General features: G+C 38.5%; 4 protein-coding genes and 1 non-coding gene across 8 annotated transcripts; 1 reads left to right on the forward strand and 4 right to left on the reverse strand.

Annotated features, from left to right (window-relative positions):
* Positions 1-4,814: 4,814 nt before the first annotated feature.
* Positions 4,815-119,202, reverse strand: ASXL2 (ASXL transcriptional regulator 2). Its single transcript, XM_014563945.2, is given in 13 exon segments — positions 4,815-15,349; positions 18,716-19,430; positions 21,319-21,424; positions 23,873-23,969; positions 28,082-28,245; positions 32,981-33,124; positions 33,903-34,035; positions 35,973-36,026; positions 36,028-36,089; positions 52,929-53,079; positions 56,556-56,664; positions 86,668-86,750; positions 118,759-119,202. Coding segments are annotated over 13 exon segments (4,353 nt in total). The 5' UTR covers positions 118,816-119,202; the 3' UTR covers positions 4,815-12,871.
* LOC102515872 (60S ribosomal protein L12-like) lies at positions 118,572-136,193 on the reverse strand. Of its 2 annotated transcripts, none has more exons than XM_032497172.1 (3): positions 135,687-136,193; positions 121,753-121,758; positions 118,572-118,583 (listed from the first exon to the last, which is right to left on the reverse strand). In XM_032497172.1, exon 1 carries the CDS (start codon positions 136,133-136,135, stop codon positions 135,701-135,703), a length of 435 nt encoding a protein of 144 aa, XP_032353063.1. In that variant the 5' UTR covers positions 136,136-136,193; the 3' UTR covers positions 118,572-118,583; positions 121,753-121,758; positions 135,687-135,700. The 2 variants fall into 2 exon arrangements, with proteins under 2 accessions (XP_032353063.1, XP_032353064.1); XM_032497173.1 differs by having other exon boundaries at positions 121,753-121,756; positions 135,682-136,193.
* Positions 136,194-150,950: 14,757 nt separating this feature from the next.
* KIF3C (kinesin family member 3C) lies at positions 150,951-185,196 on the reverse strand. 3 transcript variants are annotated; one of them, XM_032497174.1, is made up of 9 exons: positions 184,826-185,196; positions 182,808-184,552; positions 166,783-166,884; positions 165,990-166,112; positions 164,724-164,842; positions 164,132-164,248; positions 154,028-154,136; positions 153,682-153,854; positions 150,951-153,452 (listed from the first exon to the last, which is right to left on the reverse strand). In XM_032497174.1, exons 2-9 carry the CDS (start codon positions 184,341-184,343, stop codon positions 153,359-153,361), a joined length of 2,373 nt encoding a protein of 790 aa, XP_032353065.1. In that variant the 5' UTR covers positions 184,344-184,552; positions 184,826-185,196; the 3' UTR covers positions 150,951-153,358. The 3 variants fall into 3 exon arrangements, with proteins under 3 accessions (XP_032353065.1, XP_014419436.1, XP_006190276.1); XM_014563950.2 differs by having other exon boundaries at positions 154,028-154,133; positions 182,808-185,196; XM_006190214.3 differs by having other exon boundaries at positions 182,808-185,196.
* Positions 185,197-219,347: 34,151 nt separating this feature from the next.
* On the reverse strand, positions 219,348-219,509 carry LOC116669107. Its single transcript, XR_004326491.1, has one exon. It is a non-coding gene; the product is annotated as a U1 spliceosomal RNA (small nuclear RNA).
* Positions 219,510-222,978: 3,469 nt separating this feature from the next.
* Positions 222,979-285,992, forward strand: RAB10 (RAB10, member RAS oncogene family). Its single transcript, XM_006190215.2, has 6 exons — positions 222,979-223,613; positions 264,547-264,607; positions 277,579-277,717; positions 281,648-281,737; positions 282,058-282,159; positions 283,456-285,992. Exons 1-6 carry the CDS (start codon positions 223,487-223,489, stop codon positions 283,537-283,539), a joined length of 603 nt encoding a protein of 200 aa, XP_006190277.1. The 5' UTR covers positions 222,979-223,486; the 3' UTR covers positions 283,540-285,992.
* Positions 285,993-287,497: the final 1,505 nt, after the last annotated feature.

The following is a 287,497-nucleotide window of genomic DNA, read 5'->3' on the forward strand; positions in this document are numbered from 1 at the left end:
TAATAAGTGAGTGTAGCAAGGTAGAATACAAAATCAGTATAAAAATATAAATTCAATGTTTTTCATCAATTATCACTTCATCATATCTATTAATTGATGCTCAAAATTGTGTTTAATTTTTAACTTAAAAAAATTTAATTGTCACAATATCATTAAAATTTTTTTAAATGTAGGGTTAAATCTGACAAACAATGTAAAAGACATTTATTGGAACCTACAAGATATTGCTGAGAGAAACTAAAGAATATATAAATAAGTGGAATGAGGGATTGATGGCAAAATACTGTTATGATCTCAATTCTCTCCAAATTGATGTATACCTTAAACACAATCCCAATCAAAATACTCTTTTTATAGAAACTGACAACTAATTCTATAATTCATATGGAAAACAAAGGACCTAAAATAGCCTAATCAACTCTGAAAAGGAAAAAATGAAGTTGGAGGACTAACACTACCTGATTTTAAGACATTTATAAAGCTACAGTAATTAAAACAGTGTGGTATTGGTGGAAGGATTTATAAATAAATCGCTGGACCACAGAAGCAAGTCCAGAAATAGACTCACACATATGGACAATTGACTTTCAACAGAGGTATAGAAGTCACTCAGTGTGTCATTTAATGACACATGAAACAATTGGATATCAATAGGGAAAGAGAGAAATTTTGATCTGAACCTCTCACCTTATACAAAAATTAACTCAAAATGGGTCATAGACCTGAATGTAAAACCTAAACTACAAAGCTTCTTGAAAAAAAATGTTAGAAAATCCTTGTGAACTTGGGTTTAGCAAAAAATTCTTAGAAATGACACCAAAAGTACAACTGATAAAAGAAGAAATTGATAAACTTCATCCAAAAATTTTGAAATCTGTTTTTCCAAAAACAGTTCAGAAAATGAAAAGGCAAACCACACAAACTGGGAGAAAATATTTGCAAAGCATGTATTTTATTGAGTATCAGAATATAGAAAGAACTCTCAACATTCAATAGTAAATAAAAATTTGAAAACTGGGCCAAAGATGTGAACTGATATTTCATGAAAAAAGGTACATGGATGACAAATAAGCACATAAAAAGATGTTCCACAACAGTAGTCATTAGAGAGATAACACTACCCACTTACCAAAATGGCTAAAATTGAAAACACTGACCCAAATGTGATGAGGATGTGGAGGAACTAGATCTCTCCTACCATTGGTGGGAATTTTAAAAGTACTGCAGTCACCTTGGAAGACAGTTTTGCAGTTGCTTAGAAAGGTAAACATACACCTACCATATTATCCTGCAGTACCACTCCCAGGAATTTGCCCAAGAGAAATGAAAGCATATGTCCATACCAAGAGTTGTACACAAGTGTTCATAGCAGCTATATCTGTAATAGCCAAAGACTAGAAACAACTCAAACAACTCAAACAACTGAGGTGAATGGATAAACAAACTGTAGTATATCCATACAACAGCACCCTGGTCAGCAATAAACAGGAATGAACTCCTCATACAGGTGACAACACAGGTAAGTGTCAAACAACTGTGCTGAGTGAAGGAAACCAGGCAACAAAAAGTACATACTGTATGATTCCATTTGTATAACATTCTTAGAAATGCAAACTAATCTGAAGTGACAGAAAGATTACTGGTTGCCTGGGGATAGTGTCAGGCAGGGTCCGAGGGACCTCAAAGAAGCACAGAGAAATTATAGAGGTGACAGCTGTGTTCCTTATCTTGATTGTGGTGGTAAAATATGTCAACATTTATCACACTGTATGCTTTAAAATGTACAGTTGGTTATATATTAGTCATAATTTAATAGAACTGCTAAAAAATTTAAACAGAAGAACTAGGAAAAAAGCAGGAATTAATTTTTTTTATAAACAATGTATTGTTAAAGGACTTCTTAAGCATGTCATGAAAACAAAAATCTTAAAGGAAAATGATCAATTTAATTACAGAAAGTTTAAAATTTTCTGTATGGCAAAAGACTATAAACAAAAATGGGGAACATTAAAAACTAGGAAAATTATGTGCAACACACACTGCAGAAGATTAATGGCCTTATTCTAAGAAGAACACGGAGTAAAAAATGGAACACTCTAAGCTACAAGGATATATTATACAGCACAGGGAATACAGCCAATATTTTGTAATAACTTTAAATGAAATATAATCTATACAAATTTTGAATCACTTTGTTGTACACCTAATACATTCTAAATCAACTGTATCTCAATTTAAAAAAATTTAAGTGCAACAATCCAATAGGAGACCTGACAAAAATCCTGTTGAGATAATTCACAAAGAGACAGAAATAATTCATATAGAGAGGTGTTTGGTTGACTTTAGTAAAATTTTTTAAAGAGCAAATTTAAAAATGAAGTATCTCTTTGTCTCTGAGATCAGCAAAGATGTCCACTGCAAGAACTCTACTCTTCACTAGAATTGCTTACTATGTGGGAGGAGGATGGTTAATGGTTTTCCTTATTTTTAAAAGGTGTTTGCTTCTTGTTGACATCAATTCCTGGTGACCATCAGCTCTGATGCTTCATTCTGGGTTCCTGGCTGTACTACTTGGACCAGTCTGAGTTCTTGGTTGTACTTGGTTCCATTCTCAGCTGTAACTTCTTAGGTCCAAGGACACTTAGTTCTGAGTCTTTGCACAGGCTAGTCTCCAAGAACTTTGCTTTCTTCAAAGATACATAGGTTTTCTAAATCATCACTAGTTTCTCTAGTGCTACAGGGTTTTTCTTAACTCCACTGGTGGAACTTAGGTTCTTCTATTTCTTTAAATAAAACCTTTTTAAAATTAACCTTCTCAGGTTGCTCTGAAAAGAAAATGTCACACAAGTTTTATTTTTCTATCCACTTTGAGTATCCTTTTGTTTTTGTTTTCTATTGTGGTAAAATATACATAAAGTGTACCATTTTAGCCATTCTTAAGGGCACAGTTTTAAGTGTACAGTGGCATTAAGTACATTCACATTGTCGTGCAACCATCACTACCACCCATCCGCAGAACTCGAACACTAACTCTCTATTCCATTTACCCCTATTCTAAGGCAACCACCATTCTACTTTCTGCCTCTAGGAATTTGACTATTCTAGGTACCACATATAAGTGGAATCATATGGTATTTGTTCTTTTTTTATCTGTCATTTCACTCAGCATAATGTCCTCAAGGTTCATCCATGTTGTAGCATGTGTCAGGATTTCATTCCTTTTTAAGGCTGAATAATATCCCATCATATGTATATACCACATTGTTCATCCACTAGAGTTGTTTCACCTATTATGAATAATGTTGCTATGAACATTGGTGTACAAATATGTTCGAGTTCCTGCTTTCATGTTTTGGGGGGCACATATCCAGAAGTGAAATTGCTGGATCATAGTGTACTTCCGCTTAACTGTTTGAGAAACAATCAGTTTTCCACAGTGGTCGCATCTATTTACAATTCCACCAGCAATGCACAAGGATTCAAATTTCTCTACAGCCTTGCCAACATTGTTATTTTCCTGTTTTTTGGTAATATAGTTATCCTAATGTGTGTGAAGTCGTATCTTGTGGTTTTGGTTTGCATTTCCCTAGTGAGATTAGTGATGTTGAATATCTCTTCATGTGCTTATTGGCCACATGTACGTATCTTGTTCGGAGATCTATTCAGGTCCTTCAATCAAGTCCTTTATTCAAGTACTTTTTAAATCAGTTGTTCCTTTGTTGTTGGGGTGTAGAAGTTCCTTAAATATTCTGAATATTGACTTCTTATCAAATATATGACTTACAAATATTTTCTCCCATTCTGTACGTTGTCTCTCCACTGTTGATAATGCCTGTTGATACAATCATGTTTTTAATTTTTAATGAAATCCAATTTTTCTTTTGTTGCTTGTGCTTTTGGCATCATATCTAAGAAATCATTGTCAAATCCAATCATGAAGATCTCTTGTTTTTAAAAGTTTTATAGTTCTGGTTTTTAATGTTTAGGGCTTTGATCCATTTTGAGTTAATTTTTGTATGTGGTATAGAAGGGTCCAATTTCATTCTCTTGCATGTGGATATCAAATTTTCCCAACATTTATTGAAAAGACTGTCCTTTCTTCATTGGCCTGTGTTGGCACCCTTGTCAAAAATCATTTGACCAGATATTTGAGGGTTCATTTCTGGTCTCTCAGTTGTATGCCGTTTGCCCGTATGTCTGACTTTATGCCATTACCACAGTTTTGACTACTGTAGCTTTGTAGTCTGGATTTCCTTTTCATTTTTGAAATACACACACTATTTATGTCTCATATTGAGTTCTTTAACTCCCTCTGGTTGTTGCCGGAAGAGACTGGCACTCTCTGAAGTACTCCAATTTAGCCAGGACCCGGGAACAATTGTGCAATCAGGTAAAGGGGATGGGGAAGCAAGCAGGTAAATCATTCAATATGGTGTCTGGTTTCTTTGGAAAAGAAAAGGCGCAGTCGCTAGGGTAAAACTGTATGCCTTTATTCAACATAAAATGAGTCATTAAGATAAAATACAGTTTGTCCATGTGCAGAAACATTATTATACATTCAATTCTGAAGGTAGTTTTATATGACCAATAAAAGGAACACTCTAAAAGTGGGAGGGATAAAGAGTGAAAAGGAGCTAAAAGGCAGAGCTTTATCTGTCAAAGTGCTAAGGCCTATGTGCACAAAGATTTTAGTGAATAAGACTGACCTAAGGTCATTTCTTCCATTCTGATTTCTCTTGGTGCTGGTGAAAAGTCTCAAGGTGTGATGCAATGAGTCACAGAATTAAGATGGGCTTTTTTTTTTTTTTTTTTTTAAATAGGTCATAGCACTTATGGCTGAAAGTTTTTAATTTCTAGAGTTTCAGTTGTCATGTACTCTAGATATTTCATGGGTTCTAGAAATTTCATGACTTCCCTAAGAACAAACTTGCTCTTTAATCAGTAGTTTATTATCAGAGAACAATTATCAGGTCCTCCCCAGCCCAGAATCTCTCTCTCTATGCAACAAACAGGGGACCAAATTTGAGACTCCGGAAGTGTTTCATTAATTTAAATCTTGTTCAAAGTGACTACATATAGGTTAAACTGGGGTCACTACTGAAGTCTTCAAATTGCTATAGCTGAAAACCTAAAATGAAAAGAATTACTGACTTAGGGTCAAAGTCTAACTCCATCATTTCCCAGCTTTAGGTCCCTGAAAACATTAAACACCGGTTTTCAAAAAGAACTGACCCAAGAAATGTACAATTTTATGTACCACACTTTCCATAGGAAGGACACGGACTGTGTAAATAACAGTTCTAAAGTATCTTCAGATATTTTGGTAACATTTAATGCATTGCTTTCTTATTGGGCTAATCTGAATTTTAAATATTTAAGTATTTAAAAGTGAGGATCCATGATTAAAGTTAATAAAAATGTTAACTCAAGTTGTTTTAACGTAGTCTTTATGAGCCAACATCTGCATCACTTAGACACCGATGAACAACCCTAAATCCTGATCAGTGGCAAAAGTTACCTCTAAATATAGTTCAATAGGAAACCATTTCTTAGCCCACAAAATGTCTTAAATCAAATTCCATGTTCCACTCATGGCAATTCATTATGTTATGGGAACACAAAACCTTAAAAAAAAAAATCAGTAAAGGAATAATTCCAAGTTCACTCAAATCTGATCTTGGATTTACCTTTTTTCTCCCCTAGGCATTCTCTAGGTTTTGCAGTCAAGATGAAAAATTAGGATTTAAAAAATTCCTTTTAGTTTCTTTAGAGCTTGAAGAACCAGGAAAATCGAGTTTGCAGTTATTCTTCAGGAGAACCCACTATGTAGTCACAGCCCATCTCCAGAGCTGATCATCTTTCTTCCTGGTTTAGGTTGTCCTTTCTGTTGTAAGGAACTTTTTGTAGGGATTCCCTTTTTAGGTTAAGACGTTAAGCTACACAGAGATATAGATTTCTTAGTTTATACAGTGCCTATGAAAGAAACCCAATCTTCTGTTTAATGTTGCTAAGTATTAGGAAAATATAGGATATCCACCCTCCTACCTCCTTTACAGAGTTGAGACTATATTACGTGCTGGAATATACCTTTTTGACTGAAAGGTGAGCATGGATATTTTGGAATACAGAATTCTAGTTGCAAATCTAATAATACGGGTAAAGAAAATTTAAGAATAAGCACTGACAAAATATGATTTATCCTTTTAAAACCTTTCTACCAGAAAGTCTTAAAGAATTAGGATTTAAGCCACTTAATAGAGGCTTTAGTGTCTTGCTGACGCCTCTTTATTAAAGTCCTGTGACTTAGAAATAGGAGAAAAAAATCCAATCCTGTAAAAATAAAAAACACGAATTCTATCCATTATGAAGAAAACACAGATGAAATCTCCCTAATAATTTTAGATGAATGCACTTCCTTCTTGCCAGTCTATAAGATGAAAATCAAGGTTCTTTTTAGAATTCCCTTTAGCTTATTTTGGGTTTGACAGGAAAGCTGCATTATTTTCCATAGTTATTTGAAAGGGTTAGTTGAAATAAGATGAAGCATCTTTACTGACATACTGAACAGAATTAAAAGGGATTGCTTTCAGCTTGATTTTCTCAATTTGGCTATCACTAAGAGACTTCCTGAAATTTCTATAATAACTCTGGATCGTCCAATGATAGTTCTCAAAAACGTAAGTTTTATTAACAAGTCTCCTCACTTCCATTTACTTCATCTCTGGGCAATGCCTCTCCTTTCTTTCCTCATGTTTTGCCACTGTGTTTTGCCCAATGCCTCAAATGCTTCTATTTCATAGCCCATTTACTCTTAAACCTCCAACGTCTTGGGAAATAACATAGCATATATTACTCCTTGAGCTCTGAACTAGACACACGCTTTATGGTTACTACTTTAGGAAGACCTTTTACAACTTACATGACTGCTTTTCTTCAACCTTGCTTAACCAGAACTTTAGCACAGTGCTTAGCACACGGGTGTCCAAAAGATATTTGAATTAGTGAATAACATGATTTGTGTACAAAAACAACTAGAAACATTATCTGAAATTTGATTTATGAAGACCACTCTTAGTCAAGTAGTGTTCAAAGCAACAAACACAGGTTTCTAAAATTCTGTGATGTAAACAAAGGGAAGCTGGGGATCCAAGAAGCTATGTTCTGGTATATTGCTCTGTCTCACTCAACTGTAGTCCAGTTATACCTTTAGGGTCCTATATCATTACCTGAATATGAATTTTACTTTCCGTGAGGTAGGAGTAAACAACAGTATGCACTAGAAATTGGGGCTGGGGTGGGGAGGAGAGTTACAATCTAAATCAGTACAATCTGGTATGTACTAGAAATTTGTAAATGTTCATCATGGTCTGGTTCACACACATTTAAGTATTTCACCTTCATTCATATCTACCATATATGGGAATTATGAGGATAAAGATGCTCCCTGAGACTTGAAATTTTTCCTTTAGAAATAGGTGTATTTTCAGCAAAGATTTAGTGCTGTTCTCTTAGATGTCTAAACTATCTTCAGTGTCTTTGGGCAACCCTATATTTGAATTCTTTTTGAAAAATAGTAAGGCTGCCTTTTAAAAAGCTTTCTATGTATCCTTATTTCCAAAAATTGTTATTTTTATCAGTGAAAATAACCACAGCTGAGCAATTATGGGGAGAACCAGTTTACAACTAGAAGTGTTAGAGGGTCATTAAGATACATTCTTCAAACTCCAATCGTATTTCCTTTTAGGTCACCAATAAAGTTGTATGTTAATCATTTTTAAAGAATGGGCTATATACCTTTATTTCCAGACTCTCTAGGTATTCTTTTGCTCCCTCAATCATATCTTAAAACCAAATATTTACAACCACAAAATAGCTTCTCTTGGACAGCAGGACTCCAGATTATCGCTAGGTATGGTTAACCTCTGCTAGTGTTTGGCTCAGTCCTCATTACCATAAATGCCCTTCCTGACAACAGGGAGATCAACATTCAAGTTCTCCTAGCCCTTTTATCTCCAGATCCATCAGGAAGAATATAAAACTGGCTATGAAACTCACTTCTTAGAGAAGGGAAAAAGAAAGTTCTATTATCTTCACATAAACCCTGTGGTCTGGAAGGTGGTGGCAGTGACTGTTTGCTAATGAATTATTAACCACTGTGGAGAAAGGAAAACCTATTTTTCCCCCCCTGAGACATTTTCTTACCATTCTTTTAGAAGCAAACAATGGGCACATTAAAAGAGAATGCACTTCGTTCTATTTTGTTGGTTTTTACTTTCCCAGAAACATTAGGTGGTTAGGAGACAGAACAGTTCAAGGGTGAAAGCAGAGACTAACAGATGAGGAGAACTGAATATTTTCAGTAGAGTTTTGAAAGAAACACACTACCCTGATTTGTTTATCACCAAATTCCTCATTTTACTATCTTTTATGCAACCTGTTGGTGACCGTCCAATAGTAGTATAAGGCAACAACTGAGGGCCCTTACCCACCACTCTCACATGTATGTCAGACCTCAAGATGCATCAAAAACTCCAAGGTTTTTATTTTCACTTTAATTATCTTTTACTTAATAATAAAATGAAAAATAAGAATATATGAATACATACAATCTATATACATATATTTATTGCAAATACTTAAAATTCTTATGTAAAATGATTTTTCTATATTTGTGAAAAAATATGACTTTTTAAATGGTGTTGACACCAACTTCTCTGTACATACCCTCAATTCCAATGTTAACAATTCCTTTAAAAAGGCAAAAGACACAAAAGTTTAGCATTTACCAAACCAGTCTGTACAAACCTTATAGCCAGAAGGAAAAATAATAGCTTGTGGTAAATAAGTCAATTTTCTTTTAAAATAAAAAATAAACTCCAAAACTATTCCCCTTATTGCATTTTTTTTTTTTTTTTGGAAATAATCTGAGTGTCTTTAGAGTAACTTCCTTTGAAATAATTTGTGCCTTAACAGTGAGGTCCTACATTAAACATACCATACATGAGAAATTCAAAGTCTTCCACTGTCACTTTTTACATAGATATTAAAATATATATTACTTAAAATATATTACTGGAAAGCTATTTTTAAAATTGATCTTTAATAGTTGTATCAAATGTAAAGCATTAAAAAAAATAAAGTAACCAAGAATCTATGAAGCTCTTACTTCAACTTTAGGAACAGTTGCGCCTATTGCTCTTCCAATAGGTTACGTAGGTACTGAAACACAATAGGAAAGATCCCTGCCTATCATCATGTTTCTCAGTCTCTTTGGACTACTCTGTAAGTTGAGCTGAAAACTACCCTTGGTCAAGTCTTGTTTTACTTAGCACATAGTTGTAATGCAGTGGAGAGACTTTCCTCTCCTTTTCCTGTGAAGTGAAACCTCTAAGTCACAGAGAAAACAACCCTGGTACTGCTCACTGACAGTGAGCTCTAGAAATAAATAGCGATGTAATGACCAGAGAAGACCCCCTCAGTATAACAAATAATTTCACCCAAGAGCTCTTTAAGGACTTGTAGGTGAAGAAAGGCAATGAGAGCAATTAGGATGGTAAACGGTCAGATTATTAATATGTATAAACTTATACCTTCACCTGGAAGGCAATGAGGTCTTCCTTTGGCTATTTAATCCTGTGATAACTCCTAAAATATCTGCACCGTGCGCCTTCCCAGCCCATGTTAGTATGCTTCCCCTACCCCAAGAAAAATTTCCTTCTGCCAGATCTTATTCTTAAAAACGGTACATGGGGTACCACAGACAGCTTCAGTATCTTCAACACAGGGGTTTAAAGTAGGGCGAACAACAACTCCAGGTTATCTGGTTTTATTTTCTGTTTACTAGGATGGAGAATTTTAACAAAAATTCTTTAAGATTCAGGAAGCCTTCTTCACTAGACAACTTGGAAGATTCGTGAGACTGAGATGATATATTGTTAATGCTGTCTCCCCAAGGGGACCTGCAGTGGAAGGTCTGAAGGCTTGAGAAGCACACCCTGGAGGCATAAGCATCAGGCATGATGCCTGACTAGTCACTGGAAATAGTGCAACGTAATACCATAAAAATATGCCTAGCACTTACTTATTAGACACATTTCTGATTGAATTGAAAGGTAAAGTAACTGAAAACCTACGATAAAGACTGCTTTAAAGGTACTAGAATATCATATTCTAATAATTCAATGGTTTTCTTACTCCTATTACATCATTTTCAAAAAGGCCAGATTATAATTTTCCTTTTTTCTGTTCAGCTCAGTCAGCACATAAGATGACCTTCTCCATGAAACCACTGTTTTGAAACAAATTGATAAATGGATTGTATTCAATTTTCTACCAACCTAAGAGAATCTATCTCTTTTTCAGTCAAGATTGACCCATGTACCAAGTTGACAACTTTGGGGGGGGGGCACTCATAAATGTGAATATTTTATTAGCTAGGTACTATTTGTTAAGAGAATCTGGTGAATAGTAATACTTAGGTCATATCTGCAAGAGCCTGGGTCAAGATGAATAGGCACGATGTGGTTTGTTCTCTAAATGGACTTGAAAATCCCTGATGCCTTTCCTCCTTTCCTCGTTAGTCTGTCCATCCTCAGATTAAGAGAACCACGGAGGAGAGACTTTCTATGATAGGAAAGATGTGAAGAAGAAAATCATTTCGAAAATCCAAATTGGTAATGAGTGTTTAGCATGGGGTCAGTTCTGAAACAGCCAACCACTTTTCACAGGCAGACCACCCCAGTCCTGCCACTAAAGTGGGGAGTGAAGAAGCTGGGAATGGAGTTTTAACCAGCAACAGGTCTTTTTAACACCCCTCTGGATTACTCAGGGCACTGAAAGCTTGGGAACAGAACCATGGTTTCTGAGGTTATTGGCTGGAGGACTTTCTCCTTACCCTGGACCCTTGCAGACCCTTGCATCTCTTAGCTATGTGTGTGCCGGAGGGAAAAGGGAACTTATTAGAAGGACATCAAATTATCTTGGCTGAAACTGAAACACAGCTATTAATCCTTATCTTTGCCTTGGCCCACAAAAAAACCGAGGAACAAGAAATAAAAAACAGTAAATAGTTCTCATAGGTTTTAAAGTATTGGAAAAAGCAAAACAAACAAAACAGTGTACGTATAATGCAGGAGGTGAGGTAGGGAGGGGTGGGTGGGTAGCAGAACGGGGGCAAAGCAAAGATCATTACTGCCTACTTTCCCCTATCTGGAATGTGACTTAATTAACGAGTTTAAGTTGTTCTGCATTTTGTAAATATCACATCCTGACTATTAAGTACAACTACAGCTGTACTAGGATGCACTAATATATGTCCTTTACACACCTGAAACAAGGAGATTTCAGACTGATTTGCAAATAATGCACACTGACAACCCTCCACTTTAAATACCAAATTCTAGTGAATTGTAGATTTATTTTTAATGTTCTTTAATCATGACCTAAATATATGTACTCAAAAATTCTTCAGTCACTAGACAGGATTATAAAACCAACAAAAAAGGAAACAAAAAGAATAAACAAAAACAAACAACAAGAATTTGGAGCTGATTTCTCTTCCTTTCTAGATGTTCCCTTGGCCATTCACTAAAGCCCCCTTACGTTAGAAATTTCTGGTGCGTATACAGCAGTAATCCAAAACAGGGAACATGTTTTCTAAAACAGGAAAAAAATGTCTGACTTTTACTGTGTGTGTGTGCACGTGTATGTTCAAAGTAGTATGAAGATCACTCCCATACTCCTCAGATGCCTGGGAGGTCAAAACAGGTTTGACAGAATGGGCAAACGTGGCATAAGCAGTTTTTCTACCTGTAGCAACAGCTGATTGTAGAACAGCAGGTAACAGGTTGGGAGAGATGAGGAAATGAGGGCCTCCCTTGTTTCTAGTGTTAAAATCGTTTCCAAAGTTCCTTGTGTTCAGTTCAACAGTTTCTGCACCTTTACTCCACTTACCCAACAAGACACATAGTTCAAATCTCCCCATCACTAATACCTTTCCGTTAAGTTTTACCAGTATTTCAAACTTGTTTGTAAGCTCCCACAAATGATCAAGCCTTTGGAGATTCTGACTGGAATCTCTGCCTTGCACAGGCGATGGTAACACAAGGGGCCCAGCGAGGAGGACCTTTTGTGGCTCACACTCCCTGCTTCACGGCAGGGGAGGGACTTGAGGGAGAAGCAGGGGTACACAAACTACAAGCAGAGTGCCTGGCAACAGTTCTGCTTTATGGAAGCCAACAACCAAGTCAGAACTTTCAGAGTCTGAACTACTACCTGGGAAATTAATACCTCATCAGAAATTTGAACTTAAGAAGGTTCCATCTAAGGTGAAGGGACTGAGTAAACCCTGAATCCAAATCCTGCGAAGCCTGAATAATCTATGTAAAGCCTGCAGTCAGGATGTTGAGACAGAATCAGCATGAATGGTCATTTCTTCAGACCATTCCTTCACTCCTTCCCTTCCCTAGCCTCTTAGGAAAGAGCCAAAGGGAAATCACTTCCTTTTACCATGTATGGCATTAAACTTTTCAGAGTCACACGAAGTGGAATACCAATCTGAAGTCGAAGTAATACATTATTACCTAAACACCTGGAAAAATGTTAAAAAAAGATGTGACATATTTACATGATTTTTAAGTGCAAACTTGTCACAAATTCACAAAGTCTTGCTTGACCTGGACTTACTATACAAGGTGCTCTTCCTCTAAAATGTGAGATCTGTACTCTGTATTCCTGATTAAGTAACATTTGTCTCTTAAGACAACTGAAACCTACTTGTTTATTTCTGTGATTCCAAAAGGACGCAAAAATCACCTCTGTCTACCCTCCCCCCTTCCTGCCTCCCTCACAGTGCACTCTCCTTCTAGTCTTGTTACCGAACGACAAGGCAGGAGACACACAGTTTGGAGGGGCCAATGCAATCATCATGGCAGAAAGCTCCACATCCCTTGCACATGATCATGGCTTTCAATCGGCAGTAACATTTCGAAGGTGTATCCTCTATGCTGTTCTCTTCAGGAAAGGCTTGAACAGGAATGGTCTGGCCGTGGCTGCTGGGATTCACAGCTTGGCTAGCAGGGATGGTTGTGACAGTCACTGAAAAGGACATGACATCACCGACATTGCTAGATACCTGGCTACAGTCAGGCACCCCTGGCACAGCAGAGTTATGGTCCACGTCAGACGAGGTGGAGACGTTGATCATGCCTCTGTAGCTGGGCCCGATCTGTGTGGGGCTTCCATACAGCTTTGGGGTTTGCAGAGGTGGAAGGAGTAGAGGCTGATGGGTAGGACTGTCTGCAGGCAGAGGAAGAGCAGTGGAACTGAAAAGCTCAGGGCTGCTACGCATGGCCTTACCTCTCACTGCATGAGCCATCTGCTTCTGTGCTGCCTGAATAAAATCTCTGGCTAGGGTCTTCTCATCAAATGTTTGGCTTCTAGTGAACAGGTAATTCTCCTTGCTTAGAGTGGTTTGCTCAGGCACTGGTGTCTCTGCCTTCACATTCTTTTTAGCTGAACAATCATTGGTGGGTAGGGTTTCTCTACTGTGGGGTCCTGAACTTGCTTCATACTTGCCGGAACTCTGGGAAGCCTGCGGCTCCTCCTTTACCATGACAGATTCCTGCTCATCACCAGTACTTTCCTCATCAGTATCATCTTCTTTGCTGCTGCTACTATCTCCTGTTGCATTTTTACAGTCTGGATATCCCATTTTCAAGGCCTCAGTGGGACTACTTAGACAAAACCGATCTTCAGGGTTTACAGAATGGGTCCTCCTAAAGCTCTCTGAACCCCGGCCATAGGTGGAAATGTTCAGTAAGTAGTGTCCTGCCATTGCAGGCTTGGATGTCCTTCTGCCAGCAAAACCCAGCATGAACCTCTGGCTTGTGGAGATGTCCTCTAACTGGAAACCTGAGTGAGTAAAGTTGAACTGCGAGGGCTGCACAAATGAGAGAACGTTCTGCCTCCGAACCCTTTGGATCAGAGTCTGAAGGATCTGATCTTGGGTTGCTTTACTCAGTCCTTCTTGGTACTGGTGTGCATCAATGCTAGAGTCCCTCAGATCCTTACCTGAAAAGAGCTGAAGAGGTCTTGGGACCTGGGGGAGCTGCTTGTTTTGCAAGGTTTTACTCAGTTGCTGTGTAGCTGGATGGGGCTGTCTCTCATTAACGTCCTCTCTAGTGCTGTTTTCTGTTACACTGCTGCCTGCGTGTGCTCCCATCCCCTTCTCCTCTTTTGTAGTTAGTGGAACAGTTTTCATTTCAACTTTGGTGAGAGGTTTAGGCAGAATTTGCTCCATGGGAACATCTTTGCCCTGCAGCAGCTGAGTTACCAGAGGATTATTAGCAGGGATACTAGAACTAGGCCTTGAAATGGGTCCATTCATATTTGAAGAAGTTCCTGGAGTTTTAAGGCTAGAAGCTGCTGGCAAAGTGCTCAAAGACAGAGCTGATCCGGTAGGTGCTATTGTTACACTGACCTGGGGCACAGGAAGCTTTTCTAAAGTGGCTGTTGTCAATAAAGATGTTAAAGGCGGGGGAGTCATATCCACTGAAGCGCTAGCTCTTATCTCTGCTGAGGCTGAAGGGTTTGGTATATTCTTAGTAGAACCTGCTTTGGGCTCAAATGTGCCATTGGCTGCAAAACGAACAGGCGAGGCACCCGAGATTAGAGCAGGATCTGCAGGAGTAGGAGGTGCTTTCTCCTGCTTACAATTACTGGGCCCTTGTGGGTGGCTAAGAGAGGCCACTGTGGCTGCTGCCCTGATGGGATTCAGTTTTTCACGACTGAATTTCCCTAAAGCTGGTGGGGGTGCGCTAGTGTGGGCTGGTGACCGGACACCTGTGCATGCTCCACTGAGGGCGGATGTTGCAGGCGCTGAGGGGGTTTGCTGTAGTTGTGCTCCAGAGACACTGTGAGGCTGTGCCTGGCCTGGGGTCTTGGTCTCAGACTGGGGCTGAGTCTCTGGACCACAGGGTAAAAGCTCTCTCGTACCTCCCCTGCCTCCAGTTCCTGCCAGTTCCAGTGTGGGGCCCTTTCCAGTTTCACTGACTCTGTCTGAGTCTGGACTCCCTCCTCTAGCAGTCTGCCTTTCACTCCCCTCTCCTGGCCCTTGTCCCCCGCCTGGGCCAGGTCCCGGAATGGTCCCTCCAACTGAGGCGGCTGCAGCGGCGGCGGCGGCGGCGGCGGCTGCTGCCCTCTGTGCTTTGACCAGCTGGGCTTTTGCTTTGATGTCTGCAAGAGTTCTGGCTCCTGTTCTGTTAGGACTAGTGATGGAGACTGGAAAACGAGCCCTGGGAGAGACCTGAAATGTAGGAAACGGCATGGGGGAGATTCTGGAGACCGGGATCTGAAAGAATTAGGGAGGAAAAAACAACAGAGCTTAGTTTTCATTTATAAAAGTAACAAAACTTCATTAAGGCTTAAATTCTTAGAGTATGGTGAACAATGTGACACTTGTGACAAGGACGGGAGGCCTGCGGCTAAGAGACCAAACCATGGAGACAGTAACACAGCTTTGCTTTAGGGTCCTTCCACCTCCTCTACTGGTGCCAATGACACTCCTCCCTCAACATCCACTCCCATCCCAAAGTCTCAAACCTCTTTTCTCAATACAACTCTCTCCGAATGTCACCACTACTAACATCAGTTGATTATTTAAGACACTGACCTTTCTATGGTATCTGCATTTTAAAACGTGTGTAAAAGAAAAGAGAGAGAAACAGAAAAAATAAAGTAGAAGAAAACATAATTACTGTCTTACTTCTTGGCTCTGCTAACAAGGTCCAGAGGAAAATTCTTGTTCTCTTCTCCTTTACACACTCACACACACACACATAGCATAAGGCTGAGTTACCTCAAATTACAGAGACAGCACAAATTCTAGACAGCACTGGAAGGAAGACAGTATGTGATCCATGCTGCCCACCCATATAAAGGAGTATGTACCTAATGTCTATAACGTTTACCAAAGTCATTCTCATTCCCTGCTGGCATTATACTTATTTGTTGAGTTTTAAAAAACTGTATGTGCTCAAAGTCCTATCCCTAAAATCGCAAATTAGCACTCTTAGAGAAACGATGCATTTCCAAAAAGCTTCTTAGGCGATTCTGATGCATCACTAGGTTTGAAACCACTGATTTTCACATCACAAAATACTACATCTGAAATGAGTGACTCCTGTTCAAAACAATATTTTGAAACCTACTGAAATTAATCAGAATGCATCAATATCTGGACCTTCTAGTAGCTGGCAGAGTTTAAAACAGCAAGTAAACGTTACAGATGTTCTAGGGTATTTCATTAAAAAAAAAAATTAAGCCACCGAACCCCAAGAAAATGCATGTCATCTTTCTGGAATTCCTTAAATTGAGAATAATAATGTCATTAAAGATTTTTCATTATTTGCAATACCCATTTCTGAAAAGGTCAACAGCCCTGAAAAATTCTCTGTCATTCAGAAGTTAGAGTTGTAGGATTGTGTAACATCTGTCACAAAGTCCACATATTTTGCATCATGAGATGTACTTAATCCCTCTTTTAAAGCTGAAACTATTTTATACCCAACTGCACACAGCATTTTAGAAGCTGCTCAAAGGGGAAGCAACTGTTGCCCTTTGGTAACACCATCTAGAGGAGACCACTAATAAGGAGACAAAAACAGATAAAACTAGACAATTAAAAACAAGAACATAAAACGCACAGTTGTTTAAAGGAATTGTATATATATGGGACAAATAATCTTACATTAGAATAATCTTGAGCATAACAACATATCTAGCACAGTAAATGATATTTATCATAATGACTGAAAATCATTAATAACATGTTCATTAAATAACAATCATTAAAATTAGTTAAGTTTTAATGCTTAAAAATAATAATTTTCAGTTATTTATGTAAACAGTCCTATTATCTGTTTATGTGGAATAAATGAGATGTTGTACTTTTTTATGCACAAAAACCACTCAAGGTTTTCTGGGCGCTGATAAAAATTCAACAATTTTAACTTACTGAAAAGCTCTGCCCTGGTACACCAAAGGAATCATATTCTTTCTGTTACAAACGTATACTGAATGGAAAATATACAGTGTCTGAGTTTTACATCTCTCTTATACATATATATGCACATTTTATACTATAGATATGCATATATATAGAACAGACATGTGCATGTAATTTTTATACACATATCCATATATCATTTGTAATAAAATTCAAATTTTTTCTATTTAAATTTTGTTTAAAAGATTCTGTTCTGTTATGAATTATGTTGAACTTTGTCTAAGAAAGCAGGATTTTGAGATAGGGTCTACGGTAAGAGAGTTACTAAAGCAACTTGTTTTTTAGAAAGTCTTTTTTAGAGAAATGAGGAAGGAGAAGTTTAATAAAAAGGAAAAAAGTTAAGTAACATTAACGTGGTCACAGTGGATTTAAATTTTCAGTGTAGAACCTCTTTGGATTAGCAGGAAGCAGACGGATGAGGAAACAGAAATGACGGTTCTCACCAAGTGTCATTTATATAAAGTAAAACCTGAACTGTAACTCAGCTTTCAGGTCAGGTCTGGAGATAAGCTGACATGCAGTAGAGAAAGGTTTCTAATATTTTTAAAACATGAATAATAAAAGTGACTATCTTAAAAATCAAAATCTCTGGCAAAGCCTGATAGTATATGTTGCATATGTTAATGGTAGAAAACTGGGGGGGGGGGGGGGCAGAAATTCCTGAGTGCTGAAACCACACATCTTAAAATTAAAAAGTAACAGAGAACCTCATACTATTAGTAACAAGAAGCAAAATAAGAAAGAAGAGTCTCAGTGCATGAAACAGGTCAAATTCTAGCAACTGTTTCCAAGGGATGTTTCCAGGCAGAACTTAAATGTTAAATAAAAAAGGGAAAAAAAGTACTTCTATTTGGCTTATTTTTCTACTTATATCCTAATGTGAATGAAAAATACCCAGTGCCTGGGCTCATAGTAGACACAATAGTATTAATAAATACTACTAATAAAATGCATTAATAAATAAATACCATTTCTTAAATGAAGAATGAACTACAAACTGGTATTAGGCACAAGCCCAGTTATATACTAAGACAATGACACTGCTATAGAAATTTGAAAGTTCTGACATGCAGCAATGTAAGGCTAGAACATAAACTAATCACACATCCTAAGCAAGAGTTTCCATCTTACTAAAAGTCCCTCAAGTAACCAGTGGTGACTCATGGCAGCCACGCACATTTCCTTTAAAAGGATGGAACAAAAAAGGTAGTTCTAGAGCCTCAGAACATCAAATCAGTTATGGCACTAAGAAAAGACCAAGGTACACTTAAATATGGCTCTTGGAACAATAAGATCTCTTAACCACACCAATGACCTTTTCATGTTTCTCACTATACTTATTTTGTCACATGAGATTTTCATAACAGTCTTAAAATACAAGAGTAGCCAGCAGAGGGGTGAGCGGAGGTGGATTACATTAGCTATCCAGGTACCTTGCTTATTCAAACACCAACAGAGTACAGATCTGTAAGAATGCAGTTCTAAATTCCTGTTTAATTTTACTCATATATGACCACAGTTATATGAATATCAAATATATACAACTGCTTCTGCATTTAGAAAAACTACAAATACGTGAAATTTAGTAGGTACGACCAAAAACTTAGTGTTGAGACCATCTCTCTTTTTCAATTCTTCCCACTCTCTTACCTTGAGAGGAGGTACTTTCCGGCCCTGGATCCTGTCCCCTCTACTGAGAAAGGGCTGCGGGGAGACTGGAAATGGCTGCTGGTGCTGGCGATTCTCAGTGACACGTGGCCTTTTCTCCCAGCCTGCAGGGACCTCTTCTTGGGTGAGAGAAGACTTCCTCTTGAGGCTTTCTGGGCTGTGATCGGCCAGACTTGATGGAGGCTCTTTCACAGTGGTCTCCGGTGGACCTGCTTCTACTACGGGCTTCATGACTGTTTTTTCCACCCCAGGACTCTTGGGTTTGCTTGGGGATGTAATTAAAGCTTCTTGGCTTTCATTTTTGTTATAATTTGAAGTTGTAGTGAGATGATTCTCTTTTTCAGACTCCTGTTCAGCAGAAGCAACTGGCTTCTGCTCCAAGAGAGCCTCATCCTTTGGGCACTTGGTGGGAGGAACACTGCTAAGCTCATTTGTGTTGGTAGCTGAGGAAAGTAGGGGTTCTGTGGGTTTGGAGTTTGGCTGCATCTTATCTTGGCTTTCGTGCTCTTCGTTTCTGACTGGTGATGGCATTTGCAGTACTTCTTTAGACTCTAACTGGGGAATTACTGGGACTACACTGACAGGAGAGCCCTCTGAAGGAAGCATGGATTTTGGTTGCTCAGCTGGGATTTTCTTTACTTTGGGATTGCTGGGTGAGGCCATCAATTTCTTTGAATCTTCAAGGCTCAAGCCAGAGCTAAACGGCAGAAGAAAGAAATATTGTAGTTGAGAAATGGCCCCTGCTATTAAAGGTATTATGAGATAATGGTATATGGCAACGCCTAGCAGAACCCCTGATCCTTAGTAGGTAGTCTTCATATATTATCTTCACTATTACTATTATTAGTGAAGGGTCTGGAGCCAGAGTGCCTAGGTTCAACTCCTGGCTGTGATACCTACTAACCATGTGATACTAAGTGACTAGCCTTCTCTATGTCAGTTTCTTTAACTGTACACTGAGGCTAAACACTTCATAGTGCTGCTCTGATGAATAACTAAGTTAATGCATGTAAAGTACTCAGAACAGTACCTAGTACATAATAAAAGCTCAATATAATGTTAATTATTATTATTACTTCTGCTTACAAAGGGGCTACACTGTCTAGAGGCATGTATCACAGACTACCCACAGAGAAGTAAAAGAAGACAAAGACCATGCATTCTGGGATTGTGTGTCTGGACTGTGACCAACTCTGCCCTGCAGTACCTGTAGAGAGGCTGGCCCAAGAAATCTAAGGGGCCCCAAGGAGACAACAGGAGAGTTGTCGGTCGGTGTTCTCAGGAGGCTGGAAATCAGAACTCTTGAGTTTAGGGAAAGCATGTTTAAATTTCACATGGTATAGCTCTAAAATTCTGAGATTAAGTGCCTCTGAGTTATCCTAAGAGTGAAGGCCAATTGGGACTTCCATAATGTGGCCTGGCTAAGAGCCAGGCTACCCTGTAGTGGTTACTACAGACTTCTCCTAATATCTTAGAATACTGTATAACAAGTAAAAACAAGACTGCTCTTTTTGGAGACTTCAAATAATCAGTACTGTGCCCCTGAGATGGAATAGCGATGGACAAAACTGGATAGTAATCAAATATAGTCCTTCAAAAAAGCTGGCAAAAAGTAATAGAAAAACCCAACAACTGCCATAATGCTCCATCTGCCTAATAAGGAAGGAATGAACAATATTCAATGGAATAATTACTACCTGTAATAATAGTCTTAATGTATTCACCATCATTTCTATAGAAGAGCTCAAAGCTCATACCAAGAAGGTAGAAAATCAGTGTATGGGGGTCTCCATCTCAGTAAGAACCACTCTCGAAACGACCATGAAGGAGATCAATGAACACTACTCGGAGATAAGGAAAAGAGCCATTAGTTCTCAAGCTGTGGTTACAGAGTCTCCTTGAAGGCTGCCATTAGGTAGACATAAGGAAGGAAGTGAGAATAACAAATAAGACTCTGGGTGTTCAATTCTACTTCGAACAGTACAGCTCCACTATCATCTGTTTATGTGTCTCCTTTAAGATTTCAGTAAGGTTTTTTTTGTCAGATTAAAAAAAAAAAACAACTTAGACTACAGCCCCTTGCGAAAAGAGTTTGTATCTTGATTTAGCTATGTCTATCTCCCAGAGTACCTTCTTCGGAGGAAGGGCTGTTTAATTACATGTTGAGTATGATGGACCGTATTACAGGATTCCTAGGATTGCTCAGTGATTCTAGATAAGATACCCTATTGTGGGATAATTGACTACTATAAAAATGTACAGAACTTCAGTATTCTTATAAATTATAAAGTTACTGGAAGAAAAGCCAATCTATTCAAAGAAAGGGACTCATTCAAGACAATTAAATGTTGATTTTTTTTTTTTTAAAGAAACCATACCACCCACAATGGTAACGTGTCAAGAGTCAAGGATTATGAGGAGTCCTGTTCTGTGCATCTAAGATTCATAAGAAGAAAAAATTTCCTTAATATAAAATAATTAATGAAAAAAATGGAAGGAAACTGCAAACTAGATTTTCCAGAAAGGTAAACAGACCACATGTATAGGAATTAACATTTGGTTTACAGAACCTGTCTTGATATTACCTCTGACCATAGTAGCTTTCAAAGAATTGTTCTTTCCACGGCTCTACTTTTTTCTCCTTCTCAATCTCTTGTCGAATTCTCACCTGCATCTCAGGTGTAAACTCACCTGTAATGTATCCCCCCCAGAAGAAAAAAAAAGATATTCAATAGAAATATGCTATTTGCAACTTTTTACTGTTTGTAAACATGAATGAATCCTGCAGGAGTCCTTATACTACCATGTGAAAGTAACAGAAATTTCCCCAAATTTCTCACTTACTGTAAGGAAGAACTACCTAAGTTCCATCAGGTGAAATAAAAATACTTGCATACCATTTCATGTAGTTTGCAGTACTCAGCTGAGGTTAACTGAGGCCTTTTCTCTGGGCTTTCCTTGTAGCACCTCCCTCCTGCTCCAAGCATCGTATTCCCCACAGATTTGTTTTATCAGTAACCTTGAGTCTGTTCATTTCTTTTCCACTGGAAAAACAGCTATGTGCTTTCAGTAAACAATGCCACTGGACATTTTATTATTTAAAAGTTCTGTTTATCCAAGGCAACTTATATTTTAGGCCTTTTAGCTCTAAGTGAATAATGAACAGCTATGCCCTTGCTTAAAGGCATTTGAGGTTCCAGTAAAAAGGTAGGGAGTTGTTTCGGAGTTGTCAATTTTATAACTGTTCCAGAAATTGTACCAGTCTAGTGCCCTGGTAATAAGATACTCAATACGCCAAAGACCCAGCTGCTCTGAATATGCCATTTATTTTCCTTTACTAGCAACCACCTCAATCCTTCTCACTCCATCAGCAGAAAAGAGTGAATGTGCTTCGTAGGCCATCTTCAAACCTGTCGCTCAGATAGGCTGTTCCTTTTATTCTCTAATACCCAGGACATCAGAGATTACGAGGTAGAAATGGTAGATTTGAAGTTTAAGACCTCCTGCGGATAAGACAAGGGAAAGGAAAAGTGTGGCTATCACAGTCCTGGGCATATGAGTGGGAGAAAAGGAATTTGGCTGTCAGAATCCAACCCAGAACTTCTGCTCTTTGGTTGAGTCTTCTGTGCATGATAGAATGAGGAATAAACAATACTAAACGCTGTTCACATGTGTACAAAGTTCCTGCTGCTCATAAAATATGATCGCATGACTATAGCTATAGCAGTCCCTAGTCATATGCAAAACAGAAAAGTTAACACTGACAACAATCAAGGTATCACTGTTGATAATAACTACTTTAAAAAGCTGGGAGACAGGAGGCATAAATCCAAATTATCCTTAAAGAAAGGTACTGGTAACAGGTATGTTTTAAAGAGCTTATGTGATTTTGATTCTTTCAGAAAAAGGGAGTCTCTGCTGAAGGAAATCTTTAAGAAAGACTGAAAGGTCAAAAGTAATCAGCAAGAGATGACCTTCTACACAGAATTTGCCCTAAAAAGAAAAACAGGAAGGGAAAAATCATCAATTACAATGAAAAATATAGATATTAATTAGCTGGTTAATTAACTCTAATTGTCAGTGATCTAACAAAAAGTCAGCAATGAATAGTATTCCTTAAGTAGCCCTTCTTAAAAATGTATTTATCTCTAAGGTTCTCACACTTGTTTTCACAAGCTATTCCTTGGCAAAACTTCATATGGCTTTTCAAATGTTAGTCTGTATTCCATGTGTACTGAAAAACAAACATAATATTTGAAATAAAAATAATACGGTCAGTGATTTTAATAATGGCTGAATACTGGTATCATTTGGGGGAAATTAAAAAAAAAAAAAAGAACACTGAAGCTCAGGGAAAGCAAAATCATTGAGAGTGGGGTCTGGGAGTCAGTACTTTTAAAAATACCACAATTGATTATAATGAGCAGTCAGGGTTAAGTAATGCTGATAGCGACTGATGCTACATGCTGGGCAAATGCTGTTAAATCACTTAATTTGTTATGCTTTATAATTTACCCTCAGTGAATTTGTTAGATCAGCACTGAAAACATGGCATACATGGCAGATCAGTGAAATTCTTGGTCACAATCTGTATTTATTAAAATGTTCTGACTGCCACTGAAACGTACACTTCAAATGGGTGAATTTTACAGTAGGTGAAACAGTTCTTAATATAGCAGTTTCTGAAAAAAATGTTCTTAGTGACTCTTTTTACTGTTAGTTTGAGACTGGGCAGTAAGAGGTTATCTCACCACTTACCAAAACATGATTTCACAGCACCATAAAATAACTCTAATTCTATATATTCTGCTTATTAAAATTTCAGTTCCTAGGCATTAAGCTAGAATTAATGATCACTCTTTAGGAATAGGGTCTAGAAGTCAGTACTTTATAAGTTTCCCAGGTGACTTTAAACCCTTAAAAGAACACGTTGCTGGACTCCATCTGGAGCTAAACCTAGTCACATGCTCTAGATAAAAGTCTAGCAATGTGCTCCACATAGAATAGCTAGCTCTAGCCTACAAAACATCCTGCCCTTTACCTTCCAAAACTGGGCAAATACCCACTGAGGTGCAGGGGTGCCAACATGCTGTCCAAGTGCATACACACCCTAGGTGACACGTGAAGTTGAACACTTACCTTCTGAAAGTCTTTCCTTCCAGCCTTGTGCTGCTGAAGTGAAGAACTCATTGTTAAGGGCTGAGCCATTTAACTTCATCAGACCATCTGGACCAACCTGGGTCAAAGAATAAGCCACAGAAAGCTTAGACAGAAAGCCAAATGTATCATATGGAATTTGACTTTCCTGTCTTTGTAGAAAACAATGTATGTACATTAAATTTTATAGAAACATGACTATATCATACCATGCTGCTTATTATGGATACTTCTATTTTATAATGTAATATTATTTCTTTCTAAAATTTTTTTTATTCTTTACCTCTCCTCCCTTCTTCCTCGCCTTTCAATTTCATTCCCCATTGATTAATTATTCTCAAAGAATCATCTGCAAATAAATACAGAGGTAAGAGGTTTTTTCTGAGAGGTTCATTATTTGTTTTATAAAACTGTGACCAAGTTACATACATTATTCTGAAACTTACTTTTTTTTCACATAATAACAATGTGGAAGTCTCTCCAAGTCAACTGGCATAGCTTTAACTTCTGTATAATAGCTGTGGACTGTTTTATTGTATAAATGTCCCTCAATTCATTTACCAATTTCCTAACCATAAATATACACTTTGTTTTCAGTGTTTTCCCATAATCACCAAAGCTGCAATAAGCATTCCAATAAAGATGAATATACTAGGTGCTTGTATTTCTCTGGGATAGGTTCTGAAAGCAAAGAAATATTTGTGTGTATGTAACTAAAGATAGTTAGATTATTTTCCAAAAAGGCTAAAACAATTCACATTCCTACTAGAAATATATGAGCATACTCTTTTCCCTGTGACCAAGAGATGTTAACATGCGATTTAACTGTTGGCTATTAATGGGTGTGAAATGATTAAAAAAAAAATTTCCTTCATCCCGACTACAAGAGTTTTGTGTATCTTTCTGCATGTTTATTGAATACTCAGATTTGCCATCTACTGAAATGCCAATTTCATTTGCTCATTTTTCTTTGAGGCTGCTTATTTTTAACTATCTTGTAAAAATCTTTGCATGTTATACATACTGAAGTTGTTATATAATTTAAAAATATTTCCCCCAATCTATCTGTCTACTGACTTGATTTGTGATGTCTTGACAAAAAGTTTTAAGATTCTTCTTTGCACTACAATTTTGGATTGCCTATCTTGGTTTAAAACCATAAGATCTTATTTAAGGATCTAAAACACAAGATCTGAAAAAACTTAGGTGAAAAAAAACTTAATAAAGTTGCTATTCTCCTCAAAGTTAATATCTAGATTCCTACCAGAATCCCTATGCAGATTTTTCATTAATAAAATATTAAAGTTCATATGGAAAAAAAATTAATATGAAAAACCGAGAGGGGGGAATTGCCTTTCCAATTATTAAACATACTACACAAAGCCACTGCAATGAAAACTATTATTACTAGCATTAGTGTGAACCAAGAAACTAGTGGAAGAGGAGAGAGTGCCTATAAATACATACTGCATATAAATGAAAAGAATGCGTAACAAAGATGGTATTACAAATTGCAAAAAGACAGTTATAAAAATATGTAGTGCTGGAACAACTGGCTATCTAGTCAGTAGAAAATAAAGCTGAATCACAATTTCAGAGCAATATAAAAATATTCTAGATGGATTAAAAACCTAAATGTAAGTTTTAAGTCACAATTTTTTGAAGAAAATTTAGGTAACTATTTGGACATCCTAGGGATTCAAGGAATCCCTAAGGAATTCAACTCACTTTACTTTGTAAACCTATCTGGGCCAACATTATTTCCCCCTGGCTCTAGAGCAGAAATTGGTAAACTTTTCCATTAAGGGATAGACTACAAATATTTTAGGCTTTGCAGGCCATATGGTCTATGTTGCAACTACTCAACTCTGCCATTGTAGCATGAAAGTAGGTATAAGCAATATGCAAACTAATGGGACTCACTGTATGCCAATAAAACTTTATTTACAAAAACAGACAGTGGGCTGAAATTGGTCTGTGGGCTATAGTTTGCTGACTGCTGACTTGTACTTATAGATTTGGCAGAGGAGTAACAGGCTTCCCTATGAGAACAGGTCATCCAACCTCTCCTTGAATATTCCTGTGCTCAGCAAGTTACTCCAAAATGAGTCAATCCATTCTACAATTTAATAGCTCCAATTGTTTTTAAAAAAAAGTTATTTTAACCCAAAATCGGCTTTTTGGAGAAACAAAGAAGTTTACCTCTTCCATAGACAGAGCTTCAAATAAATCTGAAAAGAGGTGTCTTAATCCATGCCCCTCCCTTATTCCCTTCTCTGGTCTAAATAATGTTTTTCCATTGTTCATTGTTGGGTACATACACTCCAATATTGTTTCATGCTAGTAATAACCAGAATTTTTGATAAACTCCAAATTTCATCTGATAATGGAGTAGAATTTCACTAATAAAATCCATACTCCCTATACATAAGGGCAGTATTTCTCAGATACTGTGTTCCCACCATAGGAACTGAAAAAGACAGGCGAGTAACCTTACAGGACTGCACTCAATGGAAAGCTGGGTAAGCTCCAAGGCCCTTTTTAATTCCAAAATTACACATGGCAATCCTCCTTCTGAGAGAGGATGAGGGCCAGTCGTCAAGACAGTTCTGAGAAACTTGCACTAGAGTTCTACGGACAGACCCTCCGTTAGGTCCTGTGTATTATTCCCAACCTAAAAACTTGAGTCTTTAAAAGAGGTGTGAGCAATTCCTAGCAAGAAGAGACATTCTCTAAAAATTCTGCCAAAACTTGTCTCCTAACTTGTTTCAAACCAAAACTGGGCATCCCCAAAGCTGTAATTTCTCCCAAAGTATTAAGTTGAGGAGAACAGTAGCTGGGAAGGATCAGTTTTACTTACTTCTTTGTCCCTACTGCTGGTAGGATACCTGACTTCTTTGGACTCCCCAGAAATGGAAGCTGATCTGCTTTTACATGTGCTAATTCACAGCAAAATGAAATTGGTATCAATACAGCCCAGTAGAAAGATGATTTTCAGAATGACAAAGATTTAGTTTTGACTGTATAGTCAATTAACTGTAATGATTTGTATAACTTACTTGCACTCCATTAATCTTACTATAAACTAGGAAATAGATCTAGTTTTCTCATTGTAAATCAGGGAAAGCAACTCCCTTTCATCTTGTTTTTATAATGACTAGAAAAAAGGAGGAGAGCCTAACAAATTACTTAGAACATAGTAGGTATTTAGAAATGATCATAATTTAAAAAGTCTCAGAATCAGAGGGGTGGAGGGTGGGAAGGGATAGACTGGGATTTCAAAATTGTAGAATAGACTACACTGTATAGCACAGGGAAATATACACAAAATGTTATGATAACTCACAGAGAAAAAAATGTGACAATGAGTGTGTACAAGTCCATGAATAACTGAAAAATTGTGCTGAACACTGGAATTTGACACAACATTGTAAAATGATTATAAATCAATAAAAAATGTTAAAAAAAAAAGTCTCAGAATCGAATAAATCTTATAAAACCATGATGAACTTATCTTCCTTTTGCAGAGGAGGAAACAGAAGATCAAAAAGGAGGGGTGACATGCCAGTCACTCTTTCCCTGATGGAAGCCTAAGTCTCGGACCTTTACTTTACTTCTGACCAACCTAAACTACTCCGGTCCCTGCCCAAACTCTTCTAAACCTTTCATATTTTGTCAAGCTCCCTTTTTCTTTAATGAATATAACTTATATTGGATTTTTAAAGTTATTATTAAAGCAACAAGTGTTTGTTTTAGAAAAATTTAACAAAAGAATAAAAAATAATTAACATTCCTAACCCTTTCAAAAAAATCCATTCAAAAAACCCTGTTTAATTTCTTAATTAACTGTTAATTTAAAGAATTAAATTAACAAATTAACCTCCTGAACTGTATTCTATGGATGTCTACATCCTAATACAATAACTAGACAAATTTTATATAATTTTTATAATTTACCATAATCCTGACATTCTGGTAAGAGGGTTCTTTCCCTTTATAAAGCCTTACAGGGCCAACCTATTAAGAACACTTACACAAAAAATATTATTTCTTGTCTAATACCTTTGATGCCACCTTCTTTACAGGTATACATAAAAAGCCACTTTAAAAGTCTAAGTAGTTCTAAAGGTGATCATTGAAGGAAGCTGCAGCAGAGTTATAAAACTGCTAACGTGCCTGAAGTTAACGTACCTGTCGATCCACCTCTGGAAGTAGTAAAAGCAGTCGCTGTTGGCAGTCTCCAGGAAGGACTGAAAAGGTGTGTTTGTTGATCAGTGCTCGTAGGTTTGTATTAACCAGAATGGAGTCTGGTGTCTCAACATCAATTTCAGCACATTTAGTCCTCTTCATTTGCCCTATAAAAATACGGAGAAGAATCACTTGAGCCTCCTTCACACTCCTGTTTCTATCTAAACTATACCTTGCTCTGCAGTGCAAAAAACCCACAATTCTAAGTACTTTAAAATATCACACTGTGAAGAAGGTAATACCTAATGTTCTTAGAAATTTCTTCCAAGATGAAACAAAGCAAGTTTTAATCATTCATAAAGGGTAAAAGAATATAATTTATCTTCTCTGCAAAAATGGAATAAGGTCTGTAGAAGTGAACCTTTTGCCATACTGAAAGTGCATTTTACTTTTGAGACTCGATAATTTCTCAAATTGAACTGAGGAAGTTTATAATAAATGCCACAAACACAGAATGATTAAGAAATAAAAAAATTCAAATCTCTCTATAAATCATACTGAGGCCCTTTTTCTCTTCCATGAGAATTATTTTTATCAATTTTAATTTGCATTAGCTAAAAATGTTATGATTGAATAGCTTAGAAGTTACAGGAAATCTATTCACAATTAGGAGGTTTCAGTCTTTCAAAACACTGATGGATTTGAGTACACAAAGGTTAAAACATAAATGGAAAAAAAATTATAAATAGAAGGCTAATTTGGAAAAATACTTCCAAGCCATGAGAAAAGGTTACTATTCTTGATATTTTATTAAAAGTGCATTTATAAATCAATATAAAAAAGACAAATATCACCAAGAGAAAAATGAGCAAAAGGAATTAATAGGCAACTCACAGTTGACTAACCATAAACAGATGCTAAGGTATTAATACTTAAAGAAATGCCAGTTAGACCAATGAAGATCTTTTGGTCTAACAAATGGCAAATATTGCAATACAGTGATGGGACTATGTGGGGAAAAAGCAAAACCACTTTCGAATACTGCTGGTGGGGCTGAGATCAGTATAATCTTATTAGAAGAAAACTTAACAATATACAGCAACATTTTAAGGTACATAGGAATCTAGGACACATAAACTCTACAATTAGGAATACCTGAAAAAAGCTACACAATCCAAGATGTAACGTCTGGCTCCTGCAACAAGCAAAAGGAATCTCCCCGGTTACAAAAGGATTTCCCTTAACTGAGGCCCATAGGATTCCTACATATTAGAATCCAGCACTGCCTAACAAAGATTAGCCCAACAAACCAGAAGGTATGCCACTATGACAGGGTCAACAGCAATCAGAAATAAAAGATTTAGACCTAGAAGTACTGCTACCACTGAAAATGTCACATATATAGAATACAAAATAGCTATGTATAAACTGATTAAAGAAAAAAAGAATGTAACTGTAAAGACGAGAATAAAATAATCAGAAATGAACACAAAGACTTAAAAAAAAATAAATGGGATTTCTACAAAAAATAGGATATAAATTGTTGAAATCAGATACTATGAGTGGATTAAAGAGGAGGGAGTTATGGCCAAACAATTTATCCAGAATATAGGAAAGACAGGTAAGATAGACTATTTTGAGAGTTTTAGCAGAAACATGAATAACAGAATGAGACGGTCTAATAAGTGCTTGATTGGAGACCCAGAAAGAAAAAAATAAGAGAATGGAAAAAAAAAGGCAGTATTTAAATAATCTGCAGCAGTACATTTACCAGAACTGATGAAAACCACAAACCTAAAGATCTAGAAGCGTATCATATTCAAAGCAGGATAAAAAGAAACCCATGCTTAGACACAGCTTAGTAAACTGCCCATGAAAGACCAAGAAATAGCTTGAAAGCATCCATAAGGAAGGGAAAGATTTCTTTAAAAGGAACAAAATAACAGCAAGCTTCTTAATAAAGGAATCCAGAACAAATGGATAACTATAAAATGTAGAGAAAAAATACCCATGAATCTATAATGGTATATATACTAAATTCTCCTTCAAGAATGAACATGAAACAAGGACATTTACAGAAAGAAAAAAAATTGAGGGTGTTTACTGCCAAGAGACATGCTCTAAATAAAGTTCTCAAAAAACTGTACTACAGGAAGGAAAATCACCGCAAAAGGCTGGGGTGGAATATAATGAAGAAAGACAGACATGAAGATGAATCTACATCATCACTGTTTGCATAAAACAATAGCATTCTGGTGCCTGGATTGTGAGATTAAAAACAACGAACAGACATGTCAGATACTATTATTTAAGTCCAGACAGAAAAGATCAGTGCTAAATTGTTACAGAGTACTCCCACTGTTCTGGAGGAAAAATCAAGATGGTTACTTTTTGCTAAGTGAATAAATTTTAAAAGTTCTCACCTTGAGGGAAAAAAAAATTGTAACTATGTGAGGTGATGAATGTTAACTGTGGTAATCATTTCACACTATATACATATATCATATCATCATGTTGTGCACCTAGAACTAGCAGAACAGAAATAGAATGTATAACAAACTCAACAGAGAGAGAAAAGGACAATGAAGGAATTAAAATGGACAAATAGCAAAAAAGTTCAGTCAAGCCTCCCCAATTTTTTTATTCATTAAAAAAAAAAAAAGGAAGCAAGAAAAATGAAATCAGGACAAAGATCAACAGAAAAAAATAAGACTGCAGAAAAAAAAAGTCCAAACAGATTAATAACCACAATAACTGTAAATGGATAAAAAGCTCACCAAAGAGAGATTTACACACTGGATTAAAAATAAAGAAAATTCAGCCAGCTATATGCTGTGTAAAGAAATATCTAATGTACGTGAACCACAAAAATGAAAAAAAGTAAAAATACACAGGCAAAAACTAACCATAGGAAAACTGGTGTACCTTTATTAATACCAAACAAAAGATACCTTACGTAAAAAACTTAATCAGTGATTGATAAGGCAAATTAAAAAAAGGTTCAACCCACTAGGAAGATTTTAAACATGAAAATGTCTAATAATAAAGTGTCTTCAAAATATGTGGAATAAAAACTGTTAACTTTACAGATAATTTACCATCCCAAATAGACTCAAACAAGATTTTTACAAAGGACTTGTCTGAAAATATTAATTCTACTTTCATACTTAATAGTTTAGAAGGGTCTGGACTATATAAATGAATACAGAGTAACTTTCTTTCAGAATCTTGCTGGCATTGCTGCACTGTCTTACAGCTTCTACGTTGCTGCTGAGATGCCTGCCATCCCAAGTCTTGAATCTTTACAGGTGAAGTATTTTTTTCTCTTTGGAGGTTTTTTGGGTTCTTCTTTTATACTGGATGTTTTAAAGTTTCAAAAGAGTGTGCCATGGAATAGGTTTCTTTATGTTCACATTTCTTTAGGTACTTTTGGTCTGGAATCTGGGGCTTTCAATTCTACAGAATTTTCTTGTATTATTTCTGTTATCATTTATCTCCCTTTCAATTTCTGTTCTTTCTTTCTGAGGATCCTACTATTTAAGATAGTGGACAGCCTAGACTGATGTTCCCAATTTCTTACCTTCTCTTTCCTTTGAATCACTCCTTTGACCTACGTTCTGGGAAATTCCTTCACTTTTAAGTATTTCTATTATAATTTTTTATTTCTGCTACCACATTATTTAATATCATGGAACTCTTTCTGATTTTTAAAACAGTATTGTTCTTTCATGGATGCAAAAACCATCTTTTATTTCTTCCTGTGGAGATCATAGTTTTTAAAGTTATTAGTTTAAAGTTTTCTCATTGAATTGTCTGTTTCTTCTGAGTCTGTATTTCAGATTCTGTCTCTCATGGTGGGAGGTTTTCTTCAAAGGTTATCGTTAGTGATCACAAGTAAAAGAGAAGCACTAAAAAGGCTGACTGGAAATTTTGGGTACATGGGTGTGTCCTAGAGACTGGTCAGTTTCCACAGAAGTGTGATCAAGATGATCTCTGTTTAGTTGGGAACCTATAAATTTGTCTGAAGATTTTTTTCTGAAGCTATTCAACTTCTTTAGGTACCAATTCCCCATCTTCTACCAGAGCATAGGTGGGGAGGAGGAACAAAGTAGTGGAGGTAGAAGTACGCCTTACTGCTAACATTACAGAGGCCAAGTGAGCAGGAGGATCACTAGCTGTATTTGTGTTTTATTTGATTCCCTGATTCCACTCTCTTGCCTCATTATCTGTCCTCAGCTATGTGTGGTATCTCTGAATTTGAAGTCTGTATGGTTTAACTTTACCTCAAACTAAACCTCCTGTTTCCTGCTAGGGTGAGGCACCAAACTGCTTCCTATTAACTTTCAAAGAAGGTTCTTTTCAACCCTATGCCTCACCCTTCTTTACTAGGACACACGATATCTCCAATTCTTAAAATTTTCTGGTGCTCTGCAGCCTTAGCTGGCATCTGCTCCTCAGCTCTGTGAAAGACCCATCCAGTTGTCATCTTTCAAAATTTGTTGATATTGCCTGTCCATCTGGTGTCTCCTTGTTTTCTTCACCCTTATGGGTTTAATTTTTTGTATTTCCATATTCTCATTTTAGTAGGATTTCAGAGGGAGCAGGAAAAAGGTTTGGCATGTTTAATCATAAGCCCTTCTGCACCTTTCTGTACACAGCTAGAGATAAAATGTAAATAATGCTAGATAAAGAAATCTCTTGTCAGAAGAGAAATAAACCACAAAATGGCTCATGATAGATCTTATTCTGAATTGAAGTTTGATAAGGGCAGGGTAGGAAGAACATGAAAATATTCAGGAGCTCAAAGGTGAACCAGAAGTAGCAATTAAAGCAAGCAGTTGATGAATTTCAAATATAGAGCTGACAAAGCATGACAATTCAAGTCTTTGTAAATCAACTTACGTGTGTGGAGCCTGTCAGACCTCTGGAATGACTTCTTCCCCAGGCCTAGCAAAGGATTTTCTACTTTAACTGAAGAAGAAAAGCTAGAGTTTGAGTTCTGAGGGCTGCTTGACTGTCCATCAGATTGCTTTCCTTCCCATACTGCTAGGGGAAAAAATATACAAAAGACTGGTGACACCAAGGTCATAGATAGAAATTAATCAATCAAACAAATGAACAATTAAATCATTTAACACTAACTAAAAAAAGTTATGCATGACACAATGTGACCCCCCCCCCATATATGTTTTGAGTCTGAGAATTAAGAGTCAAAAAGTAAAATAAAATCTCGTCCCTTCTCCCAGCACATTATTTGCTTCTGGTGGCAAATTTCCTTCCTAACAAAAAGGCAAAGTTCTGCAAGACAAAGTTTAAACCTGGCAAACTCATAATCAGCTGGCATCAAAGTGAATTGTGTAATAAAACACAATGTCTACATCTAGACCAGCTTAGGTTAAAAACAAGCTAGAACAAAAAATCCAAAGGCCTGTGGATATGTCCAATGAAAACTCTAAGGCAGCACGTATTCTTAGGAAAACCTTTTATTTTTAAAGGAAAGAAGTAGTGGAGAGTTCAGCCTGAGTATCAGCTTTATGAAGTTACTAATTAGAGGCTTCCAAATATTATTAAGTTAGATAAAGTGGAAGTTAGTCATTGATCTCATTCTAATATGCAAATCCCAGTGATGTATTTTTAAATGACTGAAAGAGTGCATTGCATAAATTTCCGTTTACTCTAGACTTATATTGATGATTCAGTGGTACAAGAAGTATGTAAATAAATACAGTAATTTAAAAACAAATGATACAGTACACAAATTTGGTATATACAAAATATATATACTGGAAGAAACCTCCACGGAAAAGACACCTAGTCTGCTTACCAGGTTTGGCAGGTAGAGAGTCACTGGATGCTTTGACAGTCTTCAGAGAGAGGTGCTGGCTGGAGGGGAGGGACACGCTTGGCCTGCATTGCTGCTGCTGCTGCTGCTTCTTCTGCTGTTGCTGTTTTAGAGCCTGTAAAGAGAAAACTGACTGTAAGAAACAAAACAAATCAGGCTTTAGTGATAAATAAATGACTTCTTTCTAAGTCATGAGGAGCATGCTGATTATCCAATTTCTTTAAACTCTATCAAAGTAGACAAAAATTGAATTAAACCAATTAAACACATGGCATTAATGACCCTTAAGAGTTTGCATATTTTTTGCCAATGTTCTCCTTTATATAAATGTGAAAATTCTTCATTAACTTTTTTTAGAACTTAAAAATCACCAGTAAGGCATGGATTTCTCATTCTTGTAGTAGCAGAAAATTAGATCTTTTCAGTCATTCTATCACTCAGTCTTGTTCCCCAATCCTCAGAGGTAACCACAATCATCAATTAATTTTTCCTTATTGAGCTTTTTTTTACACTTACATTATGTATGTGTGTATATATATATATATTCATGTTTCTATTAAAACATACTATTGTTTTGTGGGTATCTATGTTTTTATGAATGGTATCATGCCATACATGTTAACACAATTTAATTTCAGTGATTCAATATTATAGTGTGGTGATGTTTCCATGTCTATACATACAGAACAACTTCATTACAAAGTAAACTTTTAATCTTGTATAATTATTTAGCATAGGGATACACCATTGTTTATTATGAAGTTTCATATATACATATATATGTTATATATATGTATACACACACATGGTTACTTGTAAGTTTTGCTATTACAAACTTTAATGCAAACATTTTTCTGTGTGCATATCTGTATATATGAATACATACATTTTTCTAAGATAAGTTTCCAAATATTTAACTGCTCAGTCCTGGGATATGTGCATTTGAAATTTTAGTAAATTTTAATGAATATCACAAAATTTGTCTCCAAAATAGCTATAATAATTCATATTCCACCAGCAAACTACGAGTAGCCATTTTCCCACATACTTGCCAATGCTTGGTATCATAATTAAGCTCTAATTTATATACCAATCTGAAGATAAAAGTAGTCTGCATCCTTAATTATTAGTCAAATTTAAATTTATGGATAATTTGCATATCAACAAAATTGAAAGCTAGTTCTCTGAAAAACCCAGTAAAATAAACTGTCAGCAAGTACCACTGGGAAAAAATAAGATAATGTGATAACTGAGGAACAAAAGAGAAACATAAATACTATGTACAACTTTATACCAACATATGAAAAATATTTGAAATGGACCATTTTTAAAGAAAAATAAATTCCCCAAATTGGCTCAAAAAGAAAAAATTCAAGAGACCAGTAATAGTATATGAAACTGAAATGCTAGGAAAACAATTTTAAATGGTAAGACTTATAGAAATTATTTTTTCCCTGAAAGTTCTATAATTTTTCCAAAAATCTAGAAAAATATAGAGCTACACAACCTATTTTATGATGCTAAGAATAATCTTGACCCCAAAATTGTACAAGGATGGTACAAAAAAATAACAAAATCAAGCTAAAACCTGAAAAAAAAAAACAAAAAACAAAAAAAAACTCTATAACATATTAAAAAAGTATGTAACAAACATATAGGGTTTATTCCTGAGAGCTAAGTATAGATTAACATTATAAAGTCCAGCCATGGAATTCTGTATATTAGTTGATTTAAAGAGAAAGGCTACCTGATCATCTCAATAAACGCTGAAGAAAACCAAACTGAAAAATTCAATACATATTCATAATTAAACACACACACAACCCTCATAGCAAACTGGAAACTAATGAGGAACTTTTCAAATATGATACAACATCTACCATAAACCTGTAACACAGACATGCACAGATTATTAAACACAAGTTGGGAAACTGCACAAAATTTCTCCTTAAAAGGACTTAACATCCTTTCAAGAAATTTTCACTGATTGCCAGAAATGTGCATTTTTAAGGTAGTAGATTATACTTCTGACACACAGAATAGCATCATTACCTGCTTTAGTGCCTTCTTGCTGTGCTTCTGTGATGGTGAAATGACTTTACCTGCCTGGAATGGTGGGTGATGGGCAGCCTGACTGGGGAGAGGATGGCTGTGACAGTCTAGACGATACTAGGGAGGGAAAAATAACAACGAGAAGTTTTGTTATCAGAGTTGATATCAAGCACCATTCCTTCCCCAATCATAAGCTGCTACCTGTATTAAGAACTGTGACCAAACACTTTTGGAAAGGATCTTCTCTTTGGAGTTCTACTGCAAACAGCCTCCCTTTTCAGTTTATTTCCTCAGAAAGCTCTAGTGAAGGATGATAGGATGGGGAAGGGATGGGTGTTAGTATTTATTACTTTTCATTCTATAATTTTTCAATAGAATTGATCGAAGAAGCAGGAAGCAGAATATAAACTATGAGTCATCAAGTGAGATAAAGCTTGGAAAAGATTCTAGAGCCTGTTGGATAGTATGTATGTTCTCAAGGTAAGTCTAATAGTAACATGACACAGTGGAAGAGCCCTAGACTGACATAGTGGATCCCAGTTTTCCCCGTCTTCAAAATAAAGGCAATGAGGCCATTCCACCTCAGAAACTCTACCACAGGTTTAATTCTTATATTCATCTCTTACATCAATAGTTATAGGTCCACCAGTGTAAAAGGGTGCGTTAGGATTTCTCAAACGGAATCAATGTAGGTTTGCACAGGGTGTAACCACTCTCTATTTCATCACTAGCTGTTTTATACATCATCAGAGGTTAGTCAAACCTTAGTCATACGTGAATGAGGGTTTTCCCTTCAAGAGCCTACACCTCTTATAAAAATTCCAATTAGGTCTTTATGTTCTATAAAGTTTGACAATGTATTATTTATGATAAAAGATCAAGAAATTGCTGATACAGATCCCTTAATAATAAAAATAATAATCACTACTGCTAGTGAAGACTCTTGAAAAGTCCGTGTATACTAATGCCTTCTCTTTTCATAGTAGCTGGACTGAAAAGGCCTAGACAGCAAAAATGGCATTTTGCGGTATGGTTAACAAGCTTTAAGATATCATATAAAGTTTGTAGGTAGGAGACTACTTGACATGAAAATGTAGAAACGTAGTTCATTGGAATATACAAATTTTGGAATACAGCATTTCAATGGACACTTAGATGTTCTAAGAAAGGAATGCACAGTAGATAACATTTAAGGAGGACAACTGTAGACAATATTAAGAAGGTGACCTATCACTTAACCTCAGCTTTTTATCCCAAGCCCTATAATACAGTTTATATATGGGAAAGGACAGACATACAATAGTGTGGCATTAAAAAAAAAAAGGTTTCATCATAACATACAAAAATGGAGCTGGATAATTCTTGAGATGGTTGAGCAACAAAAAGAAATCATATCCTTGGTACACTTAGATGCTGACCCATTTTTTAAAATAACAGCTTTACTGGGATATAATTTACATACCATACAATTTGCCTAAAGTGTAAAATTCAATGGCTTTTTAATATATTTGCAAAGTTGTGCAAACATCATCACAATCAATTTTCATTACCCACTGAAAAACCCTGTACTGGTTAGCTGTCACTTCTCTTTCCTCTCACCCATTCCCCTAGTCCTAGGCAATCACTAATCTACTTTTTGTCTCTATGCATTTGCCTGTTCCAGACATCTCATAAATGTAATCATACAATATGTGCTCTTTTGTGACAGGCTTTTTTCACTTAGCATGTTTTAAAGATTTATCTATTTTACAGCATGTACCAATTCTTTATCCCTTTTTATCATCAAATAGTATTCTATTACATGCATATGCCACATTTTTTAATTCACTAGTTGATGGACATTTGGGTTGTTTACTCTTCTTGGCCATTATGAAAAATAATATGAAGAACACTCATTAGACAGATTTTGTGTTGGACATATGTTTTCAATTCTCCTGGGTTCATATCTAAAAGTGAAATTGCTGGGTATTACACTAACTCCATGTTTAAACTTTTTGAGGAACAACAAAATTGATTTCCAAGATGGCTGCACCATTTTTACAATTCCACCAGAAATGTATAGGGTTCTAATTTCTCCACAACCTTGTCAACATTTGCTATTATCTGTCTTTTTTATATGACCAATGTTTTTTAAAGAGGTATTATGAAAATAAAGTTAAAAACTATTAATATTTAACTATGTTTACTTTCTTCTTAATTATTTGCAGAAATCTGAGAATATACATTTCCTCACCTGCCCTAAATACTGTCTGAAAACAAACATAAAACAAACCAAAATGACCTCATTATAGAAGATGAGAATTCTACTTTGCAGCCTAGAAAAGAGACAATAAAGCTATATGTAATTACCAGAGCAAACTGAAATGCTTCCGTTTAAGGCAAAAGCCCTTTCTAGCAAATGAAACCACAAATGAATCTCAAAGCCAATTGAAATAAATCAAGAAAATTCTAAGACCCACCAATGAGGAAGATCTCCCAGAAATGACAACCTTAAGTATTGGTCTCATAATTTCTATGCAACTTAAACTTTGCTCTAACTTCCAAATATTAAAGGTTCACAATGACAGACAGCAAACAAGATTTTAACACATGTTGAGAAACTCATCTCTTCTCATTTCTTTTAGTATCTACATTGTCTTCAAGACACAATTTTATTAGAGAAACCAGGAATTACATCGTCTATGTGCCTAATGCTGTGCTAGGTTCAGCTGAACAGAATTTCATTGACTTCTTATAACTACCCTCTAAGGTGGGTACAACTTCTCTTTCTACCCCACCCAATCTCCTCTAATTCTACCCTCTGAGATAACTAAATAATACACTTGGGTAGGCTCTTTACTGACATTTTTCTATGCAAATAAAATTATGAAAAGATTTTCAAAGACATATATTTATACATAAATATTAAATAAACATATTTGCATACTGTGATATTACCTAAACTTTACATACCTGAAAATTTAATTAGCCTGTCAAAGGACATAGCTAGTAAGGAGCACAACCAAAATTTGAACTTGGTAAATTTTCAGAATAAGTACTTGTAGTGGGCTGAGTGGTGGCCCCCGAAAGTCATGTTCATGTCCTAGTCCCCAGAACCGGGGTATGTTGCTTTATTTGGAAAAGGAGTCTTGGCAGATGTAGTTAAGGATCTTGAGATGAGGAGATCATCCTAGATTACCCCAGGGGGTCTTAATTTAATGATAAGTGTCCTTAGACACAAGACAGACACAGAGAAGGCCATGTGAAGACAGAGGCAGAGACTGGAGGATGTGGTCACAAGGCAAATATGTCAGCAACCACCAGAAGCTAGAAAATACAAAGAACAGATTTCTCCCCAAAGCCTGTGTAGGGAGTGTGGCCCTGCTGACACCCTGACTTCAGACTTCTGGCCTCTAGAACTGTGAGAAAATAGATAAATTTCTGTTGTTTTAAGGTAGCCAGTTTGTGGTAATTTGCTACAGCAGCCTCAGAAAACTAATATAGCACTTAAAACAGATTTTTTTTAAGTATCATTATCAACTCATAATAGATGTCTACATATTTGAAATGTTTGAATCAAAGCAATTATTACAAAGTTGGCACTCAAACTGTCCCCTTTGGGGGTAGCGGGAGCTCCTTCAAGCTGTAAACCATCTTTGCAACACGGTCCCAGTAGTGCTCCCTTGCTATTTGGCACAGAAAGAGAGTCCTAAGCAAATCTTGCATAATTTTTTTTGCCCACACTTGGATCACCCACTTGTCCACGGAGCCCTGATATTTTTTAATTTAAAATGATATTAAAAGACCATGCACTGCACACTAGGGGTGCTTAATGCTACTCGTTTACCACTGGTTCTAAAACTTCTCAACGATCTGAACAAGAAAAGCAGCTTTTTTGAAAAAGAAAGTTAAATAAATTCATGCACAGACACCAAATAGGAGTTTACGATTATAGGAGTGTCATTTCACTTCTCAGAATTTGTATTTCTATCATTTTTCTTCTTCCCAGATAACCTGGTTTCTAATAGCATTACTGTAATTATTAATTTGTTTTCTATTATAGATCTGATTTCATATACAATTTCAATATAATTACTGAAGGCAGTTTAAGATTTGTGTCTGGTCTCCTACACCTAAAATATATCCCAAAGCAACTTATCTATGTCATTATGCCACAAACTTGACATATACTTGAGTTTGCTTTAAGTTGTATATTTCTAGAAAGTACTTTTTTTTTAATGGAGATACTGGGGATTGAACCCAGGACTTCGTGCATGCTAATCATGCGCTCTACCTCTGAGCTAGTACCCCATTCCCTCCCAAAAGGACATTTTAAATGTTTAGTTGTTTTAATTATGCAAAGCTATAAAAAGTTACTTCGGTATAAGTCTAGATCCCTCCCCTGTCTGCACCATTTTATTACTTCCTTTCCCTTATAGGAAATCATTTATATTACTTTTCAGCCTTCCATTGCTTTTTATTTGTATTTTTGTTTTGGTGAAGACATAGTATATATATATTTTTAATATGTTTAATCATTTCTTTAAACAAAAAAAATCATGTATTCAATTGTCCAGCACCTTTATTCTTTAAATATAATTAATGTATCCTGGGGAACAGAACATAGGGATCTTCTACATTTCTTTCAATAGCTACATAAAATTCCACTTTGCAGATGTACCATAATTTCTTCAACTGGACTCTGATGAGCATTTTAGTTACTTCTAGTATTTTGCTCTTATTATTGCAGTATTTTAACCAGTGGTTCCTAAGGTGCTGTACCAAGAACATCACCATCATTATCTAAACATCAGATGGAAATGCAAATTACTAGATCCCAGCCCATACCTACTGAACCAGAAATTCTGAAGCTGGGGTTCAGGAATCTGCATCATAATAAGCTCTCCAGGTGATTCTGATGCATGTTCAAGTCTACACTGCTCTTAAGCACTCATCTTAAGCTACGTTATTTTGTATTGTGGACAGTGTTACCCGTGAACTGATTCTTAGAGGTGGGTTTGCTAAGTCAAAGGATAAAAACATATGCTTCCAGAAACAGCAGTTAGAAAAGTTTTAATACTTTCAGGTTTTAAAAGGAATTCATGCATGCTTTCCTTTAGGACTTAATTTCATGTTCTACATATTATATCTCTTAATTTGTTTAGAAATTATCCCGGAACATGGTGTGAAAGACAAAAGAATTTTCATCTTTTTGGCTATTCAGTTGTTTTAGGACCTTTGCACAGATCTTACAAAGGTCATGCTCAGAGTTTTTGTTGCTACTGATGTAGCTATTATGAATATGTTCCCTTTTTTCACTGATTTTTATCTATATATGTGATGGCTAGTTGCTATGCATTAATTTTACTAACATCCTACCACTTTACTCAATTCCCTTCTTTAATCAGTTTTTATCTCCGTTGACTCTTTTGAGTTTGTCAGATACATAATCGTATCATCTATACAGAGGTAGTTTTCCCTTTTTCTTGTTGCTTATTGTTCCACCTCCTTTCCCTTGCTTACTTGTATTAAGTAAACACCTTTAACATCATGTTTTATAAGAATTGAGATAGCAGGCACCCTGTTCTTTGTTCTAGCTATGGAGTAAGCTGCTAGTGTTTTTCAACTAAGTTATCACGTTAAAGTATCTATCAATTCTGGGTTTGAGTACTCAACTTACTCAAAGACCTTATCAGCAACTATAGAGATGAAATACGATTTTACACATTAGCTCTATTAATACGGTGAATAATAATGGATTTCCCAGTAGTGAGTCATAGAATCCAAAAACCCCATTTGCTTATGACATATAATTTTTAATGTACAGTTGGATTCTATACACTAAATCTTTTATTTAAGATTTTGCTTCAACATTCACAAGACAGCTCTGTACTCTGGAAAGTTTTGAAAATTCGTTTCCAAAAAGATTCTGTTTCTGGACAATCTTTTTCCCTGCTCTGTAATAGTTTTTAAAATATTAAGAGTGTTTCATCATTAAACATTTGGTTGAAGTCTCCTGAAAACCCATTTAGGTGTGTATGGTGCTCCTTTGAAGACGAGCTCTTCCACAGCTCTGCTTGTTTGGAAGTTTATTGTTTAGACTTTCTATCTCCATCAGGTTCAGTATTTGTACATTCTATTTTCCTAGAAAATTATCCCATTTCATTTAAGTTTTTAAAGCATTGTGGAAAAGTCTTGTAGTTTAAGTGTTTTGTTTTGTTATTTATTTCAACCCGAATTTGTGACTCTTAAAAAAAAAAGTTAGGTTAGTGAAGTTTGTCTATTTTATTTTAAAACCAACTGTTTCTACTATTTTTCTCTTTTCTCATTCAGTAATTTCCATTTTATTTTTATTAATTCTTTCTTCAGCTTTCTATTGGTTTGTTAGTCTTTTTTTCCTGGCTTTTTTAGTTCTATGCTTATTTTATTTTTATTGATTCAATGCTATAAATTGTTTCCTGATAACTGCTTTGGCTATAACTCAAATTCTGATACAAAATATTTTTAATATACTCTTGCCAGAGTTTTCCTCTAGGTCACTGAATTGTATTGATTACTTTCACTTACTCTAACTCACATTCCCATATGTGTATGTGAACTGAGGACTTAACGATCTGTATATTTTACCACATTTATGTTAAGATCTAATTATAAGTAAAATATCACCACACAAAGAAATTTTCTGGTCCAGCTGGTTTCCACCAGTGAATTCTTCTAAATCTTTTAAGGAAACAAACCAACAGTCTTATATAAATACTTTCAGAGAACCAAACACCAGGAAAAACTTACCAATCTGTTTCATGATACCAAATTTTGATAAGGACATTATTTGGGGGGGGGGTGAGGGGATACTGGCTAATCTTTCTCATCAACAAAACAAAAAAGTCAAACACAAAATATTAGCAAACTGAATCTAGTGACATATAGGATTAATAATGATCATAATTGGGAGAGGGTATAGCTCAGTGGTAGAGGACACTGCTTAGCATGCGTAAGGTCCTGGGGTTCAATCCCCAGTACCCCCAGTTAAACAAATAAATAAACCTAGTCCCCCCCCAAAAAACAAACAAAAAAATAAAAAATAAAGTGTTTAAAGAAAAAAAAAAAACCCAAACCCAAAACAAACAAAATATATCATAATTGGTTTATCTGAGAAATATGAGATGGTTTACCATTTAATATATAAAACCAACATAGTTCACCACATTAACAGAATAAAAGAAAAAATATAATATACTGAAATAATAGATGAGGAAAAGCAACTGATAAAATTCAACTTTTGTTCATTATAAAACCTCTTAGCAGACTTCAAACAGAAAGGAAGTAACTTCATCTAATAAAGAATGTCTACAATAACCTACCACTGGTCAGCATCATTCTTAAAATGGCATAATATTCAAAACTTTACTTTATAACTATAGAGAATGAAAAGGATGACTGATGCTACCAGTTCTATGTCACTCTTGTATATGCAGATAGTCCTAATAATAAACCTATTTGTAAACCATTAGACTAAAAAAAAAATAATAATTTAGCAATGTTGCTGGATACAGTATCAATGTTGGCAGAGGCAATCCACCATGGGCATCAGTGTTTCTAAAAGTACTTGCTGGGTATGCCAGGAATGCAAGTCCTTGAATGCTCTTCACCTGGGTTGTATTAACTGTGAGGAACCATGAGAGAAGGCAGCAACTCCTCCCAGACCAATCAGCCTTGCTTCCATTTACTATTTAAAAGCACTGAAAAATGACATAACAGTTGCCCAACAGGCATGTGAAAAGATGCTCAACATCACTAGTTATCAGAGAAATGCAAATCAAAACCATAATAAGATATTACCTCACACCTGTCAGAACAGTCATCATCAAAAGACAAAAAATAAGTACTGCCGAGGATGTAAAGAAAAGGGAACCCTCAAATGTACTGCTGGTGGGAATGTAAACTGGTGCAGTCACTATGGAAAAACAGTATGAAGATTTCTCAAAAAAAAATTAAAAGCAGAACTAGCATCTAATCCAGCAATTCCACTCCTGGGTACTTACTCAAAGAAAACAAAAACACTAATTAGAAAAGATACATGCACCCCTATGTTCATGTTCATTGCATTATTTACAATAGCCAAGATATGGAAGCAGCCTAAGTGCACATCAACAGATATTGGATAAAGAAGATGTGGTATGTATATGTGTACATGTGTACACACACACACACACACACACAAAGAATATTACTCAGCCATAAAAAAAAGAATGAAATCTTGTCATTTGTGGCAACGATGGATGCAGAGAGTATTAACGCTAAATGTAGTAAGTCAAAAGAAAATTACTGTATGATTTCACTTATGTGTGAAATCTAAAAAACAAAGCAAATGAACAAATATAACTAAACAGAAACAGAATCATAGATATAGAGAACAAACAGGTGGTTGCCAGAAGGGAAGGTAGTGAAGGGAAAAGAGAAATAGGTGAGGCAGATTAAGAGGTATACACTTTGCCACAAAATAAATTAAGTCACAGGGGTGTGTAACGTACAGTGCGGGGAATATAGTCAATAATGATGTAATATCTTTGTATGGTGACAGAGGACAACACACTTACCATGGTGATCATTTTGAAATGTATAGAAATACTGAATCACTATGTTGTGTACCAGGCTAATATAGTGTTATAGGTCAATTATACTTCAAAAAACTCATTAAAAAGAAAAGATCAGGTTTGTGCTTACCAGAGGTGGAGAGGCTGGGGTAAGGGGAATCAGATGAAGGCAGTGAACAGATATAGACTTCTATTTATAATATAAATAAGTACTAGGGATACAAATATACAATATGATAAATACAATTAACACTGCTGTTTTATTTTATAAAGTCTGTTAAGAGAGTACATCCTAAGAGTTCTCATCACAAAGAAAAAATTTTCTAGTCCTTTAATTTTTATATCTGAGACGATGGATGTTCACTAAACTTAATGTGGTAATCATTTCATGATGTATTAAAGTCAAATCAATATACCATATATCTTAAACTTACATACTGCTGTATATCAATGATATCTCAATAAAACAGAAAGGGAGGGAGGGAGACATTAACTGAATCCCTCAATCTCAGTGTTCCTTGGCTAAGATACAAACTCACTGCATGAGTACCATGTACCTGGGTCCATTATCTCATCAACCCTGGGAGGATAAAGAGGAACCAACACAACAAATATGCTAATGTTCATACTGCTTGCTATGCTGTGAGTGGTAGTCCTTCTTCTCTGATTCAGGAGTCTTGTATCTTCTGTCAACATGCATGAACCAGTGTAAGACTAACTTGTTAGCTTACAAACTGGATAGAATTCTAGCCCCTTTACAGACACTAACAATCAATTCATAAAAACTAACTATATGTATTTTTACATATCAGCAATAAACAATTATGAAATGAAAAAATGTAAAATCCATTTGTAATAGAATAAAAAATGTCAAGGAATAAATCTAATTTAAAAAAGTATAAAGACCCATATAAAGAAAATTATAACATTAATGAAAGAAATTAAGGAAACTGCAGAAAATACAGTAGCGCCACTTTCACAGATTGAAAGGTTTAATAATGTAAACACCCAACAGAACTCAGACTGACATACAGATTTAATGCAATCTCAACCAAAATTCTGGCAGGTTAATGAGAGAGAGTGCATGTGAAAACTGACCAGCTGATTCTAAAATTTACATGGAAATGAGATGAGCCAAAAGAGACAAAAAAATTCTTGAAAAACAAAATAGAAAAACTATTAGATATCAAACCTAATTATAAAGCTACAGTCATTAAAACAGGGTGGTCCTGGCTCACGGGCAGAAAAAAAATGACAATGGAACATAACAGAGTTCAGAAACTGACCCATAAATGTATGTATGGTCAACTGACTTATGATATAGGGGACACTGCAGTGCAGGATAGAAGAGTCTTCTCAAAAATGCTGCTGGATCATTTGGATAGCCACATGGGGGGAAAAAAAACCATGATCCTTATCTCACATAATCCAAAAATATCCCAGGTGGTTTGGAAATCTAAATGTAAAACATGTAAGAATAAATGTTTCATTAAAACGCATATACAAGCATACACACATAGAAGAAACTTATCTTTTGTTTACTGAGAGTTTTTATCATGAATGGGTGTTGGATTTTATCAATGCATTTACTACATCTGTTGATATGATCATGCGACATTATTTTTAGCCTGTTGATGTGATGGTTTACATTAATTGATCTTTTAATGTTAAACCATTCCTGCATATCTGAGATAAATCCCATTTGGTAGTGATGCATAAATCTTTTTGTCCATCATTGAATTTGATTTGCTAATACTCTGTTGAGAATTTCTGCACCTATGTTCATGAGAGACATTGCTCTGTTGTTTTCTTTTCCTGTAATGTCTTTGTCTGGTTTTGGTATTAGGGGCTTGCTGGATTCATGAATGAGCTGGGAAGTATTCCCTCTGCCTCTATCCTCTGAAAGAGATTACAGAGAATTTGTATAGTTTCTTCTTTAAATGTTTAAAAGAATTCATCAGTGAATCAATCTGGGCTTGGTGCTTTCTGCTTTGGAAATAATTGTTGATTCAATTTCCTTAATTGATACAGGCCTACTCAGACTGTCCATTCTTCCGTGATTTTTGACAGACTTTGTCAAGAAATTGATCCATTTCATCTAGATTATCAAATCTGTGGGCACAAAATTGTTCAAAATATTCCTTTATCACCCTTTTAAGACCCATGGGATCTGTAGTGATGGCCTCTCGTTTCTGATATTTGTAATTTCTGTCTCCTTTTTCTCTTAGCCTGGGGAGAGGCTTAGTAATTTTAGTATCTTTTCAAAGGACCAGCTTTTGGTTTCATTGATTTTCTCTACTGATATCTTATTTTCAATTTCATTGATTTCTATTCTAATTCTTATTTCTTTTCTTCTGCTTAAGCTGGGTGTAATTTGCTCTTCTTTTTCTAATTTCCTAAGGTGGAAGCTCAGATTACTTCTTTCTTCTTTTCTAATAGATGCATTCAATGCTGTAAATTTCCCTCTAAGCACTGCTTTCACTGCATACCACAGATTTTATTAAGTTGTATTTTCATTTATTTCAAAGTATGTCAAAATTTCTCAAGATTTCTTCTTTGACATGAGTTATTTAGAAGTATGTGCTTAACCTCCACATATTTGGGATCTTCCAGTTATCTTTCTGCTACTGATTCCTAGTTTAATTCCATTGGGATCTAAGAGCAGACATTATAGATTTATATTTCTTTAAATTTGTCAAGGAGTGTTTTACGGCCCAGAAGAAACTACTTTCATGTCAGTGGGAAACGGATTTTCTTAAGGATGTATTAAATTATACTAAAGTTAAGAAACTGTGTTCATCAAAAGTTATGTTTCAGAGAGTGAAAAGACAGGCCACACAGAATAAGAAGTTATTTGCATGGCTTATATTCAAAAAGCCACTAGAAGACGACAATCCATAGAAAAATGACAAAGACTGGAAAATGCTTTGCATAAAAGATGATCTAAATGACTAACAATGAAAATGAGTACAAAAGGGAGACTAAGCATTTAGAGACTTTCATAAAAAGTTGACACTGCTGGGCCATTTTTATTGTATTTTACATAAGTATAGATCTACAATGTGTTGGGAGGTTTCCTTCCTGATGAATAGTTTCCGAGTAAAAGGCTAGTCGGGAGGTGGGGATGGGGCAGGGGGTGTGTGGGAAGGCATGGGAACAGGGCCACACAGTTACAAAATGAGGAACCAAGATTTCCTAGGGTTATATCTTAAAAAGGATAACGATATTAAAAATAAGACATTATTTGAGAAATGAACATTAAAGGTGCATTTTAGCTGTATCAAGTCCCTGTATATAATCTTTTCTTACAAAGCGGCCCTTAGAGAAAAATAATCTGTCATATTTCTGTATTACCAGTTTTACTTCTTAATTCAAATAAAACTGTCATCCTGCACCAAGGAAATACACTACCCACAACAAATGACTTTCAACGGTAGAATGGAAATTAATTCTTTTAACCTATGCATCGGTGATTAGAAATAAATTGAACTAACGTGAATACTAGTGAGCAGAAAAACAAATAAAGAAGCTAGTATATTAACCCAGATACTAAATGGACAATAGGATGAAACAAACAGAGAAGGGTCTATAAACAAAAATCTTGTTCCTCTTGATATGTCACTGTGAACATTTGGTCAAATCAGCAGTGTGGCCATTTTCTAATCCACACTACATATCTAACTGCACACCAATCACCTATAAATAATGGAAGCTACCACTAAACATGAACAGTCTGATCCCAACTTCTCCCCCTTCTCTCGTTCCACAAATCCCCTCTTCGAGCCAAACTTAACCTCCTATAGCTTTTTGAGAATACTGTTCATACACTTCCACCTTCTTGCCTTTATATATATTTTCTTTCCATGATATAGCCTCTCTTCCCTAGAGATTATACTCTCAAGGGAAGAAAAGTATATTAAAATTTCTAGAGTTCATACAATACTTACTAATCCAGGTAAAGTTAACTACTCCCTTCTCTAATGCTGCCATAGATGATAAATATAAAAACATACTACTTATTAAGTTATCTGCTAATTATCTGCTTATTGTTCTATACCTCAAGATATGGGTGGGGGCCACACCTTATTCAAATTTCCCACATACCTGGCAAATAGGATGTACTGGAGAAAGAGTAAGTGTAACATGTAGTTTAAAGAGAGATGTTTATTTGGTTTTGCAAATAAACTAATGGCCTAAACAAAAATGCTCAAGATTATATCCTAAACTACTTGTCCTCCAATGCAGACTGCTCAACAGATTAAAAGCACTCATTTAAGAACACATTTAGTACCTGATTAGAAAAAAAAAAACTTGCTTTCATATAAATATATAGATGTAACTAAACAGTAACAAGTTCTGATCAAAAGATCAGCACTCATTATTCGATTTAAATAAACAAAAATGGGAGATGAGGTATAGCTCAGTGGTAGAGTGTGTGCCTAGGATGCATGAGGTCTTGGTGTTCAATCCCCATTACCTCCATTAAAAGAAGAGAGACCAAAAAACCAAAAATGCCACACTCAAAAACCAAACAGCAACCTACCAGAGAAGTCTTTTTAAACTCAAAATTAAGTGTTTTCAGAAAAATATTTGAAACAAGTTTTGGAACTTGAGGCTTGCTCATTAGAGCCAGTTCTACACAGTTCACTGGGGTAATTTCAGGCTGTTGGATATTTATGTATCATCCACTGAGAAGGTACTACTTTTATAGCACTGAGAATTTTCCATATCAACAAATGCTTATTATTTTAAACAAGGTCAAAGGGTATGGACTATTCACATTAGATGCATTTAAATTTAAAGCTTCAGTAAATAATCTCTCAGTGTTTTATTTTCTCCTGAAGACAATTAATGGGCCCCTCTGAAGTGACTCAGAAATAATGAAGCAGTAACATCAAAATTCAAACTGAGCTTTATCTAGTTGAAGGACTAATAATTGAAAGACAGGTTAACAACTTAAGTTCCATGAATTGTTTTAATTGTCCAAAAAATGGCAATCCTTCTACTAAGGGAGTTTTTATTTTCACAATCATCTTTCTTTAGAGGAATTTCATTTCCAGAAGTAACAGACCGTTTTTTAGTTCTAAGTCCTTTCTTTCCACACCAAGTGCAGTCCACTCCTAACTGGGCAGGCCATGGCTCCTAATTATATCCAAACAGCCCCCTAATCAAAGATGAAGAGTCCATACCTGAACCCTTCCCCTGCTCCTGGGTACCCTACCTATCCAGGTCCTAATAGTATAGCTGTCTTTAATATCTAACAGAGCTAAAACCTCCAACTCAGACACCAACCACCCCAGAGAGAAGAGAAACTCTCTCCCAAAGGTTTCTCCGCACATCAGTTAACACTGCCAAAGGCATTTTTCTCTCCAGGATACTTTTTAAAGGAGACATTTCTATACATAATCACCCCTATTCAGTAACTTAAAACATTTATATAAATGATGTTAGAAGGCAGACAGGTCAATGGTATTTTAAGTAACTTCAAGCACACTATGTATCAAATATCTGAATAAGCAGTAAAATTAACATTAGATCATATTCCTGGAAAGAAGTGATAATTTCTTAAAGGTGAAAAAGTGTAATTTCACATAATTAATTTTTAAGACATTTTTAAAGCAGACCAAAATTTAATAAAACCTTATCAGAAGATAAAAATAATACTTCTGAGTTGCTTCATGTTGTAGTGTTTATATTTTAGGGAAAAGGCAGAGCTTCACTTAGCTACAATCCTACAAAAAAAGGCAACAGAAAAAGTTTTAAACATTTTTTTCTGGTGTTGTTCCATCTTACCTTGGCTTGGAATTCCATAAAGCTCTTCTCTGAACATTGTTTCCTGTCTGAAAATTAGGAACCAAAACTACAAAATTCTGAGTTCTTCTACCTTACACAGAAATCAATAAGCTAGTTTTAATATTGGACTGGATTTCAAAGTTCTGTTCTTTGTTCCCATTTGGCTGAAAGGTAGACCTACATCAAGAGTTTCTATCGATTTTCAACTAGAAGTATCAGTTTTGCTGTCAGAGCTCTTTATTTTTGTACATAAAAGGAAGTGGGTTTTGATACTATCTCAGTGTTCTTCCTGTCTTACAAAGCATTTGAAATAAAGTGATGTCAGACTGAGAGAAAAAGCCCTAAATAAGAACAAGGAATAGGCACATTTAGTTCGTTTTACCTTTACTAATAACTGCAACTGATTTAGAACTGTTCTGCAGTATGCTGCTCCTATCACTGCTAACCGCGTGTTTTCCACTTTAATTTGCACTGGATTACAAAAACATTCATAAATATTTACTATAAACCTAAAATGTTACGTTTCTATGCTTATGCCATATGTATGACCCATGAATGAGAGCACAACCTATGAGAACTAAATCATTCTTCATTATTGCTAGCTCAGCATTTATCCATTTCTTAATATTAGAGCTGCAAGAGTAAATGTGACTTCCATGCATCATGCGCACCTCTCATCTCCACTTCCAAACTCCACATGTGGCCCGCCTATTCTCAGTTTAATAGGCTACAATTAGAAAAGATCTTTACTGAACATCTCAACGTAAACTGAGGATAAGTATTTAATATTGTGACAATTTCTAGAAGAGGAAGGAATCAGAGGTAGCTCAAAAATAATTTATCTGGATCATAATTTTGAAAATGCTATTACCTTGCTATTAGTATCCTATACTATTATGCTGGGTGTGGGGCAAGGTATCTATTCACTAAGCTACTGACAAGGGAGTTCGGTTATTTCTTAGATCCTCCTACATCACAATACATTTACCTACAATTCTTAGAAACAGCCTTTCACAACCATGTTACAGCCACTACTCAGAAAACAGCTACTGTAGCCTATGTGACAAATGAAAAGCAAAGATCTCTAAGACCATGATTTTGTTCCCAGTTTACTAGTCTGACCTCCTTTAATACTGATTTCCGTTTCCAGCCACATCCAGAAAGTATGAATCTGTTTCCCTTGTCTGATGCTTGGTTCCTAATCTTAGATCAACAACTTCCAAACTTAGGAAGAAAAATGTCAACTGGGGAGGAGCAGAGGAGAGACACAGCCCTTAACACTTTTGGCTCCACTCCTCAAAAAAAAAAAAAGGGTCTTTAGTGGACTCTGAGAAATTTAAGGTCCTGGACACACCTCTTTCCACTACTGACAGGGATTACTTTAAATATATATTAAAAATATTGTCACAGTTCCCAACTCTGTCTTGCCTTATTCCATTTGTTCTTAGCATATGAGGTCTGGGTTGCTCTCCAAGTGGTTGTGATCTTAAACTTAAAATCTTCTGGTTACAAAATTTACCCAAATTGCATGTGCAGTAGCTGTATCAGAGAACACAGATAATGCTACCAATTATCTAAATTTTCTCCAAGAGTAGCACACTCAGTAACACAGACATGGTAATGAATCAGATGATTCTTCTGATATAGTTCAAAATCAATAGTTCTACAGACACTTAAAATTAATGAGTCAAGTATTCCAACAAACATAACTCTAGCTTCTAGATCCAAAGATAGCTCACCTGTAACTCAAACCTAAGAGGACACCCAAACAAGGGAAACTCTAGGATGTCTACTCTGCTCTGGAATCTCACTACATTGGTCCTTATAACGGAATAGCATGAACTGGCTTAAAATCTGCTTTGCCACGTACAGCTAAAATTATCAACATTGGGGTAAAAACAATTTGCTCTCTTCAAAAAGACTCTTGACAAGAAGCTACAAATAATCAGCAAGAATAGGTAACAAAATGTATCCTTAGGTGGAAAATTCATCCCCGGGAAACTGCAGTAACAAAGATGTTATTCCCTAAAGTTTTTTGGGTAAGCTATGAAGCAGACACCAAGCAGGAGATGAGAGCAAAGACCAACAGACTAAATTTAGTCTTTGCTAGTAGAAATGAAAAGCATTCTTTTCCTAGTAAGGAGAGAGTTGTTAGAGCAATTAAGTGCTCAAATTTTAGAAGAGAGGATTAAAGAAGTAAATAAATTAAGAGCATCCTTTAAAAGGCTATGGGTGGCCAAGGACAGAAAATAAACCAAAGTAAAACCTAGGGTCATGTTGTCCAATGTGATGGCCACTAGCTACATGTGGCTATTTAAATTTAAGCTACAATAAAATTAAAAATTCAGTTCCTGAGTCACACTAGCTATGTTTCAAGTGCTCAGTAGACACATGTAGCTAGTGGCTACTGTGTTGAGCTGGTCAGCACAGATACAGAACATTTCCATCCCTGCAGGAAACTCTACTGAACAGTACTGATCTAACTGGTAAGGGAAAGAGACTGACCCGGGGTCTGGAAAAACAAGAATGACTAATAGGGGCATTTATCCTCCAGCATTCAGTACTTTATTGAGGGATCAGGTGGATTTACCTTTCCTCTTCCACCTGCTCTTTTTTCCCTCCTTGTTGCTGCCACCATCACTGCTGCTGCTGCTGTTCTCAGAACTCTGAGAATCTGACTGACCATCACTGCTTTCTTCTGAACCTTCTGATAGCTCTTTCACCCCATCCGGCACATCTTTCTGAAAATGTAGGCATCCAATTAGGATTAATCATTATCATTTCAGCAAATAGGAATTAAATTTCTGATATGCATTGCTGTGACTTATTTGTGCTGATTAATTTTTAGTATTATAAGATTTAGTAGCAATATTTTCTGAATTCCTGTCATCTTTCTTCTTTGGGTCAAATTAGCTGATGTTTCCATCTACACCCAAAGATAAAAATTATACATGACAATCTTATGCAGGTACAATATAGAGGATTAAATTAGACAAAAACTTGGTATATATTAAGTCCAAGTAAATGATGAAATGTTCAGGATAAAAAAACTATATGATAACAATCTTTAAAAAATGTATGTACATCCACCATCCATGTACTATACATATTTGTGTGTATGTAAGAACCATTATGTACTGCAAATTCAGTTAAGTATCTGGATAGCAAGAGATAGTGCATTATTTCAATCTAATTGGTTCCTGGAAAGTGGTTAGTAAGTAGTATGAGTCAATACAAAAGGAATCAATAAAAAAAAGAAAAGAAAAGAAATCACATGAATCTTTGTTTTCTCCACTGAATAGTGAGAATGCTCATCAGAAAGGATACCTGTGTCAGCACAGTATGTGACAGATGTAATAGGGTAGTTACAAGATCAAGAACTAGGAAATTAAGACTTCTGGGTTTGGATTCTGGATCTACCTTCTCCTAATTATGCAGCCTTGATCAAAGTCTTAAACTCTCATGCCTCAGTTACCCTATCTATAAGATGGGGTAATAGCACCTACCTTAAGAGATCATTCTGAAATTAAATGAGTTAGTAAATGTAAAATGCTTAGAATAGTGCCTGGCATATGATAAGAGCTCAACAAATATTAGCTACTATTATTTATGTAGTATACAAAATATATACATATAAATAAACACATTAGTGAATGTTATTTCTAAGTTATAAAACTATGGATGATACTTTTTTCCACTCAATGTATTTTTTTGTTTTCCCATATAATTTAATTTTTATAATCAGAGAAAAAACAATTCTGACATATTACCTCCTACCTATAATTTGCACTCAGGACATTATAGCCAAGATAGTACTCACTGGTCTAATAAGGAACTGTTTTTATTCCACTTATGTTTATACTTCAGTGCCATTTCACTCAGAACCATTTCTTATGTTACACACTTTCTTAAAATATACATCCCTTATTTTCCTATTCTTTCCTTCAAAATCCAGGAAACTTTATTATAGAGTTACTTGCCAACCAGACCTCTTGACATGTAAATTCAACATGTATTTTAAATACAAATAGAACTATCTTCTTAAACTTGTGACCCCTCCAGGATCTACTCACACCCCAAATATTAGAATCACTGCACTCTTCTTTTACTCACTCCAAATAGTTTACATTTTCTCTAATGGTCCTTGCCTCCAACTCTTTCATCACTCTCATAGTTAAGGCCAATTATCGCTTCCAAACAATCACAACTATCTTTTTGACAAGTTTTCCTGCTCTACCCTTAAGTCTATCCTACTTGAATTATCGTCCTAAACATGGATTTGATCTTGTTATTCTCCTGAAAAACCTCTGCCATTTCCTCAGAACATACCCTCCCAACCTCCTCTCTCTCTCTGCTCAGTCAGGTTTTCAAAAGCCTCCAGTTTGTTCTTCACCTAACACTTACCCATCCTGACTCATTACCACACTACCTCACACACAGATTATGGTCTGACCACCCCAATTTACTCTACTTTCAAATCTCTTCTGAATCCATTTATCTATGCCTCTGCTTAAGCTAGTCCCTTGTGCTGGAAGGCCCTTCCTCCCATTACTTATCTACCAAAGTTCAACTCAAGTTCAGTTTAAAAAAACAAAAATAAAAACAAACAAAAACTTCTAGATCCCTTTATTCAAGATGAATCTTTATTTCCCTGCACTATCACAGCACTTTACAGCACAGTACGTTTTGTCAGTATGCAATTGCAATTATTTTAGTAACGTGAGCTTCAAGAGATCAGAGACCATAGTTTTACCCTTCTTTATAGCCTCTACAGTGTCCAGTATAGAGTAGGCATTTAATAAACATTATTAATAATATGGAAGGTCTAGAAGAGCTAAAACCTAAAAGAAACACAGAAAGCTCCATATGGGACTAGATTCCTATAACCTCATGAAGCTCAGCGAAGTGTTTTAAAAGGAAGTATTATAGGTAAGTCTGATCTTTTTAATGTTAGTGGGCTACACACAACCACTGAGCATAGCAAGGACTACAGCTTTAAGCTACATAGTTAAGAGGGGACAGAGTCCCACATACATATGGACATAGTCATTGCAAGCCAAGCATTAATTTTCCTTCTGCTGACAAATTTCCTTTGGAAAACAACCCTCTCCTCAATTCATCTGGCTTGAGAGGGCTTAACCACACCTTCTCATCAAGGGTGATCATGAACCAAAGAGTAAGTGGTCAATCAGAAGATTCAATATATTGGCAACGGCAATCATTCAGGTATAGGCACATGGGCCAAGCCAAACCAATTAAGCCACATCAGAACTAACTAAAGGGCTCCTGCTTCAGTTCCTGAGACTTGCTCTCCACACTTACAGCTTGCAGAATGGGGGCTGGGACTGAAGTTAGGTATGATGAGGAGAGAGCCTACCTCAGAATGAAGCCCAAAGGAAGCAGAGAGACCCATCCCTGATGGCAATCATTTGAGATCCTGAATTCAGGCTAACTTTTCCTAGAATTTTTAGTTATATGAACTAATAAATTATCTGTTTTACTCAAGATCATTTGTTTTTCCTTCTTGTAACAGAAAGGACACTGATAAGTCAAGGTCTCTTTTCACTGCAGAAATTAGAAATTAGCAAGCCTCTTATGGTAAAAGAACATGGGAATTCAGTTAGATCTGGGTTCATGTTCTGGTTTTGATACTATCTGGCCAACTGGCCAATCCAATCCTCTAAACTTCAGCTTTCTCCATTTTAATAAAGCAATAATAACCACAACTCTGAATTGTAATGGAAAATTAAATGAGAAAGTAATATAAAGCATCAAGGCTGGTGGAAAATAATCTGGAAAAAAAATGTATACTTGAATCATTTTGCTGTATAATTGAAACTAACAATATCATAAATCAATTATACTTCAATAAAAAAATAAAAATTTTTTAAAAAAAGGATCAAGGTTGTATGCTCCACAGTAACACTCATTATTATTTAAATGGTGTGAGGCCCTTTAAAAAGTCACTGAAAGTCATCTTCATTTCATCCTTTCAAAATAATACTACAGTAAAGAATGAAAAATGAAGTATTTCTCTGACCTACCTACAGATGGTTACACATTAAAAAAAAAAATTGGATACAGTGTTGAAAACTTTACCTCTTCCTAAAAGTGAGTTCTTCAAGAACAGAATTCTGTCTCTATAATGCAATTATTATTTATATGCAGTCACTTCCTGTTTTTACTTTTTAAATGACTCCCTAACAAAAATATTTACCTTCAAAGTATATACTCCCATTCTACCTGGAACCTTATAGAAGATGCCTTCTTCACCTCGGGAGTTTGTGTGCAGCATTGCATTCAGGCATGCAAGAGGGGAAGTCCCACTGCCACAGGAAAAAAAGAAAAAAGAATGAAAGAAAAGAAAAAAACATAATTAGTTTCTGTCTCTGAATATCCTATGTAACACAATTAAGATAAAATTAACTGGTCAACACTCATCTGACATAGACACGTTATAAACTATAAAAAGTCCATCAATCTAAGGAGACTGTCACGAAGAAAACGGATATAAAATTCATTCCCAAAAATCTAAAGAAAAAATAAATTCTTTAATTTTCTTAATCCTGATTCAGCACTTAACATTTAAGTCAAGAAAGATTTACCTCACAGAAGTATTACAAATTTATCTTGTAAAGACTTTAATTTCACTTACAGTTGTCTTTGTTAATATACCTCAATAAAATCAGATCTTTTTTTAAAAAAAAATCTTTTTCATTTAGCACATGCTTTAAATGTCCATAAGTAAAACACTGAGGAAAATGAAAACACACACAAATAAATAGTAATCTCCTTGCATACAGCTGCACCAGACTGAATCTGAGTCATAAAAGAATACATTTCCATGGTCTCTTGTATTTATTTTTAACTGAGATAGAATTGACATATAACATTATATTAATGTCAGGTATACAACGTACTGATTCCATACTTGTATATATTACTATGGTCTCTTGTATTTACCTATCAGATCACTTTTTAAAGGTATAAAATAGGCTTTGGAATAGTCATCTTCTATGTAGAAACTTGGTTAAAATGTTTACTAAATCTAATATATATTTATCATATTTTCTAGAGTTTTAGGTATACTATAAATTATCTGTAAAAAATATTTTTACTTATATTATTTTCTTTTCTAATTGTAATCAATTTCATTTGCCTACAGTAATCTAAATGGAGATGTGTGGCATCCTTAAATTCAAAAAAAAAAAACAAAAACTCACAATACCCGAGGGCAGCTTATTTGCACATTTCCAGGTACTACTCAATAACTCAAAGAAGCCTACAGCAAGAGGCTGTTAGATATCTTGGGTACCTAAAGATAAGAGTTCTCTGTAGGGGAGAGCAGGGCCATGTGTCCACTGTCTTTTGGTATTGTGAAAGTGCTGAGGGTCAAAAACTGAAAAGATGGAGGACAACAAAGAAAATAAAAACCTTTCGCTAAAAAAAAAAAAAAATGCTGAGTTTCTCCAGGATTTTTTTTCCAGGTATGTTAATTTAATTTAGATATTTCCAAGTTAAAAATATACATAAGGCAATTCTAGTCAGAATTCCAAAGTTTGCATCAAATAAATACATAAAAATTGCCCAAGAAATACCTAGGAAATAAATAATGAGAGATTTGCCTACGACGTACACTAAGCCACTACCACTGAAGCAGTATGTTTCTGGGGCAGAATAAATAGGCAAATGTGCACTCTTATAGACTGCTGGTGAAACAAAATAGAAAATACAGAAACAGAGAATCATAAATGTAAAAGGTACTAGTTCTGTGTAGTAGGAGGAAGATTGGGTCATGACATTGCCACCTGTGGTTTGATGACCTGGCATCTGTTCCCTCTTCTGGAGATGGTACCTAAAATTTCCTGTGAAACATTATCCCTCTCTCATTCTCATGAAATTGAGACAGACTTAACTCCATGGTCATCAAAAGTGTAAATCCAAGCTGTTAAACTAGCATTTCCTGATTGGAAAAGCCAATTACCATTTCCATGTGCACTCCTCTCCCAACCTGCACAGTGACAGATTCAGGAAGATACATGGCTCATTCTGTGCCAGCAATCTAAGGAGCTGTTTACTTGGGCATCTGGGAAAGAAACATGCTCTCCAGGGAAGCTTCAGAAAGAGAGCCTTTCTCTTCCCCTGAGCAGCATGAGGAAATAAACTTTCAGTCATAAGACCATGAGGGAAATATCTGGAATTGGGGTCGAACAACACATAGGACAGAGAAAGGAAGGGTGAAGCAACGATTATAGGGAAAAAAAATCAACACCCAAAAAAGCAGAGCTGAGAAAAGAGGAAAACAGCAATATATTTTTTAGCAATATTACTTTTGCCACTGTATTAAGCCTTGCCTAAAGCCAGTCGTACCTCTGGAATTTTGTTGAGGTTTTAAGTCATAAGCAGCTGAAGGAGTCCTAAATAAAATAGTTTATTTAATAAGTAGTGCTGGCATATCATGTTGTACACTGGGGACAATAATTCTCACAGTATATATAAAAACATATTCCAAATGGATTAAAGGCCAAAATGTAAAAAGTAGAAGATATTAAAGGCAAACAGTACAATCTATAGGATAAGAAATCTTTCCACATAAGAGAAAAACCCCAAAACCACAAAAGAAAACCCTAATGACTAGACAAAAATTTCTGTACAAGAAAAAGAAAATATCATCAACAAAACTATACAAAGTATACAAAGCTGGAATAAGTAAATGCGAAACAAATGGCAGACAAAAAATGAATAGTCCTGATAGAACTTCTTTGAGGAAAACGCAAACAAGCCATTAGAAAAAATAGATGAAGAATATGAACATGCAATGTAAATGGCCAATAGAATACATGAAAAGAAGCCCAAACTTAACAGTGGTCAAAGAAAACCAAACGAAATTGAGATACCATTGGTCAGATCGGGAGAAATCAAATGGATTCAAGTCTTTGTTAGCAGTGCCGTACTAACGTCAATTTCCTGGTTTTGATCTTGTACTACAGTTATATAAAAGATGTTACCGTTGGAGGAAGCTGGGTGAGATACACATGTGACTATTTTTATAGTTTCCTGTGAGTTTAAAATTACTTTAAAATTCAAAAAAAAAAATTGATAAAATCCATTGCTAGTAAGGTTATGGGCAAACGAATACTCTCACAGACTGCTGGTAGGACTGAAAACTGCTACCCTCTCCCTATCCATTTCTCAATTCTGTTCTAGGAAAGTAACATGGAAATATCCACTAAAATTTAAAATATGAGCCACCGATCCAACAATCCTACTTCAATCTATCCTACAAAAATAAGGCCATAAGGACTTAAGAATGTATAACAACACTCCAGCATTGTTAAAAGTATCAAAGCACGAAAATGATCTCAAAGTCAGTAAGAGAATGTTAGTATAGTTAGTAAGGTAACCAACAGGATATGAATCAATAGCAGCTACATTAACAACAAAAGGAGTGGTGAATTCCAGGAAGCATTCTGGTTAGCCCTCACAACAATCCTTTGAGGCAAGCAAAACTATGACACCATTTTTACAAATGAACAAACGAATGTATTGAGGTGTTAAGTAAACTGTTCAAGATCACGTAGTTATTAGTAAATAGTAAAGCCAAGATTCCAGTTAGAAGAAAGAAAACAAACAGAACAGGAAAGAGACTGCTTAAAAAGAATGTATAACCAACTGAAAAGGAAACATGCTATAATCTAGAGTTCAATAACCTATCTGGTAAAGGTTTGCCCCAATTTTTGGTATTCAATTTTAATATTAAGTACACACTCTATTTAGTACTGCTTATTAAGTACCCAATAAATGAGAGTCTGTGGATCCAAAGAGGAAAGCTTTCTTAGTTCAGGTCTAATAGGAGAGACAGACAAGGGAACAAACTGCCACAGTACACTGTAATCAATCCTATCAATATACACACAGATCTACAATCCCTGGCAAAAACACATAAGGCCAAATGTTTCAGACACAAAAATCTGTTTGGATCTTAGAAAGGCAACATGATATGCCAGAGAGATTAGAGGCAGCAATCCCATAACCAAACACAGTGAAATACATGAATAATCACACGAAGTGGGATATACAAAGACTACATATAGTTTCACGTCTGTCCAAGAGAAGTGCTGCTGACAAATGAAGTTTAGTAACAAAAGCATGAAAAAAGTTTTCCAAGCACTTTGGATTTTGGAATTATGAATATAAATTAGGTGAGAGAGAACGATTTAGCACCTAGATTAAAAAAAAAAAAAAAAAAAAAAAAAAAAAACCCAAACCAAAACCAAACAAAATATCCAATGCAACCAAACCAAACCAAAAAAACTCCTTAAAATAAAACTCATAAAATGAAAGTAAATGGTGCACACATCTGGTGAAAAGATGTGGTAACAGAGACACAGACACCATCATCTTTTCCTTGCAAATCTGGTGTACTCTTCCTTTGAAGGAAATAAAGTTTTGAAAAACCCACTGTACTGTTTAAAACAAAATTTAGATTTGATTTCAGGAAAATATAAGAAGTCAGAGAATCCTGGCAGAGTTTATTTTCATGAATAATGAAGCAATGGCAGAGAAAATAGGCTACACTGCCCACGATGGCAGGAACATACTTTCAAGAGAAGTAACTTCAGAATAATATAATTTTAAAAAATAACTGAATAACTTGAAGGAACAGGCATCACATGCATGAGTGATAAAATCCCGATACTGAGGAAATCAATACTGATGTGACGTCAAGTAACAAAACGATCACGTAACTATCTTGAGGCAATGTAGCATCTAATCTTTCTTGACTATGCTCAAGACACTGGGGGGAGGGGACAGTTCTCTTAAGGAGAGGAACAAGTGTAGTGCTATAATTTTACACTGAATCTATCTCATGAAGGAAATACACTAAGATGCTTCATGCCCAAGGCCCAAGAACAGAAGTAACTTCAGTTATACTGCTAGTAAAAGTAGTTCCTTACAAGTAGCCAATAGGGCTGAAAGATCAGAAGTCTGTAATAGCATTGCTCAGATGAAACAAGATATAGTAACTCATGAAAGAAGATATCACTGTGTGGCAAAGGGAAAAAAAAAAGATCAGATTTGTGTATTCATACCAATCTGAATTCAAATTTCAGTGTGGCCATGGGCAAGTCACTCTAAACACTCTTAATTTTCTCATCTGTAAAACAGAGGAAGGGGGAAGGGTATAGCTCAGTGACAGTGCATGCCTAGAATGAACAAGATCCTGGTTCAATCCCCAGTACCTCCATTAAAAAGTAAATAAATAAATAAATATACCTAAGTACCCCCACCAAAAAAAAACCACAGAGGAAATACCATCTACTTTGTAATTTGACCGTGCAGATTACAGATAATGTATATAAAGCATATGTCACAGAGAAGAGATTCAGTAATCGTGGTAGTTAGTTTAACAACTTGTTCCCCTAATCCAGTTTCGTGTGTTCCAGTGTTCCCGACCTATCTCAAGTGATAGTAATTTCACTCACCCCAACAATTCTCCACTATGAAGCCAGACTGACCTTTTAAAAACAAATACAGTCATGCTACCTTAAAATTCATCCACAGTATCGTAATGTTCTTAGAATAAAGTCTAGAACTATCAATATGATTTGACCCCCACACTCTCTCTGCTCTGATTTACTCTAGTCTTCTTTCCATTTATAACTTAGAATTCGTCTGACTTCTTGGCCTTTGTACTGGCTAATGATTCTGCCTACAGTGTTTACAAGAGATGAGCGAAAGATGAAGAAGCTGGGAAGATCTAGTAGTTTTAGAATGAATATGTTAAGATCATATCAACAAAACTTTTAACCATTTAAATTATATGGCAATGATCTTTAGGAGGAAAACTAGCTTTTCACTTGAAAAATATCAATATAAAGGCAATCATGACATTTTGATGATGATTTGAAAAGTCTGTTACATCAGAGTGTATTTTCAAATGGAACTGAAAGGGCTTTGCAGATCTCTGATAGAATATCTTACATGCTAAAATTTACCTTTAATCTAAAGTAATTTGATAAATACTTCATTATACCTCAAATCTGTTAGATACCAACACTAAAGACTTCTCTTAATGCTGTTTGTGCAGTAATTAAACTGCTACTTTCTACTTAAGCAATAAAATAAGTGATAATAGTAGAAAATAATAACCCACAGAATACGAGAAGAATCTATGAGTTCATACTGATACAAATAAATAAACAAATCAATGAATGGGGGAGAATTCCTTGCAGTAGAATTCCAACTAACAAATAAAGAAGGAATAATATAATCAGAAAATCACCATATGTGGCAACCATATTGCAGGCAAGTACTATCAATGGAAGCTATGGTGGATATACTCTAAAATGACCCCTAATTATACCCACTCCCTGGTACCCACACCCCGGTAATCCCCTCCCCTTGAATGTGGGTGGGACCTATGACTTGCTTCTAACCAACAGAAAACAACAGAGGGGGTGAGACAGTGACTACATTACAGTAGTCTGCAGTATCCTTGGGAGGTGACTCTCCCTTGCTAGCTCAGAGGAAGCATACAGGTTGGGGAGGCCTTAGTGGCAAAGAACTCAGCACAGCCTCTAGCCAACAACCAGCTGAGGACTGAGGCACCTCAGTTTGATAAACCCCAAGGATCTGAATCCCAACAACAACCATGTAGCTTAGAAGTGGTTCCTTCTCCAGTTAAGCCCGCTGATAAGAATCCAGCCCTGGTCAACACCTTGGTTGCAGCCTTGTGGAGGGCGCAGTAAAGCCATGCCCAGAGCAGAAGCTGAGATAATAAACGTGTATTGTTTGAGGTTGCTAAATCTGTGGTAATATTATTAAGCAGCAACAGATAACTAACAATGAGATGCTAAAACTAGTGAACAAAGAAATAACGAGAAACAAGATATTTACATGATCTTAAAGTATCTCCCTCCACACACAAGATGTCCATTAATTACAAAAGGGAAAAAAATTATACCTTTAGAGTGGAGAAACTTGGCAGACATCACACAAACTAAGTGATCAAAAGTAGTCAACACCATTAACAGAATGAACTGAAATCACATGCTTCTTGATATGATGTAATGAAAATGACATACCACTTCTGTAACATTCCTGCCAAAAATGCACAACATGAATCTAATCATGTGTAAACATCAGACATATCCAAACTGAGGGACAGTCGACAAAATACCTGGTCTGAACTCTTTAAAAATGCCAAGATCATGAAAGGCAAACTGTAAAGAATGTTTCCACATTAAAAGAGACTATAAAGATACACGAAAACTAAATGCAAATGCAAATGCAATGTGTGATCCTGGATTGGGACATCAGTAGAAGAATTACCAAATTTAAATAGTCTGATAAGATAGTAGTATTATATTAATATCCTGATTTTGATACTTACACTGTGGTTGTGTAAAAGAATATACTTGCCTTTAGAAAGTATACTCGTGTTTAAACATGAATAGGGCATCATGTCTACAATTTATTCTGCTATTTCAGAAATACAAACTAGATAGAATAATGAAGAAAGTATATAAAATGTTAACATTTGTGGAATCTAGGTAAAAGTTACATAGGATTTACTTGTAGTACTTTTGCAACTTTTCCTAAAGTCTGAAATTAATAATTAAAATAAAATTAAAAGCTAAAAAATGCATTGTATATGAGAAAAGTCTAAGAAAACAATATTGGACTAATGAAAAAGTATGAAGTGCTTATAAATGCTACAATATGGATTAACCTCAAAAGACTACATATCATATGATTCCATTTATATGAAATGTCCAGAAATGGCCAACTATGGAGACAAACAGCAGAACAGAGGCTGGCAGTGGGAACTAGCATTAACTGTATACAGGTATGAGAAATGTCACTGGGGATTATAGTGAAAGTTGCACAACTCAGTAAATTTACTAAATATCATTGAATTATACAGTTAAAATGGGTGGAATTTATGGTATGTATGTTATACTTCGATTTTTAAAAAGACAATGTGGGAAAGAAGCTAACTTGGTTTCTCATTAACAGCATGGTGGTTAAGTGCTGGTGGTATAAAAAAGAAAGTGGAAGTTTCCCTAAGTACACATTCTTATATTTTAATGTAAAAAATAAATGAGTACAGCCAAATGATATGATCTCTTTATTTCCTAGAGCATGCACACACACTATAGTATCACTTAATTTATGACTAATTAACATTTCCCTTCTACCAGAGAGATGAAGCAACTTGGTACAAATTTTAAATGCACAGTAACATAAAAAATTTAGCCACATTTGCAATTTTGCTATCAAGAACTGAACAAAATCAGAAACTTAGGTTTAGAACTTACGTCTCCTAATTTGTCAGTGAACAATCCTCCTGGATTTACAAGAATATGTTCAACTATAAATGCAGTAGCACTTGCAGCAAAATGTTCATTCTAAATGTTTTATGATTTCATACACTTTTCAAAAAAAACAAGATATCTCTTCTAAAAATTAAGTGATAACTTTTCTCATAATTAATCATGCCAAATTTCTCCACTGAAAGTCTAGACACATTCACTATTGTTTTCTTTCATTTTTAGTTTCTTCCTGGAGCCGCAAGATACAAAATAAAAATGTAAATGATGTCTACAATAGTGTTCATAAATATACAAGGCCCATCAACTCTCAGTAAAAATCTTTAGCTTGCTTTATCTTGTGCATAGCCCTCCTTATTCTAAAAGCCCTTGCTGGCACGCTTAAAGAATTTACTCACTTGTTATACCAATTCTGTATCATCACATTGTAAGCAGAAATTTTTTAAAAATTCACACTCGTATTCTACAACCTTCTATCTCTGTCTAGCTTTTAAATTTAACAGGGTAAAATAAACATTTACTACCTTCTACAAAAATTTAAAGAAGTACCTCTGCTCATCCCCTCTGCTTTAGGCAAATGTTCTATTATTTCCTACTAATAAAATATGATGGCTGTTTTCCATCATAGATAAAAATGTATCCTACTCAAATAACAACGAAATCCTACTTTACTGTGGTAAAATATAGATAACATAAAATTTACCATCTCAATAACTTCAAAGTGTACAGTTAACTTTCACTCAAGTACATGCACATTGTTACACACCAAACTCCAGGACTCCTCTCACCTTGCAAAACTGAAACTGTACATCCATTAAACAACTCGTCATTTCCCACTACACTAGCTGCTGGCAACCACCCTTCTACTTTCTGTCTCTATAAATCTGATTTATACTCCAGGTCTCTCATATATATGAAATCATACAATATTGGTCCTCGTGTCTGGTTTATTTCACTGAGTATAGTGTCTTTGAAGTTTATCCATTTTGTACCATATGTCAGAAGTTCCTTCTGTTTTTAAGGCTAAAAAATATTCCACTGAATATATATGCCACTTTTTGTTTATCCATTCATCTGTCACTGAACATTGGGTTGTTTCCAACTTTTGCCTATAGTGAATAATGCCGCTATGAACATCGGTATAAAAGTATCTATTCAAGTCCTTGCTTTTGATTCTTCTGTGTATATACCCAGGAGTGGAATTACTGGGTCACACAATCATTCTTTACCTTATTCTTATTTTACGTAACCATTTCTCAGGTGCAAACACCTACACACAAGATCAGATAAAATTCACAGGTTGACATGGTCACCTAGTCCATTTACCTACAGATGCTTATATCTCCTCCTAAAGGATCATAAATAGGGAGTCATCCAGTCTTTTGCACAAGCACATAATGTGGTAAAGATTTACTACATCCTCAAGCATTTCCAATTATTCATAAATTCTTCCTTAAGCTAAACCAAGTATCTTCCTCTAACTCCATTTATTAGTCCTGATTTCATGCTATATCAGTGCCAATCATAGTGGAAAAATCTGGGAGTATCTTTTCTTTCCTCTTGGTGATTTTCTGTACTGTCTGCATTTACCAAAATGTCCTTGCAATAAACTATCTTTGTAAGTGGGAAAAAAAAGTTTAACATTATTTCTTAATTAATCCATATGACAGACCTTCAAGTACTTTAAGACTCTTCAAGAAACCCTGAAGTCTCCTTTTCCAGTTTTCACTGGCATTCCCTCTTGCAACCAAGCTAAAGAAATTTATCATAATAAACTTTTACAATCCATCCTCAAAATTGACCAGTGTCCTCCAACATTTATTATCACCAGCTGAAGCCTTTGATAAAGAGCTTTAAGGGACTACAAAGTCTAACTTATTTACTCCTGGAGTTATTCCACCTTGCAATAGATTACCCTGCCTACTTTAATCCCAATCTCTTGTTCATTTTTCTATACTCCCTCCTACAGAACTGCCTCATCAAAACTAAGCCATAGTCAGCTTCCCTACCCTTGGCTCAACTATCATACACTTTGTATTTATCCTTCAAAGTTCTATCCCCTAAACTTCAATAGGATTAAAATAACAGCTCAGACTTTCAAGGCTAAAAGAAATGCAGAGTTATCTAGTTTCCCAGATGTTTAAATGCCCTATTTCAGGTCAATTTTAAATGTTAAAAGGTAATAATCTTATAAGAATCGTTCACTCACATGATATACATATATCTACACACACAAATACAGAGTAATCATTATCCACATATAAACTAAAAAAATCAGCATCAAATAACTTTAAAACCAAGAACTGATTTGTAGCATGCTTACCTGACAGAGCACACAAAACAAAATTGATTTCAAAAGCACCCTTATGATGGAAAATAGTGAGTTTAAAAATCATTAAATTAATAAATAGTCTTGGTAGGTTTTAAAGTCACTGAAAATGTTTTGTATTCTTAGACTCTTTCATTAAAATCTTTTGCTTGTTTTCCCCTGGTCATATTACCTGCAATTTGTCCAATGAGAAGTTCATTTGGGTTAACAACCAATCTACTTTTAAAAAAGAAATAACATAAATGTAGTTTTTAAACTTAAAAAGTAGCCTCTGACCCATCCATATTTCAGTGAATTAGTTTCTTCAAACTATTTTCCTCCGCAAACATACCATAAAACAAATGGGAACAAAGCCACTAGAGAGAGGATAAAAGGGTACACAAGAAAAAATTTTAAACAGGCATTCTTGGAGAAGGAGGCCCACCTTGGGACCACAAATGAGAAGTCTGGATTAACAGAATAACACAGAGAGGGAGGTCATAGAAATTAAAAAAAGATTCTTCAGAAATTGTGTTCATATACTCTTTCTATCCTTTTAACACTTCATATAAATCATCATTTTCCTTATTTTTCTATTATTGTCTTTTTTCCACAATTTTTTTAAAAAGCATTGTTTGTCCACTACCAGTAGCAAAATCTTTTCAAAAGGAGAGGGGGGAAAAAGAACCCAGTGATTCTATGTGTTATTTTAAAGTAAATATGTGGAACATAAAGTACTTGGACCCCTGTCTAGTCCACAGCCATTTCCACTATTGGTTCCCTACACCATGCTGCTTTTCAATCTTATGAGAAATAAGTAAGAAAAAAGTAGACTTTAAGACTTTAAGACAGACATAGTGCTCCTTAGAAAGGTGACTCTGTAACTACTGCATATAAAGAAATATCAACTGCCTTTATTTTGGCTAATCATTATGCTAATGTTTCTTAACAGTCTGGACCAAGTTCCTAAACAGCATGTATCTCTGAACTAAAGAGGTATACAATGCTGCAGTGAGGACATATTATTTGAGGTAAAAGAAGAATTGGTGAGGAAAACAGGAGCTGAAGATAAAATACTTGTCAATGTTAGCTATGGAAACAGTTCTGAAAGAAATGAGCTGGGGAGAAAATAAACTTAAACAGGTTTGATTAAGTACATCAAAAAATATGAATCTGTTGTAATTTTATATCTTTGTCCTTTTTGGTATTTCTTGTTCACTTAGCAATATAGTTTATACATCTAAATAACCAGTTATTTATTACAATTATTTTTTGCTTTTGAACAAGAGCTGTCAGTCTTGACACAGCCATTTAAGTCGAGATTCAGAGTTTTAAAGCAGTCAATTGATCCATGAATTTTACCAATTTCTGGCATTTTTCCAACTTACAGAAATAACTTAGAGTTATGGTAAAGTTTATATAATTAAATGGCTTTGACTTCAAGTATCTTCCCTTAAGTCTTAAAAATAAAGACTGAAATCTAGGAGGCAAGGTGACACCAGGAGGTGGGATCAGACCACAAGAAGCAGCCCAGTCCAGGAAACTTCTTCACCCTCATGGGCCTGGGACTACTCGTTCTCTCCCCTGAGATGCTGAGCAGCCCAGTGGTGCTAGCAGCCGGGGGTGTGGAGAGGTGTCCCATCACAAGCATCTGGCACAGAAGCCTCTCTGTCCCCATAAGTAGGGAGACTCCCTTTTCCCTACATCTAGATGCATCAGGCAGCCTGGTCTCTGGAAACCCCTTCCATCTTCTCAGAAAGAAGCAGCAGAGATCGTTGGGAGCCTCTGTGCCACCAGATAAAACAAGAAAACTAAAATAACACAGCAAAGGCTTTGAAAATTAAATGTTATTGAACCACAGTCCACCAAAAAAATCCAGGACTTAACATGGTAAATCCAAGCAGTGGAACGCCTGTTTAGATAAAATATGTAAATTTAATAGCACCCAACTTCTAACATAATAGCTAAAATATCCAGTATTCAATAGAAGAATCACCCATCATACCCAAACACCAGGAAAATCACAACCTGAATGAGAAAAGACAATCTACTGACACCAACACTGAAACAGATGTTCAGTGTTGTCACAAAATGCTTCAATAAGCACTTATAAATTGTCTTGAAACAAATGAAAATACAGCAAATATCAGCAAGGAAATTGAAGTGAGGAAAAGAAGTGAATAGAAGATATAGAACTGAGAAGCACAGCAAGAAACGTAAAAATTTTCTAGACAGGCTCAACAGTAGAATGGAGATGACAGTGAATACAATCAATGACCTTAATGACAGATCAATAAAATTTACCCACTGTGAACAACAGAGAGAATATAACAACAAAAAAATTTCACTGACCCTCAGGGAGTTGTGGGATAAAACAAAAGATTCAAAGTTCGTATCATTAGAGTCACAAAAGGAAAGGAGAAAAAGAGTATTCAAAGAATTAATGGCTGAAAAACTCTTATTTGGTGAAAAATAAACCTACATATGCAAGAAACTCAGTGAATCTAATAAATAAGATAAAATTAAAGAAGTCCAGCACCAAGACAAATCATAATTAAATTTCTAAACAGCAAGTTATTTTAAAGTCCTGAAAGTGGTCAGAGAGAAACAACACATTACCCACAGGGAAACACTAATTCAAATGACGGCAGATTTCTCATCTGAAACCACAGAGACCAGAAGGAAGTGGCACAACGTCTTACAAGTGCTGATCAAAATCAACTGTCAATTGTAAATTCTGTATCTGATGAAATCTCTCCAGAAACAAAGGAGAAATAAAGACAGTCTCAGACAAAGTAAAACTAAACTAAAGGAATGTGTTGCTAACAGAACCTACTCAAAGAATGACTAAAGGAAGTTCTTCAAACAGAAAGGAAATGATAAAAGAAAGAATACTAGAGCATCAAGAAGAAAACACAAGGAGCAGGAATATGGGTACGTACAATAGACTATCCTCTTCTCATGAGTTTTTAAACTTAGATTTGATGATTGGAACAAAAAATTATAATACCATCTGATAAGAACTTAAATGGAATAATGAAGTTCCCACACTTCACTCAAGGCGGTAAAATGCTGATACCAGTAGACTGTGATAAAGAAAACTATGTACAGATACCAAAAAATGCACTATAAATAAACCCATATGGAATTCATAGGAAGGCAAGAAAAGAGAAACAGAGGAAACAAAACAAATAATAAAATGGAAGACACAAACTCCAACATATCAATAATTACTTTAAGGGTAAATGGTGTAAATACATAAATTAAAAGGCAAAGACTGGCAGAGTGAATTAAAACATACACACACACAGCTATATGCTCTTTATAAGAAATTAATTTCAAATTAAGAGAAACTAGATCACTCACATATTACTGGTGGGAATATAAATAAAATGGTACAATCACCTGGAAAATAGTGTGGAAGTTTCTTTAAAACTAAACATGCACCTATCACTCGCCAACCACTCTTCTGGGCATTTATCCCAGACAAAGGAAAATGTATGTTTACATAAAAACATGTACACAAATTTTCATAGAAACTTTACTTGTAATAGCCCAAAACCGGAAACAATCCAGATGACCTTCAGTGGGTGAATGATATGTCCGTGAGTGGGGTATATCTGTGTTGTAAAATACTACTTAGCAATAAAAAGGAGTGAAATACTGACATATACAAGCACTTAGACCACTCTACAGGGAATTACACTGAAAAAAAAAAAAGCCAATCCCGAATGGCTACGTGCTGTATATGATTGCATCAACATAAATTCTTGAAATGACATAATTATAGAAATGCAGAACAGATTAGTGGTTTCCAGGGATGAGGGGAATGGGAAGAGGTGGCACTACGGAGTTAGGTGTGACTATGAAATGGCAATACAAGGGATCTTCTTGTTGATGGAACTGTTCTGTTTTGACTGTGGTAGTAGACATACGAATCTATACGTGTGGATAAAACTGCACAGAGCCAAATACACCTCCACACATGCACATACTTACACACACACAAATGAATACAAGTAAAACTAGGCAGACTGTATCAAAAGCAATATTCCGGTTGTGATAACTGTCCTGTGGTACTGCACAATGTTACCTTTGGGAGAATACACAAAGGGTTATTTCTTACAACTGCTTGTGGCTTATGTTCTTCTATTGTACTCGTATCTTCTACAGTAAGCAATGTAGTGGACATCTGCAGTTTCCTGCCTGGTCAATATATAATCTTTCTTCCTCTGGAAAGAATGTGCAATCTTGCTATGGGGAACTATGCCTTACCCCACTGAAAATAGTCTTCGTAGGACTGTCCATCAAGATGTCTCACCATCCCTGGACACTGGGCCACCCAAATTCACTCTTTCTTGAATTTTAACCTTGAGCAGTGTAGGCATAGACTAATTCATCTCAGTTGGAATGCCCTGATGAGCCCACCCATTAGTTCAAGTGATCCAATCTCTGCAGCTGCCATAGTTCTCTTAATTGCAGAGCCTGTTTCCTTCCTTTGAGCCTGTGAGCTATCCCACATTCTTCAAATAAATCTCATTTTGCTTAAGTTATTCACATTTGGTTTCTATTATTCATACCTAAAGAACCTAATTAAATATAAACCCACCTCAAAAATATTTTTTCTTACCCAGTTTATAATTTTTTAAATGACAGTTTTAACTGTTTGTACAACCTGAATTAAGGTTTCCTCCATAAACTGATAGTCGAAAAATTGAATAGGTTCTTGTAAATGAACTTAATGGATGTAAATTTAACTGGAGTTAAAAAGATTTATTAAGCTCTAACTAGAAAGAAGCCAAGCATGTCCAAGTGAAATGAAAACACATGCATATGGTTCCTACTGTCAAGTCTGACAGGCAAACGAGATAATAATAATAAGTGACTATAATATAATATGGAAACTACTTAACAGAATTATGTCTAAAATGTTACGTCAACACAGACAAAAAGCCAATTCGGTAAAGACCATGAATTTTAACCTGTTCTGGGCCTGGTTTTAAATAAATGACATTCCCTTCAAGGGTTTACCAATATTCTCTATAAATCAGTAAGAGCATAAATATATATATTTTCTATCTTATAGCCACACAGGAAGTATTAGTTCACACATTTCCAATCTCTACATTATTTTCATTACTAATCTGCTGAATACTAGGTATCCCAATGTTAGTAAGTCAAAATGATTTTAATAAAACTAAATGTAGACTGGGTTTCTAAAAGTATGACCAAACAATGATTATTATAAACTGCAAGAACAAAAAAAAGGTACATATAAACATTTACATAGTAATATTAATCTTAATTAAGTTTTTAGACTAATTATTTAGTTTTATAAAGTAAAAATCATGCATCCAAAGGTAAGTTCAATTAAACTTGTAAAAGAATGCTTTATAAATGTATAATACTTCTTGAGAATAAATTCTTACCTTCTGAAGTTGGAATGCACCCCAAGAAAATGAAAGGAGGGGAAAAAAAAAGAACTTTTAATTTTTCTTCACAAAGCACAATAAACTCTCCCTTCCCCTCCCACCAATATCCACAATCTTCAAATTAGTACCCACCCTCCACTTTGCTACATAAAACATTAATTTCCTCTTTAGAATTTACAAGTTAGCCCCAAATATCAGTGTCTTAAAATACAACAACAGTCTAAACCACTTCAGATAGCAATTGCCGTATCTTAATTATTTGGCAGAGTAAAACTATTACAGTAGTTTAAAGTATGGATACCATAAATATTCCCCATTCTTTAATATTCTTCCCATGCATTTCAATTTCAAGGAGCCATCATAAAGCCATCAGCTATAGACTCTAAGGTTCCCTTTGATCCATAATGGAACTCATTATGAAGCTGGAAAACAACAGATAAGCATACTCTTTTCTGTCAATATCCAAGCATTTTGTGTTGTTTTTTCCTAATTAATTCCTTTTGACACCCCAACAAGGTTTGTGAGCTTGAAAGCAAACTGTAACTAGCAGATAAAGAAAATGCAGGCCAAATTCAAAGGTATCAGTCAACCTTAGATAAATATGTTATCAATTTAATTAATAATGTTCTTCCTTCTTAAACTGAGCTCTTTCTAGTGAGAATACCTCAAGGCAATTCAGCCTGGCAAACAGTCAAATGATGTGGTCTATAGGGACAACGATTTCTGCTGAAAAGCAGTAACAGAATGTTGACTTTAGTTCCCTTGCTATATACTTTTACTTAAGAAGAGATGAGGGAAAAGTTAGTTAATCAGGTTAGTTTTTGGTATGAGGTGAGCTAAAACATACTTAAATACCATGTGAGGGAGATTATTCTGTTCATAAGTAAATGCATTTAATACAGATACAATCAGGGCTTCTCCAAAGAGGTAAAATTTCAATCTGAGCATCTTTGCTAGGCGGTTCCCAGATCTTTACAACTGCAACTCTAAAGGACCCTGCTTGGGATACAAGACTGAAACATAAGAAAAACTCCCTGCTAGATAACAATTTGAGCTCTGTAAGACAACAATATAAAGATCTATTTAAATGTTCCATTAGAATAAGTTCATTAAAAATGTACTGGCCCTTCAGAAGCCAAGTTATTATAAAATGGCTGGGGTTTTTATTTCAAATTCTTTCAGAAAGCAATTTATAGTTAGATAGCACCTAACCTAATGTTGTTACATGTTAGCACATGGTATAAGTTTTATTTGAAAAATAATGGAGCAAATATACTAATCAGAAGAGTAGGGAGAATTATAGATGTAGGGCAGTATGTACTGAAAAAAACAGAAGTAAGCAGTAAGCCCGAGTTTCTATTTTCACTGAGCAAGTTACACGACCCTGGCCAAGTCTCAATCTCCATGGGCCTTAATTCTTCAATAATAAAATGAGGTATAACTATAATATTCCAATCATCGTTTCCAGCTATATCATTCTATGACTGAAATAATGTAACTGGTTTGGAAAACAGATTGGGGAAGGATGAGGAATGCAAAAGAGATTACCCATTTGGGGGTATTATTAATCAGGGGCATAATGTTGTAATAGAACTAAATAAACTTCATTTCTAAGGAATGCACATCCAAGTCATCTGCTTGTCCCCAAATCTGCCGTTACAACTATGTAATTAGCACTTAACTTCTCTTCCAGGTCTTTTTCTGTAAAACACCAATGCTTTTAAATACTGCCTGACTTGTTTCACAGGTGACAAGTAAGTAATGAGCAACCTAATTTAAAAGCTAAGCAGGTATTAGGTATTATTGGAAAACAGATACCTACACTATAGCTCCAGATCATTGCTACCTTTTCATTGCTGTCCTAACATGTATAACAAAAACCATTCCCCATACTTGAATACCCCCCCCATCCCTCATGAGATTCAGAACATTAATATTCTCCATGAATTCTTTACTCATCAACCCTTTTCAATTTCCCAGTTTCTCAGTTCTTCTTTATGGTAAGTGGCAGCTGTTCAATCAGGAAGTCTAGAAAACAATTTTCCACTTCCTCCTCCCTTACACCTTCAACATCCAATCCATCAGCAAGTCCTGAAACATTATCTCAAATCTGTCTATTCTCTGCAGCCCTGCTTATCTTCACCCCATCCAAACCACCACCATATATTATATAAGGGGCAGCCTCTTTATTAGTCTCCTTAATCCCTTCAACTTCTAACTGCTATAATCCATTTTTTATAAATTATATTTATCTAAAATATATGTCAGACTATATACCATCTCATAATTATCAGGTATAAATGTGTTTGGGGTAGGTTTATTATTTCCATTTTGGGGACTGATTATACATTTGGAGAGAGCAATGCTTATTAAACATTTAACCATGCCAATGGATTCACACTGGTCTGTTGTGTTCTAGTCACATCCACTTACTTATTTGGTAGAAAAACTATGCTCCAATTAAGGAACTAGTCAACAGTGAGGTTCCAAACACCTAGTCATAAGACACCTATGTTAAATGGCCTACACCCAACTATTTGTGATAACCTCCCCTTACTGTAATTTAAAAATGAGTGGAAAGCAACATTTACACCAAAATTTAGAATTCTATTCTAAGTCAGTGAAAAACTCAATGATTCTGACTTAAAATTTGTGGGTTACTCATGAAGTTTCCTAGAATTTAAAGATCAATTCAATTTCAAGATTTAAAACTGACTAGGACTTCTGGTGCTGGTAAAGACAGAGCAGGCCGACAACAGCATCTCTCTCCCCCTCTCTCTCTGGCTAGTTACAACAAAACACTGTGGTCAAAAATACAGAGCAACTTCTCACACAAAACTTGTACATGAATGGTCATAGTAACATTATCCATAATAGCCAAAAAGCGGAAACAACCAAATGTCCAACAAAGGATGAATGGGTGAACAAAATGTGCCATTTGGAATACAATGGACTATTACTCAGCAATAAAGAAATGAAGTACTGATAAATGCTACACCATGAAAGAGCCTTCAAATCATTATAACATGTGAAAGAAGCCAGTCACAAAAGACCACATATTGTATGACTCCATTCCTTGAAATATCCAAAACTGGCAAATCCATGTAGATAGAAAGTACATTAGTGGTTGCCTAGGGCTGGGACATGGGGAAGGTCGTCTGGGACAAAGAAGGGGAGAGGCAGCTAATGAGTACAGGGTTTCTTTAGGAAGCAATGAAGATGTTTTGGGTGAGAATATCTTTAAAAAAAACAACAAAAAACACCGAGCTATATGCCCTAAAATGTTGACTTTTAAGACTATGTCAATTTTTTAAAAGCAGCTACTTAAAACACTGAAAATTAAGAAAGCTGGCATATTGGAAGTCAAAATGTGATTCATATAGAAGTATGTAGTAAAGAGTTTACTCTTACCATAAGAAAGTCTGGCCTTGCCGTTGGCTTCTAAGAAATAATCTCTAGGCCCTATGGGGGTCTTGGACCAGCCAGATAGTAACATTGTAATTGGGAGTGGGGCTTTGAGACACACCAACAATGTGATTTACATGGGGGCTTGAGTCACATGGTTATCAGTTGACCACTAGAGAGGCTAGACACTGAAAATTGAATCCTGCCTACATGATGTACCCCCGGTAAAAACTATGGACACCAAGGCTCAAGTGAGCTTCCTTAGTTGGCTATATTCTGTGCTTACTGTCACACCCTGATGTTGAGAATTAACACTGTCCTAAGTCATGGGGAAAGAATGACTGGGCGCTCTGTGTTAGGTACTATATCTTGACGCTACCTTATTTGTCTCTTCCCTTGAGTAAACCTTAATCTGTATCCTTCCCAAAACCAGGAGTTTAACAGTTTTCAGTGAGTTATCCAAGTACTTTCAGCAAATTATCAAGCCATGAGAGTAGTCTTAAAAACCCTCAACTATGCAGTTGGTCTAATAAGTGAAGGCAGTCATGTGGAATCTACCCCTAATTTCAGAGTTGGCTAAACTGAGTGAGTTTTCTACAGTTTTTTCCTCACCATTTTGACTAAAAAGTAGGCCCTAGCTGAGGAGATGTACTACTGCAGGGGACAAATAAAATTCTAAGAGGGGGAGGGTGCGAGGAGGGATTCCCAAAAGAAGAGAACTAGAGAAAGGAATCCCCTAATTCCCACACAAGACCCTGAGCTCTGCATACTTAGGACATTCCCAAACAACACAGCAAAGGCTCTGAAAACTGAATCACTGCTCACATCTCAGACTAAACCTGAGTGGCACATGCATGGTACAGATCCAAAACTGCAGAGCATAGGCTTTGAAAACTGAACTGATTATTGAACTAACATGACTAACACCTACAGAAGGTAAGACAGAACAGTTGGGCTACCTACTTAAAAAAGAGATATAAATTATCATTCTCCAGAAATTTTTAACAGAAAAACAGAGACTAAACACAACACAATATTCAAAAACCCAGAATACAACCTCAAATTTATCAATAAACAAAGATCAAGGAAAATGTGACAAATTCTCAAGGGAAAGACAATCAACAGTTGCCAATCTGAGATTATCCAGATGTTAGGTTTTTCAGACAAAAATTTAAAGCATTTGTTAACATTATACTCCATGAAGTAAAGATAAATGAAGTTAATGGGACGACAGAAGTTTTCAGCAGAGAGAGAAACCATAAACAAAGAATGAAACAGAAATTTTGGAATTAAAAGGTATAACGTCAGAAATAAAAAATCTCACTGGATGGGCTCAATAGCTGAATTTAAAAGACAAAGAAAAGTGTCAGGGGATGTGACAATACAGCAACAGAATCAATCCAATATGAAAGACAGACAGAAAAGGGTTGCAAAAAAAAATGAGCAGAGACTCAGGGAACTACGGTAAAATACCCAGAGGTAATCACAATGTTGGTAGAAGAGAAAGAATGTGGTGAAGAAAAAAATATTTGAAGAATGGCTGAAAACTTGCCAAATTTGGCAAAAGATATAAAGCTACAGATTCAAGAAGATCAGTGAATGCTAAACAGATTATTTAAACTTTTTTTTTTTTACTTTTTTGGGGGGTCATTAGGTTTATTTTACTGATTTTTATTTTATATATACATACATATATTTAACTGGAGGTACTGAAGATTGAACCCAGGGCCTCATGCATGCATGCTAAGCACTCACTCTACCACTCATCTATACCCTCCCTCTGCTAAACAGATTAAACACAAAGAAATCCACACCTGGACATATTAAAAGTCAAACTGCTGAAAACTAAGCAGTAAAGAAATTATCTTGAAAGCAACCAGACAAAACAATGTATTACTTATAGAAGAACAATGATTCAACCAACCAGGTATTTCTCATCAAAAATCTAAGAGGCCAAAAGGCAGTTGGAGCAACATATTTAAAGCACTGAAAAATAAGAACTATCAACACCAAATTCTATACCCAGAAAAAAAAAAAAAAACCTTCAAAATAAGGCAAGCAAGCAAACAAACAAACAAACAAAATACATTCTCAGACGAAGGAAAACTAAGAGAATTCATCACCAGCAGACCTTCTCTAAAAGAAATACTGGAAGGAAAGTTCTTCAGCCTGAAGGGAAACAGTACTAGAGGGAAATGTGGACCTTCAGGGAAGCAAGAAGAACAAAAGAAATGGTAAACATATGGGTAAATGTAGTCAGTCTTTCAGCTATATATGGCTGCAGAGCAAAATTAGTAATGTTGTCTGGTGAGGCAGTCCATGTACAAGATGTAACATATACGACAGCTATAACATAAAGGGAATGGATGAAGAGACCTAAACAGTAGTAAGGTTTTGCAAAACAAATAATTCAAAAGAATGCAGTAGAGAGGGGTACAGTGAATTAAAAAACAAAAAGGAAAAACACAAAATAAATAAAGTGGTAGACTAAATCTAATCATATCAGTGATCATCCAGATTGGATTAAAAAATGACATGTTGTCCATCAAAACCTCACTTTATATATAAAAAGACAGTAAGTTAAAAGAATGGAAAAAATACATACCACACAAACACTAATCAAAAGTACTCTGAGTATCCAAATAAACGTCAAAACAAAGAATATTACCAGGGATAAAGACGGTGATTACAAAACGATAACAGAGTCAATTGACTAAGAAAACTTAATGCCCTTGATGTAATATGCACCTAACAACAAATACTCAAAATACATAAAGCAAAAACTGAAATAACTGAAAAGAGAAATAAACAAATGTACAATTATACTTGGAGACATCAACATCCTTTCTTCAATAATCAATAAAACACGTAGACAGAAAATCAATAAGGATATAGAAGATTTGAACAACTCTATTCACCAAAATGACCTAACCGACATTCACAGAACACTCTACCCAAAACCAGAAGAAAACACATACACATGCTTTTCAAGCATGCATGGAATATTTACATACATCAAAACAGTCCATATCCTGAGTCACAAAATGATTTTTAAAAAATTGACAAAAACAATAGAGAAAAATCAATGAAACAAAATTCTGGCCTTTTGAAAAAAAATAACAAATCTATAACAAGACTGACAAAGATAGGAGAGAAAATAAAAATCACCAGTATCAGCATTAAAACAGATGTGTCACTATTCTGCAGCCATTAAAAGGACAATGAGGATATAGTACAATCTGACAATTCAGAAAGAATGGATAAATTCCTGAAAGACCACAAACTATCAGAACTCAACCAATATAAAACAGATAATTTGCATAGTCCTATAACCATTAAATAAGTCAAATTTGTTACTTAAAAGCTACTGAAAAAGAAATCTCCAAGTCCAGATGGTTTCAATTGAGAATTTCACCAAACATTTAAAGAACATCAATTTTATACAGTATCTTCCAGAAAATAGAAGAGGGAATACTTCTCAACTAATTTTATGACATCAGTGTTACAACCAAACAGCAGTACAAAAGTTAGAAAACTAAAGACCAGTATCTCATGAACTTAAAAACAAGATCTTCAACAATATGTTAGCAAACCAAATGCAGCCACATGTTAAAAAATTATATACTACTTCACAACCAAGTAGGATTTATTTCAGGTGTACGGGGCTGGCTCAGTATTCACAAATCAATCACTGTAATTTGCCACATGAATAGGCTAAATAAGAAAAATCATATGGACATTATCAACTGATTACATAAGAAGCATTTGACAAAACCAACACCCATTCATGGTAAAAACTCTAAACTAACTTGGATTAGAGGACATTTGGGATGACATGTGCTCCTCCTCAAAAGATATACCCTCTCCCCGATGACATAATCCTGGTAGCCCTAATCCAATGACTGGTATCCTCCTAGGAAGACGAAAATGTGGACACAGCAGGAATGCTATGTAAGGACAGAGACTGAGAACAGGGTGATGAGTACACAAGCCACAGAACTCCAGGCAATCACAAGAAGCTAGGAGAGCGGCATGGAACAGATTCTTCCTCAGAGCCTCCAGGAGGAACCAACCCTGCCAACAACTTGATTTCCAATTTCTAGCCTCCAGAACTTGAGAGACGATTTCTGTTGTTTAAAGTCACCCCAATTTGTGGTACCTGGTACAGCAGCCCTAGGAGACTAACAGAGGGAAACTTCCTCACCTTGATAAAGAGTATCCACAAAAAACCTACAACTAATACCATACTTAGTGGTGAATGACTGAATGCTCTCCCTTTATGAACAAGCGGGCAGGGAAGTATGTGCTCACCATTCTTACTCAACACAGTACTGAGATTCCTAAACGGCAAAATAAGGGAAATGAATGAGATAGTGTAGAAACACAGAGGCAGCTCCAATGGAACTGGTGATAAGGACATTTCACAAGTGTTTTTATTATTGTGTTTCATAATTTATATAGTTGTTACATATATTCTAAGTTTGAACTAATAAAATTCTAACTTAGCCCAAAAGAAAACAAGAATAGGGGAGGATTTCAAGAAAAAACAAATTCCAATTTGGAGACACTGACTTTTGGGGGCCTCATTCTATCAAAATTATTATGAATTGGAATCAGATAATCTCTAAAGTCATCTCAGTTCTAAAATTTTCTTATTCTATCTCCCATGTACATACTTGTTGCTCATTTTTTAAATCATAGGTATAAAGAACTTGAATTTCCCATTTAAAAGGACAGCTATGATATTTCTTATCTATTTTCTCTGTAATTTTATGAATAAATAATTAAAATAGTGAAGTCCCATTTGTCTTTAGTCTTGAGGTATTTGTCTAGTCTCCTGAAGGAAACTGATCATAATCTTAATTAAAAAATTAATCTAGTAAGGGAACTACTTAATAGTAATTATGTATTAATCTACTTACTATTACTATATAACATTAAAATAAAAGGTGATAATTCTCCTTTAAAAAAAAATACTGAGAGAGAAGAAGATACACTGAACTGAAGAAAAGGCCACCAGCTTTGTGGAGGTAATATCTGAGTTGATTTTTTGAAAGACTGTCAAGATTTTTTCATAAAGAGATGAGGATAAAAGATGGCTCAATGTCCTGAGTAAAGGTAAGAAATCTTAGATCCTCCTATTCAGGCAATAACACCATATCAGTTTAGCTGTGGCGCAGATGGAAAGAAATCAAATAACCGTAAGTGGTAAATGGGACCAGTCAATGATTCCAGTTATTCTATGGAAAAACAAATGAAGCCATCTGTGCCAGTTATCAATTTATTGACTTTTAGTTCTAAATCCAGCCTTCTTTGCCCTTTTCTGTAGTAGTGGAACTGGACCCTATAAACATTTCTCCTTTGCCAGCTGGCTCAGTGTTAAGTTTTGTCAGTAGAGAGCTGGGAGAGCATCGCAGAAAGAAAGAAGGGGGCCTTCTCTTCCCAGTTTTAGTGTGCTCTTGCCTGCTTGCTCTCTTGGCATGCAGCACCCAGCAATATGAGAGACACTCAGTGGCACTAACCTTTCAGCAACGTTCAACAAAATGCCTATGGGTGGATTCCCAGAAAATCCTGCTGGTGCCTCTGCTGGTCCCCAGTGAGTTGGACAAGTGCCCAGCAAGAGGCTTTCCAGCAAGTTCTAGTACCCAGAAAGTGGTTTCCTATGTGCCACCCTAGGCTATGGCACCAGTGAACTTACTGGACCAGAGCCTCACCTTCTCCAGGGAGAGCACAACCTATGAACATGGAGGGGACTCCCTGAAAGTTATTCTTTACCGGGGCACAGTGTCTCAGCCCTAGAGGTAGCAGTTGCCCCCTATTTGTTATTACTGTGTTCTTCTGTGTTATCTTTACCTTTTAGTAGTTAATTCCTGGTTACCAGTTAATAACCAGTTAACAACTTACAGTTAATAAATTAACCAGTTAACTTAATAACTTCCCTGTTTAAATTACCATGTAGCTTTTGTCTGCTGACTGGACCCTGAGCACTACAGAACTATATAGCTCAAAGATGCAAAGAACATCTTTTACAAACTCTTAATTTTAAAAGATTTTTAAAAAAAGAAAGAATGCCCCAAAGCCCAGAAACAGCTCCATGAAGCTGTATGAGTATATTCGTGAGACTGGGGTGTGAATTGCTCTAGGGTTTGAATTCCATGATCAGTGGGGGCAGTCTGTAATCACAGGAAGAAGTATGGACTTAAGTCAGGAGAAAATAGGAAGAAAGGGGGGCGCTGAGTTAGTTTTCCTGTAAACTGTAAAATCTACATCCTCAGACAAAAAGGAAATATCTTAAGTTTTTGAAAGACTATTTTAAATATTGATGGCTAATGTCAGCCATTTGCTATACATGTTACACTCATTCAAGGTAAAATAAAACCCTGAATAAAATCTTGGAAAGAAACTGAAGTACACCCAGCCAAAATGCATCAAGTAGGTATCTGTCTCTCTGAATCCTGGATTTCATTTCTAGTGAAGTGTTGTGAGAGGGAAACAAAAACAGCTAACTACTCCTTCAATATTTGGATTCACATAAACATACAGCATAATCTAGGATCAGTAACACATCAGCTATAATGAGAATGGGGGGGGGTTTCAACCAAGTAAACTCAATGAACTATTTATTAACTTTTTAAAAAGGAAACTGTCTAGACAAATGCAAATGATTAAAAGCTTACAGAACTTTTTCAAATGGTTTTAACAGTACTTCAAATTTGCAACAAGCAATTATGTGTCGAAGAGCTCAACCCTAGGGAACTATTGCCAAGTTGTCATTAGTTAAGAGAAAGAACAATAAGGCTGTATTTCTATATTTGATATCAAAACAAATTTTTTAAAAACATTTTTAATTTTCTGAAATAACTACTTACTGGTGAACAGTATAGAAATTAACTTTTGTTTTTATAGATAGTCAAATTCCACAGTTAGAGCACCTATCTAAATTATCAATAACTGTTACAACCAACAAGTCTCAAATTCTTTGTTTTTTTAAAAATCTTTTAATCTTTTCTTCCTCCTAGGGGCTACTCCAACCCTTTTAACATCTTATCTTTTCTAAACAGAACTAACCAACTTTTAGAACACCCCAAAACATCCCTTTTACCTGAAACAACAAAATCCACATTTTCTTTCTTCCCTATGACTCCCATGGGAAACTCTAAACTATCTTTAAAAGGGGTACATTTAGGTATCAAAAAAAAAAAAAAATAGAATACACAAAGTCGTAAGTTATTGGAGGGGGTAAAATTCAAGGATCTTATTTTTTCCCTGTTTTCTAAATGCTAATATGCTTAGTTATAAAGAGTATTTAATTTAAATGTTACAATATTTTAAGAATACTGTATATGTTTCTAATTAATTCATACAAAATTCCATAATTTAGGCACATGATTTTTTTAAAATTTTTTAAAAACATTTTTTAATTAAGTTATAGTCATTTTAAAATGTTGTGTCAAATTCCAATCCTATCACTTAACTTCTTCAAGGGACCAGTACCTCAATCTTTCTCACCCAAGAGCCAATTACTTCATTTTTAATACTTCTTTTTGTTGGTTGGTTGTGGCAAAATATACATAATATACAAGTTAGCATTTTAAGTGTACAATTTAGAGGCATTAAGTACATTTACAATGTTGTGCAACCATTACCACTATCCACTTCTAGAATTTTTTCATCATCCCAGAAAGAATTTCTACACCAGTTAAACTAACTCCCTATTCTCTCCTACTCTTAGCCCCTGGTAACCTCTATTCCACTTTGTCTCTATTCTAGGTATTCTCATATAAAAGAAAGTGTACAAATTTATCCTCTTGTGTCTGGCTTATTTCACTTGGCATGTTTTTAAGGTTCATCTATGTAGTATGTATCAGAATTTCATTCCTTCAGGCTAAGTAATATTCCACTGAATGTATATACATTTTATGTATCCATTTATTTGTTGGACATTTGAGCTGTTTCCATTTTAATATAGTATAAAATAATATAGTATGGAATAATCAAAATTAAGCAAGATTCTTCAAAATGGGGAGGCAGAGGGAAAACTGCAAAGGGAAAAAAGTTGAAAGCCATGCACTGAGGATTGAGGAACGAAAATAAAACAGTAAGGCACATCTTCAATAAACATAATATCTCTTTCATTCCATAGTCTATCTGAAAACTACAAAGACTATGAGACTACCATTTGACACATCATACAACAAGAGAATAAGCTATAAATACATTTGAATGTGATCTTCCAATCACTGACACTTCATATATTCATTTAACAAGTGGGTTTTCAATACCTACTATGTGCCGGGGTTGAGGGGACGCAGATAATGTCACTGCTTTCATGGAGCTACTAGCTTAATGTAAGTTATAGAAACTATATGATTTTTTTAAGATCACAACAATATGTAATTTCAAATCTTAAGTGCTATGAAGGAAAAATACAGAACACTATATAATAAACTAAAAAAGGAAAATGTAATCTAAATCAGAAAGTCAGCCAAAGTAATCTGAAAAAAACATATTCAAGCTGACACCTTAAAAAAAGAAAAACAAACATTTAACTGAATAAAGGGGTCAGCACATACAAAGGCTGAGGTGGGAACTAGCTTCCCTACATATTTGGGAATTGACAAAACCAAATTGACACACACACACAAAAGCTATAGTGATGGACAAAATTGCACTCAGTTAGAGAACAGATAATGAGCAAAAAACAAAAAACAAAACTGAGAAGGAGAGCTTAGAGAGGAAGGAAGGAAAGCAGGAATGTTTGTGGTCCCTTCAGGTAATGATTCAGAGTTTCAAGAAGTAGTAGTCATCTGTGTTAAATAACGCGAGACGTAGAAAGGCAACAACTAAAAGTCTCATGGAGGTGACAAAGTAGAAGTCACTGGTGACGTTAAAAAAAAAAGTACTGATCTGTGGTCACATAACTGTAACACCACAATAAAGTTTAACCAAGAATAGCCACTTGTTAAGCTGTCACAAAGTGAAGCCAGAAGCCGTTTTCTATGACTCCACCATCTTGCTACTTTTTTTTAAGTTCTTCCTTTTTCCCTTCTGTTCTTTATTTACTTAGTATTCTTTCTTATTTACTCTTCTTGCCTGCTCCCTAGAAATAAACTGACAAGTTTAAAGTCACAGTTTTACTGTGTTAGAGTTGGACGACCTTGCAATTGGCATTTAGACCGAGGGCACACTGATGGAGTCAGATCTCTTTACAACAGATTTCCTGGTCCCCAGTGTGTATCAAAACTCTAATTTTATGAAAAGAAACGAAATCTCTAGCTCATTCCTATCCTACAAAACCTTAAAGTATTATAAAAAAAATTAGAATACCTTAACAGAATTTGTTCCTCAGAGTAACTAAAATCACTATCATTTTCTCCTTGTAGCCTTGTATAAACTGATCTGTGATTAAATGAGTATCACACTTTAATCTTAACCTAATAAATCTAATCAAATTCAAACAAAATTTTGAATGATGTCATCAATAAACTGAGTGATTAATTCTTAGAAGTTTAGAAATATGTTTAAAAGCTAATTTTTCAAATACATTTTAATGTTTTAATTTATAAATGTTCACACAATTTTTCAGAGACATATTAATTATTCATAGAGCTATACTAATTTATACTTAATTATTTCATCTTAACAAAGCAAACCTAATTTATTCCCAATCTACTGACATTTGGCCACAAGTCAGAACCAAAAAAATTTTAATTGCATTAGCAAAGAAGTGTCAATTAAAAAATCTCAAATTGAATTTCATGTTAAAGAAAATAAGAATTAAAATCTGGAATATGCAATAGCTATTTATCAAAAAAAATACTGTTGTCCATCTACAAATATTTCAATATAGCTCACTATTTCTTTTTTTTTTATTTAGTTTTATTTTTTTAATGGTAGTACTGGGGATTAAATCCAGAACCTCCTGCGAGCACATGCTCTACCACTGAGCTATACCCCACCCTTGAGCTCACTATTTCTCAATAAGAACACCATTGGCATCTAAGGTTAATGTGAAGGACTGTGCTGCACAAGAAAGGCACTTAGCATCCTGTTCCTGCGCCTGTTAATGCCATAGTGCTCCCTCCTTTCTAGTCACTGTAACAACCAAAAATAGCCCCACAAAATCCTAAATACTTTCCCTATAGGTGTTACACAATATCAACCCCTAGCTGAGAACAACTAGTAGCACCGCAACCTTTTTCTCTATTAATGAAAATATCTCTAAATGCAGGCACCCAGATTTCTGCCTTAACATATAAAGTATATTAAACATAATTTTAACATTTCTTAATGACAGAAGGTCTTGACTATGAACAGTGACCATTATGTGCTACTACAATATAATAAAGCTCTTAGAAATTAAAGTGTGTTTTATGTTTGGACCTATATTAACTGACCCCAGGCTGTTTTATTTGAACACAGTAAGACAGCTGCTTGAAATATATACTGCTTTATATAACCTTCCATTTAATTATTTTTGGCCAAGATTATTTCTTCCTAAACTGTCTAAATCTACCATTCTTCCTGAACTAGAATACTTTTCATTTGCTAATGACCAAAATTACTAAATCAAAAGCCTGAACTGATAGATGAAGGCTTGAAGATGGCTCCAGGCCTTCCTAAGAATTAAAGTGCATGGGTGTGAAGATAGCTACCTTCTAACTTACTTCTGGTTTTGTAATTGTGCTATGACTGAAAACTCCAAAGATCTGACAACTGAATAAATCATACATTAACAAAGAGTTATTACTAAATAACCAACCTTCAGGACTAAAGTATACAACTATAAACAACAAAATACTGTAATCAAGTATTATAATTATTACTAATAATATTTAAATAACTCACCTGATTTCTTTTAGTCCTTCTCTCTGGATAACTTGAAGAATTTCTTTATGACTCATGGGTGTATTGGGGTATTTTTCTAAGACCTGAGAAACAAGTATATGATAATAAATTATTTCTTCTTATTTTAAGTTCTTATTATAATTACATACATAATTGTATTTCTTATTCTTATTACAACTATGTACTAACTTCATCCAGCACATACAAATTCAGAGACTTTTCATCCCTTATATTTTAGGATAATAAGCAAAAAAATAATGCAATACAAATAGGCTCTTCTCTAATCAAATCCTTAAGCAGAAATAAATTTTAAAAGTAAGATTAATAATTGAATTATTGTTAATGCATAATATGATATTATGTTTATTCTCTGCCTCCAACCCCTGCATCATATGCCTACCTGTAAACTTACTGGAGGCACCTTAAAGATTATCCATCTTTAAATTTCCAGCAAAGTTTAGTACATCTTGGATGCTCAGTAATTTCTTAACCAAAACAAATTACCAATACAGTTATAATGAAATTACAATGGTATCTGTGTTCTGGCTCTGGTAGAGACGACGTTAAGCATAGTTTATCCTGTCTCCCCCACTGAGTACAGCTAAAAACCTGGACAGAATGCATGTAGCAGCTACCTGAGGACTCTGAAAATGGTAGCAGTTGGCTTGGGGAGGGAACCACAACTACAACTAGTAACCTAGCAGGAAGTTTCCTAGTTTTGTTTCCCCTGGGACCACTCAGCCTAGACTCAAAAGGCAGTCATAAAAATTAGAATTACTAGAGGGTTGCTCAGATTCGGATTTTAGTTAAGGGAAAAAAAAAAAAACTTCACAGGCAGTGTTGTATACTTCCTATCACACCACATCAGAACACACCAAAATATCTGTGGTCTCTTTTTTTGAGACGTCATGATAAATCAAGACAGTCCTCCTGATCCACCCATTTCAAAGTTTCCCATCAGCATTCCAACCTGTTTTAGTAGCCACTGATGATCACTACTTAGATTCATTTTATTTAGGTGTTGAAAAATGGTGACAGTCTATCTTTCCTTCTTCATTTGTAAGCTAGAATCCTTCTGAAAAGAAATGCTTTCTTCTATCTACTACTTGGTTATCTGAAATACATACAATTCATGTAGAAAAAAAGCAGGGTAAGTGCTTGATTCTGTCCCTTTGTTTACTAATTCTCAGAATAATTAACTGATTTTTCTAGTATACTCCAAAGGTGACAAGTGAAGATGGCTTTTTCGTTTGTCTGAAGTACCATTAAGAATATTATGAATACTACTTTATGGAATACCATTATAAACTTTAATATATTTTGTGATTTGATTATTCTATTTCCTCACGTTGTAAACTGATTATTCATAGCCATTGTTCACATGTGTATAGGCCATTTGTATAAGCTCTGTTTTTCATATTAAAAATATTAAAACTTTCACTGCAAACACTTTTCCCAGTTTATTCTTCATCTTTTTATTACTGTTGCTTTTCCATGGAAGCTGTATTACTATAACTTATTGGTCTTTTCTTTTAGCACTTCCACACTTAAGTGTAGTTTCCCTCCCTTCAATAGCTTAATATTTTTCCATCTACATTTAACTCTTTAAATTCACTTAATTTTTAATAAGAAAATGTACATAAACAGTGAGAAAAATGTGCAGACACACTAGAGAAACCCAAGAGGGAGAAATGGAGAGGAAAACAAAATGGCCACATATATTTCTGAGCAAAACTATGATACTCCATTATATTACCATTACAATACTATTACTGTATTGCATTACTATTACATCATTTACCACAAGTTAATCTAAGTGGAAAGACCCTAGTAGTTTCACAAAACATTTAGTTTATTTTAACCACAGGAGGGCAGTGTTTATCAAACAAAAAACCATTCCATTGTAATTGTTCACGGAACTTCAAAACAATTTTTGGAAACTACTTTATGACAAACTGAATTAACTGTTCAAAAGAGCTAAAATCAACACTACACAGAATCAAAGTATGATAAAATACATGTTGTTTAAAGCATGCTTAACACATTTCTTTACTTGTAGATTCTCACAACCAGCTAAAAAAGGATATAAAATTTATACTTTGAGTATTCAAAAATAATGTAAACAGCCCCTAACATTTGAGTTTGACTCTAGCCTAAATAACCTCAACATTTCAATTACTGCTGCACTTATGAGTTCATTCCAGATATACAGAACCTGAATTTTGTGTAATCTAGATTTTATTTTACATTTAAAATGTACCAATAAAAACATGGTCATCTTCACAGATTCATATTAGTGTCATATGGCTTATTTGCTGTCCAAAAGCTTTAATTTAATGTCACAGTAGTGAATGACATCACCCAGGAAACATGCAGAATGAGAAGGGATGAGAGTCTATGCTGGAGAACAAATATACCAATATTTAAGAGAAAAAAAGTTAGCAAATAAACTAAGAAGTGACCAAAGGAAAACCAGAAGAATATGGGCCTCAGAAAGCACAAAAGCATTTTAAGAAGGATGAAGTAGTCAGCAATGTCAAAAACCGCCTAGAAGTTGAGACAGCAACTTCAAAATCCATTGTATATAGCAACAATGAGCTCATAGCTTTACAAGTTCAGATTCCATTTAATCACGAGGGAAGAAATCAAACTTGAGGGGGGTCAGCACTGAATGGGAGATCCAGAGGCACAAGAAGTTAAAACAACTCTTCGTAGAACAGTGAAGGAAAACATGGAGTCAAGGAATAATTGTTTTGCCAAATGGACCTGAACAAGTTTCAGTGAACCAAAGTGAAAGGAAACGCAAGTATCCCTAGCTATACCAACTCTCCCCATCCCTAGATGAGAGGCAAACACTCAGATAGTTTGACAAATTTCTCTTTATCCAAACTTGTGCTACTTAATTTGACACTCAGAAACAAATGAATTCAGACAATGCAGTATCCCTCACCTACCAAAATCTCTACACAAACACGAGGTGAGTTCAGGAGCTGAACAGGTGATAACAGGAATAATAGGAACAGGTAATAATAAGGAAACATGAAATTTAAACAAGAGGAACAACCGATAGAGCCAAATATCTGAAAAGAGGGAAAAGACCTTACCGGGCTGCTGAGCAGTATCTGTTGATCACTAACTACCTCTGTCCTGAGATACACTCCTCTGTTCAGCTTCTGTGACACCAGACTCTCCTTCTTGTTTCCCTCCTACCTCTCCACCAGCAACTTTTCATTCCCCACAATTTTGAACATTGATCTTCCTCAAGACTCTCTTCTTATCTCAATTTCTGCTCTCATTGGGCATTTTCATACTCCTGTGGTTTCAAAAATCATTGTTCCTACAGTAGAACTCCATATACCCCAGTAGGGTTTATCACACTTGTATTTATTATCATTGCATTTTAAATCATCTGTCTTGCCCCTTGGTACATAAGCTCCATGAGGGTCTTGTTCATGTAGGATCCTTTAGTACCTTTCATAGGATAGGTCTGATACATACTGATGGAATGAGGAACACAGGTGGCAGGACTAGCTTTAGACAATAGTAAAAACGCCTTTTTCCCTCCAACATGAAAGAAGGATGAAAGGTAAGTGCAAACATAAATACGTATGTAGATTCAGAAGCAGAAACCTGAATGTAAGAAGGAGTTGAGAATATTTCAATACAAATCTATACAGAAAAGCAGCTATGGATATTCAGAGAAGATTACAGAGGCTGGCTTTGTAAACTCAGAGGTATAGTTTTACCTAAAGGTCCCTCAATTCTGAACCGCTCTATCAAGACATTCTAATCTGCTAGCTTAGATTCTTACCTGATTATCCAAGAATGATATACACACTCCCTGGTTCAGCCAAAAAAAGTTCTCAACACCTAGTTCCCCCCAAACTGAAGAATTAATAACAATAACAGTTAATACTAGTCTAGCATTTAAGTGTCAGATACTGTTCTAAGTACTTTACATATATTAGCTCGTTTAACCTTTACAGTAAGTCTATGAGATGGATAACCACTGTGGTATTTTTTTTTTTTTCAGATGTGAAAACTGAGGCAGAGAGAAAATAAGTACCTTGTCCAAGGTCACATCAGCTAGTAAGTGATGGAGGACAAAGCTCTTTGCTCCTAAGCATTAAGCTATACTGCCTCAGTCAGTTACACATCCACACTACTCCTAAAATTAACTCTTACTGTAACAAACATTTACTTAGTGCTTCTTAAGTGCCAAAACCTTGAGATACAAAGATGAATAAGAAACAACCTCTGGAGTTCACAACCAGGGTGGAGAGTGAGCAGGGAAAGGGAAAGATGGACAACTATAATGAGAGAAGAAATACTAAGAAGATATAAAGAACTGTGGAAACAAAGGTAAAGAACATTTAACTCTTACTTTAAAACTTATGCAATATTTCAAATATGGAGGAAACTATAAAATAATAAAACACGAATGGACTAACAAGCTTTGTCAAATCTACAAAGGGAAATGAATAGAAATGTTCCGTATCTTGACTAGGATGGTGGTTACACAGGTGTATACATTTGTCAAAATGAATTCAGCTGTACACTTAAAAATGTATGCATTGTATTACATGGAAATTACACCTCAATAAGTTGATATTTAAAGAAATTAAAACAAAATGTAGAAATGGTGAAATTCAAGAGAAGCACAAATTAAGGGAAAAAAAGGAGCCTGAAAATGGGTTAGGATGGAAGTTATGATTTGTATTAAAGGCAGCTTATTCATATCTGAGAATCAGACTGTTTTAATGCCTGAAGTGACCAAAACACCAGAGCCAGTGAAGTGATAACCAAAAGAGAGGGCTGGAGGCAGGAAGGAGAGGGTAGTGAGGAGAAGAAAGAATATAAGTTCTCTGTTTGCAAAATAAATAAATAAATAAATAAATCCATCCTTAGAGGAAAAGATATCACATCCATTGAACCCATCACACAAAAAATAAAAACAGGATGCCAAGAAATGGTGAACAACACACAGCAGATCCTTGCTTTTAGGGAACTTAGTATTCTAATGTAGAAATAGACAATAAATATGTAAGCAGAAAAATTTTTTCAGATAATGGTAAGTACAATAACAAAATAAAACAAGTTGGTAAGTTTGATGACCAATGGGAAGAGAGTTCAACTGAAAAGTGAGGCTCAGTGACTAAACAACACTTAAGATAAGAACTGAGTGACAAGCTGCCAGGCATGGGAATATTTAATACCTATTTGATTAGTTCAGCTCAAAAGACATGAGAGGATTTAGTTTATATAGTCACATGGAAAATCAAATTCAACCCTATTAATAAATACTTCACCAGGGTGGTTTCAATTACAAAACAAACCAAACCAAACAGGTAATATGTTAAAAAAAAAAAAAAAAAAAAAAGCAGTAAGTAAAAAGTTTCATTTCCCTCATTTTCTATCCCTTCCCATTCTCCCCATCTCCTTCCCCATGTCCTCCTCCCTCCCGTTCTCAGCAATCCCCTCCTCAGACACTTTGGAGTTTCCTGTGTATCCTTCTAAAATTAATCATAAACAAATGCAAATGTATTTTTATTTTCTCACTTTTGCAAACAAAAGGCAAGTCATAAACGATATTCAACACATGACCTTTTTCATTTAATACATCTCAGAGGTCTTTATGTTTATATAGAAAGCATCTACTTTTTTACAGCTGCATAATATTCCATTGTGTGGCTATACCACAATTTATTTAACCAGTGTCCTAATGATGGACTGGAGCTGCTTCCCATCTTTTGCATCATATACAACCAAAACAAGCTGGTGCCCTGTATCACATCTCCTCAGCCCATGGATGAATTCAGCCACAGTTCCTACAGGCAGTCCTCACTTATACTGACAGTATCCCATCCCATGCTAAGAGAAGCCTATCTCATGGGTCCGTAAGTCTCTTCACTTTTCTGCCTCAGACACTTCTCTGAAGCCCAGGGAGCCCAAACAACAGCAGGGCAGCCCAGAAGAGCACGGGAGTTGGCATCCTTGCTGGAGTTAAAAATCCTAAATCAACCACTGGGGAGTGAGAGTGGAGCTGGTAGTGAATAAATGCTCCAGATCCTGTCATAAACTACCCTGTATGCATGCAATAGGTCCACAAATGAAGAAGTCACAGTGACAGGGATAAAGGCTATGTGTAAGCCCATCAGCAAAGCCTTCTTCTCACCAAAAATGATATAGCTTAGCTACTGTTGCTGCTGAGTGTCCAACTCTGCATCAGCAAAGGCAAACTCTGAGCCCCCTATCTGTTACAATCCTTCAAAGAGATGAGCTAACCATCTAGATGGCAAGTTGATGACACCAGACCTCCTCCACTCTGAGGGGGCAGCAATTAGCCCTTACCAGCATTGACAACCATTCTGATAAGTTTGCCTTCCCTGCCTTCAGTACCTCAGCCAACAGTACCACCATCCAAACGTACCTAATTTACCAACATGGGGAATAACACTACCTCAGACCAAGTGACTCTATTTCACAAAGAAGAAAATCTAACAATAGGCACTGAGCCCTGATCTCACCGTACACTGCACCACCAAGAAGGAGTAAGCCTGATAGAACATAAGATTGGTCTCCAAGAAGAAACAAATGCATTCTGAAAGTATAGTACAAAGGTGTGAGAGGAAATAGGATTGGTTCCCATAACCCCAGTGACCAAATTAAAAAAACCTATTTTCCATTCCTGCAACTTCAGGCTCTGCTAGGATTAGAGATCTTTATTCCCAAGGGGAAATATTTTTAATCAGAAGACTTAATGTGAATCTGTAGTTAACAACTTTGGGTTCCTCTTGCTGGTGGACCAGGAGGCAAAAAAAAAAGGAATTAAAAAGGAGTTATCATAATGTCAGGGTAACTAACCCCAAGGTGTCAATGCTTCCAAGCCTATAATAAAAACTGCAGCATAAGGCAAAGGCATGATAAAGGAAAGGCAGACAGGGGCTCAGACCCTTCAGGAATGATAGTCTGGGTCACCCTACCAGGCAAGCCACCTAGATAAGCTGAAGTCTGTCCAAGGGTGAAGGAAATCAAGAATGTACGGGTGTGGAGGGAAATGATGAACAGCCATATGGCCTTGGAACCAGCTGTTGTAGCACGGACTATACAGTTTATTCCATTAACCATCCTGAATTAAGTCCTTTTCAGAGACTGCTGACAGCCTCTGTCTCGAGAAGCTGGTAACAAGAGCGGGCTTGGAGTGCCAACTGTGTAAGGAATAAACTGTAACAACCTTCCAGTATTCTGGGACACACTCACTGCCAGCATCCCACCTCTGTTCACGCTGTTCTCTGTACCTGACACAACTTTCCCACTCCTTTCTAGACATGAAAGTTTATGTCATCTAACAAAATAGCAAAAATTTTGAAAACTGGTAATATTCAATCTTTTGAGGGTTGAGTAAAACAGGCACTTACACACTACACAGCTGGGAAAGTAAACTGACACACCTTTCTAGGAAGCAATTTGGTGAACATGTAACTTTAAGGGTCTTTCAAAGATTGACATCCTCTTATCCAGCAACTTTTCTTCTAAGCAATCTACAAAAAGCAAAATAACAGAAGTATACAAGAAATCTGGGCACAAAAGGTGTTCACTGTAGTATTATTTTAACAGTTATAAAAATAAATAATCTAAATTCCCAATATTAAGATAATAAAGTAAATCAATTTAACTCCCCTCATAAAGAGGTCTTTAGTTTAAGAGCAAAGCAGAAACCACAGGCCTTTTATCTTTATAGCCTTCCAGTTAGACAATAACTGAAACATAGGAGAGATGTTTCAGTAAATTATTTCTAAATTGAAAACAATATTATAACTGCCATTAAAGCTATCTTTAAGCAGAGTTTTCAATGAGGAGTATATGCTTATGACATAGAAAAACCCACACGCAAAATGGAATACATAATAAGATTTCAATTAAGTAAAGAAAAAACAGATGGATTAGAAATAAATGTCAAAAAGTTGATATTATTACCTTAGGTAAGTATTATTAACTTATAGTCTAGGCCCACAGGACACACAGCTGGCTTCAGGATTCCATGTACTCCTTTGGAATTACATACAGTATTTATTGCCTGTATCTTTTTCTGGAGAGAAGAACCACAGCTTTCATTAAACTCCAAAAGGGAACTCTGGCCCCAAAATGACTAAGAATATGCCTCTCTGTGTTAGAATTAAGATAATGTTTTCCTGCTTCTTCACACTTTTGTTTTTAAACTTTCCACAAGACAGATTATTAGCCAGATAATCAAGAAGAGAGAAAAGGGAAAATTCGTTAAAAGTGCCAATAGCTCACAAAAATAATCTCTAACAAAAAAGTTAAAGGACTTACATATTGAGACATTCCCTTAAAATATTTCCAGCAGCTCAAAATACATGTCTCATCTGTCTTATATAACATTATTAATTTGTCCGACTCTTGTCCATGTTGGAAGATCAAGATTTCATTCATGGTCCAGCCAACAAAGGAGAAGGAATAGGAATAAGAAACAATGCTGGCAGTACTGCTCTATAAATATAATGTGTTACTATTACAAAAGAATTTCAATAAAAGGATTCTGTGTCTAAGCTAAAAAGTAGGTTCCAAATTCTAGGGTTGTTAGCCTATCCTTGATAAAATTTTCCAATAAAAAAACCATACACTAAAAATTAGGATTGGTACAGCAATCATAGATCCTAATTAAAGTTAGGGTGTATCTCTTATCCCAACCTTCCATCTACTACATTTCTCATTTACGATTACAAGACAGAAATAAGGGTATATGAATAATAAATCCAGTAAGGGTGATTTCTAAGATATATCAAACTTTAAATTCTTCAAAGAAAAGTCTACCCTTTCTCCCAATCACTAATGGAATTTTTAGAAAAACTGCCTGTTTATTTGGAAACCTCAATAATTACAAAACCTATAATGTGTTCAAGCTTACATTCTGATTGTAATGCAATAAAACCACAAAAAAAAAAGTCATTAAAATTGTTTTTAATCCCTACACCAAAAAAAAATCTTGGACCAGGAAAGAAAGCACAACTATAACATCTAGACCAAAGAATTAAATGAAAGGTATAATTATGGAAAAGAAGGAAGCAATTTATTATTTGTAGATTCATTTCTCTTATTCTCTTAAATTACTTGATTTTTTAATCATATTTAGTCAATTTCAACAAATATCTGAGCATCTTCTATAGTTTCATCACTTAATAAGTCATCTACAACATCCAAATTTATACTCTACTATCCTCAACATATTATCGTCACTGGTTTAAATTCTACTGTCTCTCAAAAATGATTCTCATGTATGCCTTTGGTAAAGTGCCTATCCTCAGCTGAAATGCTCTTTTCTCCCCAGATCCATAAAATACTTAACCTTTTATATGGGTGCAGACCCCTCTGAGAGTCTTGATAAGAGCTACAAAGACCCTGTTCAGAAAAAAATACAATTTTTTTATGGTTAGTTTCTGGGAGTCCAAAGACCCCATAATGTGTAAGGTAGATTTGTGGTTTTGGCAATTTACACCTACCACTCAACATTCTGGTTAAAAGGCCCTGATTTTCTTTTGGAGATTCACCCCACCTCCTCCACCCTCAATCCATATGCAACAAAGCATGAAACCTCGCCACAGTAAGTAGTTCAGAAATGGGAAGAACACTCAAGCTAAGGCTAAAGGGGCAGAATAACAAGTAAAAGACATTTTTTTGCCCCAGCTAGACTTATACTAGGCTTAAACTTGAATGATGTGAGACTGAAGCTAACAGCTTTCTAACACCCCAGAGACAAACAAACAGAGAGAAAAATAAAATCCTGATAACACAATTTTTTTAAGACTGAATCCAACCATACCTGAAGCTCTTCCTCCATATTTTTCAGCAATAAACCAATAAATTCCCTTTTCTTCCTCTACTACTTTGAGATAGATTTTCTATCATTTTCAAAGCAGTCCTGAGATAAAACCCACTCCTAGATCAAGATTAGAAACTCTTGAAGTAAATGACAAATCTATATTCTGAATCTATTCACATAAGTTCATAATAGTAAAGCAAATTACGGTGAACACTGGCAATGATTAGCCTACTACTCACAAAGTTTTTAATCATACTATAGCAAAACAAAAACAAAAACAAAAACAAAAACAAAAACAAAATACTTCATGATTTTTTCATTTAAGCTTTGTAAAAAACGACTGAACCATATGACAAAATAGTCCCAGAAACCAGACAGAGCAATGCCCTGAAGCTGCCAAAACAAGGCAACTGTCTTAAGACTGTAGAGTTTCTCAAATGTCAAAGAGAATCTGAACTTCTACATCCCTGCTCAAAAGAACCAAGCCCAGACAAAATCTCATCTCATCCATGAAATCTGCTAGAATGTCAATGATACCCTTCCTTCTCAATTACCTTAGGTACTTAAAATAATTTCAGCAATTAATTAATTATATACAAGTCCTTTTTTTTTTTATCATTCTTAGTTATTTTCGTCTTACTCTTGTCTCTACATTAATGAAATGCACTTATTCTGAAACAAAATAGTTAAGGTTCTCATTAAAAGAGAACTAGAAGGAAGCCTCCTGAAAAGGATAGATAACCCAGTAATCCCAATTTAGATTTCCTAAGTTTCACCTTTTTAAAGGAGAAAACTCAGCGTTCTTTCTTACAGCGATTAATACTGCCACCACCATAATAGCCCCCAACAGGTACAATGATTTCTATTTAAAGCTCCGGTTCAAAGGATTAAGATATCCTTTTCTGCCTTGCAAACTGTAAAGAAAAAAAAAAAAAAAAAGACCTGTAGGCACTATGAAAAAGAGAACTTTAATAAATGGTGAGGGAAAGTTGCCCAATAGAAGGGAAAGAAAATGCAACTTGCGGTCACTTTTATATGATGAGATTTCTGAATCTCACCATGATGACTTTCTAATACCAATACTCCTTGCTCTAGCTTCAGTCCTTCCTAACTCCTTACTAGCTGACAGGAGGTCTAGCGAATCTCACTAGAGTTCAAGCAAGAAGAGGCATCCATTCCTCCCCAATCAGTAAGTGGAGTGTTATCTCCCCAGGGTCACTCAGTGACCATGCTACAAACTAAAGACTCTCCACAAACTAAAACAAGGTTAAGTAGGGGAGGGAAAACTGGGGGAAAAAAATTAAGCTGAAATATCAATGGTAGGTGCCTTTGGGTGGTAGGACTGTGGGTGATTTTTCTTCCTTTTTACCCTCCCACACCTTCTTATCATGATCCAGAAAAGTTTTTTTTCACTTTTATGTGGTCAAATCTTGTCCTTTATGGGTTCTGCTTTTGTTAAATATGCTTTCCAAAGAATGACTCAAACCCAGAGTAACAACTAAAAGTGACTATGTTACATAAAATGAAAAACTTGGTACTGCATGTATGCACAGGCACACACAAAAACACGCACAAACCCATAAAGTCTAAAGAGAAACTAGTTGAAAAAATTGGAAAACATATCACATATAGAGAAAGGTGTTATAAATCAATGAGAAAAACACCAATGATTGAAAAAAAATAAGAAGAACTGGCAAAAGATATAAATAGATGGTTAGAGAAACAGAAATATAAGTGGTAAGTAAATATCTAAAAAGATGTTCAACCACAGCCATATAGGCCTAAATATAGAAATAGAAATCAAAACCAGATTTTTTTCACCTACTAAATTAGCAGAGATGAAAAAGACTCAAAGTCCAGGGTTTGACAGGGTAAAGGGAGGAAATACTATCATCCACTGCTGTAAAATGTTAACTCTTTTGAACTACAATTTGGCACTCTCCAGGCTTTGATGGATACCCTCCAACCCAGTAATTCCAATGTAAAAATTAATTCGATGACTTTATTCTCAGAAGTACACAATTAAATATGTACAGCAATATTTACTGTAAAACCATGTTTATAACATCATGAAACTAGAAACTACCTAAATTCCAGTAAGTAATTAATAAAATACATTGCCGAATAATCAAATAATAATAGAACATGCCACCATCAAAAAGAACAATGTGGACACCAAAAGCACAGACAACGGAAATACAAATAGGCAAGTTAAAGTACACCAAAACTTTCCTGCATTCAAGGACACAACCAACACAATGAAAAGCAACCTACAGAATGAGAAAATATCTGTAAAACAGTAAGGGATTAATATCCAATTTATAAAGAACTCTCACAACTCAACAGAAAAAAGAAATTTAAAAATGGGCAAAGGACTTGAACAAGACACTTCTCCAAAGAAGATATACTACAATCATTAATCACTAGGGAAAGCAAATCAAAACCACAATGAGACATCACACCCACTAAGACGGCTACTATGAAAAAAAAAAAACCAAAACAGAAAATAATAACTGTTGGCAAGGACATGGAGAAATTGGAACCTTTGTGTACTGTTGATGGGAATGTAAAATGGTACAGCTGCTACGGAAAATAGTACAGTGGTTTGTCTCAAAAAACTAAAAACTGATTTATTATATGATCCAGCAATATCACTTCTAAATATATATATGCAAAAGAATCAAAAGCAGGATCTCAAAGAGAAATGTGTACACTCATGTTCACAAGCAGCATTATCAAATAGCCCAATGGCAGAAGCAAACCAACTAACCACTGACAGAGGAATGGATTTTAAAATGTGGTATAAACATACAATAAAATTATTCAGCCTTAAAAATGGAAATTCTGGCACATGCTGCAACATGGATGAACCTCGAGGACATTATGCTAAATGAAATGAGCCAGTCATGAAAAGACAAACATTGCATGATTTCACTTATATGAGGTATCCAGAGCAGTCAAACTCAAAAAAATTGAAAGTATAATGGTGGTTGTCAGGCACTGTGGAGGGAGGGAGGAATGGGGAGTTGCTTAATGAGTAGAGTTTCAGTTTTGCAAGATGAAAAAGTTCTAGAGATTAGATGTACAACAATGTGCATAAACTGAACACTGTACACTTAAAATGATCAAAATGGTAAATTTTATGTTATGTGCATTTTACCACAATTTTACTTTAAAGAGCAATGTGGATAAATGGACCAATAATAAATGTGAGTGGTAGAATCTAGGTGGTGGGTATATGGTGGGTATTCCCTGTAAAACTCATTCAACTTTGCTGTGTATTTTAAATTTTTCATATTAAAATATTGTGATGAAAAAGAACAATGTAGCCTCTGTGTGCAGATACGCAAAGACAGTCACATATTATTATGTGAAAAATGCAAGTTGCAGAATTATATATATAGTTTAACTCCTTAGCCACTAAGGGGAAGGGTGGTATTATATATATGCAAAAAAAAAAGTGTCTAACAATTTATCTTAGAAACCATTATCAGTGTTTTCTACTGGAAAGAGAGCTGGAGATGTGAAAGTCTTTATATCCTTAAGTACTGGGCTTTTTTGCCACAAGCATCTATTACTTGTGCCTGTATACATCTATACAACCCTATACCTACTATCCACACCACCACGAAGTAAATATTCATGTTACTCACATCTAGTTCTACAGCTTCATTTTTTTAATTAAAAAAAAAGTCATCTCTTCCATAATGTTTTGGTATATTGTATGAAGCAGGGATATAATTTTTTTTCTCAAGATGATTAGGTTTCAACATTGCCTGTTTATTGAAATTCTTACATGTATTTGACTGTCTCTGGGCTTTCATATCTATACTATTTACCAGTCTTGTCTAAATGCACATCATGGGATCTTTGCAAGACATGTTAATACCTAGTAATATAATTTATGTCTCACTACACTTCTTTTAAAAAACTATTATTAGTCTAACCCAGATGAACTTTTGATTTGTTTTGCCAAAGTGGAATTGATTTAAATTTATGAATTTATTTGACAAGAACTGAAATCTTTATCATACTGAATCTTCCCATCCAGATGCAAACTGGCTCTCTGCAATTTTTCAAGTATTTCCTGTCTTTTCCCAGGGTTTTATAGTTTTCTAGACTTAGATCCTGTACATGTCTTATCCAACTTATTTCCAAATATTTTATATTTGTCATAATATTTTGTTAATTATTGATACACAGGCACTCTATTAATATACACTTACTTTAACAATCACCTTTCTGAACTCTTACTTAAATCTCTAACAGGTTTTTAGTTCATTCTTTTGGGATTTCTAAATAAGCAATCACAATACCTGCAAACAGTGAAACTTTTTTCCTTCCTTTAATGTTTATGCCTCATTTATTTCTCATACCTAACTAAACTGGCTATGACTTCTAAAACAATGCTAAATAAAAGTAGTCATGGGGGAGGGTATAGCTCAGTGGTAGAGTGCGTGCCTAGCATGCATGAGGTCCTGGGTTCAATCCCCAGTACCTCCGTTTAAATAAATAAAATAAACGTTATTACCCCCCAAAATAAAAAAAAAAAAAAGTAGTCATAGCAAGTTTTCTTGTCGTATTTCTCATTTTTCCATATATATGTCTCTAGTGTTTCATCATCATTGTGATGTTGGCTTTTAAACTGAAATACTGTTTATGTCATAAAAGTATCCTTCTGCCCAAACTCAAAAAGACAGTCAAGTAATGGAATTTTTTGTATCTTATTATTTAAAAAAAAAAAAAAACGCAATATGGTGAGTTTTATTTCCACTATTCCCAAGACTGCTATTTTAGGAGGAAAATAAATTTAAGTAAACTAAACATAAGAGTCAACTATATCTAACTCACCCATACATAGAAATAAATTCTACTTAAGTTTATCTGCCTGGGTATGTATAAGTTTAATACTTTCTTTTAATTAAAAGGTTTTAAACAGATATTGAATTTTAGTAACTGCTTTTTTGACATGTGAGACAATCATATACCTCATACCTGTAAGGTAACACTAGGTGCTACAATCAAATCCCAAAATTTCGTTAGCTTAACACAATATAAGTTACTATTCAGTTATTAACAGTTATTCAGCGATCAACAGATTATTAACAGTTCAATGCAGCTGATTCCTATCCATTGGGCACACTGTTCTTAAATACCCTGACCCAGAAATGACACACATTACTACTGGAAAATTAGTCACTTGGTACCACCTAGATACAAGGCAGTCTAGAAAATAAAATGCTTGCCCAGGTAGTTGGGACAAGTATTCATCTCTACATACAGTTTTTCATTTCTGATCAGATAATCTGATGAGTTAATAATTTCCTAGTAACAAAAGAGCTTTGCATTCCTGGAATAAACTCTGACTAATCATGGCATGTTGTTTTATTATACTGCTATATTTATAATTTACATAAACATATGCTTAGTAAAATTAGCCTGTTTTCCTTTTTTTGTCCTATTTATCACGTTTTGGTATGAGTTAGCTAGCATTACTTCTGCTACATACGTGATAGATGTTTAATACTTTAACAGTAAAACTGCTATCCTGTGAGGGAGGTCAAACACAAGTTCAACAATACTTGATCCAACAGACATATAGATCCTCGTTGCCATAATACAAACAGAAGTAAATTCCTGTGGAAATAAAGCATAAAGAACACTGAACAAACCAGGAAACTGATATACTCTGAATAATGGCTGCGTTAAAGCTCAAAACAAAAATGTCACAATTTTTCCAAAGCCTCTGAAGGACTTTATAATCGTTTTGTTGAAAGCTTGGCCATTCCCTGCCACAGAGAAAAAGGATGATACTCCTCGGAAACTATCTTCCACAGGCCAATGCCAATCCAGAATCATTCCAGAAGACCCTGAGTTATCTAGGCAGAACATTCAGTATGAGAGGAGCTAGAAAGTAAACTGAAACAGGAAAATCTACCAAGAATTCCAGGACACAAAGTTTAGACCTAGTAATGAACACGCTGCCTCCCTGACTTCATTCCTTACAACTCTCCTCCTCATTCACTTTACTTCAGCTACATTGGCCTCCTCACAGTTCCCAGACCAAGACAGGCACATTCCTGCCTCTAGGTCTTTGCACTGACTGCTCCCTCTGTGTAGAATGCTCTTTACCTGAGTATCTGCAAAGCTTGCTCCTTCACCTCCTTCAAATGTCTGGTCAAAAGTCAGCTTCTAGAGTGGAAGGTATAGCTCAAGTGGTAGAGTGCATGCTTAGCATGCATGAGGTCCTGGGTTCAATCCCCAGTACTTCCTCTAAGAATAAAGTAAGTAAACCTAATTACCTACCCCCACCAAAAAAAAAAAAAAAAAAAAAAAAAAAAAGAAAGTCAGCCTCTCAGTGAGGCCTTGCCTGAATACCTGATTAAACTGTAAACTGCTCCACTTACCCAGCATTCCCCAGCTATCCTGCTTAATTCTTCAGCACAGAACTTACAACTAACATAATATATAGTTTTTTTATTTACCATATTCTCTGTCTTCAGTCCCCATCCACATATTAGGGTCCATGCAGACAAGGATATTTTTCCCCCCTGATTTTGCTCACTGCTACATCCACAGATCCTAGACTAGTGCCCGGCGTATGGTAAGTCTTCGAGAAGTATTTAATCAAGTTAAATATTCCATATATTGAATCTCCAATGATATGACGTTGAGATTTGGTGTTTGCAAATTGATCCTATCCTAAGCCAACCTAAGCCATTCACCAAAGAATTGCTCCTTCCATTAGCTTAGAAATCTAAGGACTTGATTTTTTTAAATTGACAATATTTCATAATGATATTGTGTCCCTTGGTCTCTATATGGACAAAGCCAGAAAAGGTTTCAGAAGAAAATGTTACCTCTATCCCTTCCCAGAGTACATTAACTTGGTGCCTTGCCTCACTTCATAGCAGCCACATGTATTCTTCATCTCCATGTTGTCTTTTGTCTACTTTCCAAAGGAAAATTAAACAAAAACAAAAAAACTCTAATGTTAAGAGTGGAGCTGGTAAAGGGGCAGTGTGGTAACAAATAAAGTGAACACACGTAGAAACCCGAATTCTATAGGGAAAACTTCAGACTGACATATGTGTTTAATTAAACTTTTCTAGCCATGTAAGGCAGTATTATTTCATTAGAGATGAACTTACTAGCTATCTCTCAGAACTTTCAAACAAAAATGTCACCCTTAGAATGTATCCACTATGTGGCAAAACTAGTGATCTGATACATTGCTGGTGGCGTTATAAATTGGTACAGTCCTTAAGTAAAGCCATATATCAAACAACAAATTACAAGTAACTATATTTCTAATCTTTCCAAAGGAAATACTCTAAAACATACGATGGATTTCAACTCCAGGTAAGATGGGGTAAGTATATTCCACCCTGGCACTCCCACAGAACGTAGCTATAAAACCTGAATGAAGCAGCTGAGGATTTTGCAAAGTAAATGGTTTCATCTCAAGCTCACATATAGCATTCATCAAGATAGAGGACATTCTTGGTCATAAAACACACCTTAATAAATTTAAAAGACTAGAAATGAGGCTTTGTCTGCTCCTAGGCCACAATGGAATTGAACTAGCAACGAATAACAGAAAGATATCTGGAAAAATCCCCAAATACATGGAGATTAAACAACACACTTCTGAGTAAAGAAATCTCAAGAGAAAATTTAAAATACCATGAACTAAATGAAAATGAAAATATAACTTACCAAAATTTGTAAGATGCAGGAAAAGCAGTGCATAGAAAGAGATTTACAGCACTGAATGCCTATATGAGAAAAGAAAAAGATCTAAAAGCAGTAATTTAAGCTTCCCTCTTAGGAAACTAGAAAAAGAAGAGCAAATTAAATCCAAACTAAGCAGAAGAAAGAAATAATAAAAATGAGAGCAGAAATCAGTCATGCTGAAAACAGCAAATCACAGAGAAAAATTAACAAAACCAAAAGCTGGTTCTTTGAAAAGATCAATATAATCAATCAATAAGCCTAACACTTAAAAAAAAAGAAAGAAAAAAAGGAAAAAAAGACACAAATTACTAATAACAGAAGTGAAAGAGAGGACATCACTACAGACCCCATGTACATGAGAAGGATAATAAAGGAATATTATGAATAATTCTATGTCCACAAATTCGACAACCTAGATAAAATGGACCAATTCCTTGAAGGACATAATCTGTCAAAACTCAACATGAAGAAATAGACAATATAAAAAACTTAATTAATAATTAGTAACTTTCCAAAACGGAAAGCACCAGGCTGAAAGAGTGACTGGTGCATTCTACTAAATATTTGTAAGGCAGAAATTACACCAATTCTCTACAATTTTTTCCAGAAGATAGAACCAGAGAGAATACTTCCTAACTCATTCTGAGACCAGCAATACCCTAACATCAAAACCAGACAAAGACACTATAAATGGAGGCAGGCAGATTGAGGGAGACCTGCATGCAAAGCACTTCCAAACTGGCAGTAACTTTACCAATTTTTCCTCTCCAGCATCTCTCAATTTGAACTCAACACAATCCAAAACCTATAAATGGGCATCAGTGTGCATAGAGTTTCCATCAGGACAGGAGTCTCCTAATGCTTAAAGACAAAGCAGAAACTTCCCCATTTTCTTTCTTCCTTTTATTTTTAATTTTCCCTCTTCTCGCACAGCTCAAACTCCAAGTAATCCTGTGGAAACAACAGCAATGAAGAAAGCAGGTGCCCAAAACTATGAAGGAAAGAAATCTTCCCCTCCAGTTAGAGGAGCTGTGGTCCTAAGAGAACAAGACAAAATCCCATTGCTCTTTTTCCCTCTTACATCTCCTGCTGCTTGGCCCAAGGGAGGCATAGTTGTTGTAGGAAGTACACAGAAGAATGGGATACAGAAAGCCCCAAACTTCTGGACAAATAAATGAAAAAGGGGAGCCCACAGGGAATCATAAATACTGAGAAGTCTGCAGACAAAAGAACTAAGAAAAGTCATCTCTTAAAATTGCTTATGAATACCTTGGCTAACACTTGGGCTGCGCATACATGGATTGAACCCAGAATAGTACAGAAGGACTTTGAGAATTGACTATGGGATAAACAGGGATCAGCAAACTTATTCTATAAGAAAATCAAATAGGAAATTTTAGGTTTTGTAGGTTCGGCAGTCTCTAATTGCATCTGCTTAAACATGGCCATTTTGGTATGAAAGCAACCACAAAAAAATAAATAAATAAACAAATAGGCATGGCTGTGTTCCAGCAAAATTTTATTGATTAAAAACAGGCAGTGGGCCATGGTTTCACCACCCATGGGCAAGACCACCACTCAAATCCCAGACAGTCCACTAACAGTACACACAGAGACAAATCCAAATAGCAATAAAAAGGTTTTGAAAACTTAACTAACATTGAAACAACAACCCACAGAAGGCTGGTCAGAACCTGAGGTGTCAACCCAATTCAATCAACAGCTTGCTTAAATAAAACTGTTAACATTCTCCATAGAACTTAAACAAGATGCTGAGTGTCAATTACACAATATTCAAAATGACCAGGATATAATCTAAATTTACTTTGGTATTCACAGACCTAAGAAAATCTCAACTTTCTTAGGAAAAGAAAATAAAGACACAAACAAGGTAACACTGATACTGGAAATGTTTCACAAAGACTTTAAAGTAGCTATTATAAAAATGATACTCCGAGTAAGGGTAAGCCCTCTTGAAATGAAGGTAAAGATACAAAGTCTCAGCAAAGACATAGAAGATATAAAGAAAAAAAAAAAGAAATTTTAGAACTGAAAAAATTACCAAAGCAAACAAAAAAACCTCATTGGATGAATCAATAACAGAAGAGCGAGTAAACATGAAAATAGAGAAACAGAAATTATCTAATGATTGAATAAAAATAAACCCTTACTCAAAATTTAAAACTCTGTGTGCCAAAAGACATCAAGAAAGTCAAAGAACAACCCACAGAATTGAGGAAATATCTGCAAATGATGCATCTGATAAGGGACTTGCATGCAGTATATACAGAATTCTTAGGGGAGAGGGTATAGCTCAGTGCTAGAGCACATGCTTAGCATGCACAAGGTTCTGGGTTCAATCCCCAGTATCTCCATTAAAAAACAAACAAACAAACAAGCAAGCAAGCCTAATTACCTCCCCTCCAAAAATAAAGAAGGAAGGAAGGAAGGAAAGAAAGAGGGAGAGAGGAAGAGTAAGAAATTCTTAGAAATCAACAACAACAAAAAGAAATCAACAAAAGACAGATAATCCAATTTTAAAACAGGATTTAAAGAAGGACATGAATAGACATTTCTCCAAAAAAAGATATACAAACAGCCTTATTAAGCACATGAAAAGATGCTCGATATCATTATTCATTAGGAAAACACAAATCAAAACCACAATGAGCTATCAGTTCACACTGATAGAATGGTTATCATTATTTAAAAAAAAAAAAAAGAACATATGTTGGCAAGGAGAAATTAGAACCCTCAAACATTGCTGGCAGTATTGTAAAACTGTTCAGCTGATATGACAAACAGTTTGGTAATTCCTCAAAAAGTTAAACACAGAGTTAACATATGGCTTAGCAATTCCACTTCTAGATATACACCCAAAAGAACTAAACACGCTGATAACAAAGAGTTGTATATGAAATATTCATGGCAGCATTAATCACAATAGCCAAAATGTGAAAAACAAAAACAAAAACAAATAACCAACAACTGATAAACAGATATATAAAAGGTGGTGTATTCATATGATGGAATATTATTCAGCCATTAAAAGGATACATGCCACAATATGGATGAACTTTGAAAACATTATGCTACATGAAAGAAGCCAGACACAAAACACTCTATGTTCTATGATTCCATTTATATGAACAGTCCAGAACAGGCAAATCCACAGATACAGAAAGTAGATCAGTGGTTACCAGAGGCTGGTGGGAGGGGAGAATGAAAAGTGATCACTAATAATAATAAAGATAAGAGAAAAATATCAGTGAGACTGAAAATAGAAAAAGAGAAAAATGAATGAAACCAAAAGCTGGTTCTTTCAATTGATCAAAAAAATTGATAAACCTCTTACAGGAAAAAAGGGAAGGCAAATTACCAACATCAACAATAAAAAGAGATTCTGCGAATCACTACAGACTCAGCAAATGATAAGGGAACACTACAAACAACTCTACTGACGTAAATTCAACAACTTAAATGAAGTGGACCAATTCCTGGAAAACCACAAACTACTTAAACTTACACAAGAAGACACAGATAATCTGAACAGTTCTATAATTACATAAGAAATTGACTTCATAGTTAAAAGGCTTCCACAAAAGAAATCTCCAGACCCAGAATGTTCCACTAGTGAATTCTATTAAACATTTAAAGAAGTAACACCTGTTCTACATACAGTCCACTCTCGTTATTCACAGTAGTTATGTTCTACAAAGCCACCAAGAGCACTTAACCAGCAAATACTGAACCACTGTTCCTAAGTGAAATACAGACTTAGGTTCCCGCAAGCCACTGGTCATATTTTGATCAAATGATCAATACATAACCTTGCTTTTATGTGTGTTTCTGTTTAACGATACCTTACTTAACACATACTCTTGACTTATTAATATTGAACTCATGGCCAACAGCACTGTAACTCATACCTAAACAAAGTTTATCTAACACAGGTTTCTCCCTAAGGCACATCACAGCTTCTTTACATTTAAGAATACTAGATAGCACTTCAATACTACACTTGGGAGCCATTTTAAATAGTGAGAGTACCAACAAAAAGTACAAAAATGTAAACTTCATGGCACTAAATAGACCATAAAAAAGACACATTTTCACTCTGAGCTGAAACAAGAAGGCAGAGCATCACCTTGTTCATCTTCAGCAGAGAACTCAGCAACAGGTGACAAATGTTTTGCCACTCAGCAAATGTTCACGAATGACTGCAAAAGTGCCCTGAGTACTGATTTTGGGGTTAGAGGTATATTTTAGCAAGCAGGTGAATTCAAAAATACTGTTGACCCTTGAACACAGGTCTGAACTGCACAAGTTCACTTATACACAGATTTCTTTCAATAGTAAACACTACAGTGCTTCACAATTCAAGGGTGGTTGAATCCATGGGTGCAGAATCATGAATCGGAGGAACTGCTAATACGGAGGGTCACCTACAAGTTACATAAGGATTTTCCATTGTACAGAGGGTTGACGCCCTTAATGCCTGCACTGTTCAAGGGTAGACTGTACTGAATCCATGGATAGTGAGGATCGACTGTAATCACTTTCAGGAAATAGAATAGGAAGGAAGACTTCCTTTTTTTATGAGGTCAGCATTACCCTAATACCAAAGACAGGCACAGACAGTACAAGAAAACTACAGATTATTATCCCTCATGAACATAACTGTAAATGTCCTCAACAAATACAGCAATGTATAAAAAGTGTAATACACCACAATCAAGTGAGATTTTTCCCAGGAATGAAAGGCCGATCCAAAATTTGAAAATCAATGTAATCCACCATATTAAGAGTCTAAAAAGTAAAGCAAATGATCTTATCAACCGATTCAGAAAAAGCATTTGACAAAATCTGACATCCATTCATGACAAAAACTCTCAGCAAACTAGAAATAAAAGAGAGCTTCCTCAACCTGAAAATAGGTGTTTATAAAAAATCACAGAGCTAATAGGAAACATTTTTATTAAACCTTTGTCATTTGCTACCTCTCGCCTGCTAGAAAACAGACCTGGGAAACACATAAGCAGCAAATCCAATACTAAATCAAAGATCAGGAAAGTTGCCCTTCTTGCTGCCCATTCATCTGTTCTCAAGGTAAGACTTTTATAATACAAAACTGTACTAGGTTTCCTCCTAGCAAAAATGTCCTTAACTTTTTATCAGAAATATATCAATGTTTAATGATGTTTTCACAAATTTTTTTCTGCATCAAGTCATTTATTTTTATGATCAAGAAGTTCTTAATAATGGTATTTTACAAATAATGATCATTTATAACATACATTCTCATGAGAGAAATCACCCCCAAGGATGCTGAAACTGATGGCAGGGGTAGAGAAAAATATTTATACTTTTTATTTATAAAGCAGATATACATAAAGTACATAAACAAATATACAGTATATATGTGGTATAAAATTTCACAGTAGGGTAGTCAGAAAAATATTGTCTAAAAAATTGTCTAAAATATTTAGAAAAATTGTCTTAAAAAAAAAACACAAATATTTAATGGTGTTTTCACAAAGAGCATCATGGAACCCAGAGCCGCTGTGGTGCACAACTCCCGGAAACAATGTTCACATAAAATACAATATGAACGGTTCCCCCTGGAGTTGTACAACATATATTCCCAATTGATACTACCACTTGAACAAACCTGTGGACCAGTGGTACAGAGGAGAGTGGTGTGGAAAGAACGGTGGTATAGGAATTCAGAGAAAGGGAAAAATCAACATGAGCTAGAACAAATGGAGCAAGATTCCTACAATTTTGTTGTGTTTGAAGAGCATTCCAGAACCTCCTATATATGCAAAAACTTCAGGAGACTGGCAGAACTTAATGGCTTCTGATGGAAACTTGTAAGTGGGATAGGAGTACGTAGAATAGCTATGGAATGAGAAAAATGTGAATGATACACACACAAAAAGTATAGCCCCTCTCACCATTAATTCAAGAGAGCCCTACTCTACCCCTTATAACCTCTCTATAGCTAGACTCTCCAGTTCTACACTATATCCCACAAATGGCCCCAAACACAGAAAATGTTTCTATTTTCTGCATAAAAACCCTCTACAGCTCCTAGAATAAAAATATTTATCAACTTGACTTCTACACCTCTCCACATTTGGGCCCCAACCTACCTTTTCTGGCCTTCTCTTTCACTACATCATACTCAAAGGTTAAAGCCAGGCATCAAACATATGCTGCATTTTTCAGCCTTCCCGCTTTTCAGCTCTCCCCTCTGCCTGGAATATCCTTACTCATATTCACCTCTAAATGTTTAATCTATCATTCCTGAATACCCAGGCCAAACTATGTCTGAGACCAACTTTGCCATACTCCCCCTTCCACCAAATTTTAGTATTACTATTGGTTTGCTATTATACAGCCTCAACAACACAAACTTACTTTGCGATTATGTTTTATTATGAAACTTAAGTGAAAACAACACAAAGTTATTTCACAGTTTTTTGTGTGTCAGGATTCTGGGCATGAGTTAACAGAGTCTTCTGCTTAGGGTCTCACTGAGCTGAAACTGAAGTGACAGCTGGGACTGTGAACTCATCTGAGGCTTGGGATCCTTTTCCAAGCTTACTTGTTGGCAGGCTTCCGTCCCTTTCTGTTTTCTTGCTGGCTCTTGGCCAGAAGTCACTCAGCTCCTAGAGGCTGCCTGCCATTCCTTGCCACATGGCCTTCTTCACAGCAGTTCACGATGTATAAAAGCGTGGGATTTGGGGCAGAATCTCCTGAAGCAGGAGACGGATCTTTGAGTGGGTTCCCAAACTTGTCCATAGCTAGTTTAACTCTGTGTGATTCCACATTGACCTTGGAAAACAAGCGGCAAGAAGGCTTTTCATTAGAACTGTTTTAAACCTCTGCACCTGTTTGCTAAGAAATAACATCTTTACAATAGTCTTCCCATTCAGAAATATAAAATTATTAGTATTTATTAATTTTTCAGTAACACTAACAGAGCTTACAAAATATTAGGCGTTGTACAAAGAACTTTTCACACATTTCAGCCTAATCACCTAAGACCTCAAATCGTAAATTCTATTACTATGTCTATTTTAAAGTTGGGGAAATTGAGAACATGTAGATAGTGTAAATCCCTCCAACTCCAAATGTGGTCCTTAAACCAACACACCAGTGTCCCCTGCAAACGTTATAAATGTAGAATCTGACTACCCTGCAGACCTAATGAATAAAAATCTACATTTAACAAGCTCCCCAGATGATTCTTTTACACATTAATGTTTGAGCACTGATTTAAATAACTTGTCCAAGCTGATATAATAAATTCAATAAATTTTTAAGACACAGAATCAGATCCAGATTAAGATTATTCTCAAGTTGCTATTAAAAATAGTCCTATTCTCCTCATTATGTCTTTCACAGGTAATTAATGATATATATGAAGTGTTCTATTATCTTTATCTTATAATTCATTTCTTTTTTACACCTTCTCTCTCTACCCTCCAACCTCACACACAAACATACATATAAAAAATATAAAGGAGAAAACCTTTCCTAACATATTAATCGATTTCATCCATCCACTAAACTAATCCAAAATCTAATCCATCCACTTAAACTTAGAAAATTTGCCAGAACCACTCAAATCAGGTAGGAAACTAATCACTATAAACCAATAGCAATAAACTTAAAATTTTATGTTACCACTTAGAATAATTCACTAACACCATTAAGCACTTTATTTGAAACTAAATATGGCTAACCCAACTACTGAATAATTCAGACATCAGTGGGTTAAAGATTCAAGACGATTTGGGCCATCCCAGGCTACAAACTCCAATGAAAGTCCATTCTAAACGTAGCATCAACTGCTTAATGTCAGTAGTCAGAAAATGTTCAAATGAAAAGTCTTTCACAACATAACTAATACTAAAAGATGGATCAAATTACTGAGAAGATACTATAATTAATAAGGTTCACAATGTCCCTTGATGTTCAGTACTAAGTACACATGTATTTACCATTAACCAATTTTAGTTTTGTCAAGCAAGGTCAGAAGAATTACCACAGAAACTTTCCTATGTCCAAATGTAATTCAAAAGGGTGTTGGGAAGCAAATACCTTGATGTGTCTTGGAATAACTTTCTTTCACAAACAAGAGAGAGATAATCAGCTTTCCTGGCAAACAATACTTACTATAGTTGGTTAACTTTACTCATACTGTGCTCTCCTAAAAGTGCTCTCTCGAGTGTCTTCTGTTATCTCTAATTTAAAAAGGTGAAGAACAACAAAAAAGATTTAGTACGCATCTGCAAGAAAGTGAGTTAAGCTCTGCAGGTAGAAATATTTAAAGTCTCTGCCTTCAAGGAACACAGTCTTACTGATATAATAAAAACTGAATTTCCTCCTACTTGTCCACAACAAAATATGTATTTTCTTTAGGGGAGATATGCCTTCATGGCTAAACATTTTTTAAAAGCACTCAATTTATAAGCTTTGAGTGGACAAAGTTTCTCTTAACAGGACTTAAAACCTTTTAGAAAAGCACAAAAGGTAAAGACTGAGAAATTTACTTAATATTAACACACAAAATATTTGGGCAGGGAAAAAAAAAACTGCATAAATCAAGTCAAAAGCCAAAAATGGGCAACAGATCTGCGACACATACGACAAAGGGCCAGTTTCTTTAATCTACAAAGCACCCTTAGAAATTAGTATTAAAAAAAGACCAGGAAGAAAGGGAAAAAAGGCAAAAGAGCTGAACAGACAAGTTTATTGAAAAATACACAAATAAGCAATAAGCATAGGAAGTTACTTTACACCTGCACTGTTCAATCAAAACAAATGTGGCTATTTAAGCTTAAATTAATTAAAATTAAGTAAAATTCAGTTCCCTAGTCACATTAGCCACATTTCAAGTGCTCAATGGCCACATGTGACTAGTGGCTAGTGTACTGGACAGCACAGATATAGAACTTTTCTACTAAACAGAACAACAAAGTAAATGCTTTGTTAATATATCAAAATGACAGAGTAAACACTGATATGTTTCTTGGATTACAGAGAAAAGTGGGGAAAAAAGTGAAGCCCTCAAGTTTTTGGTGGGGAATATAAATTGGTACAAACTTAAGTTCACAAACTCTGTATCTTAACTATTTCATTCACACAAATGCACATACACACAATATACATGCACACATACACATATGCCTAAATGTATATACTGAGGTATTTGTTACAAGAGGGAAAAAAAAACTATAAATGACTATTTCAAATGATGTACATCCAAAAACAATGGAATATTAAGAAATCATTAAACAGAATGAAGCAGTTACATATGTAATGGCATTAAAAAGCATCCATGACATTCAGAAAGAATGCAAATTCAAGAACTGTATACAGAATATAGACAGGTATACACGTTTATGCATATTTCCATATACAGGGTTGAAAGTCCAGAAAGCTACATTCAAGCTAACAACTATAGTTAATTTCAGTATGGTAACTAAATTATTTTCAATATTTGCATATGCAGACTTTCCCTTAATCCCTATTTTCAGTATAGTGACTCATCTAAGATTTAACTCTCTACAAACTTTGACTTTTTTAAAATAATGATCCTATATGACTGTAACAGAAACTCAATTTAAAGTAATATTGTTTTTAAGTCATGTCTAAAGAGTTCTAAAATTAAGTACATTCAATAACCTTTAAAACACTGAAAACATAGTAAATCAAACTTAACTAAAGATACTAAACTGCACAATACTACAATACTAAAAACTATGAGGATGGCCTCTATGAGATATGGAATGAAAGAATACAGAACTAGAGGGGCATTCAGAGGTCTTTTTGTAAAAAGGACAAAGACAGCACGTTTTAAACCTAACTAATCAGTTCCCTGTAGTTACATCTGCCACACACTGGCCTCCTTTCAGACAGCTTCCGAAGTGAAAACATAATATCCTTTCACCGAAAGCAAAATCGCACAGCCTTTTAAGAGTAGATAGATTGTGGATGAGGAAATAGCAAGGACTTCTGCAAATCTGACATCATTTTCTCAGCTCCTGTCATAATTCTAGGAGATGCAGCAGCAGCCACACCCTTCACAGAAATTTTTAACTTACGTGTTCAAAAAAGATTTTTTCCCTTCCTTTTCCTTAGTTTGTTTGTGGGCTTTCAAGATAGGAACGAAAAAACAAGGCAGAAGGATGAACTGAAAATATAACACAAAATTCAAGAGCAAAACACAGGGGAACTTAACTTCAATACTATGGCAGGAAGGAAGATCTCTCAAGCAAAGAATGTTACATCAAATCATATAGCACAAATACACTTGCAGAGAGCAATTTCAGAAAAGTATCAAATATCTTAGAATTTTATGTCAATTATACCTCGATAAAGTTGAAATTTAAAATAATGTAAATATGCAATTATTGTTTTGAAAATTATGGGTCAGGGCAGTTTCTCAGTTTTTAACCCATACTCTTTACAATCTTACTCTATTTTTTCTGTCTTCCACAAACTAAAAAGATTTTGTCCAGTTTTACTTTCTATAAAACAGTATTACAAGAACAATAGATTTCTTTAATATGTTTTTCCAAGATACACACTCTCTTCTGGAGATTCTAACACAACTACAAATATAATACAAATACAAACTTGCAAGGACTCTGGCCTGGTCAATATATACCCAAGGAGACATAACCAGGCCTGGCTAGAATTCTAGTCTTACTTTTTAAGAAAAAAATTATTCATGGTAAAGATTAAGAGCACTGAAAATTTCTAAACTGTATTTTAAGATGTTTTTCTTTCTAATCATTATTTTACCTTTCTAATCACTTATTTTACATAATCATATATTTTATTATTTTACTTTTAAGTAATTCTTTTCCATTTTCAATACTGCCTACATAAAAGTAATTATAATTAGCCTGTGTTACTCCTTTAAAAGAAATCTCCTATCTTCCATCTTATTCCCTAACATTAAATGACTTGAGGTAAAAGACATAAATAAAAATCTATGTACATCCAAAGTTATATAAATCACTCAGTGAAGTCTACATAGATAGCATCTAAAAAAAAAAAAACACTTTTTCTTCAGTCTATAAATCACATGCTATGGACTGATGCTACAGTTCACTGTGGGCCTCATCTCTAACACACGTAACTTCACTTCTCATACTGTGACCTCTTTAATCTCCAAAAACACCCAAAGGTACCTCTAGTGCAATCTCTTAAGGTCTGCCTCTCTGTTGTTTCCATCTACAATCACAACAAACTTGTCCTGAAAGGACATTTTTCCCTCTGAATGCTCCCCTAGTTGTGGCAGGTGACAAGGGAAAGATAAAAAAGAAAACAGTATCAACAAGATTATACTATTTTGAAAGTTCTGCTTTGCAAAAACTGCTATTCCTCAGGGATGTCACCAAATATTTACATGATACAACATCTTTTTTTTTTTAATGAGCATAACTTTGAACATAATTCTAAAGTCAATGGAATGGTTCTCAATATCTCTGGCTTACTACAAATTTTTTTATTTAAATTCAAATTTTAAATTTTTAAATTTGCACCAAACACTATACTACAGATCTCTCATCCAAAACACTTCATCAGTACCATCACTGCCATTATTAAAATTTAAAACATGTAAGACCGTTAACAAAATACTTGAATAATACTTTTTATAACTAGTTTATTTATTTTTTGAATCAGATCATGTTTTATTGAAAATATTCAGGAGTCTTTACCTTTTTTTTTAACATTTTTTATTGATTTATAATCATTTTACAATGTTGTGTCATAACTAGTTTATTTACATGAGACAAATATAAGATCAGAAGGGACACAATCCTGTGTGGTGAAATGAGCATTCAAGTTCATTTGGAGCTCAACTCCATTTTTCTGCCCGGTGTCCTTAGTTATTGGAACTAGTCTACACATTTAATCAGCCTTTTAATATAATTTTACGATTATATAATAATTATGAATCTTATTTTATCAGGTTGTTCATAGCAACCTTGTATCAAACTAGGTAGCTCTCACATACTCACACACACCCCAAATATGTATATATACACACATATAATTGATTGAATAATTTTATCTATCTGTTGTTATATTATTGGTCAGGAATAAAACCCCATTTTAATAATGCTCCCTAAAACAGGATTGGTCTGCAATGTAGGTATCAAAAACACAATGAAATAAAAGCAGATGTTGCCTGAATTCATAAAAAATTTTAATTTTTTCTTTCTGGAATACTATTCCTAGAATATTTGACCTTAATGCCTATGAAATAAGTTTAAGACTTATTTCTCCTGGTCCTCTTGATCTTATAAATATACAGTTTCCTAATTTAGGTCAAAGTTACTTCCATTTGTCAAATCACTAATTTTTTTATCTCATTTTGTAGCCTGAAAATACTAAAGACTTACTTTTGTCTATTTCTCTCACATTTACTTCTACCTATTTCTCCTACAAACAGAAAGCCTTTTGAACACTGAGGTTTAGTTTAAGTCCTCACTTCACAGATGACAGAACTAGCTAAAAAGAGTAGTGTTTTCTAGATTTTGGCTATTAAAAAAAGAAAAAAGTTTTAGTGTCACCATTCTTTCTAAAATTCGTTATTATTTAGACTGAGACTTTATACATTTGTCAAAATCAAAAATACCAAGCCACTATTATACTAATCCTTTCAAGAACTCACTCAGAACTCTATTGATTAAGCTAGTCTTTCCATCTTTTAACTAGCTAGCTAGGGCATGAAATGTTTATTATAAATGAGCAAATATGCTAATTTATTAAAGGAAAATCTAAACAGTAGATGCAAATATTTCCTATTTGTCACAATCTCCCAATTATAGGACTATTTTATCCAAAGAGATAATTCAAAAAGCATTCAAGACTCTAGAGACTTAAAATTAACATAACTATGGTTGGGATCTGCTTACCTATAAATAAAATTTACCATCCTTCTTTTAATAAAGGAAGTCTTGAGGTAGTATTGATCAAGTAGAACAAAGTAAAATAGTCTTTTGTGAAGGACCAATTTCCTCACCACCAAAAAAATTATTTCTAGTTTTTTCTTCAGAGGGAAACGACCACCAGTCAGTTATGAAGGTATGTTGTAAGTGAAAACACTCAACAAATAAAATGTGCTTTTATTTATTCACTAACTTTCCCACATTTCCAACTAAAACAGGCATACAAGTTTAAGACTCATCAACCCCTCAAAACATAAAGTTTACCAAAAAATGCACAAGACTGAATAAACAGCAGGACTCAGATTTGGAGAAATAATTTTAAAGGCTGGACGGTAATATACCAAAATGTTAACAGAGCTCTGAGGGGTGAAATACATTTTTTATTTTCTTCTTTATATGTTTCTATAACTTTCAAAATTTTCCCACAGTGAACGTTACTTTCCTAATCAGGAAACTAAAAAAAAATACAAAATATAATAAAGGTTCGTTTAAAAGACCTCTCCACGTTCTACAAGTATTACTGACATGATTCACCATTAGAGATAATGCCTCCACACCTTCTCATTGCCCAACACTAAAATGCTGCTGTTTTATGTCCTATTACTCTTCTGCTGCACTCTCAAAGATGGAATGAACTTGACTTTCTCCAAACGTTTCATTTCTACATACAGAGACGTTTTTAAGTTTTTTTATATAACATAATAAAAGTTGTTACTCATTCTCAATACTCCACTTTTTAAAAATTGACCTCTAAATTTCGTTGTAATAAGTTTAAAAGGAAAAAAAAGTGGTTTTATCCACTAATTACTTAGTTTCGTGAAGCCACCATCACTTTAGCTGCGGAAAAGTCAAGGCCGGGTAAACTACAGGTCCCACCATGCATTGCTGCCTTGTTCGGAGTAGGTCTCTACGGAAACAGAAAAAAAAATTCTACAAGTCCCACCTGTTACTTCGTTTCTAAACACCTTCTGCACTTTCAGCTCCAACAGCAAATATAAAACAAGAGCCTCGTGACCTGCGGTCGGATCCGGGAGCCCAGACAAGCAGGGGGCCCGGGGTCAGGCGGCATGTCCGCTATAGCGGGTCAATTCTACCCAGCTCCAGCGCTCCCCTCTTCTTTCCGGGGCTGGGTGCACGCACAAGCCTTCTCCTATCTGCATCCAGTGGGGGATCTTGAGCCGCACAAGGGAGAAGAACCGGTTACTGTGCAAGCACAACACACTTCCCCATGCCGGGGCGGGGGCTACCACAGAGCGGGGGTGAGAGCATCGTGACCCCAAGAGGCAGCTTCAAAACACCAAGAGGACTCGTCGCAGACGCAGGGAGAAGCCACAGCCCCGCGGCGGGACCCTCTTCCGCTGAGCGCCTCCATTCCCACAGGGACCACAAGCCGACACTAACCGCCGCCCTCGCCGCGCGGTTTTGTGCCCCCTCAGCCGGGTCGCAGGGCCACTGACCTCCCTTCCCCTGCGACCGGCGGGCGAGAGGGAACGAAATCCTCCCGGTCTTCCCCTTCGCCCCCCTCCCCCTTACCGTCTTGGCGGCCTCCGCCCAGGTCCTGCCCTTCTTCCTACGGCCCTTTTCCCTCATGTCGGGTCTTGAACTGACTGGGAGGCTCCCGTGTCCGGGCTCCGGCCGCCTTCCCTGCCTGCTCTGCCCTGCGCTGTTTTTCCCGCGGTGCCGGGAAAGGTGGGAGAAAGGGGAAGTCAGGCCGGAGGAGCACCCAAACAGAGGAAGCGGCGGGGGTGGTGCGCGGGGGGGGGGTCTATGGGGCGGCCGGTCCTCCTGCTGCCGTTGCCACTGCTACCGCCGCTGCCATATTGGGTCCTTACTGTACAGGCAGCCGCTACGGTCATGTGACCGCTCCCGCGCGGCCGTCACTACTGTACGCAGCCGGCAGCGCGAACGAGCGCGCGCGCGCCCCCGCCACCCGCGCGGGGCTGCAGGGAGAACCAGGCGGCGGTCCGCGGCGCCAGGCCACTCCCCCGCCCTTCCGCTGTCTGCCTGTCCTGCGGAGCATGCGCGTCGGGAAGGTCCGACCCTGCTCTGGGTCGGGCGTCCGGCGCTCACGCCTACAGTGAAAACCTGCCTGCGGAAGCGGAACTTCATCCGTCCGGGAAGGTTTATTGAACGGATTGTGACCGCGTGCGGGGCGCCACGGTGGTTATAGAGACTGGGAGGAGCCGAGCTCTTCCTTCTAGGGGTGACCTACCGAGCTATCAATTTTAATAAGCCTCGAACTTGTGTTTTTTATTTGTCCTTTTTTTTTTTTTTTTACAGAGGTTATCTTTTTGAAGATTTGGAACAATTCTCGTCTACTTGATTACCCCATTTGATAGACGAAGCAATTTGAGATTGAGTGACTTGCCAAACTCTCGAGTCTAGAACGTGGTGAAACCAAATGTTAAATTGCCGGCTCAGAGCCCTTTACATCTCCCCAGAGTGCCTCTCAACTTGGATGACTTTTATTTTAAGGCCGCCAGTAACTACATTCACGCTTTTACATGTGAATGTCTCATCAAGGACACAAATGGTGTCTTTTTTATCTTGGTGATCTCAGTCCCTGGCGCAGTGCCTGTACATATCAGGCGCCCAGTAAATATTTACTGAATGATTCAGCTGTATCTGCAGTCGGAAACCATTATTTGTAATGCCCTTAACGGCTTCCTTAAAGATCAGAATGTGGCATCTTCTGTTGCATGGTCCATGTCTTTATACTTTACAAAGTTAAAAAACTGTATGGGGGTGGTGGGTATAGCTCAGTGGTAGAGTGTGTGCGTTGCATGCCCAGTACCTCCATTAAAAAAATAAATAAACGTAATTACCCTCTCCCCCCAAAAAAGAATGTGTAGTCACGCCTACTAATCTCCCAAATCCACCTGCTTTCAGAAGCTGCTTCTGATCTACTAAACTTACTATATTCTAAAATAGGACTGAGTGTTGGGCTGACTTTTAAGAGAAAAGATAGTTGAGAACAATACTTGACTTGGAGCCCATGGATGGGTTTCAGAAGTTCATGGATCCCCTAAAATTATGGACAACATTTTGTGTGTTGTGCATTTTTCTAGAAAAGGATTCATACCTTACCCTTAATATTTCAAAAGGGATCTGTTACACACACTCACACAAAGTCTTAATAGGGAGTTTGAGAGGTCATCTAGATAATTCCTTGTCTTTCTCCTTTAGTCATTAATCGAACAGCCCCAAATTAGTAATTGATATGGATATATTTTCACAAATTCCTTTAGTAACTCATAGAACTATCCATAACTATCGAAGTATATACCATCTCCCTCTAAAGCCTAAGTCTATAGTAAATTCAAGAAGCCCATCTCCATTCCCAGCCATTGATTGGGGCTTGCCATCTAGCCCTGTTGCCTGGGCACTTAACCTCAGCTTGTTTCCACATCCTGCTGGGGCAGATATTCCCACTGTCCTTTCTTTGCTTTTCTGGAGCTCCATTCTGAAATTGTAACTTCAAGAGTAGGCACTGTGGCGTTGCAGTTCCTACTTTTTAATCTTTCACAGATCTGAGTAGTTTATTATTATTGTTGTTGTTATTAAATTATACACCAGAAAGTATTTTTGTCCCAATGTGTATTGATTCAATTTGTTATGCCTACTTGCATCTTTTCACTTCATTTCCACTCAAGTTCTGGATTTCCCTAAATGTTCTGTTTCTGCTCCCACCTACTCAAACCCATCCTTCAATGGATGACAGATCTTTCTTCTTAAAACCCCACCCTCTCCCACTACAACACTCTCCCTAATTTCTAATCAAGTCAGAATTTCTTAGCTCTATTTCTACTTTTGCCTCTTCATTTGACTAATAATATTGATTTTCATAATAATATAATATTGCTTCATTCATCATATAAAAATTAGTGGCCCCTAGGTGCAGTCTCACCTTGCCTCTGTTCAGCCCCTAGATTTAGCTATAAATTTGCTAATCCTAACCTCCTTCTCTTTACTATAGGCTAACCCTGCCTTCAGTACACTGTACACCATACTGTATACAGGACTCCATCCCTTCTCAACCTTCTTTGCAATGGTACTCCATAAACTATGCCTATTTTTTCATTATTTTCTAGCTCTGACTCCCCTCCACCATCTTTTACAAGCCTACTCAAAATCCTTCCAGATTAAATAAAGAAACTTCTTTACCCTACCCTACCGAATTATTTTTCTTTCTCTTCTTTGCCCATAAATATTTTGAAAGTGTGGCCTACGCTCACTGTCTCTACCTCCACAGTTTACACTTACCCTTCTGTCCTTCTAAGTGTAACAATAACTCTCCTCTACATTAAAAAATAGAGGTCTGGCTCTATGTGAGTGACCTGCTTTTACAAACTTTAGCTCAGTGTTCTACAGAAAATGAAGTCAGAATTTTCATGCTACAAATGTCCAACCCCAAACCCAAGCCATGCTCTGTTTTGAAATCCACATGAGATTTTTATTTTCAAAATAAAAATAACCGTTTTTCATGTTTACAAAATTTCTCATAAAAATTCCGTAGATATTCATTACATCTGTAGAAGCAGAGGCCGACGTTTGACTCCTCATGCAATTAATTGATTGGAGTGCTCTGAGGAGAAACCTGTAAGGATATAAAGGAAGCACGATAGGAAAAGAAGCTAAGGGAAGTTGTTTCAGCTCAAGCCAAGCCTCAGCCTGATACTTCAGCTGAGCATGAGTGCCCCAACAGAATTATCCCACCTTGAGATATGAGATAAGGCTTTTGTATCTTCTTATCAAACAGTCTTACACTTACAGGAAAGAAGGCCTTCCCTTTCCTTCCCTGGTGAGGAATGGAGGTCAGTTGTAACCCCGCAGGCATTTCCAGGAAAGATGGTTCTTATTGACCAAGGGCAATTCTTTTGAGAAAAATGCAGCCATGAGCCCTCAGCTGCCAACACTCACACCAGCTGGAAGATATGTATATTGGAAGGGGGTCTGGGCAATGCAGCAATAGGGTATTAAAAGAAAGAAGAAATTTTAAATCCACCACAAAGAAATCACCCAGATTATTTTCATATTTATTTATTACAAAATAGCATGTATAATGACTCGATTTTATATTTATTTTTAAACATTATATATGTATCATTTAATGAAAATGAATCATATTACACATACTGTTTAATTATATTTTTATACTTAAACTATACTGCAGACTATATTTCCATTTTAAGAAACATGAACCTAGAAGGACAGGAGATATATTAATACAATACCTGATATCTCCATATGGAGGAAATGCCCTAGAGTAACCATCCTGGCCTCTTGTTCTCTTCCTTACTCATTCTCTAGTCTGAAGAGGGATGAGGTGCCTGCATGTTTGGGGAGAGATAGTCATTGAATCACATTTCTTGATTGTTGCAGCTGAGCTATTGAAAGACCATAAACATAAAGAATTCACTCCCTTTGCTTTCCTCCCTGTGCTGGACCGGTGTAGTTAAGTATTTAACCTCCTTAAATACTTCTTCTCTTTCACCAAGGTGAGGTATCTTAAGGTCTAGATTTGGGGAATTGGGGACAGGAAGTGCTAGCATGCCCATTTGGCCCTCACACCTAGGCTGTTTTATCTACAACAGTTTTACCATTATGAAGGTGATATTTTTATCTCCATATGCTTACCTCCTCTATGAATCTTTCCATTTTTTGCCAAAATGGGCCAGTTAACAGCCTCAAACTCCAACATACAGCACAAATTTAAAGAGCTACATTCAATTCCATTGTTTGGATTATTTACAATTATTGTAACCAATCTCCTGCAGTTAACATTTCCTATAATTAACATTTCAGTCCTATTAAAAACAGTACTGAAACAACAAGGATCTACTGTATAGCTCAGGGAATGATAGTCAATATCTTGTAATAATCTATGATGGAACAGAATCTAATATATATACAGAAATATAAATATATATATACATAAGAAACAGAATTGCTTTTCTGTACACTTGAAACTAACACAGTATTGTAAATCAACTATACTTCATTAAAAAATAATACTGAGAAAATATCCTTGCTACTCATTCATAGAAAGAGATCTAAGAAATATTAAAGTGAGAAAGGCAAGGTGCAGAATCATATGCATGATATGGTCCCATCTGATGAAAAAAAAAAAGGAAGGGATAAAATAGACATTATTTTTGGTTGCCAAAGGATGACTGCAGACCACCACAAATTCAATCAATTGAATGTAATGTGAAGAATTACACACATTTTGAAAAATGCACTCCTGGCGTGACATTGAGCCCCAGTAGAGACGAAGCTCCTGACCACACAGCCAGAAAAGAATGTCTATTATGAGCTTGGTTCTGTCAGTGAGTTCTACCAAATGATAATGTCAGATGGACCCAACAGCAACTCATTGTAAGAGGGAAGTGGCCCATCTGGGACTGGGCACAATCAGGCCAGAGAGCATAAGTAAGCTACACAATACAGGGTCCAGGTCCCCGAGTCACACACCGCTGCTGCACTGATACCCCTCCTTCAGCTCACACTGTGGCTGCATGGGAGGTTTCCTTATGACCAGCTGACAAAGGAAGAGAAAAATCAAGCTTGTTCATGTATAGGTCAGCTGGGTATGCAGAAGCAAGATGAAAATGGACCTCAGTTGCAATACCATCCACTCAGGTAACCGCGAAAGACAGCAATGAGGGAAAATCTTCCAAATGGGCTAAGATTCAGGGAGTAGGAGGGATTTTATACTTTGTGTGGAAAGAGAAAGGACCCAAGGTCAGAATATAATCAGATTCATAGTGGAGAATAGCTTGCCCCATGGGAAGCAATCTAAAATGTATTGAATCAAATTGTTTTTCTCCCACGAGAAAAAGCACACTTTAGTGCCTCTGCTGAAACATCAGTCTGCTCCAAAAGGAAGAAAGAATAAATACGAATAGACAATTCACAAAAGAAATTCATGTAGGTAATAACGTATAAATACAATATCTCATTCATGAGTATCAGTGAAATACAAATTAAAACATAGTTTTAATTTAAAATTTAAAAGAGTTCATTGAAAAGTCCTGATTAAACATCGTTGTATAAAAATTAACAAATGTTACTGGGGTCTAGGAATAGAGGAAAATGGGGACTTACTGTTTAATGGGTACAGAGTTTAAGTTTGGGATGATGAAAAAGTTCTGGAAATGAATAGTGGTGATGGTTGCACAACAATATGAATGTATTTAATGCCACTGAATTGTACTCTTAAAAATGAATAAAATGGTAAGTTTTATGTATATTTTACCACAATTAAAAATTTATGTTAAAAAATCAACAGATGTTCTGTACACCAGTAATAACTAATTAGAGAGGTTAAAAAGCTCCATTCACAATAGTTCAGTCTCCCCACACAGTAATACCTCTGCCTGGAAAACAAAGGAATAGATAAACATGACTCACCCAAGGGCAGGAAGCTGAAACAGTTTGGTTAGACTCATGACTCAGACTCTTGTTTTGGGTTTGTTTGTTTGTTTGTTTTCGAGGGGGAGGTAATTATATTTACTCATTTATTTTTAGAGGAGGTACTGGGGATTGAACCCAGGACTTCAACCACTGGAACTATACCCTCCCCTCAAACTCTAGTTCTTTTGATTCCACATATTATGATTTCTAATTGAACAAACTTCTCCCCACACTTAAAGATCTGTAAAATGAAAATAGAGGTGCTATACTTGTTGAAAAAAACCACATATAAGCAGACCCGTATATACATATTTTATACACTCATGCCTAAAATTAGGACTAATTGTCAAGAAGAAAAATGTCCAGATAGTTTATAATCTATATGAAATAAATAACTCATTTCTGAGAGAACTAGAATAAGACTCTTAATAAATAAATGACCTTAGATAAGAAGACTATTCTAAATGCTTTTAATTCCAATTAATATCTTAGGGAGATTTATTTGGGTATATTTTAACAAAATAAAATTAAAATTTATCTCAAATAAGAAATAAAAATTATTCAATAAAGTTTTTTTTTTTTTTTTAACAAGAGCAATGTGGGAAGATTTGCCTCACAGGTTTTAAAACATACTTTTAAGAAATAATAATCTTGTTTAAAACAAAAAGAGTCAATAATCAAAACTAGGGAAACTGGTTCCAAAACTGACTGGGATTAGTGGACAGAATACCATAGATAATTTAGAAACAGGCCTTGGTATAAACAGAGCTTAGTATTACTATGATGAAAGTGATATCAGGGAAGAAATGAAGTTTTATGCAATAAACGATGTTTACATAATTCAGTTATAGCCATTTAGGAAAAAGTTAGAGGATATTCCTCTTTTATTTTGATTTTTCAGGGAGGGTAAACCAGAGTCTGGGTGTCTGTGGCCATTACCTTTGCCTCCTTACATATGTGTAAATATATACAATTGTGTTTTTATTTTTTTTTAATCCATTCAGCCACACTATAGCTTTTGATTAGAGAAGGAAAAAATATTTTTTTGGTTACTTCTGTTCATATATGAAAAAGATACTCAGGTACTCCTTGTATTTCTGCTTTATGTTTTTAGTTGGGGCCTAGATTAGGTAAATATTGTACATGATAATCAGATTTCATTACAATTAACTTTAAAAAATACCCCAGTTTGGTAGAATTATCCAGTCTGTCTAATGATAATCCGAAGACAATTTCCTATTTAAGAAACATTTTCCGGGTAGAGGTATAGCTCAAGTGGTAGAGTGCTTGCTTAGCATGCATGAGGTCCTGGGTTCCATCCCCAGTACCTCCTCTAAGCATAAATAAAGCTAGTTACCTCCCCCCATCAAAATAAAGTAATTAAATAATAAATACAACATAATGCTATCTTAAAAAAAGAAACTTTTTCCTGTAGCCTCAGATACAGCAGAACCAACATTAATTCCAGGGGGAAATAAATTGATCACTTGTTTCAAAAAGACAGTAGTAAATACACAGTATAAACATGAATGTGTCCGAGCACAAGGCTTCTGAAGCCCTTCTTAGCTCTACCCTAGCCACAGACTTCAGCCTTAACCAGCCTGCCATTTCAACCCTGCTTGTTTGATCATGTTTGCTTAGGTCATGGCCAGGAGGCAGGCTGTAGGCTGTTCCAGGGCTGTTCCAAGTCCTTACCTCTGACCCTACATTGATTCAATAGCAGTGGCTGCACACAGGAAGAGATGCTAGGCAGACTGCCTGGGCTGGAATTCCCCACCTGAGTACATTCTGCCTATCAGAAGTTGGGCAAGCCACTTAAATTTTCCAAGCCCCTGTTCTCTCTGCTAGTGGTTATTATGAGGTCTGAATGAAGTAATAGATATAATAAAGTGCTTAGAATAACACCTGATACATTGTAAGCCATCAATAAATGTTAGCTATTGTATCTTATATATTGTACCTGACCAGAAAAGAGGACAAAATTAGACATTCTCAACTCGTCTTCCCTTCTGCAAAAGTTACAAATAGCCAGCTGTTTCCATTTTTCACTATGGAACAAGATTTTGCTTACTTGGTGACTGCGCCAGCAAGAGGAAAGGAGAGAAAAGGAATTGAGTGTTGAATGTCGGCGATATACCTGGCAATTTATATGAGAATATGAAAATTGAGGAACTTCTCAAGAGATATTTATTTTAGGGGCAATTTCTGCCAACTAGTAATAGGACCTGAAATATTCAATCCAATTCAATCGAACAGATTAATTTAGTATCTTTTGACCATACACCAAACACAGAGGACCAGAAATGAATGCAAAATGGCAAAACAGGGAGGACAAGGGCTATGTCTATAATGTTCATTATTATATTTCCAGTGCCTAGAATAATACCTTGTAATATTAGAGGCTCAATATAATTTTATTAAATGAAAAAGTAGATAAATTAATAAATGAGCAAGACACAGCCCCTACTCCCAAGTAGCTCATATTAAAGTAAACAAGACCTATAAACAAATTGAATACCATATGTTGTCATACATGTAATCATAAACATATATGCAAAATCCTAAAGTACATAGATGAAAAGGTGATAAATTCTATGGGGCTTAGGACTAGGGTGGGTGCAAAGCAAGTCTCCAAAGAGGAAACCTTTAGACTGTGATTTAGAATGACAGCCAGTGAAGAGTGGATGGGGCAGGGAGAATAAATGAGATTAGAAACAGCAGGGGAGGGTATAGGTCAGTGGTGTGCTTAGCATGCACAAGGTCCTAGGTTCAATCCCCAGTACTTCCATTAAAAATTTTTTTAATAAATAAATAAACCTAATTTCCTCTCCCTCCCCCACCAAAGAGAATCAGGGAGACCAGTTAGGAGGGCTTCATAACACTTTTGGGGGCATTATGTCCTCAGGTTCTTGGTCAGGTGTCACGTCCTAACCTGGGGTCCAAGGGAGGGGGTCCATTAGCTTAGACAAATTACATCTTTATTTTCATTAACTTTAAACTGATTTGTCACCTATGACCTTGTCACCAATAGAAATCACAGATATTTTCATATTATATTACAGAAGTACTTTTGCATTTATCATAATTTCACAGTTTCAGTATCACTAGACCTGCCACCAGATCTTATTGTTTGAGGCATTAACAATGAAGCACATGTATTACCATATCACAAATTTTTTCTCTAATAAGCTGATCACTGTATTTTAATATAAATGTCTTTTTTTTTTTTTGTAATCCTGTGTATTTTATTTACACATTGAAAAAGATTCTGAGAAGGGGTCCATGGGCCTCAGCAATCTGCCAAAGGAACCTATAGTGAAAAAACAAACACAAAGCAGGTGGTAGGTGGGGTGGTTAAGAACCTCTACTCCAGAGTCAGGTCAAGTGGATGAAATTTTAATTTTATCACATAAGGGTGTGACTTCTGGCAAATCCAAACACAAAAAACTTTCTTGGCCTCAGTCTTCTCATGTGTAAAATGGGTGTAATATTGATAGTATCTATTTCATACATTTGTTGGAAAGATAAAATACACATAAAGAGCTTAGAGTAATGCCAGGTATATGAACATTCAATAGCTGATAATACTGTAACCTGTCTAGATTTTGGTTTCTGAAGGTAATCCAACAAATAATCCCTGAAATCCAGCATTCCTTGAGACTCTAGCTGATTTATGAAGATTTCCCTGAATGCTGATTAAGGCAACAGCCAAAACAGTCCTCATTTTCTCTCCTTCCCTTTTTGTTTACAAGTCAATTTAAGGATTGATGAAGAGTCAACACAAGGTTTTCATTTTCTGGAAAAAAAAAAAAAAAAGGCAGCTTCCTGAGAATTAAGGCTGATGTATAAACACAGATTTAGTCGATAGACCCCCATGGAAAATATCCTATTCCAGGTTCTCTAGAGCATAAATCTGGATGCTATTGACAGGCATGAACTAGCTCACTTCATGGGCATGAAGGGAAAACCAGAGCCTGTACTGAACTGATCTGAACTGCAGGTGGTCAGAGACTCAGAGATGCAGGAAGCAGGAAGGAAGGCAGAGGAATTGGAAGCCAGCCAGGAGCAAGCTGGGAATAGCCGGGCTGCTCTGCTCCTTAGTTACCACAGGGCTTTGTCCAGCCAGATGTCCTCGGCATCTCCTTGGTTTTCTGCCTGAGGAATTTGACTATTCATTCTGACGTGGTCTTACATGCTGTCCACATTCACAAGACCTCCTCAGAGGCCAAATACATTTTTAAATGTTTATCCTAGTAAGAAAGATTTTTTTTTGCATGGACAGGAATACAACCTGGACCTAAAAAGATTTTGGTTCAAGTCCCAACTTCATCATTTACTACCTGAGCGAACTTAAGCAACTTATTTAGATTGTCTGATCTTCAGTTTCCTCATTTGCCCAAAATTGGGATAGTTTACTCCCTAAAAATTCATTTTGAGCCTATTTTGTGACAGGCTCAGATCTGGATGTTGAGAACACAGAAGTAAACCAGGTAGGTAAGGCCCTGTTGTCATGAGCTTTATTCAAGTGGAGATAGGGGAGAAATAAATAGACAAGACAATTATCAGATGATGATAAATGCCTGGAAGACAATAAAACAACTTGATGTGCAAGGGAGTGATGGTGTAAGAGCATCTTTAGATTTACAAGGAAAGCCTCTTGGAGAATTTGACATTTGAGCTGAGACAGAAGACAAGAAAGACAAGAAGAAACTATCCCTGTGAAGATGAGTGTGGAGCAGTCCAGTTAGAGAGAAGGGGAATTTCAAAGGCCAGAGGAAAGAGTTTGGTACATGATATAAAGAAGATCTAGTGGGATATAAAGAAGACCTAGAATGGAGTGAGGTGGAGAGGGATCTAGGACCAGAAAGGAGAGGCAGTTCGGACTGAGGAGGCAGAAGAGAATGTGGGAGATTTGAGAAGAGTAGAGAATGTCTGAAATAGTTGTTGGAGGATGGGCTGGAGAACATGCTGGAGAAGTGTGGTAGGGTTGCTTGGCAGCGTTGAGACTCCTTTTGAGATGTGTGGTCATGAATTTAAACTAGAACTAGTTGGCATAGTGGATGTTGTTCTGAGGATTAGATTAAACTAATGGGACAGTTTTTGATATATGGTAGACGCTCAAAAATGTTAACTAGCTCTCATAAGAGGTAGGAAAAAAAGGAGAAAAATGGAACAAACTCATTTATTTTTGCCACCATTTGCAGTTCATAGGAGTGGTAAATAATATACTGTATTCTGATCTTTGATGTAAGACTAAGATTTTCTTCTAAAGTGAGTTTCTTTGCATTTGGATATTTTAACTAGATTTACTTGTTTATTTATTTTTAGTGGAGGTACCGGGGACTGAACCCAGGACCTTGTGCATGCTTGAGCATGAGCTCTACCACTTGAGATATAGCTCCCCTGCATTTGGATATTTCAAACCCGAGTGTTTCTGCATAGCTAATACAAAACGCTTTAATTTTTGCTCTTGTGGTCTTAATAAACTGGAAGTAAATTCATTTGGTCAGTCCCTTGTAGAACCACTTCCTTATATTCCAAATACAGGAACACAGCTTATCTTAGTATGTACACAAAATTTGCTTCTATCTCTCTGAGTGTTCAGACAGAATAAAAAAAAAAAAAGATTTCTTCTGGTAAACTTCCAAAGATGTTCTGAAATGTTAATTCACAACATTTGTTACCTGGGAACACCTCTGCAGCCTAGGGCATCACAGTTTTTGCAACTTTGAATATAATCTCCTTTGCAATGCAGAAACGGAGGAAATCACACCTGAGATTTTCTGTAATTTCATCTCATCAATGAGATCTTTTTTGACAAATTCTTTTTAAAGATTTAAAAATCAAGATCCTGAAGTCCTGATTCGGGAAAAACACTGATACTGATGTGGCAAACAGCAGAAACGCTGAATGAACTAGTTTTGAACAGGACAGGGTTTGGAGTTGGTGGAGACCTCAAAGGCAGCGGCTGGGAGATGGGTGGGTGCTGACTGGTGAGAATGACAACTGGGTTGATAGCAGCCTAGTGAGGAGTCCTGCAAGGGATGATAAGTGAGCTCACCTACTAGAAGGCAGAGAGAAATGGAGAGGAATCTGAGAGCAAACAAAAGGTGGGATTCTAGGCATGCAGGCTGACAGCTGGCTGTGAGAACTCCAGCTCTCGTACAGAGTCAGAGAAGTTGAAAAGAGGACAGGCCCTGAGTCTATGCTCTGCAAATTCTTCCCCTAGTTGGTGGTATCTCTCAGAGGCACCATCCAGTCCAATGTTCTTGGTTCCTCAAAGAAACCTCTTCCTCTCCACCCCGCACCCCCACTCCACATACTGTTTACAAGTTGGAGAAAAAGAGGTTCTGAGGTTGTAACAAACAAGGCTGGTCTCCGTCATATCTGCTCAACACTCAGTGTTCCTATATTTGCTGGCAGCTCCTTTCTGCAAACATCTGAGACTCTCTGCCTGAGAATTTTCCCCGATTGTTGGAGCATGCTTGACTCAGGAGCAGGGCAGTCCAGAAAAGTCAGGGTCCTAGTGCCCCTAGGAGCAACCATCAAACAATGATTGACCAGAGTTGGTGTAGAGATATGTATTTCAGTTACGTATTGCTGTGTAATAAACCACCCCAAAACCAGTGGTTTAAGACAACAATGATTTCTTATTTCTCTTGATTCTATGGGTGGGCTGGGTGGTTTCTCTTCTGGTTTTGCCTGGGCTCACTCAAGTAGCTGCATTCAACTGCAGAATTAGCTGGGCTGAAAGGTTCAAGCCGGTGTCACTTACATGTCTTGAAGTTGAATTTGGCTGTTGGCTTGGGACACTTTGGTATTCCTCCATCTAGTTTTTTCGCCTTTCCTGGACTAGACCACCTTCCTTGTCCAGTGGAGATCTCTGCATAGCAAAAGGGCAAAGGCAAAAGATGCACGGCATCTCAAAGCCTAGGCTCTGAAGCTGACACAGTATCACTTTTGCCATTTTTATTGGTCAAAGCAAGTCACAAGATCATCATCTCATCATCAGAGTCAAGGGTCAATGGCTAATAGACGATGGTGTTCCTGGGAACAAGATACTTGTGTAGACAACAAGGCTACTGCCTAACTTATATAATCAAAGAAAGACCAAGAATGAATATGGCAGACGCACAGACACATCCTAAGGTAAGCCACCTCCCCGCATGAGTCATACTCTCATGTAATCCCCTGTTCTTGAGAACCTGTGTCCTGCTTCTAGCCAGTAGAGCATGGATGGCAAAGGTGATGGGATAGTCACTTCCTTAATTAGGTTACATTATAAAAGACTTAACCAACTGGACTGAGAGATCCTCCTGGTGGCCTTGAAGAAGCAAGCTAGTGGAAAGTGAACTGCCTATAAGAGAGAGGGCACTGTGCCAGGAGCATCCCCCTTTGTCCTATAACTGCAAGGAACTGAGTTCAACCAACAACTATGTCAATTGGAAGAGTACTGCAGGCTCCAGAAAGGAGCTCCATCCAGAAAGGAGTTCCAGAAAAGAACATAGCCCATCTGACACCTTGATTACAACCTTGTGAGAACTCAAGTGGATGATCCAGTGGAGCCATGCCTAGATTTCTGACCTAGAGAAACTGTAAGATAATAACATAGGGTTTAAGCTTCTGAGTCTGTGGTAATTTATTATGTGGCAATATAAAACTAATATGAGTGAGTAGAAAGCTGAGGTCAGCCACTATGACGGAAAATCATAATCCCTCACCTAGTTTCCAGACCTGAGTCAATTCTCACACCTAGAGCCCATCAATTGAAGGAGACATCCAGTCCCCTTGAGGACGAACCCTAAAATGCTGCAATAATACAGTATTGCTTCCCTTAATCTATCCACAAAAGGACTTATGGTCATTTACTAGAATAACTGAACAATGAGGGAAAGGGAATATCCAGATCTTTCAAGACCTCTGAGTTAGCACTGATACCAGGAGACTCAAAACACCAGCATGGCTCCCTGTTGAAGGATCTGCTGGATTGGAGCACTTGGTTCTCAGGCAAAGGCTCAGTAACCAAAGACTCAGATCCCTCAAGGATAGAGATCTGAAACTCCTCAAGGATGAAGGCAAGTAACCAAGACCAGCAAAAATGTTGACTGAGGGTGAGGGGGATCCAGAATGAGTGGGAGAGGAGGGGAATGACAAATAAAATAACAATACAGCTGCAGGTACAAATTTCCAGAACTTATTTATCCAGTAGTTGCAATGAAATACCTATTTTCCCCAGTTTTATTGAGATATAACTGACATACAGCACTGTCTATGTTTAAGGTGTACAACATAATGATTTGATTTATGTACATCAAGGAATGATGACCACAGTAGGTTTAATGAGCATCCATCATCTCTGGAATACCTATTTTTAACAGACATTGCCAGATTCCATTCCATAAAAACTAAACAATTTAGATTTCTACTATCAAAGTATGAAAATACTCATTCCACATCCCCAAATCACCCTTTCTGGCCACCACGTTTTAAAAATTTTTATCGTTTTGATACATACTTTGTATCTGTCAGTTAATTTTTATTTTGGATATTGCTGCTGACTACCACCTTAAAGTATCAACAGCAAAATGGACTTAATTTTACAAGATACGAGTGGAACAAAGAATAACATTTGCCCTGCACCTATTCCCTTGGCATAGACCTCCCCTCACTCTGATGACTTTCCTGCTGGCACCTGCAACCCTGTGCCTACCGGCTTTCTCTGGCTGTAGGTGCATCTTTAACCCACACTGGAAGCTGACTGTAATTGCCACAGTGTTAATGTACTTAGCTCTCCAGCAATAATTGTAAGGAGTTGGTATGTAAATACCCCAGCTTCTTTGTTTGTCTGGGGGACAGCTCTGAGATAAGTTCTGCACAGTCTCCCAGAGGACCTCGTGGAGGACCCAGTGGAGGACTCCTGGGGAGAACCCCATGGAGGACCTTGAGGGACTGAGCTCCAGATGCTTGTCAACTCCTCTGCCTGGCTTTCTCTCTTCTGTATTTCCTTCATCACTCCCTGACTGGCACTTTCTGAGCTCAACTCCCAATGGACTATTTGTACTTATGTTCTGGTCTCAGGGTCTGTTTTTGAGAACTTCAACCTAAGACAGCAATCAAATAAGTTTGGGAAACCTAGCCCATTTCCCAATGGGGTGAGGTGGCCTGAAGATGAAAACTCTGCACAATGAGAATGCCTGCTCTTCAACAAAGCATAGCAACATGAGTGAATCTTACAAACATCATACTGAGTGAAAGAAGCCAGGGGCATGGAAGAGTGCATACTGTATAATTCCATCTATGTAAAGTTTAACAGCAGGCCACAGGAATCCATACTATCAGAAGTCACATAAATTGGGAGTTTAAGATTTGCAGATACTAACTACTATATATAAAACAGACAAATAACAAGCTGATACTGTATAGCACAGGGAACTATACTTAATATCTTGTAGTAACCTATAATGAGAAAGAATATATGTATGGATACATATGACTGAAACATTATGCTGTACACCAGAAACTGATACATTGTAAACAGACTATACTTCAATTTAAAAAAAAGTCAGGATAGTGGTTACTCTTGTGGGGGTTAATGACTGACAAGCAGGATGAGGGGGGTTTCTGGACAGCTAGAATCGTTTGTTTCTTTATCTAGATGCTGATTACATGAGTGTCTCTGAAAATTCATCAGGTAGTATGCTTGAGGTTTGTACAATTTTCTCTATGTGTGTAATATTTTTTAAAGTTAAAAAAAATCCTATTCTGCTTTTATAGTGTAGTGACATAGTTGATTAAACATGGTTGCCAAAAATTTGATCAACAAAATAAATAACCGAAAGTGTAAAATAAATTCTAGGAGTCCATACTGACAAATAAATTATTAAAAAAAAAATGCACAGAGGAGAAGAGACAGCGTTCCCATGCAGAAGAATTCCAAATAATTTATGTAGATGTTGGTCTCCCATCAAGGAGAGCATAACTCTCCACCATTTAGGTGTGAGATGTACATAGTGACCTTCTTCTGAAGAGCATGGGGTGGAAAGAAGATTAAAAAAAAAAAGAGTAAACTGACAGTGGACAAGAACTCCCTCAGCCAGGAAATCAAGGTCAAATCAACACTGATGAGTCATGTTAATAGTATGTACTCTTAATATGATGTGATAAAAATGACACTTTGTGTCACATTAGTCCTTGGTGTACAGCATAATGTTTCAGTCAAACAAAAATAAAGTTCTTATATATTTCAAAATAAAACAAAACAAAACAAATGACACTTTGCCTCTGTGGTCTTCTTCCCCAAAACCCATAGTCTAATCACAAGGAAAACATCAGACAAAGCCCAGTTGAGGAACCACTCAACAAAATACCTGACTGGTAATCCTGGCAAGGTCATCAAAAACAAGGAAAGTCTGAGAAACTGTGACAGCCAAAAGGAGTGTAAGGAGACATGCTGACGAAGTATGATGTCATATTCGGGATGGAATCCTGGAACAGAAGGACATTAGGCAAAATTCAAGGAAATCTGAATAAAGTATGGACTTGAGCTGTTAATGTTCCATCAATATTGATTCATTAAGTGTAACAAAGATATCATATTACAGTAAGAGGTTAATAGCAGGTAGAGAGTATACAGAAACTCTGAATTACCTACATAATTATTCTGTAATCTAAAACTCTCCTACAAAATAAGGCTTTTTTTTTTTTTTGAAGAAAGAAAGAAAGAAAAAGATTTCCAATGAATCAGGCCTCATGCCTCCTTGTGTATCCATACTCCTTTATAATATTTCTTACAACTCCTCCCATCAAAAGAGGGTCTGATTTCTCTCTCTTTCAATCTGCATTGACCTTGTGTCTTGGTTTGACCAATAGAATGTGGAAGAAGTAGTGTTCTGAGTCTCTGAATCCAGATCTTAAGAGGCCCTAGAACCTCCACTTTTTTTGTTGTTGTTGTTGTCAAATAACCCTTTATTAAATCATTTTCCTTTGTAGTTCTTAACTCGCCAGGCATTCCACTGCACCACTGTTGATGTTCTCTATGATGTCATGAGGGTGGCGGCCATCAACATTGCAGCCCACAGACTGGGCAGGCAGTCCCCAGGATCTCCTTAATGGTTCCAGAGAGCTCTCTAGCTAGAGACCAGTGCCGCATCTGTCGGGCAATGTTGACAATCTCATCAAAAGTGATGTTTCCACTGTGCTTAATGTTTTTCTGCTTCTTTCTGTCTCTTGGGGGTTCCTTGAGGGCTTTGTTGATCAAGGCAGAAGCAGAAGGTACCACCTCAATCTGGGCCTGTCTGTTCTGAATGGTCAGTTTCACTGTAATCCTCAGACCCTTCCAATCACCAGTCGCTTTGGCAATATCATCACCAACTTTTTTTGGAGACAGACCCAGGGGACCGATCTTTGGGGCCAAGGCAGATATGACACCGACTTCTCCACCAGTGCACCTCAGGTATATGACTTTGATCTCATTGGGGTCGAACTTAGGCAGCATGGTGGAGGCAGCTGGTGTCAGATGAACCCGGATTCAGGACGACCAAAGAAAGTTGCACCTTGGCCTCCTCCAAGCCAAAAGCTGAAAGTAGAACCTCCACTTTCATTCTTGGAAGTTTGTTGCCTAAGTCCAACTAACTTAACCGCCCCCTCCCCATGCTGTGGGGAAGTCGAAGCTAGCCACGTGGAGAGGCCAGTGGGAAGCAAGGGACCCCAGCAGGCAGCTGCAGTCCAGCCACTAGTCCAATGCAGCTGTAAGAATGACTCCATGCAAAATTAGAACTGCCCAGCGCAACCCACAGAATATGAGAATTAATAAGTTTGGCGGTAGTTTGTTATACAGTGATACTTAACTGAAACATGTAGAAAACAGCATTATTCTGGGGGTTTAAAAGTTTGAATTCAAGCCCCAGTAGCTATAAGATCTGGGGAATGGAGGAGGGTGGATAGCTCAAGTGGTAGAGCACATACTTAGCACACACAAGGTCCTACGTTCAATCCCCAGTACCTCCTTTAAAAATAAATAAGTAAACCTAACTGCCTCCCCACTAAAATAAATAAATACTTTTTTTTTAACTAAAAAAAAAAGATCTGGGGAAAAATGGAAAAACTCTTACCTGCTAACGTAGAGGTCCTTCGTGAGAAATGGATGAGATAAGGCAAATAAAAATTATTTATAAGCTTCAGAATGCCACATGAATTTAAAACATTATTAGCAGAGAATTATGAATAATAATTGTAACTGATAAATACACAATGCATTTCCCCCTGTGAATTTTAATACCAAAGAAATACTTCTAATGGTGATATTTCTATTCCCTGTGGTATTTAACGAAATTGTTTTCAGAATCTATTCTCAGGTCCCTCAAATCAGGCAAGAGCGAGTCATCTATTCTACCTGTAAAGCAATTCAGCCCTGCCTGGGTATTCCAATTTCCCACCGAGATTTACTTTGGAAAGAAGCAATGGTTATATTCTATAACCAACTTCTCCCACACAATCTTTTTTTTTTTCTTCTCCAATTTTGCCTAAGTGGTCTGTCAGAGGACCAAAAGTGATGGATAAGATCTTTTCTTCCTGCTATGCTCCACTGAAGTTCCCTAAGGATCCTTTCCTCACTTACAAGTTGTGTTCTAGCTACGCCCATGTGCAAAAGATTCCCCAGGGATGCTGCTTGCCTGCCTGAGCTTAGTCCTTGTAAAAGAGAAAGGCAAACCCAAGGAGGCTGACTTGTCTGCCCTTCTGTGAGCCCAGGAGCTGGAGCTCCAGCAGAGCCCTAATCAAGGATGTCTCATCTCAAATTGGCCTTCAGCAGGATTCCCTGGAAATAAACCTGCAAATACTTTAGAGACCAATAACCCCTCCCATGTGTGACAGTAAGGAAGGGCAACTCTTGTGGCCCTTGCTTCAGGTAGTGGGAAACCCAGTATCTTTGGGAAGCAGGGCTCAGTTAGGAAAAGCTTCAGTGGACTCACTTAGCTTCTTCCTCTAGCTTGTCCTTATAAGCAGTAGTATGGGGTTCGCCTCTAACGACACATCAAAGAGAGCAAGAAAAGAAACAGATGTTTGTTGACTGTTTATTATAATGGTAGTTACTGTGCTAAGCAGTGTTTCTCTCTCTCAACTTTTTGTTTTAGAAAATTCCAAATATATACAGAAATATAAAAAATAGTATAATAGCAATACAACAATAATAGCATAACAAATATTCAGGGCCAACCTCATTTCATCTTTATTCATACACTCTCCTGCACTTCCCCTGTTATTTTGAAGCAAATTTCAGCTACCATGTAATTGTATCCAGAAATCATATTTCAACATGTAACCCCGAAACATAAGATACAACATAACCACTAATCATTATCATATCTTTAAAAGGTAACAAGAATCCCTAATATCAAATAGCCAGTCAGCATTCAAATTTCTCTAAATGTGTATATCTACCTTTTAACCAATGCAGTCATTTCTCTTAGCCATTTTTGAACCCTTCCCTGCCCTTTTTCATCTCTGTGCATTCACATTTTTTTGTCTCCTCTGCTTGGATTGCCCTTTCTTGCCTACCAAGCAAGACACAGCTCTCCAGATCTATTCAAATATCACCTCATCCGGGAATCTTTCCTTTGGAAAACCAGGCACTTAGTCATTATCTCATTGCTAACACTCTGTTCTATCTGTGTACATGCCTGGCTCTCCTCCACATTGTGAGCTCCTTGAAGACATGAACCTTATACTCCTGGTCCTTGTAACCCCAGTGCTTAGCGTGGTGCCTGGCCCCTAGTGTTTGCTTTGAGCCAGCATATTATTTCCAAGGAGAGGTTCCCTAGGCCTTGCCATTGTTCTGCTTGTTGATCTAACCTTTTCTAAAGTTCAATGTCTTTCGCAAAGATGGTGTTTTTCCTCCCTGATCTGAGTTGGGGGTTGACCTGGTGTTTCAATCTGAAAGCTTTTGGAAATCACTGGAGGCAGGATTAATTGGGTTAGAGCTTTTTTTTTTTTTTTTTTTTAGATTCCAGGATTGATATAAAGCAGAAAGGCTGAGGGAAGAGAAAGCCACTTTGTCAATCAGCAGCCTGCTCTGGGATTAGTGTTGTAAGAGCTGTTCAGAACTGAAAAGAAAAGGATATTATCCTTGTCCTCTAATTAGATACAAGCTACAAACCTTCTGGTTCTCTGAGAAGGACCTTGGAACATGCTCCCAGTTTCTAAGCTGTAATTCATAACTGTTTGAACCGTAGTTTTCCAGTGTTTCTTTAACCTCAGAACTCCTTATTCAGGTTTATCTAGCCTGCAAAATCAGTATGTTGTACAGATAAAAGCTCTCGTGGAAGGTGGCAAGCAGACCCCTGTGGCCCAGTTCCACTGCGCTGTCTGCTAAATGTGTCCCATGTTGCCCCCGCAACACAGAGCTCAGGGCACCAGATCACTCTTTCACTCAATCTGTCACCATTCAACAATGATTTATTGAGTGGCTGCTACGTGTTTGGTGCTGGTAGCATTGTGTCAAACCAGACAGCTGGACTTCCAATTCTCTTGGATTTACATTCTGAGGGTAATGAGAGAGAGAAGCAATAATCGTGATAAGCCAGTGGTTCTCAAATTTTATTTTTCATCAGACAATCACCTGGAGGGTTTATGAAACTACAGATCTCTGGGCCTCATCCCCAGAATGTCCAATTCAGGAGGCCTGGAGTAGGGCTGGAGAATATGTACTTCTGGTAAGTTCCCAGGTGATGCTAAACCTGCTGGTCCCGGGACCACACTGAGAACTAATATGTCAACAACCAAATAAATAAAATACCTTCAGGTAATTGTAAGTGCTATGTTTTAGAAAATAGAAAAGGGTAACAGAGTAGAAAAAGTAGCCAGTTTAGTCTGGGTGGCCTGGGAAAACCTCCCTGAGAAGGTGATATTTGATTTGAGACCTGAAAGGTGAAAAGGAGCTGGCCATCTACACATCTGGGGGAAGGGCACCCCAAGACAAGGACACAGCAAGTGCAAAGGCCCTGAGCAGGGAACAAGCACAGCATATCTGAGGGGCAAAATAAAACATTAAAAGGGCCAGGGTAATTGTAAATCAACTATACTTCAACTTTTAAAAAAAGATTGTTATCGAAGAATAAAACTTCATTGTTAAAACAAAACAAACAAACAAACAAAAAGTGCCAGGGTAGCTGCAGAGTATTTTAAAGAGGGAGGAGTGATGTAAGATTGTCACAGAAGTAGACAGGAATCAGATCGTGTAGGATACTGCAGGCTGTTGTAGAAAGTCCAGTTTTTAAGGGGCAACATAAAGCCACAGGAGAATTTTAAGTAGGGAACTTGTATGATCTTATTTCACATTTTACATATAAACTATTTGCCATGAAATTTTTTTTTTTTTTTTTTTTTTTTGGCTATTGAGTGGAGAGTGTGTCGTGGGGGCAGGAAGGGGAGTGAAAGTAAAGGGAGAAGCTGGCAGACCAGCTAGGATGCTGTTGCGCATCCTGGGCAAGGCTGATGTGGGGAGGGGAAGTGGGAGTGGAAATGGGGAGAAATGGGAGCTATGCGGTGGTGAGGAATTGCTGATGGGAGTGACACTTAGCATAACACTTTGCTTCTTGTAGGTAATCAGCAAGTAGTCATAGAATGAGTGAATGAATGAAGCTCTCGTCCTTTCTGAAATGCCATGATTATAATCCTTCCCTTTACTGATGAATTGACGGATACTGTAAATTATCATTCCCAAATTGGATTCCATCTTCTAGTTGGTAACAGGGGGTTTGTGTAAGTACGTGGGGGTGTATGTAAGCGCCTGTCAGTTGAATATTTTTGGATATCGTATCCTTCTTCATTCTCTAGCTCTCTTTTTAAATATTTCACTCCTCCCTTCTCTCCCCCTTTTCAGAGAGAATGCAGGTTTTCAACAGCTCCCGAATTATTTTCTCTTTGTAAAGCAAATTGAGTGGGGGCGGCCAGGGAGCTCTGCCATTCCCCTGGGAGGTGTGAGGAGTTGGTCGGGGCTCTGGTAGCTGGGAGAGCCTGGGAGTGACGAATGCCTCTTCCCTGCTGCACTGAGGGCAAAAATCAATTTATTCCTTTGGGTCATTTTCCCTGAACTGTTTTTATTATCATTTCCACTGCATCTCATGCTACTAGAACGAAATGCAATCAGAATGTGGATTGAATCTGACAAGGGGAAAGGGCCACGAACAACTGTGCGCTGTCAGTACCGTGGCACACGACAGCCCTGATCTCTGCGAGAACAAAGATGAGTCAGGCAGCTTCTGCAGATCAAAGGGAGCTGTCATACCCCTCCACTGACAGGTGCGCTCGGGAGGGAGAATATCTGAAGCACAAGTCATGCCTTCCAGGGCTGCAAAACTTTTAGAATTCCCTGGGGGAATTAAACTATTGTTTTAGCATGAAGTTTCAAAAGTTAATAATAAAAGCAGAAAACCTGTTTTCCTTTACAGAGATGCCATGGAAATTCCTGCCCGAGTCAAAAGGATTCAAAGGTCAGCTTTCACTTGCTTTAGCTCCCAGGACCCTGGAGAGTCAAGTCGGTGCTTGAGCACAAAGCCCTTCCTCTCCGGTTCCTGCTCACCTCCCACCACTTCCTTGCCTGGGTGCGGTCCTCTCCCAGTGCCCTGTTTTCAAGGTGATAGCTCTCTCATAGCTTTCTTTCTCTATCTCTTTTTTACAAACCCATTTCTTCTCTCTGAGAGTACCTTAGCCAGCCAAATATGAAACCAGCCGAATTGCAGAACTGAAGTCAGTTCTTTTCCATATAACTGTTAGGTTTACATAAAAACTGTGTTTTATATGTAAATGTATACATTATTAGTTCTTCATTCTTCATTTAAAAAGTAAATAGGTAAAATATAGTATCATTTCTCTCTCAAGAAATGAAAAATATTCTATGTTTTCTTCTTAAAGTGCTGATTTACCTGCTGTGAGCTACTGGCGAGAGACAGAGAGGGGCGGGGAGAGATAGGTGTGGAGGGGAAGGAAGGCAGGCAGTCCTCGTGCATGTAAATTCCCTCCCGTGAGAGCAGTTTAATTGTGTCATCAGACTTTATGCTTATTTTTAAATAAAGGTCTTCTTTACCCAGCTACATTCCAGGGCGGGCACTGGCTTGCGAAAGGGACATCACACATATTGGGCATCAGAAATGAATGTCTAGTTTGGGGTACAGCTCAGTGGTAGAGTACACATGCTTAGCATGCATGAGGTCCTAGGTTCAATCCCTGGTATCCCCATTAAAAATTTTTTTTGTTTTTAAATGAACATCTGTGTGAGTATGTAGGATCTCTACATAGTTTACTTCTCTCTGGAGAGAGATCAAACACATGGCTATGTGGGGAAACGTGCTTAAAATGCATCTTCGAAAGAGAAGAGTGCCAGCCAAATAGATCACACATTATACCAGTACCTGATGTGTAGTGTGAGTGTGTATACCTGTGTATGCCCAGATGAGTGCATGTGCATGGACACACATGCGCGCGCGCACACACACACACACACACACACACACAGGCTACGCCGCAACACTCTGGAGAAGCTCAGCCTTCCATGAATGCTGCCTGTGAACAGAGGCTGGGCAGAGTTCCAGGGTGGGTTGGACAGCTCTGAGCTACCCATTCTTAATAAAGGCCCAATACGTAGATTAAAATATTGAAAATATTTATCTAAGTATTGTTTAATTTCTTGTGTGTGTATATGTTCATTTATTTATTTCAAATTTTCTGACTTGGCATGTATGACTCTTATAGTTTAAAAAAGTTGTACATTAAGAAATTTGTCCGTGGTGATTACTTGCCTGTTTACTTTCTCTCTAGCAGGAGGAGAAAGGTCTTTGGGATGAGAGTTGGGGCTGAAGTGGTATGGAGGGGAGCACAGAAAAGGCAGGGCTAGGGTGCCAAGGGGAATGCAAAGTTGCTGTCTACCTTGAACCACTGCCATAAAAGCTCTGCCTACACCTGTGGGGACTGAGGTGGATTTACTATGAAGATACCGAAGTTTAAACCCCAGGATGCCCTGCTTGCCAGTCCAGTGAGGGGCCCTGACAATGTCTTCATACAGTCATATGTTTCTTTAAAAATTCTAAAAGTAAATGATAACTAGACTTATTGTGGTGATCATTTTGAAATGTGTAGAAATATTAAATCACTTTTTGTGTACCAGCAAGTAACATAGTGTGGTAAGTCCATTTTACTGCAAAACAAAGAAACAAACAAACTTATAGACAAAGAGATCAGATTTGTGGTTACGGATCAGGGAAGTGGGAGGGACCGGGTTGGATGAAGGCAGTCAAAAGGTACAAACTTCCATTTATAAGTAAGTACTAGGGATGTGATGTATGACATGACAAATACAACTAACACTGCTGTATGTAGATAAAAAAGTTGTTAAGAAAGTACATCTTAATAATTCTTGGGCACAGGAGGGTATAGATTAGCGGTAGAGGACATGTTTAGCATGCACAACATCCTGGGTTCAATCTCCAGTACCTCCATTTAAAAAAACTAGGGGACGTGGGGAGAAAAAGTAAAAAAATAAATAAACCTACTTACCTCCCCCAAAAGTTAAAAAAAAAAAAAAGAATTCTCATCACAAGAAAAAAAGTAGTTTTTTCTATTTATTTAATTTTGTATCTATATGAGATGATGTTCCCTAAACATTGTGGAAATCATTTCATGATGTAGGTAAGTCAAATCATTATGCTGTACACCTTAAACTTATACAATGCTCAGTAGAACTGGAAGAAACAAATCCTAAAAGTAAAATATTTTTACTGTAGTCACTTAAGACCACTCTTTCCACTCCTCCTTCCCTCATACCCTCAAGGCATGGCTGCATCTAGCTAAAGGGGAGTTGGGACATACTTAGCTTGGTTTAATGGGATAGACTGATGTGGTTCCCAGTCTAGATGTATAGTAAGTGTATGGATAAATATTGCTAGCTGACTTATTATAGGAAAGACTGCAGGGAATACTCTTACCACTCACTCTGCCAACCCACCCACTCTGGTGGCAAAATATGAAGGCTCAGGGCCAGAGACCACAAACTGGTAACAGACAGTCCCACAGTGTCTGGCACCAGACATCAGTGGGTAGTGAAGGAGAGACAAGGCCTGAAATCTACAAAGCCAAAAGCTGGTCTGAGAAAATCCTTCCAATTTATCAGACATGGAAATCAGTAAAAGTGGACAATTTGAGTCTTATCAAGCCCTGATCAAAATGGAAGTTCCCTCCTGTCACGAATGTCCGTGACGCAGGGCACATAATCATAAACACACAATTCATTTTCTCCCTGTTTTTGACGGAAATTGTGCAAAAGAGAATTTATCAGAATCCTTGTGGCATTACTAAATGAGCCAGTATGTCTGTGTATAGGTTTTTTGCCTTCCCACAAATGCTGACATATGAAGACAATATAAAAAAATTAATAATAAGCCATTACAATTAGGACATTGCCAACAAACTGGTTAATGAGCATTATTATTTCAACAGAATCTAAGATTAGTTATTGCATACAAACACACATACACACACACACACATACACACAAATAAGTTGAAATGCCCTGAAATCTTACAATGCATAAATGAAAGAAACTTTACATTTTCCCAAATTTAACCATAATTCTAAGAATTTAGATGTCATTACCGATGAGCTGAAGCAGAAAGAAACGTTTCTAAACTCTTAACAATTAAAGAAAATTTCAGTAAACCATTTTAAAAGAAAGACTGGATTATTTTTCCTTTTTTTTTTGGCTAGAAAATTTCACAAAATCATTGTCACATTCAGGGGCATCCAAAAATGGCACAGTCAGAAAATGCAGGGAAGAAGTTTTAGAGAGGTCTGTCAGGTATTGAAATAATAAACATATTATATTATTTTTCTGAATTTTGTGATGTTGTGGTATTTGTCAGCTTTTAAATTGTGTAATTTGTGATTTATTTTCTCATTCTACCTATTCACTTCTAAACCTAATTTTGTTTCACTATTTTCTTTCCTTTTCTTAGTAAGAGCTCTCCTTCTTCTTTCCTGAAATTGTATAAGGTCCAAGTCCTGCAAATCTTGGCTCTGCTGTCCCTGGCTGAGACACATCTGGACTTTGCAAAAGTCATTATATGAGCCCAGAGAATACAGGGGTTACCTTGTGACCAAGAAGAGGCTCAATCCATAGAGTTGTGCCATAATAAAACCCCTGATTATTAGCTACTCAGAATAAAGACAAAAATCCCTACCTGGAAGGTAGTGTGACAAAGTTCTGGCCAATGGGAATATGCAACTTCCAGTTTCCCATTAAGGAGCAGGGGACACCCTCTACTCCTTTTCTCCCTTTCCAGCGACTGGAATGCAGATGTAGTGATGAGTATCTTGGCCACGTGGACAAGGACCACACTCTAAAGATGTTGACTCAACGAGGTGGAAGGTGTGTGGGTCTCTAATCCTATGGAATAGCCCTATCAGTCTTCAAAACAGCCCTGGTTCAATTATACCCATATTACTATTTGAGGGAGTAATAAAGTTTCAGACTTGTTTAAGCCCCAATTATTTGTTATCTCCATTCAGGCAACTGATCTGATATCCTGGTACAACCATAATGATAACCCATTACAATTAGAGGACTCTGTATTCTTTATAAATTCTGGAGTGTCTCTCTCTCTCTCTCTCTCTTTTGTTTTGTTTTGACTTGGGGGGAGGTAATTAGGTTTATTTATTTTTATTTATTTTTTAATGGAGGTACTGGGGATTGATGCTCAGGACCCTGTGCGTTCTAAGCACACACTCTTCCACTGAACTATACCCTCCCTCCTTGGAGTGTCTCTTATCTTGAGTAACTGCTGGTTGGGGTCGGGGTGGTGAGGGGAAGGTCATTACTTAGATGACTGGAGAGTTGAATGACTTGCCTAAGGGCATACAGGAGAGGGGCCTCTACAGCCAATTCACCAGTGAGGTCAAGTGCCAGGTGAAACCCAGATGTGTGAAAAGTGAGCCAGGAAGGTGAGCACACTGGGTTTTTCTGCTCTTAGCATTCAGAAAGAACTTCTCAAAGTAAGTCAGACAGAGACAGACAAATATATGATATCACTTATATGTGGAATCTAAAAAAAAGTGATACAAATCTTATTTACAAATCAGAAATAGACTCATGGACATAGAAAACAAACAATGGTTACCAAAGGGGAAAGGGCAGGGGAAGGATAAATTAGGACTTTAGGATTAACAGATACATATTAATATATATAAAACAGATAAACAACAAGGACCTACTGTATAGCACAGGGGACTATATTCAATATCTTGTAATAATCTATAATGGAAAAGAATCTGAAAACAATATACATCTATGTAGAACTGAATCGCTTTTCTGTACGCCTGAAACTAACATTGTAAATCAACTACACTTCAGTTAAAGAAAAGAGAAAGAACTTCTCCCTGACTATTCCATTTGTAAACCCCTAGAGTAGGACAGTTCATATCCTGTCTTTTCTCCTCCTCTTGTGCTTTTCTAAATTTGCTGCAGCAGGCAGAGAGCGATATAAAATATGAGAGGGTTTTTGCTACCAAGTTAACGTGCTCCCTCCCCCCCCCAGTTTCCTCCTTCCCCTCCTCCCTCCTCCGTCATTCTGTCACTAGGCAGCGCTGCACAGCGCAGGGCCTGGTGGAGACCCTGGCGCTCACGGGAGGTGGACAGCTGAGCAGGGTGGCAGCCCTGTAGGGGTCAAGAAATCGGCCACAAACAAGGGAATTGGGCAAATAAGTAAAAATATTGGTGTTAATGGGAGCCAGGTTTTCAACTGTCACAGAAAGGAGTTATAAATATGAAAAACAGGAACACTGGAATGAACCCTAGATGCTGGGTTGAAATTGGGGCAATGAACTCATCATTAGATTGGTAGACATGAAGTCAATGCAACTGTAAAGTGTGTGCGTATGTGTAACTATGTTCATACTATGTACATATATTTTTTCAAGCTCTGTCCATTGAGACTGGGAATAGCAACTGCCATTAGAAATAAGTGTACCATTCTCTACTAAAAGGAACCAGGACTCCTGTGATAAGTCTGGAACATCTTTGTGTGCCAGAAAATAAGGAAATGCTCAAAAATTAATGGGAACATTTCAAAAAGTCACAGAAGCCAGTTTGAAAGCACTGCCGCTGACCAAATCTGGGATCATTTGAGTATCAAAACAAATAATAATAATAATAGATTATAACTGATTGAGTATAATAGGAATCCATAAGTCCATATTGATATAAATAAGCAAACCAACAAAACAGATAAGGAGAAGAGAAAGCATTTTCTAACAAGTTAGGGCCAACTAATAAATGAAGGAAAAAATGCAATTAAAAGCCATCATTTGGCAACCATACAGCAATAATTAATTCAAGCAGGAAGTTATCAATGGGCGTTAATATTTTGGGGGAAATTTAGAGGAGTGGGATATTTACATAGTTTCACAGTATTGCCTCATAAAATGCTTATTTAATTACAAATGGATAAAGAACCCTGCCAGACACCACCTTAATAAATGATCAAAGTTTAAACCTCCACTAATAGGACAAAGCAATGTCATCGCGTCCCACCTGATGGGATACAATGAAAGGATCACAGTGTCACTTCTGTGCAGCACCTGAATCTAATCATGGGAGACATCAGACAAACCTGAATCAAGGGACAGTCTACAAATTAACTGGCCTATAATACTAAAGAATGTTAAGGGTGACATAAAGGTCACGAATGGACTGAGGAATTCTAGACAGGAGACTAAAAAGACATGACAGCTAACCCAACACATGATCCTGGATTGGATCCTTTTGCTGTAAAGGTCATTCTTGGGACAGTTGGCAAAGCTTGAATGGGGTCTCTTGGCTAAGAGTATATGCAAGTTCTTAGTGTGATTCTTGCAACTATTCTGTGAGTTTTAAATCTTTTTTTTCAGTGGAGGTACTGGGGATTGAACCCAGGACCATATGCATACTAAGTATGCGTTCTACCACGGAGCTATACCCTCACTCTGAGTTTTAAATCATTTAAATACAAATAAACACAACAAAAAATGTAAATAGTGCGTCAGACTAACAAGCCCTCGTGCCTTCCAGGCCCGCTTGCCTGCTGACCATTTGTGTGACTTTCAGGAAACCACTTTCCTTTTCTGGGTCTACTTCTCCTTATTGCAAAATGGAAGCCTTGGATATTAACAAATAATCACTTTGGTTTTCTAGCCCAAACGAGGTAGCAGCCCCTGGTCCCTCTACCCAGTGGTAAGGAAGGGCCATGTGGTTGTGCACCAGGGCTCCAGGGGCTCCCAGGTGCCCCCAGGTGGCTCTGTGCCCTCTGCCTCTCCACCCTGGAGCTCAGCCCTGGTGTTGACACAGGCAGGTGCCCCTGTGCTGGTGCGGAAAGGGCAGGCCCACCGTGAGCATGACTCAGAACCACACATGGCAGCCAACGAGATTCTCAGACTTGAGTGAGTGTTGACTGGAATCACCTGGAGGTGCTCCTTTCAAATGGAGATTCCTGGCAAGTCTCCCTAACACTGACTTAAAGCCCGGAGGTTTGTCGAGCACCATTAGAAGTCTGGAAGCGGACAGAGCCAAGCAGTGCAGCAGCACATACCCTGCCAGGGACTCGGGTCTCCCGCTTTCTCCACTCCGTCACCCTTTCCCTGTTGTACTTGTTGCCTGAGGATTGCCATGTGGCTGCTGCTCCTTGAACAAGCCTGACACCTCTCACCCATGACGTCTGCATTCGCTTCTGCTCTCCTACAGTCCACTTCCTTACCTCTTTCAGCAATTTGCTTCGCTGTCACCTTCTTAGTAAGGGCTTTAAAGCTGCACCCCTCCCTCACCTCCATCACCACCACCATCAATACCTAGAACTCCCCATCTCCCTTCTCTGTTTTTATTGGCCACATACACTTGGCCATCAGACATGCAGTAGTTGCTGTCATTTGATGTCTTTCTCCCCATTCTATGTTAGCATTATGAAGACAGGGACTTCTGCCTGTTCTGTTCACTGCTGTATTCCCAGCACTTAGAACGGTACTTGGAATATATGGGTAAAAGGTGCTCAATAAATATTTGTTCAGTGAAAGAATGTACTTCAGGAAGTGCATTTGAAATCTAGGCAGGTAGAGGACATGGGAAGAGGTGAAATGGATAATGTTTATATCAAGAAAAGCAAAAACATTTCTAGAAATCCCTAGCCAGCTTCCACTTCCATCTCCTCAGCCAAAACCATGCCACATGGCTCCCCATTGCTGTAAGGGAGTCTGGGAATATGAGTATTTTTAGTTGGGTGCACTGCCCTCCTGAACAAAATAATTTTGCAAGTAAGGAAGAAAGGAAGAATGGATATTGGAAAGGCAAACTGTGGAGTCCATCACATGGATCTATCCTGGACCTAATGAAGCAGAATCTCTGAGGGTGGTAATTTTGGTGCAGGTGATCTGTTGTAAGAAAAATGGCCAGGGGGAAGAAAAAAAGGATGAGCCCAGAGCAAGTTCTTCTTAAGCCATCCGGGGTGATGGATACACTGGACGGGAACATCTGTTTTGTTGACTGCCCAAAGCACATTTCACACCCACTGGTACCCCCATCAACTTTTTTAAGGAATATATTTTTACCACCACCACCCTGTACACACATGGTTACAGCAGTAGGACTCCTGGCAGTCTTGTTCACGTATCATGTTCCCACCCACCTGCCTCAAACCACTGAATCGGAATTACATTGCCATGAATTTGGCCTTGGGAATGAGATTCTAAGTCTCTCTGAGTGACTGGATTATGTGAACAGAGCTGCCGGCAGACGGACTTTCTGTCACCAACTGGAGCAGCTGAGGAAAGAGCATGAACCCACACACAGAAGGGAGAAGGGTGGTCAGATAGAGAGGGTCTTTGTGGGATTTGAGTCCCTGGTACCAGGTTGTTCCTGAGGTCTGGCTCTGTCCTTGCCCTTGGAGTCCACAGCAGGCTTCTGTCTCTTTATTTTGTTCTGGCCAGCTTAAATGAATCTTTAGTAGTGGCCAAGAGTTCTAACTAACACACACCCCAGGCCCTTGGCATCTGAAAACAGAAAGAAGTCACTCTGTGGAGATCAGACGCCCAACCTTGACAGAAGAGAAACATGGCAGTTGCCTTGTCAACAAGCAAGCTGTCCCACCCAGCCAAAGGTGACTTCCTGCCCTCTGGCTGTTCTGCAGTGCTCTAGAACATTGTATCTCAGCCACACAAGTGAGCCCACAGCTAATGAGAAGAGTGAGTGCTTTTTAAATAGGACCTCAAGGTTATGGATCTGGAGATTTGGTTTTACTCTCACCACTCTGCTCTTGTGACCCTGGCTTGCACTACCTGTAAAACACATAGGGTCCCTATCAGTTCTGATGGGCTAGACAGATGAGGCACAGAATCAAAACATATGAAGTCCGGTTCCATCGCTAACCACACATCTTTAGCCAAGTTAATTTCCCTAAATCTCATCCGTAAACCAGTGATGATCATTCCCACCTGGGAGAATTAAATGACCATGTGTGTGTAAGGTACCCAACACAACACCTGGCAAGTCCCTCTCCAGCAGCAGAGCCCCGGAACTCTTTTAGAACTCAGTGCTGGAGCCCAGCGCAGAGGCAGAACACCCCTGCAGGAAAACCATTAGTGCCCCAGTGGGCGCACGGCCGTCCCTTGTGCACCAGGCTTACCTCAGTGCTTTCCCAGGAGTCAGAGGCTTCGTGTTTGTTTTTCAGCAGCAGCTACTTCTCATTTCCTGTAAGATCTCCATGCTACAGGGAGCCGACAGCTAGAACCCAGAGGGAGGGAAAGAGGCCTGGGAAGAGAGGGTAAGGGGAAGCTAGTCTTTAATTATTTTCATTCAGCACCCACCATGCGCCAGGCATATCTATGTGCTTTAAACACATTATTGCCTGTTTTAATCTCTCTTGGCTGATACGTGGAGAAGGAGATGGGGCAGAGCTGTCAAATGATACTGACAGCTAATCTGGACAGCATATAGACAGTTCTGAAATCTGCTAATAGCTCAGAATTAACTGGAGGGGACCACCAGCCTAGAACACGAACAGTGCTGCCATAGCTTGAACACAGACTTCAGACCAGAGCCTGAGCCCTGCCCCTCAGCACTGCTGGTCAGACAGAGACCCCTTTTATTGAGCAGCCAGTTCTTTTCCGAGGTGCTGATAACTGCAGCTGGGCTCCAAATACTCTTGAACCCCTCTTGGAAAAAACCAGGAAGAGAGAGAAGGGAGAAGATAAAAAAAGAAAACAAAAGTAGAAAGAATCAAAGGGAAGAGAAGGCAGGCAACCAATTCTGTAACGATACTCATTCCTTTATTATCGACTGTGTTAATTTGAACAGGGCTGGGGCCTGTGGGCTGCTGGACGCACTGGGCAGCAGGTGCACTTCAGCTCAACAGAGAATCTCATCCTAAGCCAAGGAGACAGAGGGTAATGTTTTATATATATATATTTATATATTACATATGTCCGGTATAGTCATGTGTTTAGAGTGACAAGGATGGGCCACTGCATTATTAATTTTTGTCCTAAATAAAGACCATAGCAACAGACATGGAAATTTGGTCCTAATCAAGGCCCTCACTTTGTCAATCAAATGTTCGAAACATCAAAAGGAAAAGAAGAGAGAGAGACAGAGACAGAGAGACTGAGATCCAGCCACCCCAGTGGCCCTGTTCCCAGCATATCTTACACTGAGTGTAGAATGTCCCCTGTGGAGGTAAACACACACACAAACACTCACACACATACACACGTACACAAAACTGCAGGCAGGAGCTCCTCCTCTGACCACACCTTGGGTCCAGCCCTCAGACTGGGGATGGGGAAGTTGGGTATATTGTGCTATAATAAGACTGTGAGGGTCACGTGACCAGAAAATGCAGAGTCGATGTGTCCAAGTGATGAACGGGGGTAACACGTGCAGCTTCATCCACAAACGAGAAAGAGGTCAGTGGGAGAGGCTGCTCAACGCAGGCTCGGAGGTCCCTCTGCGCCCAGGCCACCTGGGCGACTTCTACACACCACTCCTGTCCCAGCCACAGCTGAACCTCTGATCTGAATCCTGAGTCTCAAAAAATCTCTTGGGCTCTGATGAAAAATGTTCTTTCCTTGAAGGACAGGAGTAAGTGGTAACTGAGTTGTCACAGCAGTTACAGCAGAAATGACAGCATCATTGAATTAAACCAAACCATAGCTTGGTCCTTAGAGCAGAACTCAAACTGTGCAAGGGTTCATTTCCTGATGGAAAGAGAACAAGCAGGTAATCGACCCCCATCACCAACTCCACACACCAAATTCCAGGCGGATCTGTCAGTTTCATGCCTTTACCCCTATGCCTAAACTCCTCGTATTCTAGGAACTGGAGGCTCCCACTATTAGGGCATTTTGAAATCCTAAACCACTTGTTTTTGTTCATGATTACCTCTCCACCCTTCCATCAAAATACACACTTAAAAACTAAGTCAATGAAAATTAAATCTCTCTCCTTTTTTTGTAGAAATTTACTTGAGATACCTGGAGACATCTTGGGATGTCACAAAGGAAAGTGAAGAGTACTTCCCTAGCGACCAATTTGCACAACACTGAAGAAAGAGTTGGTCTTTTCAACAAAACAGTGCCCAACAAACGTGATTCAGAAACAGGGGTGATAGGCAGAGTTGGCAGGCTGTGTCTGGGTCTCCATCTCCTGCTCTCAATGATGGGAAGAGCCACAGATTCCGATATGTCTGTTTAGCCAGGGGGACAATGACACTGATCCCTCCCACTATGAACTGGGATCCTGGCAGCTGCAGGGAAAATGACAAAAGCAGGAAGAAGCAGCATCTCGAAGATGGGGAGTTGGCCTGACTGGTGGTCGGCCAAAGTTACTTCTCAGAGGGGACAGAAACAAAGGGACCCGGAGGAGGGACTTCCCTTGATGACTGTCCATGTTGTCTCCATGACTGTTCCATTTCCTGCAGGTCCCCAGGAGGCAGCAACTGCTCAGTTCACAATTCCCATCCATGAGTTGGGAAGGTGGGCAGGAAGCAGTTTGGGAAGCTATGAGTTCTTGCCAAAGCTGAACGGCATGGGCTGTGTGGATGAGGTCACTGAAGTCCTTGAAAAGGAGCCCAAGAAGCCGAAAGAGGTTTGAGGCCCAGAAGGTGGCCAGCAGGGCTCTCTCCGCTGGGAGCACAAGCTCAACACCGTCAGGACGGACGTCTCTTGTCCTCAGTGGTCACCTGGCATTTTTCTAGTCCCAGAAAGTGCTCAGGAGCTGCTCACCGTCAGCGTAGGAGGAGATGGAGATTATGGAGAGAGCCAGGTAGAAAAAGTACCCTCTTCTCAGGTACTAGCCGCCTTCCTTCTGGGGGCAAGTGACGGGGAGGAGCCCGAGGTCTGACTGGGGCAGGGGGGTCTAAAGTCAGAGAAAAGGAGGCTAGGCGGTGACCCCGGCAGGCTCAGGCGAGGGCATCTCTCCCACACGAACTCAGCTCCACGAATAAATAACATTAATTAAATAAAGGAGGCTAAGAAGGGCTGGCAGTGGCACGGACTGCCAGGTTCTACCCTCCTCACACCTATGCACACACACATGCACACGCGCGCACACACACACACACACACACACGCACGCACACCGAGCGGCAGGCGAGATGGTCCAGGGTTGGCTGCCCCGTCCCCGGAGTCGCTGGATGGGCAGTCTGGCTGAGGGCTGTCACTCGTGGTCTAGCACTGTCGTGGGGTGCAGAGCAGCGGAGGCCAGTGAGGCGTGTGTGGTGGAAGGTGGGGGCCGCTGAGGACTCTGGCACCTGTAGTGGGTGGGGATGAGATGGGTGAGAGGGGAGGTCGAGGAAGTGCAGGAAGCAGGAAAGTGAGGACTTTCCTTTCCCTCATCCCGTCACTGCAGCATGTCGGCTGACAGCTCCAGTTATCACCCTCCCTTCATGCCCTTTGGGTACAACCAAAACCCTCCTTAGCCTCAACCAGCCACCTGGTTTCCGTGCCTTCTAAGTCCACTCTGACAGTGATGGTACTGACCAGGATCTGGACTTTCGGACTTTAGACGTGGATGGTCTTTCCAGAAAGCTGTCCAACCGCATGAGTCTCTCCATGTGTAGCGCACGGGGATCTTGATCTGGGTCATGAGAGAATTCCATCTCAAAGACAGCTGGAGGGGACACATCCAACTCCAGAAACATGATGTTTTCAGCCTATGGTGGGAATACCAAATGTGAGCAGTGGTCCTGATGACTGCATCTTCCAGGCACTTGGTAAATAATGGGAGTAGCAAGGGTGATGAGGCAGGAAGAGGAAGTGGAGGTTGTGAGCATCACCTCCCCTGGGTTCTCTCTCCCCTCCCCCCATCCACTTCCGAGCTTCTTACCCTGTACCTGGGGTGGGACCCCATTGCCATGGCAACCCGAGCATACTGGCTGATAGGCCTCTTGTAGCCCACTGCAGACGTTGGCCGCTTCTTCATTTGGCTGTTACTGCTGGAGGGAAGAGGCTACATTAAAACAGATTTCCTCCAAACACACAAGGAAAATGACATCATAATGGATTAAGTATCATCCAGGTAGTCACAGGGCCCTGCAGACTGCGGGGTCTGGAATTTTTTTCTCTTTGCTCTAATACAACCTGACAACTCAAACCTCGTGTAACACAAGGAGACACATATTCCTTCACTCTCCTTGTTTCAATTTTTTCCCACAGTGAAAAGGTTTGACTGAAGGCTAGGATGAAGAAAGGAAATCTAATCTTAGTTTAGCTGTCAGACTCATAGACTGACTTCATACACTATATAAAACCATTAATTAGTGGTTCTGCTTTTTGATTTTCCTTCATAGGAGTAAACACAAAATTGATTAGAAATGCAGGCTTGAAGTGCAAAAATTCCAAAATAGCCAAAACAATCTTAAAAAGAACAGAGGTAGAGGATTCACATTTCCAAGTCTCAAAACTTATCACAAAACAACAGTAATCCAGGCTGTGTGATACTGACATAAGGACAGACATATGGATCAGTGAAATAGAATTGAGTCTAGAAATAAACCCTTTTATTTACAATCAATTGATTCTCTATAAGGGTACCAAGGCCATTCAATGGGGGAATGAACAGTCTCTTCAACAAATGGTACTGGAACAACTGGATATCCACAGGCAAAAAAAAAAAAAAAAAAAAAAAAAATAGACTCTTACCTTGTACTATATATAAAAAAACTAACTCAAAATTAATCATAGACTTAAATGTAAGAGCTAAAACTATAAAATACATAGAAAAAAAAAACTGAGGACTAAATCTTCATGTCCTCAGGGTAGGCAATAGTTCTCTAGATATGAGATCAAAAGCTCAAGCACTGTAATAACTTAAAGTGAAAAAAAATTTGAAAGAATATATGTGTATAACCGAATCACTATGCTGTATACCAGAAGCTAACACAATACTGTAAATCAACTATACTTAAATTTAAAAAAAATCTCAAGCAACCAAGGAAAAAAACAGACGACTAGGACTTCATTGAAACTAAAAACTTTAGTGCTTCAAAGGAAATTATAAAGAATGTGAAACCACCTATAAAATGGGAGAAATTATTTGCAAATCAAGTATGTGATAAACAACTTGTATCCAGAATATATAAATAACTCTTAAAAGTCAACAATAAAAAGACAAATAACTCAATTTAAAAATGGGCAAAGGATCTGGATAGTCATTTCTCCAAAGAAGATATATGAATGGCCAATAAGCACATAAAAAGATGCTCAACACTGTTAGTCATTATGGAAATACAAATCAAAACCACAATGACATACCACTTCACAGCCACTAGGATGACTATAATTACGGAAGATACAAGAATACAGGTTGGTGAAGACAGACAGAAACTAGAACCTTTATACATTGTTGGTGGGAACATAAAATGATACAGCCACTTTGGAAACAGTTTGGCAGTTCTTCAAAAAGCTAAACATAGACTCACCATATGACCTAAGAGTACGAGATATATAGTCAAGAGAATTGAAAACATATGCCCACACAAAAACTTGTATATGACTATTCATAGAAGCATTATTCATAATAGCCAAAAAGTAGAAATAACCCAAATGACCATCAACTTATGAATAAATAAAATATGGTATATCCATAGAGTGGAATATTATTTGGCAACAAAAAGGAATAAAGGACTGATAACATGATACAACATGGACAAACCTTGAAAACATTTTGCCGAGTAAAAGACAGACACAAGAGTATATGTTGCATGATTCCATTCATATGAAGTATCTGGAACAGGTAGTCCACAGAGACAGAAAGTAGACTGGTGGTGTTTCTAGGGGTGGGGACATTGGGGAGAATGAGGAGTGACTGCTAACAGATTTGGGGTTTCTTTCTGGAGGGATGAAATGTTCAGGAAATAGATAGTGGTGATGTTACACAACTCTGTGAATATACTAAAATCCACTGAACTATGCACTTCAAAATGGTGAGTTTTATGATATGTGAATTATATCTCAATAAAGCTATTATTTCTAAAACAATGAAACAAAACTCAGGTTTGGCTTTTAAAAAGTGCATGTTCTCTGATCCAAATTCCCACTCCTGGGAATTTTCCTAAGGAAATAATCAGAGATGGGGACAAAAATTTTATAAGCAGGGATGTTTGCTGCAATATTATTTACAAATGCAAACAATTAGAAACAACCCAAAAGTGTACCAATATGGACCAGTTAAATTATTATTTACCCATGTGAAGGAATATTATGTAGTCATTAAAATCATTTCATGGCTCTATGTAGACATGAAAAGGTTTCCACAACATGTTAAGTAAAAAAGCAGATAAAATGTAGTTTTATTTTAAAGAGGTGTGTGTACATGTGTGGATGCTTAGAAAAAGTCTGGATACTCAACAAAATGTTAACAGTTATTGTTTTTGGATGGTGTGATTATGGGTGATTTTTAATTATCATCATATTATGCCTTTCTGAAATATTTAAATTTTTTATAATGAATATGTATAATTTTACATTTAATAAATTATTTCCAATATGCAGAAAAGCATAGAAAAAATATATATATCTTCATGCCTACATCCAGCTTTGTTAAATCTTACTTAACACCAAATTTTTTTTAAGAAATAAAATGCAGACAGAATTTTTAAGATTCCCATCTCTCTCCTTCCCCAAAGTTAATTACTCTCGAGTTTGGTGCTTATCAATATCATGCATATTTGTATACTTTATATATGTGGATATTCATAAAAATATATATGGTATTTGTATGCCTATTTCTAAATTTTGTACTCTACAGTATACATACTACATTTTTTTGTGGTCAACAAACATGTTTTCTACATTTATACATGCCACTCTAGATTAGATTATTAAAGTTTAACTACATTGATTATCTTAAGGTTTCAATATAGCATCTTATATATATATTTTTTATATATATTCTTGTTGATGGACATCTAGGTCAATTCCTTTTTTTCACCCTTTCTATTTAACACAATGCTATGGTGAACATTTCTGCACAAGTATCTTCAAGTACATATTCAATAGTTTCCCTGAGGTATATACCCAGAAATGGAATGGTTCCAATGTGCGTTTTCCACTTACTAGATATTGCCAAATTGCTTTTCAAAGAGGCTATACCCATGAGAAAGTTTCTATTGCTCAATACCCTCACCAACTCAGGGTATGTTAGATTTTTTACTTTCAGCAACTTTGTGGGTCTGAGGTATTTTATTATTCAAAAAAAGATAGGAAAGAAAGCAAGAAAGATATTTCCATTAAAAAAAAAAATACAGGGTTTGGAGTCTGGTAGATCTGAGTTTGAATGCTGGCTCTACCCCTAAAGGTTTGTTACCTTGGGATGTGGCTTATTATCTCTGAGCCTCAGATACCTCATCCCAGTCCTGCAGAACTGCTGAGATTAAAGATAAACCCTCAGCAAGGGCTCAACACATGGCAGCTGCGATGATTATTTATTCTCAATTCCGCTTGCTAATTTCAAACAGGGATACAAATGAGCATGAAAAAAGCCAAAAGGCAGACAGCGAGAAGACAGAAGAGAAGAAACAGGCTGAGTGATTCAGAGATAGGACATTCTGTCCTTGAATAGAGCAAGCCGTGCAGGAGCCAACAGAACAATGCCTGCCTTCTGCAGCCGAGAGTAATGAGAAACAGCATTCTCATGGTTTCTTATCAAGTGTACATAAGAGTACTGGACCCCACTCAGGGTCCCTGCTGACCCCTCTTTATAGATGAAAACAAGGAAAGATGAGGCTGTGGAAGTCCCAGCTCTGAGAGGTGGGAGGCTGTGCCGGTGCAGAGCAGCAGCCTCGGTGGGAGGGGAGGGGGAAAATTAGTAAAATAATAACTTATCATTTATAAGGTACATCTATGCATTCCATTTGAACTACACAGCAACCTCCTGAGGTGTAGACAGGGCAGACAAGGAGACTGAGGCTCAGAAAAGGGAAGTGCTTTTTGCATCTAAGGCCATACAATTAGGAAAGACTCAGAACTGAAACTTTCCAAATAATTTTATGATGCTGTGCTGTCTTTCGGGAGTACACACAGCCCGAGTATGCTCTGAAGGCTGCAGGCTCTGGGAACAGGACAGGGGGACAGGGCTGGGCGAGCAGAGCAATGGCTCAGTGTGAATTGGCAGCCTGACCCAATAAAGATGCCAGGGCTATTCTGGGTGGCAGGTGGGAAGGAGGGGTGGGGGAGGGGAGTCTGTAATTGGGACACCAGACTTCCCATCTTCTCTCTCCTGTGCCCCAGGCCTACTTTCCACAACTGATCCCTCTGTAGTAAGCAGACTGTGGCTGACTGAGCCTGGAACGGCGGCCTGGCTCTGCATGTATCTGCCCCTCAAACCAACAGTTATCCGGTGCTGAGTAGAACCTAAGAGTTCTCTTAGGACCCTCCCTCCAGATAGCTGCTATCACAATATCATTTTTTTTTCCTTTAATATTAAAAAGTCCTCTCTCAGTCCCACCTCACAGGCTGACCTGAGTCTCATTATCAGCTGTATGCTCACCCGCTTTCCTCTCCTGTTCTGAAAACAGGCATCCAACATCGTCGGCTGTTTTCCTTCCAGGTCCTTTACAGGCACCCGCCCCAGCAAATCCCACTTTTCTCCATGATCTGGTCCCTCCGACCTCGCAGGCGGTCAGCTGTCCCCCTGTGGGACCCCCTGCATGGCGAGCCTCCCACTCCTCTTCCCCTATCCCCTGCACACTTCCCACATCCTGCCTGGGAAGGCTAAGATTTCTCCTTGTTTCAGACTCTCAGTTGTCACAGTCCTGGGACTGAAACTAGGGAGTCAACCCAGAGCTGAGAAGGTTCTGAGGTAAACTCTGCCTCTGTGACGAAACCAATTTAACTTTCTACACCGATTCTATTTAAAGTGAGGAAAGCTCCCTCTCTCAACTTGGAGGCAGTCTGAATAAAAAAAATCAAAATCCAAAAGAAAAGCAACAAGCCAAACTGCCCTTCTACGGCACTCCTAGGGGTTGACGGAAACTGGTTTCTCTGGCGTCTCCACGATTAGGATGGGGCTTATTGGGATGATCGCAACCATTTCTGGACCATCTCCTCTGTGCCTGGCGCTGGTCTGCAGCCTCATGTGATCTCACTTCCACCTCGACAATCCTGCAGGGACTTTTGTTTTATTATTCCAACTTTGCAGGTGAAGAAACTTGCATTCAGAGAGGTTACAAAGCCTTCTCAAGGGAGAGCAGGGACTAGAATGTTCTAATCCAAAGTCTAATCTCTTTTTACAGCACCACGACGCCTCTGAAAAGACTCTCACGAGGCAGGGATTGCAAACACCAAAGGGCTAAAGTTACAAATAGGATTTTGTGAACTGTCAACGATGGGCTACAGATATTGCCAAACACACAACGCTTGGAAGACAGTTTTGTGTAAACACAATTAAAAATGAAGTCTATCATGCACCACCAAAAAGAAAAGGTCACACTTGTAAAACAGTTACTGGTGGAGCTGGCTGCAGACTTTTTTTTTTTTCAAAGTAACTTGAACACGAAATTGTTTGTGATTGTGGAAGGCACCTCACCTGAAGCTGTTGTGTATCAACCAGGGGTGGCAAAGAAACAGTGGAGGGAAAAAGAATAAAGAGACAGACTTCCAAAATAAGTTGATACCAGCATGTTTTCAAGAGCTCCCTGACAATAACTCCTTGTCTGAGAGGCCCGGGGAAGAGTGTGTGGGGTAAAGGCTTGTAGCTACAGCAGGAGGAGGGGGAAGTTTTTTTTTGTTTGTTTTGTTTTGTTTTTTACAACGAAAGCATTCTTCTTCTTCAGTATTGCTTTGGCAATCGTGGGTCTTTTGTGATTCCATATACATTTTAGGATTATTTGTCTCAGTTTTGTGAAAAATGTCCTGGGTAATTTGATAGGGATCGCATTAAATCCGTAGATTGCTTTGGGTAGGATGGCCATTTTAACAATATAGATTCTTCCGATCCAAGAGCATGGGATATCTTTCCATTTCTTTAATTCATCTTTAATTTCCTTTATCAATGTTTTATAGTTCTCAGCACGTAAGTCTTTCACCTCCTTGGTCAGGTTTATTCCTAAGTATTTTATTTTCTTTGAAGCAATTTTAAAAGGGATTGTTATTTTACTTTCCTTTTCTGATATTTCATTGTTTGTGGAAAGAAATGTAACAGATTTCTGCATGTTAACCTTGTAACCTGCTACCTTGCTGAATTCATTTATCAGCTCTAGTAATTTTTGTATAGTCTTCAGGGTTTTCTATATTTAGTATCATGTCATCTGCATATAGTGACAATTTTGCCTCTTCCCTTCCAATTTGGATCCCTTCAACAAAAGCTTTCTAAAGAGCATGACTTGAGGTAATTTCTTTCCAACAATGCTTTTTCCCTCTCCTTTTGAGCAGTCTTTGGTATGTTCATCCCCAGAATACCACAGGCCAAAGTGAAGCAAAATATTCCACACTTGAGTTGAGCAAATGGGACAGTGTCCTGATTAGTTAAATATGCTTTGGAAAGAGTTTTCAGCCCTGATTAAGTTCTGCTGCAAATAGTGGGACCCAATTCCTCCCAGGGAGGCAGCTTGTTTTAAAGCCTCCAGCCCCAGGACTCACTGAAGTGGAGGAAGCTGCATCCAAGGACCTTCCCACCCTCAGCCTTCTGTGGTGAGAGGAGGGGCTGGGGGCAGATAGTCTCAGAGGTCCAGGCCAGCAACTCTCAAACCATGATGCTACCCCGGGGCTCTCTGTGCTAAGTCACAATCACACTTGGGAATTCTAATTAGGACGGAATTGTTTTTACTTTTAACCACCAACTATTGCTAAAAAAAAAAAAAGAAAAAAAGTACTTAAAAATTTTTGTTTCACATAAAAACTTCTTAGATTATTGTTACTTTTCTTTTGTCTTTTTGTGATTTTTTTTTTAAGTTCTGAAGACAAATATTTATTGCAGTTATCAGACAATGGGCAATGAAAAAGAAAAGAATGATTAAGCAAAAGAAAATAATTTGTAGTAGTAATTCAGAATAGTATGTAGTTGATTACCTGGTATTTATTAGTAAGTCTTTTGGAAGTAATTTATTTACTGGAATTTTTTCTTAAATCTATAATACCTGCTTATATCATCCGTACTTAAGTACAGTGGAGAACACTGGGATGTCACACTTGCCTTAATACCTTTTACCCTTACCTAGATATATTTTGATATTTTCTACACAAAAGTATATACTCTGTATGTATTCTGAGGAGGTACATACATATTCTGTAAAAAACCACATAGTTAAGTTGTGAATATACTTAACCATAATTTTTAAAAAAACCTTGTGAAGGTATTTATCTCTTTTACATTGTTAATATGAAATTTTGAGGGAAGACGGTCTATTTGAGACTCAGTTAGAACCATTGCTAATATACCCCAGCAAATGCAGGCTGGGGAGCAGCTGTGCGCAGATTTAAGACAAAGGGAGATATATGTCAGGATTGATTCTTCCCAAAGAGTTATGGAAAAGAAAACGCTGCAGAGTAAGCTCAAGCAAGCAGCTTTTGAGGAATGATCCGAGTTTTCAGGCTTTCTAATGGCAAAGAAAACATTAAATCTTTCTTTGCATTACTTTCCTAGAGCAGGAAGGATGCTGGGGGGAAAGGGTGGGGGAAATCACAAGAGAAGGGAAAGGTGGGAAAAGCAGCTAGCTTGCTCCTCTGGGTCTCACTCAGGACAGGGGGCTGTCAAGGGGGCTTTCAGAGGCCCACAAAAGAGCATGTAAACAGCACAAATTCATCTTCAAAGCAAAGAGAGGGATGAGAGGCCAGGAAAGGCAGTAGTTCAACAGTAAGTAAAGATACTAACCTATATTTTGGAAAACAACTTCCTTTTTAAAAGATATTCCTGGAATCTACTCTAAAAATTATTTAACATGAACTATTTTAAGACAGCTGTTTTAATTTTAAAAATCTGTGAATGGTTTTCCAGTGTATGACAAACATTTGCTTTTGCAAAAAAGAGAAACATGCGATTTAAAATGTTTTCTAATTGAAAAGTTCAAGTTTCATAAAAGGAAGAACTTAGAAAAAAAAACAGAAATAAAAAACGGAAATTCATAAATATTAAGCAGAAAGCTTGTCTTAGCTTCAGGTAAAGAACCCACCATGCTTTGAAGTCTGGCTTGCGTGCTGAGGCGGTCAAGTGAAAATTGCAGGGGCAATGGCTTGAGAAATGAATAAACTCCTCTGAAGCATGAAACTTCCAAAACTCAAATCAAGATCCCTTCTCAGTTCCAGATTAAAGGAGAATGAAGAGGCATGACAATTAAATGCAGTGCACCATCGTAGGTGGGCCAGTCGGGGGTGGGGAGAATTGCCATAAAGGACATTATTGAGATAACTAGCTAAAATTGAATATTGCTTATATAATAGTCTTGTGTCAATACAGAATTTCCTGAATTTGATCACTGTACTGCAATTATGTAAGAGAATGTCCTCATTCTTACGAAATATGGGTAAAGGGCTGACTGCAACTTAATCTCAAATGGCTGGGTGGAAGGGAAATTAATAAAGCCAGATGTGGCGAAATGCTAACAACTGGTGAATCTGGAGATGGGTATATGGGAATTCTTTCTACCATTCTTGCAATTCTTATTTTTCAAAATTAAAAATTAAAAAAACATGCCTTCTCAGAGCCTTTCTCATCTCATCCCTATCCAATGTAAAGAAATTCCTCTACCTACAAATTCAAGAACTTTTAAAGCACAACATTAGCCTACAGAGCAGCAGCCTCGCCAGGGTCTTCTTCCAGCAGATGGCACTGGAGTGATAGTTTCTGAACCTGGCTTGTAGAATCAGCAGGAAGCTTTGAAAAACAAATTTTAAGTCCCAGGATCCACCCTTTAAATCAGACTGTCTGGTACCCAGCTCACAGGTGATTCTAGTTGCAGCCAGGGTGGAGAACTTCCACATTAGATGCTGTACAACTGCAGGTCTCTACTTAGATTGGAAAGGTGGGTTTTAAATCCAAAGTGACACCATCGAAAAGTCCTTTACTCATGAACTTGCCACTTACAAAACTTGCCTAGTGTTGCCTTGGGTAGGATCAGCCCCTCAGAAAGTAGACAAGAGTAAGTAGGCATCTGATGCTCCAGGGAGAAGCTGTAGACTTCTACAGCTAGCTTCCCACTCTAGCTTTTGGAAGACTCCTGCCCTAACTTGGCATTAATATTCCTAGAATAGATAGAGCAAAGAATCTCCAGGGAGTGCACTGGTGTCCAGCCTCCTGAACATCTCTGTACGCAGATTTTCAGTTAAAGGACAGTGGTCTGGCTGGGTGAGGCAGTCATTCTGTTGGGTTTGAATAGCCAACCTTGTTCTTCACGGCCACCAGCAGAGGGAGCTGTACACCCAGCCAATGGATGCGGACTGTACCTAAGAACTATGATGAGGAAACAGGTGGAAATGCTGAATCACCCAGCTGAGTGAGGCTACAAAGCCCTCACACCTCCATCATTTCCTGGTCTGATTCCTACTCTGTATTCCCCGTTGGACTGTGAGCTCTGTGTCTGATTGACCTTCTGTCTGCAGAGTCTCCCATGGTGCCCGACACACAATAAATGCCTGGCAATATTACCTTGTTGCTGTTTTTGGCATCTGACAAATGAATATTCACCAGACTGGCCAAATGTTAGCATTTACTGGAACTGTCAAGAGGCTGAGATGCTCTTCCTCCCCTCTTTAGGCCCCTCACTGGGTATTTTCTAAAACGCAGGCCAAGGAGACACTTCCTTCATTCCGTATTTGTCAGAATACCCTTCCTTCATGGAAAGCCTACATTAGGTCCTGAGAAGCCCATCCTCCAACTGCATCCTTCCCAGCCCTGCCCAATCCACAGAACACTCCATCTCCCCATAGGCCGCTGGCCACCCGCAACCTGGGGTGAGCTCGTGAGCCCCTAGACTCAGACACACGGTGAGAGACTCACGCTCCGCCAGGCATGAGGGGCTGGAACTTCCACTGCTCCTCCTCACAGTCTAGGAAAAGCCGGTTCATGATCTTGTTCTTCTCTTCAGGGGGGATGAAGTTCTCGATGATTAGATACCTGGGAGCAGGGAGGATGTAGAGATGGGGATTTGGGGAGTGAGAGACCACACGATGTAAGTGAAGGTTGAAAGATGAGAAGCAAGAAGCAGAGAGGCAGAAGGAACAGAGAAGGCAGAGACACCAAAAAGCTGGGAGGAGGGGATCCCAATGGTAACAACAGAGCTTGAAAGTCATGGTTTCTAATGCAAAGAATATAGGCTAGGGCTTTAGGAGGTATTTTGGGGCAGCACCCAGCATGCACTTTGCGGGGTTCATCAAATGAAGGGAGAGGCAGGAGGAAACAGAGGAGGCAGGAGAAACTCCAGACGGCTCCCCCTCCATCCCTCAGACACACTCTATTCCTGAGGTATGCAGACATATGGCCCAGCAGACAGTCAGAATGAAGCCTTCAGGAAGGAGAGGAGCCTGGAAGGGAGAGGCCCAGGGCCGAGGGATGGTTGTGAGGGCCCCAGATGGCGGATGGGGGGCCCTACTTGAGCTTGAGTTCCCGGGTCTGCTCGTTCTGCGCCTCCTCCAGGTCCTGTCGCACGCGGATGTACTCGTCATGCTGGTCCTGGATCTCCGCCTTCACCGCCTGCAGCTTGGCGTAGAGCTGGGTGGGGACAGGTGCAGCTCAGGGGCTGGCCAGTGAGGCACCGAGGCTCCGGTCACCCAGCCTGGGCCCCCACGGCTGCAGGCTCATGGTCCACCAGCCCAGTCCAGTATGAGGCCAGGGCTCAAGTCTGAAACTCCCTCCGGCCCCACCGGGAATCGGAACAGGTTATTCTAAGGGCTGCCCTGTCCCTCCTGCACTGTGGCCTGTTACCCTGCTCCCTCTCAGCTGCTGTCCACATCTGGCAATGTTCAAATTTGAAGGGACTCAAGGTGCCTTTTGGTCCAACACCCTCTTTTTATAGATGAGGAAACTCAGGCACAGACTTGCTCAAGGTCACACAACTAGGTAACAGAAGAGCCAGCATCAGGACCCGAGCATCAGGACCGCTGGTCCAGGGCTCAGGGAAGGGAGGGAGCCAGTTTGGAAGGTGACCCATCCCACTCCTGCCTCCCCAGCAGCCCTGGGGTGTGGAGGGCAGCACTAACCCCCCTGTCCCACTCCTAATCCACTGAAAGGTGTGTCCCTGGAAACTGCCACCATCGTTGGGCCTCTGCCTGGCCTGCTCTGGGGCAGCCACCTCAGCAACCCTAAGGACTCTCAGATTCTTCCAGAATCCAGGTGGAATTTGCTGTTTCCTGCCCTGGACCCTCGGCTCAGGCACATGCCTTTCCCAAGCCATGGACTCTGCAGGGCCCTGGTGGCCGAGACTCTCATCCCTTTTAGTGTCCTTGGGGCCCTGTGTTTCCTCCCTGGGCTCTCCCAGGCTTGTGCCTCCTCAGGCCTCCTCACCACTCCCCTGGCCTGCTTTCTGCCTGGACTTCCAAACTCTGATTCACTGGTGACACTGTAAAGGGGAAGGTTACCCAGGACCACGTGGATGGCAGCCCTGGAGAGTGGAAATGAAAGTGCTTCCCGCCTATGGGCCCTGCCCAGCCCCAGAGAAAAGGCTCTACTCCACCCCAACTGGCCCCCCACCACCCCCGCTCCTCACCCCAGCACCCAGGCAACAGAACTCAGGGTGTGAGCCGCTCAGGCCAAGTGGAGCAGGGCTGCTAAAGCACACGCCCTTTGGGCAGGTGCCTGTCTTGGGCAGAGGCTGTCAGGCCCTCACGCACTCTGACCTTGTCCTGCTGTAGCATCTCACCTTCTTGAGTTTCTTGGTTTTGACCTCCACTTCCTGCTGCAGGGACGTGTAGGTGCCACGGAGCTCCATGGTCTCCTCGTCCCGGAGCATCATCTCCTGCTGCATTTCCCGCTCGCGGCGTTTCTAGGCCAAGCAGGGTACGGGGCTCAGTGGAGCAGCATGTGCTGGGGAGGGCCAAGGGAGCTCGGGGGGCTGGCTCGGTCTGCTTAGCACAGAAGCTGGCTTCATTGTGGCCACATGTGCGTCCCGTGTCTCAGATCCATTGCTCCCACCCCATCCTCAGTGGAGCCTCTCTGAACCTTCTCAGCTCATATGGCCATGCTTTCACCAGCCACTGCCCCAAGAGGAAGGAGACCTCAGCCCAAATGGCTGGTGCCTTCCAGGGGTGTCAACCACATACACAGATGCCCAGCATATTGGCTCCCCAGCTGCCTCAGCCTCTCCCATGTATCACAGTTGACTGGTAAGACCAACAAACCGTGGTTCTTGATGATTTAGGACACAGTCATTCAGTTGGCAAAGAACTCACACCCTCGTAGTGGAGGGCCCAGGAATTCATGCCAGGTGAATTTTGGAGGCTGACATCACAGAGAGCCACCACTTGCACTCACCCACCAGCTACCAGAAGCAGGCCCCTGGGCAGGTGGACCATGGGATGCAGGGCGGCAGGTCCTAGGTTCCCAGCACTGTAACTCCAGAGATCCTGAGTCCTTGATGACTCACTGCCCTGAGTCCCCCAGACGTGGCCTCGGGGCCTTGCACCCGCCAGGGACCTGAAGCCCGCCAGACCTACCTGCTCGGCAATCTCCTGCCTCCTCAGTTCCAACATCTTCTGCTGCTCGTTGGTGTGGTCCATGATGTTCCTGCCCCCGATGAGCAGCTTGCTCTCCATGGCCTGGGGACACAGAGGGGTGAAGAGATGGGCTGCGGGGCTTTCCAAAGGGCCACAGTAGCCCCAGCTTGAGAGGTTTGGCTTCCCTGCTCTGTGGTCCTTCCAGGAGGGGACACAAGTTGGGGTCCACATGGGGCCTCATGACCCCCACTGAGAATGAAGTTTCCCCTCCAGCCTCCTGGGGCCCTGCACAAGGCTCCTATTGTCGGCAGTACCATTAGGTGAGACAAAGAGAGGGAATCCCTCTGAGAATACAGGGCACCTGATCTGTTTGCTTTGGATACGGATGGAAGGCTGGTTCATCATGCCTGGGAAGGGAGTGCGGGCGGCAATCTAATCCTGGCAACTCAGACCCAGCTGGTGTTCAGGAGGCGGGGAGACAGAGGATACGGTCACCGGGCAGCCCACCCTTTAACTAGCTGGCTCCCGACTCAGGAAGAGGGCTCTCACACAGGCAGCGGGAAGGCCCTCATCTGCAGCTGCAGAGCAGAAGGAAAGCCAGAGGGAGAAGACTCTGCAACACTAAGGGGCATATGGGACACTAGAAGCAGCACGAGCTTTGGAGGTGACCAGGAAGACTTGGGCTCACCATTAACTGCCCAGCCTCGGCCGAGCGACCCCTTCCTCTCTCACGTCTGTAACACTGGAACTGCCTCTGCTCCAAGATGGCCAGCAAACATGGGCTGAGCACCCTCGGCCAGGTGTCTCCATCCTCACCCTCAGAGACCCCAGCCAACAAGGGGAGGAACTGGGAGCAACTAGCCTCAGGTCACACAACTAGTTACCAAAAAGGTGAGCTCTGAGCCCTCCCCCAGCCTCCCCACTGAGCCCCGTGCTGTGTGAAGCCCCCTGCCCAGTGCTTGGCACAGGCATTCTGTAAGCGCTTGCTGAATCTGAAGCTTAAATAATGATGGACTTGTGTAAATGGTGACCATAGTGACTACATAAAATGCCTTTTCACTACTGATAATCAGAGGGCGCTGCCCCAGGGCACCCCAGCTGTCCTCTGATCTCATCCCAGGCCTCCCGGAAGGTTGAAATCACCTTGAGCCACCAGAAGAAATTGGCTGCCTCCCGTCTGGAATTCTTCCCAGTGGAAGCAGCTGACCTGGGGGAGGGCTCTCAAAGCAGGGGGTCCCTGTGCTACCGTGAGGGCCCCATCCATCCTGGAGGGCAGAGCAGGGGTTGAGGGCTGATTTCGGAGGGTCAAAGGTTGGGCTACATGAGGACGCCAGAGGACACTGAGCAAAGCAGGGCCAGTCCCAGCTGCCGCAGGGGAGCTGCTGCAGAGGAAGGCACCCTCGCCAGACAGCCACTGCTGCTCCAGCACCTCCTGCAGGCCCCGCTTCTGGCTAGCGTCTCCCCAGGTACCCACCCCCATAGCACAGACCTCAATTCATCCAAGACTCCTTCTCACTCAAAGTTGGCACATGTCCACTCGTTGAGTGAGCGACTCCTTAAGTTTTGTGCCCTGGGCACCTTCCCCCCATCAGCTAAGGCCCCACCCTGCATCTCTCTCACCCCTATATCTGGCCAGTCATTAAATCCCATCAAGTCTGTCTTCTCAGCATGACGCACACCACTCCCTCCTTTTCATCCTCATGACTGCCGACGTCACTGTGATCCTCATGACTCACCTGGATCATTGCAATGAGTTCCCCACTGCCTCAGTCTCCCCTTCCATCCCTCTCCACTTGACACCCAAGGGGATCCACCAAAAATCAAGTCTGAACATGCCTTTCCTCTGTTGCAAACTATTGAAAGGGCCTCCATTCCTCACAGGATAAACCCCAAAGTCTGTAGCAGTTATGGGCCCCGAGGGTGGGCCTCGCTTACTTCCCATGTGTGCTTTGTGCTCTGGCCTCACGGGAAGAATTCCAGCCCCCTGAATGGGCTGTGCCTTTTCACAACACTGGGCATCTCTCCCTGCTCCCCGTCCACCTGGGAAACGGCTACTTCTTCTGCAAGACACAGCTTGAGCATCTTGGGAGGGTTTCTCTGATTCCCTCAACTCTGCACGTTTCCTCCCTTGGGCCTCCTCAATAACCAGGACACTTTCCTACCATTTTCCCATATTGTACCATTGTTTGTTTACATCCTGTCTCCTCTGTGAGCTCCTTCAGATCAGGAATCATGCCTCACTCATATCGGAGTCCTAGGGCTTAGCACAGTGCCCGGCACGTAGGAAGTGCTCCATACATGTTAGGTGACTGAAAAGAAATCGTTGGGGTGGCCTCAGAGGTGCCTTTCAGGTCCTTTCTCTGGGCTCTCTCATCCAGAGCAGAACTGGATCTTCAGCCCAGGTCCTCCTACATTAAGTGGTCAACTCCCGCTCATTGGCCAAGGGGCAGAGCAGCAGGGCCTGAGCATCTGGGAAGCCTGGCAGGTGGGATGGGCTGGGTGTGAAGAGGGAGAAGGAGAGAAGGCAGCAGCTCTGCTCGTACCTGGAGGAAGCCCCCGACTGCCGTAGGCCATGGACAACTCATCCCTCAAACTATCAGGGAATGGCATGTGGGGGGACCTGGTGTCTGGCCTGGTCTCCCATTCTAGGACACACTTGTCCACCCAGCCCTGAGTCCTTGCAATTCCCTTGGCATTTTATGTGGCCCAAGTGGTCTTCACTCCTTGCCATCTAACAGAAAGACACTAGGTCTTAAAACTGTTTGCATATTAGAATCACCTGGGGAGCTTTTAAAACTCCCAATGCCGGGCCACATGGCAGGATTACTTTGGTCCCTTCCCCTCAAGAGTGGCAGTGAGAACTCCCAAGCCAGATGCCCTAGAGCAGATGCTAGTAAGGAAGGCACAGGGCAACAGCTGGTGCCCTGCTTTTTCCTGCCTGATTTAAAGACTCGGGACGAGGGTGGAGGGAGCAGCACAGGGCAAAGAACCAAGAGAAAGAAAACCATTCTTTTCTTTGCACCTGCTATGTGCCAGGAGCCTCACATTTACTCCTGCTAATAACCCTTTAAGCAGTGGGTCTCAACGTCTGATGGGCATTAGAATCACCTGGAGAGCTTTTAACAGGCTCAGTGCCCAGGCTAAACCCCATTGCCAGTTAAATTGGAACTGGAGGTGGGCAAGTGGGGAGGTCCAGGCATTGGTGGTTTTTGAAGGTTCCCAGGGGATTTCAGTGTGCAGTCAAATTTGAGAATCACTGCTTTTAGCGGTCCCCAGAATTGGTATTATCTGAGAACTTGTTAGTAATGCAGACTCTCAGGCCCTATGCAGGCTTCGTGAATCAGCATCTGAGATCCCCAGGTGACTCGTGTGACATGCTTTAAGGGGAAGACTATTAGCACCATCATTTTCCCGATGAAAGCTCGGAGAGGTTAAGTAATCCATCCAAGGTCACATCATGGCCATTAAATTTAAATGGAGACTCTAGGCTCAGGTCTGCCTGGCTCCAAAGCCCACACTCTTCCTGCTGCAGACATTGTGCGGCGTGCTTTAGAAAGCAGAACCTGCTCAAAGGAAAGCAACATGTTTCCAGCAAGAGGAAACCATGTCTGACTGATCTCCAAGAATTCTTTCAGGGACAAAATAGATTATTCCAGTCCGTGGGGAAGCCGGTGGCCAGAACTTCAGAGGTTAAAACGCTTCTGGCAAAGGTCTACATCAGAGGTTATTCAAAGTTACATGGGGGTGGGGGGGGGGTGGAAAGGAGATAGAAAAAGGGAAATACTTTCTCACCACAGGGAGGTGGATTAGGGAAAGGAAACAGAAATAAACAGGCCTCTCTCTAGATGGAAAAAATGTTTAAATGTCAACTGGTGGGACTGATCTCCATTAGAAATCTTGCAAGAAAGGGTGAAAGGTGAAATACCAATGTCGAAGATGCCCCCAAATCCTTGCAGATGATAAAGAGCAAGAGAATTTCTGAGTTGCCAAAAAATGCTAGATGAGCTTCAATCACAGTTTTATATTTGGGGAAGAAGAATGCCTAGCTCTACTCAGTAAATGCTATGAGCAATCAGTTATAAACCAAAAAGAGAGAAGAGGGGGGAGTTTTTTCTCTACTGTTCCCAGAAGACACTGGCTTAACATGCTGCCACAGCTAAAAATGCCAATAGCATCTGGCCAGGCACCATCACGAAGGCTTTTTGGAAACCACACAAAAATCATTCCACCCAAATATAAAACTATGATGCAGCTGAATCTGGAGTACTGTGTGTCGTTCACTCACTGCATCTCTGGGGACATGAAGGAGAGAGAAGATCCAGAGAAGGGCAGCTAAAACCATCCAAGGGCTATTATAAGAGACTCAAAAAAAAAAAAAAAAAAAAAAAAAAAAAGAAAATAGGACTCTTTAGTCTGCAAAGACAAAGAAAGGTTAAGAGGATGGATGGACCTGGAAACTATACCATCAAAACAGGTGTGAAAAGGAAAGATCCAGGCTTTTCCAATCAATCCCTGGTACAGAGAGTAAGAGCTTGTACCTTGAGTTTTTAGAACAAAGGGAAGTTCTGTTTACAGAAGGTAATAAATTTATGAAATATGATATCTCAGGAGTGCTGGATTAAATACTTCCCAGTTCATTAAGGGATTCTGGGGACACATTTTTAATCTTTTATTGTCCTCTGCTTTCAGAAAAAAATATTTGCACTAACGTCAAAATAACCACAGAAATAAAATGGAAAAAAACTTTCACATACTCCTCATCATAGCTACTTAGCTTCTTTTATTTCCCCTATTTTCCAGATTTTTCCATAGGCACACATCATTTTTCACATCTACAGACATGGTATAAATACATGTTTTGCTATCTCCACTTCATCAAATATCTCAAGAATTTCCTGTTCCTCCCCTAAGGTTTATGATTATAAGTTTAATGACTGCAATAATATTTAGAATGGATAATTTATATTTAATTAATCCCCATTTTAAGATATCTTGGTTGTTTGGTTAATGCTTATAATAAATACTCTTACACATATAATTTTTTGCTTGTTTAGATGACTTTCTTAGAAGGAAATTTCAGGAGTGGACAAAAGATTATAAACATTTTGTACATCTTAGAACACACTGTCAAGTTACCTTTATAACAGTTTATACCACTTAAACTACCACTAGCAATAAATAATGGAACCACTTTTATTATAGGGTCATAGGCATGAAGTATTATCATTATTTTAAATTTTGCTATAATAATAGGTATAAAATTGAGCCTCCCATTAATTTTATATTCTCTATACCTTTGTGGTAGGCTTACAGAGGTCTGATCTCTCCTTTTACGACATGCTCTTTTATGCTTTTTTTTTTTTTGGTGATTTTAAAGTGAGGAGATGGACCTGATTCTTTGTATATTCAGCCCCCACCTTCTCCAGCTACTCCCACTTAGTTCAAGAAACCCATTAGGAAGACACTGTCAGGCAGAATTTGAGCTGCCAATCAGGCTTGGAATTTGATGCACCAGCCAAGACTACAAGGGCACCCAAGACCCAAGCCTCCTCCCATTGCCACCCCCAAGACCTGATTCCCGGGGCTGGTTTCTGTGCTGGTTCTTGCTAATCAGCCTGAGTGTTAGGCTTCCTCCTTGGACCTGGAACTCTGCTGCAAGATCTCTCCTCTGGCTGGGCCCTGGGCTCCACGAAGACAGTTCTGCACAATGCCTGACTGCCCATATCATCCTGTTCCACTTGTCCCCTGCCCCATGCTTGTCTGCTTGCCCTGCTGGGACCCAGCACGGACGTGGTCTGAATGACAGCTGAGTTTGCCTTATCGGTTTCTCGCCAAGTCTTGCCCACTGGCCCAGCCCCCAGTCAGCCAAGCCTGCCCGACAGAACCTGTCTTGTGCTAGTAGAGGGGGCTGGCCCTGGCACGAAATCTGGGGATGCGCCCCAATCCAGGTGCAAGGTCTCAGCACCCCCATCTCCCCAGATTCAGTCTACTGCTGTTGGCTTCACCCCACACTCTAAAATATGTCATGCACGATTCCAGTCCTTGCCAAGAAACAGCTATTTTTTTTTTTTTTGCTTTTGCTTTTTATTTTCTTCATTTCTCTGAAGATATCAGTGGTCATCTCTTTTTCCTCAGAGATTTCTGTCCCTAAGTATCACCTATGGAGGGCAGGGAGGGACAGGGATGTCTCAAATCCCTAGGCACACTTCAGGCTAGAGGGTACTTAGCAGAGGGGCTGGGAAGCTGGGGTTCCGAGTTCCCAGGAAATTTTCCCAGAGCTCTTAGCTGCCCCCGTTAATGCTGCCTTTGTGATTTCTCAGGGCAAAAGGTCCAAGTGGGTGGGCCTCTGGACAGGACTGGGTTTGGTTCTACTGGTTCTAAATAAGCTCAGTGTAACTAAAAGGCCAGCAGAAGCTGTGGGGGTGGAAAAGACAGAGCTGGGGGCTCCAAGGACATGGTCTGTCTCTTGCGAGAGGGATAAAAATCACAGGACAACTAAGGCCTTGACCTCAGGGAATCATTGACCCCAACCCTCTTTGCTTTATAGATAAGAAAATTTGAGGCTCAGAGATGGAGTATTCTAAGCCTGGAATCTCATAATTAAGGAATCTGTCTGTGTAGCTGCTCCTGTATTGACTATGCGCTTTCCAAATAATTTCCCAATTTGATTAGGGTCTTGATCCCAGGTATTAGAGGCAGGTCAGCTAATACGACAATTAACAGCCAAGATCACCACAGGGATCATGTCCGCTTGCAGACACAGCTTGGGATACTCAAAGGCTCGCTTCTTCCTCTTCCAACTGAAGTGCGAAGCCAGGAGGAGAAAGGAGCCCCAGCCCTTATGAAGTGCTGCTCTGGAAAGCCAGAATGGAGACGGCCAGACCCAGCCAGCCGCTCTTCCAAGGAGGTACCATCAAGTATGGTTTTACAGAGAAGCCAGACAGGCTTTGCCCCGCCACTGCCAGCTGATCTGTGACATTCTGCAGGAGACAGAAGCCTCAGATGCAATGTGCCTGTGGCTGGGCTAGGTCCTTTTTGCGTGACATCCTATTTAATCATCACAAGAGCCTTTTAAGATAACGAGTATGATTCCCATTTGGCATAAAAGGAAATTAAGGCTCAGACAGGTGAAGCGACTTGCTCGAGGTGATGGAGCCAGTAAATGGCAGAAGTGATATTTAAAGACCAGCGTCCTAATTCCCAGTCCAGTGGTCTTTTCCCTGTTCCATAGCTTTCTCCTGGGTTCAGGCAGGGTGGCATCTTGCAGAAAAGCAACATTTGGTATTTGCACCTTTGCCAACTCAGGAACCCTCGGGAAAGCTCAGGGCACCATTTCTTTCTCTTCCAGCTAAGAAATAGGCAGAGCTCTGCTGAAGATGCTTCTGCCTCTGTGAAGCTCTCAAGGGAGCCTCAGACATAAGTGGGATCGAGCTATAAACTGCATGCTTGAGGGGAGGCCGTCAGTATCACCAGCGTCCCCGAGAGAGGCTTGTGGGAAGGGCCACCTCGCAAGTTCCTCGGTGGATGATTTAAGAGCGCTGGGCGTGTCAGTCAGAGAACCTGTATCCTGGTACACACTCTACCACCCTATTTGTAAGAAATCTAGGGCATCAGCCCCCTGGACTTCATCTGTAAAATGGGACAAATATCCAGTAACTTTGCAGGCTTTGGGTAAGAATGGCAAGTTGGACAATAGATGTGAAAATACTTGGTAACTGATAACGTACCATCAAATGCCTGCGGTTACTTGTTGTATCAGTACCTGATGGACACTTACCCACCAGTCATCACAAAGAGCAAAACAAAACTAGTGCAACAGTCCTTGCTTCCACCTCTTAGGAAATACGGCCACTCCTACCATCACAGACATATTTCTCTTTTTGTGGCCCTCAGGTTGTAGATCTTGAGGAACCAGCGGTAAGGGAAGAAGAAATGAGACCATGGTGAAGGGAAGAACAGTGCTATTTCCAGTGATTCCCTGTAGTAGGGGACATAAACCAGGAGCCTGAGTCTGAGTTTCCTGCCTTGCATCTCCTTGGATGACTCAAAACACAACATAAATAATCTTTCAAATGCTAGCCATTCTCTCATCAAGAACAATCAGAGATCAGGAAACATATTAGCTGGGGAGTGAGGTGAGCAGGACTCTACTTCCGGTCTCATCCACGACAGGGTATGGATGCCCACAAAGACTTCAGTCCACCTTGGAGAAAAGCAGGAAGGAAAAAAGCAGCTCATCTACTTGAGTGAGAAAACCACGAGCACCTCAGATCTGATCCTTCCCCTCATCTGTTTCCCTCACTTATTTGTGACGTGCCAGGGGGTTTCTCTCCAGCACCATGGACGCAAGCCCAGACAGACGACAGAATGCTACAGTGTCAGAACTGGATGAGACCTAAGGATGCACAAAGTGCAGACTCAGTACTTTACAGATCCTGGGTCATTCCACCTCCAGCTTCCCGGCAATGCTTGGTCATCCCTCTGCAGCCCTCACTGCCCCTCACCCAGGCTGATCTCTAATCCTGGGCTCCTGACCCACCGCTTCCAAGGTGAATCAGCAAATGTTGCAGAAAGCAAGGAATCATCTATTGATAATGTCTTACAGTCCCTGGGAGGTGAAGTGACTTGTCCAAGGTCACAGCATTACCAATAACCGGGGATCACTGAGTATTATTATCAACTCTGGATTTCCCTCAATTATTCATTACCTTTATTCAATACCTTCTATTATTGGTTGAATTCATACATTAATATTCAGATCCTCTGATCTTAATCTCAAAAAGATGAACTTTAACTCAATCCTCCAACCACACGTTAATGCATTTCTTTTATAGTTTCCCTCTGTTAAAAATTTAGATTTGCTTTTATTTAATTAACAAAGTAATATAGGCTTATAAAAATATACATACAGTGAAAAATAAAACCCCCTTCCTATTAAAATCCCTAGAGATAACTACTATTAGTAAGTTCTCATAATTCATTCCAGAAACTTAAATAATTTACAGACGAAGTCAGCCATATCTACTGATTTACATTCTTGGCCATCGGTGTTCGAAAAGATTTGCTGATTGTATGAATGACTAGTACTAGGCTGAGGTCAGAGGCTGGGGGTTTGCATCACGTGAAAGGACAGAGACCTATTAGCTGGGATCTGGCATGAAGCCTTCGTTTTTGAGTTGGTGATACAGGGTGGAGGGGAAGGTCATGGGCTTTGGAGTCAAGCAGACATAGGCTCATATTCTGGCATGTGACCTTGGGTTGTTCCTTAATTGTCGTGCCTCAGTATCCTTCACCTGTCACATGGAGACTGAAACATGACTACTTCGTGGTGCTATTGTGAGGACTGAATAAAACAAGGCACACAAAGAATACAGCGAGTACTTGGCATTAAACATGCACTAGAGAAAGGGGAGCCGCCACTATCATGCCAACTGTTGCTGTTATTATTCTGCTGGCTCACCTGAAGAAGCAGAAAGCCTGCAGGTCCGTTACCTCCCACTACAGAAACAGTTTGACCCAGGGCCTGGTACTCCTCTGTTGAGTATATCTGGGAGGAAATGGAGACAACTGGAAAGTAACTCTTTAGTCTGAGCAGGAGTTAATGCCCAGGAATTTCTCAGGATATTAAAAATTTGAGATACACCAAACCACCAGCGCAGATGCCCTATAAGCTCTGAGCACAGGGGTCTGCCCTGTGCAGCCCCCCTGGCTGAGGGCTGGATTGATGGGAAGAGAGGCCATTTTCTTATCTACACAGGCCACCTGATTCAGCAGCTCTCAGGCCCAGCCAGTTCTAGAAACGTCACAGACTGGCCAGGGACAGTAGGCTGGCAGGGCACAGATGGGAGGGGTGCCCTTCTCCAGCTGAATTCCAGGCCTTTCCTCCTGGTCCTCAGAGCACAATGAGAACATTATCACAGCCACTTCATCCAATCTTGCGCTATCCGGGGGCTGGAAATGACTAAGGGCAATATGATAATACACTCCTCCAGCCAACGCACATCAGGAGAAACCCAATACTGGACCGAATGGCCTCCTGAGCCTCAACATAACTTGCAGCCCAGAACATCTGATGGAAATGTATTAATTTTATATAGTTCCTGCCAGTCAAGTCTTTATATTACAAAATGCCCCACCTCATGGCAATTCTGTTAACTGATCACACCCACCAAGGATAGGAAGGAGTGTAAGTCACTGTTCCCACCGGTGCTAAGAGGCCATGGACTCTGACCAGATGCCAGACCCAGCTTGGAGCCCTGGTCACTGGCTATCGTGAAGCTTCTCTCAAGGGCAGTGGAAGACTCAGCTGGAATGGGGGCAGTGTGTCTGGCGTGGGGCTAGTGTCCCTGGGGACACTGTGGAAGGAACCAGACCAGCTTTGGGAACTCAGATGCTCCCTGGATTATTGGGGAGTCTCCGGAGACAGGATACAGCGCTTTTTGGAGATTAACATTGAGATCAGAACAGAGGAATGATGCTGACATTTAACTCTCTCTTCTAGAGCACTTTGTCTCCCAGTTGGGGTTTCTTCTCCCCAGAAACCCTGCTGTCCACCCTTTACCCACTCTCCTTTCTCCCCAGCTCTGTGACTCCATTTCTCTTTCCCCTCTTCACCGTCCCCCTCTATTTCTTTTCTGTCTTTCCCCCATTTTCTTCTCTTCTTTTTCTCATTGTCTTTCTCTGATTGGCCATGATAGAGAGCTGGAAATACCTTCTATTATTGGTTGAATTCATACATTAATATTCAGATCCTCTGATCTTAATCTCAAAAAGATGAACTGAACACTTCAGATTTTGCTTAAAAAAAAAAAAAACACTGCTTTTAACAATGAAGGACACTGAAGAGGAGGGGACATTAAAGATCACCTAGTTCAGTGGATTTTCTGATACATGGACTCCCTTTGGAGCACTCGGACATTCAGTCTCTCCTTGGACACTTCCAGGGATCGGAGCCCACTATCTCTTGAAGTAGACCAGTTCTAACTGCTGAGAATTTCTTTACATTGAGCTTAACCTGCTCCCCTAATTCCCACTCCCTGGTTATCAGGACAATCTAGGATACAAAAACAGTGCAGTCAGCAGAAGGGCAGTGAGGTACATCCTATGTTCAAAGGATTGGGTAGACTAGTTGGTTAACTTGGGCAAGCAAGGTTAAAGAGATATATTATAGTCAGACTCTGGTAGGCCTTGAATGCCAAGCTAAAATGTGATGTGTTTGACATATCAGGAAGGTAGCCAAGAGAAAACATCCATTAGGTAGCTGCAGATGACAGTAATAAACAATTATTATTTACTGAACTCTTACACGCCAGGAACCATGCAAAGTGCTTTAATGTTGATTATCTCATTTCATTCCCCCAACATTACTATGACATATAGGTACTATTACTATTCCATTTTATAGATGAGGAAACTGAAGTCTCAGAACTAGTAAATCACTAAACCCAGCCCTGCCTGACTCTGAGGTCTCTGCTCTGGATACAGCACTGTACAAAATAGGGTCAGCAGAGAGACCAGGACAGGAGACCTTAATTTGGGAGTCACTTACATAAAGGGAGAGAGGGTCTAGAACAGAGGGCCAAGGGTCTATTTGAGTCTTCTTCTAAAGACGAGCCCTCAACCTCCACTTCCAGTCCTGTACTTGCTTCTAAACTCCCGAGTCACCTCCAGCAGCCCACCAGACTGTTACCTCAAATTCAACACGTTTACACTCGCTCCTTTATTTTCACCACCTCCCCAGCAACCAGTTCCCAACCTGACATTCCTAATTCCTTAAGCATAAACGAGGATCAAAGTTTGTGTCAAACCAACCTGGGCTCAACTAGATTTGCCATATACAAACCATGAGGCCTTGGGGAAGTCACAAAACCTCAGATTTTTTTTTCATGTATAAAGTGGGAACAGTAATAACACCTTTCTGCGAAGGTGCTTGTGGGGATTCCATGAGATAATTTGTATACAGCATCCAGTCCAGTGTTTGGCATATAGCAAGTGTTAAGTAAATGGCATTATTCTTACTCCTTATTATTGCTGTTTCTCAGGCTTGAAACTTCTCTTGCATCCCATTTAGGGTTAATCCCAATGCTGAGAAATGGGAGGAAGAAAAGGGGCCCACAAAGGAGACAGTAAAAATTCAAAGCAATTTGGACTCTGTAATGACCTCATCCCTCTGGCTTATGGGGCTGCTTCTGCAGGGTCTCTTTTCCACACCCGCCACAGAGAGAGCTGGGCTCCAGCCAAGCACCCCCCTCTTCTCCCTCCAGACCTACTTACTTGGGGATCAACGAGCAGAGCTGTTACTTCTATCTCTTCCACTCCTCTCTTCAGTTCAAGCCTGCATTTTGTGTAACCTGCCTCCCCTAAACACCCTCCTTTCCTTCTAAGTCTCTAGAATCAAAGCTTTAGAAATCACCTAGTGCAAGCGCTCAAAAAATGAAGCTCAAAATTAAAACAGTCATTAAAAATTTTTTCTCGCACAATTAGAACGGGCCTCCACCAGTCCTCACTGCAGTACGTGCACTGGGCACAGACATTTGAGTTGTCACTGTGCATGGCCATAACCTCAGCTGTGGGTCTGTCTGTGACTTTACCAACTCCCCCGACCTCTTAGGTCTAGGATGCTATCAAGACCCCCCGGAGATCCCACACAAGTATGGACGGCTAATGACTACCGATAAACATGCACTGATGACAGTCACAAACCCACACACATTTGCACAGACTCTCATCCCCCAAGGTCCGCAGTAAATATGAAAAGAGATGAAAGGAGACTCCAAGGAGACAGGCATAGTGTTTGTACATAGTGAGGGCAGAACAAAGGGAACGGGGAGCCTAGAGGTGGCGGGCAGGGAAAGCAGGCGAAACAGACTGAAGGATGAGTCAGAGAGAGTGAATGAGGGCACTGGGTCGCATCAGCTACCGCTCAGCTGCCCCCCGGGGTGGTGTGACTGGAAGCAGGGAATGGGGGGAGGCGCGAAGGGGAGTTGATGTCATAGCTCAGAAAGTGGGAGCTGGAGTGCGTTGCAGACGGGGCGCAGAAACTCAGCTAATATCCAGGAGGGCTCTCGCCTTCCGAGGTCTCCCAGATCTTTCCTGCCCGGCTCTGCTCCCAGGGCTGCAGGGTTTTGGCAAGGCAGCAGGGATGGCAGGGGAAGGAAAGAGTTAAGCTAACAACAAAGATGTCAGTCCTGGAGAACACTGGACCCCTGCCCTGCGTGGCAGACAGAAGCCACCCTGTGGCTGCTAGTGCCCTCCATCTATTTAGAGCTTTCAACTTATTTCAAATGCCCACACACTAATGATCTCATTTAATCTTTGGCACAATCCTGTGAAACAGGCAGGCCTGGGATTATCTCAAACATGCTCCTCCCAGCTTTACCCGGTGGATCCCTCAAGAGCCCTCAAGCCCTCAAATTGTTTCCTCCATCCCAGAAACACCCAACGCGGAACCAGCAGTGCCTTGGGGACTGTAAGGAGACTGGGGTCCTCTGTCTAGGTTCCATTCTGGGCTTGCTGGCTGCTGTTCATCCTGGGCTGGGTGTGATAAGAAGTCACAGGATGTGGAATCATTCCCCTCCTGGAATTTCCCAGGCCTCTCTCCCCCTTCACTTATATCTGAAAGCCTGGCACATAATGACCATGTCACCCAGTCCCCAGGGAGCTGTGTCAGACTTCTCATCGGAAGAATGGAAACCCGAGGCCTAGAGAGGCAAAGGCTTTTGCCCTGAGTCACACAGAGAGCAAACACGGAGGGATCCGTGAAGACTGGGAAAGAGCAGAGGTCTGGGGCCTTCAGAGGACCTGGGCTCCAGTCCTGGCTCTGCTGCCCATCAGCCCAGGGTCATCAAGACAGTCACGCAACCTCCCCAGCCTTGGTTTTCATCACTGTCAAACGGAAATAGTTACACCCATCTCCTGAGGTTGCTGGGAGGATTCCATGAGATGAAGATATAAAAAAGTTACATAAAAAATTACTCTGCACATCAAATAGCTCAGGTAACAACATCAGGATTCTGGTGTAATGGAAAGAAGCTGGACCAAGTAGAAAGAGTACAGGTCCCTTCAACTCACATATGTGGCCCTAGCAAATTCGGACCGCAGTTTTTCAAGGCCCCTGCAGCTATAAGATGCAGGGTTCTGTGGGCTATGCCTCTGGCGCAAGAATTCTGGTGCTGGCCGCCCTGATCTCTTGACTGCTTTATTATCTGTGCCCACATCGCCTTAGGTCCAAGAATCTTACTGAGGGAGACAATCAGTGGCCAACAATGGAGACCCCATTGTTCCCAATGGAAAGGACCCCATTGGATCCTTTGCTCCATCCCCTCCACCCAGTTCCTCGGGGCTGAAGTATACCTCTGTACTCTCTTAGGCTCTGTTGCCTCCCAGCTTTAAGGGTGCGTGGGGAAGGGGAGCAAGGGGTGGTGGTGGGGCTCTTGGTAATGAATCCGATGACAGGTTGCCCATGAAAGATTTCCCAGTGGAAAGCACCAGACCGCCCCATTCCTTTCCTCCTAGGGAGAGCTGAGTCTAACTGTCTTGTCTTTAATACTGTGCCTCTCTCAGGATGGCTTCAAATGTGACAGGCCCCTGATTCTTTCTCTGAGGAAGTGGCTCAGCATAACACTTACTGAGCTCCTGGAGGTGAATTAAATATTAAACAAGCAAAGCCAGCGCCCCTGGTGTGGCGGCACATTCCCATAACACAGACAACGGCATGCAGTTTATCTGTCCCTCTTCCAGTGGCTGCCACTCGCCTTCTCCAGGCAGGGCTTCCCTACTCCCCAGCCCACACTCCAGACAGGGAATAAGAAATGGTAAGGTTTTGCTCTCCCCAGCAAGTCATCAGCTCATGGTTCCCTGCATCCTTCCTCCAATCACCAGTGTCGAGGGCTCCCAGGACCTGGGAATGCCTGGAACGTGGAGTTGAGGCATGTGCAACACTGAAATTTAATGGGTCTGTGGTTGGCCAGGCAGGGGAGCCTCCGGAGCTAAGCGCCACCAGGGCCTGGGAAGCTAGCAGCTCAGGAAGAACACTGAGGCCCTGATGTCTCTCAGAGCAATGGGGAAGTGGCTCTTACTGGGATGAGGCCTGGGTGTGGGGGCCAGTTGTTTTACTTCTCTGGTTAGAAGAGCCTCAGAGATCACCCAGGCCAACTCTCTATTTTATAAAAAGGGAAACTGAGGCTTGAGGAAAGGAAGAAGCAACTTACATAAGGTCATTCAAAAAGCTGTAGTACAGCCAGGCCTAGACCGCAGGTCTCCAGTATGTCCTATCCTCTGCACGATCACCTTCTGAAGCTACCAAGCAATGGCCCTGCACCGCATGGGCCCAGGAGCTGCTTTTACAGGAGAAAGACCCGTTCATGGTCCCGTCCTGCCATCCAAGAACTGAAAGAGCACGAGGGCCACTGGCTGCAGCTCAGTTGTGTCATTTTGTAGGATGGAACCTCAGTCATGTCACTTCTCTTGAGTCTTAGTCCCTCACCTGTAAAATGGGGCTTTAAAACCAGTACCTTGATGGCTACTATCAGGATCAAATGAGATCATGGAGGCGGGGCATTTTGTAAACTGTGAAAATGTCAGATATTAAAATGGTGTGAGGTTTGATGGTGCTGCAGAGAGAGGACATCACGGGGAGAAGGCTACATCAGAGTGAGAACACACACCCAAAGAGGCGGAGGGCCCGCCTGGCATCCCCCAGACCTGATGGATACTGGGAACCACTGGCAGAGACTCACATGCAGCAGGTCAGACCAGCCCAAGCTCACTGGTTTGAGAGACTACTTGCCTGCTTTGCTGTGTGTGTGTGTGCACGCGTGTGTGTGCACCCCCTCCTAGGTGCTCTTGGGAGGCTCTGCCTGGCAGCCTGGAGTCATAGGAATTTGCCTGGCTTCTCCAGGGGAGCATTTGGCAGGAGGGCAGGACACTTTGCTTCAGGCCAGGCCACAGAACCTCAGAGAAAAGCCTGCCAGCCCAGGTCCCTCTGGGGACCTCTGGAGTGCCCCTGCTCCCACTGGGGCCCTTACCTTGTACTTGGCTGCGAGCAGCTCTGTGGCCTGCTGCTCCCGGCGCAGGTCTTCCAGCATCTTCTCCTTCTCCTCCAGGAGTTTCTGCTTCTCCTCGCTCACCAGGCTGCGGTCATCCTGGATGGCCGCCTTCTCCTCTTCCAGCCGCTCCTTCTGCTCCTGAAGGTAATTCTCCATGTTCTTGTCCAAGGCTGACTCCAGGATGGGCTGGGGCGGGCGGTGGTTGTTGTTGTTGTCATCTTCCTCTTCTGCCACCCAGGCCTCAATCACTGGGCCCTCAGGGTACCCGGCCGGGGCTGACACGGCCTTCTTCCTGCGGCTGCTCTTCCTCCGGAGCCGCTTTCCCAGCATCCCCCTCTTCTCCAGCTGGGCCTTCAGGCGGGCGATCTCCTCCTGGAATTCCCGCAGCAGCGTGTCCTTGGGATCCTCATTCACCCGGGGCTTGTTCTTGATGTTCTTGGCCCGGTTGGCAAAGCGCAGGGTGGAGAGGCTCTCATCGTAGCTGTGAGAGGCTGGCCCCAGGGTGGCCACCATGATGGTCTTGGCATTCCCCCCCAGAGAGTCCTGGAGCAGCCGGGTCAGCTTGGAGTCCCGGTAGGGGATGTGGGTGCTCCTGTTGCCTGCCAGAGCAGCAATCACGTTGCCCAGGGCAGACAGAGAGAGGTTGATTTTGGAGGCTTCCTTAGGCCTCTCTCCACCACTGCCACTGCCTCCGCCACTGCCACCACCCGTGGACTGTGTGACTGTCCCACCAGCTGTGTTGGAGCCTGCCTTGTTCTGCCTCTCGCTGCCAGCCAGGTCCACCAGGTTGAGCTTGCCTACGCGGATGTGGTCCTGGCCATCTAAGCCACGCTCACTGCACTCCACGGTGATGACAAAGATGGCATGGGAACGGGAGCTGACCTCATTCATGTGTGTGCTACCCACCGCCCGGGTCTGGTTCCCCAGGTTCATCACGTGCTCGATCTCCTTGACATTCTTGGTGACGAAGGAGGAGAGGTCCTTGATATAGACGCCTGTCTCCGGGTTCTCCTTCAGCTCTAGCCTTTTGCCAGGCTCCTTGGAGAGCAGGTCTCGAATCTCCTCCTGGTAGATCTCCAGGTAGGAAGCCCGGACCAAGTACTGCTGGTTCTGGGAGCGCGAGATGTGAGTGAAAATATGCTCAAAGGCATTGGGGATGACCCCGCGCAGCTCGGGCTCCACCCAGGTTCCCTGCATAGTGTAGGTCTTGCCTGTGCCAGTCTGTCCATAGGCAAACACGGTGCCATTGAAACCCTGAAGCACTGAGTCTACCAGGGGCCTCACGGTTTCATCATACAAGTCTGCCTGCTTGGAACTGGCATCATACACGGCATCAAAGGTGAAGGTCTTGGGCAGTTCCCCTAGGGCAGCGCGGGGGTTCCGCAGGGTCACCTGGCCCAGTTTCACGTCCATGGTCAGGATCTGCTCATGACCAGCAGCCTCCTCCTTCCGGCTGAGGGGGCGGCACCGGGCCACCACCTTCAGGGCCTCGCTGGCTTTGGTTTTACTGGCCATCTTGCTGCTCTGTCCTTCCTGCCCCCAGGCCCCCTCTGCAGCCTGGGAAGTCCTGCTGTCCTCCCTAGGTCCAGATCAGCGGGTTCAGCCCAGCCCCCAGGCGCCGTTCTTCAATCTGCATGCAGCCTCCTAGGGTGGGGATGCTGGGAGGTGGCCCCGCCGCTGCTGCAGTCCGGGCCTCTACCGCTCTCCGGTCCTCGCTGCACCGGCTGGGGAGGAAGAATTAGGCAGAATCCCCGGGCAGCTGCGGGAGCACAGCCTGCCGAATGGCAGTTCCCGGAGCCCGCCCCATGCTGGGGCAGAGGGAGAGCTGCCGTAAACAGCTACGGCAACAATGAGATAAAGGAAGAGGAAAATGGGATGGGGGTGGGTGGCAGAGCTGTCTTCTCCTCCCCGTCCTCCCCCTCCTCTAGGGATCCATGGCGGGGGCCGTAGGTCCTGGGAGGCCGGGGGTCCCGGCCCTCCCGAGGGCAGAGGCTCACCTGGCGTCCTCCCCCTCAGCTGGGGGATCATTCATTGCAGCCAGCGCGGCTGCTGCTGCCTCTGCCTCCGCCTTCCCAGCCGTCGCCACCGGAGAATGAGAGAAAAACAGAAGGGGACGGGGCGGAGCAGCGGCGGCGAGAGTGATGTTGCCGCCGCGCTGCGGCCCCAGCTAAGCTGCCCGGCTGGGGTGGGGCAAGGGGCGGGGCCGCGGGGCGGGAGACGCGAGCCCCGCGCAGCCAGTGCGCTGGGGACCCGGGTGCATCGTCAGTCCGCACCCCTGCAGACCCCTCCGGAATGACAGGCTCTGGTGCCGACCCAGGTCCTGCGCCCACCAGGCGGGTGCAGCGCAGCCACCGCCCGCCGTCACCCCACTAGGCTGTGGCATGCTGGGAGTTGTAGTCCTGCCTTTGTTAACCCGGTTCTGGCAGGTTGCTAATGACTTCTCCAGTCCGGGAGGCCCCTCCCTCTCTGGCCTGCAACCCCAGGAGTGACTGTTGAGGTTGCAGCCTACCTGCGGGGGGAGCGGGGTATCCACTACCCACACTTGTTCCCTCCACAGCCAGCATCCTCTGTCTCTCTTCTGCTCATGCCTTTCTGCCTGCAGACCTGTACGTGTCATCCTTACCCTTAAAAGTATCGCCAGGCATTCTAACTCCTAAATGTTTCTTGAATCTGTCCTTTTCTCTGTCTACCCTGGTTTATTTCTAGCCTTCATTGTCTTCTCTCCCCTGGAGCCACCTTCCAGCTGATTCTCTCCCCACATCTTCTCTGCACATGCACCCTGGTCCTTTCCCCTCCTCCAACAGCAGCCTTCCATATTGTATAAAAACGTCTCCATCTTCTGACTCTTGCCACTTCGCAGCCTCACTTCCAGTTAATTTCCTATAGAGAACCTGTGTTCTAGACATTCATTCCTTCAAACAGCTTTAGCACCTGCTAAATTCCAGGCCTCATTCTAGTAGCAGGACCTTCTTGTCCTCAAGGAGTTCACATTCTAGGAACCATTTTTTGTTTCTTTCTGGCTCTGCTGTGTTCACCTTTGTGCCTTTGTCAAGAAGACCCTCTCACCATTCTGTACTTGGTGCCCTGCCACTTAGGCAGATCAAGAACCTCCTCCTCTGTGCAGCCTTCCCCGACCAATTTCTTTTCCATAGCAGAGACCCAGAATTTGTGTAAAACAAGACTTGGATTCAAGTTGCAGCTCTGGTCTCCATCCAATTGTGTGACTTTGGGCAGTCATTTACCTTTTTCTAGCCTTAGTTTCCTCGTCTGTTTAAAATAATTGGAGAAGGGGAGAGAAATAACAGTTTCTTGATGAAGTCGTTCTGAGACTCAAGTGAAATTATGGATCATAATGTATCGTACCAATGAGAAGACTCTTTTTAAAGCAAGTCCTCAATACATGCATGTGGCCTGGCTTGGGTTTGTCTGACAGCTTCTGCTTCCTTGAGTATCCTGGAGAGACCAGGTCTGTTTTTGGTGTTCCACTTTGGGCTCTTCATATTTTTTCCTCTAGGATACAAATCAGGTATAATTCCTCAAGTCCAGGGACCAAGCTGGTTTCCTATCCACGTTCCACTCTGCAGAGGGGAACTGAATCTATGCAATGGGGCTGAGTTGTCCTCACTCTCTGAATGAGATCCAGATGGAGGATTTGTTTAGTTCTTCAACTCTACAAAAACTGTCTCTTCACCTCTTCCCTGTCTTCAAATCCCCAGCTCCCAAACGCCAGCTCATCCGGAAGGTTGAAGCTTAGCTGGTGGCTTCCCCACTTCTGAAATTTCCTGGCCTGCCTTAGCCCTCTCTTTGATCAAGTTCTACTGCTTGCGATTAACTTGGCTTTTGGACCAATTACTGGGTGAGGTTTTGGCTTTGTAGACTAACCTCTCTTGGCTCTAGCAACCTGACTTCTGAATGGACCATTTGGCTCTTGAACTGTTTTCTTGTTGCACTTGGCTTTGGGTTTTGGACTACCCTTTCTCTGCCTTGGCTAACCTGCTTGGCACTATAGTGCTGGATAGAAAAGAATCCAGCCCTATGCTCCCCACCCAAGGTCACCACCTGGCAAGGCACTTGCCCACATCCTCCAACACGGGAAGGAGACTGGAATCCCATTGCTTACAAGATGTGTGACCCTAAGTAAATTATTCAGCTTCTCTGAACAGCTATTTTTTCAGTGGGAAAAGTGAGGAAAAGAATGCTTACCTGACTCACCGGGTTTACATGAGGATTAAGCAAGATAATGAATGTGAAAACACCCAGGACATAGAAGGCATTCAGGAAACTAGTAGTTCTCCTTCCTTTTGTCCCTTGCATTTAAGGTTGTTCACATTCTGTGTCTCCTTTTTCCACAATCCTTAGCTAACTGACCTCTTTCAACTCCAACATTAAATGTTGGAGTTCAATAAAGCTTGGTCCTAAATCTTTTTCTTCCGATGCCACCCTCTAGTGATCACTAGAGCTTATGACTTCATTTAGTGTCTAAATGATTCCTAAATTTGTATTTCCAATCCAGACTTCTCCTCTGTGCTCCAACTCTATATATCCAGTTCTCTAATGGACAAAGCCACTTGGATGGCTTCCAAGTACCTGAAATTCTACTTGTTCACACCAAACTCATCCTCCTCCTCTCCAAACTTGCTCCCCCATCCTCAACATATCTATTCAAACACCAAATCCTATCAGCTCAACTTTCTATTTCTCAGATTTATCAACTTCTCCATTTCCACACTGAATACTACAATCTAAGTCATCATCTTCTCTGGCTTGGCCTCCCACAATAGCCTCCAATATGGTCTCCCTAGGTCTGTTCTTACCTCCACCCACCCATTCTCTGCAAAGTAATCTTTTAAAAATACATGTCTGATTATGTCACCCTTTGCTTAAAACCTTTCAATGTTTCTCACTGCTCTTAAAGTCCAATTCATGAATGCAGGCCCCAAGGCCCTATAAGACCTGGTATCTGCCTATATCTCCTGTCTCATCTCATCCCACTTTGCATCTTGTTCCCTGTATTCTAGTTCCAGTGACCTTCTTCAGCACCTTTCCAACTTCCTACCACAGGGCCCTTACACATTCTGTTTCTGCCGCATGGAATATTTATCCTCACCATCTTTGTCTGGATACCTGCTCTTGGTCCTTCAGCTCTCAGCTTGAATGTCACCTCCTTAGGGTGCCTTTCTTAACTTCCTCACTTAGGTTATGTCCCTTCGTAATACGTTCTTATTGTTCCCTGTAGTTCTTTCATAGAACTTAGCATAATTGTAATTAAACAATTATTCATCTACCTCCTCTGTTTTTCTGTGAAGACAGTACGTGTGTTTCATTTTTGTATCCACAATGACTACAGATCTTCCTTGACTTGTGATGGGGTTACATCCTGATAAACCCATTGTAAATTGAAAATATCTTAAGTCAAAAATGCATTTAATACACCTAACCTACCAAACATCATAGCTTAGCCTAGCCTACCTTAACCGGGCTCAGAACATTTACATTAGCCTACAGTTGGGTGAAATCCTCTAACACAAAGCCTTTTATAATGAAGTGTTGACTATCTCATGGAATTTACTGAATACTGTACTGAAAGTGAAACACAGAGTGGTTGTATGAGGGCAGAATGGTTGTAAGTCTATCAGTTGTTTACTTGCATGACCGCATGGCTGGCTGGGAGCTGCGGCCCACTGCCGCTGCCCAGCCACGAGAGAGAGATTCGTACCGCGTCTCACTAGCCCAGGAAAAGATCAAACTTCAAAATCTGAAGTAGCACTTCTATTGAATACATATCACTTTCTCACCATTGTAAAATAAAAAAATCATAAGTCGAACCATCATAAGTTGGGGACCACCTGTAGTCTAATTCCTGGCACATAGTAGGTGCTCAAAAAATATGAATGAATGAATGAATGAACATGAATTCATGCTTTGTATAATTATCACCTATCCTGGGAAACCTTTGACTCCCCTGATTCTACCCTCTGACTCATCTTTCCTTTCCTCATGATTCTATAGGTCATCGTTTAACTAGTCTCAAGGTATTCTTAGTCTGACTAGTACATTGGTCAGCTGAATCTGTCTCCCTCACCTTATGTGTGCCCCCTGAAAACAGGACTGTGATTTTTGTCTTTGTGTCTCCTTCCCATATATCTAGCCCAGTACTCTTTATCCCTTAGGTAATCAATATTGGTTGCTAAACGAATGAATCCACCAACTCCAGGGCAAGAAAATGGGGACGCAAGACAAAAAAGTGACAGTAATAAACTCTTATATTTGTAGAGTGATTCACAGTTAATAGACTATGATCACATATATCTCTCACTCAGTCCTCACATCAGCCCCAGGAAAAGGGAAAACATAAATATCCCCATATTGTGAGGACTCCAAGCTTCAGGCTTATTAAATGACTAAGGAAGGAAACTCAGTCATCAAGTGGCACAGTCTTTAGACTCCAAACCTGCAACCCAGGGGGTCTTTCCCATGGGGAGAGTTTACCTTGAAGATGGTAGAACTGTTACTTCGCAGACCCGGTTTGAATGACAGTTTCCTAGGAATTCACACCCATTGTTGGCTTGGTGGGAGGAAGAAGCTGCCTTTGCTGCGTTTCCTTTGACAATGAAAGTTCTTTTTTTCCCAGGGAATCCCCATATCAGCATTTTCTTCCAGTATGGTCTCAGTAAGAGTCAGAGTGAGATCATACCAAGAAGCCAGGGTTAGCTCTTCAGTAATCCTGAGGCCTGCACATTTTCAGATGCAAGTGATTCAGGATTTGGGTTCACCTTGCAAAACCAAATTCTACCAGCAGAGGGAGATATGACCATGTGACAAAATCACTGGATGATATCCAAGTTTCTGGGCTCTCAATCACTGAGATTACCTAATTCAACGGTTCCCAATTGTGCCCAGGTCTAGATTATGAATAGCTCCTCTTTTCCCAATAGTTTATTTTCTCCTGTCTCTGCTATAATTTCTGGTGAATGGGAATGTTGATTTGCATCAACTCCCCCACTCCCAACCCCCAAAACAAAGAAAAGAAAAATCTGAAAAAAATTTAAAATCTGAACACTGAAAAAGAGCTGTCCTTATTAGCTACCCTTTATCGAGCACCTAATATGTGGGTTACAAATGTTTTCTCTAACAGTCACACTAACCCAAGTGGTAACTGGAAACATTGGGACTTGAGCCTAATTTCTCCAACTCCAAAGCCAGTGTTCTTTCCTCAACCCTGTATTGGGCCCCCAGCCTTAGCTCTCAATCTGCTCCCCACCTGGACTAACTCCACTTTCTTCTTTCAACACCCTTTTCAACTCCACCCTCCTTTGTAAAGACTTCCCTGCCTCCTCCAGGTCTCTTCATTTCCCTACCCCCTGTGGCAATTAGCTTCTGCCTTTTTTATGGTGCTTCATCTATCTGTGAAAATATTGTCTCCCCAGGTGCATTCCTTAGGCTTTGCTGTGCCTAAGTTTCTCATTAAAGAAGTAAGGAAAGAACATGTTTTGAAGAGTTTTGACCATACTATACATAGAATGGTGTATCCTATTCAAAAAAAAAATTATACTTATTATTGACTCCTTTTCCTCTTCCCCTACAGGCCATCCATCAAAAAATCCCATCTGGGGTCTACCTACGAAATCTATCGACCCTGACTCCAAAATACCACGTGCCACCCACACTGCCACCCTAGTCCATGTCACCTCCATCTCTTGCCTGGATGCTGCGGTAGCATTTTAACAGGAATCCCTGCTTCCACAGCCCCCTCCACTCCCTCCTCCACAGAGCAGCCAGAGTCTTCCTTCTAGACTACAAATCAAATCATACCACTTCCTGCTCTCAACCTTCCAGTGGCCTCTCATCACTCTCAGAATGAAATCCAAAGTCCCTTGCCAAGCTGCCTAGGCCTTCTGTGATGGGTCCCTGCTTACTTCTCCCATTTCACGTCTTCATCCTCTCCCCTTCCCTCAGTCTGAGCCAGTAACACTGGCCTCCTTGTTCTGCCCTGCCAGGCGCATTCCAGCCTTAGGGCCTGTGCACTTGCTCTTTCCTGGCTGCAGGCTTTTCCTCCCCTGACTGCACGTGGTTTCTCTCTGACTGTATTCAGCTGCATTTTCCAGTGTCATTTCGGAGCAGCCTTTTTGACCATTTTCAAATCTCTCTTCACCACCCTCTATATCCTTAGTCTGCTTTGCTTTTCTTCATAGCACTTATCAAAATATGACATCTTAGGTGTTTCAATATCTGTTTGCACATTATCTTCCCATTAGAATGCAAGCACCAGGACAGAATTTTATTCTGTATCCCAGTGCCTAGAAATACGCCTGGTTCACAACAAGCCCCTGGGAAATATTTGTTTGATGGATAAAGGAGTGAATGAAGTTATTTACAGCCTTCATGACCTGCATTTTGAATGGCTGCTTCACTGAATACAATAATAATTGAAGTTATTTTTTCTTGTGAAATATTAGGTTGAACCACACGAAATCGCCATTAGGTTTAAGCATTAGGTTAAAATCGTTGAATATTTTCAATTTCACATAGTTCAGTCAAATAAAACACACTCAGAAAGCTGCATTACATAAATATTCCACTTAAAGAATGATCATAAAACAACCTCAGGGTACCCACCACCCAGGCCAAAAAAAGAACATTGCCAGCATCCCAGGAGTCCCAGCAGGACCCTCTGCAGTCACAGTGCCCTCCTTTCTCTCTATGGTAACCTCTCTCTTGGGTTTTATAGTAATCACTTGCTTGCTTCTTTGTTTGTTTGTTTTGTTTGATTTCCTCATTTTCATCAATGATAATTTAATGATATTCTCCCAGAAGCAATGAGTTTAGGGAGATATACATGAAATTCAATTCTGATACTGTAGTAAAATTATCAACTTTCATCCTCAAACAAACCCATGAGGCAGACAGAAGAGATTGTTGTCTTTCTTTAATGTTAAAAAAACCTTTGGCTTATCCAGGATCACAAAACTAGGAAGTCAAGAACCAAACCACTGGTTCAGAATTGAAGTCCTAAAACCTTTTCTCCACCTACACCTTCACCTTCACCATTAATGTCGTCAGAGGCTTGTTGTAGCCCATTTGAGCTGAAAAACAAAATACCACTGATGGGTGTCTTTTTCTTCATCTTATATCTTTTTTTAAAATTGAAGTATAGTCTGTTTACAATGTTGTATTAATTTCTGGTGTACCAGTATAGTGGTTCAGTTACACACACACACACACACACACACACACATATATATTCCTTTTCATTATAGGCTATGACAAGGTATCGAATATATCACCTGCTTGCTTCTTTTTGTTCTTTTCCCATCTAAAGATTATGATTTTGTTTTGTCCAGTTCTGAGGTTTGCATAAACTCATGAAGTGTGTATTCTTTTGTGTCTGGCTTTTTTCCGGTTTCTTTCATTTGAGAGATTCATCCACGTGGTTGTGTCTGGCTTGCATTCATCCATTACTAGTCTATAATATTTTGTTGTGTAAATATACCATCTATCATTTTTCTCTTGATGGACATTTATTTGGGTTGTTTCCAGTTTGGGGTTATTACAAGTTATGCCGCCATGAGCATTCTTGTTCCCGTCTCCTGTGCACACTTGACACATTTCTTTTGCACACGTACCCAGGGGTGTGATTGCTAGGTTGTAGGGAATGCATGTCTTCAACTTCAGTTAATATTGTCAAACTGCTTTCCGAGGTGGGAATAACAATCTGCAGTGCTGGCAGTGTGTGAGAGTTCCAGGCGCTTCCCATCAGAGACTACACTTAATATTGACATTCTTAGTTTTAGATATTTGGTATCTCATTGTGGCTTTAATTTGGACTTCCCTGACAGTAAATAAAGGTGAGCAGCTTTTCACATGCTTATGACATGGCATTTCTGTGTCTTCTTTTGGGAATTGCACTGTCATGTCTCTTGGTTATTTTTTTTACTGCGTCACCTTTCTTTTTCTTACTGCTTTAAAGAGTTCTTTTATATTTTGGCTCTGAGCCTTTTGTTGCTTATAAAAATGTGTTGCAAGCATTTCCTTGGTGGCGTGACATTTCATTCTTCTCGTGGCACCTTTTTATAATCAGGATTCCTTAATTTTCATGCAAACACATGTATCAATCTTTATTTTATATTATTTTTGAAAAGCTTTGTTGTTTTGAATGGCTGCTTAACTTCATGATTTATTTCAGATCACTCTCCCTATTGCACAGTTAGGCTGTCTCTGATTTTTTTTTTTTTTTTTTGAAACTATTATAAATGTTGTAGGAACAACTCCCATCACTCTTCTCAGTCTCATTCAACCCCTCTGGGACTCAGGAAAGGATGTGGCGGTTGCCATGGGGTGGGAGGTATTGCCCACCTGGAGTGCTCTCATTCTAGCTTTGCTCTCTTGAATTCCAGATTGCGTCTCCCACTTCCTGCTGCCTGCCTTCTTTCTGGAATCACGGAATTGATGGGAGGCTCCTGCAACAGAAGGAGACCTGGTTTGAGGCCAAACTCGGGCCACCCAGGCCTCTGACCTTGGCAGGAAAAGGGCCTGAATCTCTCTGCCTCTTGTGTAGATCAAGACGTGGGGTCTCGCATCTCCGGACTGCCTGTCTGGTGCCGTTTCCCCTGACTCACACCACCGCCAATCAGCAGTCAGATGGAGGGCCGGCTTTTGCCTCCTGGAATGCTGCAGAGGCGGTTTCCCCCGTGTGATTCACAAAGAGCAAGAATGTTTCAGTCTGACCCCGAGATCGACTTGGGGGAGGGGGCGGGTGTCCTCTGCCAGGAAGCTTCCTCAGCGCCTCCCAGTCCCCAGAGGTCTCAGTCTTTCTGAGCTCATATTGTCTCTTATCCAGGAGGGTCATCGTGTCCCCTCTCCCCCCACCCCCCGGCCTTGATACGGTGCTCACAGCATCTTTTCTGCTGTTCTTTTCCCATGTGCAGCTGTTTCTCCAGCTGTGAGCAACTCCAGGTCAGGGAGCACGCCTGTGTTTCTGTCTTGCCTTACCCCAGTGACTGGACGTGGACACACTTGCTGGCTGTGAGAGTGAGCCTTCAAATGGTGTTTGTGGAGTACTAGGCGTTAGCACGCTTTGTGGCTAGAATCACACCTGGAGGAAGGATTCCAAAGTGGTACAAAACGTACACCTCTGGCCTGACTGTTGGCTGACTGTTGTCAGAGCCAAATGACAAAGGAATCTGGGCAAACTTGCATGGGCCTCAGCTGTATAGATTTTCAAAAGCCAAGCCTGTCTCACCAGCAAAAGCTTAAGTGTCCCCTGAAATAGCCCCATCAGAGGCCGTGCTAACTGCCATGGGGAAGTTAATCCCCCAAGAAGACCCTGCCTGTACCCTCTGAAGGTTTAGAACCTAAAAGAACAGCTGGTAAGGGCTGGGAGCAGAGCGGCTCCAGGAGCTGGGAGCAGGCCTGAGCTGCTGTCAGGAAACCTGAGCTCAGGCCTGGCTCAGCCACAGCATGCCCCGTGACAATGGGCCTTCTGGTAACTTCACCCCTCTGAGCCTGTGCCCTTAGTTGCCCAGCAAGGGGCAGCCCTGTCCAGCCACTGCACAGAGATGATGTCAGAACCACCGACATCATATTGATAAAAGTACACTGAAAGGTGTCAAGTATTATAATGACATAACAGGTTATTAGAAAGAAAATTGCTGAGAGATGAAAGAGGTGGGCCTCTGACGCTTCTCAAGGTAATTTACTTAGCAAAGGAACAATCCCTTATTTGTTCAGTACTTGATAATTCACAAAGGTTTCCAGGCTCTTTACCTCACCTGAGTCTCCCAATAACCCAGCAAGGCAGGTAGGGAAGGGATTATTTCCCTGACCACAGACCAGGTGAAGAAATGGAGGCTTAGACCATGATTTTCCCACGGTCCTCTAGTCACAGACCTAGGAGTAAAACTCCCTTTCTGTAGCTCTCTATGCTCCTTATGATAGGACCGTTATGGTGCCTTCTTTGTTTCAGTTGCTGCAACCCCATGGGGCAATTTCCCAGAAGACCTGTGTGAACACATCCTTGTAGGCTCCAGAAACCCCATATGACTGGAAGGGGTGGGGAGTGAGGGAGAGAAGAGTGAAGGGGGATGTGGTTATCGAGTGAGCAATGGGAAGTTATTAAAAGGTTTCAAGCAAAGAAATACTCCTATCAGGGCCGTGCTTTTTAAAAAACGCTTTCCTTCTCTACCTCCTCCTTCCTTTCCTACTCCTTTTCTCCTTCCCCCATCTTCTTTCTCCTTCTCCTCTTTATTCTTCATTTACTTTATATAATTAGAGTTACATAAAGAGAAAGACAGGAAAATTCTGGGACCTTTGTCACCAGAACCTTTGAGTGTTCAGTCAGCTGAAGCCCTGATGGGCTGGCTCATTGTATTTATAAGATGCCAGTGTCTGGCCGGGAGCTCAGGGTCTGGCCCAGAGACTCCCTCCTTCCTGGGGGCAATTCTAGGAGCTTATGCTCCAGGAGCAAGGCCAGGATTAGGCGAAGCAGTATGATATAGTGGGCACATGCCCAGACTGCATGCCTCCCCAAAGGCTGGAACCAGCCCCCTGGGTCCCTCTCTGACCCTCTGGGAAGCGACTTGCCTCAAGAACTGCCTGAAGTGGCCAGAACCTGAGATCCTGGCAGTGTGTCCTTCTCCGTCGGGTCACTAGCAAATGGCCAGCAGACCGACGCGTAGGTCCTGGGGTGCCGCCTCCAGGCTGTCTGGCTCCTTTTCCTCCCCAGCTTCCTTAGGCTACTGGCCTAACTTCCTCCTCGTTTGTCTGTGTCCCACGTAGATTGCATGCCTGGCAGCTACATCCCTACTCAGAGGCTTTGCGGAGGACATAAACAGAAAAAGCGTGCGCATGCGCCTGCGAGCGTGTGCGCATCTGCGCGCACGCATGACTGTGTGGCGTCTCGAGAGGAAGAAGTAGACACTGGCCCTACCGAGAACTTCTCTGCCTAATGGATTTTGCTCAATATTGTTTCTCCAGCACCGGGCAAGTAGTTGGCTCCTAACAAATATTGTTTGAGTAAATGAATGAATGAAAAATGAATGAATGAAAGATTAGGGCTAGGGAGTGTCTGTTGCCAGGATATGGCCACCAGGATGTCCTTGGAGACCTTGCTAGCACGTTTCTAAGGAGTGCCAGCAGGGTAGGCCTGGTGCTGACGTGGGAGGAGTGCGGAGGAGGGGAGCCAGGGAGCAGCTTTGAAGGAGTCTGAAGTGGAGGAAGGGAGGCTTCCAGGAGCTGGGGATGGGGGAGCCTGTTTGAGCTGAAAGGAAGAGTCTTGCGGAGAATGTCACAGGCCATGAGGCCTTCTCACACCCTCGTGCACGTCAGCATGCCTGGGCTCAGACCTTGACCTTGCTGCTTCCCTTTCCCAGACTAAAGCCAGGCCCTCTTTTCTGTCGCTTTCCTTACAACTTGCCCACACGGACACCAGGACCTGTTTGTCACCCAGTGGTTACTTCTAGACATTTTTGAAAGACTTTCCATTGGTGCTTCACTTGGCTCCTTTACCAGTGGTCTTGCCTCCCTGGGGGGTTCCTGGGACAGTCCAGCTTCTGCCCGGGGGCCCTCCCTCCAAGGAAGCAGAAGGACCTGGTGGGCAGAGGAAAGACCACATGCGCCCCAGAGACACAGTGGGCGGAGTATCCGTCTTTGCCTTTCCAGATCCCCACTGGAGCTAACTCGAGGAGGGTTCTGCTTCTTCCAACCAAATGATGCTACAGATCCATGGTTTGGATGTTCACACCCGAACAGTTTCAAAATGTAACCACATCCCTAACCAGGTCCTCACTCTCAACTACCATGTCTCTGTCATCATTACCAGTATTTGGAGCTAGAGTTTTCTCATGCCCTCATTCACCCAGGAAGCCTCTCTTACCTTTTCACCCGCTCCATCCCTATTCCCACTGCTCCACTCCATACCTTCCTTACCTTAAGCCTCCACCTCAGAATCAGCTTCCTTCCTGCATCTCTGGTTGCAAGGTCTCTCTTCTCCATCCCATTCTGTAGACCATCACCTACACATTATTTTCTTTTTTCATTTTTTCAAAAGTATACATTGTATCATGCATTTATTCAGAAGAGCGTACAAACCATATCTGCATAATTTAGAGTGACTGTATGTGGGCTATAACCATCCCCCATTTTAAGAAGCAGAACATTGCCTGTACCATTATTTTCTTTAAATGTCTCTTTTAAATTGTTCAAGAACCTTTTGATGCTCCCTATTCCTTGTCTGACTTCCTAGACTGTCTTGTAGTCAAGCCCAGCCCCACCATGCTGAATAATCCTCTCCCACACTACTGTCACTCTAGTTATTACACTTAGTCTAAGAACACAGGATCAGAAACAAAACCTGTATGCTAGTTGCCACTCTGTCATTTATTAGCTCTCTGAATTTAAATATATTGTCTAAGCTTTCTGAATCAGCCAGGACTGTATTAGTAGCAAGTAACAGAAACCAAATTCAAACTGGTTTATATCAAGAAGAAAATGTAATGGCTTGAGGATCTCTCAGAAAATCCTAGGATAAATCTAGCTTCAGGCACAACTGGATCTAAGGACCCAAACAGTGTCACCAGGAAGTGATCTCTTGATGCTGCTTTCCTCTGCACTGGCTTTATTTTCTTCCCTTGATATTCTGGAAAATGTTCTGGATGTGAATCTCATCAGCCTACTTGGGTCCCATCCCTGAACTACTGTGGCCAGTGGTAGACCAGGTCTGGTTAGGCTCACCCTGGATTCAAGGGTGGAGTCAGAACCCCAGATGGTCTGTGAATAGAGAGAGATGTTTTCCCAAGGAAAACCAGGATCCTAGATGGAAGGGAGAGAGGCTGAGCAAACAAAATCCACAGATACTCTTTAGTTCTCTCTTTCCTTGTGAGTAGGAATCTCTGTTCTGCCAAGTGTTTGAGGCTGCTGGGAAGACTAAAAAAAAAAGAAAGAAAGAAAAAGAGCAGGGCTACGAAGTTTCTTTGAAAACTTTAAAATTCAATGGAAATGGGAATGATTTTGAAGGTGATTATTTCTTTGCCTTTTTCCTGCTCTGTCCACCTATCCAGGATGCTCTTTGTTCGTTTATACCAAGCCTACCCTTACTTTAGCCCTCACTTGAGTGAGAATTCGACCTTTTCTGGCACCGGGAGACTCTTGGGTGCCGGTGGATTTCCCCTGAGCCCACACTGTTTAGCGTGTATTTAGAGATGGTCTTTCATTATCTTGCTTATTCATTTTTTAGGGATATTACAGTTTATTTGACAACTCACATGGATCAGCAACATTTATGGATGAACTGGAAACAGTTTTGAGTCCCAGGATCGGGATAGCTCCTCCCCTCCTCCTGGGATGCCTCACACTCTCACTGTTGCCCAGCTGGTGTCTGCTCAGGGAGTTCATGCTACTTTTCATTCGGGCTTAAAGTAGAAACAAAACATCATACCAGTCGTACTGTTCCGTCACACGCTGTGTTCTCCTTCCTCTACTTACTTAGAAGCCTCCTTGCGGGGAGAGCCTGTGTCTTTTGTTCTCTACTCCTCATAAGGCCCAAGCCACAGGGAACACATTTTAGGTGTGCCGTATATCCCTGTTGGTTGATTTAAAAGTTGGCCTTGTGAAGAAGGAGAAAGATAAGCCAAATAGCTAGGTTGGAAAGGTATCTACTCATACCATGGTTAACTTAGTCCCAGGGCCTGATCTCCAGTTGACATCTGATCTCAGCACATAGACGCTAGTCCTGGAATCCTGGTGCAACCATGGCACCTCTCCCGGGTTCCTTGTCCTGGCTTTTGTCTCCTCCTTGGGGAGGTGTCGTACTACCACTTATTTCTCTAAAACTTCTCCCTTTTTTGCCAGAGCCAAGAGAGCATCTCACTCTGCCATTCCTTGGAACCCTTCCATTAGTCCCAGTTTCTACTTTAAAGAATACACTTTTTAAAATAAATGTTTTCAGTTCTTTTTTTGTTTGTTTTTTGTTTTATTTGTTGTTATTGTTGAAGTACAGAAGAACTGAAGTATAGTTGGTTTACAGTGTTGTGTTAATTTCTGGTATACAGCATAGTGATTCAGTTATATAAATATATATATATATATTCCTTTTCATGTTCTTTTTCTTATAGGCTATTACAAGGTATTGAATATAGTTCCCTGTGCCAAACAGTAGGATCTTGTTGTTTATCTATTTTATATATAGTAGTTAGTATGTACAAATCCTGAACTCCCAGTTTATCCCTCCACTCCCCACATCCCCCCTGGTAACCATAAGTTTGTTTTCTGTGTCTGTGAATGTGTTCTGTTTTATTTGGGGGCTTTTTCTGGGGGGTAATTAGGGTTTTTTAAAAAAAAGTTTTTAATAGAGGTACTGAGTAATTAACCCAGGACCTCGTGCATGCTAAGCATGTGCTCTACCACTGAACTATACCCTCTCCCCATTTCTGTTTTATAAATAATTCATCTGTGTCATTTTTAAGAATCTATGTATAAGTGATATCATATGGTATTATTCTTTCTATTTCTGGCTTACTTCACTTAGTATGATGATCTCTAGGTCCATCCATGTTGCTGCAAATGGCATTATTTTATTCTTTTTTATGGCTGAGTAGTGTGTATACACACACACACACACACACACACACACACACACCCCCCCACAGCTTCCCTATCCATTCATCTGTCAACAGATATTTAGGTTGCTTCCATGTCTTAGCTATTAAGGAATATGCTTTTTGCCCAAGCAACCAGAAGAAAGTCAGAGCTTAAACATGAATCTCACCTTCCAGAAGAGGCCATGCCTTCTCTGACAGACAGTGGATAATTCTTTCTAGCCCAACAGGGAGGCCCTACTTCAACCATTTAATGCCCTTACTAAGCATATAACGCACGCACACACGCGAAGTATAATGAGGGCTTACAAAGAGTGTTGACCCAAGAGATATCTTTCGAGGAGTGCCCCTCACTCTGGCAGGCCATGGGGAAGGTACGTGGGGAACTTGGGAATTTTCCTTTCACTTTTTGTGCTTTCAGAAGCCCCCTCCAGTGACTCAGTGGCACAAACCAAGGTGTTAGGTAGGTGGGCACAGCTTCCCATCCAGATTTACCTCATTTTCCCAGGCAGTGGAGTGTGCTGAGGCTGCAGCAAGAGAGGAAGCCCATGATAGAGGAAGGATGCGGTGTTGGTTCCTCAACTTGCTGAGACCAGAGTAGTGTAGCAAGACAAGCTGGAGCACGCTCAGCATTTCTCCTTCCTGACTTGGGTTTCACCTCGGCCCCAGTTCTGTTGGCTCAGAGAACTGAGGGATCCAAGAGGAAGAAGCTTGTACAATCCCTCATCTAGTCAGGGCGGGGGTAGGGTGGAGTTTTGAAGTAAGCCTCTGACAAAATCTGAGTCAGTTATATTGCCCCAGCTCTGGATCTGGCTTCTCCTGCTTCTCTATCCTACCCACCCCGCCTTCCAGTCATAGCAAATTTCTTATCATCCCTAGCCATGACAGGCATGGCTGCTGTGTACAGCTTCATGGGTTGTGCACTGCATAATTCCTGGAGGTGCCATTCCCATAGATGAAGGAATGAAAAGCAATTCCAAGAATCATGCACAATTGTACCAGGCAACTCTGAGCTAGGTCCTTTTATGACTTCCGTTTCATATATTGCTTCCTCTGCCAAGAATGCCTTTGTTTGCCTTCCCTCTCACCATATCTTCACCTGGTGAATCACCTTTCAAATTCTCCTCAAATAATGTTGATAAACACAAATGTAACCCACCTAACAAAAGCTTAAAAGCAACAGAGATAGGATGAAACTGTTGCCAAGTAATTTAACTGTATCCCATACTAAAAACCCCCAAATATCTAAAAGAACACAAAAACATTCTAGTACCCCAAAATAAAAAATTCAAAATATCTGGTATCCGATTAAAAAATTACCTGTTATTCAAAGAAGCATTAGAAAAATCAATCAATCAAAACAGATCCGGAAATTATACTGCTGATAGTACTCAAGGACATTAAAACAGCTATTATAAATATGTTTCATATCTTCAAGAAGGTAGAGGAGAGCGTGAGCATTGTGGGAGTGAAGTAGAAGACATGAAAGAGACCCAAATCAAAATCCCGGAGATGGAAAGTGCATTGAATGGGGTTGATAGAAGACTAACATTAAATAAGAAAAGATTATTGACTGTGAAAACAGTGATAGAAACAATCCAAACTAAAACACAGATAGGAAAAAATAGGCTGATTTAAAAAATGAACAGAACATCAGAGGGCCGATACAGCATTAAGCATCCTTACATACATGTAACTGGAGTCCCAGAAAGAGAGGGTAGGATGGAGGAGAGGACAGAAAAGATATTAGAAGAAATAATGACTGAAAAGTTTCCAAATTGATGAAAACTACAAACTCACAAATCAAAGAAGCTCAACAAACTCCAAGCAGAGAAAGCAGGAAGAAAATCACATCAAGTCACATCATAATCAAATTGCTAAAAAAATAAATGATAAAGAGAAAATGTTAAAAGGAACCAGAGGGAAAAAACAGATGATGTGCAGAGGAACAAAGATAAGGATGGTAGCAGACATTTTGTTGGTCACAATGTAGACCAAGAGAAGAGAGACATCTCTAAAGCACTGAAAGAAAAAAACTGCCAACCAAGAACAAAAATAATCTTTCAAAAGTGAAGGTGAAATAGATTTTTTTTCAGAAATACAAACACTGTGACTCTGCTTCTGGGTGTGATAGAGTAAGCCTCTACCACATGATTCCTCCCTGTAGAAAACAATGATAAAATCTGGGTTTAATACAAAAAGGAACTACCTGAAGATACTGGAGCAAGAGCAGAATCAGTAAAGACTCTCTACCTACCTCTCTGACCCACCTTGCTGACTCATGAATTGAGCACACAAAGCAGCCCAGCCAAAGGCAAACTGAACCACGACTGGAGCTGGCACCCTGCAGGTCATGGAGACTGAACAGAAGCAGACGGACTGAGCCCAAGGCCAGGTGCCTCCCAGGATGCACACAAAGAACAGGTGGCTTTTTTCATAAGAAAAAAACACACAGTCCTTACGATCTGGGCAGAAAAAAGAAACCTTCAGGAAAACAGTGAAGACTGGAGAGAGTAGAACCTCAGAAAGAAAAGATCCAGAGAGGAGATCTTTGAACTCTGTCTACCCATATCTCTGACTTATGCTTGAAACACATACATGGAACTAACTCAAAGTAGCTTAGCTAAAGACAAATGATGTGAACAAAGGATGAAGATGCTGCATAAGAAACAGGATTTACCATTCCATCCCAGCCAAAGAAATTACCTGTGAAAGCAAAGGAAATAATACTCATTGGAGAAACGTAACTGTACTAGTCAGGGTCCTCCAGAGAAACAGAACCAACTGTGTGTGCATCCATATGTGTATACAGAGAAAGGGACATTGAGAGATTTATTTTAAGAAATTGGCTCACTTAATTATGGAGGTTTGATAAATCCAAAATCTGCAGGATATCTTGGCAGGCTGGAGATCCAGGGAAGGGTTGCAGTTTGAGTCAAAGGTAGTATGTGGCAGAATTCCTTTTTGCTCAGAGGAGGTTATCTTTGTTCTATTAAGTCCTTTAATTTATTGGATAAGGCCCACCTACATTATGGAGGGTAATCTGCTTTAATCAAAGCCTGCCAATTTAAATGTTAATCTTATCCAAAACCACCTTCATAGAAATATCCAGAATAACATTTGGACAAATATCTAGGCATAGTGAACTAGCCAGACTGACACATAAAATTAACCATTATGAGAGCAGTGTACAGAATCTCCACACATTGACATTCATAACACTCATAAAATTAACAATCCAAAGTTATCTGCAAATGAAGGATCAAGAAAATAAAACATATGCTCAAGAGAAAAATAAATCAAGTACAACCCAGAGATGAACAGATGTTGGAATTAACAAACAAGGATTTTAAAGCAGCTATTAATTACCCTCAGTCAAATAAAACAAAATTTGTTTTGTTGCATGCAAATTTCAGCAGAGAAATTGGAACTCTTTTCATAGAAACAGAAACAACAAAAAGGAACCACATAGGAATCATGAAGCTAAATCATATAATCTCTGAAATAAAGTATTCATCAATGGACTTAACAGCTGCATGTACATGAGAGAGGGAAGAGTCAGTGAACTTGAAGATAGATCATTCAAAATTATCCAAGGTGAATTACAAAGAGAAAAATACTGAGAAAAAAAAGAAGAGTCCCAGAGACCTCTCAGATGATATCTCATGGCCAAATATACATACAATTGGAATAGCAGATGGAGACAAGAGAGAGTGGGAAAGAAAAAATATTAGAAGAAATAATGGTTGAAAATTTCTCAATTTTGGTTGAAAACAAAATTTTAGACAAAATGACAAACACCAAGCAGAATAAGTACAAAGAAGCCCATGCCAAGGTATATCATAATCAAACTGTTGAAAGCCAAAGATAAAGAGTAAGTCTTGAAAGCAACAAGAGTGTAGTATTGCCATAAAGATAGACATATAGATCAGGGGTCAGCAAATGCTTTCTTTAGAGGGTCATATAGTAAATATTTTCAGTTTTGCAAGATATGTGGTATTGGTCACAGCTACTTAACTCTGCCAGTGTAGCAGGAAAGTAGCCATAGACAATGCAACAATGGATAAACATGGCTAATCTCATATCTAATCTCAAAGTTGAAATAAAACTTTATTTTCAAAACAAATGGTAGGCAGAATTTACCAGCCCCTGATTAAGATCAAGGGAACAGAACAGAGTCAATTGGTTTTTGATCAAAGTGCCAATGTAATTCAATAGAGAAACGATGGCCTTTTCAACAAATGGTGGTATAACAATGGGATAGCTGTATGGGAAAAAATGAACTTTAATACATCCCTCACACCATGCATAAGACTTGACTCAAAATGGATCATAGGCCTCAAACTATTTTAAACTTCTAGAAAACATATAGGAAAAAAATTCTGTAACATTCAATTAGGCAAAGATCATGACACCAAAATCACAAATTATGAAACACAGATTTGATAAATGGACTTCATAGAAATTAAATTTTTTTTCTCTTCAAAAGACATGGATAAAAAGTAAAAAGATAAGCCATGAACTGTGACAAAATTTTTACAGTATATATATTCAATATGGGCTTAAATATACAATATGTAAATAATTCCTACATCTCAATTATCAGAAAACATACAGTCCAAAATAAAGTGGGCAAGCAATTTGAACAGAAACATCACAAAAGAAGCTATGCAAATGGCCAGTAAGCACATGAAAAGATACTTAACCTCATTAACTATTCTGAAAATGTAAATTAAAACCGCAATAACATATCATGACACATCCACTAGAAATGCTAAAAATAAAATGACAATACCAAGTGTTGGCAGGAATGTGGAACAACTCTCAGGTGTTGCTGGTGGAAATGCAGAAATCATACAGACACTTTGGAAAAGAATTATGTAGTTTCTCTCCCCAAGAGAAAGGGGAAAATGTGTCTTACAGAAACATGTCCATGAAGGTTTGTAGATACTTTAGTTAAAATATAACCAAAAACCAGAAACAACCCAAAAGGTCCATTACTGGTGGATGGAAAAACAATGTGTGGTATGCCCATTCAATGGAATACTACTCAGCACTTCAAAAGATACTACTGATACAAGCACAATATGAATGAATCTTAAAAGCATTATGCCAAGAGAAAGAAGCTAGACACAAAAGACTACAAAATGTATGGTTATATTTATATGACATTCTGGAAAAGGCAAAACAGCAGTGATAAAAGTAGATAAGTAGTTGCCAGGGGTCAGAAGTTGGAAAAGATTGACTACTAAGGGCTATGAGGGAACTTTCTGGTGTAACAGAAATATTCTGTATCATGATTGTTGTGGTGGTTGCATAGCTGTATATATTTACTAAGAATCGTTGAACTGGTAAATTTTATTGTATGTAAATTACACCTCAGTGAAGCTGACCTCAAAAAAATCAATAAATAAAGGCTCATTTTACACATGTAGATTAACTGCTTGCTGCCTCTTTGCCTCCAGCATGAATAAGAGTTTGGAATCCCTGACTAGTATTTTATGTTCTCAAAGCCCTTTTGTATACTTTATTTAATGTGTTATGCTAGCTGAGATTTGGAAACACGAGAGTTTTGCCTTTCAGAATCGGTCTCCTTGGAATCCAAGAGGAAGCAGAAGTTCTACAACTTATTAAGATACAAAAAGAAGGGAGGAAGAATGTAGGGCAAAGCCAGGGCTGCCACTAGCATCTGCAAGTTAGGAGAACTTTCTTGAGTTAAAAACATTTTGTTAGTATATTGTTTGCACAAGCTGTGTAGAATCATGTGCTGGCTCAGCTCCTTGGCTTGGCCCAGGCAGCCTGACAGGGTCCTAGCATGACGCAACCGTGGCTGGGCTCAGGCCTGCTCACACTCTTGTTCTTTCACCCACAGCCTAATGCCACTTCTTCACCCTTGTGAAGTGGTGAGCCCACCACCATTTCACACCTCCCTCAGCTTCCGAGATGAACTATGTCAAGTTTAGAGTTCGGGAATGGGTGAGTGTTAGAACTTGGGCCTCTGAGAACAGCACGTGGTGAGAAAAGAGACCTCAGGTATACCCACAGTGCATTTGAGACAGCCATGGCTGCGCACTGGCTGTGAGTGTGTGCAAGCATTTGCTCTCAAGTCTGTGCATGGCTATGTATGCAAGTGGGGGTTTACAAGATGGGACTGCTCTAGCCAGGAGGCCTAGACTGTCTACGGCTGCCTGCCTGTTTTCATTCAGGTTGGTATATGTCTGTCTGGCCATGAAGCTTGCCTCCTTCAATGTGGTGCCTTTGTGCAGTGCACAATCTCAACACCTCTACCCTGGTTGCCCTGGGTAAAGATCCCTAAAACCTCTCCTCCTTCTTCCTGAGGAGAAACCCCTCCTAGTCATCTGAGAAATAAAAGGTAGAGGTATCGAATCGCTGTTCTTCCCACCATTTCCCAAATGCTAGTTATATCATACACGTCTCAAAGTCTCCATGCCAACTTTCCACACAGTACCAGGAGGAGCTATGGGTGGTAGAGGAGTATCCCCTACTGGCTGCCTCCATCCCTGGGGCCAAGCCACCACATATAGCAGGTGGAGACTCCTCTGTCCATCATACCTGACCCCCCAAAAGCCTCCTCCTTCCTTCTGACACCTTCTCTCCTAGAATAGCACAGACATCAGTCTTTATAGGTCACACTGGTGCTAACAAATGACAGGAGACCTCAGCCTAGCATGGCCCCTTCCCTAGACCTTCTCTCTTCCATCTTGCAGAGGCTGGGCCTTGAAGAAGGAATTGGATTCTTATACCTTAATATTCAGAGGGTCATCTTTCCATTACTTCTTGTTGGTCTTTTTTTTTTTTTTTAGCTAACAAATGTATTTTGAGCAACAACTGTCTGCCATGTGCTGGTGAGGTACCAGCAATATTTCAATGAACAAAAGAGATATTATATATATATCTGTATATATACATATACAGTTTGAAATTACCTGTTGATTGGTTTGCTTTTCTGTTACTTGGCACCCCTGTTACTTGGCACCCCTTCAATAGCGTGTGCACTCCATGAGGACAGGGATCTTCTCTGACTTGCAGCACAAGAGCCAGGATCAATGCCTGCTATGTAGATGGCACTCAGTAATTGTTGAATTAATATTGAATGAATAAACTCACTCTAAACCAAACTCATGAGAAAGAGACTAGATGCAGCATTATTCATTCATCCTGTAAAATATAATTGACAATAGGCTGGAAGCAACCCCAGTCAGCACTTTCTGTACTCGGTGGGAAGATGTACTTCAGAATTCAAAAGGAGATCTGTGGCTTGCTTGGTAAATACAGAACTGGACTAAGGGGACTTGGAAGATCTTAAGAGAGTGTGTCTCTGAGCTGTGGCACCCCAATGAGTCATGCTTTCCCACATGGGGACAGATGTCCCTTGCCAAACAGGATCCTGCCTTGCCCAATGTTGCCATCTCTTTCCTGTCACTGTGGGAGGAACATTGACTGTCTGTCCTCTCCCATTCCCCTTTCTCCATGCTCCTTATCAGCCATCATGCTTCAGTCCTTTAGGCTTGACCTCGTGTTACAGCATCCAGGATTACACAGTGTCCCTTATTGGTTACATTTTCCACTGTGGCTTCCCCGTGAGATTTCAGGCACAATTTCACTTATCCTGCTAAAGATAAATAATCCTAGACCCCAGATCAAAACCTTCCACTAACTGAATTGCAAAGTCACTGACTGTCACTGGACCTCAGTTTCCCTATCTTTATTCAGAGGGGCAGATAATTCGGTTTCTTCATTGATCTCCGCTTGGAGGAGGTACTGGGAATTGAACCCGGGACCTCTTGCGTGTTGAGCATGCGCTCTACCAGTTGAGCTATACCCTTCCCCCACATCTCCCTATCTTTAAAAGATGAAATGATAGATCTTTTTCATGTATCCCACAGAGCTGTGAAGCAAAAGAAATGGAAGACTCTGAATAGCAGTGCCTCAGAAGTTGTGTTCTGAACCTTACAATGAAAGTTCTATGCCAGATTTGCCTCCATTAATGAGCTCTATATGACATGAAGTAAGTCATTTTGTGAGATACTTACCCAGTGTCTTGTTCGTCGTACGCCTTCAGGAACTGTTTATGATAGGATAAAGCATATGATATGGCTCTATGACCATGGGATGAACTAAGACACCTCCCACTTTCCCAAGGAGCATGCTTGAGGAAGAATAGTTTGTTGCTTTTCAGGAAGCTATTGTACTTTTACTTTGCTGAGTGTGTATAAACTTGAGACCATAGCTGAATGGCCTGGGAAAAAAAGAAGGAATTTCAGAAGCTGTATAGTAGGAGAGATGAAGAGAAGAGACCTGACCATAAGGTAATAAGGGAGAAGGCTCCTGGAGGAGGAACAGGTCTAGCTAGTCAAATGGAGGGATCTAATTAAGTTGTGCATTGTGGTGAGTGGTGTAATCCTCCTCTTCATCTTCCCATGAAGTCTTTAGTAAAATCTCATTAGTCATAATTACTGTTGAATTTGAATGTATTGGGGGGATGTGAAGTGTTCAGTTTGGCCTTGTTGTGTAAAGGGAATAAGAGCAGAGTCAATCATCTTCTGGTTGTATTATGAATTTGAAAATGACAAGGTTAATCTGTGACCATGTGGACAATTCCAGCCCTAATGTTCTATGATTCTATGTATGTAAGAGACAGAATGTTGCCAGGAAATTCTGATGCAGTAGGTTGGGGTGGGGCTTGGGAATTCCCTTTAAAAATATTTTTTCCCCAGGTGACTATTATGCACACTAACATTTGGGCATCATTGTACACATACTCATCATATTCTATAGTTAAATGTTTAATCACCCACAGAAAAATCACGCTCCTCCCCAATCTCCAGCATGCGACATTGTTGACAGAAGCGACTGGGGTGTGATCAGAGAATATAAACTCATATTAATATTGTTCTAAGTAAAACATGTTTACAAAAACAATGTTGTATCAGTGGGGGAAGAATACAACCAGTAGTGCTGGGACAGCTGGATAGCCACACACAAAAGAATAAAGTTGGATCCCTACCTCACACTATATTAAAAATTAACTTAAAATAGATCATAGACCTAAATGTAGGAGCTAAAGACTATAAAATGCTTCAAAGACAAAATAGAAGTAAATCTTCTTGACCTTGTATTAGACAGGTTTTTCAGACATGATGTCAAAAGCACAAGTGAGAGGAAAAAATGATAAATTAGACACTATCAAGATGTAAAATATTTGTGTTTCAGTGGACGCCATTAAGAAAATGAAAAGAAAACACACAGAATAGGATAAAATACTTGCAAATCATGTATCTAATAAGAGATTTGTACCCAGAATATATACATAACTCTTACAAATTAAAAAGACAACATGATTCAAAACTGGGCAAAGAATTTGAATATACATGTCTCCAAAGAAGATATACAAATGGCAATAAGCACATAAAAGGATGCTCGACATCATTAATCACTAGGGAAATGCTACCCCAAATCACAATAAGATACCAGTTACCAGTTCACCCGCTAGGATAGCTAAAATAAAAAAGACAGACAATAACATGTATTTCTGAGGATGTGGAGATACTAGAACCCTTATATGCTGCCAGTAGGAATTTAAATAGTGCAGCTACTTTGGAAAATAGTTTGACACTTCCTTGAAAAGTTAAGCAGGAAATTAGCACATAGCTCAGCAATTCCACTCCCAGGTACGTACCCAAGATAATTGAAACATATATCTGCATAAAAACTTGAACATAAATGTTCATAGCAGCCTAATTCATAATAATCAAAAAGCAGAAACAATAGAAATGTACATCAGTGATGAATGTTTAAGCAAAATGTGGTATGTTCACAGAATAAAATTGTCATCCATAAAAGGAATGAAGTACTGATTTATGCTACAACATGCAAGAATCTTGAAAACATGATATTAAGTGAAAGAAGCCAGTCACAAAAGGACACATGTTGTATGATTCTATTTATATGAAATGTCCAGAATAGGCAAATTCATAGAGAAAGAAAGCAGATTAGTGGTTGCTAGGGGTTAAGGGAAGGTTGTAGGGGGAGCAGGGTTGGAAAGTGATGGCTAACAGATATAGTTTCTTTTGTGAGGGGTGAGGAAAATGTTCAAAATAAGAAGGTGGTAATAGTTGCACAACTCTGTGACTATACTAAAGACCACTGAATTGTATACTTTAAAGGGTGAATTTTATGGTATATGAATGATATCTCAACAAGGTCATTTTTAAAAATGTTGCATGTACAATATGATCATACAAAAATTCTTACACAAAATGAAACATTTTATATTATGCATTCCATTGCTCAACCAACCATACACACAATGTATTAGCCAGGACGTCTTTTGCAAGTGACAGAAATCCAGCTTAAACTGGTTTAAAAAAAGAATAGAAAGTATTGGCTCACATAGCTGAAAATTACAGGGGTTGTTGACTTTAGGCATAACTAAGTCTAGAGGCTCAAATGATGTAATCCCAGAACCCCATTCTTCCCAGCCCTCAGCTCTGCTTCCCTCTGTGTTGGCTTAATTCTCAGGCAGACTCTCCTCAAGTGGTGGAAAAACGGTCACCAGCGTCTATGAGATTACAACCTAATTTAGCAGGGAAAGAAAATGCTTTTCCCAACAAAAATCCAGGACAAGACTTTGTTGTGGCCTGGGTCATGTGTATGGCCAGGGGTGTGTATTGACCCCAGCATTATGGTAGGGGACAAAATACAATGAGGTATTGTTTATGCTATTAATTTCAAAATTGGATTATTTAGAACAAGTCACCTTTGGGTGCTTTGGAAAAGAGGGATGGATACCTGGAACTAACATTAATTCACTTAGAACAAATGGGTCAAAACTCTTAACTAAAAAAAATAGATTGTAAAAATGGCAGGTAAGGCTTATGCTTGGCATTTTGCATTTTGATTTTTGCAAGGCACTAGACAAGTCTTTCATGATATCTTTGTTAACAAAGGCTGGATAACTGGAGTCATGGTTCATTGATCAGCCATTTCCAAGGATGACTGACGAATGGGTCAACTTAGTGAATCTAGGTGGGTCACAGAGATGTGCTCTTAGTCCTGACCTGGTCGACCTGTTTATTAACTACTTAGATACAGATACAGAAATAAGGCTTATTGTGTAGAGGGAGGTTACAGGACTAAGAGCAGTTAATCTCCTGGATGACAGAGGCAAGATTCAAAATAATTTTCTTTTAATTTTTCTTTTGGATAACTTCAAACATTCACAAATGTAGAAATTACAGTATAACACACTCCATCTACCAGTCATCCAGCTTCAACAATTTTCAACTCATGGCCAGTCTTGTTTCTCCTATTTCCCCCTCCCAACTTTCCTTCCCTCATTTTATTTTGAAGTAAATCCCAGACATCCTATGTGTTAAGAACAAAACTCTAACACTATTATCACACCTAAAAAGAAAACTCAGTAATTCCTTAACATCATAAAGTATCCATTAAAAAATTTCCAATTGTCTCATAAATATTAAAAAAAATTTTTTTTTGTAGTTCATTTGTTTAAATCAGGGTCCAAACAAAGCCCATACATTGTGACTTGTCGATATGTTGTTAAGTCTCTTTTATTCTACGAGTTGCCCCATTTGCCACTTTTTTCCTTGCAATTTATTTGTTAATGATCCAAAATAATCTTGATAACAAAATGATAGCACAGATAAATAGATGCAAAACTAAATTTGGATGTTATAAAATCAGCTTTAACAGTAGAAAACGCGGGGAACATCTGCAGTTCATGAATAAAGCTCTAGGAGTTTTAGTTGGCCAAAAACCTAAAATAGTCAACACTATGAGAAAGAAAAATGCCAGATGACATCATTTATATGAGGAATCTAAAAACTAAAAACAATAAGGACACAAATGAGCTACTTATTATTTATAACTAAGATGATTGATTTCTTTAATATGTTTAAGCACATTTGACTGTCCTTTATGATTGGATTACCGCATCCTGTTGATTCTTATTTTGTGGTTGGCTTTATTCCTTTGATAACTATGTAAGATTAAAAAGCTAAAGCTCTAATCTGTTCTTAGAAACAATAATCAGTACATATACGTAAACTACAAAAAATGTGCAGTATACTGTGTATATGTATTTACATTCAATATAATGTGTATGTGCAGTCGAACTGTAATAATTCTACACAATAAAACTGAAAAAGGAGAAAAAATTTCAAATGAAATAAAATACAGGTACATGTGAAAAAAAAACTATGTTACAGTTGCCAAAGTCCTAACATATATTAGGTTACATTCACCTCAGTACATATGCACACCATGAGATGTGGTGGACCTTTCTACCAGCTCAAACCACGCCGAGAATATTGTCCCAATTGTGGCTTCTAATCCAGTTTTTCAGAGGGACTGAAAACTGCTGTGCTTAGACAAAGCCCTGATCCTGGTAAGAGAGCTGAAACACCCTTCCCTTGGCCAGAGAGGGGCGAGGGGAGGAGGGAATGATGGAGCCAGCTATTTATTTGGGTGTGGGAGACTCAAGGCAGTGGGTCCTTAGAAACTGGGTATGTGCAACAAGATGCTGGGAGAAGGGGCCCTGGTACATTCTCATTCAGGAGTTTTGAAGCTAAAGAAAGGGAAGAAGCAGCTCATGGGTTAGTGAGAGATACACAGAAATAATCAGGTGCAAATGTGTGGTGGTAGCCAAGGGGACAAATTAAGAGTGTGTAGAATCAGGGAGTCAGGACAGTGGTGTCGTGTGGGCTGGGCTGGCAGATGATCAGAAAATGACTGGCCCTGTGGGAATCATGGGAAAGTAGGTCTGAATGCCTGGAATTAAGACATAAGAGCTGGGCCAGCACTTGGTCTCAGGCCTGAAAGCTTTGATGTCGGTCCAGTTTGAGCAGGAGCCAGTCCCCAGGCAGAGCAAAGGAAACTGATGAGTGTTGTGTGCCTACTAAGTGCTATATGAACTCAACTTTGTCTGAGCCTCACAATAAACCTGCAAGGTGGGTATTTTATTCTTACTGTACAGATATAAAAACTGAGTCTCATAGAGGTCAGTTATTAGACCAAGGTCACACATGCCTAAGTGGCAGCAGCGCCAAGATTCAGAGCAGGCTGGCCTGAGGGATGCAGCTGGCATCAGGGAGAAGGCTAACCTTAGTGACTTAGCAGTGGGGTCAATGTCTGTATCCTCCAGTCACAGTGCCTGGGCACCATCACCTGGGAAATGTATTGTGTCAGCATTTACCATAGCTTCACATCCAGACCAAGAAAAGGGTATGATACGAGGACAATGAGCATTCTCTGCAAAAACACAGACCAAGAATTTGGTCTTCAGATTGCCTCAACCCTGGTCTCTTCTGGGCTTGAGCGTGGAATCCTCCTCTCTAGGAGAGGGGAGGTGTCTCTATTTTCTTATGCTTTTCTCCTAAAGCAAATGGCAGAGTCACCAAAAGAAGGAAGACTACCTTTGGTAGATGGCAGGAGATGCTGGGGCCCAGCTCATCCTCTCCACCCAGCGACAGGCTCCTGAGCCCTGTCTGTATTGCCAACAGCTCAGGGGCGGTCTTTCAGCTCCCTTCAGAGCTAAAATTTCAAGCAGGAGGGTGCCGCTCTGTGGGACAAGGGCTGTTCGAGGGTGGGAACCCCAGGTGAGAGTAAGGGAGCAAGCAGCCACCCACTGAGGAGGATGCTGGGACAGGGCAGGGCAGGGCTGGGCCAACTGGTTCAGCCCAGCCGGGAAAGGGCAAGTCAGATCTGGCTCAGCAGTGGGGGTTGGGTGGAGGAGTGGTGCTGACTCAGGGCCTGGCAAGTCAGGTGACAGCCAAGGACAGCTGTTGCCTGGGTGTTTTTAGAAAACTTCGGCTGCCAAAGGCTCTCTTATGGGCTGCTTCTGCACCTACTCAGAAGCAGGCAGAGAAAGTGAGGGCATCTTCTTTGTAACAAGCTGCAGGCATGGGGAATTAATAATCTGCCCATAGCCTGTTGATTCTTGCCTTAATATACCTAGAAAACAGGAGCAGAAATTAGTCAGGAGTCTTTTGAATTCCCTTTGACTCCTCTGAAAATCACTAATCTTTCCCTCTTAGATCTTTTTAGGTAGCTTGCCAGGAATCCAGCCTAGAAGTTAAGAGAGCAGCTGCTGAAATCAGGAGGGCCTGGGACCCAAACCTAACTTTATCACTTACTATTTGTATGGGTTTGATCAAGTTTTAAAGAAAACAAAACATACTTCTAATTATGGAAAAATTCAAATACATACAAATTAGACTTAATAGTATCATGAATTTCTGTATACCTGTTATCCACCTTGAACAATTTTCAACCCATGGGCAAGCTTATCTCATCCTCATCCTCATCCTCATCCTGCTCATCTCCCATCCGTCCAGTTATTTTAAAGGTGATCCCAGGCATCATTTCATTCCATCCCTCTTTTCATCTGTTTTCCTCATCTGAAAATGGGGATTATAGTAGTCCCTAGCTCAAAGAATGAATGTGAGGTCATGCATATGAAGGGCCAGCACAATGCAGAAACTCCATAAATGACAAATTGTATTATTAGATAAAATATAAAAGTAGTAAGTGTCTCTGCTGCCCTCCCATCTCTCTTCTTATACCCCTTTTTCCTCCTGGTGACCCTTCCTTCCACCATCTGAGTAATCCTGCCCTGTCAGCACTAAGTCCACTGCTGACATCACAACAGGGTTAGGATGACTGTCTAGTTGTCCAGGCCTCGGGGCAGGCTGGGAACACAAGGTGCCTGGGCCCTAGGGAGGGGGCTGGAGGGAGGCAGTGGAGACATGGGAAAGAGGGATCAAAAGTACAGCATCCTTGGGAGACAGACTGGCAGACAGGGGCCAAGTCTGAGCAGAGGCACGGCAGGTCCAAGTGGCAAGGGCAGCAGAAGATGGGAAACAGAAAGTGGACATGGGGGGAGTGTCAGGCAAAGTTTGAGTCACCATAGGAGTCAGTAAACTTGGTTGCAACTCAGACTGACTTTTCAAATAGAAGCAGAAAATAAATTTATTGAAAGACTATTGGGAAGCTCTCAGAATTACTGGGAAGCCTGGAGAACGAGGCTAAGGAATTGGGGTGCAGATACGGTCACACATACAGTGTGTTGAGGCCAGACGATGAGGTCATCACTGTCCCCTCTGGACACCAAGGAGATTCTGCACAGCCTGCAGCATGACTGTGGCCAGCATGGGATGGAGGTACCACCTGGCTCTGGGGCCCAGAGGTGCCCAGGAACCAAGTGCTGCTGCGGTACCCCACTGTCTTCTCAGTGCACACCCCACCGTGCCTGCTTCCTTGTGTCCTTTGCCCCTGTGTCAAGGTTTTGGGTTGGTGCTTCGGACAGGCAGAGCCCAGCTCATATCTCCAGAGCCTAGATTTGTGTTTGGGAGCGTGATGGGGGTGGGTGCTGAGGAAGGGAATACAGTGGGTGGAGGGCTCTGTGTACTGAAACTCATGGTGGAGAGTTTCCCAGTCAAAGGAAAGAAGTTCAATGCTGGGCAGCCAAAGACCTGACAAATGTCTGTCGCATGAGGAAGTGAGTGTGAATATAGGTGAAGGGTGGGGAACTAGCACTGGTAGGAACAAGGCAAAGAAGCAGGATCTCCATTTGGTTGTCAGAACACCAGAGCCTGGAGGTGGGGCCAAAGGTAATGGAACGCTGGATGCACAAACTACATGGGTGAGAGGGTGGCTTCTTCCTGGGGGTATTTTGGACAAAAGAGATGGCTGAGTTCAGATATTATCTTGACAGTGTCTAACTCGGTATGTAGCATGAGAGCTTTTGATACCCCGTGCTTCCAACCCTCTTTCTGGATCAGGAAGGAGGTGGGGCAGCCTGCAAATAACTGAGTGCTTAGTCTGAAAAGCTGGAACCAGACAGGACTGGTCAAGGGCTGACAGGTGACAGCTGAGAGCAGAGCACAAGCTTTGTGAACAGACAAGTCCATGAAGTCTGATCATCTGCGATCAATCAACGTGATTAAATAAATCTGTCACAAATTTTAAAATTTGCGTAACTACCATTATGCTATGGGGCAATCAGGCGTAAAAGCAAACAGCCAGAATCTGTATTCTTATTATCAAACCAAACCAAATATTTAGGGTTCTCTTTCTCACTTTGCCATTCTTCTGGTATCTGTAGGAGTATCGATACCAATTTTGTCTCTCTCCGTGTACAACTTTAGTCCCTTCCTCACTATTGTTTAAAAATCTAGATCTAGGAGGCAGAGCACTGACTTAACCCTCAGCACACTGACCACTGACATCTTTAGTCTGTGCAATGTCCCTCTCGTTTTATTTCACTTTATATTTTTCCCTTCTTCCCCTCTCATTGTCTTCCCCCTCCACAGGTTCCCTCTCTAGTGTGTTTGATGCATGTTATTAAATATGTATGAAACGTCATAAAATATAGGTTTTGTATGCTTTTAATTTACATGGAAGGCATTGTACTATACATCAATTTGTTTCCTTTGTTTCAGGTCTTTATGTTGCTGAATGCGCAGCTAGTTAGTAGTTTAATATTATTATACAGTGTTCCACAGCATGTGGGGTAGGCCATGGGCAGGCCTGCTGTAGGTCCAATAGTACAACAGGAATTTTATTACATAGTAGATGGTAGACCCTTGAATGCTGCCTGAACCCTTCCCCAAACCTAATCTTATAAAAACTTAGTCCTTAATTTGAACTCATTAGAGGCCAGTTTTCTTCCCCTGAATGGCTTGTACTAATCATCAGAATTTGGGCATGTTTCTGTGAGAACTAGGAAGGCCTTGTTCTTTGTGTATTTGCTTATTAATAAACTGTAGTGGTAACAATCTTGATTTGGGTCTGAGTTGTCATATTAGCCAATTTTCAAACCCAAGCCAACGCTTTAGGATCTGGACTAACTCAGTTTGCATTCATTACATTTTATTTACTCATTCTCCTAGTAACAGACACTTAGATTGATACCGACATCTAGCTGGTACAAAGAAAAGCCGTGATGAATCTATATGAGAACTTCTCTTGGCCACGTCTAAGAGCGGTATTGTTGAGTCACAGGCATGCACATCATTGATTAAATGTTGTCTGATTGCTTTCCAGGATGACTGGACCAAACTATACTCCCATCAGCTATGTATGGAAGTTCTTGCCTCTCCATATCCTCACCAACACTTGGTGTTATCCATGGATTAATAGAATGCATTTCATGTCTCCAAATCATGTGATTTTTTAAAACTTACGTCCCTCTAGATTTGCTTTTTTCAACAAATCAGTGATCTGCAAATGGAAAAAGTTTTCTCGGTTCTTGTGGTGGTAATAACATTTCTGAACAGTAACTAAAGGCCAGACACTGTGTCTTATTTAATACCCACTCAACCATATGGTAGTTTTTATCTTACCCCACTTTACAGAGGAGGAAACAGGTTTAGAGAGATTAGGTAATTTACCCAAGGTCTCCAGCAAAGTGACAGGTATAGAATCTTAGGTCCAGCCAACTCAAGGCCCATGTTTATAACTACTGTGCTGGACCAATTGCTCCAACAGAGGTGATTAGAGATTCATCTACTGGAGTTGATGGTGTGAAGTTTTTTTTTACTAAGGGCAGGTGTCAGCTACCTTCAGCCACTGAATTTCTTTCTTTTGGTCTCCTTTCGATGATTCCATCCATTAAACCTTCACAACTCAAGTCAGTTCCAATTCTTGCTTCTCCCAATTTTAATGTTTCATTTCTCCCTCTGACCTATTCCCGTTCTAGTCCAGCTTCCTTTGGTACCATTTTTCTTCCAGGATAAGTATTCTAACTTATAATTTTCTGCTTTCTTTTTCCTTATGGTGCAATTCATCACTCTTAACCTCTTAGAAATAATAGTAATCATTTATATTTGTGTAGTGTTTTACACTGTATAAGGTATATTTACTTTCATTATCTTATTTAATTTTTAAAACAATCTCATGAAGTGCTCTATGTTCTTGACATAAGAGGAAAACAAGCATCGTGAGGTTAAGTCACAGAGCCAGTCAGCAGCAGAGCTGCTTCTTGAGTCTATAGTATCTGGCTCCAAGTTCAGCATTCATTCCACTGCATCACAGTTGCTCCATTAGTCCTAACAGTATTTCTTGTTCACAGAAATAAACTCTATTATGGAGTTAGGAGAGCTCTTCATGTGCTTTCTAAATTAACAAAATATTGCTCCAAAGGTATTATCTTCCCATTCATGTCTTTTGAATTTTAACTTTTTCCCCAGCATTTTGAAAATGTCTCCAAATTAGTATTGTCTTCCAAGAAAAAAAAAAAAAAAGGAAACCTGTCTCTGAGTTTCATTTTCTTTTTCCTTCAATAAACATTTTGACTTTCTGGTATGTTCAAGGCACTAAGCAAACTGATGTATACAATAGCCACAGCCCCTAGGGATGTTCTAGTTTGAGAAAATAAGATATGGATGTAAATATCTTTCAGGAAATGTGTCATAAGAAATGTCTAAATAAAGAGCTATGGGAAGAAGAATAGCCACATGGTTATTCACCAAGATGCCAATAGTGGTTATCTGTGGGAGTAGAATTTTCAATAATTAAATTAAAAAAAATTTTTTTGGGAGAGGAGGTAATTCTTGTGGGACACAGCAGGGTGTCTGGTCAGTGACATGGTGACGCGTGGGTTGGTAAAAGAATTTACTAGAGATAAAGTATGAGAATGGAAAAGGAGTTTATTAGGTTATGCTACTATAGGCAACAGCCGGCCACACTGGTGAGGGATGCCTGCGTAAGCAGTGAGAACCGAGGGCGAGGGCCGGTTGTTGGCATCTTTTATAAGGTCAACTCACAAGGTGCCTGATCGGCTTGTGCGCAAATCTCTGATTGGTCGCAGGTGAGGTAGGAGGTTTAGGGTCCATGAAGGGCTGTGGGGTTTGACTCAGATAACGTGGGCTGAAACAGGCCAGCTTCGGCTATTGTGAGATTAGGCACATAGGGCTGTTATAATTTATTAGAGGAAACATGCCCAGTAAAGAAAGTACTTTATCTATTGAGGGATCACAGGCAGACATCTGAGAGCCCAGAAATGGGGGTCCTTGGACTTGGAAGGACGTCAGTGGGCCCAACAGTAATTAGGTTTATTTATGTGTTTATTTATTTAATGGAGGTACTGGGGATTGAACCCATGACCTCATACATGCTAAACACACGCTCTACTGCTAAGCTATACCCTCCCCTCAATAATTAAAATTTTTGTTTTGCCTATCTGTAGGTTCTAAGTTTCTAAAAATAAATATGTATTATTTGTGGAAATGAAAATGGGGAAACATACTTGATTTTTAAAAGTGCTATGGGAGTTTAAACAAGAAATTCCTTCTTTTGAGAGTGCTGGGAAGACAGGCTAGGGTGAGGACGTAGACACTGAAGGAATGTAGTTGGGGTGAGCAGAGGGTGCATTTTACATTCAACTAAGCATGAAATCAAGACGCTATATAGTCACTGTGAGAAGACAACTAATTCAGCCTGTCTAGAGACTAGTGTGTGAGAGAGTAGAAAAGATAAAGTTAACTGGCCAGGGCCTGGAGCCCTTTTAGTGTCAGCTGAGGAGGCCAACACTTCAGAACGGAGTTATCACCGGAGGAGACTAGAACAAACACAACCTATGTGCTGGGGAAGGCTCAGGAGGCAATACCCTAACAGGAGGTAAGACTAAATCAAGATATTCAGGCAGAGTATGCAGGCTAGGGTGATAAGAACAGTGGCAGCCTCTGGGCAATCAGTCCTCAGCATCAGGAAGGTCAAAGACCTCAAGGGAGGCCCTGAGGGAAGCATGGGAGTGTGAACCATGCAGTTGTGAATAGGCAAAGTTCCAGAGAACAGAGGGGTATGTTCTACAGCAAGGTGATGATGTAGCAGTAGCAGTGGGGCTGTCATTCAAGGGAAGAATCCATTCTTTTTTTTTTTTTTTTTTTAGGGGATAGTGTGAACGGACTCCCCCCCCCACAAATTATGCAGTTGAGTTTCCCACATTTGGGGAAATCGCAGGGGTCAGCACATCTGGAGTGCAATGCATAAGCCTCTCCCTGGGAAAACCACCTTCGTGACCATGGTATCTCCCCTGCCAGATAAGTATAAGAATCCATTCTTAAGAAGAGAGAGAGCAAGGTGCAGAGGAATTAAAGAGGAAGAAATAAGGTAGAGAGGCTGGAAAATATATGTGGGAAGAGTGATAAAGATGATCCTGAATCAATATCTTTTGAGGCATGTCCTGAGAGTTGAAACTGAAGACTTGGAACCATAAGCTGGCCAGCCGTGTGTTTTCCAGAAAAAATATAGAAATAATTACTTCTAGCATGGACATGTAAATATAACTATTTTCTGTCTTGGCTTTGCAAACATTTGGATTAGATTCTGCATGGAGTAATTTTTTTAAAAAAGGTATAAACCCTAAGCTGGTATTACATTGGTATTTTCTTTCACTAAGTTTCAAGTCATCACATATTACTTCACAACTCTAGGTTTACCTTTTAGGCCTACAAAGACCCCCCCTTTATTCTTTTTCCTAGACTCAGAGATCACGCCTTGATCACTCTAGAGGCTTCAGTGGTAGAGGTGGCTTAAGGCTTAGGCTTCACTCCAGCAAAACCTTTAATGAACTTTAGGGAAGCCAAAAACTAAGTCCTAGCTGAGCCTTCCAATTCTCACCTTCACATAATATGATGTCCCATGGAGGTTTTCTTCCCTTTTTCCTTGGGCATATAGTGCTGGCTCTGCCACTACCAGGGTGACCTCTAGCAAGTCCCTAACCTCTCTGAGCCTTAGACATCTATAAATTAAGTGCAAGAGTTGAACTGTGATTTAAAAGATATGACTACTCTAATGGGGGGTGGGTACAACTCAGTGGTAGTGTGTGTGCTTAGCATGCATGAGGTCCTAGGTTCAATCCCCAGTACCTCCATTAAAATAAATAAGTAAATAAACCTAATTACCGCCCCCAAAACCAAAACCAAAACCAAAATGTGCAACAACAATGACAACAACAAAAAAATTAAAGGAGTTTTAAAGCCCTGACTCCCACGGGCTGGGCAGGGGTGGGGCGAAAAAAGAAGAAAAAGTTATAAAAGATATGATAGCTCTATACAAAAAAGCTAGTGAATATAACAAAAAAGAAACATTCACAAGAATATGAAGAACAAACTAGTGGTTGCCAGTGGGGACAGGAAAGGGAGGAGGGGCAATATAGAGGTAGCAGATTAAGAGGTACAAACTATTAGGTATAAAATAAAGTACCAGGATACATTGTACAACACAAGGGATATAGCCAATATTTTATAATAACTATAAATGGAGTACTACCTTTAAAAATTACAAATCACTATATTGTACACCTGTAACTTACTTAATATTGTACATCAACTATACATCAATTTAAAAAATCTAAAAAAAAGGACACAAATAAATGTATCTACAAAACAGAAACAGACTCACAGACATAGAGAACAACTTATGATTACCAGGGGTTAAGGAGGGTGGGAAGGGATAAATCGGGAGTTTGAAATTTGCACCTCTTGGGGAATGATGGAAATGTTAGCTATCTTGATTGTGGTGGTTGTTTCATGGATTTATGCGTCTCTCAAGATTCATCAAATTGTACATCTGCAATATGTGTAGTTTACTGTACAGGAACCATACCGCAATAATGGTATTTAAGAAAAAGATATGACAGCTCTAAACTTCTAGGATCCTGACCCAATAAATAAAATTTGTAAGTATAATTAATTCCTAAAACCCCAGATTATTGAGTCCGTGGAGAAAAGGCTCTAATTGATAAAACTGTTGGAAATGACTGTGATAAAGAATGATTTTTTTAAATTATTTTTCATTTTTAGCTGCCCACTATCCCCAACATTTATGTAGTGGAATTAATGAGGCATTCTACATTTAAAAATCATAACATTTCTAAAATGCTTCACAACATTGGGGCTTGAGTCAATCAAACTATCTCGAAAGGAAGAATCAAGCTAACACTGAAGATTTTCCTGAGGTGCTAAATGTTATTACTGAATTCATGAAAACAAAACTGTGAAGCACTAAACATAGCTCATTTTGTGATTTGCAGGTCTAGGCTCCCTTAGAATTGTTGGTATTACCCTAACAAGACATTCCCAACTGGAGAAAGAATGATTCACAGAGGATAAGTTTAAGTTGCAAGAGCAATCACAGAAACAAACTGAAAAGCAAGATATATCAGAGAAGACGAGCATCTTCAGTAACAAAGCTTTAGAGGTGGTTGGGAAGGAGGACCCTAAGACAAGTCTTCAAAGACTGGGAGACTGAAACATGATTATCCTAACTGCCTGAAAGACTAATTTTAATTATGTATTAAAAATACAAACATTTTGGTGGTGGTGGTAGGGTGTAAAAGTGCTGTTTTTACTTCTTTCTCCATTCTGTTTCTTGCCTTCCAGATGTCTCAGGATATTCTCCCGGCTCAGGGTATTCTCCCGTTTCAGGTTGAACCAGCCCACCAGGTTCAACTACTCTACCATCACACCCTAGGTGTGCTTTGGAGCAGTGAAGCATACCGAGAAAGGTAGGGCAGGAGTACGAATATTTAAACCACAGAAAGGAAGAGGAAAGGGGAGGTATACAAAAGACTGATAGTGAGAGGGAAGGAAGGATGGTACGCGTATGAAAAGAAAGTGCAAGAGACAGGCAGCTTGGGGTTGGGGTTGGGACACTGGTGGTTCGACTTTGGCGGCAGGGAAGGGCCCCGCTTCCTCTGTACAGTGCTCTCGGGCTCTCCCCATTCCGAAAGGACGGCCAAGTTCTATACCGGGTTCTCTAAGCAGAGCACAGTACCTACGCTTCCACTTGGCGGGGAGGTTCTCCCTGCGCCCAGGTATTCTCGGCCCTCTTCTCGCCCTCCAAGACAGATTACATCATCCCAACCCGAGCAGCGTGGCCAATTTTTCCCATTTCAAACTCCTGCTCTCTTGAACGCCAACTCTTGCTCCTTAAGTAAACCAGGATAAACCTGTAATGTTTCCCCTGTCACGACAGCCTCGAGGAGGGCACTCCAGGGTTCGCCTCCTTTTAGCCAAGAGGCTGTTAAATGACCCAGGGCGCTACTTTTTCTCGCGTTTACGAGCTACAGCTACACAGGGACATACGGCCACCCAAACCCGTGGCTGCGCCGAAACCCTCAGCTCGACACACACGTCAAACGCGGCTCGAAGCATCCTTAGCACAGCCCCGAAAGCGACCACAGGAAGGAAAACGAGGGGTGTCAAGGGGCTACTTCTGCATGCCGCGCCTGCGCAGTCACTAGGCAGCGCCTCCCCGCAGGGCGGGCTCGTAACATCGCGCGTCCTATCAGGCGGCCACAGGGAGCGCGCCCGAGGCCTCGCCCTCTCTCGCCCCTCCCCTCTCTCGTCTCCGCGGGGCCTTGGACAGAGGCTCGGAGACCTAGAGCGCCACTCTCCGCCCTCGCGGGCCCCAACACCCTCTGGCGCGCGTGCGCAGAGGCGGACCGCAGGGCGAGGGCGCGAGGGGAGGGCGGGCGTACGTCCTTGCGTGCGTCTCAGGCAGCGCGCACGCCGGCGTGAGAGGGCACGGGGAAAAGGTGGCTCTGGCCGGGGCGGCTTGGCTTCCTGTGGCTATGTAGCTGAGCTCGTCGGCTCGGTGTCCGCCTTCGCTGCCGTCGCCGCGTCCTAGCGTGGACTGCTGCTCGGGAGACAAACTGTCCTCACGCCTGCTGCGCTCCCTCGACGGCTGAGCTTGCTCGCTTGCCTGTGGGAGCGTCCCGGCCGAGCAGCCCTGAGGGGGGAGGGGAGGCCATTTTGTCCCGACCGACTCCCCGGAACCGGGCGGAGCGGCTGGGAGAGGCTGCGGAGCTGCGGTCGCCGCCCTCAGAGGCACCGGACGCCGCCACCGTCGGGGCTTCCTCGAGGAGGTCGTTCCTAGGTCGCCCGCGCCCTTTCGAGCCCTCCTTTTTCCCACGGTTCCCCGGTCCTCCGGCCTGAGAACGCCCGGGCGAGGAGTTGGCCATAGTGAGAGGGACCGATCCCTTGGGGCCGCCGGCGGCGAGAGCCTGAGCCGCTCCTCCCAATGGCGAAGAAGACGTACGACCTGCTTTTTAAGCTGCTCCTGATCGGGGACTCGGGAGTGGGGAAGACCTGCGTCCTTTTTCGTTTTTCGGATGATGCCTTCAATACCACCTTTATTTCCACCATAGGTAAGACCTGTGGGAGGATGGTATACGGTCTCTGCAGCTGCAAAGGGTTTCTTTTACTCCAGACATCTTGTTTCCCGTAATATACGCCTTTGTTTCAGTGATTCCGATTCCAAGCGACAGACCCAAGTAACTGTTTGAATCGAGCTTTCTGGGGTGGGGTCTTCCCATGCTTTCCATCCGGTCTTTTGCTTTCACGTCTCCCACTCTGCTCAGTGTTGCTGTTACAAAATATGCAGCATTAGCAGCGTTCCAGAACCCTATTTCTTTAAGCAATGGAATTGGCTTTTTCCATGTTTGTGTGGCGTTACTAGATGTACGATATTTGTAAGGGATTTATTTTGGTGACTGGGATTGAAACAGTAGGAATCATTTGGTAAAGGCCTGAATTTATACTTGAGAGCAAAGAGAAGATTCCATATGGTCGTAACTTAGAGGAAACCTGAGGATTTGTGTTAGGAGTCATTAAAACAAATTAGAAGGGAGTTCTAGAAGTGAGTTGCCCCACGTTGACTAATCCATTGATGTGTCAAACAATCGGAGGCTCTTCGTGCTTGGGGTGGGACTTTATGGCTTGTTTGCTCAGTGCTCTTCGAGACATCCACAGAATCAGGAATCTGATGGAGATGATCAGTTTCTGTCCTCGAACCCTAAAGAATGAAGTTCTCCCTTCTATTTTACGCTAGAATTTACAGGGAAGTGTTTTGCCAGTCATAGCCTTAGGACTTTGAATATACTTTCACCTCATGTTTCAAAATTATTTAGTGTGAAAGTAAGAGCTAAAGACTGACCTTTTAAATAGGTTTCCCCTTTAGGAAAAGAAAAGGGAAGGCTCTAGGAAAGTCCCTTGTGACTCTGCTGAGAAAATTTAGTGGCATTAACACAAATTGTGTTAAATGAGTTGTCTGTGAAACATTTTTTTCTCCCACGCATAATAAATATCTTAAAGGACACATACATGGTTATCCCTGTCACTTGGGGCCCAGCACGCAACGTAGGGGAGGGCAATGAAACTCATCTTTAAGTATAACTACTTTTATATTGAGGTGTTTTTAAAAAAGCAATTGCAGGCTTTGAACTCTGGGAATTGTCAAAAGTAAACTGATTTCAAACAATTTACTGCATTACTAGAATCGTTGATTTGGATGTCATGATAAATATTTGTCAGCTGCTTAATTCATTCTCATAAAATGAACTATGCTGAAATTAAATCGGGCAAGTGATCGTTTTAAATAGATTTTGATTTTACTCCCTTATCTGGGGGGAGGGGCCTTTGTAATCATTATTTCCTTAGTGTCATGCTGTTCTCAGACCTGTCATAAATTTCATGAAACTTAGAACTTGTGCTCTGCCTGTGGGTTAGCACTTCCTACCACTAAGTTTACTTTTAATATTCCACTTTTAGCTATAGCTGGGTGGGTCAGGTGGTTAGATAGTTCAGCAAATATTTACTGAACACCTAATGCTAGGCACGGTTTTAGGCACTGGGGATAGATAAGTGGTGAACCCAATAGACCTCTTGAGCAGTCTAGTGAGGACAATCACAGTAGAGTGTGGAAAGTGCTACAGCGTGGGTAAGCATAGGGAGCAGGGGTGATTAGCCTATGTAGGGGTGGGGAGTCTGAGTAGGCTTCCTTGGAGCTGGTGTCTAAAATGAAGTGAAGGACAGATAGGATTTGGACCAGAGGAGTGGGATAGGGCCTTTCTGGAAAAGGGAGTGTAGAATAAACCTGTAGTAAGATCAGGGATTTAATTCATGTGGTCAACTTTAACCTGCCATTGAGAAGGGTAGGGGTGGAGAGTAGGAAGCAAAACATGAACTCCATCTACTCCAGTCTTTTTGTAATTGGTGTATACCCACAACTAAAACCCAGTCTTGTAAGATAATGACAATCTTTTTGTGTAGTCTTTTCACTAGGGAAAACGTGGTGATTTTGGATCAAGCCTTCTGGGTTGGTATCCTAGTTACACAGATTGTTAGTTGTAGGCCTATGGTAAGTTACTTAACCTCTGTCTTTTTGAGTTTCTTCTTTAAATAGTGTTAACAATAGTACCTACTGCATAGGGTACTTGTGAGGATTTTATGGGTAAATGAAAGCAAAGCGCCTAGAATGGTGCCAGACATACTGTGGAAAGACAGTGCATGCATATTAGCTATATACTGAAATGTGACCCTTATGCTGCCTAAGTGTGGCAGAACAAGTTACTTTATGGATTGAATGCCCTGCACAAGGTGGTCACTCAAATATTTGTTAGTGCTCTGCTTTTTCACTTTAGACTCTGAAATTTTCATATTTTGATGTAAAAATGTTTGATATTTTGATACGTAAGATATGTTGAACAGTGTAAGCTGAGAAGTGAATAAATACATGAGTATAAAATTCTGAGTACAGCTCCAGCACGTTGTATGTATTGGCTCTATGCGCAGGTTTCGAAGTCTGCTGTTATCTTGCACCAGTGCTATCCAAAAGAAATATGAGTCGTGTAGATAATATTTTTTAGTAGCCACATTAAAAAAGTAAAAGAAGTATTTAATATATTTTAACTCATCCAAAGTCTTACATTTTGTTGTGTAATCAAGATTAAAAAATAGTTGAACTATTTTACTTTTTTCTCTGTTGTGTATATTTACAGCTCATTTCAGTTTAGACTGGGCACATTTCAGGTGCTCATTAGTCACATGTGGCTAGTGGCTACCATATTAGACAATGCATGTCTAAACAGTATATACTAGCCAGTTGGTTAATCTGCAGATGATTAGAGATACTGGGAATGTATACTACTTTTAGGACGTTTTAAATTTCATTAGTTGACTATGAGTTTTTTTGGTTTTGCTTTGCTTTTTTTTTTTTAATCTAGAGCATTCTCTAATTATGAATGATACTGAAATTTGAGTTGTGACTTGACTGCCAAAACTTCTTTTTTGAGAAGTTTAAATAGAAGTAGTTACCTTGCAGGGGTTTAGAAGGGCCAAGTTGCTGATACAAGGCCACAGCCCTCATTTTAGGCACAGTTATTTTACTTGTTGGTTATTGATTCTTGGAAGGAAGAATTTTTATAGGTTTATGGTGCTTATTTACAGTACTCACAAAGACTATTGTGTTTCACTTTTTCTGTATACTTTCAATTACCATACATCTATGTCAGAAATTATATTTATGGTCAGATTTATTGCAGACAGTTGCAAAAATGAATTACTTGTATGTTCCACACTCACCAATCTCAAAGTGAATACAAGGGCACTGGAGTATAAGCTGCACAGGGTCAGAGAGCTTTGTCTCCCTTCCACCCCACCCCACCCCCGCCCCAATAGATGCTAAGTACCTAGAAGAGTCCCTGCATTTAGTCAGTGCATGATAAATACGGAATGAAGGCAGGCAGACAGGTAGTAATTATAAGTAGTAATTATAATCAGGATCCTCTAATGTAGAATTGGCTAGTTTTATTTTAGTAAATTCCCTTCTGTTTATTTTCTGAGCATTAAATATGTGTAGTAGATTGGGATCAGATTTTACTTAAGAATGTTAGCTGTTTGGCTAATAGAATAATTTTAAGGTAAAACTGGTCTTGGAAATCCAAAGATTGCTTGAAAAGTATTTGATAAAGAGAGTTAACTGGTTTTGGATGAGCAGATTACACTGGTAGTTTTGGATATAACCCTCTTGGCAGTATGAGCTCAGGAAAGCATTACCCTTTAGTGACATGGTGCTTATATGGACTTGTCCCAAAGCAGAAATTTTTAGTGGGCTGGTTTACTGAAAATGTTACCTTTTGGTGGTGTTAATCCTTCCCCTACCCCTAGACTTCATACCTTTTCTGTAGGGAACATCTTTCATTGGGAAGTGGAATTCCCATCTCTTTGGGTTCTTTGCAAAAAATTGGTAAACGCTCTTGCTTCTGGGAGAGTTACAATGTTTGTGCATCCTTTTTGTTGTCTTTCTGAGTGTTTTGCTCCACTAACCTCCATTTGAGAATTGGTTGATTAAATTGAACAGCCCATTATGGAGAAGCTGCTTTTGAGAGAAGTGAACAAAACCTTTTCCGCATTAAATATATGTGGACTTTGTTGTGATACTCAGGCAGTAGCTCATGCTGCAGGAATACCAGAATGTCTAAGGACTTTCTTTCATTTGAACACATTCTTAGTATTGGTTAAAAACTAAATATTTTCCCAAAGGAGATACACAAATGGCAAATAAGCACATGGAAAGATGTTCAACATCACTAGTCATTGGGGAAATAAAAATCAAAAGCACTGTGAGATGTTACTTCACACTCATTAGGATGACTGACATAAAAAATGAACTTCCTCATACAATTAGGGGTACATACCTAGAAGTGGAATTCCTGGATCATGTGATAATTCTATTTTTAATTTTTTGAGAAACCATCATATTGTTTTCTACAATGGCTGCACTGTTTTACATTCTCACTAGTACTGCAGCAAGGTTCCATTTTTCCATATCCTCACCCATACTTGTTATTGTCTGTTTAGCAGCATTATTCACAATAGCCAAAAAGTGGAAAAAACCCCAATGTCCATAAACGAATGGATACACCAAATGTAGGATATACATAGAATGGAATATTATTATTCAGCCTTAAAATGAAATAAAATTCTGATAGATTTTACAACATGGGTAAACTTTGAAAACACCACCGAGTGAAAGAAGTCGGGCACAAAAGGACAAATACTGTATAAAATCACTTACATGAGGCGCCTAGAATAGGTCAGTTCATAGAGAAAGTAGAATAGTAGTTCCAGGGCTTGGGGACTGAGTAATGGGAAGTTGTTGCTTAATGGGTACCGAATTTCAGTTAATGGGGAATTATTGCTTAAAGTCTACAGAGTTTCAGTTTGGGAAGATGAAAAGTTGTGGAGGTGGATAGTGGTGATAGTTGCACAACCATGTGAATATATTTAATGCCACTGAATGGTACACTGAAAAAGGTTAAAATGCATAAAAAGACAAGTATTGCAAGATTCTACTTACTTGAGATATTTAAAGTTATAAAATTCATAGAAACAAAGTAGAATGAGAGAAAGAGTGATAGTCTCCCAGGGACTTGGGGGGAGGGGGAAATAGGGAGTTATTTAATGGATATAGTTTTAATTTTGTAAGATGAGAAAGTTTTGGAGGTCTGTTTGCACAATGTGAATATACGTAAGACTGTTGCACTGTACACTTAAAACTGGTAATGTTGGTAAATTTTGTGCGTGTGTGTGTGTTTTACCTCAATTTTTAAAAATGACTTAAGTGGTCAGTTTTATGTATATTTTACTACCAAAAAAAAAAAAAAAACCCAAAAGACAAAAACTCTGACACTTGATGCAGCTCTCTAAAAGAGTACTTAGTCACAGATAGCTCCTCACTTTCTCATGCTTTAGTATCACTGGTCTGTACTTTTGCATACTGAAAGCAGGTTTGTCTTTTTGCTGTGTGTATCTACATAGAACTTGGAATATTAGCATCATGGAATATTAACAGGAAAGAACCCTGCAATGAATTTTAAGAGTCAGGAAATGGAGACTGGTGAAGTGAAGTAACTTCCAAAAGATTATATGGCTAATTAGTGAAAGAGTTTTGACTAAAATCTAGATCCAGTCGTGTTCATGGCCCTGTTTCACATCCTGAGAATGTCATTGTTTTATTTGAAAACAAAATTAATGATAGCATGATTCTCCTACTCATCAATTTCAGTTTGAAAAGTGGAGTTGCAGTGGTTTGTTGTTGCTATTTTGTCTTTGTTTTGACAGAAGTGGAGAAGTAACAAGTCTCAGCACCGAATATCTAGGTGTTTGTTCAGGTTACTTGTCCTTTGCAAACTTAGAGCATAATGTAGCAGAGCTGAGCTGATAATGTTAGAAATAATTATTTTCAAGAATTATGGTGTATAATGGTATACTAGATGTGGCAAAGGAAATTCTGATATTCCTGTTTGGTTTGTAAAAGGGAAAGAATGATAGGAGAAATACTGACAGTCTGCTTCAACTTTTAACAGTACAGAGATGCCCAGTCAGTGCTGTGGTAGCAGCTGTGATTAAGAGAGAAATAGAGGCTTGTCGAGTGTTGATTTACAAATAGGAGACCGTTATTTAGCACAAAATAGAAATTGAATGATTAGCTAAAGAGATCTGCATGGGAAAACTGCTTATGGAGATGGTTCAGTCATAAAGGAAGAATGTAAAGGAGCTGTCGAGTGTTGAGAACATTGTCTGAAATAAGACTGATAACAGTAAAGGTCATGGATTTGCTTCCTTCAAAAAAGTAAATATGGGGGGTTAATGAAATAAAGTTATTTAAATTTGGATTATAAGAATTGGAATTTGAAAAGATGATTAGAGTAAAATTTTGGTGAAGAAAACTCATCTGAAGGGAAATCTGAAATGAGAGAAATATTTTCTTTGAAGATAGTGCCATGTATTTTGGGTTACAGGCAAAAGTGATTGCTTGATGTTTATCCTTTTCAGAGATGAAAACCCATGTTTTTTAGGAAAACTGCAACTGGTGATGGAACACTGAGTTTCCAATATGACCCAGAAACAGAGCATCCAAGGTTGTAAAACATTAGAAAATGGAAAGACCATTATTCTAGAGACCCAGAATGTACAACGTATCAAAATCAGAACAGAGGACAGTGTTGACTTGTTTCTTTCATATCAATAGCAATGCTTATACAGACTTTTTTTTTTATTCACATTTTTATTAGGGCAATTGTGGATTCACATGCAGTTGTAAAAAATAATACAGAGAGATCCCTTGTACACTTTGCCCAGTTTCTCCCAGTGGTAACATTTTGTGAAACTGTAGTACAATATCGCAACCAGAATATTGTCATCTGGCATGGCACACCAGTCTTACTCAGATTTCTCTTGTTTTACTTGTACTCATTCGTGTGTGAGTATTTATTAAATTCTCTGCAATTTTGTCACTTGTGAGGATTTCACGTAGCCACCACCACAGTCAAGATACTGAACAGTTCCAAGGGACAGGGCTTCCTTTTGTTCTTTTTAAACTATATCCTTCTCTTCCCTCTGCCCCTACTTCTCTCCAAAAATTTGTCCTCCACTTATAAAATTTTGTTATTCACAAATGTAATATAAATGGAATCATAAAGATTGTAACCTTTGAGATGTGCTTTCATTCAGTCAGCACAATTCCTTGGAGATTCATCCAAGTTGTGTGCATCAGTAGTTATTTTTTTATTGTTGAATAGTATTCCATGATATTTATTTCCTACAGTTTTTTGTGTGTGTATGTGTATGTGACATCACTTATATGTGGAATCTAAAAAAATGATACAAATGCACTTATTTGCAAAACAGACTCAGACATAGAAAACAAACTTATGGTTACCAAAGGGGGAAGCGGTGGATAAATTAGGAGTTTGGGATTAGCAGATACAAGCTACTATATATAAAATAGATAAACAACAAGTTCCTACTGTATAGCACAGGGAACTATATTCAATATCTTGTAAAACTACAGTTTGTTTAGCCATTCACCCATGGAGGAACATCTGGGCTGATTCCAGTTTTGGTCTGTTATAAATAAAGTTGCTGTGAATTTTTGTTTGTAAGTTTCTGTATGATCATAAATTTTCATTTCTCTGGGATAAATGCCTATTAGGTGCAATTACTGGGTCATGTGGTAATTGCATGTTTAGCTTTTAAGAAACTACCAGACTAGTTCCAGCGTGGCTGTACCATTTTGCATTTCCATCAGTAGTGTGTGAGTGATCCAGTTTCTCTGCATCCTCACCAGCATTTGGTGGTGTTACTGTTTTGTGTTTTAGGTATTCTGGTAAATATGTAATGATAATCTCATTGTGGTTTTAATTTGCATTTCCCTGGTGGGCAGAGGTGTTGAAAAAACTTTTTACGTTCTTGTTTGCCATCTGTTTAGTCTTCAGTGAAATAGCTATTTATGTCAGTTGCCCATTTTCTAATTGGATTGTTTCTTTTCTTTCTTTCTTTCTTTTTTTTTTTTTTAACTATTGAGTTTTGAGAGTTTATACATTTTAGATACTAGTCCCTTGTTGAATATGTGGTTTGCAAGTATTTTCTTCTGGTCTGTAGCTTTTTTCCCCCGTCTTCATACGGGCTTTCGCAGAGCAAAAATTTTAAATCTAGGTTAAGTTGAATTTATTAATTTTTCCTTGTATAGATCATACTTTTGGTGTCTTAAGAATTCTATCTAGTTCTAGATCCCAGAGATTTTCTTTCCTTTTTTTTTTTTTTTTCTGGCTAATAGTTTTATGTTTTACGTGTGAGCCTGATATATTTTGAGTCAATTTTTGTACATGGCATGAGGTTTAGGTTGAGATTCTTTTTTTGTCCATGGATGAATATTTGGTTGCTCCAGTACCATTAGTGATTGTGCAGGCTTTTTTATTTCTTCTTTAAAGTTTCGTGTAGTCATTCAGTTGATGCAGATATTCTGAAGGCTTCACAGATGCTCTGTGACCCTATAGGATTTGAAAGTTGACTTAGTGATTGACTCTTTTTAAATTATTCTGTGCTGAAAGGTTTTTAAAATTAATTTTTATCAGTGATATATACACATATTTGAAGTTAAATAAACTACTAAAAGATTTATGGTAACAAAAAAAGCAATTTCCTGTCCCATCCCCTCTCCATCTCTAATCTTGTTCTTTAGAAGCCTCTTCTAGCACTTCTGTTATATACCTCTGTATTTTAAAATGATATACTATACAGCCATCTCTTACGTCATTAACTTAATGTTAGATAAAAATTTAACCTTTTATAATCTCTTCCCAGTCTTTATCCCAATTTTTTTGTTAAATTGATTATTTAGTGGTTACATTAATATGCCCATGTGAATATTCCCTGTCAAGCCAGATAGTCTATTATGACTGTTTCCTTTTCTCTGAAGTTGAAAGTTCTCTTTATTTGATTAATTTCCTTTATTCATTATCAAGTCTTCCTACATCTTCCAACAACCTCTCAAAATGAATTTCTGCACAGTCAAAACATGAGGGAATATACCTCCCCACCAGGTCTTTTTCCTTCCTGCTTCAGTTCTCTTAGTCTCTTTCTTGTGTGTGATACTGTCTTTGGTTTACTGCCTTGGATTGTATATTATCCTCTAGTGGCTTCTTGCTAAAAAAGGGTGCATGGCAAGGGAAATTTTTTTGAGATTTTCCATGTTTGTCAGTGTCTAAATTCTTACCTTTCACTCAACTGAAAGTTTGACAGCCTAGGATTATAGTTTGAAAACAATTTTCCCTTATGATTTTGAAACCATTACTCTTGTCTTCTACCCTCTGATGTTGCTGGCAAGTCCCATGACATTCTAGTTACCCATTGTTTATTACCTGGTTTGTCTCGAATTTTTTTGATTTTTAAATTTTTGAATTCATGGTAACAGATTATGTACCTCAGTGGGTAGGTATTTCTTTTTCTCTTTTTTCTTTTCCCTTCCTTCCTTCCTCCCTCCCTCCCTCCCTCCCTCCCTTCCTTCCTTCCTTCCTTCCTTCCTTCCTTCCTTCCTTCCTTCTTTCCTTCTTTCCTAGTAGTAAATCCCATCATTCTCTATACTTGGTGGGCCTTTCCTTTACAGGTCCATGACTTCTGGCTTTCTTACATTTTTTCCCCTTCCATGATTTTTATCCCTTTATTTTCTGTGTTTAATTGGTTGTTGGACTTCCTGGATTGATTGTATAATTTCCTATTTTCCAGCTTTGTTAATTTGTTTACTTTCTGGGAGATTTCTTCTACTTTATCTTCTAACTTTTCTATTGAAGATTTTATTTCAGCTGTAATGTGTTTAAGTTTCTAATGCTTTTTCTTTTTTATTCCTTAAAATTTGTTTTTTAAGCATTCTGTTCTTTTATGAATATAGTATCTTTTCTTAGAAGATGGTTTATTTGATATTTTCTTCCATTTCATGGCTGTTTTTTCCTTTTAAGTTTTCCATGCCCACTCCCCGCTTCCTAGCCCCATGTTTCTTTTATTCTACATTTTATTTTAGAGTTCTTCCTCAAATGATTGGTGATTTTAGGGTATACATTCATAATTAAGAATGAGTGGTTGAAAAGATGTTTACAAGCTCTGTAAGCATGGGTGGGGTTTTTTAATCTCCCTGTTTTTAGTTTCATCTCCACACTCTATTGAGCATCTTGTTCCTGAATTCAGAGTGTGTCTGTTTCAGATTTTCTAGAGAATAAACCTTTAGACTTCTACTAGGTCTTGAGGAGTGGTACTACCTGGCTATATGAGATGGAGGCTAGGCGTTGGGGTATCCTTATATAAACCTTTAATCATGCCCTCACTTTCCACCTGGTACCTGATACTTTCTATTGCTAAATTTTTCTAGGTTTCTGTGATGTGAATTGGCTTGCTCCTCTTTGGTATCTTCAGTGGATTCTGAGGTCGTAAACTTCATCTTCATCTGTTGTGGTTAGTTACAGTGTCTATTCATTGAAATGAAGGTAGACTTTATGTTTCTTGTTTTCCTTAATGTTTCAGTGTGACTTTGGAGAGAAGGGGTCAAAAAGATCTTCACTGTTTTAACTGGAATTTGAAGTAATTTTTTACTCCAAATGATTTTTGATTCCATGTTTTAACTCATAACATCCAGTAGAATTAGGGGTGAATGATACTTTGCTACTGTTTTTGTGCATATCCAGTCCATCCTCAGAATAGTGATATTTTTGTTATTTAGGATAGTCAAATGAATACAGTAGGGAATCAGTAGTTCCACTACTGTAAAACAGTGCCACTTAAAGGAAAGAGCTTTAATTTAGATGTTTAATTCTTGGCTGATTTACTTGAGGGGGAAGTATTTTGTGATTTTTGAACAAAGTGTGACTGCAGTCTTAAATTTCAATCTTCTTCTCTTTATGTATACTGTCTTATAGAATACTAAACAACAAAATAGATGGTTTAGCAAATTAATAATCTGTCAGGATTTCAGTATGTCCCATATATTATAGCACTTGGCATTGAATGATAAGGTATTTATCATTGCCTCTGACTTATTTTACTTAGCATAATGCCCTCCAAGTCTGTCCATGTTGCATCAGGTGGCAAAATTTAATCCTTATTTATGGCTGAGTAGTATTCCATTCCAGTAGTACTCCACATCTTCTTTAACTATTCGTTTATTCATGGACACTTAAGTTGTTTCCATATCTTGGCAATTGTAAATTATGTTGCTATGAACATTAGAGTGTACTGTATCTTTTTGAATTAGTGTTTGTTTTTTTCAGATATATATACCCAGGAGTGGAATTGCTGGGTCATGTGGTAGTTCTATTTTAGTTTTTTTGAGAAACTCCATACTGTTTTCCGCAGTGGCTGCACCAATTTACATTCCCACCAGCAGTGTATGAAGGTTCCCCTTTCTCCACATCATTGCCAGCATTTGTTATTTGTGTTCTTTTGATGATAGCCATTCTGCAGGTGTAAGGTGATATCTCATTGTGGTTTTGATTTGCATTTCCCTGATGATTAGTGATGTTGAGCATCTTTTCATGTGCCTGTTGGCCATCTGCATTTCCTCTTTGGAAAAATGTTTATTTAGTTCTTCTGCCCATTTTTAAATTGAATTGTTTGTTTTTCTTGATGTTGAGTTGTTTGAGCTGTTCATGTTGAATATTAACCTCTTATCAGCCATATCATTTGCAAATATTTCTCTTACTCAGTAGGTTGTCTTTTTGTTTTGTTGATAACTTCCTTTGTTTTAGGAGATGGATCCAAAAAAATATTGCTACGATTTTTGTCAAAGTGTTCTGCTTGTGTTTTCCTTTAGAAGTTTTATAATTTCCGGTCTTACGTGTAGGTCTTTAATTCATTTTAAGTCTGTTTTTGTATATAGTTTTAGAGAGTGTTCTGATTTCATTCTTTTACATGTAGCTGTCTAGTTTCCCCAGCATGTTCCACTCTTGATTTTTGTTGGTTTGAAACTTCCTCAGTAAATATTTGTCCTTATGAAGTGTGAGTATTGAGTTATTCTGCCTCTTTATATATTTTCAGTTGTACTAAATTGCCTTTGCCTCCCTTAAATTAGACATTAATGAATGTGTGAACTTTTAAAAATCCAGTTATCTCTTTTTGCATATTTTTGTGTGTGGAGGTATATACTCAGCATAATAAATGGACATGAGTGCTATGGAAGGTAAGTATAAAATCAAAATAATTGTTCAAGCATTAGCTCTTTGCTTAAGTGAATAAGAGTTCTAAAAACTTTTCTTTTTTGAAAAATTTCAGACCTACAGAAAAGATACGTCTTATAGTAAATCCCCTTATATCCTTCCTTTAGGTTCACCAGTTGCCAATATTTTGATAACATTTGCTTTTGTGTCTCTTAAGAGAGTTTGTATATGATGTGGTGTCTCATTCAAAATAGATTAAAGATCTGTATTTCAAGGGCAACATAGTCATTTTTCAAAAATAAATTAAGAAATTAAGCTGTAAGCCTTAGTTTTTGCTGTTTATTTAAAAAAAAAATTGAGGCTTTACAATGTGTCAGGCACCCTCTTATGAGCACCAGGGATGCAGTGGTGAGTAGTCCAGACTTGGTGCCTGTCCCGTGGAATTTTAGCTCTGGTGGGGAATTTTGAAAAGTGTACCAAAGTACCACTGCTGTCTCAGCACTTGAAGTTAGAATCTGATTCTCAGTATCTTTGGTGCTCTTCTAAGACATTTCACATTTGTGGGAAATACAAGCTTTATGCCCTTTAAGACATCTTATTTTTCTATTGTGTTTTCTTTTCTTACAGAGTTATAATTGCTATAGCTCAAGAAAGACAGAATTTTTTTTTTAAGATGTAGAGTTTTAAACAGCCAGCTAGTGAATAACACTACACGTGTCTAGAGGCTAGTCTTACATTGATCTCTGAATACAGTCCAGATCAAAACAAACAGTATGTTTACAAATCCCCTAAGTTAAAGCCACATACAGTACTTGGTGTTTTCTTAGTGCCTTATTGACTTTGATTTTTAACCATAATTACTAAGTCCAGAGAAGCAGAACTTTTGCTGTTATGCAGGTGACACGTCCAGCGAGTGGAAATGAGACCAGATACACACTTAGGGAGGAAAGCTAAAATGAAGATTAAAAGTTGTATTACTATACTGTACAATTACAGATTTGTGAATTGATGATTGTAGCCAATAGGAAGAATTTCTTTTGTCTTCAGTAGTCTCTGTCAAGGTAGAAAGTTTGATATATTTTGGAGACATAAAAATGAGTTTTGGTCCCTTATGTATAATCACAGTTTAACTTTTATGGAATAATTTTTCACAAGATTCTGAATAAATGATTTATTATAATATAATAAAAATTATTTCTTATATTCATAAAATAAAAAAATTAGGATGCATTGATGGAAAAGTGAAGTCTGAGGGTGAATATAATCCAAACAAAATTACGAGTCTGGGAGGAGGGTATAGCTCCAGTAGTAGAGCACATGCTTAGCATGCAGAAGGTCCTGGGTTCAATATCCATTGCCTCCTCCAAAAATAAATAAACCTAATTACCTCCCCCCTCCACCAAAATAAAATAATTAAACAATACAATCATAAATAAATTTTAAAAATTTATAAACCTGGATCAGGTAAATTTAAAATTTGTTTACCATTTCTCAAGTACTAGGATTGCTGCATGGTTATCCTTTAAAATGTGAGTGAACCAGTTTGGGGGATAAATATAAGGATTTTTTTTTCCATATTGAATGAAACATTTAAAGAAGTAACTTCTCTATTTTAAATGGATTCAAAAAGGGTCTGCAGAGATATGTGAACGTCAGAACCATAAATAGCATCTTAGTGAAACTGGCTTATATCTAACCTTCAAGATGGACTTTCAGGAAGTCAACCATGCTCTCAATTTGATATGCCTCCCTTGAGAATAGTGGGCTTTCTGGATCATAAATCAGAGTCTAGCAGTTTGTATTTCTCTGTATAATAAAATATTCTAATAAAAATTTAATAGTAATATCTTACATAGCACAAGTAACTATAAGCAACATGTGAACTGTTTCCTTTGTGGGGTATTTGTAACTAATGGTTCATGTGTGCTTAAGGAAATAGAAATAATTTCAGTGTTAACTTGATAAACTACAGTGTAACTGATATTTTACACTATAATATCATGACTTCCCCTCTTTAATTTTTCTTCAGTTTCTCTTCTGAAAAAAATTTCTTATTAAGATGTTTTTATGTGTAGGTGTCACAGATTACAGGGTTTTTTTTTTTTTTTAATCACAAGTCATTTTAAACTTTCTTCCTTAGCTCCCAACACATTTTCTTGAGCTGATTTTTACTTTTTGCTAGGTTATGCTCTTTAGCAAGCAGTATTGACAGCATTAGTGATGAGGCAGTATACATATATCAGTGTTCTTACTCTTTGCCCTAGTCTGTGGTCTTCTTATTGAATGGTGATTTCCAACTCCAGCAGTGATTTAGTTTAAGCACAGTTTGCCCTTTCAAAACTTTCCTTGGTCTCAGGTAGCATCCTCATCCTTGACATTCTGTCTCCTTTGGGATACTTTAGCTCCATAAAAATGTTCCTGCTGAGTGGACTGTTCTTCAAACATTTTGCCTTTTTTTCCTGACCTTCTGTTGGATTTCATCAAATTTGCTGAGTTTAACGTTGCTCAGTTGAGTGAGAATTTGTTAGGGAACTGTATTTTCAAATACAGTCTGTTTTATAATTTGCTATTAGGTGAATTTGTTGGTTGATGGAAATGAGTGGCTGAAAAGAAAAAAGTGGAGGTTTTAAACATTGATTTTAAGGAAAGCATTATAGCTAACTTAATTTCCAGAGCAAATAATTAAAATTTTTTGTTAATTTGTTCTTGACTCTTTTACTGTAAAACACATAAACTGTAAAGCAGTGGTGTCAGTGTGCCTGTTTGGTTATTGCATGATACATGCAATGATACATGCAGTGCAACTGTGCATATGTTGTTTTGTAGATTTTGAAATGCACTGTGGAGTAGTATTGCAGCTTGGCTCATCCTCCTTGCTATTTGTCAGTTAAATTTTCTCACAAAACTGCCACTGAATCTGCTTCAATGGATGGTTTGCTTTTAAGACAGTATTTGACTTTCCTTGGCCATTGGGAAATTTGAACAATCTGTGGTGGATTGATTTTCTTAAAAGTTGACAAAGAATGATCCATTTTTTGAAATGTGCAGTGACTGTGAAGACAGTGGTTCAAAGTGTGGATCTCTTAACAGCAGCACTAGCATCATTGGGTATCTTGCTGGAAATGCAGCTTCTCATGTTCTACTTCTCATCTGTTGACTCAAAAACTCTTTGAGTAGGACTCAGCCATCTGTATTTTGATAGAGCCCTCTAGATGATTTCCATACAAGCTAAAGATTTTACTATTAAATACATCACAGAAATAATTGTATATTTTTCTCTTTTTCCTTCCCCACAATGTATCTTGGAGATTGTTCCTTATGAGTGTTAAATAATTGCATTTTTTTGAACTGCTACCTAGTTTTCATCAGATGTATCACGATTTAGTCCACCAGTCCCCTATTTATCAGCATTTTGGGTCTAGAGCATAAAGTGTTTAGAAGTTATGTGGTGCCAAGTGTGAAGGGCCTTGTATGATCTGGCAGTCAGGTTGTCTATAGATGGGGTAGTGAGTAGCAGGATTAGATCCATGTCACATATTCCTAATGCTCCTACCACTGGCTAGGTGAATTGATACCACTAACTTAGGTAATATGTGAGTTAGGTCTCAGAGGCATGATAGTAAGTTTTTGAGTTGAGACATGTGCCTGTAGGGATTTCTAGGTGAATATGTTCAGTAGACATTTGTATATTATGTCTGGGAGGTAAGGGGTAGAATCTAGTCTGGAGAATTAAAGTAGTTGAAGTCATAGTGGCTTCAGTGAATATGAAATGAGAAGAGAAGACTTTTTTGAAAACTGTAAGAAATACCAATGTTTAAGTGTAGACAGGATAGGAATCCAGCAAGGAAGTTAAGGAGTAGTGGCCATTGTGGTAAGGGGAGGATGATGTAGTGAAAAAAATTTGATTAATTAACATGTGTTATCTCTAACTTCAGGCAGGTTTTAAAATCTCTCTGAGCCTCTCTTTAGACAGAAGGCTAATAATGTCTACCTTGCAAAATTGATTGATTTAAATGGAATAATGGGACAACCTGTACAGGACCTGGACTATTGTAGAAATTCACTCAAATATTTGTCAAGACCAAAGACTTTGGAATTATCTTTGATGCCTCTCATCCCACATCAGCAGATTCTTTTGGCTCTGCCTTCTGAATTTCCCCAGTTCCTACTATCTCTACTGCTACCATCCTGGTCCATGACATCTTGTTACCTGGATTATTATACAAACTTCTTAATTGATCTCCCTGCTCCCTTTCTTTTCCTCTTCTTTTTTCCCCCCTTTCTTTTCCTCTTCTTGACAGGACATCTCCAGTAGCTTATATAACAATTGATATCACGTCACTCTTCTGTTCAGAACCTTTCAGTGGTTATCCATCTCACTCAGAGAATTTAGGGCTCAATGTCATTTCATCTCCTGTTACCTCTCTGCTCTCATCTTCTATTCCTAACTCATTGCTTTGTCCAGTCTCCGGTATTTCAGCTGCCTTGCTGTTCTTTGAACTTGCCAAGCGTACTCCTTCCTCTGGACCTTTGTGCTTGTTCTGTCTTCAGCTACTTTCTGTAGGTGTTCGCATGGCTTATTCCCTCATTTCTTCCAAGTGTCTGCTCAAATACTTTATCAGTGAAGTCTTCCCTGTCCACTTTATCTGCTTACCTGACTTCTCTATATTATTTCATACCGTTTTTATATACTGTATATTGAACACAGTTTTGTATATATCTAATATGGTTCTTGTATTTTAAGTCAGAAAGACAAATATCATATATCACTTCTGTGGAATTTAAAATATAATACAAATGAACTTATTTACAAAACAGAGAAACAGAGTCACAGACATAGAAAACAAATTTACAGTTACCAAAGGGGGAAGAGGGTGGAGGAGGGATAAATTAGGAGTTTGGGATTAGCAGATACAAACTTCTATATATAAAATAAGCAACAAGATCAAAAAAATAAAGTAGGACTTTTTTTCTGTTCAAAAAGTGTGCTACAGTTGGCCCACTATATCTGCAGATATAGAAGGTCTTCAGTAAGGGGCTTGAGCATCCACTGATACCGAGGGATGACTGTGTCTGTACTTTGATGTCTGAAAAAGAACACGAAGAGATATATACCAAACTATTAACATGGGAGTTAATGGAGGCAGAGAGACAGACTTGCAAAATGCTGGGTAGAATCCAAGAGAGAGATGATGTTCTGAGTTGGGAAGGTGAGAGAAATAAGATATTAAAGATTTGATGTCATTAGATGTTGCGGACAAGACTGATGAGAGAGCAAGGGACCCATTAGAGTTCTAAATTTAGGCAACTAGTAACTAATGATATCTTTACGTGAAATAGTTAATGGTATGATGGGGATGGGGATTTTCCCCCCTTTATTTGTGAATTCATTTATGTGAGGTCTCTACTAATCTTTATAAGCTCTATTAGAAAGGTTGAAGGGATAAGCTCTTCAGTCAGTTAATAAACATATATTCAGTACTCACTCACTGTGGGCACTGTGGACGGTCTTGGAGAGACAGTGAAGAAAAATGAATATGCCTAATGCCTCGAGTGATCATGTAATTTTTTGTACACACTGAAACAGTCTTGAGAGTGAAAGGGGGTGCTAAAAATAGTTACATGATTTGTTGAAATACTTGATACTATTATTAATCTATTCTAAAACTTTTTAAAAATAAGAATTTTTAATTCTTAAAAATGAATATTTATTAAAGTAAAACTGTTTTTTTAACATTAAGTATTTATTAAAAACATGACCCAGGCAGAATATTCCTTCTGTCATATTCATGTACCTTTATTAGCTGTTTCTCTAATTCTAGGTCCCTTGTATATCTCTCAAGAATTTTTTTTCCAGTATGGTTGTGTTTTTTAAATATAATTTTTTGCAGTCCTCTAAGTTGCATTTTCAGGTTTACACATTGGAAATTGTTGACATTTTTGTTTGACACTTCCGTGTTTGCAGACTTTTATTTCAGTAACTGAAATTTGTCAAAGGCTTCAAAATCTGAAGATGTTTTTGACATTTTAGTTCATTGAATACTTTGATAGATACTTCTATCTGATTTTTAAAAATGCAACCAAAATTTAGAAGACTCATTTATTTAAAAAAAAAAGTTCAGTACCATTTTAGGATACTTAGATTTAGTTCTTTAAAGACTCAAACATTTCCAAAGTATGATTGATGACATGTAACAGGAATTACACGCTGCCTGAATTCATATTTATCATCAGCTTGATCACAGATTTTAAAGTTAAGTCGGTGTATTTCTGAATTTTAGCATCTAAAGCTTATCTTTCACCAATTGGTAGAATATTGCAGCTTTTTTGTAACAGTTATAAATAAAGTGTTCCATAGGTTTTTTGTTATTTTTTTATTTATCCATAAAGCTTTATTGGGGAGGGGCAACTATGGCAAGACCAGTAGTTGCTCAAGGTCTAATTCTCTAATGTTTTCATAATTATAAGTCCAGTTGTGAACCAAAATCTCATTAGAAAAGTCTCCAGTCTTTTTACCATATGCTTTAGGGTGATTTGTATTCCTGCTTGTTGCTCACATAAAGGCTTATTTGGTGTTTTTAGAAAGCACTTGTAGTGACCCTGGGACTAACTTATTCATCAAACAAACAAAAACCCCAAATCAGAATAATTCTCTAGTTAGATAATTGCTGTGAATAGGAAATACATTGTGAAATCAAAATACACAGATTTTTATTCTTAATCTATTTCAAAGAATGGAGAGGTGGCTAATGGAATTTGGTCCTGAAGAATTGATATTTATGCTGATATCTGAGGTATTACTAGAAGTTAGGTAGGAGAAAAGAGGAGAGAAAGAAGAACATTCCAAACAGGAAATGGTCATAAAAAGGTCCATGATGAGTGAAGAAGTTTATCTAGTTCAAAGCGCTGAAAGGTCTGTGTTGCAGGTGTGAGTCAGGTAAGGCAAGCAGAAGCAGTAGATGTTGAGGAGGTAGGTGTTGGCCAGATCATCTAGAGCCTGGTAATCCATGCTAATGATCTGAATTCCATTGAAGGTCTAAGCAGGGATGTGACATGGTTAGATTCAAATTTTAAAAGGGTGGTTGGCCCACACAATGTGCAGAATGGACTGGAGTCAGAATTTCCTAAAGACTTATCAAAAGTGTATTTATTTAAACTCTTGTTTGTATATTGAGTGACTTAATCTTTAAGGATCATGAGAGAGAGAGTATATGTGACAGTACCTTTTGGTGACTGACAGTGAGCCTTTAATGTTTTTGGAAATGGTTTTTTAGTGCCAAATAGAATATTGAGCCAGGGGACAGAATTCTAATCATGGTTAATTTGCTTTGTGAGCTTAAGCAAGTTATTTAACCTCTGAGTCTCTTTTTTTATCTGTAAATTGGACATGCTAGAGAAATGTATGTTTAACTTAATTGTGGTAATTGCTTAACTCTAGTTAACATGTGGTCTGAGTCTTGCTGAGTCATTTTCTCAGACTGTGTGGGCAAGACTTAATTAAAGCCAGCTAAACAAACTTAATGACATTTCATACCTCTTCTGTAGAAGTCAGAAGAAAGAGTTGTATGTATGTTTTATTTATTGTATTTTAATAAAAGGTTTTTGGGGTTTTTTTGTTTTTTGTTTTTTGTTTTTTGTTTTTTTGCAGAGCAGTTTATCAGTTCATGCAGATTTGTCATTGAGGAGAGAGTACAATGTACTATAGCTAAGGGACAAGACTACTGATACACTTCCTGGTGTTTTAAATTTGAGAATTTCAGATTTGCCTCATACCTGTCTATAATCTCATATATATGTATTTTTAATTTTGACTGTTAATACACTCTTAGTGTCCAGTGCCATCTCTTTTCCCTCAAAACAGCATTGAGATGCTTTGAGATTTTTATGCACCAAAAGTTGGCTTTAATAGAAGTAGTCTTTTGTTTTGTTTTTTTGTGGGGAAGGGGTAATTAGGTTTATTTACTTATTTATTTATTTTAATGGAGATACTGGGGATTGAACCCAGGATCTTGTGCATGCTAAGCATGTGCTCTACTAGTGAGCTATACTCACTCCCCCTAATAGAAGCAGTCTTAATTTCTTCTTTGAATTGTGATTGAAGCTAGTGGTCCTGTCACCAGTAGCAAGAATCTACCTAGTTGCATCAGTTAAACTGCATCTTTACATCTGTAGTTAAAAAAGATAATCCTAACTGTCCCTGGAACTCTTGGATTGCAGTCTTTCTTTGCATGTTCAGATTTATTTTTTTACATAATTCAAGCTTTTTGAGACATACCTTGAAGATATTAATGTCTTAGATAACAAAGCGTTTAAAAAACTTCACTCAGATAGCTTTGAACAGTCATAGTTTTAGAGCATTGTACTTTGGTGTTTGTCAGTCTTAGATTTATCTTTACATTTCATTGCCTATTATACTAAGCTATAATGGCTGTATAACTACAGGTATTCTGTGAGAGCTCTGTTATTTTAATGATCGTGCTCCTTGGACTTGAAGTTATGCATCCTTGATTTTATCACAGTAGTTGGCCTTCTTGACCTTAAGGTTCTCTCTTTCTGGGTTTGACTTCCTGGCCTTTTAACAAAGTATAGAGGACTTGGTTTTGGCTCTTCTGGGAAGTTCAGAAATTAGAGCTTGCTTTAGAAGAATAAGCTAGAGAGCTCAGTAGGAAATGGTGGGAAAGATTAGATTAAATCAAAGTTGTGATTTGAGCATACAGTGTTAAATTTGGTTTTATCTTTTTTTAAACAGGTATGTAAGTTTTCACAATCACATGATAGAGTGACTGTACATCTTTTTGAAACTCTAGGATTTTTTTTTCCTTTTTGGAATTGATTTTTGTTTCATATTACTTAATATAGTTTAGGAAAAGAGTACTTCTGCTTCTTATTAGCCTTGAACGATGCTGTGAAGAGAGCAAGGTAGGTGTAACTATTATCATCTCACGTGATGAAGCAAATAACTTGCTTTTGATAATATGTCAGGTATATCAGAGCCAGGTTTTAAACATGGTAATAGGAAGCATTGCAATTAGAAACATTTGAATTTGTTTTTTGGCTCCACCTAAATTTCCTCATCTGTTTAAAAAAACACATCTTTGAAGACTGTTGCAGGGAGCAACTGAAATTCATACTGGAAGCGTCCAGCACATTGTACAGCATGTAAATTCTCAATAAATGTTAGTGTACCTCTGTGGTTCTCAAAATTCGAATCTCCACAGATCCCACATGGGGATCATTTTTGACCAGAAAGTCAAAACTATTTTCGTATTAATTCTAAGATTCCATTTGCCATTTTCACCATGGTACAGAAGCAGTGGTGTGTAAAATTGCTGGTCTTAAGCTTGAATCAAGGCAGTGGCATTTAGCTGGACTAGTTATATTCTTATATATTCTTCACCACCATGGACGCACAGGAGAAAAACAAAGCTTAATTTCACTTAAGAATGTCCTTAATGAAACAATTTTCACTTTTATTAAATCTCAACTTATGAACACACATCTTTTTCTGTGTGACAAAGTGGGATGCAAATTAAAATATTTCTGCCTCATTCTGAGACAGTTATGGTTGTTCCAAGGAAAAACCCTTGTAAAATTGTTTGAATTGACCACCGTTTTCATGGAACACCATTTATCCTTGAAAGAACAATTGGCGTCCTACGGTTATTTAAACTTGAGTATTTGGCAGACACTTTCTCAGATGAATAGAACAGTAGTATTTGTTGCCAATGACAAATTCATGCTTTTAAATGAAAATTAAACATTTGGATAACTTGAATCTGCTTCCATGAGCTTGACAGCTTTCCAATTGTTAGAGATTTTCCTGATGAGGTCCATGGTGATATTAACAAATATGAATTTTTTCATGTTATGTAATGAGATGTGTCAACATTTGGAAGGACTGTGTAGCTTAGTGAACCACTTTTTTCCAAATGACCAATATATGTTATAAAATCGTACATGGATTAAAAAAATCCACTCAAAGTGTAAAGTAATTGATGGATCTAATGTAACAGAATGAAAAATTCATTGACATGATTTTAGATTCCACATTGCAGCTAATCTTTAAGAAAATTCCACTTGTTGAGTTTTGTAGTGTCAAGGAAGAATATTTAGAATGATCTGAATAGACTGTTAAAATACTTCTTTTTCCAACTGCATATCTGTATGCAACTAGGCTTTCTTTATATATGTCATATTCTTCATACATTTCAAACAAAACTGCATATTGCAACAGATTGAATGCTGAAGCAGATACGATAATTCAATTGTAGTCTGTTAATAAGCTGGGCATTAAAGTTACAAAACTGTACAGTCATACCACTCTTCTCACAAAGCTTATTTTTGTTTTGGATAATATAGTTATTTTTCATAAGTATGTTTATGGTTTATCATTTCAAGATACATTAATAAATATTTTAAAATTTTCTTAATTTCCAATATGGTAAATATTAATGACGTTATCTACATAAACAGAAGCTTGCTGGGATCTTCAGTAATTTTAGGCATGTAAAGGGGTCCCTCAAGAAAAAGTTTGAGAAGTGGTGTACCTCTTTTGTTGCTTCTATGGTCCATCCTAACTCAATTTATAATCTAGTAGGAAAGACTGACACAAAATGGAAAGTCAGATGATAGGATAATATATGAAATAATGATACTGATTAAAGGGAATCCATTTAAAACAGTGAAAATATTTCCTAGCAAATAATAGAAAACAGACAAATTCGGGAAATTGTTGAGAAATGAAATTAAAACTTAACGAAAGCAAGTTTGTTTTGTATTTGACAAAATTTAGATAATAATTTTAATTCTTGGTTACTGTTTAGCACTGAGAAAAAGAATCTAGTGTTGGAATGGTTGCAGACTTTTTCTGAGAAAATAGTATAAATAAGATCCTTGAATCTTTTGACTTTTACAATATGAACATAAAGAGTCATAAAAATATGTTTAAAAGTTTTATTGGTTTCTTCAAGGGACTCTCTTAATCATAATAATTCACAATAATTTTTTATTATTTATTTTAATTTTCTCTGGGGAAGGGTAACTAGGTTTATTTATGTATTTTTAATGGAGGTACTGGGGATTGAACCCAGGACCTCGTGCACGCTAAACACACACTCTGCCACTGAGCTATACCCTTCCTCCCATAATAATTTTAATTTTAGGTCCACTTTTACTGCCGTTCTTACCTATTTTTGTTTATCTGTTAACTATCTGTTCCTTTGTTAGTGGCTTAGCAGTTCTTCCCTATCATTTTTCAGTGCATCTTTTACTGGATTTCCACTCTCTCTTTGTAGTTAAGTTTACACTGTATTATTGGAACATCTGGTGAGAGACATACTAACAATAACCAACAACATTAAGTTGTCCATTTATTAGTATTTTCATGTTGTTATAACTTTAGCTTCTTTTTTGCAACCTTGTGAGTTGGAATCTAGATAAGGAGGACTTCCTGTAGGCGTGCTGTGGAATCACTAAGCAGAAGCATTTATCACTCTGGCATGTGGGTGTTTCAGGTAACTGAAAGAGCAGATGAGGGTACTCCTTTGTAATTTGGAATTAATGTTTTCTATATTGTTATTACAATTATTAATTTCTCTTTGGTTTAGAAATAGAGTTAATTTTAAAAGTTTATAAGTGGAATGCTTTGCTTTTTAGCAGTCCGGGAACCCTTAAATGGAAAAATATGTCCCTATTTGTTCTGTGTTTGCAATGAAAGATAACCAAGATGACCAATTAATAGGAGGTTGATATAAAGGAATGTAAGTTAAAAATGGGCTTGAATTTTTTAGATTTGTGCCTTCTATCATTGTTCTGTAGCACAAAGAGTAGAAGAAAGAGTAGTTGATGAAAGTTATGGAATGGGGAGATTGAGTTGAGTGACTGAATGAATCCTTGGATTTTTAAACTAATTCCAGAGGCTATAAACTGGAATGCTTTATTTCTTTTTTCTGCTCTGTAGTAATCTTTTGGTAGTTTAAGTGGTAGACAGAACCTTGTACTGAAAACAGAAAACTAGCTTTGTTAACAGTATATTTTTTTAATAGGGAGACAACTTCATCTCTTGGCCTTTGTTTCCTATCTGTAATAAAAGTAATATGATCTAACCCTTAGGCTAACCAATGTGCCAGGAACTATACTAAGGGGTATATGAATTGTCTTTGTAGTTCCTATATTAGCATGGTCCAAGAGATGATTTGTAGAGTCCTACATACAGAGAAATAGCAATGTACCAGCCGTAATGCCTCTGTGAGAGAATAAAGCAACATTTCTTTAAGAGATTTGGAGAAAAGTGACTTAAATGATGTTCAAAATAACTTACATACAACCTTGGGGCTTTAGAAAGGGAACAGTGAATTGAAAGGCTGTTGTAGCATTGGTAGTGTTTTATTGGATTGAAGACTCTCTTAACTCTTCCCACTTTTTCTTTGCCATCCATCACCTCTGGATACAACATAAGATTGGTCCTATAAAGGAGGGAGAAGTTTTGCTCTAATTTCTTGTACAGGCATTCTGTAAGTTGAAGATTTTATTTTTTTAGGTTGAAAACGGAAGTGGTGGCATTCATAGTTAAGAGCATGGACTTGGAGTCAGACTGATGGAGTTAAAATGCCAGTCCTGCCACTTAGTAGCTTTGTGTAAATTAGTCTTGGGTAAATTACTTATCCTCCTTGTGCCTTAGTTTTTCTCATCCACAAAAACTCTAAGCTACTGTGAGGATTAAATGAGTTAGTATGTATATATAGTGCTTGGTACATGTCTGGCACATAGTAAGCAGTATATAAATGTTAGATAAAATAAAAACATTAACAAAAGTCAGAGACCTCTGGGAGGGAAAAGAAGTTGGGGGAAAAGGCAGAGATTCTTCTTTCACATTTGTTGGGGGTGGAGCCTCAGATTAATTTGGAGGTCTTGAAGAGACAAGCCTGGTTCTAAATTTTGAAGCAGTTACATTCAGCAGTATGAAAGTACAGGCTTCCTGAAGACTAGAAGAAAAAAGATGCCAAGTTGAGATAACTGAAAGTGGAATATTGCTGAGGAATTAGAGAACATTATGTTTAAATTTTATTAGTACTTCCCTTTCCCCCCACATCACACATTCTTAACAAGTCATGTCCCCTAAATTATTTGGTGTCAAAAGTAGAACTATCCTTTATTTTCCAGTAGGGAAAATAGTTCTCATCTCCTCCATTATTTATTGCCTGATGGCCATTTGAAGATCCTTCCCACCCACCTCCTCCCACTTCTCTGTTGGAATGAAATGGTTTTGTGCTTTGGCTGGCGGTGTCCTGTGTGGATCGGCACAGATCTAATTTGTTTAACCAGATGTTTTGTTTCTCTGATAAATCAGCTAGAGAAGAGGTTACTTGAAACTGGGGGGTGGGGAGGTGGGGGGGTGGTTAAGACCAGAAAAAGGAAAACATTAAGCAAAACCTCATCTGAAAGCTAGAGGGGAGGAGGATGCAAAGATTTGGGGAAGTCAAGTAAATTAACAGGAATTTAAAGTAGCTATGTTTTATCTAATACAGAATAAACAAATGTTATTGCAAAATGTTATTCTGAAGTAAAAGTATTGTGACCAAATAACAAGTTGTCATGGCATTATGTGGAGAGTAATAAGCATTATGCACTAATAATTTTGAAACAGTTAACTAAGTGCTAGATTCTGAAGATTTGGTGGCCTTTAGAAATGGAATGTGAAGTCCTTTTAACTGTTTAGAAAGACTTTTAATGTGTGAAAAGTTGTAAATCCCAATAAAAGGAGATGGGAGGTAGAAAGCAACAGAGGGTTAGAAGTTCTGGGAAAATTGAGAAGAGAATTGCTGACTTGCGAGTCATGCTGCTGCCTGGGATACAGTTTGGTCTGGATCAAGGCGGTGTATTAGGTGAATAAGATAAGGGCAGGCCAAAAAGTGGATGGACAGTTTGACTCACTCATGGCAAAACATTAAACTGGGAGAAGGCTGAAGTTACGTAGCTAGAGTGTTGTTCAGAACCAATTTAATAGTTTAATTGAGGGCTTTCTATATGCTGACCTAGGCTTTTTACACATTTAATCCACACAACATTGGTGATTGAAATTATAATTCCTACTGTGGGTGGGGGAAACAGACCTAGAGAAGTTAAAGTTTCACCCAATACAACACAACTAGTATGTGGCAGAGACCACGTTTGTCTGCATCCTTTCACCATTGTGCTCCGTACACCTTTCTTAATTTCTAAAGTGAATTCACTGTCAGTACTATGCTTGTATTTGCTTATTGATGTATAGTGTAAACCTAACAGATCATCAAAATATGATTGGAATAGCTTTGGTAGGGATCATGATAGTTATTTGAGACAAAGTTACTCTTTATGTGTGGTACCAAGTAAGAATATAAGAAAATACTGCCATGTTCTGGAGAACACCATCTTCTGGAATGGAAGGTGCCTTCAAAGTTTTGGGCAGTGGAAGTGACAGCAAAAGGAGCTAAATGGTGTTTTATCATAGAATCTACTTGCTCAGTTCTTTGACATGAAAAAGTTTCTCCTTCCTTTTTTAGAAGAGTGTCAAAGGAGCATTATAAAGAAAGCTCAGGAATAAAGGAATGGGAGAAATTCATTAGGGACTCAAGGAATTAAGTCCTCATGCCAAATTTAAAACTACCTCTGAAAATACCCAACCCCAATGAAATAAATCTTATGACCTCTGTGAAACAAAGCAAAGCTTATTTCTACTGCACTAATTTTGAATTCAAAATAATTAAGACATAGTAAGTGTGAGGGGGAGGTGTAGCTCACATGGTTTAGAGCATGCTTGACATGCACAAGGTCCTGGGTTCAATCCCCAGTATCTCGTTTAAAAATAAATAAACCTAATTACCTCCCCTCCCCGCCAAAATAAAATAGATGATACAATAATAAAGAGAGAGAGAGAGGGAGAGGGAGAGGGAGAGGGAGAGGGAGAGGGAGAGGGAGGGAGGGAGGGAGGGAGGGAGGGAGGGAGGAAGGAAGGAAGGAAGGAAGGAAGGAAGGAAAATATTTGGGGATGGCAAGGGATAAATTTGTGAGTTTGAGATTTGCAGATGTTAACCGCTATATACAAAAACAAACAAAACAAAAAAAGACATAAAAAGACATAGTAGGTGTGATTGTGTTTTACCTTTTTATGGCTTTTGCTTTTTTTTCAGAAATTGTGTGAGATGTAAATGTAAATTGGTTATATATTTTTTCATTTTTACCAAATTTGGTAGGTGGTAAAATGCAAATTCCAAGTAAATATTTAAAATGCTATATGGATATTACAAATATAAGTATTAAAGGAAATTTTATATTTTCAAATAAGAAAACTTATCTGGCAGGTTGAGAAAAGACATCACATCTTTTGTGCATAAAGACGCATATTAATTTCCTGTTTTTATGGTGTTTTTTCTCTTGCTTTTATATTACTGCCTCTTAACTGATATTGTGGAATTCATCAGATATCCCAGCTGTCTTCTCCAACTGTAGTGCTTGTGAAAATCTTAATGACCTTATGAATTAGAGGAGTTTCTCTAAAATTAGTGTGTAACGAATAAGACTTTATTCATCCTGACTTAGAGACACAGCAGTTCTTGGGCTTTATTATTTATTACTGTGTGATGTCAACTTCTTTGGTTTACTTGGATAAAATTACTTTTTGTTAGGATGACTTTTATTGTCATTTGGAATGCAATTTTAATGTAATATAATGTACAGTTACTTTAGAATAGCTACTTTGGTTTTTTAAAGTCTGTAAATGAGGTATAAGAGCAATATACAAAGTGAAATATATTTCTATACATTCACAATGAAACTTCCAAAAATTAAATTAAGACAATAATTCCATTTTTACAATAGCATCAAAAAGAATCTGTATTTAGGATTAAATTTAACAAATGAAGTGCAAGACTTATACACTGAAAATACTGTGAAAGTGGTTAAAAAAGATCTAAGTGAATGGAAGGATACCCTAGTGTTCATGGACCAGAAGACAATATTAAAATGGCAGAACTACCCAAATTGATCTACACGTTCAGTGCAATTCCTGTCAAAATCCAAGCTAGCTTGTTTGCTGAAGTTGTCAAGTGGCTCCTGAGATTCATATGGAAATGAAAAAGACCCAGAACAGCCGAAATAATCTTGAAAAAGAAGTACAAAATTGGAAGAAAAACTACCTGACTTCAAAACTTAAAGCAGAGCTACAGTAATCAAGATAGTGTGGTACAAGCATAAAGATAGATATACAGATCAGTGGAATAGAATTGAGAGTTCAGAAATAAACCCTTACATTCCAGTCAATTGATTTTTGATAATTAAATATCAAGCATCCCAAAATGCTGACCTTTCCTGTTCACCCTTCTGTTTCTGCCCTCTCAACTTCCTTCCTTATTTAAATCAGCAAGTATTTATTTTGAGTACATAGAACTGGGGTGACTTCTGAGATGATATTTATTCATGCACATCTGGCCTGACAGCTGACTTGTACTGTAAGGACTAGTGTCCTAGAAGAATGCCAGGTTTTGACAGTTAAAGAAGAATGAAGGACAAGTATGTATATGAAATAGAGATATTTATGATTCAGCATCAATATTGCTGTTGCTAGGGACTAGATCTGGAATAGTAAAAGAAAATGATTTGCTTTTCATTAATCATGTAATGAAAGAACACTATTTAGGAAGTCAGGTACAAAATCCAGATTACTTCACCTTTGTTTCTTCAGTCTATAGTATCAAACTGCCAGTATATCATTATGAAGATTGTGAGAAATATTATCTGCTGTAGGTAGAGAAAGAATGATAGCTGGATTGTTTCTGAACTTTGTAATATACTCTTTTTCTTTTTTTAATGTCTCCTTTGATTTAAAAAAAAAAATCCTTGGCTCATATTTTTTAATTCCAGCCTTAGCAAGTTTTCAATGAACAAAAATTGACCCTAAAATCTTGAAAGAATGATAGTGTAGTACACTAGTACCATAAATTACAACCCTCTGGAACAATCGAAGGCAGAGGGCCTGGGGCAGAGACTATGAATGCCCTGAAATTATACTTCAAATTTTGTATACATATTGGTGTGAGGGCATGGGCAAAGGATCTGTGATTTTCATTAGGTTCTCAAATGATCTGGAACATACTCCAAAAAAGATGAAGGGTTGCTTAACCTTGAAAGACACTAAAGCTGTTGAGAACTTCCACTTTTGGGCCTAACAGAGTAATTTACTGGTACTAGACTAGCCCTCTGGCCATAAACGGCTAGGAACCTGAAACAAACACATGAAACTGATTTTTTAGGTATTTTGTAACGTGCAGGGCAGGACTGCATTCCCTGAGAGAAGGAAAATAAATAAATTCAGTCCTGTAATCTCCCTGGCTTTCTTTCTGAAGCTAGATTCCATTTAGGACCTAAGCAGGGTGTGGCAGTCTTGCTGGGCCAAGGAGATAGAAGTCAGATAGAGAGAGACTGAAGAGATTGGAATTTGCAGGATTGATTACCACAGAAGATGAAGTTACACGGTGAGATCCAGAAATTTACAGAGGAGTTCCTCTACATCTTTGGCTGGATACTAAGCTGGGTGGTGCTCCAGGGGCTGGGCAAAGAACAACTAACTATTAGAGGAAGAACAACTACTAGAGACTTGGTAGAAGTATTGGGACTTACATTGGGTTGGGAGACATTCTAGTTTTTGACCAACCAGAATGGTGAGACCTCATTGAATAGCAGAACCATTTGGGTGAGTACTCAGAAATGGCACTCCTTAGGAGTAGGGCCAAAGTAACTTTAGAGAAGAGGCTACTCCAGCCCTACGTTAAAACTATGCTGAAAAACAGTCTTCAAAAGGATTAAGCTGATTCTCAATTAATTTAGCTGCCCACCTGAACAAAACATTGAAAAAAATGCATACATTAATAAAAATACAAAATGTTCAGCGTATCATCCAAAATTACTAGACATATGAAGAGATAGGAAAATGTAACCCTTAACCAGGAGAGAAATCAGTTGATGGAAACATCCAGAAGTGACAGAGATGATGGTTTTAGAAGACGGAGGTAGGCATTTAAAAGAAAGCATAAACATAAGAGAAGTGTAAGATATAAGAAAGAGCTATTGGAACTCCTAGAACTGGAAAACAGTATCTGAAATGAAAAATTCAGCTGATGGGCTTAAAAGCAGATCAGACACTGCAGAAGAAAAGATCAGTGTAAGGTAATAGAAACTATCCAAAATGAAGCACAGAGGAGCAAAAGTCTGGTGTGGGGGGATGGGGGAGAGAACCTCAATGATGTGTGAAACATTAACAAGTAGTCTCATATATGTGCATTTGGAGTCCAGGTTGGGAGGTGGGAATGCTGTGGTTCCAGAAGAAGTATTTGATGAAATAATGACTGAAAGTTTTCCAGATAATGATGAAAGCTATAATCCTGTAGACTTTATGGACCTAGGTAGCATAAACAGAGAAAATCACACTGAGGCACATAGTAATTCAGTCGCTAAAAACCAGTTACAAAGAGAAATCTTAAGAGAAGCCAGAGGGAAAAAAGACAACATTATATGTACAGAGGGGCAAAGATAAGAACAACTGTTGACTTTTATTGGAAAACAATGTGAACCAAAAAATGAGCAACATAACCACACTGAGGATGAAGAAAAGAATAATCAAAGTAACTTTAGAAAACAGTATTTTGACTAGATACTGTAAGACTAAAAAGAACTGTAAAAAATGTATTTTAGTTAGTAAATCTGATTTCTCATTAGGGTGTGGGTTAGCAAGTCTGAAACTACTTTATGTATATAGTAGGATTGAACATGTAAATATATATTTTAGATAATAAGAGCCAGGGTTTTCTAATTGTTAAAGAGGTTACAAGTAAGGAAAGAAAGAAGGCTAGAAGGAAATCTGTTGTTGAACTGTGATCGGAATTATCAGTACGAACTCATGGTTTTATATATTATACCTACAGATGATTATGGAAATATACATGTGTATATATGCATGGATTAGTAAATAAATATATTTTCAGTCTGTCCTCTGGGAGGTCCTAGAAGAAGCAGTAACTATCTGGTAGCAGTGAGCATATCTAGTGCCCAGTTCTTGGACTCGACATACAATTTTTCAGTAAAAGGAACCAGGGCTCTTTAAAGAATGGGTTGATTTCAGAACTGGGGTACAGGGAATGCTAGATGCTCCTGGAACATCTTTGGTGCCAGAAAACAAAGAAGTGCTCAGAAAAGGATGAAATATTTCAAAAGGATGTAAGATCCAAGCTGAAAGAGTTTCTAATGGCCAAAGCTGAAATGAAATTATAGTATTGCATATTACCAGTAGAATAAGATATCCCTTAGTCCAAATTAGTCTGTATAAACACAAATAAACAGGTAGGTAGAAGGGACAAATTGTAAATGAAGAATTCCGGTTTAATAAGTGTAAAGCAATGCCTGAAACACAAAATTGCCATTTAACAAATACTGCAGTAATAATTATCACAGGCACAGCCCAGTGATGGTAAAATCAGTGGGTAAAGGGGTGAAGAGGAACATTTGCATAATCTCAAAGTATTTTCTCCATGAAATTATTAATTACAAGGGGAAAAACAATGTATTTACGGTGGAGAGAGACTCAGTAGATACTACCTCAACCAAATTATCAAGGTTAATATAACAGAAAGAAGACATTCACAATATATACTCCTTGATACAATGAACCAGGAAAGGTAAAACAGTAGATCTGTGGTGTTTTGTGGTATTCTTACCAAAAAATGCAAAACCTTTAATTATGAGGACACATCAGACAAACCCAAAATAAAGGAGGATTCTACAAAATACCTGACCAGTATTTTAAAGTTATCCAGATCATGAAAGACAGGAAAAGACTGAGTAACTGTCACAGATTGGAGGAGACTCAGGACACATGACAGCTAAATACAAAGTGGGAACCTGGACTAGATCCTAGAATACAAAGAGATGAGTGAAAAAACTGATAGGTTAGGTCTATAGTTAAATTAATTGCATTGTACCAGTGTTACTTTCTTGTTTCTGATAAATCTACTATGGTTATGAAATGTTAACATTAGGAGAAGCTGGATAAAAGATATATGTGAACTCTGTGCTATTTTTGCAACTTTTTCTATTAAGATAATTTCAAAATAAAAAGTTTCTTAAATCTATGTTTCTCCCAAAAGGGGGACGGGGAAGTAGATGAAGAAATAGTTGCAAGCCAGAAGACAGTGGAATTATATATTTAAGGTTCTGAAAGGAAGCGGGGAGGGGATAGCTCAGTGGTAGAGTGTGTGCTTAGCATGTACTAGGTCCTGGGTTCAATCCCCACTACCTCCATTAAAACATAAATAAACTAACCTGACCCCCCTCCCCCAAATAAATAAAGGTTTAAAAAAAATAAAGTTCTGAAAGGGAAAAACTGTCAGGTTAGAATTCAGTCCTAACAAAAGTATCCTTCAAAATAAAACCAAAATAAAGACATTTTCCAGACAAAACCTGAGAGAATCTCTTGCTGACAGTCTTGCACTATTGAAAATGTTAAGTTTTTCAGGTTGAATGAAAGCATTCCAGTTAGAAACTCAGATCTACACAGAGGAATGAAGAGGTTAAGAAATGGTAAATGTGTGGGGAAATATAAAACACTTTTTTCTCAAATTTTAATTTATTTCGAAGACTATTGACTCTTTAAAGCAAAAATTTTAATGTTTTATAGGATTCATAATATTTAGAAGTAAAATGTAGAAGTATAACATGTAGGATAAAAAATTTTAAAAACTAATAGCCCAGTAATGGGAGGGGAGAAAAGAGAAGTATACTGCTATAAGGTTCTTACATTAATACCAGAAGTGGTATAATATGGTTTGAAGATAAGCTGTGTTAAGTTAAAAATATATATTATAAACCCTAGCACAACCACTAAAAAAGTTAGATATATCTAATAAGTTACTAACCATAAAAGCTCAAATGACTATTAATATCAGACAAAGTGGGTTTCAGAGCAAGGGATATATTTTCAGTAATAGAGATGTTTCATGCTGATAAAGCTGTCAGTTTATCATACTTATGTATGTAATAACAGTTTCAAAACTTCTAAAGCAAAAACTGGCAGAATTGGAAGGAGAAATAGATAATCCACAATTATATAGTTGGATATTTCACCATTCATCTTGAGTAATTGGTTGAAGTAAGTAGACATATATTAAAGAAATTGAATCTTAAATTTAAAAATCTTGGAAAGAAACCACAAGGCCTAGGCAGCTTCACTGGGTGAATATTATCAAGCATTTAAGGAAGAAAATAGCAATCTTAAACTATTTTCAGTAAATATAGGGGGAGGGCACACTTTCAGATCATTTATTGAACCAGCCTTGTCTTGAATACGAAAACCAGGCAAAGATAAGACCTGTTCCTAATTAGCATTGAAATGTCCTTCATGAACACGTACATAAGAACTCTCATCTAAATAATTTCAAATCAATTCCAGGAACTTATAAAATGAATATATGTCATGACCACATGGGGTTTTTTCAGGAATCCAGTGTTGTCTTCACATTCAATCAGTTTTAGTTAGCTGCCTTAATGGAATAAAGAAAAATCATGAACATTTTTAATAGGTATAGAAAAACATTTGACAAAATGCCAGCCTCATTTTGCATCATGATATCTAAGCAAGCTAGGAATAGAACATTTCCTCAATCTACTCAATGATGTACAGGTTAACATACTTTAATGGTAAAGCTTTCAGTCTAAGCTTTCTCTCTTAAGGATCAAGTACAAAACAACAATATATTGGATATTAGAGGTTCTAACTAGTACAATAAGTCAAGAGAAACAAGTCAGAGTTTCAAAAGGGAGATGATATGAAAGTGCCTGTTTGCAAACTACCTGATTTTGTATATATATATAATATATACATTACATATATATATATATATATATATATACACACACACACACACACACATACACACACACACCCACATAGAAAATTCTAAGCAGCAACCTCCCCCCGAAAAAAAAAAAGAGCAGCTAGAATTAATAAGTTAATGTAGCAAGTTTACGGGATGGAAGGTCAGTACACAGAAAGAATTTTATATTTAGAAGTAAACAACTGGAAAATGAAACTTTAAATATGTACAAGGACCTAGGCACTAAAAACTACAGAATACTGCTGAGAGAGCTTAAAGTTCTTATATTAATACCAGAAGTGGTATAATACTGTTTGAAGATAAGCTCTGCTGAGTTAAAAATGTATATTATAAACCCTAGCACAACCACTAAAAAAATTAGATATATCTAACAAGTTACTAATCATAATAAAGCTCAAATGACTGTTTAACAGAGAACTCTACCACATTCATGGATTAGAAGGCTCATTATCACCGTACTCAAACCCCTAACTATCTTTCTTGAACACTTCAAGCATATTTCCCCCTCAGGCCCTTGGTATTTACTATTTCCTGTGCCTGAAACACTCCCCAGATATTCACATGGCTTGTTCCCAAACCTCTTTAGGTCATTGCACAAAGGTCTTCAGTAAGACATTCCCTGATTTCCTTATATAAAATAGCTCTCCCTCCATTCTTGTTTATACCATTTATCACTACTAACACTATTAACATTTGATTGATTGATTGTCTCTCTTCTCCAGAATGTAAATTGCCTCAACAGAGGATTTTTACCTGTTTCGTTCAGTGCCAAGTATATAGTCTAATTTATTCTACTGAAACACACATTACTATGACATGAAATAGTTCATAGATAATACATGTATAGGCATATATTACATTACACTAGAAATGCTTGTATTATCCCTCTATTACAGCTTAGGATGTAGTTGGAAAAAGTTGAATTTAGCTTTGGTTTTGTCAGTAATTTCTCAGTTCCCAGGCATGTATCCTGTCCTTGAATTTCAAAAGTTAAAAATGAGTGGAGTTATGACATGCAGCAAAGGAGAAAAATAGATAATTGGACTTCATCAAAATTGAAAACTTATATGCATCGAAGGAAATCAAGAAAATGAAGACAGCCTGCAGAATGGAGGAAATAATTTGCAAATCATGTATCTGATACGAGTCTCGTATCCAGAAGATACAAAGAACGCTTACAAACTCAGCAGAAAGACATCCTGATTTAAAAGTGGGCAAAGGACAAGACATTTCTCCAAAGATACACAAATGGCTAACAAGCACATGAACTGATATTCAGCATCATTAATCATTAGGAAAATGCAGATCAAAACAACAGTGAGGCACCACGTCATATGTACCCCCTAGGATGACTTAAAATAAAAACAGGAAAATAATAAGCATTTGTTAGGGTGTAGAAAATTGAACCATCATATATTGCTAGTGACATGGTGCAGCTGCTATGGAAAACATTGGTTCCTCAAGAAGTTAAACATAAAATTATTATATGACCCACCAATTCCACTCCTTATATATACCCCAAAGAATTGAAAACAAGTACTCAAACGCATGCACATGTGTATTCATAGCTACACTTTTACCAAAGCCAAAAGGTGAAAATGGCCCAATCCAATCAACAGATGGGTGGATAAGTGCATTATGGTACATATACATATGATGGAATATTATTCAGTCATAAAAAGAAATGAGGTACTGATTTGAGCTGTGATGTGGATGGACCGTGAAAAATGGTAAGTGGAAGAAGCCAGACACAAAAGATTACCTGTTACATGTTTTCATTTATACAGAATATCCAGAATAGTTAAATCTATAGAGACAGAATACAGACTGGTGACTTCCAGGGGAGTAGTGGGAGGGGATAATGGAAGGCCACTGCTTAATGGGTATGAAGTTTCCTTTTGAGATGATGAAAATGTTTTACAACTAGATAGAGGTGGTGGTTGCACAATGTTGTGAATGTACTGAATTGTTCACTTTAAAATGGTGAATTTTATGTTATGTGCATTTTACCTCAATAGAAAATGGGGTTACTGAACTTAAAGTAGTGATGAGTGTGCATTATCTGAAATCCAGCAGACATGGAATTGAGTTCTGGTTATGCCACCTATTCTGTGACTTTAAGTAAATTACCATAAATTTTCTGTTTTGTAAAATAGGCATATTAGTACTTTCTCAAAGGGTTTTTGTGAATATTAGACAAGACGGTATATGTGACATGCTTAGTAATATCCAGTAAATATTAGTGGGGTATTTGGGTATTTTTGTTGTTTTGCTGCTGCTGTTGATTTTTATTTTATTCTTCATTTGTAGAATGGAAATAATAGTATGGGCTAAGATTGTTCTGATGGTTCAATAAGTTAATCTATGCAAAGGGCTTAAAACAGTGCCTGACGCATTGTAAATTATCAGAGTGTTTACTAAGCTATTACTGTTATATGGAAGGATCTTCAGAGGGAACTTTTTTGCATTCTGCTTTTTCACATCTGCATCCTAGTAAAGAAACTAATGTCCATATTGGGAAATGGCCTTTTCCAAATTTATACTGTTAATGACAGAACTAGGACTAGACTTGATCTCTTAAATTCCAGACTAAGCTAAGTTCAAAGGATTGTAGGTATATAATTTTTATTTTTTTCTGATGTTTTGAAAACACTTGATTTCCATTTGTTAATAACCACAGATATTAAGGCACAGATATTGAATATTTAGCTATAAGTTGTTATAAACTTTGGTTGTCTGCAGTTTGTTGTATAGGTTGTTTCTGCCTGCATTAATTACTATGTATTGATGTGTGTGTCATCAGAAGCCAAGCTTTGGAAAACTGATACCTGTAGTGGCTAGAAGTTGCAGTTACTCTTCTCGCCACTGGATGGTGCTCCTGCAACATTATTAAGGCACATCTTTTGGCTCATATTGTTTCTCACTTTCTTGAGGAGCAGAACATTGATAAGTGAGTTAGACTCCAGTAAATTGAAATAACTTGTTTGAACTGGGGCCCAAGAATCTGTAAAAAGTGGGGATTTCCTTTACTATGTTTTTACATAAGCAGAACCTGAAAAAGAATCACTGGTTGGATTAAACCCTATAATTTTACTCTAGCCTGTGGTCATTTAATAAGTGATAGTGTTAAAGGAGAATCTGATTCCTCCTGGCAGAATCTTAAAGGGTGATATGTTTTCCTAGCTTCTGTTTGTGACTAAGCTATTGATCTTACTCTAATCCCTAAATTTTATCAAAAACTTCTACCCTATCTCAAGTATAGGTTTTTCCAACATTTGTTTGGGGGTATAGAAAGTACACGCTGGAGTGACAAAGGTACTGCTTGGAGAAAGTGCACAGCTGTAAAAGTTTTGTTTCAGGGTGACTATAGAAGGAAGACTAGAAGGAGTGAGACTACAGGGGTATCTTGGGGCCATGCTAGAAATTCAGTGATCCAGTTGGAGTGTTTGAGTAGTGGAGAGAACATTTATAAACATACCTCTTCCTCTGTTAACTGAATTTTTATTTCTATTAATATAGCAACTACAAAGTTTTAGAAGTCAGCTAGCACTTCAAGGCCAATGACAACAGGAGAAACAGCAATAAATCCTGTTCCATGATCACCTAGGTGTTATCTTTCCCAAACATTTTTGGCTTTTTCTTATGATATTCAACCCCATGTTCCCTAGTCCTATGTTTTTAACTTTTTAAAAAGTTAATTTGAGAAATTTTCTTATTGTTATGGAAGGTAAGAATTAAATATTCTTATACCACCAGATACTCTTGAGGCTTCTCACTTCATCTTCTCAAATAGTTATAATACATGTGTTTGTTCACTCTAAACCAAGAAGTATACTATAATTGCATTTCCTTTCTTGGATAACTTCTGTTTTTACTGTAGTTTATAGTTTCTTCTTTGTTACGTATGCATAGATTTCAAGGCACTATCCATACTTTATCCTAGACTCTACAACAGAATTGCCAAATCCTCTGAATTCTTTTCATACAAACTCCATTGATGCCATTTCATCCTCTCCCCCTCTTAGGAGGCAGACCTCTTAGAACTTTCTCTTTTTTTTCTGTCCAGTTGTTTTCTGTCCTCATTCTTTTCTGAACTGATTGCTCTCTAGGCCAGTCTGAACTACCCTTTACTTCACTCTCTTTGGTGGATTTCTTTTCTTCCTATTTCATAGTAGTTGCCTTATAAAAGATGCATGAGAGCTAAATATTTTGAGATCTATCATGTCTGGAAATGCCTTTATTTTACTCTTTCATTTGATTTGGCTATTTATAGTTCAAAAATACTTTTAAAAGACATTATCTTTTTAGAAAAATTTCAAATAGAGGAATTGAGGGTTGAACCCAAGGATCTCATGCATGCTAAGCATGCACTCTATCACTGAGCTATACCCTCCCCCCAAGACATTATCTTTTTGTATTCTGGATTCTAGTGTTGCTGTTGAGAAGTCTGAGTAGTTCGGAGTTGTTATTCTTGATTGTTTAATATAGCCTAATTTGTTTCTCTGCAAGCTTTTATAATACTATCTTTATTCCTGAGAGTATCTTTAGCCCCTAAATTTTACAATAATGTAATTTGGTATAGATCTTACTCTTTATGCTAGGCATTTGGTGAGTCTTTCAGTCTAAAATAGAGTCCTTTGATTTTGTTAAATTTTCTTGCATAATTTTTAAATTACTATATTCTATGTGTCATTTTCTCTGTTCTTTCTTGAACTTCTATGAGTTAGATGTCTGACCTCCTGGTTTGATCTTCTAACTTGTCATATCTCACATATATTTCATTCTTTGTCATTTTATTGTATTTTTCTGGGAGAAATCAATTTTCTCTTACAGCCTTTCTGTTGAATATGTTATTTCTACTTCTTTAATTTCCAGGAGTTTTCTAGTTCAAATTCTTTTTCTCCCCTACCTTTTCCACCTATCTTGTTCTGAAAAGATAAAAGGAACTGTATCTTTTCCTATGCATTGCACCTGTCTCCTCCAGGTTCCCTTTTTTGTTTGTTTTTGCTTGTTTATTTTAGTATCTCATTGGAACTTTTTCCATGTTTTGGCCTGAAACTCTAAAAAGCTCATTGGAAGCTAAGTGAACAGTTGTGGAGTTTGTCAAATGATGAGTTTCACTCTAAAGGTGAAGTATCTATGTCTTTTCTTGGGGACCCTGTTACTTTCTCTAGAAAACATCATTTATCTGTTTATTCAACACATTTTTTGAATGCCTGCTTATATGTCAGGCATTGCACTAGATGCTAGGAATTTAACAGAATTAAACAGATAAAAATCCCCACTCTTGTTGGATCTTTTTTTTGTCAAAGAGAGACAGAAAATACACAATAGGAATAAGTAAATGCATAAAGTTTATTTAAGGAATGTTAAAGATAAAAAGTAAGGAAGAGGGTTAGAGTATTAACAATGGACATGGAGTGGGGGACATGAGGAAAAGTTGCAGCTTAGGATCTGCTAGCTAGGGGAAGGAGCTCTGATGGAGAAGAGTAGTATTCCAGGTTGAGAGAACAGTATATACAGAAGCCTTGAGGTGGGAATCTGCCTGATCTGTGTGTGGAACAAGGAAGCCGCCAATACCCTTAGTTGGGTAAGAATAAGATGTTACAGAAAACGCTGAGGTCAGAGTGGACAGGGGGAGGTGAGCAGAATGCATATGGCCTTATGAACTATCTTAAGGACTTTTGTTTTTAGTCTTTGTGAAAGATGGGATTTGGAGATAGTAAGCAGTTGGGTACAGTTTGGGGTACAGAGAGTGGTCTGGGCTGTGATAATAAATTTGAGGGTTATCAGTGTGTATGTGGAATTTAAAGCCATGAAATGAGGAGAAGAGAAGTTCACTCCAATTTTCAGAAATGGTCAGAGAGATGAGGAGAAACTGTTAATGAAGGCTGCCGAGTGGCCAGAAGGGTAGGAACATCAGCAGGGTTTCTGTGCAGAAAAGAATGAAGAACTGCTTCAACTACTGCTAATTAGTTTGAGGACAGATAACATGAGATCGAGAGAGAAACTCAAGGAGTCTAGGATGAGGTTTCTATCTTGAATAGTTAGGCAGATGGCTTAAAAAAGCCTGAATTTCTTGAAAGTTTTCCAGTTGTACCTGGTTTCTATCCCAAAGGGTATAGAGCTTCCAGACTGTCCTAATTTCACTTCTATTCAGGAAAGTTTTCTGGAATAGTATTGGTTGTCAGATTTGTCATTAAGATTAATTAACAAATTGTGTGCCTAACTGGGATTGTTGAGTCTTGTTCAGAGTTGTTCTTGACAACCAGGTCATTTGAGGATGGTTTTCTCAGTAAAGAACAAAAGTATGGGCTGTAGACATAGTCTGAGGTTTATCAATGTCAGGCAAATGACCCCTTTTTCTTTTGATTGGGTATGGGAAACAGGCTAATGCCTCCAAGCTGAAGATTTTAAGTTAAAGAGCAGACGGATCCTGGGGTATCTACAGTACTTTTGCTTCATGTACTTTGAAGCTCTGTGTTACCAGATATATAAATATCTACTATTTTTATGCTTTCTTAATTGACCTGTTTATGATTATGAAATGATCCTTTTTATCCCTGGTTGTATTCTTTTGCTTTGCAAGCTAGTGAAGACTATATTTTTTTCCTAATAGGAAACATCTTTTTATTTTTTTCATTAAAATATTAGATATTTAGAATTTTAAAAATTTCTTAATTGTAATAACTCACTCCCTCTATATAACTATTTCTTCTCCCATCTTGGATCTTATATTACTCAAGTTTAAAATTGGATACATTTGCTCAGAAATGCATACTTAGGGAATTTCCAGAACCAAACAAAGATTTTGAAAGTGTGTTTTACACCGATTAATTGTAGTGTAGCCAAGTTCAGAGCAATAGATACAATTTACCTTTTTTTTCCCTGTTTTGTAGGAATAGACTTTAAGATCAAAACAGTTGAATTACAAGGAAAGAAGATCAAGCTACAGATATGGTAAGTGATGCTAATTGACTCACTTCATGCAGTAGAATGTTAAGTTCCTAAAGATTAGGAAGTGATAGCCTTCCTTGTCAACTGTTTAGGTTTCCCTTTCTAAGCCAGCAGTCAGGTGACCTTCTTTCAGTGAAGTAAAAAAAAAACTGTTGCCATGGATTTGGAATCCATGAAATCTGGCTGAGTGTTTTAGCTTTTTTAGCAACTGACCTCGGGTAAGTTACATACCACTGTAAGGCTCTTTTATCTTCATATGTAAAATGGAGATAATAGCACCTATTTCAAAAGATTGTTATAAGGATTACTTGAAATAATCTATGTAATGCCTTTAGCACAATTCTTTGCTCGTACTCAATATAAAAAATTTAATATAATCTTTTTGTTGTTTTGAGAGTCTTAAGCTAAAATATTTATTTTCTTTAATGTGTTTATAACTTTTTAAAGGCATTACTGTTTTCACTAGTTTGTATAGGGTTAGCCCCATAGAAATACAATAAAATTGTTTAAATTTATATTCAGGTGTGAATCATAGACTTTAAAGTTATAATAGCAATATATAATAGCAATAAACTTACCATCTGATCCAGCAATCCCACTCCTAGACATATATCTGGAGGAAAATATAATTCAGAAAGACACATGCACCCCAATGTTCACAGCAGCACTGTATACACTAGCCAAGACATGGAAACAACCTAAGTGTCCATCGACAGATGACTAGATAAAGAGGTTGTGGTATATAGACACAATGGAATACTACTCAGCCATAAAAAAGAATAAAATGCCATTTGTAGTAACATGGATGGATCTGGAGGTTGTCATTCTAAGTAAAGTAAGTCAGAAAGAAAAATAGCATATGATACTGCTTATATGTGGAATCTAAAAAAATGACACAAATGCACCTACCTACAGAAGAGAAAAAGACTCACAAACATAGAGAACAAACTTATGGTTACCAGATGGTAAAGGGGATGGGAAAGGACAAATCAGGAGTTCAAAATTTGCACCTCTTGGGAGCAATGGAAATGTTAGCTACCTTGGTTGTGATGGTGGTTTCACAGGTGTATACATCTATCAAAATTCATCAAATTGTACGTCTGAAATATGTGTAGTTTACTGTACAGGAATCATACAATAAAGATGTTTAAAAAATGAAATAAAATGTTACTAATAATGAAAATAAAATTATAATGCAGTATTTTTCAGTAAATATTAGGTATTCTACATATATGTATTAACGCAATAAATGCAGTGACCTTGTGAAATATATGTTCCTTTTTTTTTTAAACAGCCGTATTGCGGTATAACTGACATACAGTAAACCGAATGTATTTAAAGTGTACAGTTTAGGTAAGCTTTGACATATGTAAAAATCTGAAACCATCACCACAATCAAGATAATGAACATACCCATCACCTCAAAAGTTTCCTCAAGCCTCTTTGTAATCTCTCCTTCCTCCCTATCCCCAGTCCCCAGGCAACTACTTGTCTGCTTTTTGTCACTAGACCTGTTTCCATTTTCTAGTGCTATATACAAATGTAATCATATAATGTAATTTTTTCTTTGTCATTCTTTGGGGGGAAGGGGTCTGGCTTCTTTATTCAGCATAATTATTTTGAAAATTATCAATGATTTTATGTGTATCAGTGAATTCTCTACTTTTTATTGCTGAGTAGTATTTCACTGTTAAGATATATCACAACTTGTTTATTCACTGTAAATCTTTGTCTAGGCAAATGTTTCCTTTTCTCTTGGGTTATCCCTGTTTTATGGATAATGAAATGGAGGTATTTTGGGATGATTTAACCGAAGTCTTGACAACATGTAAATGGTAGAGCTGGGATGCAATTAAAATCTCAGAATGTAGGGTTGAGAGTGACATTCTTAATTGCTATACTGCCTTCTGTAAACAGTACAAATTGTCAATTGATTTTGCTGTTCTTTTCAGTTACTGTCATTTTCCTTTTTTCATTGCCAGTCAGCAGTTGTGTTAAATTTGAGTTCGTGTTATCTTAGGTTTTACTGTAATAGGACCTACTGTAGAATGATTATGAGGATACGCGAATGATACATGTAAAGCACTTAAAACAGTCTCTGATGTAGAATTAATATTCAAGAAGTCATAGCTGTTATCATTTGGGAATGACCCATAATAGTAGCATTTTTGAGCAGAGGAGGAAGTTTGCAAAGGAAATTGCAAAGCTATAGTTGGAGAGTTAGAAGGAGATTTAGAAGAGAACAATGTCCCAGAATGCAAAAGACAGTTTCAAAAAGTTTGGTGTAATTAGAAGTAGAATGTGTCTAACCAGAATGTCTTCATTTCCTGACCATGTAGTTAGAAATACAATCTTTATAACATCCTTAAAATTTAATACAAATTTAAATAAAATTTAGACATTTTAAAGCATTTTCTAATATTTAATGATTCTTTTTGAAGCATAATCTACTTGATCATTGATTTTTCCCCGTTTGAGAAATAATTCAGCAAATGAAATATGCTTCATATTCTCTTTCATTATAATTAAAGTGACCTCAAGGGAAAGGATGTCAGTTACTTATTCTGAGTTTCAACTAGCTCCCCCCTCCCTTTATTTTTAGCCCCACATCTTATTCTGAACTTGACCCTACATAACATGTTTCAAGCCCCTCATAGGCTCTGCCTCAGTGATTGCCTCTCTTCTCAACTGTACGCAATTTAAGACAATTTTCAAACTTTTTTGACAGTAAGATACATTTTACATTATGACTCTGTGACTTAATATACATGTACATGTATATGTAAGTATGTATATAACAGAAACAAAAGCATACAAGACAATGTTTTTTTCAGGTATACTTTTCTTTATATAATATATAAAACCTTTGCCCTGCTGAGTATGTCCTGTTCCTGCTTCTATACTCTGTCTTCCACAAACTTTCCCTTCTCTTTCTTGACCTTGTGGCTTTAAACATTATTTTCCCCTATCATTTTAGTCTCTGTAGCTTTTAGGAGTAAACATAACAACTAACGCTTGTTTTTAAAAAGAGAGCCTTCCTCAGAAGATGCTCTTTTGGAATAGTAAGTCGTCCTGTGTGTCCTTCAAGATTAATCTAGAAAAGATGTCTCCTGTACCCATAAAACTCAAGTATACAGAAATGGTAACATTTCTAATTTAGAGGTAATTTTTAGATATTTTAAATAGAACCTCTCTCAGGAAAAAAAACACTTCAGAAGGAAAATTTGATTTAGTTTAGGTGTTCATGTATACAGCTGACTGCTTTTAATTTGAAATATCCATTTTCTTATAAAGTTTCGGAGTGACTGGTTACAATTTATGATTAATAGTTTTTAATAGATTAGCATTATGCCAACTGATTTTATTTCTTTGGGTTGGCATGCATATAACATTATAGGGAGAAAAGAAGTCATGTAGCGCCAGGTTAAGAGATCTGGGATAAGCCACGTAGTTCAAGAATGCTTTTATATTAAAACCCCATTGCTCGTAACTTATGATGACAACAAAATTCAAAATGCTGTCCTCAGCTTTACTGCTTTGCTTCCAGTTGCTACTAAAAAGCATAGTGATTTTTCTCTCTCTCTAGTTTGAATGAATGTATTTAGATTCTTGTTTTGGCATCAAAAATTCTTATTCTGTGTTTGAATATTAGTTTTGGAAGCTTTCTTTAGTCTGTGCTAAAGCTTTGTCTTATTTTTCTTTCCTTGAATGATCTTCACTTCTCCCTTTCTTTCCAGGAATCTTCTAGGTTAGCTGTTACATAACAGTGTAGATGGGTCTCACTCTGTCCAAGGCACATGTGGGTAGGCCTAAAATTAGCTTGTTTGGTTGATAGAGAAGCAGCTGTGGCTTTTAAAGTCTCAGATCTCTAGAAAGTTTCTACCACAGTATCTCTTGCTGTCTACATTTTCCATAGAGCAGTGGGTCCTGCCAGGAAAACAGTCAGTGACTCTGAGTCTCCCTTTTCTTTCTCTTTTTGTTTTCTTGTTTGTTTTTGTTGTTGTTTGTTTTTTTTTAAGGGGGGGGTCAGAAATTTTTGCCACTGTTAGCATCTGTATCTTGTACCAGCAGCAAATTTTAACCTTCAACACAGTTTCCAGAAACCAGTAGTATCACATTGTAGAGGAATTAACCATTTACCTACACAAAGTGCCAGTTAACATGGGAGTCATCTTTGAGTCTTCCCATTCCGTTAACCCCAACATCCAACTTAGCAAGTACTGTTGATTCTGTTTCTAAAATACGTCTGGACTCCACACACAATATGCCACATCCGTTGTTATCCCCAGTCCAAGTCACTGTTACTTTTTGGACCATTGCAGTAGGCTTTTAATATTCTAATAGGTCCTTACTTCCCCTTTTGCCTTCTTCCATTACTTTCCCATGTGACAGCCATAGAAACCTTTTTCAAATGTAAAACTGATCATGGTTGTCATTCCTTCACCTGTTTATAACCATTTTGACTTTACATTATATTTCAAATGAACGTCTAAATTCCAAATCCAAACTCCTTCCGCAGTTTAGAGTGGGCCCCCGCCCACCGTTCTGACCTTATTTTGTGCTCCCTTGTGTGTATACTCTCTACCTCTAGCTGATCTCCTTTCTATTCCATGAACATAGCAAGCTCTTTTCCAATTTAGGACCTTTGTACATGCCCTGTAGACCCCCCTCAACCCACCCAACTGTAGCTAGACTAAGCATTCTGAGGTACCACTCCATTCCAGAGGCTTCCCATTTCAACAGAAATAAATTTGAAAACTCCAGGTTTTGGCCACTGCCCCTTCTGACCTCTTACCAGTTTTGTTCCAGCCCCTGTGGCCATTTTTTTCCTTTCGTGCATATGCTACACGTGTTCCCATCTGAGGGCCTTTGTAATTCAGCTGTTCCTTCTGCTTGGAATGCTTTTCATCAGATCTTTGTGCTGCTGCCTTCTCTCGTTCAGTCTCAGTTCAGTATTATTCTCTGAGAGAGCCCCTGCATGATGGACTAGCTAAACCAACCCCAGTCCTCTAGGCACTGTCACATTTATTCTAGTTTATTTATGTCATAGCAAGTTTTAGTATCTAAATTTGCCATATTTTAAAAATATATTCCTTATTTTCCCCTCAACCAGAATGTAAGCTTTTTGAGGATAGGGATCCCATTTGTCTGATTTGTGGTTATATAATCACCACCTACAACAGAGCCTGGCAGATACAGATGCTGAATAAATACTTGTTGACTCAATGTTCATACTTCACTTCTTACCTTAAGCATCGGCTCTATAGAGAAGTCCTCCCCGATCGTTCTATCTAGATTACTTCCTTCCTCCCCCCATGTTATTCTTCACCACTCCACCCTGTATACCTTGTTTAACATTTATCACAATTTGGGATTAGATACTTACTTAACTTGTTTGTTCCTGTCCCAACTGGAATGTAAGCTCTGCAAGGGCGGGTATCAGGCTTTTGATCTCGACCCTTTTTGGGGGATGAAGATGAGCATAATTTAAACCCATGGTATTTAGAGTGTAGAGAAATAGCATATATGTGAGGAATAACTTTATTATGTTACCAAAAGCACAAAGTTAATAAATTTGGGATCTCTGCCTTACAGAGCAGATTAATGTTGTCTCTGGCCTGTTCTAGTGCTGTCATTGCTGAGATTAAAAATACCAGTTATAATAGCAGCCAGACTACACAGCTTCCCTGACCCTGCATGTGGGACTAACAATTAAGGAAATAAGCTGTTTTAGTTCCTGGGAAAATATCACTTCTTCCATTATATGTCAGTTGGGAAAAAAAGGATTTTACAGCATTCTCTCAGCTGGGTATCTGTTATTTTATGTCAGGAAAATTCAGTTGCCATTGGTTTATAATTTCAGAAATGTGATTATGCTTTGTAGACTGAGAAGAAAAAAATTTTAATAGAAAAGGAAAACCAAGGGAGTGGTTTTGAAAACAGGCTCAAAACCCTGTGTAATATGGTGACATAAAAAGATAATGTGAACATATGGAATGTTTAATTGCTCTTCAGATAATCAACACCTGCTTTTGCTTCTTGGTGTCAACCTGCTGTCTTTAGACCTTGACTGTATGTGTGTATGCAAACCTAAAAATGTTTTGAGCATGAATAAGCAGCTTTGACTATTTTTAGCCCCGAGCAAAGGGTCACCAGTTAGCCTTAAGGTAGTGAGGCAGGGATTCTGTTTCTTGTTTGAAATAAATTGTTGACTGCCTTAACAGTTGGTAGGAGCTGGTATTAAGAGGATCAAGGAAAACGATAATTTTAAAAGTTAGCAAGGATAGCATAGGGTGTAAGAGGTTTTGGAAGATGGAGGAGACAAAAATCAAAGCACAGATGGAGTAGCTTGCCATGATTATCTTTCTTTTCGGAGGGGTCATTAATATTTCAGTGTCTTTTATATTAGTATTTCATAACTAACCAGCATTATAATATAAAATTTCCTCTCAAGATGCCATTGTAGTTTCTTTATAGTGTGTTCTTTCTTGGTGGAGAATTTAGTCATGGATTTGACACTGGTGTGTATATAATTTACTAATTGTATAATGTGAATGTATGGGGAAGTAGGAAGCATGTAACAGCTAGAAGTGTTGAGGGTGTTACTCATAGTGGAATGCTGTGGGAGATATTCTCCCTAAATTCTTATTACTTATGACAGAAGTTGAGATGCAAAATTGAAATGTATCCCTTCTACGTTATAGCTCTTAGATATTGGAAACCCAGGTCCTGTACATTCTTTGTCTTGGACAAGTGCATTTTTGGCTGGGATTTTAGGTAGGAAACTTTAACCCCTCTCTAAGGGGATAGAATTATTAGTTGATTTAAACTTTTTACCAGTTCAGAAAAGAACTAAACTATATCTACTGTGATAGAACACATTTTTATTGTTTTTTTTTATGAAAGCATATATAATTACACCTTTTTTTAAGGCAACTTGTAACTAAATGGGTAAGATTAATAAAATAAAACAAGATTTTAGAATTGAGAAAAATGGAAGATGTAAAAATACTATCCCTGGAGGACAACTCATTTGCTGTGTCAGTTTGTGAAATTTCCCTATAAACTTCTTGGTGATTGGTGGCCAACACAAAAAAAAAATGGGGTCAGGGAGGGAGGGCTACCAACAATGTATTGTTAATTCTTTTTAGAAATAATGTAGAGAAAGGAGGAAAGAACAGATCATAACTAATGCACTGTAAGTTTTCATTAAGCTACTTGTAATGCTTCTAATTAGTTGACAGAACAATTAAAGGTAATGGAGATAAAAATTGTGGTCTAAGAACATATATAAATACAAATGCATACATATACGTATGTACGTACTTGTGTGTGTGTGTGTGTGTAGCGTCTTACTGATCTAACCTAATTTAAGGGTACAATGTAGAATTGAGACTGAGTCAGTTAAATGGTTTTTGTTAAATGACATTTCTTTTGGCAGTTTTTAGATAGATATTTCATTACCTGCTAGCTGCTTTTGCACACACACACCCATTTTTAACATGGTAGACAGAACAACTTTTCTGAAACCAGGTTATTTCTTTTTGTAAAACCTTCCAATGGACTTCCCATCTCACTCAGAGGAAAAGCTGAGGTCCTTGCCAAGGCCTATAAAATCCTATACGATTTGCACTCCCTTCCCCATCTCTCTATCTCCTTACTAGTCTACCTTCACTCATTCCATTCTAGTCACATTGATCTCCTTACTGTTCTTCAACCATGCTTCAGAACCTTCGCACTTGTTCTTCCCTCTTCTTGGAACGCTGTTACTGCAGGTATTTATATGGCTCACATACTTATTCCCTTCACCTCCTCTCCCTTGTTTACAATTTCGCTTGCTTACACCATCCCCAACATCAGTGCCTAGTCTCTACTTTTTGCCTTTTTGGCACTTTTCCTCCTGAAGAAGTGTAATTCCAGAAATAAATTTCTCCCTTCCTCCCTTCCTCCCTCCCTCCCTCCCTCCCTCCCTCTCTCTCTTCCTTCCTTCCCTTTCTTTCTTTTTCTTTTTCTTTCTCTCTCTTGTCTCTCCCTTTCTTCCTTCCTTCCTTCCTTTCTTTCCCAACCCCCAATAGAATATAGACTCTTAATAAGGGAGGAATTTTTGCTCTGTTTACAGCTTTTTCTCTAGAGCCTAGAGTAGTAAATACTGGTAGAGTGAATAAATGAGATTTTTGTGTTATTTTAAAGGGCAAATCCATATACTTTGACATGAAGCGGGCAAGTGACAAGGCTGAGATTCTCTTAAGAAAATTGAAAAGTCCAGCCAGATCTTTAACTTGGCTTAATGAAAAACCATTTTATTTTACCTTTATGCAGAAATAGGCTTCAGGCAAAGTCAGGGTTTTCCTTTTAAGGCAGTATTGATTACAGCTTAAACATAGACAAGTGTTAACTTGAGAGAGCTCTTCATGCCATAGACGTAGAGCATCTACAGAGGTCGTTATTATTTAGGACATCTTTGAAAGCACAATTAAATTTTGAGTCACATATAATGATACTATTACATCTTTGCATATTTTTATGCTATTGGTTCTTTGGGGTTATCTGTAACAAATAACTTCAGTTATCCCTCCTAATTGTGAGTGAAAAAACCAAAGATCCAGGAAGGTTAAATACCTTCAAGGTCACCCAGCTGAAAGGATTGGAACCTGAGGATAAACTTGGATCTGACTCCAGACCCATGTTCTGTATGTATTCTTGCATAATGCCTAGCACACAGTAGACACTTGGTATATATTTGAATTGATGGATAAATAGATAGATGGCAGATGTGTGAACATGTAATGTACACCACAGTTAAGTATAAGGAATATTGATGTATTGGTAGTTCTGTTATATTCCTTGCTACTCATATTTTTAGGCATGTGAGCATTATTTTTAAAATATGTGTATTTTCAAGGGTTCTGTGACTAGATTGGAGTGCCTTGATTTTAAAATTTAATGAAGAACCTGCTGGGTAAGATTTTGAAATACGGATTCATTAACAGACATTCGAGTACTTACTCACCATGTAGATACTGTGGATTCTGCAGTGAACAGTACAGATCTCTGATGGAACTTGTATTTTAGAGGGCATGGAAGGCAGTGAATAACTCTGTAATAAGTGGTACTGCAGAGAAGTAAAGTAAGGAGATGGAATGGAGAGAGACTGGATGACTATTTAAATTGGATGGGCAGAGAAGACTTCATTGAAAAGGTGATGGTTAAAATGCAGAGATGAGGAGCCAATCATGTATAGGCTGTGGGCAAAGTGAGTATAGAGGCTCTCAGGTGGGGCCAAGTTTGTGAATTTGAGGACATGAGAAAAATGTGGCTCTAGCTGTCAGGGAAAGGAGTGCCTCAGAATTTGGGTGAAAAGTGCAAATCCAGTAGCACTTTGTAAACTTCAGGATAAGAATTTTGGAATTGGTCCTGGTAATAATGAATTGCCATTGGGAGTTTTGGTTTGTTTTTTCAGCCTAGTCATGTTTTCCATTTGTTTGTTTTGTAATGGCTTTATTGAGACATAATTTATATCTTATAATTCACTCATATAAAGTGTACAATTAAATAGTTTTTTAGTATGTTTACAAAATATATTCACCATTATCACAATTTGAGAACATATTTATACTCCTGGAAAGAAACTCCATACCCTTTAGCAGTCTGCCCATCCTGCCCAAACCCTTCAGCCAGGGCAACCACTAATCTATTTTCTGTCTCTGTAGATTTTCTATTCAGGACATTTCATATAAGTGGAATTATACAATGTGTTTTTTTCTGTCTGGTTTCTTTCACTTTAACATAATGCTATCAGGGCTCATCCATGTTGTAGCATATATGAATGTTTCATTACTTTTTATGGCTGAATAACATTCCATTGTATGGATATACCTTATCAGTGTATGATTTGCAAATATTTTTTTCCCTTTTGTGGGTTTTCTTTTTCTTGATAGTGTCTATGGAACTACAGATCTTTTTAATTTTGACGAGATCCAGTTTACTTATTTTTTTCCCATTGTTTGTGCTTTTGGTGCAGCGTATCTGAGAAACAGTTGCCAAAGCTAAGATCATGAAGATATCCCCCTATGTTTTCTTACAAGAGTTTTAGAATTTTATCTCTTACATTTAGGTCTTAGATCTGTTTTAAATTAACTTCTGTATAGGGTATGAGGTGGAGTCCGACTTCATTTTTTTGCTTAAAGATAGCCAGTTGTTTCAGTTCCATTATTTCCCCAGTGAAGCTATTGGAAATTTTTAAGCAGAAAAATGGTAAGATCAAACTATATTTAAAGAAGATGACTTTGGCTACTGTGTAGAGAATGTCAGCTCCTACACCTCTGAATGTTAGAATGCTAGCAAAAAAGATTCTGAGAATGAGCAGAAACGTGGTTTCTGAAAAGTCATGAGAATAAAATGTTTCAAGAGAAAGTGGTAACTCTGTAGAACCCTGCTGAATGATTACTGTACGTATAAAGGGACTAGATACTGGCTTTGCCAATCAGACTGAGGAAGAGCAGTCTTGGTAGAATTGTAGTAATAGCAGTTGGATTAGAATTCGTTAAGGAATAAATTTGAAGAGGCAGAAACTAGAGGTAACTATTTAAAGAAGTTTGCTAGGAAGACTTTTTTTTTGTAGGTGTAGACAAGCTTGTCCTAAATTGTATACGGAAATGCTAGAATAATTAAAATAACTCTGACAGAAAAATAAGTGAGAGGAACTAGTCTACCTGATTTTAAGACTTTTTTAGCTACATTAATCAAGACAGTGCCATATTGGCAGAGGCATAGATACACAGGTCATTGTAACAATAAAAAACCCAGAAATAGATTGAACCATGGCCTACTGGTTTTTGCCATAGGTGTAAAAGCAATTCAGTGAAGAAAGGATATTTCTGTAAAACATTTTCAACAAATGGTGCTAGAGCATTGGGCATCCATGAGCAAAAAGGTGATCTTCTACTTAAAATTCATACTTTGTGCTAAAATTAATTCAAACTGTATCATTAATTTAAATATAAGATGTAAAACCTTAAGACTTAGAAGAAAACATAGGAGAAAATTTTGGGGACATAAGATTGGGTGAGAAGTTCTTGGACATAACACTAAAACCACAACCCATAAAAGGTAAAAAATCAATAAATTGGACTTCAACAAAATAAAAATTTTTTGCTCTACAAAAGACTTTGTCAAAAGAAACTAGTTACAGACTTGGAGAAAATATTTCCAAACCACATACCTGACAGAGGACTTGTATGAAAAAGAACCCTCAACACTCAATAGTTTTGTTTTTTTTAAGGCAAACTATCCAATTAGAAAATAGGCAGAAGATATAAATAGACATTTCACCAGCAAGAATAGATGGATGGCAGATAATTACATGAAAAAATATTTATCATTAGCTGTAGAGAAATACAAATTAAAATGATGAGCTGTCACTATGTGCCCTGTTAGAACAACTAAAATATAGTGAGAAAACCAAATGCTGAGGAGGATGCAAAGAAACTGGATCTCTCATACATTGCTAGTGGGGATGTAAAGTGGTACAGCCACTCTAGAAAAGCTTGGCAGTTTCTTAGAAAGTTAAACATATATTTACCACGTGGCTCAGCAGTAACATTCCTGAGTATTCATCTCAGAGAAATGGAAGCTTTTGTACATGAATATTCATATCAGCTTTACTTGTAATAGCCCAGAACTGGAAACAACACAGGTCCTTCCACAGGTGAGTGATTAAACAAATTGTGATACATCCATACCATGGAGTATACTCAACAGTAAAATGGAACAGACTAGTATTACATGCAACAACTTGGGTAAATCTCAGTAGCATTATGCTAGAAAAAGTAAACGACCATTTCAAAAGGTTGCATTCTGCATGATTCCTTCTATATAACATTCTGGAAATGGAAATGGAAGACAGATTATTAGCCAGGGTGTAGGGACTTGGGTGGCGGGGGAGAGAAGTGATACAACAGTTTTCTGTCGTATTTGTGATGGTGAATACACAGATCTTTACCCCCTGAAAAAATTGCAGAGAACACACAAGTACCTGTAAAAAAGTGAACTCTAAATAAGGCCTATAGATTGTACCAATGTGAATTTCCTGGTTTTGCTTTTGTACTATGATGTAAGATGTTACCATTGAGGAAAGCTGAGTGAAGGGGAGACAGGACTTCTTTGTACTGTTTTTGAAAATTTCTGTGAGGCAATAGTTATTTTAAAATAAAAGTTTTTTTGTTTTTTTAAGTTTGCTGGGAAGGAGAACAGAGTAGTGCAGTGTTAGTTGGAGGGGATTGTAGATTTGAGAATGGAATTTTTTATTTGTTTGAATTTTGCTTTTTAAGAAAAGATAGGGGAGACTAAAATATGCATATATGCGAATTATAATGATCCATAAAAAGAAGTGATGCAAACAAGAGGGAAAATTTTCAGGAGCAAAATATGTCTCTTAAATCTTTGGCCAGCCGGCATTGAAAAGTACTGCTATTCACATATTTTTGTCTTGTTATTCATAAATGAGGTTATCTTCACAGCTTCTTGTAAATGATTCTAAAGGTTAACTTGTTTATACTATCATATAGCCCTTTAATGTTCTAAAAATTCCACATGCTTTTGTATTACATTATGGAACTAGATAAATGGAATTCCAAGACTTTTTAAAATCACACTTACTGGTATTCATTTTATTATTCATAAATAACTTCAAGAATTTTATATGTCACTTTTGACTGTTTTCCCTTCCAGATTTTCACCCAGTATTGGTAGGTTGTTAATTTCCTTAGACTAAAAAGTATTTATGCATTCATATGTTTATGAATAACTTTAATTATTTACTGTTTAAGAATTAATTGAGTAATGGTTCTGTTGTGCTTTGTGTCATATAATGGATTTTAATCTCTGTTTTACCATACTGTTCTACTGTCTTGCCCTTTATCTAGAATGTAGTAATATCCAAATGCTCAATACAAATTATTGGCTGTTTATTTCAGGGATACGGCAGGCCAAGAGCGATTTCACACCATCACAACCTCCTACTACAGAGGAGCAATGGGTATCATGCTAGTATATGACATCACCAATGGTAAAAGTTTTGAAAACATCAGCAAATGGCTTAGAAACATAGATGAGGTAAGACCTAGAAATTGCATAAACCCTACATAAGCACACATTTGTGCACTTAGTTAAGAAGAATAAGTATTCTAATTGATCTTTAGGATATAGTGTTACTATCACTATTATTGAGTATTTCTACTTGTTATAGGGTAATGTTACTTTTTGGCCTACCTTTTCTTAAAATTTTGGGCAGATCTGTCTAGAATCCTATTCAAGGCAATTACCAAATTACCCTAAAACTCTATACAATGATCTTATAAGATGGCCCCAAATAGAAGCTACTAGTGGTTTAACACACCTCTCTAAACGAATTCTTTCTCAGTGAATTTTTATTGAGTGAATGAATTACATTTTCGATAGTAGTTTAAAAAATATATTTTTAAGTTATAAAAATGTCATATCACTTCTAGACATTTTGAAATATACAGAGTACTAATGTGGTAGAAACCTAACCAAGAAGATAGTGCCATATCATTTCATGTGAAGATGTCCATTTTTATAAAGTTAAGTTGTGTGTCAGAGCACGTCTGTTTCTGTGCTCCAGCATAGGTAGCTTCTTGTTGGAATTACTTTTCATGTCTTATTGTTGCCTTCTGTGCTTTGAATTTCATTAAGACTAACTTTTAAAAGCAAGTTTTGGCTGGATACACAAAGATCAAGTCTTAGCCAGTATTAGACCCAGGATAATAATATCTTCAGTGGTAGCAATCCTAAAGGCTCATGACTAACTTTTCCATTTCTACAAGAAGCCTTTTAGTATTTAATATCAGTTAATGACACAGATTTGGAAACAAGCAGAAGCCTCCGTTTTTAATTGCCTTAGCCTTTATTTTATAGTTTAGCCAAGTAGCATGTGTAATAAGAGCAGTTTATATAGAGACTATGCAGTGTTGTAGCAACAACCAGTTTTCCGATTCTGTGATATCACCTGACACTATTCTGACACTAACTACTCAGTCTTAGCTTCAGACTCCACATGTCTAAGACCCACAGATTGCTCTTCCTTCATTTGCAAGTCCTGTGTCCCCAGACTTACCTGCACTTTTGTCTGACTTGGCTGCAAATTTCAGGGTTCTCATGATCCATTTTCAAGTTCGATAGTTTACTCAAATGACTCTCAGAACTCAGGAACACTATATTTATGATTTTGTTGTAAAGGATGCAGTTCTGAAATAGCTACGTAGAAGAAATGCATGGGCAATGCATGAGTATTAGAAAACAGAGCTTCCAGGCTGTCTCTGGACATGTCACTGCCTTGGCACCTTTTTTTTTTTTTTTTTTTTTTTTTAGTATTTTATTTTATTTTATTTATTTTTATTTATTTTTATTTAGTTTTTTTATTTACCAATATTCCCAACTTTTTTTTTAATTGAAGTATAGTCAGTTTACAATGTTGTGTCAATTTCTAGTGTGCAGCGTAAAGTTTCGGTCATACATATACATACATTCATTTTCATATTCTTTTTCATTATAGATATTGAATATAGTTCCCTGTGCTATACAGTAGAAATTTGTTGTTTATCTACTTTGTATATAGTAGTTAGTATCTGCCAATCTTAATCTCCCAATTTATCCCCCCGGCAACCACAAGTCCTCTTGGCACCTTGATGTGTTCCCCAACCTGGAAGATACCTCAACTTCATTGTTTCCAGGTTTTAATGGGCGCTTCATTACATAGTCATGGTTAATTAAATCATTGGCCTCTGGTAATTGAACTTAATCTCTAGCCCCCTTCACTTCCTGGGATGTGGGTCTGAAAGTTCCAACCCTCAGTGTTTGGTTCTTTTGGTGACCAGCCTCTATTATGAAGCTCTGTAGGGACCCTGCCATGAGTCCTTCATTAGCATAAATTTAGGTTAATAGAAAACAGATTGTTATGAATAACAAAAGATACACTCTTATCACTCACGAAATTAGGAGCTCTGTGCTAGGAATGAAGACAAAGACCAAAAATATGTTTTTATTATGCCACAGGCATATGCATTTAACTTGATAGGCTGGATGGCTTAAGCTTCTCTGCATGAGAACTAAGATACATAAAACCCAGCCATAAAAAAAAAAAACCTTCTGATATGTAAGAGATTGACTTTGGCTAATTTTCACTATGTTATAGAAATTAAAATTTTAATAGCTGAATTGATCCAGTAGCATTTAAGAAAAGCTTATACATCGTGATCAAGAGGAATTTACCTCAGGATGCAGCATATGAATCAGTCAGTGTAATACACCATATTAATAAAAGACGAAAAGCATATGATCATGTGAACAGACACCCAAAGAACAATTTGACAAAATCAAGCACCCTTTCGTGATAAAAAACACTGAACAAACTAGAAGTAGAGAGAACTTTCTTAGCCTAATGAAAGATGTCTGTGAAAGTCCCACAGCCAGCATCATACCTGCTCCCTATAATCAAGAACATGATTAGGATGCCAGCTCTGGCTACTACTGTTTAACACTATACTGGAGGTTCTAGCCAGGGCATTTAAGCACAGGAAAAAAGGAGGGGGGCACCCAGATTGAAAGGTAAAGCTGTATTTGTAAATGATGTGATCTTGTATGTAGAAAATCCTAAGGAATCCACGCACATCCACCAAGAAATGAAACTATTAGAACTAATAACAAACAAGTTCAATTAGGTTGCAGGAAACAAATATCAGTATACAGAAATCAGTTGTATTTCTATACACTAGCAGTGAATAATCCAAAAATGAAATTAAGAACATAATTTCATATACAATATCATCAGAAAGAGAAAAAGAAATGAAAAATTTAACCAAAGAAGTACAAGGCTTATACGTTTTGAAAACCATAAAATGTTGTTAAAAGAAATTAAAGAAGATGTAATTATTTTGTATTTTTTTCTCTTTCATTGCGTGTGCTTTTGGTGTCATACCTAAGAATTCATTGTCAAGTCCAGTGTCATATAAGTTTTTCCTTATGTTTTCTTCTACGAGTTTACTAGTTCTGGGTCTTATATTTAGGTCTCTGATCCATTTTGAGTTCATTTTTGTATATGGTATTAGTCAAAGCTCCATCTTCATTCTTTTGCATGTTGATGTCTATATTCTCAACACCATCTGTTGGGAAGACTATCCTTTTCCCCATTGAGTGGTCTTGGCACTCTTCTTGGAAATCACTTGATGGCGTATATGAGGGTTTTTTTCTAGACTCAATTCTGTTCCATTTGTCCATATCTGTTTTTATGCCAGTAACACACTGTTCTGATTACTGTAGCTTTGTAGTAAGTTTTGAAATCAGTAAGTATGCATCTTCCATACTTCTTTTCAAGATTGTTTTGGCTGTTCAGGGTCCCTTGAAATTCATACCAATTTTAGAGATGGATTTTTCTTTTTCTGCAGAAGATGTAGTACTTTGGTGGAGCAAACATTTATTTTAACTGATGTTTGTGCATGAGATCCCCTGGCAGTATAGCTTTTTGAGACTTTAAGGGCTTTGTAAAATTTTTAATTAAGGCTTCTTAATAGGGTAATACACATTATCCAGAATCATGATCCAGCTTAGATTTAGATTATGGGTAAGAAATTACAGTTTCAAATCTTTTGCATATATCCTCTCTTTTGTTGAGAACGTAACTAGAAACTAGACAGCCTTCTATAGGGGGGAAGTAATATTTGACCAGGGATATGCCTTAGGAATTGTGTTTATTTTTCTAGATAGTTTAAGAATTTGTATAGGCTTTTAGCATATGGTTTCAAGATGACTGCTTTAAAACTTTCAGACTATAGATGACTGAAGTGGAGAGGGAGTATAGCTCAGTGGTAGAGTGCATGCTTAGCATGCATGAGGTCCTGGGTTCAATCCCCAGTGCCTCTATTACAAAAAAAAAGAAGAAAAGAAATGACACCATAAATTGAGAAAAAGTCATTTTTATTAAGCCATAATTCATGGTAGTGTGTAAATTAATTTTTTATTTCATTTTAGCATGCCAACGAAGATGTGGAAAGAATGTTACTAGGAAACAAATGTGATATGGACGATAAAAGAGTTGTCCCTAAAGGAAAAGGAGAACAGGTAAGCTCTGAATGAAATTAATATGCTGCCCTTTCCTTGTGAAGATGGTATTGCATTTGATTGTTTTTACCATAGTGGTGATGGAGTCCACTGAGCTATTCACATTCTTTTTAAAATGCTGTTGGAAACAACAGCTTATTGTTTGAGTTGATTTTTTGTTTGCTTATTTTTGAAGGAGTCTTGGCCCATCGAAATAACCTGTTTTCTATAACCTAGTTGAGACTGTTACCTTTAGAATAATAATATCATTTAAGATACAAAAGTCATCAGTTGGCAACCTATATTGATAATTTTATGATGATATTTTGCTTTTGTTTTAGATTGCAAGGGAGCATGGTATTAGATTTTTTGAGACTAGTGCAAAAGCAAATATAAACATCGAAAAGGCGTTCCTCACGTTAGCTGAAGATATTCTTCGAAAGGTAAGTTTCTGTTTTTATTTACTGCTAAGGTACCTGGCGACACAGTTGAACTTTTAGGCTTTTCTAAAGTACTTGATTTACATACAGAAATTGGGTTTGGGTGGTACTGTTTCTAAACGTTTACCTGTCGCCAATATCTAATCCTCCAAAGTGAAGTAAGGAATTGGAACAGAGAGCCATCTAGAAATCTGTAGGATCTAGCAGTGGTAACAGTACTCCTACCTTTTAAAATTCCTAGCTTTTAACAGGATAAAAACACTTACACACACACTAGCATGGATAAATCACCCAGGCTGATAGTAAAAGGAAAAAGAAGTCAGACACAAAAGAATATGTAAAATATGGTTCTATGTATATGAAGATCAGGAACAGAAAAAACAGATCAATGGTGATAGAAATCCAAGTACTGGTTCCCTTTAGGAGGGTAGTACTGGCTGGAGAGGGACGCTAGGGAGCCTTCTCGGGGCATGTTCTGTCCTGTGTTTTGATCTGGTGGTTTCATGGCGTATACATCACTAGGCACAGTGAAGACTTGAATACTTTACTGTAGGTATGCTATCCCTAAGAAAATTTTGCTTTCATACATACGGTATAAGCTATCCATTTAAAATAGTATGTTCTTCTGATTATAAAAGTAGTATTTAGGATGTTGGGGAAATACAGGATTATACAAAGGGGAAAATAAAATCATTCATAAATTCACCTAAGGATTAATTACTACTGTTAACATTTTGGTGTCTCTCCTTTTCATTTTTTCTGTAACCATTTTTAACATGAATAATACAATTTTGCGTTTTGCCCCACCCTATTTTCTCCACTTAATGTTAGTATATCAGAGTGGAGATTGCCTTTTTAAAGCTATGGTACCATGATACAAGCTTCAGTCTCAAAAGGCAAGTAAAACTAAACAGAAAAGGGCTGTTTCACGTCTCTGAAATTAGACATGATCCATCACTGGCTTTATACATGTGCTAGATGCTGTTTAAGCAGTGAGTACTCAGGGGGGAGGGCTAGGGGTAACATCTCTTCACAGGAGTTAGGGCAGAGACTTCAGAAGCTCTACAAAGGGAAGCCAGGAGGCCTCTGGACATTTCCCAACGTGGAAGAAGAGGGCAAAATGAAGATCAGAAACAAAGCTTCTGTTTCTTTACTTTGCCTGAGAGAGAAAACCTATCTCATGTGACTGTAATTGCATTTTGTTACATAAATTAACATTTATGAGAATATTTCTATTGATCTTGGTTTACCCGCGGCAGTGTTTTTTCACGGGCTGCTTTCCTTGTGTGTTTGTTGCAGACCCCTGTAAAAGAGCCCAACAGTGAAAACGTAGATATCAGCAGTGGAGGAGGCGTGACAGGCTGGAAGAGCAAATGTTGCTGAGCGGTCTCCTGTTGCCATCAGTTGCCATCCACCACCCTGTTTTCTCTTCTTGCTGCAAAATAAACCACTCTGTCCATTTTTAACTCTAAACAGATATTTTTGTTCCCCATCTTAACTATCCAGTCCACCTATTTTATTTGTTCTTTCATCTGTGACTGCTTGCTGACTTTATAATTTTCTTCAAACAAAAAAAATGTATAGAAAAATCATGTCTGTGAGTTCATTTTTAAATGTACTTGCTCAACTCACCACTGCATTTCAGTTGTATTATAATCCAGTTCTTATCAACATTAAAACCTATAGCAATCATTTCAACTCTATTCTGCAAATTGTATAAGAATAAAAGTTAGAATTAACAATTTTATTTTGTACAACAGTGGAATTTTCTGTCATGGATAATGTGCTTGAGTCCCTATAATCTATAGACATAGCAAAAGAAACAAAAGCCAGGAAAACACTCATTTTCGCCTTGAATATGTAAATGGGGTTATTTTTGTCCTGTGCCTTATGTGGAAAGGAACTTCTTTGGTTTTTCCTTTTTTTGTTTGTTTTGGTGGAAGCATGTGCAGGAGACATATCATCGAAATACAAAGCATTAAAATGTTTGTGGTTTGCTTGGCTATAATATTCAAAGTAGTTAAGTGAGGACAAAGGGTAATGCAGAAAGGATGGCTTTGGTTTGCTGCGTCTCATTTAAGTGGCCTTGGTATTTAAAACTATTCCTACCGCCAGTTCTTTTCCTTGGCCACTTTTTCCTCGTGTCTCTTTCTGCATGCTGCTTTATTTGCTTCTCCCTCACCACTTCGTGGTATGAGTTATTTAAAAATGAAAGGGGCAAACTTGTAGGTTTGTCAGATTTAACACAAAGCACTGATTTAACTTGCTAAGTAAACTGAAAGATGAATTCTAACTGCCTACTATCAAATGTCAGTTAATTGTGTCTTCCTCTCATTTTCTGTCCCCTAAACCTTCTGTCCCAGATTCCTTTGTTTGCTGTTTGACTTCACGTTCCTCTTCTCCTTCCCTCATTGTTCCCTTCCTGTCTCTCCATTGAGTTTATGAAATGGAAGAGTTAATTGCATGCACTAGTGTTTGGAGGGTGTTGTGGTTTGTCTTTCTAATTAGGTATATTTGTCTTTCTAATTAGCCTGTTCACTTTCCTAGAACAAATTTCTTAACCTAAATTTGAGTAGTCTCCACTTTGGCAACTCCTCTAGCAGTGTGGTAGCCCAGTAAAGGTTGTTTCAAAAAGGTGAGACAGAGGAGTGAAATTTATTAACGTCTGCCAAATATATTGGGATTTGGCCTTTGAAGAACACTTTTTCAGTGTTAAGTTGTCTTTACCTTAAGATTTAGAAATACTTTAGACTATTATTAAGTCCTATCTTCACATCCCTTTGGAAAACTTGTATCACCATGGATTTGGGAAAAGGACAACAAAGGCTTTTCATGTAAAGATAAGATCTTTAGCTGTCTCTCACCCTGTCCTTTTTTTTTAACTTCATTTTTCTAGTTTGGCTTCATTGCTTATCTTTAGGATAGGGTAAGTTAGGTTTGCTATGCTGCTAGCATCCTAAGATGATACCTTTGTTGAAATAATTGTGAATAGCATGATTCATTTCTAGCAGAGGCTGAGTTTAGGACAGCAGCTTCCATTGAAAAGTCTTTCTGTGTCGTGAATAGCATTTTAATGCCCTCTTGGCGCACATAAACAACACAGGGACGTATCTTCTATGAACATCCATGAATTTTTCAGATAGTGCTCTAAAAACAGTTTTATATGCCTCACTGGTGGTTGTTGATAGGTTTTCCCCTCACTTGACTTTATCATTGTTTACTACTAGTAAAAGCAGCATTGCCAAATAATCCCTAATTTTCCACTAAAAATAATAATGAAATGAAATGATGTTAAATTAAGCTTCTCAAAAAATTTTAGGTTAAACCTCCTCTTGTTGGATTAATTTTAATGTGTTTGTTGCTTTCCTTTATCTGGAATGTGGCAGTAGCTTTTTTATTTTTAACCCTCTTTAATCCTTATTCAGTTGAGTGACTTAAGGTTTGAGAGCTAAACACTGGGATTTTTGGGTAACAGACTGACAGTTTTGTTGTTCGCATAATTATAATCGGCATTGTATATAGAAAGGATATGGCTACCTTTTGTTAAATCTGCACTTTCTAAATATCAAAAAAAGGGAAATGGAGTATAAATCAATTTTTGTATAACCTGTTTGAAACATGAGTTTTATTTGCTTAATATTAGGGCTTTGCCCCTTTTTCTGTAAGTCTCTTGGGATCCTGTGTAGAAGCTGTTCTCATTAAACACCAAACAGTTAAGTCCATTCTCTGGTACTAGCTACAAATTCGGTTTCATACTCTACTTAACAATTTAAATAAACTGAAATATTTCTAGATGGTCTACTTCTGTTCATATAAAAACAAAACTTGATTTCCAACTGTGTGGCTTGGTTTTCATTTATTTGTGGAGTTGAAGATGGAAGATTCCTTCTGAAAATAATGCAAAATAGCAAACTCGATGTTAGAGGAGCAGAAATAGAAGAGAAATAACTTTTTCAAGCTAGGAAAAGGTGGGAAGGCAATTTCAAGAATTATTTTCGGAAGAAACTGCATTAATAAAAAGATCCTGGTGTCAGAGCACAACCCTAGTCACTTGCCAGCTAACAATACTGGAATGTGCCAGAGGCCAGCTCTAACTGAAGGCAGTTTGTGAGCCAGGGCCACCAAGGTGGGCTGCATACTGAAGGGTGAATCCTTGTTTTTAGCAGTGACTGTCCTCTTATCTGAAACATGTAAAGTGTTTCCTACTTTTTTGTGAACCATTCTCATGCTGGAGCAACAACTTTGGTTTTCTTCATATGTAGTAGTGGTGAAAGAAATGTTTGACCCTGTATTAAGGGCTCACTAGTCAATGAATATTTGTTAAGATTACCTCTGCTGGAAGGATATATGGGATATTTTCCATACTGCAGTTTTTATAAGGATCACCCAGAGCACTTTTAATGCTTCTGTATTCACTCCCGCCAGCATACATTCTTGTGTGCCTAGGGTGGGGCCGGTGATTCTGCCTTTGAGATTGGTACAGGAAAACAGACCATGACCTCTGCCCTTAAATTTATGATCTAGATTAGAAAGAAGAAGCAGTATTCAACTAACCATATATAAGAGCCAGATAGTTGTGATCCAGATTTTAAGTGCTGTATTAGTAGAAGAGCAAGTTCAGTTGGCGAGAGGAGTTGGGTGGCTTTTTGAGGGTAGAGGGACATGAATTGGTTCTTAGGTATGTGGACTGAATGGCTAGGGCTGAGAGGTTTGGAAGGGGCCACAAAAAAATTAGAAACAAGCTATGTTTTGCGTGGGAATCCAGGAGTCTCACTGGCCAGTGTGATAGACAACAGGGAGTCCTGGTCAGTCCTTGACAGTGCGGAGAGCAGCGTGTCTGAGAAAAATAGGTCTGGATGGGTTGCAAGAGGAAAAACCAAAGGGTTCTAGAGATCACATAGGAAGTTGAGCTATGAGTAGGACCTGACTAAAATGATGGCAGAGGGCAAGGTGACGTGGGCAGTGTTCAGGGGAGTGTGTGAAGAGGAAAGAGTATTTCTCGCTGACTAGGGAGCTGACTGGGTACTTGTGGCGCTGTTCTGGGTTCTTTGTGTTATATCAACAACCTGGAGTAGTAGTACCTTTTTTACACAATAAACACTCAGTTTCAGTAATTTGCTTAAGGTTGCACAGCCAGTTGGTGCTGGAGTTGGATTTTGAAGCCAAGCCTGTTGCCTGTTCCCTATTTTCACCTTTACCTTATCACAGTTTCTGAGGATAAGGTCCTAAGGCTTGGTTATACTGATTATAATGGGGGTAATAAACATGTACCGGAGCCAACAGAAAGTGCTGGAGTGTAGCCTTACTTGATGAGTTAAAGTAGCCATTCAGCCTAACCTTG

Source organism: Camelus ferus, chromosome 15, assembly GCF_009834535.1.
Source record: "Camelus ferus isolate YT-003-E chromosome 15, BCGSAC_Cfer_1.0, whole genome shotgun sequence".
In the NCBI taxonomy this organism is placed as follows: domain Eukaryota; kingdom Metazoa; phylum Chordata; class Mammalia; order Artiodactyla; family Camelidae; genus Camelus; species Camelus ferus.

Bases quoted from the DNA above. Each gene is read 5' to 3' on its own strand.
- RAB10 (XM_006190215.2), top strand. From the start codon at position 223,487: ATGGCGAAGAAGACGTACGACCTGCTTTTTAAGCTGCTCCTGATCGGG. The intron at 264,608-277,578 runs GTAAGTGATGCT...TGTTTATTTCAG, and splicing joins AAGATCAAGCTACAGATATG to GGATACGGCAGGCCAAGAGC. The intron at 281,738-282,057 runs GTAAGCTCTGAA...CTTTTGTTTTAG, and splicing joins CTAAAGGAAAAGGAGAACAG to ATTGCAAGGGAGCATGGTAT.
- LOC102515872 (XM_032497172.1), bottom strand. From the start codon at position 136,135: ATGCTGCCTAAGTTCGACCCCAATGAGATCAAAGTCATATACCTGAGG.
- KIF3C (XM_032497174.1), bottom strand. From the start codon at position 184,343: ATGGCCAGTAAAACCAAAGCCAGCGAGGCCCTGAAGGTGGTGGCCCGG. The intron at 164,843-165,989 runs GTGAGATGCTAC...GTCCCCACCCAG, and splicing joins AAACCAAGAAACTCAAGAAG to CTCTACGCCAAGCTGCAGGC. The intron at 154,137-164,131 runs GTGAGTCTCTCA...TCTTCCCTCCAG, and splicing joins CCCCTCATGCCTGGCGGAGC to CAGTAACAGCCAAATGAAGA.